The 247,515-nt window shown below is 40.9% G+C and overlaps 22 protein-coding genes and 1 long non-coding RNA gene across 39 annotated transcripts; 15 read left to right on the top strand and 8 right to left on the bottom strand.

Moving 5' to 3' along the window:
• The first annotated feature begins 11,638 nt into the window (after positions 1-11,638).
• septin5a (septin 5a) lies at positions 11,639-18,628 on the top strand. The gene is made up of 11 exons (XM_029509708.1): positions 11,639-12,021; positions 13,401-13,491; positions 13,798-13,884; positions 14,662-14,785; positions 14,893-15,027; positions 15,153-15,270; positions 15,380-15,481; positions 16,519-16,615; positions 16,705-16,840; positions 16,961-17,063; positions 18,029-18,628. The coding sequence occupies exons 1-11, from the start codon at positions 11,947-11,949 to the stop codon at positions 18,089-18,091; spliced, it is 1,131 nt and encodes a 376-aa protein (XP_029365568.1). The 5' UTR covers positions 11,639-11,946; the 3' UTR covers positions 18,092-18,628.
• A 1,283-nt stretch (positions 18,629-19,911) lies between these two features.
• gp1bb (glycoprotein Ib platelet subunit beta) lies at positions 19,912-22,206 on the top strand. Its single transcript, XM_029509712.1, has 2 exons — positions 19,912-20,010; positions 20,602-22,206. The coding sequence occupies exon 2, from the start codon at positions 20,614-20,616 to the stop codon at positions 21,235-21,237; it is 624 nt and encodes a 207-aa protein (XP_029365572.1). The 5' UTR covers positions 19,912-20,010; positions 20,602-20,613; the 3' UTR covers positions 21,238-22,206.
• Positions 22,207-22,350: 144 nt separating this feature from the next.
• On the top strand, positions 22,351-32,241 carry dhx37 (DEAH (Asp-Glu-Ala-His) box polypeptide 37). 2 transcript variants are annotated; one of them, XM_029509706.1, is made up of 27 exons: positions 22,351-22,457; positions 22,619-22,736; positions 23,118-23,287; positions 23,622-23,734; positions 23,837-24,227; positions 24,315-24,463; positions 24,547-24,639; positions 24,727-24,823; positions 25,091-25,204; positions 25,327-25,543; positions 25,753-25,851; positions 25,946-26,016; positions 26,134-26,269; positions 26,369-26,445; positions 26,601-26,833; positions 26,919-27,030; positions 27,110-27,216; positions 27,456-27,644; positions 28,732-28,856; positions 28,951-29,067; positions 29,151-29,323; positions 29,401-29,515; positions 29,982-30,119; positions 30,212-30,306; positions 30,522-30,595; positions 30,690-30,787; positions 30,871-32,241. In XM_029509706.1, exons 2-27 carry the CDS (start codon positions 22,634-22,636, stop codon positions 30,945-30,947), a joined length of 3,483 nt encoding a protein of 1,160 aa, XP_029365566.1. In that variant the 5' UTR covers positions 22,351-22,457; positions 22,619-22,633; the 3' UTR covers positions 30,948-32,241. The 2 variants fall into 2 exon arrangements, with proteins under 2 accessions (XP_029365566.1, XP_029365565.1); XM_029509705.1 differs by having other exon boundaries at positions 22,351-22,460; positions 22,621-22,736.
• On the bottom strand, positions 29,655-31,706 carry LOC115048336 (uncharacterized). Its single transcript, XR_003841071.1, has 3 exons — positions 31,356-31,706; positions 30,676-30,767; positions 29,655-30,261 (listed from the first exon to the last, which is right to left on the bottom strand). It is a non-coding gene; the product is annotated as an uncharacterized LOC115048336 (long non-coding RNA).
• A 522-nt stretch (positions 32,242-32,763) lies between the features above and the next one.
• Positions 32,764-39,691, top strand: ufd1l (ubiquitin recognition factor in ER associated degradation 1). The gene is made up of 13 exons (XM_029509710.1): positions 32,764-32,778; positions 36,603-36,678; positions 36,876-37,008; positions 37,089-37,121; positions 37,222-37,343; positions 37,606-37,736; positions 37,845-37,917; positions 38,029-38,097; positions 38,179-38,247; positions 38,321-38,371; positions 38,459-38,547; positions 38,873-38,957; positions 39,046-39,691. Exons 2-13 carry the CDS (start codon positions 36,676-36,678, stop codon positions 39,118-39,120), a joined length of 933 nt encoding a protein of 310 aa, XP_029365570.1. The 5' UTR covers positions 32,764-32,778; positions 36,603-36,675; the 3' UTR covers positions 39,121-39,691.
• Positions 39,692-39,717: 26 nt separating this feature from the next.
• On the top strand, positions 39,718-42,901 carry c9h22orf39 (chromosome 9 C22orf39 homolog). Of its 2 annotated transcripts, none has more exons than XM_029509717.1 (3): positions 39,718-39,805; positions 40,926-41,093; positions 41,188-42,901. In XM_029509717.1, the coding sequence occupies exons 1-3, from the start codon at positions 39,800-39,802 to the stop codon at positions 41,317-41,319; spliced, it is 306 nt and encodes a 101-aa protein (XP_029365577.1). In that variant the 5' UTR covers positions 39,718-39,799; the 3' UTR covers positions 41,320-42,901. The 2 variants fall into 2 exon arrangements, with proteins under 2 accessions (XP_029365577.1, XP_029365576.1); XM_029509716.1 differs by lacking the exon at positions 39,718-39,805 and adding an exon at positions 40,074-40,138.
• On the bottom strand, positions 41,927-43,850 carry mrpl40 (mitochondrial ribosomal protein L40). Of its 2 annotated transcripts, none has more exons than XM_029509713.1 (5): positions 43,710-43,850; positions 43,510-43,596; positions 43,120-43,275; positions 42,547-42,628; positions 41,927-42,435 (listed from the first exon to the last, which is right to left on the bottom strand). In XM_029509713.1, the coding sequence occupies exons 1-5, from the start codon at positions 43,751-43,753 to the stop codon at positions 42,208-42,210; spliced, it is 597 nt and encodes a 198-aa protein (XP_029365573.1). In that variant the 5' UTR covers positions 43,754-43,850; the 3' UTR covers positions 41,927-42,207. The 2 variants fall into 2 exon arrangements, with proteins under 2 accessions (XP_029365573.1, XP_029365574.1); XM_029509714.1 differs by having other exon boundaries at positions 43,510-43,584; positions 43,704-43,768.
• Positions 43,851-44,121: 271 nt separating this feature from the next.
• Positions 44,122-48,708, top strand: acaa2 (acetyl-CoA acyltransferase 2). Its single transcript, XM_029511059.1, has 10 exons — positions 44,122-44,233; positions 45,299-45,465; positions 45,571-45,699; positions 46,092-46,208; positions 46,302-46,449; positions 46,631-46,806; positions 47,267-47,396; positions 47,530-47,600; positions 47,939-48,093; positions 48,173-48,708. Exons 1-10 carry the CDS (start codon positions 44,218-44,220, stop codon positions 48,252-48,254), a joined length of 1,191 nt encoding a protein of 396 aa, XP_029366919.1. The 5' UTR covers positions 44,122-44,217; the 3' UTR covers positions 48,255-48,708.
• A 1,266-nt stretch (positions 48,709-49,974) lies between these two features.
• Positions 49,975-52,775, top strand: rpl6 (ribosomal protein L6). Its single transcript, XM_029510532.1, has 6 exons — positions 49,975-50,205; positions 50,309-50,407; positions 50,943-51,086; positions 52,122-52,170; positions 52,294-52,478; positions 52,588-52,775. The coding sequence occupies exons 1-6, from the start codon at positions 49,999-50,001 to the stop codon at positions 52,738-52,740; spliced, it is 837 nt and encodes a 278-aa protein (XP_029366392.1). The 5' UTR covers positions 49,975-49,998; the 3' UTR covers positions 52,741-52,775.
• A 394-nt stretch (positions 52,776-53,169) lies between these two features.
• dynll1 (dynein, light chain, LC8-type 1) lies at positions 53,170-55,125 on the bottom strand. Its single transcript, XM_029510533.1, has 3 exons — positions 55,036-55,125; positions 54,201-54,339; positions 53,170-53,542 (listed from the first exon to the last, which is right to left on the bottom strand). The coding sequence occupies exons 2-3, from the start codon at positions 54,330-54,332 to the stop codon at positions 53,405-53,407; spliced, it is 270 nt and encodes an 89-aa protein (XP_029366393.1). The 5' UTR covers positions 54,333-54,339; positions 55,036-55,125; the 3' UTR covers positions 53,170-53,404.
• An 806-nt stretch (positions 55,126-55,931) lies between these two features.
• On the bottom strand, positions 55,932-60,359 carry polb (polymerase (DNA directed), beta). Its single transcript, XM_029510449.1, has 14 exons — positions 60,152-60,359; positions 59,860-59,917; positions 59,332-59,398; positions 58,902-58,976; positions 58,710-58,768; positions 58,518-58,567; positions 58,283-58,334; positions 58,085-58,139; positions 57,934-58,006; positions 57,780-57,850; positions 57,558-57,644; positions 57,367-57,434; positions 56,959-57,098; positions 55,932-56,840 (listed from the first exon to the last, which is right to left on the bottom strand). Exons 1-14 carry the CDS (start codon positions 60,210-60,212, stop codon positions 56,746-56,748), a joined length of 1,011 nt encoding a protein of 336 aa, XP_029366309.1. The 5' UTR covers positions 60,213-60,359; the 3' UTR covers positions 55,932-56,745.
• Positions 60,360-60,471: 112 nt separating this feature from the next.
• On the bottom strand, positions 60,472-63,392 carry enkd1 (enkurin domain containing 1). Its single transcript, XM_029510448.1, has 8 exons — positions 63,101-63,392; positions 62,866-62,963; positions 62,425-62,649; positions 62,075-62,247; positions 61,819-61,962; positions 61,405-61,547; positions 61,139-61,275; positions 60,472-61,020 (listed from the first exon to the last, which is right to left on the bottom strand). The coding sequence occupies exons 1-8, from the start codon at positions 63,118-63,120 to the stop codon at positions 60,860-60,862; spliced, it is 1,101 nt and encodes a 366-aa protein (XP_029366308.1). The 5' UTR covers positions 63,121-63,392; the 3' UTR covers positions 60,472-60,859.
• A 1,586-nt stretch (positions 63,393-64,978) lies between these two features.
• Positions 64,979-73,088, top strand: vdac3 (voltage-dependent anion channel 3). 4 transcript variants are annotated; one of them, XM_029509606.1, is made up of 10 exons: positions 64,979-65,067; positions 69,170-69,241; positions 69,467-69,516; positions 69,893-69,895; positions 70,349-70,501; positions 70,610-70,662; positions 70,820-71,047; positions 71,203-71,353; positions 71,962-72,019; positions 72,106-73,088. In XM_029509606.1, exons 2-10 carry the CDS (start codon positions 69,175-69,177, stop codon positions 72,195-72,197), a joined length of 855 nt encoding a protein of 284 aa, XP_029365466.1. In that variant the 5' UTR covers positions 64,979-65,067; positions 69,170-69,174; the 3' UTR covers positions 72,198-73,088. The 4 variants fall into 4 exon arrangements, with proteins under 4 accessions (XP_029365466.1, XP_029365467.1, XP_029365464.1 ...); XM_029509604.1 differs by lacking the exon at positions 64,979-65,067 and adding an exon at positions 67,771-67,900; XM_029509607.1 differs by lacking the exon at positions 69,893-69,895.
• On the bottom strand, positions 72,789-88,628 carry ikbkb (inhibitor of nuclear factor kappa B kinase subunit beta). 2 transcript variants are annotated; one of them, XM_029509602.1, is made up of 22 exons: positions 88,438-88,628; positions 87,065-87,186; positions 85,150-85,244; positions 82,906-83,026; positions 82,163-82,232; positions 80,567-80,655; positions 79,888-79,977; positions 79,668-79,792; positions 79,099-79,206; positions 78,869-78,998; positions 78,409-78,603; positions 78,189-78,303; positions 77,731-77,854; positions 77,491-77,642; positions 77,265-77,326; positions 77,054-77,154; positions 76,914-76,963; positions 76,699-76,798; positions 75,576-75,723; positions 75,323-75,420; positions 74,801-74,894; positions 74,596-74,655 (listed from the first exon to the last, which is right to left on the bottom strand). In XM_029509602.1, the coding sequence occupies exons 2-22, from the start codon at positions 87,167-87,169 to the stop codon at positions 74,596-74,598; spliced, it is 2,232 nt and encodes a 743-aa protein (XP_029365462.1). In that variant the 5' UTR covers positions 87,170-87,186; positions 88,438-88,628. The 2 variants fall into 2 exon arrangements, with proteins under 2 accessions (XP_029365463.1, XP_029365462.1); XM_029509603.1 differs by lacking the exon at positions 88,438-88,628 and having other exon boundaries at positions 72,789-74,655; positions 87,065-87,169.
• Positions 88,629-92,196: 3,568 nt separating this feature from the next.
• On the top strand, positions 92,197-119,530 carry LOC115049080 (tissue-type plasminogen activator-like). 4 transcript variants are annotated; one of them, XR_003841105.1, is made up of 16 exons: positions 92,197-92,322; positions 97,305-97,408; positions 97,917-98,040; positions 98,218-98,352; positions 99,144-99,254; positions 100,078-100,252; positions 100,374-100,465; positions 100,558-100,732; positions 100,835-100,920; positions 101,038-101,103; positions 101,201-101,405; positions 101,501-101,637; positions 101,822-101,962; positions 102,092-102,240; positions 102,344-103,074; positions 119,193-119,530. XR_003841105.1 is itself a non-coding variant. In XM_029511049.1 (15 exons), exons 2-15 carry the CDS (start codon positions 97,346-97,348, stop codon positions 102,509-102,511), a joined length of 1,746 nt encoding a protein of 581 aa, XP_029366909.1. In that variant the 5' UTR covers positions 92,197-92,322; positions 97,305-97,345; the 3' UTR covers positions 102,512-103,634. The 4 variants fall into 4 exon arrangements, 3 of the variants coding, with proteins under 3 accessions (XP_029366909.1, XP_029366906.1, XP_029366907.1); XM_029511049.1 differs by lacking the exon at positions 119,193-119,530 and having other exon boundaries at positions 97,917-97,959; positions 102,344-103,634; XM_029511046.1 differs by lacking the exon at positions 119,193-119,530 and having other exon boundaries at positions 102,344-103,634.
• On the top strand, positions 111,520-119,200 carry LOC115049082 (tissue-type plasminogen activator-like). Its single transcript, XM_029511050.1, has 14 exons — positions 111,520-111,614; positions 113,605-113,708; positions 114,172-114,214; positions 114,490-114,624; positions 115,416-115,526; positions 116,339-116,513; positions 116,649-116,740; positions 116,833-117,007; positions 117,110-117,195; positions 117,367-117,571; positions 117,667-117,803; positions 117,951-118,091; positions 118,210-118,358; positions 118,462-119,200. Exons 2-14 carry the CDS (start codon positions 113,646-113,648, stop codon positions 118,627-118,629), a joined length of 1,680 nt encoding a protein of 559 aa, XP_029366910.1. The 5' UTR covers positions 111,520-111,614; positions 113,605-113,645; the 3' UTR covers positions 118,630-119,200.
• A 919-nt stretch (positions 119,531-120,449) lies between the features above and the next one.
• Positions 120,450-129,115, top strand: LOC115049169 (B-cell linker protein). Its single transcript, XM_029511187.1, has 19 exons — positions 120,450-120,575; positions 122,575-122,600; positions 122,692-122,726; positions 122,814-122,851; positions 123,468-123,561; positions 123,670-123,737; positions 123,830-123,881; positions 123,995-124,093; positions 125,069-125,103; positions 125,962-125,998; positions 126,093-126,162; positions 126,372-126,402; positions 126,542-126,578; positions 126,675-126,780; positions 126,920-126,951; positions 127,161-127,204; positions 127,682-127,750; positions 128,164-128,322; positions 128,422-129,115. The coding sequence occupies exons 1-19, from the start codon at positions 120,567-120,569 to the stop codon at positions 128,536-128,538; spliced, it is 1,158 nt and encodes a 385-aa protein (XP_029367047.1). The 5' UTR covers positions 120,450-120,566; the 3' UTR covers positions 128,539-129,115.
• Positions 129,116-130,965: 1,850 nt separating this feature from the next.
• cltcl1 (clathrin, heavy chain-like 1) lies at positions 130,966-156,183 on the top strand. 5 transcript variants are annotated; one of them, XM_029510151.1, is made up of 33 exons: positions 130,966-131,167; positions 137,876-138,083; positions 138,642-138,644; positions 139,876-140,144; positions 140,556-140,717; positions 140,938-141,051; positions 141,142-141,315; positions 141,685-141,882; positions 142,019-142,219; positions 142,401-142,553; positions 142,812-142,934; positions 143,400-143,537; positions 143,638-143,802; positions 144,050-144,230; positions 144,322-144,485; positions 144,608-144,733; positions 145,232-145,374; positions 146,026-146,260; positions 146,366-146,488; positions 146,571-146,716; positions 146,805-146,988; positions 147,324-147,516; positions 147,602-147,759; positions 147,842-148,006; positions 148,424-148,699; positions 148,917-149,066; positions 149,150-149,281; positions 149,380-149,490; positions 150,131-150,301; positions 150,476-150,697; positions 151,068-151,094; positions 153,657-153,732; positions 154,679-156,183. In XM_029510151.1, exons 1-33 carry the CDS (start codon positions 131,126-131,128, stop codon positions 154,837-154,839), a joined length of 5,094 nt encoding a protein of 1,697 aa, XP_029366011.1. In that variant the 5' UTR covers positions 130,966-131,125; the 3' UTR covers positions 154,840-156,183. The 5 variants fall into 5 exon arrangements, with proteins under 5 accessions (XP_029366011.1, XP_029366012.1, XP_029366013.1 ...); XM_029510152.1 differs by lacking the exon at positions 138,642-138,644; XM_029510153.1 differs by lacking the exon at positions 151,068-151,094.
• Positions 156,184-157,103: 920 nt separating this feature from the next.
• LOC115048951 (tricarboxylate transport protein, mitochondrial) lies at positions 157,104-174,070 on the top strand. The gene is made up of 9 exons (XM_029510833.1): positions 157,104-157,452; positions 165,612-165,719; positions 166,346-166,445; positions 170,240-170,378; positions 170,713-170,797; positions 170,962-171,066; positions 171,334-171,449; positions 171,581-171,654; positions 172,256-174,070. The coding sequence occupies exons 1-9, from the start codon at positions 157,341-157,343 to the stop codon at positions 172,368-172,370; spliced, it is 954 nt and encodes a 317-aa protein (XP_029366693.1). The 5' UTR covers positions 157,104-157,340; the 3' UTR covers positions 172,371-174,070.
• A 2,305-nt stretch (positions 174,071-176,375) lies between these two features.
• Positions 176,376-187,949, top strand: LOC115049383 (somatomedin-B and thrombospondin type-1 domain-containing protein). Of its 2 annotated transcripts, none has more exons than XM_029511535.1 (5): positions 176,376-176,857; positions 183,570-183,755; positions 184,140-184,230; positions 185,994-186,152; positions 186,457-187,949. In XM_029511535.1, the coding sequence occupies exons 1-5, from the start codon at positions 176,608-176,610 to the stop codon at positions 186,560-186,562; spliced, it is 792 nt and encodes a 263-aa protein (XP_029367395.1). In that variant the 5' UTR covers positions 176,376-176,607; the 3' UTR covers positions 186,563-187,949. The 2 variants fall into 2 exon arrangements, with proteins under 2 accessions (XP_029367395.1, XP_029367396.1); XM_029511536.1 differs by having other exon boundaries at positions 176,379-176,857; positions 183,573-183,755.
• Positions 187,950-190,504: 2,555 nt separating this feature from the next.
• Positions 190,505-194,000, bottom strand: snap29 (synaptosome associated protein 29). The gene is made up of 6 exons (XM_029511067.1): positions 193,882-194,000; positions 192,677-192,913; positions 192,390-192,583; positions 192,117-192,202; positions 191,934-192,038; positions 190,505-191,676 (listed from the first exon to the last, which is right to left on the bottom strand). Exons 1-6 carry the CDS (start codon positions 193,966-193,968, stop codon positions 191,516-191,518), a joined length of 870 nt encoding a protein of 289 aa, XP_029366927.1. The 5' UTR covers positions 193,969-194,000; the 3' UTR covers positions 190,505-191,515.
• Positions 194,001-195,059: 1,059 nt separating this feature from the next.
• pi4kab (phosphatidylinositol 4-kinase, catalytic, alpha b) lies at positions 195,060-218,715 on the top strand. 2 transcript variants are annotated; one of them, XM_029510090.1, is made up of 55 exons: positions 195,060-195,227; positions 196,171-196,287; positions 196,617-196,710; positions 196,977-197,065; positions 197,160-197,232; positions 197,323-197,585; positions 197,781-197,847; positions 198,477-198,625; positions 198,730-198,795; positions 198,912-199,008; positions 199,111-199,302; positions 199,423-199,523; positions 199,709-199,838; positions 200,602-200,731; positions 200,825-200,920; positions 201,036-201,219; positions 201,723-201,826; positions 202,102-202,270; positions 202,366-202,416; positions 206,203-206,311; positions 206,668-206,804; positions 206,914-207,047; positions 207,326-207,408; positions 207,525-207,595; positions 207,708-207,832; positions 207,924-208,005; positions 208,215-208,298; positions 208,473-208,562; positions 208,742-208,861; positions 209,516-209,530; positions 209,702-209,794; positions 209,888-210,044; positions 210,129-210,256; positions 210,361-210,519; positions 210,719-210,870; positions 210,961-211,068; positions 211,181-211,308; positions 211,544-211,702; positions 211,876-211,955; positions 212,233-212,432; positions 212,843-212,933; positions 213,628-213,795; positions 214,036-214,089; positions 214,206-214,326; positions 214,427-214,556; positions 215,451-215,594; positions 215,679-215,749; positions 215,840-215,946; positions 216,085-216,189; positions 216,272-216,397; positions 216,476-216,596; positions 217,024-217,183; positions 217,273-217,362; positions 217,462-217,545; positions 217,643-218,715. In XM_029510090.1, exons 1-55 carry the CDS (start codon positions 195,129-195,131, stop codon positions 217,692-217,694), a joined length of 6,309 nt encoding a protein of 2,102 aa, XP_029365950.1. In that variant the 5' UTR covers positions 195,060-195,128; the 3' UTR covers positions 217,695-218,715. The 2 variants fall into 2 exon arrangements, with proteins under 2 accessions (XP_029365950.1, XP_029365951.1); XM_029510091.1 differs by lacking the exon at positions 209,516-209,530.
• Positions 203,306-205,573, bottom strand: serpind1 (serpin peptidase inhibitor, clade D (heparin cofactor), member 1). Its single transcript, XM_029510092.1, has 6 exons — positions 205,311-205,573; positions 204,507-205,150; positions 204,193-204,341; positions 203,950-204,074; positions 203,662-203,806; positions 203,306-203,497 (listed from the first exon to the last, which is right to left on the bottom strand). The coding sequence occupies exons 1-6, from the start codon at positions 205,571-205,573 to the stop codon at positions 203,306-203,308; spliced, it is 1,518 nt and encodes a 505-aa protein (XP_029365952.1).
• Positions 218,716-247,515: the final 28,800 nt, after the last annotated feature.

Below are 247,515 nucleotides of genomic sequence, written 5' to 3'. Positions count from 1 at the left end.
ATGGGGTCCAGTCTCTAGTCTCTGTGGGGGGGGGGGGGGTCCAGTCTATGGAAGGATCTGGTCCAGTCTCTAGTCTCTGTTTGGGGGGGTCCAGTCTCTAGTCTCTGTGGGGGGGGGGTCCAGTCTATGGAAGGATCTGGTCCAGTCTCTAGTCTCTGTGGGAGGGGGTCCAGTCTCTGGAAGGTATCCAGTTTCTACGCAGGGGTCTGGTCGCTGGGTTCTCTGCCACTCAAGTCACCACATAGTCAGGTTCGGATTGGTTCCTAGTGGGGTCCGGTCTCTGGTCTGATCTAGTTGGTCTGGTCCAGTCTAGGTCCTGGTTGCGGGGGTTGCTTTTCCTTGCTTAAGTCCAGTCCATTGCACGTCACCAATTAACTTAGACATGTTCAGCTGTCTACGCCAGGAATCAAACTTGCCCCCTTCTTATTGGGAGGTGACAGCATAAGGTCTATGGGGGGGTCCAGTCTGTGGGGGGAGTCTAGTCTGTAGATCTTTAGGGGTCTGGTCTGGAGGTCTGTAGGGGTCTATGGGGGAGGGTCCAGTCTGGAGGTCTGTAGGGGTCTATGGGGGGGGGGGGGGGTCCAGTCTGGAGGTCTGTAGGGGTCTATGGGGGGTGGGTCCAGTCTGGAGGTCTGTAGGGGTCTATGGGGGGGGGGGGGGGGGGGGGGTCCAGTCTGGAGGTCTGTAGGGGTCTATGGGGGGTGGGTCCAGTCTGGAGGTCTGTAGGGGTCTATGGGGGGGGGGTCCAGTCTGGAGGTTTGTTGAAGTCTGTGGGGGGTCTGGTCTCTGCTGGTTGTGTTACCTCATGTTGATTAACAGACAGTAAACTGTTGTCAAACTTATACTTAGCTAAAAATCCAACCTCTTTTCTCTTTCTAACACTAGAAGCGACAAGAATTACTGAGTCAGAGTCGCGGCTCTGAACCTTAGCTAGCCCAGCTTATGCTAGCATAGCTAGCCGGCCCTTGTAGCCGGTGCGGGCAGCCGAGAGTTTCTTCCCCCAGCAGCTCCTGAGCAGCCGGGATGTAGTCAGGAGGCAGCAGCCCGGTTCAGCACCAACAGCTTCTCCCCACACAGCCACACACCGCTGAAGGGACGTGAAGTTACCGACACCAGCAGCCACTAGTCACTTTGAACTAATCTTTTGTATGACTCGGGAGTAACAAGTCATCTCAGTGGCTGATTCATTCTTTTTCTTTTTTCTTTTTCTTCTTTTTGTCTGCTCCGCGCATTTTTTCTGCCGCATGCTCTCTGCGTAGGAATGGCTGATTCGTTCACGACTCATAAAATAGGGTCTTTGGGTCTGAGTTTCTCGTTCACTTGTCACGTGACTTTTGCGCAGGCTCACTGTCGGCGCGACTGATACGGGCCTTCGGGTCTTTCGTTCATTAGTCACGTGGTTACCGTGGTAACATGGCCGAAGCTGTCACGTCGCAGCTATCTGAAGTTAGCATGAAAGTTAACGTTAGCTGTGCAGCTATGGGATGGACGTTTAATTTGGCTTTCATACACTCAGCGACCAGGTAGGCTGAAGTGAACAGCCATCACAGAAGGAGAGCTTTTTAATGATAGACAGGGACCTCTCCTACCGGCAGCTTCAGTAGGCTTTGGCCCAAAAGGGTGCTCAATAGTTTACCAAAAGCAAACTTGTGTGTTTTATGCCAAACCATGTTGCTCTTCAGTGTTTTTTCTGTCGTCACTCAAATGACAGCTACAGAGCCACACTGGTTCCAACGAACGAGATGAACCGATTAAAAAAAAGATCTGTTCGTTTTGCTGAACGAGTCGAAAAGACCTGAGTCGGTAACTTCCCATCACTAGTTTGACGGTGAATGTATGTTAGCGAAGACTTAAATATCTGCTGAGCATCTCTGTGGACCCCCCCGGCTGGCAGGACAGCGCAGTGTGACTGGCTGAGTGTGCGGAGGAGGAGCGCCGATCCGTCGGCTCGGCCCCGCCCTGCCGCTCTCTGTCCGGGCTGGGAGGCGAGCGGAGGGGCCGCTTTCTGTGAGCTGTCGCTTACGAGAAAACCCAGAGAGGAGACATGACGAGCAACATCAGATACAAGAGCCGGATCCCGGTTAAAACAGGTGAGCCCGGGCTCTGGGTCTGCGGTGGGTTGTGTGTATGAATATTATGGAAGTAACTGGCTCATGTTTGTGTCTCTCTGGGCGTCGCTCTGCATCCTGCACCTGCGCCTCCTCATCCATCCTGTCATGGCCAATAGAGGACAGCACAGAGGTAGGAGATGGCGTTTTCTGCCCTTGCCTCATCTTTTGAAGAGCAAATGAAAATGCATGTGTTATTATGAGGTGTTATCGGCAGCATCGGCCGTGTTTACGCTTCGTTGCTCCGACGTCTGCGTTTATTCTGTCGACGTGCGCGTTTGCAGTCATTTAAATGAAGGCTTGATGCTCAGAGCGCAGCCGTGCCATCACAGGCTGATCGGGGAGGAGGAGGGGGGGGGGGGGGGGGGGGGTTCATTTTTAGATTCATATGTGGAGCAGGCCGGCGTCACCAGAGGCGAGCGGCCAACATGGTACCTAGCAGACAGCATCCTTCCTCCCATCCTCCCTCTCACTCCCTGACTCAGGAGAGATAGCAGCGGCTATCGCCGGCTGAGTGGACCGATGGGCGGACCTCATCAGCAGATCTCCCTCCCTGATCGTTCAACAGGGACTCACAGCTGCCACATGAGGCCGCAGGGGAGGTCGTGTCTCTGATGACCCCGGCCTGGGCCTTAGTCCTCCTCCTCCTGGAGGATGATAGTGTCAGATTCAGATGACAGAGAAGAGGACTTACATGTGCTGCTGATTGAAAGATTGAGTCATAAGAGTTCATAATGTGTCCATCGACCAACATGTGAGTCCGAATAAGCCTGAACAAACATTAAAAAGAGGAGAATATTTTCAGTGCAAGAAGAAAACTCTTCAGTCAAACTAACAGCAGAAATGTATCAACATATGTCACACATTCATACACAGCCTGGAGGACTTCACAGGTGTAAAGTAAAATTAATAATACCAGCAGAACTACTCAAGATAAAACTGTATTAGATCACATTAGAATTAGGTCCCCAAAAATGAGTATATCCATATTTTCACATTTTCAGCCCTACACCAGCAGCATTTCTGGATCAGAATAAACCAGAAAAAAAAAACTTAAATAACACTGAAATATGTAGAAAAGGTTACGTTTAGTTGTAGGTCTTGAAGTGATCTCATCATAAGTAAAAGTCTTGCGTTTGTACTGATACTTGTAGTAATGGATGGTGGTTCACTCAGATTACTATACAGCTTTTACACCTAGGGAGATTTGTTGTTGGCTGCCATCAGTTCTTCACTCCCACATACTCTACTGCATGTGACCCTGTTGGACACTGAGGAAAATATCTATTCTGGACCATCCATGCTGCGGAGGAGGAGAGAGGGAGAAAGAAAATACAGTAATAATGCCTGGTGGGTCTGATTTCATGATAAAATCATAACTGAGAGAGTTTTAACTGATAATCAACCCTAAATCAATATTTTCACAGAATTCTCCTCTCTCCTCTTTTTCCACACCTCTTCCTCATTACCTTGAATGCTCCTGTCACTTCTTTTGCTGTGATATCATGTTGCCAGGCAACTATCTTTTTTTTTTTTTCTATCCAATTTCATGAATTTACTGATACGAATGTCAGGGCCGCACCATCTGACCTACCCACAGTTGGGTGCTGTGTGATTATTCTGTGTATGGGCAGATACTCACTGAGCATTTTCAATCACTAATCAGACACTGAAAGAGAAAATCACACTTGAGCAACATTTGGCTGCACAGAGGGTCCAGATGAAGGGTGTATCTCTCAAGTGATGGAGTCAGCATTGTGAAAACATCTGGTCAGAAAACCACCCTGACCATAAAGTCAGTCAGTAACTGGTTTGAAGCTTTTGATTGAATCACATTAGATTAAAATTTTCTTAGCTAGCTCATCAACACTGGCTTCTTGTAATTCTTTCTCTCAGATTCCTGTAAAATTTCCTCACAGGGTCCTTTGATAGCTTATCAACCTCAGATTTAGTTTGAAGGCAGGCAGAAGAAGAGTTACAAATATGGCTTTCTAAACTGGAACCTCAGCAAATCAGAATTTGATACAGTCACAAATACATTAGCATTTACTTAATATTACATGTTTAGTATTATATATTTATGTACTTTCACTGAATCAGTGTAACCTTTGGTAAATATCATTCACTGTAGCCACAAGTGCCAGTTACAGTCTAATGGTATGTTTTTATAGTTTAATAGTAGCATGTGTGTCAGGGAGCCTCCATCAACCAAGACAAAATAACACCTGCGTTTGATAATTTGAGAAAGAGTTTTATAGTTTATGAATTGAACTTTTTGTTTGTAAAAGAAAGAATGTTAACAGGCATCCATCATCTGTTATTCCTCCTGATTTCTCTCCTTTTTGGGCGTTTTCCTAATCTGTATCCAGTGTCTGAGAAAATGAGTGTCATGTTTTGTAAAAATCTCTGGTATTGACTAATATTTACAGATTTTACCTATAAATTAAATCCTGTATTTCTGCTGCAAATGAAAAGTTGCTTGTTAAACAGGATTTAGAGCTATCACTTTCTGATGAGGCAAATTTAATGAGTTACAAATTATAGCTATAATAGTTCATACTTTATTAATGCTCCATATTTAATAGGAAACATGAGAATAGCAATTCCAAAAAAATACAATTTAAGTCTATTTAAATCATAATTTTAAAATGACTAATATTCATAGTTATAGATGAATAATAATTTTTTTCTGTTTTGGGAGACCTTCCCTTAGCGTGAGAAACCTGTGACCTTTGCTGACTCTACATCTATAAACGATATGATATACATTATGCATTTATACAAAGTGGTACTAATTTAAAGGTAACACATCATTTTACTTAATTACATCACACCTTTATGTTATCTCTGTCTGAGATGCCACAAGGTCAAGACGTAGCAGTTCACCGACACATTACACACTTTTTTCCCCCCTGCAGTAAAGAACATATGTTGAGTCAGATGTGTTTTGGTACATTTGTCCCTTCACTTCAAACTTAATATCCTCCCCTACTCTCGCTGCCACAGATGGGACCTTCATGGGCTCTCAGTGAAGACCAGCTGTAGAGCAGGAACAGGCGTCTCAGGGGGGCTGTCTGGGGGGTATTAAAACTGTGGATTTGGACCCCTGTGGCTCCTGCTGCTGAGAAGAAAAGTAAAGCTGTAAGAAAAGAAGGATACAGGTGCTGATCCAAGAAGTCTTAATCTTCTTCAATCACTATTTCACTTTCTAACAGTGTCGGCCCCTAAGAGAAACGTTCAAAGACATTTTGAGAAAAACTTGCTGTCATTATGGTGTAAGGTTAGTTTAAGGGTGGAGCTGAAGTCCAGCAAACCTTGAAGAATATTTCTTTTTATGTTTTTCTAATGATGTTATTCCACATCTTCAGACACTATCGCAGTTGTGTTATCTCGTTAAAATCTTTATATTCTAGACATTTTCTACCTCACACCATTAACTGAGTAGGATGTAAAGTCTCTTTGGATTAATGACAACAACTACCAGGTCCTTCATTTGTAATGAATGTGTCTTCAACGTCATAAAATACATCAAAGTTATAGGCCAATAAAAAAGTCAAATACATAAATACACAAAATAAAAATGATTGAAACTTTAACTTTATTTGGCCACCTGGGATCATCGCAGGATTTACCTCAGGATTATCTAGATTAGAGTATGATGTAAATGTGGAAAAAGGAGGAAAAGATCTAACACAGCCAAGTTAAATAAATGGATAGGAAAAGGAAGGCACAAATAGACCAGCAAAACTTTCGACAGCACAACTGCACAATTGAGGTGTCGTAAAAGATTCCAAAACATACATCCTTATAGTGGACCTCTGTGTAATCCATCCATCTGTCAACGTAACATGACACAGTAATCCATCTTAAACGCAGTGAACTCTTAAAACATACAGGACAAGACCACCTGCCATATTTGTGTGTGTGTGTGTTTCTGCCACTGCAAGTTTTCTTTGGCGTCTTTTTTTTTTTTTTTTTTTTTTTTTTTTGTTCAGACTTTCTTTCCTGCTGTCTATTCACATGCACATTCCGTCATTTCGTCATGCTGCAAACATGTTTGAAATGTAAATGATCCAGAGAAAGTGTGTGTGTGTAGTTGTTTTTCTACCTGAAACCAGCTCCCATCACCTCTCTCGTATTATTCTGGGCCTCGGACATGCAGGGCTGGTCCTGTCAGGATGTATGTTTCTAAAAACTGTTGTGAGGTGGCTGCAGGCTGACCCAGATACTGTGATTTCTGTGAAGTATTTGGCTAACCTTGATTTGTTTAGGATTATGATTTCCTTGAAACTGCACTCTGGAATTTGAGCATTATGAAGAGAGATTAAAATTATTTCAGTGTTTGTTTTTTTAGCCCAGTAAAGTCCAAAACAATCTGAATGGCACCTTTATTAATCACATACATTACAACATTTATATTTTACCAGAAATCTCTGAAAGGTTGCATCTAATTATTTTTAAATTGTTACACTTGGAGGCTGGTGCTATTCTGTATTGTTGCCAAAATAAAATAATTCAGGGTCCATTTGCACACTTGCCCTGAGGCTTTTGAGCACATCACATGGTCTTCTGCAGATTGAGTTTTGCTCGTTTTTTATGTTGACTGTTGTTTCTTAATTGTCACATGAGTTTGGGCCTCTTTGTGGCTTCATTTCATTCATGCTGAGTTAAGATTTTGTCTGGCAAGTTCACTTTTGATCTTAGAAATATGGCTTGACAAAAAAGCAAGTGGACTTGTTGAGTTGTGACAGTTTTGTCAAGTGTTTCTAGTCGAGAGTGAAATGTCTCAAGCGTGGACAAGTTCAATTAGCTGGTAAGGACTGTGTGTTATAATCAAAATGTCCAGAGCAAGCAAGAAAAAATCAGATTTGGATTAGATTAGAAACGTAATTGAATCTCAGAACATGCCACCAGTAGCAGCATTAACACACCAGAGAACTGTTTCTGCAGTCAATCAGTTTACCAACACAAAAAAGTACATCGGACTTGATTGTCCCTGGAAAAGGTTAAACCAACAGCGAGGAGGTTTAACTCCCAGTACCCTCTGACAGGAACTCAGCTTGACACCCATTCAGTCATTAACCTTTCTAAACAGCCCATAAATATATGGTTTCCACTCGAGTGGAATAATTCCCTTAAACAGCAAGTTCTTAGTGACTAATAGTCAAACTGGATGAAATAGGGTTTTTACTACCCTCTATTTTTAGCTGAGGATTTATACACATTTGGCTGCTTTGTGACAATTACAGCAGCAGGACAGTTCTTTGGAAACTAAAATAAAAAATGGTGCTGCAAAATAGTTGTATGGATGGATGGACAGTTGTACAGAAGGCACAGATGCCTAAGATATGTGTAAGATTAGTTTTGTTTTTTGGCAGGAAGACAAATGTAGAATATCACCAGACTTTTCCTTAATGTCCATTTTTCTGCTCCGTTCGTCTGTACTTTTTGTATCCATTTGCTAATTGTTCATTGATGCAAATCAAGATTATAGCCATGCTCTCACAAGTGCCCATTGTCACTGAATAAGTGGATGCTTCAGCTGTCCTCTGAGATCCAAGTGGGGTTCAATGAAGCTATTTTATTGTTGCCTGAGCAGTTACATGCTGTCAGATTAGCATGTTGAAGAGCCAAGTGCTCTGCAGGAGTTCGCATGTCTAAGAAGGAAAAACACAAATGGAGTGGAAAGCGAAGGGGCTCAGGATCCATTCATATTGTGTTTACGGCCCCCCTCCTTCTGCCCCACTCGCCACCACCCTCTCACCCCTTGTATCCTCCCGTACCTCGCTTGCTAGTCAGCAGGTTAGTAACAGGCTAACAGGCAAGTTAGTAGAAGCATTGAGGGTTAATGGTGTTAAAGTGCCAGCTGGGCGGCCGTGAGATGCAGAGAAGTTAACTTGAAGGTCAGCGCTCTTCACTGCCACATCGCAGGTCATCTGGCAGCTTCAAGCTGATGACACTCCACATGATTTTAGGAGCAGTTGTCACCATGATTTAACCACTTGATAGCTGATCTTCAAGATCAGGTCCACATCCCCACAGAGTCAAAACATGTTATTCGATCTGTCAGAGGACAACATTTGGAGCATCCTACTTCTGTTAGGAATCCAAGAATGACCGGCTTTACTGCATGATCGTAACTTTTGAAACTCCCTTAATTTGATACTTTGGGGGATTTTGTTCCACCCACCTGACCTGATATTGTTTGTGCACCGGCTTGGATAATCATGTTGCGTAATGTCAGCAGTATCTTATTGTGTAACTCACATTTCAATGTCTTCTATTGTTGTGGTTTTATTACGCTGACGCTTGTTTTTAGAGCTGACGTTCTCAGGTTGCAAGATAATTCACCCGCACAAAATAAGGCACATTGCCATGAAAACGCAGCGTACTTTGTCCTGTATATGTTGTTGGTGGACGTGTGTGTGGTGAGGCTCTGCTTTGAACGATGGAGAGTCATGATTTGAAGTGTCCTTCGTTCATGCTGCATGTCTGTGCTGGGTTGTCTTTTCCCTTAAAACTCTCTGACTAAGGGGGACTGATGTGTGACTCCTTCGGATCGTGTGTGTGTGTGTGTGTGTATACCCTGGCAGTTGGGTAGACTACTGTGGCTTTTTGAGAGTTGTCTCCTTTGTATAAATTTCCAAAGCTTTGTGTAAATTGGGAGGAAGAAACAGAGTAACGCCTGCTGATTGAGTGGCTGATCCCTGGATCTGTGCCTCTGTACCACTGTCCAAAACACTGACTGACAAAAAAACAAACAAACAAACAAACACACAGAGTCATTGGGCAGCTTTTCCAATAATATTCAGATAGAGCAGAAGACACTTCCTCTGTTTTTTAGAGGAAGTGTCTTCTTCTCATTATGAGTAACTCGGGGCACAAAGTCAACAGCCAAATTGTGCATCCTGTGCGTTTTCCAACAATTTGTTATGCAGTTGACAGTGAGCAACTGGAGACGAGTCACTGAGTGTTAGTTCTACAGTCTTATTCATTTATACATTTATACAAAATGCTGAATCAATTAATTTAGTTGATTTAAAGAAAGCTGAACGTGTTCAGCAAAGAACGTCATGAATTCTTTGTTGAATTCTAATGTTATAATGCTCTCTGGAAAATACAGTCCAATCACTTTGGAAGACTTCTGAGCCTTTGAGAATTAAAAGCAAATTTTTCACAGTTTTAAGACAATTTATAACCTAAATAATACTTCAAAACAATAATCAGAAGAAAAATTCATCATGACAATAATCATGAGTGAGGTAGAAAAGAAGAGAGTTTAGAGAGGACGGCTGATGCATGAAAACAAAACAACTTCAAAGATAGAGAATCACGTTAAAGCTGTAGAAAAGAGTTGACTGGGAAAATACCTTTTAACTTTCCCTCATGTCATGTTTATTCCTTCATCCTTAAAGTTTCTCTGCACCTGCCGCTCCACGTCCCACCCTCCTTCTCTCTGTTTGTGTTTGACCAGCTGGAAAGAGACGGAGAGGTGAGGCTGAGCCGCAGCTCTGTCACAGGAATCACATTACGTCTGTGCAGCTTGTTATGACTTTCATATCATCTTCACTCTAACTTGGTAAACTGGCCATCTCCAGCAAGTTCGTAGCTTTAGTCAGATGTGCTGTTTGAATCCAAATGTGTGTTCAGAAGAGGAGCAACAATTTCTAATAAAATGTAATTAAGTTATAAGGAGGTTGTATGAGTGTGTGTGTGTATGTTTGTTTGTATATATATATATATATATATATGGGTGAAAGAGACAGCTGGCCACTGACAAAGGCTGAGGGTGGGGGGGTTTGGCCCGGGGCTATTGTAATACCATTTAAAGACATCTGTTCCTTTCTTCTATTCAGCAGGAGCCATCCCACCCCCCCACAAACACTTACACACTCTTTCATCTTTAAAATCACCCAAACGCTTCACTCAGCATCAGCACCACTGAGGTTCAGAAAACCATCTCTTCTGGCGTTATAAAAAATCCTAACCCATTCATTTTTTTATCTGAGTTGAGCCCTCTGTCTCCCTCCCGTGGTGGGGGATGGGACTGTCATATCCGGTACGTGGCATCACCCTGGGGTGTGTCCACTTTGGGAGAGAAAATAGGAAAAAAAAAATCTTCAGCTTCTTTTATTTCAAAGAGAATTTAAGCTCTGCTGCCCACATTATGAGTGAGACAGGCACACCCACCCACACACACACACCCACACACACACACACACACACACACACACCCACACACACACACACACACACACACCCACACACACACGCACATACACGCACGCACACACACACCGCTGTCACATCTGGAAGCAATTGAGTACAACCTCTGCAATGAAATATACCTCATTCACCTCCACACACAAACACACACACTGTTGGAGTAACCAGAGCAGACGACATGGAGGCTGGTTTCCTTCACATCACTGCTGAACTATTTCAAATCGAGATACCGCTTTAGTTAAAAATGCCCCCATTAACATCTGGAACCAGTTTTAGTGTCTTAACAAAACCAATTCATTGATTGATTGGATACTTTTGACTAAATTGGAGGATAATTAAAGAACTACAGTAGAGAAGATGTCTATTGCCAACAAAAAAATGAAAATAATTTTTTTTTTCTGGCTGCTGTGAACCGATTTATATGTGTTTGTTTATTCCATTTTCATGCGTCTGAAGATGTAACATGAGATGCAATTCACTTTTGTACTTTACTGGAGATAGTGCTGACATGGAGCCCTTTGTCACGTCTCAAATATTTATGAGTCTGTGGCAGCTCCACCAAAGACACATTTTCCCTCTATATAGATGGTTTCAGCTGAAATAAACGAAGTAATCAGATTATATACAATACTTCAGCAGAGGTGGGCTTATGTTGAAACGCTTCTTCTTTTCTCTTTCACTTATTATCTCAGTAACCCTCAAATTTATCTTGAGACTAATTCGGTAATATCAGAGATGCTTTCCTCATGAGTCATTTTGATTTCCAAACATTTGTCTGCCGCTGAAACTTTAGAATTTCCTTGATACTTTACTCAATTTAAAGAGCTCAACACATCTTAATAGCCACCTTGTTTTATTTCATGCTGGTCAAGCTTGAATTAATAATACCTTTGGCTCATATTTCAGGTTTTCACTGCAAGCCTCAGGTGTGTTACAGTGCTGAGTCAACACAGTTCAGTTCACACAAACATTACAGCATTCGGCAAATATCTGGATTGCCCAATTCATTCGTTTGTTAATTTGATTATCGCATCCAACAAGCACACGTCCGCTCCTCCTCTCAGTACAGACTTTTATTTTTCGGCTGTTGGAGTTGGGGGAGGGAATTCAGGCTGAATGAATGAGTTTCTTTTAGACTTTCACTTCTTCCATCCCTGCCTTGTTTCCTCCCTCAAATTGCTACCTCTCTCTTCCTCCCTCTCTCCTTTTCCTTCCCACTCAGTGAGAATTCCTCCGTACCTGTCTGAACAGGGAGAGTCAGACCGCCGTAGGGCAGCGCAAAGAAACAAATAGACAGAAAGAGTGAGAGGGGCAGGGAAAAAGAAAAAGGGAATTAGCAGAAAGAAAGGAGGAGGAACTAAAGGCACATATTTAAAGAGCACAAACAGGAAAGAGGTGTGTTTTAGACTATTTTGGAGCAGAGAGAGAGTGAAAGGCGAGTTTATCAAGTTCTCAAGGTTTGAATGTGCTGTACCCCGTGCCTTACTGAACTGTTGTTGGGGTTTCTGTTTTTTGTTTTCTTTTCTTTTTTCTTTGTTCCGTTGATGTTTTTCCCTTTTTAAGTTTGTGAGACCTTTGGCTATTTTGGTCTGTCAGTGTTGAGCAGTTTAGGATGGATGCCATCATGCTGCAAGAAAAACTTGTGGAACGATTGCTGTGCCCGCGAGTGAGAACGGCCAGGCAGAAGGTAAAGTCTTGGATTTGTGGGAAGAAATACATGTAGACAAGAGCAAAGTTGTGCTTTTATTTCAAACTTCATTTAGAAAGACTTGAAGAAGAGGCCATCTCACCTGTAAGAGCCGCTGTCAGCCTGGTGTTGGTGTTATTCTGTGGTGGTGTCTGAGCGTAGTTTGGGCTTCATTCTTTTTCTGGGATTACTCATTAATATGTCTGGCATGCAGTGATTGCACCACCTGTGGTTTTTTGCTATGTGTGTGCAAGCTTTAATGAATACAATTCTCAGCCAAGGGGGCTGTCGGAAATGCCTTTGACAAGTTATGACAGCGTATGAGGATGCTGGCTGGGTGTTTGGTTTGTGTCTTTGCAGAATTAGAAAAGAGCTTTTTGCGTCTGTTGAATGCAGCTTCTGTCCGTGTGTGAACGCTCCCTGTGGGCCTCCAGTGTGTATTTATATCTACACATGTCAGCATGTAGCACTGTATGGTAAAGATGACGTTCTGCCAGATGCAGAAGGGAAAACTTACTGGACTGAGAGCTACTGTCCAACACAATGAGAGCCTGGTGTCCTATGGCTCTCTTTGTGTGTTTCCCAGAAAGATTTACTGGAAAATCTGAGACACTGGTTATTCTCAGCTGCTCAGGGAGGAATGCCGTGCACGTGTTTTTCCATGCCGTTGTAGATTTTCTGTATTATGCACCCCGCCTGTCTGTTGTGGTAATTTTATAGCATCAGGCGCCACCAGATCCACGTCGTCCTGAGAGCCCTCCGAATGTTATTTCAATATTTGGCTTCTATTTTTGAAGCTGTTGGGATTTTTTGCTTTATAGTAGAACTTAAACAATTAGTCTACAATCCAATAAGTGGAATTAGCCAGCATGTTGAGTATGTGCCACACAGTGTTGAAAGAAATACTCTTTACTTAAAGAAGTGGCAATATCACATTGGAGAAATACTCAGTTATAAGTAGTACTGCATCAGTAGATTGCATCATTTTTAACTGTGGGCAGTAGAAATTTTCACTGAACAGAAGCTGATGTGAAGATGTGGTTGTTGCTGGAGTCTGTACCAGGCTACCTGTTCCTTATGTCTGGACAATGCAATCCTGCAGGGCATTCAGAAACTGACTGAAGCAAATGTGCAAAACTATAAACAGTATAAGCAGTACTAAAAAAAAAAAAAGTAAAAAAATATTCACAAATGTAAAAGTCCAAATTGAAAATGTTTAATTTGTTTGCTTAAAAAGTTTGAATCAAAATATTTCTCCTTCCATCAAGTTGAATACTTACTTACTTGAATACTAAAGACACGATGAATCTTTATTTCAAGATGCATTAATGCATTAATCAACATCCATGTTCTTCTTTGTGTCTTTTTTTCCATCTCAGGAGAAACAATATGTGGGTTTTGCGACTCTGCCCAACCAGGTCCACAGGAAGTCTGTGAAGAAAGGCTTCGACTTCACGCTGATGGTGGCAGGTCAGTTTGGGCCTGAATGTGCAACCAGAACAGAAAGCTTTTATTGATTTAACGTTGTGGTACTTCTGAAGGGTGTTGCTGAGATTTATTGATACAAATGCTGATGACAAAATATGAGAAACCTGGAAGTTTTAAGGGGTTAGGTTTAAAATTAAATCAACATCTGTATGAAACCGTTTCAACTCAAACTGAGGGATGAAAAGTTTTAACTTTTGATACAAAACGCACGGGCAGCTGTTTATGTGGATGTTGTTTAGGTTGTTAGATACATGCACACGATAACTTTTGGTCCGACCTGTGTGGCAGGAGAGTCTGGTATGGGTAAATCCACCCTGGTCAACAGCCTGTTCCTCACAGACCTCTACAAAGACAGGAAGTTACTGAACGCTGAGGGTGAGTCTTCCTGCTCTTAACATCTCTGTTTGTCAGTCATTTAACACAGGCCAGGTTAATTTCAGATTATTTAATTGTTCATTTTCATGCAGTTTAGAACGAGAGGAAAATATCTGCTTTTACAATTATCAGTTATTAAGCCACACAGTTCTTGTCTTCAATGTGATATTAGCTTGCCCCTATAAACAAATCAGAGTTTTGAACAGTTGGTCCAGTTTGATGAGGCAGCATCAACTCTGCACCTACTGGGTGTAAATATCAAATAACAATAAATCTCTAAGTAACTTGTTTGTGTGGCAATCATTTGTATTTTTTTGAATGTATGTACTATAACAAAGTAAAACTTGAACTCATGAACACTAAATTTGTATTCATTCATTACTGAAAACGGTTTCTGTTGAAGTCATTTTGCTGCAAAATCTGCAGCACCCAGCTGTTTTAGATCTTTTTTACATTAAATTATATATTCATGACCTGTTATTTGTAGTCTTGTCATGACCTGTTGTACCTTCAGTAAGAGGCTCAGTGCTGCAGAGTGCAGGGGTTTAAAGCTTTAACGAACTTAGAACATTTCTTGTTTATAGTAATAAAAAATATCAAATGTAAAGAGCTTCATATTTTTCAGGTAGATGATGATCTTAAGTCCTGAAGCACTCATTCAGGGATCATTTTGCAGCTATTATTGGACACTCTCATTGGCCTGCTGTTCCAGCAGCTTCACCTCATTTCTGCCTGCCACTAACTTTCCTACTCCTTCGGTGTGCCAATGCTCTTCAGAGCGAATCAACCAGACAGTGGAGATCATCAAACACACTGTAGACATCGAGGAGAAAGGAGTGAAGCTCAAACTGACCATCGTGGACACTCCAGGGTTTGGAGATGCTGTCAACAACAACGAGTGGTGAGCTGGTCCTGCTGGTCTGGGCGGCTGTGCCTGGTCCGGCCTGCTCACTTGTATTCACAGAGTCCAGAGGAGCTGCTAATGTAGCCTGTGTGTGTGTTTCTTAGCTGGAAGCCCATTACAGACTACATAGATCAGCAGTTTGAGCAATACTTCAGGGATGAGAGCGGCCTGAATAGAAAGAACATCCAGGACAACAGAGTCCACTGCTGCCTCTACTTCATTCCTCCATTCGGACATGGGTAATAACACACACATGAACACAGACTGTGACGGCACATTGTTGTGCAATAGGTGAAAGTGGAGGTGTCATTTAAAACTGCTTTGATTAGGAGGACTGATGTCTCCTGTGGCCTTTCCTCCACAGGCTACGTCCGGTTGATGTCGAGTTCATGAAGGCTCTGCACGAAAAAGTGAACATAATTCCACTTATTGCAAAAGCTGACTGTCTCACACCCAACGAGATAAAGAAGCTCAAAGACCGAGTGAGTCCAAGTCCTGGAGCTCTGTATGTTTCCTGTGTCAAGCCTGATCCCTGTAACCCTGGTTTGTCTTTGTGTGTGTGTGTGTGTGTGTGTGAACTTCAACGTTCAGATACGAGAGGAAATAGACAAGTTTGGGATCAAAGTTTATCAGTTCCCTGAATGTGACTCTGACGAGGATGAAGAGTTTAAACAACTTGACAAAGAGCTGAAGGTGAGTTTTGACAAACATTACTGGAATGAATTTAATCTCTTTATTTTGTCATTTTATTTTCATTTTGATACCATGTCGTAGTACCTTTCCTGTACCTTATTTTTGTTTGGGTACCCCTCACATGCTTAGAATAGAAACATGTTTTTGCTGAAACAATGTCCCAATAACTCAGGATAATCCCCAGGCTTCACTGTGAGCCACTTTTACAGGATTTTAACATCTGGTAGAAAGCAGTTGTGAAAGCAGCGGGGCCTGTTGATTTTCAAGAATAAAGACTTCAATGTGTGTCACATCACCTCTGTCCGACCTCCCTGGTGTTTGAATGTGCGCTGAAGGACCTCACAGGACAGCAGTCTGCTCCAGTCTTTCTGTTTTTCTGTGATTGTTATTGTTGTGAAAACAAGCAGAAAAGTGAAACAAAGTGTAACAAAGGGTTCTTTTGTCAACATAGAACGTGACGTTGAAGTGGAGGTTAGGACTTTCCACAGTTCCGTCTGAGAAGTGGGAAGGATTTTTGGAAAATCAATTTTGAAAAAAGAAAAAGTGTCCACACAACCTGGAGTATCAGCTGAAAGTCAACATGACAGACATTTCGACCAACACACTCATATTGTTTTTGTAGCTCACTGAAAAGACTAACTGGGGCACCACATAACAGTTAAGATGATATTAGATTTAAGTGTACAGAGGTTGATTAATTATCTCAGAGATCTTAATGAAATTAGATTCACCTACATGGCTAAATACCGTGATAGTATAATGGAGAATTTTTTGTGTGCGTGTGTGAGCCTTTAACACACGTGAGCTCTTGCAGAAGCTCACAGGCACTAAGTGATGCGGGTCTGTGACGTGAATCCACACATCAGCTGGGAAAATCTGTGAAGGAAAATAAACAACGAGGAGTGTTTTACATGTCTCAGCATTTCTTGTCACCTTTATATTGGACTGCTCATTTTCCTTCTGTATCAGCGCTCAGCACGCTCAGTCAGCTTTAGATAAGTGTCGATAAAGTCCCATCTCCGTGTCTCTGTGTGCAGGAGTGCACCCCATTTGCTGTGATTGGCAGTAACACGGTGGTGGAGGCTCGAGGGCAGAGAGTGAGGGGGAGGCTTTACCCCTGGGGGATCGTTGAGGGTAAGTTCACGTATCATCATCTCATCAGTCTCTATCCAAATCAGGCCCAGTTTGAATGTCAACACTCAGAAACAAATTTCTCTGTTCAGTGGAGAATCAGTCGCACTGTGACTTTGTGAAACTGCGGAACATGCTGATTCGGTCACACATGCACGACCTGAAAGACGTAACTTGCGACGTCCACTATGAAAACTACAGAGCACAATGCATACAGGAAATGACCAGGTATGTGTGAGCAAAAGCATCAGGCATGGAAAGTTTTGTAAACATTTTAGACAACTGCTGATGTGCACAGATTTCAGTGTAGATTTGTCTGTTCCCATCCTCTTCTTCTTCTTCTCTCAGTAAACTGGCTCAGGACAACCGTATGGAAAGTCCCATCCCCATCCTGCCGCTGTCCACTCCAGATGTGGACACTGAGAAACTTATCAAAATGAAAGATGAGGAGGTACGAGGCACCGTCTGCATCAGTCCTCACATTAGCTTCAGATATTGACCTTGTTTGAAAGGTTTGCAATGTAAATCACTTCAGAGGTCAAGTCACTGAGAAGGATTAGACTTGGGTCTAAATGTTTTCCACAGAAATTCAGGATGGTGATGCCTCAGAAGAGAATAGGTTTAAGACTGTAATCCAAATGGTACATACAATTTTGGCCTCTGCATGTTTTTTTTTTTGCAAGAGGATCCATTACTTGGAGAAAAAGTCCTTCTTAAGCCTCAGAGGTGGTTTTTCCCATCTCACTACGTGCACAGTGGGTTGCTAATGTCAGAGGGATGATTGGATGTTCATTCACCACACAAAAAATTATTAATGTAGGTTGAACTCTGACGTCTCTGTGTGTAAATATTGGATCTGTTTAGTTTCACTTAGCTGGATTGAGAAGGAATCAGCAAGTCTGGCTCTGTCTGAATCTGCCCACTGCCACCTTTAAACTTCACCAACTAACATGTTATCTACGAAAACGGTGATTTGTGGTTTTCTGAGGGGAACACAGAGATTTTTCAGACCTTTGAAGCTGCTACAAACCTGTGCTCGCTAACCGTATCTGTGTGGTTAGTGACCTGTGTGGATGGATTAATCATCAGTCTCCCCTCAAACCTTTTCCCGTGCCAAGGCTCACCATTTCCAGACTCACAAAATTACTCATATTGAGCAAAAGCCTTTAAGAATACGTTCTCTTCGATCACCTCCATACTCTGTTTCACACTTGAGCCACATGGTTGTGTGATGTAACAAACAAGCGCGTAGCAAATGACGGGGGGAGTTTTTCGTTGGGTTTTGTTTGTTTTTTGAGAGCGCGGTGCTCATGTCCATGAAAAGAACTTAGTCCACTTTTGTAAAGTCTGAATGCTTTGTTTTTGGGCTTCATGTTGAAAATGTTGAAGTCTCCTAAAGTGTCTCTTCTTCTGCAGCTGAAAAGGATGCAGGAGATGCTGAATAAGATGCAGCAGCAGATGCACGACAAAGAGCAGTGATGTCTCCGACGCCACCTGCTGCTTCTCCCCTGAACGACAGTGACACCTTCAGACACAGTGGATATCATGTGTTAGTGGCAACTCTGGCTGTACATTTATCTTAAGTTTGGTGCTTTGTATAGTTCGTCTGCCTTGGAGGGTTGTGTTTTTTCAGAGGGTTTTTTCTCCCTCTGAAACTATATGTTTTCCCACTTTGAGCCCCCCCTCCACCCGCTGTGGTTAAACAGTCTTACATATATAATATTGATGCGTAATTTAATTAACTACTCAGTGTATCTAATTTATAAATGCGATGCTAGACTTTTTGGATATTCTGTCAGGGTATGAACATGTGTGCTATGAGATGTTTTGTAAAGAAATTTAGGTTTTTGGTGATGTTTAGATTTGAACACAAAAATTGTTTTTTTATTATGTTTGGGTGTGTGAGTGTATGTATTTCCCTTTTAAATCACTCAGTATCCGTCCATAAAACTCCCAGCTGTTTGACAAAGATAATACAGTGACGTTACTTTTTATTAAAACTAAACTTTAGCTCTGGTTTGTTTGCTCTCTGATCCTCATAAATACCTTCATGTAACTTTTTTTTTTTTTTTTTTTTTTTACATATGGCAAGTCAAATTATCGTCTTCCAGCATTTTTATATGTGCTGGTTGAACTGAAAATGCACTTATTGCCAGTGGCTAACTGTGAATGGAGAGCCTTTGACATAATGAGAGGTTTGGTGCATGCACGAGCATGCTGCCATTACTCATATCCGCCAACTGCTGTGGGCCTATTTTTACTGCTTTATAGCCGATGCCCTGTGCTTGTATTAAGATACACTTCATGACCTACAAAATGCTTTGTTGCCACAATGAGATGGTAAGAATAGATCAATAATGAGGAGCAAATGCTGTGTTTCTGCTTGTGTTTTAAATCTCTCTCCTTGGAAGTGGGTTATGCCGATGAAGATGTGTATCTTGTGTGTGAGTTAAGGTTACTTGAGTGTGTGTTTGAGTGTGTGTCGACACTGCTGATGCTGCCGAACAGTACATATTTTGCCTGAAGGCTGTGAGCTCAGCCTGTGCCCCGTTTATATAAAGGTGTGACAAATAAACCCTTGTTTCTCGTCCCAGTGGCTTCACTGCCTGTCCATTGTCTCTCTGTAGATCATGGTGATCGCAGCGTGACGTCACTTCTGGATGTCAGAGTCTGAACACCAGAGTTCAGAGCCAGAGCTGCTGCCTGAACATTATCTGCTGTTTCGTGTTTATCTCCTGCAGACATTTGTCCTCTACCCTGCCCACGACATCTTCTCCCTGCCAGTCAGAGCGGACACAGGCAAATATTAATATTAATATGAAAAATGGAGCATATCTTCTCAAGTACAAACTTCATTTTTACTTCTTTTCCTTTCCACTCCACCGCAGTTCAGAGGCCACGACTGTACCTTCTACTGTACGACACTAGTTTGATGATTTGAGTTCCATCATATCAATAATAGAGAGAAACTTGGAAAACCTGCTCAATTAAGAGCCATGTTAATATTCAACAGTTAATAACTAATTATTGGAAAATATGCTGAGCGAAAGACAAATTTCACATTTTTACACATTTAGTGTGAAATGAGTAAATAATCCTGAAGGACACAATAGAAATGTGAAATTTTGTCTCAATTTTATATTTATTTATATTTATATTTTCCAAATTCAACTTTTTTCCTCAAATGTTTGCGAAAATTATCAGTAAGTTAATTAAACCTGAATAAAAGACTTGTCGAGTTACTGTACAGGTCCTTGTGTGTGTGTGTGTGTGTGTGCGTATTCATATTTGACAGCAGTCCTTATCAGTGAACACCAGCCGGATGTACCACACATACAGTATCTCTGAGAGCCACAGTAAGCAGCACAGTCCTCTCCTGAAGGCACACGGCACTGAAGGTAAATCCATCTCCTCTGACCTTATGAGGACTTTTCTGTTCTGTTGCTTTCATAATGTGTTCTGCTCTGACGTCCCAAAAGAAGGGAACAGAAGGGTCTTTTCCTGTCAGCTGACAAAAGAGGCAAAATTATATCTTGTAAAAAGGTCAAATGACGTTCTCTTTTATTTTTAATTTTTACACAAAAACATAATTTGATCATACTGTATGTTAGACATGTTTTGTGAAAGTGCTAAATCGAATCTAAACAAGAAGTGAACAACGAACTATTGTTGCTTCAGTAGTACAGCACACGACGTATCACACATTTATTTATTTGATGGCAATGAGAATGAGGAATAGAATAAGAATAACATACACTTACAGTGTATTTTCCCTAGTAACATTTGAATGGTCTTTGTCGATGGCTTACTACGAAGTGTTGAGCCAGAGACGACATGTTGGAATAATTACTATAATAATTACTATAATAATTTGCGTGCTTACGCTTTAATATGGTGCTAAAAACACATTAGATTAGCTCTTATTTCATATTCAGTTTCAGCTCAGAAGAGATATAAAGAGCACGAGGTAACTGTGCCCTCCCTTCCAGGGATTTGTAACGATGAAGGTGCTTCTACCCCTGTGCCTGCTCCTTCTGCTCGGAGGTCAAAGGTCATCAGCATGCCCACACCTTTGCTCCTGTCGTGGTACTCAGGTGAACTGCAGCAGCAGGTCACTCACCCCCGCTTCACTGCCCACCAGTTTCCCTACGGAGACCACTGAGCTGCATCTCCACAACAACCTGCTGACCACCCTCCCCAACGGGCTCCTGGATAACCTGCCCCTCCTCCGCTCCGTCTCCTTTCATGGTAACCCCTGGCTGTGTGACTGCGGTATCCTCTACCTGCGAGCATGGCTCCTGCGTCAATCCAATGATGTCACATTACACCAGGGCGCCAACTGCAGCTCCCCTCCCAGCCTGAGGGGGCGGCTGGTGATGTATTTGACTGAGGAGGAGGTCCTGGGGACCTGCCACTACTGGTATTGTGACCTGGCTTTGGCTTCACAGGTCTGTCTCTTTGTGTTTGTGGCTGTGCAAGCCGTTCTGCTGGTGATCCTCATCCTGTTCTTGAAGAGGTTTGAGAGGCTGTCCAAAGAGGGGAGGAGAACCATAGAGGAGAGCTTCACAGCGGAGGACAGTCTGAGGGACAACCTGTACACTCCTCTAAAGGACAGCAGCTCCTAAGGTGGAAAATGGAAAGTGAATATGAGACACAATGAGTTAAGATTTTTTTTTTTTTAATCATTTGCACAGAGAAAAAATGTCACAGCACGTTATTTGGTGTTTCAGATTAAGGTGGTGACAAATCAAAGAAAAGCCTAAATGAATAAATGCAGAAGGTGCCCTTATTTCTCTTATAATTGTCAGATAAATATAAAAATAATTTGAATTATATGCTGTATAATGACATCCCAACTGAGTGAACAAAGTGCAGGAGGTTTCACACAGGAAAATGTGAAAATGTGTCCTGAAAATATTGTATTTTCTCTCTTTTCTGTATTTGACAACTGCCTTCCTTCTTTTCTGAAGCCATTTTGTTATCGCTGAGCAACATTGGAAACACTCTTCCTCTGTTTCCTGTGAGGTATTTATACATTAGTGAAGATGATAATAAGAATAAGTCTCTGTTCACACTGATTAATAAAAAATTTTAAGAAAATATATATACTTTACAATTGTAGAAGTAAATAGTCAGTGTTTTGTGGTGAATAAATGTTCAAAAACTCACATGATTGTGAAGCTGGTAAAAGATAATGGATGTAATATTTTAAAATTTCCTGTACCCAAACTCAGTATTTTATTTGTTATGTTTTGGTTGTGGGTGTGAGCAAGTGAAAATAATCATTAGTCAAGCATGAATTCGAAATTGTATCTGAAATACTTTAATTTAAATTTGAAAAATGTTTTTTTACGTGATAACAGAACAACATTCTGATGTTTTAAACAAAACACATTTGAAATGTTGAAGTAAAAATCATTCACAATACTGTGATTCTTTTTTATTTTTATTTTTACCTTTATTCATAAAGGTCATCTCATTGATACAAGAGGTCTCATTTTCCAAAAGACTTGTTTATATACATTCCCAATCGATTGTATTGTATCATGGGATAAATTTATATTAAAATGAAACATTTAATTGGAAAAAACCGACATAACATTTTTTCTCCTTTTTATTTTGAGTGAATATTTGTTGACATCTCTTTCCAAATTATGGTTTATGGTTTAAGGTCTAATTTCCTTTTCCTACGTTTTCAATGCGGAACCTTTCTTCGCTGACCGTGTTTAGCTCCGGACGCTTTTCCCTGATGGACCGTAGTTACACGTGATGTTGTTGCAGCGCTGAAAACTCAAACGTGAGGATTTAAAATCTAAAATATCGTTTTAACCACTGGAATAAAAAAAAGGTTTGTATTTTATAATAATAAATATCCATTAGCTGTTGTAAACAAGGTCAAACGCCGTAATGTCCAGAGTAATTTTAGCCTCGTTAACTCGCTGAGTCTTCTTTCCCCAGATGTTAAACATTACAAGTTTTAATGCTCCTCTTTTTTTACCGATTTGTAGACGTCAAATAAAAATGGGTAAACTCAGAAAGAAACACAACTGGAAGGGACGACAGCAGAATGAGTGCCAACAGGCGGCCGACGCAGAGCGGACGGAGGTGGTTGTGGAGCTGCAGGGTGAGTTCATCCGTCAGCCCCTCCGGTTCTCACATCGGCCACTGCGGTGCTTATTGTTGTTAAAGTTTGTCAGTCTTCCGCCTCAAAGTCCCCAAAACAGCCCGGAATCTGCCTGAACTCCAGCAGGATTTCTGAAAATGCTTTCTAGTATCAAAACCAACTCAACAATTTCAACCTCCTTCCCAGGTGTTGCTCAGTTTATGTCTGAAAGAAGAAATGGAGTAATTTTTTTTTGTGCTTGTTGTTTGCTCTTATTAATGTTTTTCTACTTTTTTTTCATAACAGTAAGTGGAGTAAAAAGTGTCATTTTTATTCACCCCTCCTTCTCCCTGTAAACTCATCGTGTTGTCATCTGTTCCTGTGTGCTCTGTTTTTCCTCAGATGGGGCCAGACTGAAAGGTGTGGATGAGAGCAATGCTTTGGTCCTTCCAGCCAGCAAAGCCAAGAAGAAGAAAGCTTCTGTGGCACACGTTTCCACCAAAAAGCCCCTCACCAAGAAGCAAAGGAAAGAGCTGCAGAAAGTGCTGGAGCGCAAAGACAAGAAAGCTCAGGTGAGCATGACAAAAAGCATGTGTGTTTATATATATATATATACACAAACAATTAATTGAATATGTAGATTGTGGCCAAGTTGTGCCTCCTTTCTTCTTTTTTCTCCATTTATTTAATGAAAAAAATTTTTGTAGTGCAACCAAGTGTCGTGTTTGGAGTTACTTTTTTACGCTACCAAAATCTAGACGTGCAGTTGATTTTATCCAGACTCAGGTATTCACTTTAAGATTATCAGATCTGTTTCATGCAAAATGCTTAACATTTGTTAACTCTTTACACGACATTGGTCAAATTTGAGATCTGCCTGCTTATGTGTCTCTCTGTCATTTCCAGAGAGCAGACATCTTGACCAAACTGGCTGAGGTGCAGCTACCTGAGTCTGAACTAAAACTGCTCTACACCACATCCAAGCTGGGAACAGGAGAAAAGCTTTACCAGACTAAACAGTGAGTGCATAAATGCTATTTAAAATGTGGAGGATGAGAATATAGTGAATGTAAGTCATGGGTTTAATGCTTTAGGGCTTTTTTTTTTGGTTTGTTTTTCAGTTCATCAGATGAAATAAAAGATGGAGAATCGGGCCCAAAGATCAGTAGTGTCAGTGGAGCAAACAGAAAAAGAAAATGGAAAGAAGCAGAAGAAGATGATGATGAAGAAAAAGCAGAAGAAAGTGCTGACCTGGATACTTCCTCTGACGATGATGATGAGGAGGAGGAAGAGGAGAATGAAGAAGTAAATAAAAGCACAGAGATGGGTGAAGCAAAGGAAACTAAATCTCCCTCTCAAGAGACAGAGGACAAGCAGAGAGACAAGGAAGAAGAACTGAAAACAAAACAAGATGGAGAGAGTGAGAAGAAAGTTTCAGATCAGAAAGTCCAAAGCAAGAAGCCGTCAGAGCCAGCTGTCTTCATTCCTGTTGACAGATTACCAGAAATACAGGTGTGTGTGTGTACTCGCTGTGTGTTTGTTGAGAGTCGGAGGGTTTTTTGATTGTAATTACTTCAAGCGAATTTTAATCTGCTGTAGGAGGCTCGACTGAAGCTGCCTGTTCTAGCAGAGGAGCAGGTCATCATGGAGGCAGTGAGAGAAAACCCCTGTGTTGTCATCTGTGGAGAGACAGGAAGTGGAAAGACCACACAAGTTCCTCAGTTTCTATATGAAGCCGGCTATGCCAGGTAGGTAATCCTCTTTGTTCCTTGTTGAGTTTTTCCCAGAAAACCATTTTATTCATCTATTGTATGTGATCCTTTCCTTGTAGCGGCAGTGGCATTATTGGCATCACAGAGCCCAGACGAGTTGCAGCTGTCAGCATGTCTCACAGAGTGGCCAAAGAGATGAACCTGTCCACTCGGTGAGGACAATACACAGACTCTTCATTTGTGAATCACCTTCATGAAATATCGCTCACTATAACATTTTGTATCAATCTTTTGTTCAGGGTCGTGTCTTACCAGATTCGATATGAGGGGAATGTGACTGACGACACCAAAATCAAATTCATGACAGATGGTGTTTTACTAAAGGAGATCCAAAAGGTACCGTCTTCATTCTGCTTTGACAGAATGAATGACTTGACAGAAACAAATGACTTGCTGCCTTTCTCTGCAGAGAGAGATGTAAAAAGACAATTGAAGGACATTCATGTTTGTAACATTTCAAAACATTTTCATTTCATTTTCTAAGAGTCTGATAAAAATGCAAAAACAATTTTAATATTTCACTTGAATAATTATGTTGCACAGTTGAACAGCCACCTGGTTCAGACTGACTCAGACTCGATGCTTCTTCTTTTTGTGTCTCAGGATTTCCTGCTCCAGAGATACAGTGTGATAATCATCGATGAAGCACACGAGAGGAGTGTGTACACGGACATCCTCATTGGACTGTTGTCTCGTATCGTCCCCCTCAGAAACAAGGTCAGAGACAAAGCTGCTGTTTGTGGTGTGATCTGATTCACAGAGAATTCTATTTGTTCATCGTCTTTCTGGCTGAGGTTTTTATGTTGTTTCAAGTGGTCACGTGCATCGTTTCTCTGCAGAAAGGTATACCGATGAAGTTGCTGGTCATGTCAGCCACTCTGCGGGTTGAAGACTTCACAGACAACCAGAAGTTATTTCGGACGCCCCCACCTGTCATCAAGGTGGACGCTCGCCAGTTCCCAGTCACTGTCCATTTCAACAAACGCACCCCACTGGAGGATTTCACCGGAGAGGCTTTTCAAAAGACCTGCAAGATCCACCGGATGCTGCCTCCAGGTGCTCACGCACTCTTTTTTTGCATCAAGGCTTTTTAGATCTACTTAGATCAACAGGGAAGAAACCAAAGCTCATAGATCATATTTTTAAAATCATCTTGTTTCAGCATGATCAAGTTTATATTTTTTTAGACTAATGTAATTTAACATTCACACACACTGTCTGCCTTCACTCACCGTGGCTCCACGTGGTACCCCGTGGTCTTTCAGGTGGTATCCTGGTGTTTCTGACCGGTCAGGCTGAGGTTCACAGTCTGTGCAGGAGACTGAGGAAAGCCTTCCCCTTCAGGAAGGGTAACACAACCACTGGTTAGTGTAACACAAAGTTGTTTTTTTTTTTGTCCTGACAAGCTTGTATATTTCAGGGCAGAGATTTTGTGTATTTACTTGTTTTTGCATCCAGGTGCAGATGAAGAAACAGACACCTCAGAGACAACAAGGAAGTTTAAGAAGGCCAAACAGAAGAAGCCTGTTGTGAGTCAACTTTTAGTGATATTCCACTAAAATCCTGTAGTTCTGAAGATTTTTTTTTGTGCTTCTGACATGAGATTAAAGCCACCTAGCTTCATGCATGTTTATCTGTGTCTCCAGTCTCTGCCCAGGATCGATTTGGATAACTACTCTGCCCTCCCTGTGGATGAAGGTGATGAGGACAGAGAGGCAGGGATTGGTGATGAGGAGGATGAAGCCTCTGACCTCGACATTGGAGATGATCCTAGTAATGCAGGCAAGCTGCTCCAGATCAGGAATTCTTTTAATGTATTTATTCTTATGTTTGAATTGAGGGTCCTTACAAATCCTGCTCTGCTATATTTATTCTGTGTAGAGGTGAAGGCTGATCCGTCCATTCCTCTCTACGTCCTTCCGCTGTACTCTCTGTTGGCCCCGGAGCAGCAGGCAAAGGTGAGATTACTGTTACACTGGCACTAAAGAGGGTTACATTTTGAGAGGAATTGGTTTTTGCCTTGAACAGTATTTATGGAGCAGGTTTTAATATAATATTAAAGAAATAATATGATGTTTAAGACTGATAACTTGTGTGTGCTTCTTGGCTGTAGGTCTTTAGGCCGCCTCCTCCTGGTACGCGTCTGTGTGTTGTAGCCACTAATGTGGCAGAGACATCTCTGACAATCCCTGGCATCAAGTATGTGGTTGACTGTGGTCGAGTTAAGAAACGTTTCTATGACCGAGTGACCGGTGTGTCGTCCTTTAAAATCACATGGACCTCACAGGCTTCTGCCAATCAGAGGGCAGGGAGGGCGGGCCGAACAGAGCCAGGACACTGTTACAGGTAAGGACCGTGGAGCCGTGTAACAGTTTAATGACAAGTCGCCGGAAATATTCACAAGTAATTCTTTTCTGTGGTGTGTTCACAGGTTGTACTCCTCTGCTGTGTTTGGAGACTTCAGTTTGTTCTCAGAGGCAGAGATCACGCGCAGGCCTGTGGAAGACTTGGTCTTACAGATGAAGGACCTCAATATAGATAAAGTCAGTGAAGCGAGAGCAACCCTTTCTTCTTCTGAGTAAAATGCTGCTCTATAAATGACGATATTTTCTGTTTCTGCAGGTGGTCAATTTCCCCTTTCCCACGTCTCCCTCTGCTGAGGCTCTTGTTGCAGCAGAGCAGCTTTTGGTGTCGCTCGGCGCCCTGAAGGAGCCGCCTCAGACTGGAAGGTAACCGTCACGTACATGTCTCAATGTATACATTAAAACTACAGTGATGAGGGATATTTTGTTCGACTCTCAAAGAAAGAAATTCACAAAACAAAGGTTTTTTTCTATCTGAAGTCATTTGAGAAAATATTTAATTTAACAGTTATCAAAAACTTGTAGATTTGATATTTTAAATATTGATATTTGGCCAAAAAACCAAAAGTATGCTGTAATTCAACAAATGTCTCTTTTACGCTCAGGATAAAGGAGTTGAAGCGAGCGAAGCTGAGCTGTCCCATCACCCCTCTGGGGAGAGCAATGGCTTCATTCCCTGTTGCACCACGTTATGCTAAAATGTTAGCACTTGGAAAACAGCAGGATTGTCTGCAGTATGTCATTGCCTTGGTAGCAGCGATGACAGTCCGGGAGATCTTCGAAGACCTCGACAGGTAAACACACATGCTCTTTTTTAATGATCTAATGAAACTCTATTTAAATGCGCCAAAACATGCAAGTGTCTGGATTTAACCGTGTGGAGGGAACACATCAAAACACTGAACATTAGGCCTTTGAAAGGTCGAGGCTTTGATTCTCAACTCAGTGTGATTCTGATTCTATCAACAGAGTACAGTTGATAGAACAGTACAGTTGTGATTGAAATGATAAAGTAGACACAGGGCAAAAGGCTCATGTGAATGAGGGTTTAGACTGAAAGAAGGTATTTAGGTCATGTGACCCATCTCTTTTAATCTCCATCTAAGTAACCTAAGACATTAGTATAGTGGTTTGGATAGTATTTTAAATTTTGTACCATTAATTTTGGAGCCAGATATGATAAAAACCTAAAATTTTTAAAGGGGTAAAAGAATCTGATTGCCTACATTGTTTCACCAAAAAAAAGAGTAAATTTACCCTAAGGTAGAAGTTAAACTTAATGTCTTCAGATCCATAGTCAGACACACAAGCAAAGGATCAAAATAATTTTTTAGTATCTGAGTATAGGGAAAGCTGATGCAGTGTACTTTTTATGGTCTGACTTCAAGGACTGTAATTTTCCTGACGTGCAGCTTCCACAGAGAAAATAGAAATGGAGAGGAGGGGCAGTCCTGATTGTAGGGAGATGTTGCTTGTTGTCACTACTGCAGATATTTTAGCATTGACTACTTTAATCGTGGAAGGGCTTCACTGAAGCCCACGTCTTCTCCACTCCATTCAAATACTTTCCTGTGCTCTCATCAAAGTGTGGTTCACTTCAGACCAATATGTGGCAGTAAAGCACCAAGTTTTCATTTACCAATAAAAGGAATGGAGGACATCAGGCAAAGAGCTTTTTCGATTGCAACAACCCCCCACCCCCAACCAACCAACCAAACATAAAACAACTCTGCAATATCCTGGAGGGACTTTTAAAGTATTTACTGCATATATGAAATGAGATGTGCATGTAAACCAGAACTTCACTGGTTGCCTCAAATTTACATTGTGGAGCTGTAATTTAATCATACTAATATTTCTAAAATGTTTTCATCTCCTCAGACCTGCAGGGACTGAAGATGAGAGCTCAAAGCTGACCCAACGCCGAGCTAGGCTGACCCAAATGAGGAGGTTATGGGCTGGACAAGGAGCCTCACTCCTATTGGGGGACCTCATGGTCATGCTGGGTAAGTTCACATTTGTTCAGATTTGACTGAATTGCACTGGCATGACAACTGTAAGAAACTGCATTATCTTTACAATATTTCTGACTGACTGCAGGTGCAGTCGGTGCTTGTGAGTTTGCTGGTTGTACTCCGAAGTTTTGTGAGGACAACGGCCTGAGGTATAAAGCCATGGTTGAGATCAGGAGGCTCAGAGGACAACTTACCAATGCAGGTACTCACAAAGAAACCCAAAACATCCAAAACCTATCTGCTGCATGAACACGACAGTAAATAATGTGTGTTCTCTTGCCCCAGTGAACGCAGTGTGTCCAGAGGTGGCAGTATTTGTAGATCCTAAGATGACTCCACCAACAGAGCACCAAGTGGTTTGTTTGAGGCAGATTGTTTTGACCGGACTAGGAGACCATCTTGCCCGACGTGTTCAGGTTGAAGATGTCCTGGACCCAAAATGGAAGAATGGATACAAGGTAAGTTGCATCAAACTAAAAATGATGCTCAGCATAATTAACTGTTATGCTCTTCATGCTTCTGTCTTTATTCGTAGACGGCTCTTATGGATGATCCAGTGTTTATTCATCCCACGTCCGCACTGTTCAAAACACTGCCCGAGTTTGTTGTCTATCAGGAGATCATGGAAACTGCCAAGATGTACATGAGAGGTAAATAATATGGAGAAATGACCGAGAGTTTCAGTATCCTCTTAATGCTGACTAAGTAATCCAAGGTGAAAAAGGGTCAGTTCTCTTTTGAGGGAGCGGGAGAGACAAGAGGAAAATAAAGACACAAATATGTTTTTAATTTAGAGTAGCTTAAATGATCTAAAAACAATTCCTCTATTGTCTGTGCCATGTAAAGATCCATAAGTCTGTGTAACAAAAGAATGCCCGTCATTACTCAGAACTTGGCTGAGATGAATTACACTTTAAAGTTTTCACCAGTAAGTAATTCATGGTAACACTGAAAACAATTATTAGCAATTGTCTTCATTTTAATTGGTCCAGTTTGTCAAAACATTGGTTCAAAATCTGTTGCAAGTAAATATATCCTGTCAACAAAGCAAATTTCAATACAGTGAGGAAATAAACGATACGAGGTTCTTATTGTATTGTTGTTTTTTGTGGTCAGGTGTGTCAGCAGTAGAGGCAGAATGGGTCCCAGAGCTTCTGCCTCAGTACTGTCATTTCAGCCCCCCTAAGGACGCACCTTCACCGTGGTTCTGCTCGACCACCGGGACCGTCAGGTGCCACCGTTCAAGCTCCTTCTGTAGGTTTTATACAGCTGAGCACCATAACTGCCTTTGAACTAGCAGATGTCTCAGCCTACATTTGAGTCCCGTCTATCTTCTCTGTCTGCAGTCCGTGTGGGTTGGCAGCTGCCAGCGGTCGACATGGAGTATCCAGATGGCCTGGAGAGATACAAACTGTTTGCCAAATTTTTCCTAGAAGGAAAGGTACTGCGGTGAAACCTGATATCCCCATTTCCATTAAGTCCCTCTGTCTGATCCTAAGCAGTTCTTAGCACTGTGGAAAGTAAAAAAAAAAAAAAAAAGATGTTTTTAAGTATTGGTGGCCTTTTTAACTATTGATCCTTCTTCCTGAACTGTACTTAACTAAAGACATGAACACTTAGGTCTTGTGTAGTAAAGTTGCTTTGTCTGCTTTGCAGGTCTGTCCTAAACTAAAGCAGCATACTGGTCACCTTCTTTCTAACCCCTCCATCGTGATCAAAACGTGGGCAAAGTAAGTCGGTACACACAGTTCTGCCCTCTTTAAGGTCTCTTAACAAATTGACTTATTTCAAGGAGTGACTTTTCTCATACTCTGTGTGCTACAGACTGCAGCCCAGAACGCAGGCCGTGTTGGCACCACTGGTGTCAAAGAGAGTCGACTGTAGAGATGCTCTTCTTTCCATCTGGAAGACAGAAGATAAATGTGAGGATCAATGTGCTTGCTATAATTTGCGTGAGACTGATTTGCTTAGCCTTTTCCCCTCATGTATTTTTCTCCTCTTACAGTTCTTCTATCTGCGTACTGCCAGTGGATCCCTGAATCCTTACACCAGGACGTAGCCAAGAGCTGGCCTCCAACATAAACACCTGTTTTTATATCAACAAACCTTAAATTATGAACTTTTGACGTGCAGGTTCGATAACCTTACTTCACCGAAGGGGAGCGTCTTCAGACTCAGACTTTTAAATCAGCACACACCACAGCCCTGTCACCGTGCTGTGACTTCTGCATTATTTGTACGATTGTGGGATGGATCACAAAGTTTGTAATGACTCTTAGCTTTTTATCAGCGTGCTGCTTTGTTCGGTCTTTGTAAGACCACTTTAGACAAACCATATAATGACTAAAGATGCTGTGTGATTTATTTGTTTATATGTTTTATTTGGTTAGCTGGTTGAAAAATATAAAAGGAAGCTCCACTGCCACAAATAAAAAGTCAGTATAATATTCAGAGAGAGCAGCAATACAATGTCTGTATTTAATTACTTACCAGCCAGAGGGAATGCCTCGCCATAAAGAATGGGCAGGATTTTTTTAGGACGAACTTTTTGTTGTAAGTTTAACATAAGTCGTCGTTTTTTTACGAACTTAAGATCGTGTAGTTCGCAGACGTCGCAGCGAGATGATGCTGCAGGTCGGGGGCAGGGTGTGCAGAAGTGTCGCTGCATGGACCGGAGCAGGAGAGCTGCTCTGGCTGCTACTACCAGAGGAGCCACTGCTGTTGCCAACTCCTCAGTAAGGAAAGTAGCTATTGGCTGTTTTAAAAGTCGCTAAATGACGTCATCGCCTAATTTGCGTAAAATACCAAATTGTAATGGACGATGTAAGAGAGAGGAACAACGCCGTGGTGGAGACAAAAACTGAGTAAAAAAAAAACACCCCAGATATGTTTAGAACTACAAATGAACTTTCTTCTGTCGATTCTTGTTTTTTTGTTTTTCATACCAGGTATAAAATGCCTCGCCATAAAGAATGGCAGGATTTTTTTTAGGACGAACTGATAGATAGGTGAAAACATAATAAAACAAATCTGGTTACAAACCCGGTGTTATTATCGTGTCGTGTCTAATTCAACTTTAAGAGCTACGAGGCTCATTTTACAGACCAGTGTCCACGACTTCAACAAAATCGTTTAACATTGTAGGATACAAAGCCATCACTTGAATCATCTGGATACAATCGTCAGTAAACCAGGAAGTCAGTGACTTTAATTCATAGCCGTTATTGGTGACTTTAGACGGACATGAGAAAATATTTTGTCTTGAACAGGGACAGAGAAACAGAAAGGAGAGACGAGTCTGAGGGACGTACGACTGAAAAACTAGTCCAGGGTTCATATCAGGACATCCTCAGCCGTCAGTCAGGTCTCAGGTTTTTTTTTGAGGCCGAGGTTTTCTTCCTTATTTGCACATCCGTTTCATCCTGCTGGGGCTGTGTGCTGAGCTCTGTCCGGTGGGGTGACTCACCTGTTGTGGGTGAGGTGGCGTGACTGATGACATAATGGCTCTTCCTACCTGACCTGGTTAGAAACGCGAATGGCGACGAGTAGGGATGGGCGATACTGGGAAGTTGGGTATCAATCTGACACTAAGTAAAGAAAACGAAACTTTATCATTGTCATGATCATTGAATAATTTGGTGGTTATGCCTTTAGGCAAGGCAAGGCGAGACAAGTTTATTTATTGAGCACAATTCTTACACAGGGTAATTCAAAGTGCTTTGCAGATTTAAAAAGAAATTACATGAAGGCTGATAAATTCATTACATAAAACATAAAACAATCATTGAATGAATTAAAAGCTAAAAAAAAAGCACAGATAATTCACCTGTTCATTCATCTGGATGTTATTCCTCATTCACTTCTACGATCCTGTTACCGTCGCTGAAATGACTCTACAGTCTTACCTACTACGGTATGTACGACCACACTTGGACACTGGTGGGTGGAAGGCAGGATGCGGATTTGAAGCGCAGTTAACTTGTTTTAACAGTTCCACAATATCGTGGATGAAGCTGAGATAAAATAAATAAAATAAAAAGATCACTGTTTGTGATAGTAAAACAATTTTGTCTGAGAAACTAGTTCAGAGTTCATATCAGGACATCCTCAGCCGTCAGTCAGGTCTCGGGTTCATTTGAGGCCAAGGTTTTTTCCTTATTTGCACATCCTGTTTCATCCTGCCAACGGTGAGAATGTTCATTAAAAAAAAAAAAAAAAAAAAAGCCAAACGGGACTGTGCCCAGCTCTGCCCGGTGGGGTGGAGCCTCACCTGTTGTGAGCTGATGTGGCGTGACTGATGACGTAATGGCTCCTCCTACCTGACCTGCTTAAAACAGCAGATGGAGCGGACACGTTAGCACTTCGTCGGACTAACAGAGTGATATCGTGGCAGGTGAGCTTGTGATGAAAAAGACAGGATCTGGATTGGAAGAAGATCGATGACCAGAAGGGCGACTAACTTCCATCCGATGATATACAATCATATTTTAAGTCACGCGGATACACGAGAGGATCCGGATTTGGAGCCGTGTGTTGGAAATCAAAGGCGCAGATAAGATACAAACCAATCACTGTTAATTACCAGACCAGGTGAGGAATCGCTAAGATTAACATTTAAATTGATCTTGAGGAATCGCTAAGATCAACATTTAAGTTGATCTCGAGGAATCGCTAAGATCAACAGTTAAATTGCTCCATTAAAGTTCAGACAATGGACGAAGATCATATAAATGTTACATCTGCACTTCTTTGGATCGGGCTGTTGGCCTGGAGACTTCTGCCCTATATTTATTTAGATTTAGATTTTAAGCCGTCTGAGGGGCTAAAAGTTGTCACTGGTTGGAAACGGGGCGGTTTTAACGTCTCGCTATATTTTCACCTTTTCGGGCCAGGCGGTTACGGATTTAGAACAAGTTATGAGGGGGTTTTTCTCCACCCAACAGCTAGACTATGAAACTTCCCGCTCATTACACTAAAATGATGAAACACCGGGAGTTTTGGCAGACATCGATACTCTTCCAAATGTGGGAGGTTGGAAACTGGAGTAAATAACACGATACGATCCTAAACCTGATGCTACAACGACACTTGAACGTGTGGAAGGACGGCGGGATGCTGCTTTGAAGCGCAGTTGTGATTTTTAAATCACACAAAAGTGGTCCCAAACCCATGTCATGTGAAACTACTCATAATATTAATAAACTATATCAATGTGATTACGAATTCTGGTGTCATTGTTGTATCATGTCCAAACCCTAACCCTAACTTTGAGAGCAACAAGGCTCATTTTACAGACCAGTGTCCACGATTCAACAACATTGTTTAACATTTCTTTTGATAACGCAAAGGATACAAAGCCATCACTTGAATCATCTGGATACAATCGTAAGTAAACCAAGAAGTCAGTGACTGGACTAATATGGTCGTATTTCCTGGTTCTAGTCAGGACTTGAGCAGCAGCATTCTGGATGTACTGCAGCTGTTTTCCAGCTCGTTTAGAGAGTCCAGTGAGCAGGCCGTTACAGCAGTCCAACTTGCTGGAGACAACCCCATGGATTAATTTCTCTAAGTCTGGTTTAGACACTATTCCTTTGATTCTGGCAATGTTTTTTAGATGATAAAAAGCTGCTGATGTTATTGATTTAATGTGGCTGTTAAAGTTCATGTCTGAGTCTAAATTTACCCCTAGATTTCTAACCTGATTGGTTTTAGAGAGAGAGTCTCGAGGTGACTGATAACTCTTTTTCTTTGTTTCTCTGGGCCACAGAAAATGACTTCAGTTTTGTCTAAGTTTAACTGGAGAAAATTGTTTTGCATCCACACACTGATCTGTCCGATGCAGTGACAGAGTGTATCTACAGGCCCATGTTCACCTGCCATCAGTGACACGTAGATCTGAGTGTCATCTGCATAGTTGTGGTAGGACACATTATAACTGCGTATTAGCTGGCCTAATGGAAGCATGTACAGATTAAACAATAGGGGTCCCAGGATTGACCCCTGGGGAACTCCACAGGTTATAGCCACTTGGTCTGAGACACAGTTGCCAATTTCAACAAAGTATGTCCTGTCCTCGAGATAGAACTTAAATCAGTTTAGAGCAGAGATTACCGTTGATTACTGTTACCGTCGCAGTTTTAACAACAACACTACTTGTGACACTTGGACACTGGTGGGTGGAAGGCACGATCCGAATTTGAACCGCAGTTAACTTGTTTTAACAGTTCCACAATATCATGGATGAAGCTGCAATAAAATAAATAAAATGATCACTATTTGTGGTAATAAAACAATTGTGTCATGTGAAACTGACAACTTTAAGAGCATGGAGGCACATTTTACAGACCAGTGTCCACGACTTCAACAACATTGTTTAAGATTTCTTTTGATAACGTATAGGATACAAAGCCATCACTTGAATCATCTGGATACAATCGTCAGTGACTTAAATTCATAGCCATTATTGGTGACTTTAGATGGACATCTAAAGCGAGGTTTAGTGAGTGAGAAATGACTCCTCGCTCACTATTACAATCGTGCTGCAATTAACGACATACAGCACTGAGTTGCATCACGATTCATGTAACTTATTTGCAACCTTGTTCATAGCGTGACATACAACAAGTTCTCCCACCAGCAGTTAGACAATGAAAGTTTGTGCTCATTACACCAAATGCTGAAACTCCAGGAGTTTTCAAAGTTCAAAGTGTCTTTATTGTCCCGAAACAGGGAAAATGGGTTTGCAGCCAGGAAGACACACAAATACACTCAAACACAACACACAAATAGTCAACAGCATTATAAAAGTGTCATGGGCAGATTAAAAGAAACTTTCCACCGACACTGAAATGAAATAAGTAATGCTAGCACTACACCAGCGTTACAATTTATTCAGAACTGTGTTAAAAAAATGAAGTCTACGACCGATGCGACTGATGACATGAAGGCTCCTCGTACTCTCAAGGTGGGATCACCTGTTCATTCATCTGGATGGTGATTCCTCACTCACTTCTATGATCCACAGGACGTTTTTTTTTTTTGTTGAGCAGCTGGTGGTCTATTTTGATACCAGCGGTTGTGTTGGTGTCAGGACAGTTCTTGACACAGCAATGACAAAGAAGGAAGATGTACAGGAACAAGCTGCCCTGTCTGTTGGTAATACAAGACTTTGGGTGTGAGTCGTGCAGAAGACCCCCCCAGTTGGAAAGTAACCTGCTTACTTACATTAGCAGGATGAGAATGTAAACAATTTACATCTATTGTATTTTGAAATAATAACAGTTGATGACTAACAACTCGTTTTAACGCAATACAAGATAATGCAACATAAGTCACAGTTGTTTTTATAAAACAGACACAATTTATTTATATACTACAAAGACACGTGAAGAACAGCCCCTCCCAAAAACGCACAGTAACTTTTAAAAAAGTGTCTAATACAAAAAGTAAATAAACATTTTAGCCAGGTGACATCTTTAATGTCACGTGGAGTTGAGGAACCGACTGACCCGTTGCCTTTAGGGTGTGCACAAATACGTAATTTTTATTTTTACATGTTTTTATTTGCTTTACAAAATGTCAAAGACGTCACGTATGATCGAAGTTTAATTTAAAAAATAAAAATATATATAAAAAATGTCCCTGTGACCGACTGGTATCAGACTTGACGTCATTTCCTCCAGTTCGTTTCACTTCCGGAAGAAACGGAAGACAACAGTGACATCTCATATGTTTTAGTTTCAGACCAGAAAACAAAAGACAGGAGCTTAATTTCAGCAGTTGGTGAACCAAAGACCCCCCAGCTGTCGACATGGTGAGTATCTCTCTGCTTTTATCACCTCTGAGAACGAATTTGTCCTAAAAAAAACCGAAGTTGAAGCTATTCAGCCGGCGACATTTACAACAACAACAGTAGAAAGATGTCCTGTCATGACGGAGATCAAGTCCGGTCCGCTCGCCGGAGGATGGTTGAACTGTGTCTGGTTTTATTAATGTGGGCTTTTTCCACAGTTTTCCTTCCAGGTGTTCGACCACCCGATGTCCCGGGGCTTTCAGAACCGCTTCTCCACTCAGTACCGCTGCTACTCGGTGTCCATGCTGGCCGGACCCAACGACCGCTCCGACGTGGAGAAAGGAGGCAAAAGTGAGTGACATGAAAATATGATTACGTGGCCTTAATGGGTTTAAGATTTCTATAAAACTAACCATTTTGCTTCTTTTCAGTCATAATGCCTCCTTCAGCTCTTGATCAGCTCAGTAAGTGCCAGTTATAAATCAAACCTCTCTTTATTTAAAAACTCCTGGGTGCCTGTAGGCGCTGTGTTTCTTATCTGTCTGCACCTTTTCACATCTACAGGCAGGCTTAACATCACCTATCCCATGTTATTCAAGTTGACCAACAAGAACTCAGACAGGATGACACACTGTGGCGTCCTGGAGTTTGTGGCAGATGAGGGAATCTGTTATCTGCCACACTGGGTGAGAACCAGGAAAGATTATGATGCCGTTGTCACAGAAATTGATGTGTAATCTGTCACTTGTGTACTGGAAGAAAATTAGACTGCATGGATAAGTTACCATTTTAAAATTTTTTTGAAGGCAAAAGGAAAGTGCAGTTATTTTTAAAAATCTTACTGCGATGTTCTGGTTTCTGATCAGTACTGATTGGAGACTGAATTGAAATGTGTGTCTTTGCTGATTAAATGTAAGGTGACATTAATATGACTTTTGTTTGCTGTAGATGATGCAGAATCTCCTGCTGGAGGAAGGTGGTCTGGTACAAGTGGAAAGTGTCAACCTCATGGTGGCCACTTATTCAAAGTTCCAGCCTCAGAGTCCAGACTTCCTTGACATTACAAACCCAAAGGCTGTGTAAGAAATATCAGCCAGTGAAAATAAATCTACCTTTTTTCACATTTTTGTGTAAGTGAAGTGCATCAGTTGTATTTATTTATTTTATTTTATTTATTTTTTTGGCAGACTGGAGAATGCCTTGAGGAACTTTGCCTGCTTGACAACAGGTGATGTCATAGCTATCAACTACAATGAAAAGGTGAAATAGTCTACTCAAATTAGTGTTGAATTCTTATATGAAAAATGTTCCTTTGTTTTTTGAGCGTGTCATTTTATTGAATACGCCTGCTAATGAAAGTGTTTGTTTCAGATATATGAGCTGCGTGTCATGGAGACCAAGCCAGATAAAGCAGTGTCCATCATTGAATGTGATATGAATGTAAGACCGCCTATTTTATCAAAGACTACAGTAAAGTAGTCAGCCGGGGGTTGTAATTATTTGCTTCATATTGTTTCTCAGGTGGATTTTGATGCACCTTTGGGCTACAAAGAGCCTGAACGACGGCCTCACCACCAAGAGGAACCAACAGTAAGGCCTAAATTCTTAAGGCACCTGCCCTGTTTGTGCTCAGAACAACTGAATAAAATGAATTGCTTCATAGGAGGAAGAAGGAGATCCCAGCAGTTACGCTGACATGGACACAGGATTCAGAGTGAGAAAACGTTACTTTGGTTAGAGGAAAAATGGCTGTCCTCAGGACTTCTGATGATGTGAACTAATGACTGTTTCTATTTCCCAGGCTTTCACTGGGTCTGGCAATCGTTTGGATGGTAAAACAAAAGGGATTGAGCCCAGCCCAGCTCCTCTTAGCCCAAGTGACATTAAAAGGTGAAAAGTTTTTCAGTTGTTCAATGTCTTATACATGTTGGCATCCAATCACTAGTAAATTGATCTTAGTTAACTAATCAATATGATAAATCAACAACATAATCTTGTCCCTTGATGTTATTTATTAGGTCATGTACATGGTTGTTAATGTTAACAAACTTTAGCAGTCAGATTGAGCAGTGGGTATCATATTCTTCATTTGTTGGTGAGTATACAAATGACTGCTATAATGCTATGTGTGGCACGACTATGGTACAGCCAAGAATGGAAGGGAATGTAGGGAGTATAAATTCCTAATCTTAAACTCTAATCCTTCGTCACACAGAGGTATTCCCAACTACGACTTCAAAGTTGGCAGGATCACCTTCATCAGAAACTCCAGGCCTCAGCCCAAAAAGATTGTAGAGGATGTAAGAAATTACAAAACAAACAATATTACATCAAATACAATACAATACAACTACAAATTTACAATTACTTGTTAAATCTCTTTTGCAGGATGATTCCATGAACAGATTCATTGCCTTCTCTGGACAAGGACAGTCACTACGCAAGAAGGGCAGAAAGCCTTGAAGAAAGAAAAAGTGGAGAGACTGGCTCACATGCACAGACCCCATATATCTATTGTCACCTTCAACAGCAAAGAAAAAAAAAATGGCATTTGGGTTTTGGCTTTTTGTCCTTTGAAATAGGAATGATGCGGTTTCTCTGGGGTTATGGTGTGTAATGACACCTCTTATTGTATTTTTCTCAACAGAAGCTCCAAAAATTGCTGTCAGTTTTACATAGGTATTCAATTGTTCAGGATGACAATGACTGCACAATGACGATGACGGGGTGAATAAAATATATCACCGCATCATCAACACAGTAAGTTGTGAAGTGTTCTTGTAGCCGATTGAATTACCTTTTTATTTGGAGCATTTCCCCCTCTTTCCATAATTGCTGTATTTTGCAGTTAACTGAATATCCTCTTATACAGAATCCCATTGTGATAAAAAAAAAAATGGGAGCAATAATAAATCTACTTTTAATTATTGAAAAAAAAATACATTTGAGAATTATGTTTGTTTTTATTTTATTTTTTTTCTATTTTGTTTCTAGTTTATATATAGACAAATAAAAGATTGTGTCTGAATTTAAACTAAATGGTTTTTCTTCCTCTTTAAGCATGTTCATGAACTACCAAATAAGAGTCAAATATAAGAAGATGTCTGGAGTGAGACACATTTATTTAGGAAGAAGCAGTTAAATGTCGGTGAGTTTTCCAGCTCGGTCTGAGTGTGGGATTATGGGTAGAAATGAGAACACATTACCAAAATTGTATGAAACAAACTTGATTAAATTAAACAGAGTAAATGAATGTATCAAGCTTATTGGTACTAGTTCGGGTCGATTTCCTTAGTGTTCGCTTTCTTGAACACTATTTTTACAGTTTTGCTGTTGTCCTCAAGTGAATTTCAAATTAAGGGTCGGTGGACTGTGGTGGAGCTTTTGTTTTGAAAAGATATCGTCCCGGAAGTGCAGTGCCTTGTTGAAGACAGTGCTGCTAACGTTAGCAATGGACCGGTCTGAAGCAGTCAGGTGGAGGGTAAACCATCACAAACTGTCTCTTTACTTTCAGTAGTGTTCTCGGCAAAATGTCCGCACTCCTTCACCATGTTTTGCTTAACTGATAAAGTGTGAGGAGAGTTTAAATCCCAAACAAACAACCAGGAAAGCTGTTAGCTGCCGTGGCTACATTGCCAAAGTAACCTCAGCTAGCTGTCTGTGGGCTCCGACAGAAATAGCCTGCTGGCTTTATCTGACTTTGGAGACAATCCTCACTTTCAAATTTAAAGTGAATTGTGTTAACCGATATTTGAAACGTAGATCTTTCTGACGTGCTGCTGAACTACTGTGCTTTCTTCGTCTTTCAACTACACGCTGTTTTTGCACTAAAAAAACAAAAAGGAAATATCTATTTCATATTAGATTTAAGATGCCACTCTATGGTGGGCATTTGAGTTAGTTTATGTATGTATCTAAAAGTAGGTCTTACATCAGACATTATTGAATGAATTATTTGAATAACAAGCAAAATCTGTAAATTGTTGACAGATCATTGCAGATTCCCTTTATTTAGTTTCAGGAGTTATTTCTTCCAACGTCTGCTTACATGACTGTCCAATAATAATTTTCTTTAATAATTTCTATCTTTCTGCTTATATCCATCACACTTTAAGCACTCTTCAGATCAATGTTTAATATTCCCTTAAACTGTGGTAAAGCTAAAGTCAAGCAGCCATTCAGGGGAGATTCATAAGAAGAGAGTCAGTGTATATATACCTTTCTGTAATTATGCTGGTGATGATTCCTGTCTTTGTCTATCTGCACAGCCACCCCGGTCATGTGAAGACTACTGGAGTGAATTCAAACACTGTAAAAGCTTCAGGAATCGTTTCCACTACTACTACGCTTATGGTGCTTCCCCGTCCTGTCGCCAGTGGAAAGAGGACTACAGCAATTGCATAGAGTGGGAGAAACACAGAAGCAATGAAGCAAAGGTATTGCACAAATAAGATCAGCCTAAATTTGTTTCTTATGCCTGGACTCACGACTCATTAAAAAAAAAAACAACTATGTTTTTATACATTGCAGGAAGCATTGCAGATGAGTGAAAGGAATCGAGTTGCTGAACAAAAGAAGTTCACACCTGTGTGGAAACTCAGACAAGATCCTCCCAGAGACTGGCACATGCCCCTGAACGAGGAGAAACCTCAGGACTCCTGAACTCTCAATATTATTGACCGTCTGTGTCGGCTCCATGGTGGCCAAAGTGAAATGAACTTTAAATATATTCCATATTTTACTTCATGGACATAATGTCCTTCATAATTACAAACTGGCTATCACTCACTGTTATCTCAAATTGTGTTCAGAGTTTTTCTGTGAAGAAAAAAAAATATGGTCAGTATATTTGATGGGCAATGGCAGCATCTAGTGGCCAGTAAGGGAAAGACAGCAAATAGAATTTAATAGCGTGAATCATAACAAACTGCAAGGTTAGTGCTGTTTAAAAGTCATATGATGATTGTCAAAGTCAGTTGAAGTTTAAAATATAATGCATGTGTTTCTTTTAGTTGCAGTAAAGAATTGGCTGTGCATTGTTTTGATCCGGGTTAAATGGAAAACGTTGACGTAGCAGTTTCTCCTTCTACCAACTGTAATTACAATAGCAGCATAAGACTTATCCTCATCTATGGCAAAAGTGCTGTTTTCATCATGAATTGTTGATTAAGTATTCAGTTTTTTGCCTTCGATCTGATAGTGGATTTAGCTTTAAGTTAAACTAAAGCTTCAAATTAGTTCCACAAAAACTGCACCAGTAAAAAACAAATAAAATACATTTTATTTCCAGCTTCTTTTTATGTTTTATACAGACAAAACAATTTGATGCAACTTTGATGCAACAGTATGCTGTTGCATTTGATACAGGAATGAGAGAACTGATGAATATAGGCCTTAAACCTTTAATGACAACATAAGACATCATGTTCCCCATAACTTCACCTGAAGATTGTTAAAATGCTGTATCTTCATCTATTGACTCATTTTTAAACAAGGGCACATGTAAATAGCCAATAATACATGCAGAATAAGCTGACAACTGTTTTCTGATCACTGTACATAGACTTTAGTGATATCATTGTATTTCCCATCAGGAGCTTCATATATGGTCTTTGGTGGTGTGTTGGCAGGACCTTCATGACTGAAGGGAAATAGAAGGGGATCTGGCTTCAGTGCTGCCTGGTACAGCTCCTCAGACACCAACTTAAGCTCATCTAGTGCCTCCCTCTGTGCTTCAAGAGCAACTTCAACAGCCTTTGTTTCAGCCATGTGCTGCTTCTGCAAGAACAAGGACAGATTAGCGCAGCAAACATAACTTTTAGATCAAGATCAAGAGCATATAAAGGCTATATGAAGGCTTTAGTGATGGACGTTTGTTAGCTGACTGACCTGTGTGTATATACACCACTCTTTCAGCAGCAGGGCTCGACCCTCACTTTCCTCAAATGACAGCCTTGGCAATGGGCGCTGCCTATAGAGGAGAATAATAACACAAACATGTGATATACATATTCTGAAAGGCAAGAAAAAGGCACATTGAGTGAAAGAGGCAACTCACATATATAAGCAGATTCATAAAATATATAATTGGTAATTTTCATTTTCAGTAAGCCAGTTGTATGATGTATATAACAGTTTGCAAGACCCTAATGTGGAGAATATTCTATTGATTGAAAAAGCCAATAGAGGGGGATCTTTCTGTGACCTTGTTTAACAGGAGTGTTACAATAAAGAGAAAGGCATCTCAAAATTCTGTTTTTCATCCTTAAGATAAAACTCTTGAACTGTGATAATTGTGAACTAAATGTCTGATTGCTGGTTTTGGATTTCCAGCTGTCCAGACTGCCTTATTGATTCATTTATGCTGTTATCACTTACCACTTCACAACATGTCTAACAAATCCTGTCACTTTACAAAGAAAAGCATCAAAATGGGGACAACAGGAGGAAAATCACTTGTACCTTGTTTCATCCTGGCACTTGGCAGGTGTGATGAAGTCCTCTATTGGGATATATTCAGGAGGAACTTTCTCAAGCCTCTTTAGCTTCTTTCTCAGTCGTTCTCTCAATAGCTGTTCCATTCTTGGGTCCACTTTTTTCTTTTTTTTAGGCTCAGCCCTTTAAAAACACCAGAGACAGCTTTATGCAAGTGTAGTCAATAGCAGAATATCTTTTCAAACCAATATCTGGAATTACATCAATATATATGGTATAGTAATTTTTTCTCCTTTACATGTTTATGAAATAAAGTCACCCCTTACTGTTATATATATACTCTTTCTCCTTCACTGAAAAAGTGGGAGTTTACTTCTAATTTACAGGTAACCAGCTGTCACTCCCCCTGGATCTTACCTCAGAGGAGCGGACGTCTTCAGTGTCATCACCGGGACAAACCAAGCACTCGTGTTGACAGCATGATTGTGTTCTCTCGGCAGGAAGCTGTAAAACAACACACAGCAAAGGACGTGGTTGTGTGATTACTGAATAACCTTAGCTACGTTAGCTCCAAGTAGCTAACACATTGGAATCAGCGTAAAACTGTAGACACACACCTGGTCGCGACTCTGCAGACACAGCGAGATAAAGACACGGACATGTTTCCGCTGAGGGACGTCTCACTTCATACAAATCATACAAAAAAAAAAAAAAACGACACAAAACGCTCAGATGCAGCGACGCAACACTCTGCTCGTCCCCTAGCTGAGTGAGAAGCGGCGCAGGATGATGACGTCTGAATCCGCCTCCCAATTTTACATACGCATTTTCGCTTATTTTGTTTAGTAATAAATAAATGGCGTCAAATATGCGATAACGCGTAGTATTAAAACAATAACACAATTATTGACGATAAAAGTAGGCATAAAAAATGAATATTACAGATGACGTAGTTTGAGTTTATGTTTAACATTTTTGGCGAATCTCCCCGGATGGGTGACCAGATAGTGACGTCAGTCTTTAGGGGAAAGGTCGCAGAAGCGTTTGGTCTTTGTTCATGTTTGTTCACCTCCGGTGGATTCAGACGGAGATCAGTGGGGAGGTTTGGTCCTGACAGTGGTCATCATGTCCCTTCTCAGAGGTAAGTCTGCGCGGTTCAGCTCATCAGAAAGCTGAAAATAAAAGTGCTTATTGTTGGAGCGTCACGTTTCAGCGGATTATCATCAGTGATTTAAAAAATGAACAGCTTCGCCACGCAGTCTGTTTTCATTATCTGGTTGGGATGGCGTGAAACTTAAAATGAATTAAGAACGGCGAATATAGGCCAAAGGTGACAAGATGAACCTAATACACAATCACAGACATTTCCATAAAAACAGAACTTATTATGGAACAAAACAAAACATACAACAAAGCTGCGAAGACCCATTTAATTAACTTAACAATGTAGATTCTTTATCTTTAAATATTTCTATTCTACTTTATATCTATTCCGTATTTATCTCTCAGTATCTTTCTTATCACTGTAGCAGTTGAGCAGCATTAACGAGTTATGCACTAACATTATAAACAAAACACCAATTATTACATGATATATTAATTAAGAGGGAACACTGCTTTATACTGTTATATCAATTATATAGTTTATTAATTTTTTTTACATTAATTTATTAATTTTGTTATTATATAGTTAGTCAGTGAGTTAGTTTGCTTGTTTTTAGGGTCACTGAAAGAGGAGTCCAGTACATTGTTAAATGTATAGTGTATAGTTTGGTCTCTGATTAGAATCAAGAAAATTAGTTCTTGGCACTTGTGGGAAAGATAAAACTAACTTCAACCCGACTAATGAGTATGATACATGAATACTATAGCACATGAGAGGAAAACTGCTCACGAAGCAGGTTGATAGTATTTAAACTTTACATTAGCCTATTACACAGTATGGATTTTCAAAAAAGGCCCCTCATGCATGAGTTGGCAATTAAAAACATTTGTTATACCCATTTTTCAACATGACAGATAGATTTCAAATTATTCTTGGACTTGTGTTTTTACATTTATTTTAAAATATCCACAGATAAACTCATCCCTAAACATGAATTGTCTGTTTGTGGTTGTGAGTGCATCTTTGTGAATTGACTTGTACAGCATGTCCCACACTTCTAAATTCATACACTTGTACCAAACTGCTCCTTTTTTTCTGCAGGTGTATTTATTGTAGCTGCCAAGCGCACTCCATTCGGTACATATGGTGGTGTGTTGAAAGATCATAGTGCAACAGATTTGGCTGAGCATGCAGCCAAAGCTGCCTTCGCTGCAGGGGGTGTGGCACCAGAGCTCGTCAACAGTGTCATCATGGGTAATGTCATGCAGGTAACAAAGAGCTATCACAAGAAAATGGAAAACAATACTAATAATTAATTATTAATAATTAATAATTTGTTTGCTGACAAGTTTCCTCTCACTTTGCCCCGTCAGAGCTCAGCTGATGCACCCTACATTGCTCGTCATGTGGGGCTGAGGTGTGGTGTTCCCATCCCAGTGCCTGCTCTCACTGTGAACAGACTGTGTGGATCAGGTTTCCAGGCTGTCATCAATGGGGCTCAGGTAAGAATGCCATCAGGAAAACATCCTGGCAGGAATCCAAATGTCCAATAATTTGCAGTTTCATGAAATCTGAAACATCTGTTCTACCATATTGTTGACTTTTACTTTCATGTTGTTTCTGTTTATTCTTGACTTATACATTTTAACACTGAGGTAATACTTCATTATAGCATACTACTGAATTGCATTATATTCAGAGATGTTCCTATTATGCCCCATATAATTGAATTTATGAATGTCTGACATTGTCAACACGTTATGTTGGGTGCTAAAGAGAGAGTGATTGTGTGAACCTAACAAAGGAACCACTAGATGTGTAAATGACCGGACATATATTGTTGCTCAACAAACAAATGAACTAAACAAAAACCTGTTGCCTTGTGTTTTTGTAGGAGATTTGCCTAAAGGAGTCTGAGGTGGTGCTGTGTGGAGGTTCAGAGAGTATGAGCCAGGCCCCGTACGCTGTTCGCAACATACGATTTGGTACAAAGTTTGGAGTCGATCTGAAGGTTGGCTTTCTATTCATTTTCCCTGCTGCCCACAAATACAGCTTGTTATTAAACTCCAGACACCTTTGACACCTCTCCTCCTCTGCCCAACAGCTAGAGGACACTTTGTGGGCAGGTCTGACTGACCTGCACATCAAAACCCCGATGGGCATCACAGCAGAAAACCTGGCAGAGAAATACCAGATCACGAGAGAAAACTGTGATAACTACGCATACCAGACACAACAAAGGTGGAAGGCTGGTAAGATGCAATCTGTCTTTTGATGCCTCTTCTTTTCATGGTCTGCTTGGCCAAGATGCAATGAGACTAAAATGCATTACTTTTGAGCAGAAAGACTTGCAATTGTGCAGTCAAGAGGTTTCTGCATAAGACAAGTTCTTTCTTACGGTCTTAATTAAATCACAGCTTGTTCTATTTCTAGCTCACGAGGGGGGTCACTACACAGCAGAAATCGCGCCCATTGATGTGAAAGCTAAAAAAGGCAAAGTGTCCATGGCTCAGGATGAACACCCCCGACCTCAGACCACACTAGAACAGATGGCCAAACTGCCACCTGTCTTCAAGAAGGGAGGGACGGTTACTGCTGCCAACGCTTCGGTGAGCTAGAGCCCTAAAATGTGCCCTTGCTTTGATAGGACAACTTACTACGCTTATTTCAACAGTATTATGTTTTTCATAAAGTTTAACAAGAAAGATCGCTCTTGTTTTTGGCAAACATCATTTAAACCACATTGGGCAAAGTCACATTAGCATGTTGAGTCTACGAAGTTGTTTTTTCTCTGTAAATGAAAAATGTTTTGTTAGTTGTGCTTTGATTGAAAGTTTCCACCCAGCAGTGATACTTCAGCTCACTTATCACTCTTCTCATTGTTAGAAGATCAGAGGCATCACACAGCACCTGAAAATTTTATTCCGTTTTGCGTTTATTCAGTTTTAAAATTATATTTAATAATGTTCTTTATAGATCAGATAGTACAATATATTTTCTTTACTCCTTCTTTAAGAAATAGGTCAGTCTTACTAAATTTGTTTGTCAAATCAAATGTTTGATTTCCAGGGTGTATCTGACGGTGCTGCTGCGTTGGTGATTGCGAGTGAAGATGCCCTGAAACAGCACAAGCTGAATCCATTAGCAAGAATTGTTGCCTATCATGTGTCTGGCTGTGACCCGAGCATTATGGGAATTGGTGAGTGACACCACTATCATGGAGGTGCAATTTAACCCCTTTGAGAAAATAAACAATTAAAGGACCGTTGTGGCAACGTGATTCAACATGGTCTGTCACAGTAAGACTGTCTGGCCTTCTCTGATCATCTTAGGTCCAGTTCCAGCAATCACAGAAGCTCTTAAAAAAGCTGGCTTGACTCTCAACGACATGGATCTTGTGGAGGTTTGTTACCAAGAAAATGCCAATGTGGTCACATCCTTTCTTAGATTATATCACACATTTCAACAGTGATGGATAATCTTTTACTTGTGTGAAAGTAACAACAGAGCAGTCTAACAGTACAGATGTTTTACCAGAAACATGACCAAAACTACCAAAAGTAAATGTACTTGTTTTGAAGAAAAATATTTCCTCACTCATACATTGTTTTATATGACAAGTGGAGCCACCTGTTATAAAAGGAAAACTGGATCATTTAATCTGTTTTGGTCTCAAGCATTTTTTGATAAGATGAATTGATTAACTCATAGGTGCCACTGGTTTCATTTTCTTTTGCATAGGTGAACGAGGCTTTTGCCCCTCAGTACCTGGCTGTTTCTAAGGCTCTTGGTCTGAATCCTGATAAAAGCAACGTTAACGGTGGAGCTATTGCCTTAGGACATCCTCTCGGCGCTTCTGGAGCACGCATCACTGCTCATCTGGTTCATGAGCTCAGGTATCTTAGTCATTAGTAAACATATGTTCAAGTGTCAGCACATCAAGAAGCTTTAAATAATGAACTTTATTTCCAACAGACGGAGAGGAGGCAAGTATGCTGTTGGCTCTGCCTGCATCGGTGGTGGTCAGGGCATCGCCATTGTTCTTGAAAATTGCTGATTTAAGAAGATGCCAGAATCAGATGAATTCAGGTTGAAGACTTTCCCACACTTGCCTAAGAGCTAATTCATGTTCCAGAGTGTTGTACAAAAGCCCTGGCAGTCTGTTTTTTTTAATGCCTGAAATACAGATGTAGCTCATCAGTCATTAACTCACATGGTATATGATTAACTCTGATTAACTTTGATGGGTAAGGTGACTCCAAAATCTGATATATGCCATAAAATGGTGTCAAGGATTCAAGGAAGCTTTGTTGTCATACCAACAACATATGTGTGCACATGAGAGGGTATGAAATTATGAAGAATATGAGTATAAATGTATAAAATGTGCCTTAGTAAAAATACCTTGATCAACGATTAATATCACCAGAAAACATGTATGAACTATGATAGCTGATTTTGTTTTTTCTGTTTCACAAAAGCTCAATAAATGGAATTTTGAACAAAAAGAAAAAAGAAAAAGGAGTGAATTTCTCATTTGCATACTAGAGAGCAGTCTGTATTTTATGTGTAAGGGGCCAAAGCACTGGGTTTCCTTATGTGTCCTGACATCTGCAAAATGAGAAACGCTAATTATATTAAATTAATACTGAAGTAGAGAAGCATTTCATTTATTTAGTTTTCTTGTCCTGTTGTTGTGGTAGAGTTGATATGCGAATTGATTTGACGGCTGAACATAGTTTAATCTTTTTTTTTTTCAAAACATGATACTTGATTTATATTGTATTATCTTTATCTAATATATTATCTATATTCTAATATTATTGTATTATATTATTCATCTGATATTAGGAATAATATGTTCCAAAGACAGACTTAGGCGGTTGTTTAAAAACAAAAAAAAAATAAAACAAAACCTGGTCATTTCATTTTAATCGTACAATTGTGAGGGGGGCAGTAAAAGGACTACAAGGACCATCATACCGTACTTACGTCATCGCAATGGTTGAGCGTCCTTATATACGTCACATGCCCGGATGTCGGTCTTTTTTTCATAGCAAAGGTAAGACTGCCTTGCCTTCGCGTTACTGTGAGAATAAAATCTGCTTTCATCTGTGATATAGAACAAAAAATCCACATTTTAACCGTCAGGGGAAGAATCCGTATGTTTAGATGATACGTTAGATTCCGTTATTACCACGATTTATCCGCCATCTGTCTAATAATGAGCAGTTTCGTGTCTCGACAGGCCGCCGGCTAGCCTCCGTCTGTCCGTAACGTCAGCTCGTCGGCTGAAGGAAACGTATTGTGTTTTTTGCACTTGTGTGGATTAGCTCGGAGCTTCGCTCTCTCAAACTGGATATTGAATTGAAACTTAATTTGTCATATTTAGGAGTTTGTTTAGGTTTGTGTTTAGTCGGCAGAGGGACTCTTCTCTCCTGCGTTGCTAACCGCTAGCTGCTACTACTCATGCTTCTGCACTGGCCGTGGTTTTTAGCACTAAGCTAACTAAAAATAATGGTCTCTGAACTGGTTGAGTTTGTTCCTCATTCCTTCAAATTAATACAATAATAATGAAACCACTTCACAGTCCTTTACCTTCGAGGTTACTGTTGTCATTGTTACAATATGAGTATAGTATGAGTGTATGTAATGAATTGTAGTTAATAGAAGACCTGCAGCCCCATCTAACAGAAGTCAGTACTGTCCAACATGGTCTGAAAGTGCTGTTGTTGGTTTGGGATAATGAAAGAAGGTACCTCCTGTCACTGCAGCTTGTATATCAACAAATCCTTTTTCAGATGGCAGAGGGAGACAAGAAGCCCGACAAGAAGCCCGACAAGAAGACAGACAAGAAGCCCGACAAGAAGCCTGACAAGAAGCCTGCCAAGAAGAAGCATGGCAGCCGGAACCCGGTTCTGGCCCGGGGCATTGGCCGTTACTCCCGTTCCGCTATGTATGCCCGACGGGCTATGTACAAGAGGAAGACCAAGACCACTGAGACCAAGGTGACCAAGATCTATGATATCCTGCAAAATGAGTGATAAACAAAGCAGTACGCTCATGACAGTTGTTTCTTATGTTGCATTCTAATGACTCTGTTCGTTTCAGATAGAGAAAAAGCTTAAGGCAAAGCCAAGGGCCACCATTGTGAAGACTGTTGGGGGAGACAAAAATGGAGGCACTCGTGTTGTCAAACTGCGCAAAATGGTGAGTGAAATGATTAGTCTTGCCTTTGGTATTGAACGTTTCCAACCAATGGTGTCCAAAATATTGGATACGATCGTGCAAAGTAAAATAGGATTTTTGAGTACATGCATAACAAAATCAACAGTTATGCCCCAAAGCAGCTGTATTTTTATACTGATGTACAGGTCAGTCTACTAAAACCACTGGAAACGTATTGATAGGACAGGGAAATGGACACAAACTCAAGTCTCCAACATCAACACATCAAATCTCCAGTGTTTTAAGCTGCTCTGCTTGAAAAATAGGCTAACCTGTGGATGGCAAAATTGTAGATATAAGCCCACATGTTAAGTTTAATGGTCTGATAGAGTTCTATCATCACAAAGGTAGGCTAAGTAATAGAAGCCTGCTTTTTGAATGCAATACAGTTGGAAAGCAACTGTATCTACAGTGCTGGGACTCGTTAAAAGAACCTACTTTACATGTGTTTGTCATTACTTGGATCTTTGTAGCGAAAATTTTTTAAAATGAAAATGAATTTTTGTCCCCCTCCTAGCCCCGTTACTACCCCACAGAGGATGTGCCCCGTAAACTGAAGAGCCATGGGAAGAAGCCCTTCAGCCAGCACAAGCGGAACCTGCGCAGTTCCATCACCCCAGGAACTGTCCTCATTCTGCTCACTGGTCGCCACCGTGGAAAGGTGAGAATAGTTTGTAGTTCACAGCTTGAAAATGTGATTGCGCTTTTTAATTAGTAGGAACGCCTTACATAACTCTTTCAGAGAATTAGAACAACTTAGCAGGTGAATATGTAATGTCCTTTTTCGTGGCAAGGTGAGGAAGCAATGCACACTGGAAGCTTAGAAAAAGATGAGTCTGTAGTTTGATGTAGTGAACAAAATTGGCTTAATGTCTTTTCATATGCAGAGGTATTGCACAACCACCAAAGCCATGATCAATAATACAGATGGATGAAAGGATCCCTCCATGATTATATTAACTTTCAGAATATGAGCATTTTTGGACTTTTTTTAATTAACATCTTGTGCTCAATAGTAGAAATCATCTATAATTTATATAAAAAAAAAAAGGAACTGCAAAGCCTTTTGTATGCATAGACACTTTGCAGTGACATTAAAGGATTTGAATGAATTGTTGGCTTTTGAATTGGCGACATTAAAACATTACTGTTTACTACTGATTTTCCATAAGCAGACTGAGACCAGTCAAAAAGAAAACCAGTGATGTCCATGTTGTGCATTACATTTTTTGCTGAAGGAAACATTCTTGGTTGAACATCAGTATAATCACGCATGCTGGATACCACAGACGCTGTCCTGCCCACTCTCAAACACTACATGGGCATGTTATGGAAGCAAGAATGCCCACACAGATTTGAGCAGTGGCTGACCTAAATAGTGTTTTAACTGTGAAAATGACAGGCAGAGAGCCCTCAATAAAACATTAGAGGTATATGTCAAGGAGATGTCTTAATAGCTTGGGATGAAAGTGCCTTACAGAGGATTAATTTTCACTTATGACAGATTGTTTTTTTTTTTTTTTTTGTTTTTTGTTTTTTTTGAGATCACTGCTTGAGTTCAGTAGTCAAAGGATCCATTTTGTGAGTCCAAGTTGGCACTAAATACACGTTTTTGATGTTGTAATTGGGAGCACTCTGTGAAATGCTCTAACTATAGTAGCCTCATGTCTATGCTTTTTTTTTTTTTTTTATATAGCGTGTGGTGTTCCTGAAGCAGCTCTCAAGTGGTCTCCTGCTTGTCACTGGTAAGTGGATGCTTCACGTGGTTTAAAAAAATGTAGCTAATATGAACTGTGCATAATGCAGAAGAATCATTGTTTGGCATTTTAATTGGTCCTTATCTAACTTTTGTTTTTGGATGTTTTTAGGCCCTCTTGCTGTGAACAGAGTACCTTTGCGCAGAGCTCACCAGAAATTTGTCATTGCCACTGCCACCAAAATTGACATCTCTGGCATGAAGGTCCCCAAGACTCTCAACGATGCCTACTTCAAGAAGAAGAAGCTGAGGAGACCCCGTCACCAGGAGGGAGAGATCTTTGACACAGAGAAAGAGGTGGGCTAATCTATATATTGTCTTCAAAGTGCTAAATTTTGTGTCTTCTTTGGAGTCTGGTTGCCAGATAATGATACCTGACTCAGTAGTTTCTGTTGTTGATTTGCAGAAGTACCAGCTGACAGAGCAGAGGAAAGAGGACCAGAAGGCTGTTGATCGTCAGCTCTTGCCCCTCATCAAGAAAGTACCTCAGCTGAAAGGATATCTGCGCTCATCCTTCTGCCTGTCTAATGGCGTCTACCCCCACAAGCTGGTTTTCTAAATGTGTTGCAATAAAAGTACCATCATCTTACACCATCTGTTGCCTTGTGTGTTCTGACATTACAGTAAGTGACAGTTTTGATGTTTCCTAGTCAGTTTGCTATTAGCTAAAAGCTATTTTAGCAACTTAAGTGAAACATGCAAATGGTAAATACACCATTGCAGCTCTTGCTGCCCAAATCTTTTGCCAATGAACTTGTTTTGGCAGTTAACACAATACAAAAGCTATTTTCAGTTTTACATCAGCATGAGGTGCATGAATTCAATAACAAAGCTTTGACTGTTAATTGGTCAGTTGATCACGTGGAGTCTTCACTGTACCTATCACTCAAGGTAAAGAGTATCAGGTAATAAAACTATAAATGTCCTGGTTTTTGTTTTTTAGCATATAGTGAAACAGTGCAAAGAAACGACCACACAAGACATTGGACCCAGACAGCTTAACAGCTACGCTTTAATTAAAAAAATGACATGTCTAATGTAACAAGACAAAAATAAATACAAGTGTTTCATCTCTTTAACATGGCCACGGTTTTTATCCTCAAAAACAAAGTAGAAAGCAGCACAGAAAAAGGCAGCGGCCCCTTGCCAAGGAATGATAAGTGCCTTTGTCGAGTCAGTCAGTATGTATGTATGGTTAGCTGGTGTGGGGAAAATGCATTCCCTCAGCCGGACTTGAACAGCAGAATGGCAACCTGGCCCAAGTAGAAGTAAATGAAATGCTTGGTCTCATGAGTTACATAACTGCCAAAGTTCCTCCCAACAATGCAGTGCCAGGTCGGGTTGTATTTCTTGTCGAACTCCTGTGTGAGACAAAAATGCAAAGATTCAGAATTTTATGAAAAATATTTGTATACAAGGCAAACAACAACCAAATGAAAAAAAAAAAAAGTTATAGTGAAGCTTGTCTATTTTTAAAGGGCATCATCCACCAAGGAGTGCACATAGATTGCTGCAGCTGGGGTAAATGAACATTACTTAAATTAGGGGTTGAGCTGTTAATTAGCCTTCTTTTGAAGAATCTTGGTAAAATTGTGCAGCCAATCATTGCAATTTTAGGAAACAAAAAAATTTAACAGAAACTTTACATCACCTACTGTGAAAACGGACTTAAAGTGTTTACCATCATGACTCACTATGTTCCTATCTCCTGAGCAAGAAATGCCATCATCAGAAGAGAAAAAAAACTGGCTATGAGGGTTGTGAAGGACGGTCGGTCCAAGAGGAATAGTTTTCCTCAGGAAGAGTGGAAACAATTGGAAAGAGCAGAATGTGTGTGTAACCGCTCTGATGCATGGGGTGGTTGGTGAGCGAGCGCAGAAATTGTTTTTCATGACAAGTTCTAGGCACTAGTCACTGAAAAACCGCATCCACTCCGATAGGAAAGATCCTTTTGGCACAAAGTTAAGAAGAAGAAAGTGACACTGTGAGAACCACCCGCATCACCAGCTGTGCTTTTACCTTTTTGATGTATGCAGCTATGTCTTTCTCGATGTTGTACTTCTCCAGGGCCTGTGTGGCACACTCCACGGCGTCCTGCTGCATGTCCTCCGACATGTCAGCATTTTTTATCACGGCCTTTCTGTCAGACATGGTTGCCCTGGGAAACCAAAACACATTGGGGGATGATAATCTTTACGGACACACACACACACTAACACACTACAATGGACCCCGGACCCCGTGAGTCAGAGCAGCCCCGATCATCGAGGGAAACGGTGCTGTATGGGAGAGACCGTGTAGCGTCTCATCAGCCACTGAGGAATAAAACACACTCAGTCACTTATTATATAATAACGGAGCCATTGTATTTGAACTGGCCATTTCTACAAGTGTTGCATAACAACTTCCATCAGCGACGAGCCCGCTGGATGCGAGCTCTGCGTAGTTTCTATGGATACGCGAGACGTTTTGAGATAATCGTCAGAAAAAATAAATAAATTAGCGGAGATTTTATCAGGAATCCTGAGAAACGGGTTAGATTTGGGGGAAATGAGAGCAGGTTTCTGCGACAGCCTGGTGTTAGAGAGCAGCGGGCCATCGAAATAAAGTGTCACAATAAGACAGTGCTCGGAGTAAATGATCCGAGCTGAGGTGTCACCGTCAGGGAGGTTTGCTAACAACATCTCGCCACATGCACACGGAGCCATGATGAGCTGCTGATTAGCTGCTCATTCATCCAGCAAACGGAAAAAAATAAACGACGTTTTAGGCAGATATCGTACAGCTTCGATGTAAATAGAGTAAACATCTCACGGTTATCTGCATGCAGGCTTTTTTTTCTCCTTTAATTTACCTATTAGCCTCCTGTGTAGTTTGAAAGAGACGACTGCTTCTCCAGCGACAACTCCCGCGAAGTGGTTGACACAAAAGTAATGTGGGTGTGTAACCGTAGGAGACTGCTGCCTCGACGTGTTCTCATTGGCCGATATTAATGTACTCGGCGAGGTCATTGGTTGGACGGGGGGCAATCTTTCCGGTGTTTCTGGCTGCGTTTTATTTCAGACCATCATGCCTTGCGGTGCGAGTGTTGCCACAGCAACCACCGTAAACAACTAGCTTGGCGAAAACGCCATTGGATCCGACAGTGTTATTTATTTATTTATTTATTTATTTTAATAGCGAGTTTCATCTGACCGTATATTGTCATAAATGTGCATGAATATTTAAACTTAAACAAATGGAGATGTCAAATGCTGATGTTTTTGTTTAACGTCAGAGAGACTTTCTGAACACGGATGTTAATGTTAAGCACGTGCGGGGAAGTGTAAATCCTGAGTACTATTTTGGCATTTGAAACGTGAAAAACATGAACAACATACAAAACGTATTGGCAGAGAAAATCCTAGAGCCTACCATTTTGTACCCATTTGAATCACCTCCTATGTTGTTACGGCTGGAAAATGTTTCTGTGATAAGAAAAAAAAATAAATAAAAAAAATCCTCCATCTTATCTTCTATGATCGAAAAGGCCCACCTGCTGCGTCCCATTTCAACTTGTGGAGGCTCTATTTTTAAAACGAACATGATTCGAAAAAATGGAAGTGAAAATGAAAAAACAGTTGGACTTCAACAGTCCCATTGTTTGACATAAATTGTTTCCTGTATTTATCATAAACATCCACAAGCAAGACTTTCCTTATATTCAGGTTTTGTGTTTCAAATGAAATGGCAAAATACACTATAGCAGTATGCAGGCAATAAGTTTATTATCTTATCTATGGCTTTCCAATGGCCCCCTGAAAACTGAAATCACAAGAATTCCCTGACTGTCACACCTAATCAATTTCACACAAACACATACAATGGAAGTCTCTCGATGTAAGTTATATTCCATCACAGATTAAAAAAAAAAAAAAAAAAACTGAGGAATTTGTTCAAAATGTGTGTATGACCATACAGCTAATTAATCATAAATAATGTTTGCATATTGCATTATTCCTCCTAATCTATTATTTTGCACAAATTGGAAGAAGTGTACTACACGTTTAAAAACTTACATTTCCACGGAGAGTGACTGACAAACTACTAGAATATAGTAATGACACTGCAGCCTTGTCTGAATGTGCAATAACTACACAAAAACACCAGTGGCACAACTTGTTGTAAATGCCATGATAGTGGTGGTGACAGAGTCGACATTGTTCATGATGGACAAGTAACAATTGTACCAAAGTCAGCCTGTTTTAGGACTGTTCTTGCCTTGTTAAAATAATTTTCTGGAGTATGAAATTCTAAAATGTATGAAATACATTTAAATGAAATAAATTACCATTCAGCATGACCTAAAAACAGTTTTTAAATAACTGAGCCCATAAATCTTCATACACAACATAGAAAAATAAAACTATTGCAAAACTTGCAATGACTTTCACAGCTGTTTTCTTTTCAATAACATAGTTGAATGGTATGTGAAAGAGCAACACATAAACACGCATTTGTACACATGCTTCAAATCTTGTTTGCAGGAAAGCTCAAGCCTTAAAATAAAGATGAAACTGTAACTTCACTCGCTGCGGTCCTTCGGCTCTCTATATCTGTATTGGATGTATTCAAAGATGTCTCTCTCGCTATCCACCAACAAAGGCTCCCCTGCCATACCTACAAAAATTAAACCAATAAAAACAGCTGATATTAAAATCTGAATGCATTAATCACAGGTTACTGACTCAAGTGACTGGAGTTCAAAAGCTTTGTGTCATATTTGACCAAGACTCACCAGTGACGCCAAGTGGTCGTATGGTGTACTCATTAAGGGTGAAGCCTTTCTCCAGAGCATGAGTTCTCATGTTTTTATTGAAGATATCACTTCCAGTGAAATACAGGACACCACAGTAGTACTGGTCCTTGGGAATTAACCTTGGGAAAATGGGAAAAGAACAATCAGAAAGCAGGATAAAAACAGCTAATTTCGATGAAAAAGAGAACAGAACTTTTTGCTTTTAAGGCTTTGAAGGCTTGTATGGTAGTAGGTGTTGTGTTACTCAAAAAGCACAATTATATTCCCTCACCAAGTAAAATCCTATCATTACCCTGACAAAGAATTAAGAATCACAATCCATGTTACTGTATTAATCTGTGATTAAAAACAGATATAAAAACATTAAAGAAATATGAAGTGGGTCACCTGATATCAATACGCCTGTGGAGGTATTCTTCCTCATCTTCATCACTCTGCTGCAGCTGGCAGACTCCCTAGAAAAACACAATCCAGAACATTGTGACCACAATCATGTGTTTTTAGTTACTGAACTAATTACGTTCCCAGTCACAAAATGTACAGCCGAGCACACAAGACCTAATAAGTTCATGCCTCACCATGAACTTTGTGTCTCCTTTGGACAGAGTGTCAGTAACAAAGCCAATGGACTCCAAATGGTCAACAACAGCGTGGAGGAGCTTGGGCTGAAAACAAAAAGTGTAAAAAAAATAAAATAAAATATTATAGAATATGAAAGATAGAATGAGTCAACCTGCAGGCTATGATAACAGACAGCATTTAGAAGAGAATTAGTGGGCTTCAGTAGAGAAAATTCTTACCTGTTTCTCAGTTTGAGAAGTGTAGTTTGGGTGGGTCAATAAAATATCAATATCACCACTTGATGCAGCTCCTGTAAATGTAAAACATGTGATTCAATATCCTTGATTCACATGTATCCTATCCTTCATCAAGGGTGATAAGCTTGAGTTTTACCTCTCCTGTAACTTCCACAGATGGTTCCAATATAATCTGTATCAATTTTCTTCAACTCTCCAAGAATGAGTGTCTAAATGAAACCATTAGTACAGAATTAGAAAAATCTAAATATAAGTGAAAAATACAGGAAAATATAAAGCTAAATCACCTCCATCTTTTCCATTTCAGCACGTGGAATCCGTTTCTCAAACTCTTCAAAGTACCTAAAGGCAACCAAGTATGTAAAGCAAAGCTCATGTATCAATGAAGCCAAAGAATGACTATTTTTATACTGATGAAGTGCAAAATTTGGAAAAAAATAAAATAAAAAAATAAATAAATTATACAACAACTGAGCCAAACTTACTTAAGTCCAATCTGTTGATGATGGTTGAGCTTGTGCTCAATCTTTTTCAGATCTAAGAACAGCAAAAAAAATAACACTGAATAAAACTGTGCAACACCGTCACTGAGTTGATGGCGGCCTAGCCAATTGTTGAGCATGAACTATAGTGTGTCTCAAACAACGCATAGCCATACAGAAGAATAAGATTAACTACTGTATTTTAACAATTATAACGAAAGTCATTAGCTTTACAAACCTTCTAAGTTTTTCACCCCTTCATCAAAAAACTTCCTTGCAGCAGCAGGGCTAAAGTCAGGACACAAAGGAAAAAGCAGTTTGTTACATGAAGCACCAAAATAAACCTACATGAATCTTGCATCCCTCTGACAACCGTTAGCTGTTGAATTAGTCAGTGTGCAGTCTTTTGATATGGATTGATAACACATACCCAATTCCAGTAACTCTGGTGAGGAAATTGATTGAAGAGCTTGTGTCATCATTTCTGATCTATAAGAAATTATAAAAATGCACCACAGGTAGCATTAGGTTATTTATGACATGTTGATAATTAAGCTCTCATTAAAAAAAGAAAAAAATATATATAGTGTGTCAACAATAATTCCCATGTCTAAAGACTTGCCTTTTCCAGTTTCCGTAGTTTTCCAGTTTGTAGGAACTCATCAATCTTTTCTGCTATTTTAGCTCCAACACCATCCTGTTGAAAAATGAAAACAAACACAAGGGCTCAAAAGAGTGCAATCTGTAGAGGTTTGATGCAGATTACATTCAGAACTCTGTTGGCTGTAACTGAAAAGAAAAAGGATGTCTATTTATCTATAAATCATCATTTTTTAAAAATAAAGACTTCACACCAACAATTTTACCATGTCTTTAACGACAACTATTGAACAATATAACATTGCAAAGGTCAGTCTGTGCTTGTTTGAACAACACAAAATTTCACACATCTGTGCTACTAATGTCACCACGCTAATTTATCCCAAATTAACCAATGTAATGATTGCAACAATACCCCATGAAAACATTAAGGTTGTATACAGTGCACATACAAGTTTTTTGGCCTCTTCTCCATTTCTGATCTTGGTAGGGTATTTGGCGATGGTAGATGCTGCTTTCCTAGTCACAAAGCAAAAGAACATTTATGCACCAGGAGAAAAAAAAAAAAAAAAAAACAGAAATAAAAAGCTTTGAACTGAATTTCTGCTGTGTCAGTATTAAAAAAAAGCTGTAGTGGTCATAATCATTGAGTTAGTGCCCCACCCCACCTAAGTGTGTTATTTATTCAATATATATTCGTACTACCATAAATTTCATGAAGCTTATACTGATTAATTCCTGATGACTCTTTTTAAAAAGTCTTTTATATACATTAACCATGTTATTTTTCAGGTTAGTAAATTAAAAACATTGAATCATCGTTTAAGGCTTTTACAGAATTCTGCTGCTCAAATTTGAACTGAAACCTACATTTTTTATCTTGTCCTTTCTCTATCTTGCACGACCACTTATGTAATGGGGTTTCAACAGCACTATATTTATTGTTATACACTAATATCTCCAAATCCCACCTCACTCACCTGTATGCGTTGTACTTGTGTATCGCCCTGTTGACATTTTTTTCGTAATTGGCCAGCTCTGGAAACAGAAGTAAGACACTGAGGAAGCCATTTAAAAATGGGGCATTTAAATGACAAGAAAGAGGCCATGAGCCCAAGCGAGGCACTCGAAAGGGAAATCGCCATTAGGTCAGTTTAACAAATAAGTGATCCAGAAGAAACGTTTGTTACTTTTAAAAGCAAAAACGGACCAAGACAACCGGGAGCTAGCTGCTGTTAGCGGAGTTTAGCCGTCTGATTGCTCTTCACGTACCCACAAGAAAGTCTGTGATTCCCTCATTCAGTGATTCCTGCGGCGCTTTCCTCTTGCTCATTGTGAATTTGACAAGCTCCCAAATATAACGTCCTTTGGAAATTCAAATGGCCTTATAAGCATGCAAAAAAAGTACACCCCTCTTTGTATCTTCAGCTAGCCCTTAGCACATTAGCTAGCTCACGCAGAACAATGACCAACGGACGTCGACGTGGTGGAACGTGCGTAATACGTCATAGTTTCAGCAGTGACGCGTGTTATTGCCTTTTTTTTCTACTCAAATGAAGCAGTTTATTTTTCTGGGTGCAATTCACGTTTTTAATATAAAACCAAGTGTAAAATACAGAGTCTTCACAGAAATCACCTACTGTCAGTGTTACACAAAAAAACAAGAACAAAATAAATCACATCTCCAAAGGATACTTTAGGAACTGAGTTAGGAGTTTACAGCACCTTCACATCTTTTTATCCAAGAGAAAACTACATGTTGATAAATAATTAAACTTCGGTAGTCTCACTGGTTAACTTAATGCAATAATCAAACCATTTCTAATATGTTTTTTCCTATTGTGCATTGTTAAAATGTATATACAAGGTTCAGTGTTATGCAACATGATGCAACTACAAAACAAAAATATGAATCTCAATAAAGCAGTGGATTTACAAAATCATGTCCCCTCCCTTCTCCCATCTTTTATTTCTCCTGTGTTAGGAATCAATTTTTATATAAACTTTGTCCCTGGAGAATATTTTAATTGCCTCTTCAATTTCAGAAAGACGACAATCAAGGCGAGCTCTTCGTGAACGGAGGCTCAGATTGTCAGCTTTGAGGGGGAGTGACAGCAGCTCAGTCACCAGGGAGCGATGAGCTAAGGGAAGATCAGCAACAAAAGTGTTAGGCTGTTATATGTTCACATTATAGTTTACATTAAGTGTATGTTGTCATTATAAATGTAAGGACAGTGATTAAGAGAAATTGAGACATACTCTCTTTGAGGGATTTCAGTGTCTCCTGTCTCTCATTCTCAGGCATCAGTGTATGACCAGCTGGTATTGTTGGATCAGGTGTGTTCCTCCTCCTCTCTTCCTCCTCTTTACGCCATTGCTGTTTCCTCTCCTCAAGACTGTGAGTGTATGAGTGTTTAAATAGAATTAAATGTGAGATAGAGAAAACAGATGAGCAATATCAGGGAATGGAAAGGCGAAAGCAGTTAAAAAACAGAAAACAAAGGTAATAAAGTACAAGTACTCACTACAGAGGCACCTTTCCTTTAACTGCACTGGGCACAGGCTTATCTCTTAGGCTTGGCTGTGATTGGGACCGCCGCAGCACAGTTTTTCCTGCAGCTCTCGCATTGTGTTTTATGAAGTCTATATTCTGACCTTTCACCTGTAACTGTATTCAAAAATAATGATGTATGTAACACTAATATAAAACATTAAAATTGATGTTATATATGATATATAACACAACCTAAAAAAAAAACTTATCTTTATATATTGAATAACCCAGGTTGGGTTAGGGTTAATACAACAATTTCAAGTGCTATTCTTCCACTTTATTCTCTCCTCTGTTTAACATGAAAAAAACCTGATCTATAAACGACACCGCTTATTTGAGTATATGACTGTTTCTCAAAGAGTAAATATTTATTGCTAATTCTCACTTGCAAATCCTGGTCATCTGCAGAGTTGGAGGACGCAGGGCGTTGCAAAGCTTTGGCCTGTGGTTTTTGTGGGACAGTAAATCCACCATTAGAGTGGGCCTTCAGAAATTTTTGACATTGGGGTTTGACAGTTGGACTTGAAACCTGTGTGGAAGAAATGTTATAAAAAAGAAATCCAGAGGAAATATCTGTATCAAAAGGTTTCTTTCTTTTCACCTTTTCACCAACTTCCAACTGTTGCAGTAACATTCCTTACCTGCAGCTGTGCCATGACCCTAGAAGGGACATTCTCGTACTTGGAGGAGGTCCAAAGAGCTTTGACTGGAACCGGACGAGATTGCGCTCTCTCAACTTCTTGCTCCTTGCATCGCCTCTGAACCTCCCGGAGACGACGGACATTCTCTTTACTAAAGTCATGTACTCGCTGTTCTAAAGGCCAGAATAAAAGATGCTATTTAATTTTCTGCAGGTTTGCTGTGTTAATAACACAGGAATTTGAAAATTTTTAATAAAATTAAATTCTGACGGACCATCCTTTGAGATAAAGTAAGCTTGTTTGTTTGTTTTTTTAAGTAGAACATTATAAATCAGAAAATCAATACTTACTCTGTTTTGGAACAGGAAGGACTGAAAAACCATCTAATTTGAGTAGCTCCCCCACTATGCCTCTTTGTCCTCGTTCCAAAATATGAGAAGCATTTGGTCCAACACGTGGAGGATGTGCTGGGGCACGAGCACTGTAGCAGCCAGGGTACAACACAGGATCTGGAGCAAGTGGCCCAGGGAGGAGGGCCAAAGTCCCATCACGGTTTCCCTCTAAACGCCCACGAGCTGAAGAAGTAAACAAAAAAACAAACAAACAAAACAAAACACAGTAATGTTACCTAGGGCCAAAATGTATATCATATAATAATGTTTTCATTATGGAACGTCAATGGCCTTACAGCTGTAATATCTAACAACATTGAGAGAGCTATCTTACTAGAGAAATTCACATTACTGACATCAACACATATTTCCATACAAAACAACATGGTCACATCCAACCTGAAGCAGGTCGTCTGTAGTACTGAGGAAACAGAGAAGGATCTGGAGGAATTGGCCCAGAAATCGATGACGGCCCCTCACACATCTGAAGATGTATACTGTAAAGTTAAAAAAACTAGGCTGCAGTCAAGCACATATATTTCTCACAGTGATAGGTAACTATTGCTTTGTGTTAAGCTTTGTGTGTCAAGTTTCTTGTGTTTCTCTAAAAAAACAAGACTGTAATTCATCCCACCTTCTGTTGAACCTGCTCATGAACCAGATCACACAGACTGACTGTATACGGCTGTGCAGAAGTGCTTCTATCAGTGATCAGTGTCCATATTGGTTGGTCGAATGAATGAATGAGTCAGTCGTTGTTTCTTCCCTCTCTATTAGCAAAACGACGGCGTCCAGCTGTAGCGAAGCTCCATTAGCTTGTAAAGTCGGGTGATCAACACACGCTGTGTCGACGAATTCCTGCTCAGAAACGACCCACAGCCGGCCTTTAAACAAACAAACAAACAAACAAAGTCACGTCGGCCAAACAACTCTAACCGACGAAGTTTCCTGGAGGAGTGGATTTGATTTGTTTACCTTTAACGCCGCCTTGTTTATCCGGTGAGGATTGTGTTCACGCGCGCTGATGACGCTTGTTTAAGTAGTGCTCACCATGACAACGGCGCAGCCGCGTATAGAAATAGATCCGACAGAAAAGAGGAGGCGGAAGGAGAAGGGGAGACGAAGAGAAAGACTGGGATTATATTATGCGTTCAAAAATGTATATAAACCCTTTAATCGACAGGTTTAAATAAGAAACTGACACAGCTGTGGAGTAATAACAGTATCGATCACAGATATGGCGCATCAGTTTGGAGAACGGCCATCAAAGTGACTGCTGACAATCACATTTACAATAATGGTGATATTAATGATAAAAGCACGACATTTATTTTACAGGAACAATTTTAGGAACAAAACATAGGAGACATTTCCTGCTTTGGTAGGTGCTCAGCAGCGCCTCTTTTGCAGCGGATTGAGCTCTAGCAGCTGTATTTCTGTGTGGTGAACATCTCTTTAACTCTTTAACATTAATATATTTACGGAGCCCCCAAAGTCCCAAAAGGTGGGATGTTTTTTTGTTTATCTTGTGCACACAAGTTAATATTTTGTGGGAAAAAGTTATTATCATGTGAGAAAAAGATAGTCATATTGTTCTCACATGATAATTGTCTTTAGAGAACAGGTTATGTTTGAAGACCACGTTTATAGCTTTGAATAATTCGTTAATTTCTCAGGTAAGTTTAAAACATGGCGCCATTCATTGATTTATTTGAATAGTCTTTTTTTTTTTTTTTTTTTTTTTTGGTGAGTGAGATGGTTGAAGATTACGGAGCCTCGAAAGTCCCAAAAGTTTTTTTTTTATCTTGTGCGCACAAGTTATTATCTTTAGGGATGAAATTATTATCTTGTGCGTATAAGATAAAAAAAAAAAAACTTTCTGGGACTTTAGGGGCTCTGTACAATCTGAAATGACCGCCGGCAAATATACTCCTTGTTTATAAGCGATATAAGCTGGAGGTCATTTCCCCCCAAGTGGTTCGAGAGTCTTATTACACTAAAAAATAATAATAAAAAAAAAGTCTTATTTGTGACTCGGGATTGTTTCATACTAGCAGTAATCATAATATATATACTAAAAATATATAATTAGATGCTAGCATTGCAGAGACAGTTATATTACAGCTATGTTACTTCTACACATTTCTGACTTGCTGTGTCAATGTACTTATTTAAAATTATGAACGTCAGAAAGAGTTCTCATGTCAGCTTAGACAAAATATGCTTTATCTGATGTGAAACGCATCAAGGTAGTGCAGCTTATGTTACCTTTACGATATGATAAAGCCTACTCCAAAACACTTTTACAAAAGACAGATATTGCTATAACACTACCAAACCAGCCTCTAGGACACTAAGACCTTCTTGGGAATAATCTGAACACGATGACCATATTATGCCCACATATATGACACACGTGAACTAAGCTCGTATGTCACAGTTTGACAAGTTTTTTCCTCAATGTCAATTACACAACAGCCCCGCCCTCGGCCGAAGGTCTGATCGCGCCTGCCCAGTCTGTCCGTCTCTGCTTTCTCCTTCACGGTGCTCCGGTACGAACAGCGTCCACCAACTCTGCACACTCCGCCCCACAAATCAAAGGTAAGAGATATCAGAAATAACGTAGTTGATCATTTAGATAAGTTCTTGTCTTGTTTTGTGTGTCTGCACGACACCACAGCTGTTGTCAATAGGCTTTTGCCTGTCAGTGAGACATGAGTCACACACACAGCGGTGGGAGTGAAGCAGACAGGCATGGCAGGGCTTTAATGCCAGTCCAGGCCTGTCTATCTCATTAGTTACTTCAGATGCACATGTATAAAGTGCCTGAAACCGAATGCGTCAACGAATGAAGTTTTGTTAATCATAAGTGATTTGCGATGGGTGCTTTCCAGACGGGACACAGGGTTCCCATTCTCCGCAAAGCTTTCCAAGAAACGCAATTTTAGCACTGTGGTGCGACATTTAGTTCAGTTCAAAAATATAGATTGTGTATTAGAAAGGTAGGTGCAGCTGTATTTGTAGCCACACAGACTAACAAAGCAAAGCAGAGGTGGACACAGCCGGCAGATAAAAATACTCGTCCATTTATGGGACAGGGCGACAAAGTGCCAAATATCTTTTATGAAGGTTTCACAAGAGGCACTATGTATATGAACAACTATGTATATGAACAACGAGGTATTTTTCGATGTATTTGTTTTCTAAGACGTCGCTATCCACCGTCCTGAAATCAGCCCTGATGATTAAACGCCAGACTGACTCAGGACATCATATTAGAAATTATATAGGGTGAGGCACTAAGCGTCAAATGACCAATGCCTGTTGGTGAGCAGGTGCCGACATGCAACAGGAGGATGTATGTTTTGAAGAAAGCATTCAAAGTGGAACATAGAGAGAAGTATACATGATTGCATGATGATCAGCCACATAGCATTCAAGCCATAAATTGGTTTGGTGTGTCCAACTGCACTTGACCTTATCTCTCTCTCACACACACTCTTTCTGTTCTATGACAACACACACCTTACTTGTGTTATCATTGGGTCCAGTCGGTGTTGGGTAACTGTCTGTTTACAGTTTTATAGCCCTTTTGCTTCTATTCATTATTAAAGGGTCTAATATCTGTTCACTTTATATTAGCCTGTGCCATTAGTGCAGTTTACCAACAAATATACACATCTTGAAGTTATTGTTGGTAACATTTAGATAGTAGGACAGGGCGTGATCCGTGCTAATTTTGCAATCGATTAAACATTTATACTTTAGAAAGTGTGAAAACAGTGGCTACACCTTTACAAACACATGAAACTGATACCAACTGATTTTCCAGTTTGTATCAGCACGAAGTAAACACTTTTAGGTCTGATACAATCATCGATAGTGATCAGTTTCACAGACAGGGCAAAAGAGTGTTTAGATTTAAATTTAAGATTGAATTTCTCAATAATGATTATAGGAAGTTGTAGACATAGTCACAATCAGGATTAGGTGTTTATATGATGTAACACAAATACTCAGTCGGAGAAGAAGCAGGTATTTAATTAGCCAGATGAAGTCATAACTGAGAATGTTGTCAATTCAAAATTATTTTATTTTTATATGACATAATGGTTGTATTTTTGAGAGCAGGGCTCTAATACAATTAATTGAATATAGCAAACAAAGTTTCATCTAAATATACTACTTCTTGTTGACAACCACAACCACTATTCTGTTGTTTGTGTGATTGTGGTTTTCCTTTCACTCTGAATCTAAATATCCTTTTGACCTCTGAGCTCTTTCAAGGTTCTCTCCATGGTCATGGCTCATGAAAGCATTAAGATAAGTGGGAGGAGAGTGTTTGTATATAAACCACGAGGTAAAGCACAGACAAATACATCCATTTCTGTGGGGGGTTTCAATAGTCTGAACCTGGGGGAGGACGCATGCTGAAACCCCAGTCACATGTGTTATAGTGTCAGGTTCACCTGGGCTAAATATAGAGCCAACTGTTCTGACTGACAGATGAAGTGGAGGTGGGAAAGAGTCAAAAAGGACCTCGTGCTGGGGGGCTGTGACGAGGCACAGAGTTGAGAAGGAGCGTGAATTGACAAAGACAGGACAGGACAGGAATCTCATGTGTTCAGCAAAATGCAGATCAACTGGTGTACAGTTGCTGAGCGTTTGATAAATGAAGAGCAGAGATGACAAGGACTTTTTTTTTTTTTTTTTTAACACCCACACACACTGCGACTTATTGTGGTGTTTGTGTGTGAGAGAGATGGAGATCAGAGTTTAGCAAAATGAAGCAAATCCAGAAGAGAGTTTTGATGTTGTCTGCTTATGTTTCAAATACTGTTACTCATATAAAGCAAACCAACACAGTCCTGATGGATTAGCTGGAGCTCTGTGTGTTAAACAGAAAGAAAGTCATTATCATCATATCCTGCTGAGGTAACTCTCGAAGAAGGATGCTTACCTGTATGATGTGCTGCGCTCTGAACGTGTAATCTTGTTTCATTCATCTAGCTAATCAGCATTCTTTGTCTAATAAAAATGCCCTCTTTCAGTGTTGTACAAGGGCTGTATAGGGGCCTTTTGTTGAAATGTTGTGCATTGAGCACATGTGTACATCATCTGCTGGCCTTTGCACGTACTGTACAATGTGATGCAATAGTTCATGCAATAGTCCATAGAAAAGAGACTTCTGACCACATGCTAATGAAGCATGCTAAGGACAAGCGCACACATTGTGCACTGTTACTGTCAAAACAGTGCAGTACAATTTGCCAAAGTTTCCCATTGTCCCCCCCTTGTGCTTCCCTCGTCTGAAGAGACATGGCAGAGAAAGAAGTGAGGAATATGGTGCAGGAGGACAAGAAAGCAAAGCACATGCAGGCAGATAACAAAGGAAACTGTGTGGCATGTCGGCACCACACACCCAAGGGACATGGTGAGTTGGTGGTTGTGTTTGTAGAACGTCAGATAATAAATCATCAGGGTCCCTGGATTGTAAACATGGCTACATTGTCAATATAGACTTTAGATCTTTACCTTTTACCTTCCAATTCTTGGATATCAATGAAAGCATTTTGATGGTTTAGATCATCAGTCATTGCTGCATTAATGCATTTCCTCCTCTCTGCAGACACGATAAGCTAGATAAGATTAAGTAGGTGAGCCTGCAGTGAAATATTAATCCAGGTTTAGGCTGCGTGAATGGAGGGTGTGCTGAATGTTCCTGCAAAGTCAACTTGCCAAAAATGTCTTCTGTCTCTTGGGCACACACACACACACACATACACACACACTCTGACCCACGGGACCCTGATGACTGTCTGAAGCACTCCGGTGCAGTGCAGTGGTGTATAGGACCTGTAGTTGCTGACTAACCAAACCTGCTGCTGCTTATGTTAGCACTACTGCATCAGCTTGCATAGTATTTCTTTACCCAGCCTACATATTGTATTTCTTTCTCTTTGGAGAAAAAGCAGAGCATAAGCAGGTTGTTATTGTTTATTATGTTAAATGCAGCTGTGATTATTGCAGCAGAAATTTCTTGTTGGGTGACTCTCTGGTCATTTTAGACATTTCCTACGTCACGTGTGCTGTCCCTCCTTCAAAGAGAAACAATTCTGCTAGTTAAACAGCCTCTGATGCTTTTTAATGGACTTCTGCGAGGCAATCAGTGGGGGAGGAGAGAAGCTGTATATCATGAGCACGTAGACAGGCCCTCTCCAGATAGAAAGGGTTTTTCAATTAAGGCAAATAGGTATACTGATGTTTACTGCCGTTTGTATTTGCCATAAAAAAAAGCTACGCTTTTTGGTTTAAAAAGCTGCTCGATCAGTCTTGTCCTCACAGGGAGCGCTGCTCCGCATTGGATTGTGTGCATGACAATCCAGAAAAAGTTGGTGTTTAATAAATAGATATGGCCTAATGAACAAATACTGTCAAAGCTGCATCAACATGTAGGAGGCAACACATTTGGTTCCAACCCATACTAAGGACAAAAAATATGGATATTGCTGCCACATAAATTCTGCATATATTCCACAACCTCATGTAAACCCTGCAACTTGGAAGGAAGTGCATTACTAAATTGCTAAATTGAGTATCCCTTTGACCAGCAATCAATCAGGTCAATGCAGCAATATATCCGTTTGTATGTGCGTTTCACTACAGTGAAACGAATTGACACTGTGTGTGTATGTTTCCGCAGGCACAATGGCCGTCCCGCCTTCGTACTCTGACTTGGGAAAATCTGCCAAAGACATCTTCAACAAGGGCTATGGTAACATCGACAAATTCCTACAATTCTTTTATTTTTACTGTTTTGGATGAATAAAAGCTGAAGGTGGGCTGATAGCAGAGAAAACTTAGTCTGTTCGGTGTCAGTTTTAAAGCAGGATGTTTATATTTCCTGCAGCTGTCTTAGAGCCAAGCAGTTCAATACAAGGATGTAAGTTATTTTCCTTTTTTTTTTTTTTTTTAATTCCCAATCGTCCATTCTCTGCAGGCTATGGAATTCTTAAGCTGGATATTAAGACCAAGTCTCAGAGCGGCGTAGTAAGTACTGTTGTTGTTTTCATAAGCCTGATGTGTCTAAACTTTGTGTCAGGCCTTTCTTTCCTTCAGTGTTTTGGATCATATGACTGACTCACAGACTTACAAACATCCATGTCAGTGTGATTACTGCCTCACTTGTACTCAGCTGAGAAACATGTGTCAATGTTGCTATAAACCTGTTGCCATGGTGAAACCATAATGATCACTTACATAGAGTTTCCCACATGCAGTAAAACTCAAACATTGTACATGTATTCACTCCGCGTCCAAACTCGCTGATTTCCGGAGGGAAAAAGTTCCTGCATGTCAACTTTGTGTGGTTTTCTCTAACTTTCTCTTTTCTCTTTTCTGCTTCTTCTTTGGACATTCCTGTCAGATGGTAAGAGAGAGTGCGTGCACATATTTAATGATCAAACAAAGTTGTGCTGCAGGGTAAGCCAGTGGTACCAGTTGTGTGTTTGTGTGCAGACAGCTTGTGCAGGCTTTGTGCCAAGCTTTGTGCCACCATTATCCCACTACGTTGCACCAACATCACTGATCCTCTAATATGCCCATCAACAGCCTGTCCCTCACAGCCCTGTCTGTATTTTCAAATGTTGTAGTTTTTCTGTGAAGTAATCAGCCATATAAACCTGAGACGGATTGTGCGGCTGAAGAAAAGCAGAGAAAAGAGGCTTGTTTCCACCATTTCTCTCAACCTTAAGCTTTCCACACTCTGCCTATAGTTTAATGCCTGGGCTCTTATTTGGCAATGTACCTTTCCGCTTCTCTCCCCACCTCATTTCCCATCTTCCTCTCTCCCATCGTCACTCCATCCCTCTTTGTCCTTCAGGAGTTCGCCACCTCTGGTTCCAACAACACAGACACAGGGAAGTCAGGCGGCCACCTGGAGACCAAGTACAAAATGAAAGATCTGGGTCTCAGCTTCAACCAGAAATGGAACACAGACAACATGCTCACCACAGAAATCACCATGGAGGACCAGGTAGAGTCACACAAACAGGACATTAGTCGTTTTGCAGTTAACTTCTGGAGCTTCTCCTCCAGATAGTAGCTCACTCTTTGTGTCTCCTGTCTGTCTGTCTCTCTGCAGCTTGCTCAGGGCCTGAAGCTCAGTCTGGACACATCATTTGTGCCCAACACTGGGTAAGAGCAATCTCGTTCATGCTCACTAGTTTCCGATGTCTTCAATAAATCAACAATAACGCACAATACAGATGTACAATATATCGACAATACAGTACAATCTTGATGCCATGTTGTTGAACTTACATGCTTTCTTTCCTTGTTATTCCTTCTGTAGCAAGAAGAGTGCCAAACTGAAGACAGGCTACAAGCGGGAGTATATGAACGTGGGCTGCGACCTGGATTTCGACATGGCTGGTCCCACTGTCCATGCAGCTGCTGTGCTGGGCTACGAGGGCTGGCTGGCTGGCTACCAGTTGGCCTTTGACACTGCCAAATCTAAACTGACCCAGAACAACTTTGCCCTTGGATACAAGACCGGCGACTTCCAGCTACATACCAATGTGTGAGTGAAAACATCACATTGAAACGAGGCAGGAAATATGGAAGTAGGCTGCAATGACAAGGAGCACTTTCGCTATATGACTGATAGAGCTAAGACTCCCATCCGCTCCTGCTAATCTCTACCTTTCTTATTTGTGTCTTGGTCTTCTATTTAAGCAATGATGGCACAGAGTTTGGTGGCTCCATTTACCAGAAGGTGAGCAGTAAGTTGGAGACAGCAGTCCACCTGGCCTGGACTGCTGGCAGCAACAACACACGCTTTGGAATTGGTGCCAAGTATCAACTGGATAAGGATGCCTCCCTTTCTGTAAGTACTGACTTCAAAACATCACAAATGAAAGGCCAATGAGTGGCGTTAGGGATAACAATGACTGCAGAAGGAAGTATGCTTTTCCACTTGGAATGAAAGAAGTCACTGTGAGACTGTACTTAGCTCGGCTTTGAACTGAAGTAGCCCAGTGGCGATGTTTGACAAGTATATTTGTCCGCAGGCTTGACAGTAGTGGTATGTTAACATTTAAAATTTACACATTAACTTCGCAGGTATTTGGTATTTCAGGCAAATTCCATAGTGTAATATTCATAACATTATACTTTCTTAGTATGAAGCATCCGCCGGCGCCCTACATATTTATTTGATAGAGGTAGTAGGATTCATTTGGTCATTCAGATAATTCACCCTGAACTTTAGTGGTGAAGCTGTTGGCCATTGAGCCAACGATGTCCCAACTGCTAGTATGGCTAATAAAGAAGAACCTAAACCTAGACATACTCTTCACAACAACCTGACACTTTTTAAGCCAGCATCTGACTCCCTAATGTATCCATATGTGATATAAATTATGTAACTGCACTCTAGGTTGCAGTCTAATATGCGATTCTCCCCTCACCATGATGCGTTGTTTCTTCACACAGACCAAAGTAAACAATGCCTGTATTGTTGGAGTAGGATACACACAAACCCTCCGGCCAGGTGGGTCAACAGTCTTTTCATTTTCTTACGTCTTGCTCCTACAGAGCACAGGCTTGGGGACCTGATTGACAATATTTTCCCTGCAGGAGTGAAGCTCACCCTCTCAGCTATGATTGATGGGAAGAATGTCAATAGTGGTGGACACAAAGTTGGCTTGGGCTTTGAACTGGAGGCGTAAAGATCCAGCAGGAGGGCAGAGAGGAGAGAGAGAGAGAGAGAGGAAAGCAACACAGGAGAAGAATAAAGAGCCCAAATGCGACAACACCACAAAGGTCCACTCAGTAACACATCTCCCCTACACTCTGAATCCTACGCACACATGCACATGAATGCGCACATCGTTTGGCCTTAACCCAGAAACTCCAAGCAGACTCCAACAACTCCAGTACTGTAATTTTTAAATAAATCAAACATTATTTTGTTTTGGTTATTTCAATATTTTTGCATTATTTACAGGTCCCACAGTCAAATTCTAGCATATGTTATACAATATAAATGATCCAAACTATGATATTTAATGAACAGCTCTGTCTCAGAGATGTCTGCATTATCTCTGAAATAAGATAGGAAGCACCATCTTGTGTGGTCAGACTATTTGTGTTCAGACACGAATGTTGTGGTTGGAAACAATAAAAAGATTATTAGATGCCTGTTTTGTTATATTGTGGTTTTGTTGCATGCTTTTAAGGCATGGAGACTTTTTAAGGAGAAGGACTTTTTTGACTTTATTGTCACATTGACAAGTACAGTGACTGTAAAGAGCTGCAATAAAATTTGGAGGGATTAACAAGAAAAGACAAGGAGCAGCTGATCTACTCCAGACTCAGTGGACGGTCTGCAAACTTCCAGTTGCCAAAATGTATATTTTTCAGGTCCAGTTTGAGAAAAACTGCTGGTGGCAGTTTGGGTCTCTGTCACCTCTTTGTGTCTTGTTTTGTGTCCTGTACCTGTTTGACCTTTACCACTACAATTCACTATTTGTGCTGTGCTTTGTATAGGAAAGTTAGCCAACAGTTAGGACCTCAAACTAATTTTACTGAATTAGTGGAATAAAGAATGTAAAACTTTATAACGTTAACTTGTGTGTGTAATTTTTTCATTATTTAGTTCTCATGAAAAAGTGGAGGACACAAACTTTTCTTCACTCTCAGAAAAATGGAACTTAATGAAAGAGAATAACTATTATAGAACAATATATTCTGTATTTAAGAGACAAATAAAAATTTTTCTTTACAAATCATGATTGAATTGTCAAACATACTGTCATTCAGACATTATTACAAACTGCATAGAGTAAGTCCACAAACACACATCAAAATTTCACGGACACTGAATGATATAACATCTTTCATCATTTTGTAGGATCTATATTCAATAAAGAATTATTGGGATTAAGATTAAGATTGGTATTAAGATTATGATACAGATTAACAAGTAGAGGGCACGTCTAAAACACAGATTCAAGTGTAACGGAAGGAAAGGGAATTACTGCTTTGAAAATGAAGATAATTCAAAAACTGTTTTCATTGTGTACACCGAAAAGAATATATCGGTGTTATCGGTGTTGTCCGAACTTGGTCACAAACATTATCGCAGAGCCAACCTTTCTGACAGTTTAACACTAGGAACTTTACAATTCTTGCCATGACTGCAGGGAACTGGGGGGGCCCATATTGTTCATAAGTGCCCATAAGTGTTCTTGTAATCCTGATTGGATGATTTTCAGTGGATGTAAATAAAAATTTCACATTTGTTTTGTTCAATGATGGTCTTGCTAAAAACATAAACAATAAACAAAAAGGCAAACAAACAAACAAACAAACAAACAAAAAACTGTTAAATGGCTCGCTGGAATAAAAACGGATACATTACATTTTGCAATTTAACACACACATCGAGGCAGAGATGGAATAAAACGAAACTGCATTATCTTTTATGTTATAATAAAAATTACAGATTTAAACGTTGAATCTATAGGCCAACAAACATAACTAAAATGTATATTTGAAAAAATTAGAAATCTCAGACTGAAATAAAATTTTGATTGCTGTTCTGTAACATTCGATCAACATTCATGAATTCTGTAGGTAAATGTGAGGACAAAATATGCAGATTTTGGATCCTCAGCTGTTTCAAGATAAATCCATGTTGACGCTTTGTCCACCCTACACATCTCTCTGCAGACCAGAGCACTGAGGAGATATTCTGACTGAGATTTTATGACCGTTTATGTTTGGACACAATTGGAAACAATCCTTAACGGTCGATTTCTGAATAATGAATTGTAATTGTAGCCCGACTCATTTAAGGTTCTCTTTAACTCAGATATATGTAAATAAATAATTCTTTTCTTCAAAATTTCACTTTAGCCATTTTCAGAATAAAAATTGGCTTCAGTGCTTTAAATACTTGCAGTGAGTAGGTTTACCGACTGCCTCAACTGGTTTCGCAAAATACAGGCCGGCAGCTATTACCCTTTTCACATTGTTAGAAGAGTTGGATGTGTAACCTCATGTAGTGTGACGTCCAATCCACACAGAGGCAGTAAAGTATTACATGAAAGAATGGGAGCTAAATTAAGTCATGTCACTGGAGAAACTCTGGCCTTCCTGGAGCCACGTCCACTCCTTCAACATCTGGGATGAAAACAAAGGGTGGAAAGTTTAATAGCCATCCACATAATTCAGAGAAATTCCATTAAAGTTGCCGGGCATCGAAACAAAAGAAGTCCAAGAGCTGAAAGAGGGGGCAATGTGTGTAAGTGTGTGGGAGTATGCGTACCTCCATACTGTTTTCTGATTCTTGGATGGTATTTTGAAGCAAACTCTGGAGTCGACTCTCAAATGTCCTGCTCTGCTCCACAAGGGACTCGTCACTGCAGACACACCCAAAGTGCGATTCATGACTCACAGGGATGTAACAGTTTATCTGTGTTTGCTCAGGACATATATTTCTGCCAACCCAAAGGTTCTGGTGATGATGGGTGGGGAAAGCAAAATTAAAAGCAGCAAGTCTGTAGGTGATCATCAGTACACAAAGATGACTCCCTATACTTTCAACAACGTGGTCCACTGATGCGTAAAAAAAAAAAAGACAAAAAAAAAATTATAATAATAATGTGTTGAGAATAGAAAGATTTCCAAAGATGTGTCTTTGTTTGCCAATATCCACGTGGCTGAGTGAACGAGTCAACGTTATTTTCTGTACCTCTTAAAAACATCTGCAAAAGATGAGTTTTTGACGCGAACGGAAAGCATTCTGCAAACCTCAATCAGCATGTGTGTGTGTGTGTCAGAGACTCACAGCTGCTGTAAACTTTGTCTGGGGGTCAGAAGGGGCGGCACTGATGAGGGAGTTCTTAGGCCATCAGGGCTCCCGCTCACTGGGCTGCGAACTTTGCTCTGCACAAGATGAAGTGAATGTGTGTTAGTTAAAAAGTGTTCAGCACAAAGATGAGTACCACAGCAGATCACACACACACAAAAACACACTGGAGGCGCTGCATGAAGATTAGGATCATCCAGAGATTACTATGTGTGTGTGTGTGTGTCCTCACACAGGCCACTTTGAGCAGGTTCCACAGCTCCCTCTGTCGTTTCTCCTGCAGACTCATCAGGACTTGTTCGCTCTCCGCCATCTTCTGGACCACGCCCTCCACCTTTGGCAGCAGCTCCATCACACGGTGACGGCACACTGCTGTCTTACTGCAGACACACACAAACATAAACACAAATTTACCTCTTTGTACCATAAATAAATGTACACATTATAGTATACAATATGGGCAGCATGGCAGCATAGTGGTCCCCGCTGTTTCCCCACTGCAAAAAGGTTGCTGGTTCAATTCTGAGGCCTGGGGCCTTTCTGTGCCGTGCTTGCGTTTCCTCCCACCGTCCAAAGACATGTTTAGATTAATTACTGACTCTAAATTGTCTGTAGGTCTGAGTGTGAGTGTGAGTGGTTGTCTGTCTCTGTGTGTTGGTCCTGTGATGGACTGGCAACATGTCCAGGGTGTACTCCGCCCTCACCCAAAGCCAGCTGGGATTTGCTCCAGCAACCCCCGCGACCCAGAAATGACGCTTTTACACATTGTAATATGCATGAAATCTGAAGTTGTAAATGTCAGTATGACTTAACAAACTTGTTGCCTTTTGTGCTTAGCCATCACATTACAGTTGTAAATGTTAACAAGCCGCCACCACCACAAGTGTTTTCATTTACTCTGCCTGATTAGAGCTCTTCTCAGGAATGTCTAATTTATGATCTTAGCTGGGTTTTATTGTGACCTCTCATTTATCTCTATTTTATTAATAAATCATGTATTAATAAAATAAAATCACTGGTATTTAAACTTAAACACTCTAACACACATAAAGTTGATACTGCTGGTGTGACTGTACATTGGACCCAGTTGTGCTGCACTAAACCACAACAGGAATCATAAGTGTGTGTTTTTTGGCAACTCAGTGCTTAGTTTTTATATAAATACATAAATCTTCAAAATGAGAGTTAATGTACCATAACAACAATGCTGCTTTGGACTCATTCCCCTCCACAATAGCCGAACTGCTTGTTGTTTTTTTTCAAAGGGTGTGCTTGTTACTTGGAAGAATGGGGAACAGCCCTGTTTTGTGCGACTTGGAAATAATATAGTGGGGTTTTTTTTTTAACATAAATACCTGAGGTGTGTGTAGAAGTCTCTGAGCTTCTTCTCATAGAACTGCACAGCCTGAAGCACCAGGCGCACCACCTCCTGACTGTCTCCTGAGCACCTCTGGTCTGAGCAGGGGGAGGGAAAAGGCCAGCGGAAACTTAAAAAGGAGGTTTGTTTTCAAACTGAACCACCAAATCGAGTGTTAAGTAAGAAATGAACAGATGCATGAAAATGTCAAACCTCTGGGTTTCTCCCTGAGTTTACGGAACAGCTCCATGGCCTTTCCTTCCCTGGGGACCAAAGAGGTCAAAGAGAGAAGAGTCCAAGATAAACCAGGCCGCTTTTTGTCATTTTTACAGAGCAGTGTGGCTCAGACTTACAGTGTGTCCAGCGCCTCTCCACTCCTCCATGGCTGCCTCTGCACATCCACTATGTCTGGCTGCAGCTGCATCATCTCTTCCTCCAGTTCACTCACCTTGGCCTGGGAAGCCACATGCATTGTTGTTTTTTTTGTTTTTGTTTTGTCTTTTTAAAGCACAAGTGATACACACGCACACGCATATGCGCACATGCAGAAACAGTCATTTCTACCTGACCACAGCTGACAGCAGTTTGCTCCATCTCCCTCCACACACAGAGGAGTTTCTCTGACGCTGGCAAATGTAAAAAGGATTAGTCAGAGACAAACTGAATTGTTCTAACATTCATGTGCTCTTTCCGCCTGAGGTAAAAGCAAAAGGCAAACTACGAATACTACAGAACAGATGCAGTTGAACTGTGATTGCCACTATCCACCACCATGTTTTTGTAACAGTACCAATGCCAGTAGCTGTCTGCTCCTGGTATTTGTCCATGTCTATGTGAAGGCTGGTGGTGAAGAAGTCCAGCTTGGCCATGAGTCTCTGGTGCATGGACACCATCTCGTTCTTCTGCTTGGACAGTGACGAGTTGTGTCTCAGCAGACTCATACTGAGAAACAAAAAAGAAATGTGTTTGTTTTATGTAGTAAATGTGTGTGTGTTGTTTGTGGGAGGTTGTGTATTTGTGTATGTCCTACATGGCAGCTTTCTGTCCCTGCTGCAGCCTCTGCCAGTCTTCCTTCAGGGAGCGGATGGTGTGCCATGCCTGGCCACAGGTCCTCCTCAGAGGGCTGTAAGCCAGGAGGTGCTTGGGGTCATTTTCTATGGGGGGGGAAAAAAAAAAACAGATGCAGAAAGAGGCCCAAAGTCAGAGAAAGTCATGGATGTTTAATTGTAATCTTATTTTACTGACGTGATTACAGGTTGTAGCCAAAGTTTTCTACAATTAATGTCACGAAAGTAAACAATTTAACCAAGAATCTGAAGCTCGACGGTGGAAACCTGCTGGAAAAATAACTGCTTGATTATTAATTTTGTGTATTCAAACACAGAAGTGACAAAGGAATGGAGATAAGAAAACGGACAGCACAAATATACAATATATCGTGGGCATTGTACTCTTTTAATATCACCAGTTAAGAAAAAATAAACTCACGGACGAATCGGATGTTTTCAGGGAGGGTGCGAGGAGCAAACTGGGGCTCATAACTACAAGACCAGCGATCAAACAGGAAGACCAGGGGCACGTCTGTCCGTCGGCCATCTATTTCCTACAGATAAAGATTATAACGACACTCAGGCTCAAATCCATCATCGGGTTATGTTGTTGAATGCTCTGTGAAAGCAGTGTGTAAAGCGTTTGTGTTAGATATTACGGTGTAATCTATGGAAATTTGCGTGGCCAGCCCATTTGGCTCCAAGGCCAATCCCGCCTCCAACAGAAGCTCCTGATTGGCTGCAGGGATGTCGGTGTCTTTTTCTATTCTCAGCTGCAGGTCAGCCACGGTCTCATTGTCCGAGACCGAGTATGTCAGGATCTTAGCAGACATCATGTTCAGGACGTGGACCAGCTGAGGGGAACAAGAAGGGCTAAGCACATTAAGACAGAAAAGGTAAAATGTGGCGGTTGAGGCAAAAGATGCACTTCCCCATAAAACACCACCAAACTTCAGGAATTAGAGGTGGTATCTCTAATCTATATGAGATGGTGTGTATATTCTGGGTGACACATTCAAAGAAATTTGTGATCAGATGAGTGTTTAACAAATGAGCAAAAAGCCACAGAATGGGAAAGTTATTTAGTGAAAGAATGAGTGTATAAATTGCTCAACTAACTTTGAGCTGCAGTATGTCATCCAGGATGTCGAAGCAGTTTCTGGGCGTAGTATCAGGACATTTTCCTCTTTCCTGAGCAGACCACTTTAACATCAGCTGCAGCCATCCCTCCACTTTCTCCAATAACAGGCTGTCAAGCAACAGTGAAGATATTAGGTGTTGATAGAGGTCTCTAACAGCATTTTCATTCAAAAGTGTATGTGTTACTCAGAAAAGAAAAGAAAACACACCAGTTGAGGTCGTTGGGCTGGGGGATGTGTTTGGAGAAGCAGAGGTCCCCTGACAGATGCTCATAGACAACAATGTCATCATCCTGCTTCAGCCTCACTTTATTGTGCCTGGTAGGAAAATGCATGGATTATTTGAGAGAAAAGCTCAAATCGTTCCGACTTGGAGATGTTTTGCTTTTATCGAGTATTTAAGGAGTATTTTTTCTCTCCCTAATTCAGGCCCTTATTTCATAACTCACTTTTATCATTAGGGCACAATGATAATTATAGTTGGCACAACTAGCATATCCTGCAATTCTTTGCTGTGGCAACTTTTGTTTATTGATATATTCAATGTGTGTTGAAAGCCATTCATGTAACAGTAATATTTATTTGGAATTATGCTTATCATTACTTAACATAAAAAATATCATTGTTCAGATTATTTTGCAAAAGCTTAACTGTTGTCAAAAAGATTTGAGAAGGGTGAAATGGTGGAAATTTTTAAATATATCATTTTACATTCTAACTAGTTTTGGAGAACACAAGTTCATTTCCTTGCTCATGAAGTCAGTGAATTTTTTCACTACCAAGGAACAGGCTGCCAGGTCGGTAAGAACGGCCGAAATCCTGTGATACATTCAAAAACCAAAGTCCCAAAGCTCCAGTAGTCCACAGTGACCGTGTACTTCTGTCTCTCAATGAGCTCAGGGGCCTGAGAGAAGGAGGGAAGAACAACACCAGGTCAAACCTTCTGTGATGAATACAGTGGATAGATTATCTGGAAAATGTACGTGTTTCATCCAATACCAAGTACTGCAGCGTCCCCACAAATGACGTGCACAGGCTGCTCTGGTCCAGTTCTTTAGCATAGCCGAGATCGATTATCTTGTGGATCAACTAGTGTTCAGAGAAAGAGCAGAGAAAAAGGTCTTCGAGAAAAATCCTGTCCTGTCATCACGCCTGTGTGTGAACAAACACCTAAAGCCCGTAAAGCCAGCTTATTCTTTTGGGTTTTAGTTCTGAGAATAATGAAGAAAACAAAAGGTTTCAAGCAACACTGTGACCTTAGTGCAGAGAGATTGTTTTGTAAAGATACCATAACCACAGCAGCGTGCCTGAAAATGGATATATCTTTCATCTGTAATGCGTCTGGCTTCACTTGTGTAAAATTTTTTATTTCCCTGGATCTTATTACAGGATGCTATGATTTTCTACATAATAAAACATAATAAAACAAACCCCCCTAACCCTAACCCCAGAGGAAGGTGAGAATAAGACTATACAATGAAATTGTTCATAACTGAAAGTTTTCCACAGTAACTACTCAATGCAGGAACTAGTGAGTGTAAATATGCAGACGTAAGAGAGACTGACATCCTATTCCAAGTAACCCACATTCAGGCAAGAAGCCTTCATGTGACTTTTTTTTTGTTGTGGCTTGGGTGTATTTGTCATCACAAGATTCTTGGTGGGGTTTTTGACTCACTCTCTTCTCTCCCTGCTGCAGCACAATATTTTCTGGCTTCAAATCTCTGTGGATGATCCTCTTCTTATGAAGGTAGGTTAGAGCCGAAGCTGTAGGAGAAGAAAAGGAAACACAGTAAAAGCTCCGAACAAAAGACCAAAGTAGCGTTACATTGGTGTTCCATTCAATGCAAATGACAACTAGAATATGAATATGTAACTTAAAAACCATCAAACTGCTTAGCTTAGAATCAGACTTATTCACATGAAAGAGTTCCAAACTGTTCATGAAAAAAATGACCTGGCTACTGTTTAGATTCATATGAACATCAAGCAACATAGCAAATAATTTGATATTTATGTGAATGATGGTAAATATGAAGAATATAAGAAAAATCTCTCTCTCTCTCTCTCTCTCTCTATATATATATATATATATATATGTATATGTGTGTATAAAATAACTGGGAGCAGGTTTCAAAGGTCTTCAAGCACACCACACCACAAAGCTTTTTTAATTTTCACACTTATATATTATATATATATTACTATATTTTATCCTGAACTGGCACTGACTCAGATGCTGTGATTTGAGGGAATACCCTGCACGATCTTATGGAAAGTTTCAGCTGTTTTCCCTTCCACTCACATCCAGCATCACTGATGGAAGACAGAGACAGTGATGACATTAAGGACACTTCTACCTCACCGGGGCAATATTTTCATTGGCCGTCCATTTACTCTTGAAAATGCAACTATAAAATCTTGTTTTTGCTGACCCCCTGTGGTCTTAGCCCTCACCTGTACTATGACTGTGGCCACAGGTGGAGCTAAGCAGGACAGGTGAGACAGAAATAAAACAGGCTTGAAATCTTCAACCTGAGAGCACAGTAACATCCTGTTTGGATACTTCTTAGTAACACTCAATGCATCCCAAATACCTTAACTGTTAATCCGTTGGAACTGAAGTTAAAGTCTAACAGGGTTCACCTTAATTTATAACTAAAATAACAATGCTTCACTTGTGTTAGAGGGTGACTGGTGGGTGTGCTGGCAATGATAGCTCAGTGTAGTTATACTCATTACCTTCACGTACCTAAATGTGTGTGTGTGTGTGTGAGAGAGAGAGAGAGTGTGCATTAGTGGGTGTGTTTTTTCCCTAATTCATGAGACAATTTAAAGGGGATCACTCATTTTCAGGAAATGTCCAGCGCTGGGTGTCAGGAAAAGGAGTTTCAGTGTGTGTGTGTGTGTGTGTGGATTTTACTGTACCCCACAGTGGGGGATACGGACACGTGGGGGACACATGTGGTATGTGTCGGCTCTCAGGCCTGTTTATACTCTGCATTCTTGATGTTAGCGATCCTACGTTAGTTTTGTGAACAACAGTGCAAGCGCCCATTTGTTGACGCAAGACTGCCTGCGTGAGAGCGGCCCCCAGGGTGACTAAGAGGTTGCGGTTGATTGGTCATTGGTGACATCATGATACTTACTTACCATGACGATTTACTCTGCACTACAGGAAACTAATCAGGCGGTCAGCTCACTATATCAATCACACCCTCTCTCTTACGCTCACAATTTCATAGAAGTCATCGTGATGAAGCAGGATACTTACAAACGTCCCGTAATAAAATCAAAACAGAGCCCTCCCTCATTCCACAGCAGTTCTCCAAAAGGTTCAGATACTGCAGACAGAACAGATAAAAGACATCTGATACTTTAACAGCACTAAGCATGGAAAGGAAGCAGTACAAAAAGATACAGACTCAACAAAGGAGTCATTAATGTATTCAATGAAAAGACTTCTGTCACCAGGGGACATGAATGGGCTCAGACCCAAGAAATAAACAAACCCTTTTAGCAAAAAGGCATTTTTCCACTGGTGATCAGGTTTAAGGAGCCTTGCTGGTATTGAATTGGAAAATTAAAGCTTTTGTTGTAAAAACTTTTAAAATTTTATTCCACCACTGGAAACTTGTGGCTGCCCTGAAAAAAAAAAAGAGGATGGGGCTGTTTTCCGTTCCCTGTCCGCACTAAACGCCCCATCTGCTTAGTTCTTGACCATCTGGGATGCTTTGAGATTTTTATGGCACCGTGGTTTGTGATGGTTGGCATTTTCCTCTTCTTCTGGGTGCCTGGTACCAACCTTGCCTCAGGCTGCACACTCAGTCTCGGTTTAAAAATTGTGCCAGATTACTCCCCCACAACACACTGTGGGCTAACACCTGAGTAGCTTAGTAAAATACTTCAAAATATACACAATGGTACCATTTGTGGCTTCATTTTTTGATGTTTCCGTCTCTTTGTTCTGAACCACATATGTGCACATGCTGTCCCAGATATGTCACAAGCTTCTACCTTTCTCAGATCTCCTCCCTGGCAGTACTCCATGGCCAGCAGTGGCAGGTCATTGGTGGCCACCGATCTCTGCATCCCATCAGGAACCTCTCTGGCTGCAACAACGTTAACATGATCCAACCTGAATGAATAGAGATGAGCAGACATCAGTCAGTTGGGCTGCATGATGTATCATTTTACATGTCCAAGGTTTACACAGAAGGCAGACTGTGCTTTGTCAGAGCTTCAATAGATTCATCTCCTCCTCTACACCGATTGTATCCTGCAAAAAGTACAAATCTAGCTCTAGACCCACGTTTTCAACCTCCATCGACTTTGACTTTAAGACTGACTTCCTTTTGAAAGTAAACTTTTCACAGTTTTAAATGTCTGCAGAGGCATAAAGATCAGCAGTTCACAAGAAGTTATTTTGCAGCCACAAGGTTAGCAACCACTCATGGTGCATGCACGGTAAACTCATTCCACATGCAATCGGATTTCTTGCATAATTAATAAACACTATTTTGCAAAGTAGTTAATTAAAATTTGAAACCGTCCATCTATCTATTATCTATACTGCTTTCCCATCACGCCAATCCCATCTGACTGAGGGAGGCTGAGGGTGGGGTACAAACTGGACAGGTGGCCCGTCTCTCACAAGGCCAACACACAGAGACACACAGAGACACTTTCACACTCTCTCTCAGACCTGCAGGGGCTGGACAAAGCCACAGTACCCAGCTAACCTCACATACAGGCCCCAGGATCCGGGGTTTGAACCCAGAACCTCCTAGTGAACAGCTAACCGCTGTAACACCGCGCTGCCCGCTCCGTGACCGGCTGTATCACTCTCCCTGTTTCTTGTTCTTAGCTGTCTCATCATTCTGACTGAAACAATGTGTTCCTGATCGCCAGGAGGGTAAAAAAAAAACAGATGAAGTTTAAGATAACAAACTTAAATTGAAACCAGAGTCATAAAGATTGTGAAAGACGCTGAAACCAAAACACTGTAGCACATGAAATCAGCGAGCTGTACCAGCTACAAAAGGAGACATGCAGATAAACATTAATTAATATGTTGTTTTTCCTTGTAGACCTTGAGTGTTCAATCATAATAAAACAGTCAGACTAAATGAAAGATGATGAGCAGCAGTGTAATCACATTGCGTTACTGTGGATGACAAGTGAGATGTACATGATCTGATGTGGAAAGTATTTTTCTCATCAATGTTCAGCCTCTCTTGTTTCCAATTGAAACGTTGTCAAATCAGATTTAATTGGAAATGAGATAGAGAACCTGCATGAGAGGGATAAATTAAGATGTTTTTTAACTTGGGTTTGAGATGAGTATTGTGCAGATGCAAAAGTAATGCAACACAAGTTTGATGAACACATAACAACAAACACTGTGGAGGGGTTGTGTTTTTCAGTACATGTGCATGTTTAAATCTGTGTTAAGTAGCTCTAATAACATAATGGTAGGCTGCCATGTATGTGTCCTCTGCCCTGCGGTTTCCATGAGTTGAGCGTGGGTGCACCAGGGCTGTGGTTGTGTCTGTCTGAAAACAACACACTTGTAAAATTGGGACCAGGGAAAAAAAAAAGAAAATGCTTTTATACTCACGTTTGCACCAGAAAATGAGAAAACAAACACACACACACACACACCTTGCGCCTTGCAGACAGTCAAAACTGAAAAGACAAACAGTCAACCATCTTAAGCAACACAATGCCCAAACTAAGCTGTTAATAGACAACGTAGACATATGAGGATATGAAACAAACACCAAACTGGAACAAAATGAGGAGGTGGCACATTACTGCGTCAGAAATAACCACCAAAAGACCAAAATAACCCAAAACTTCCATGTTGTTCTAATTATTCCATGTCTTGCATGATTTTTATTATTTCAGGGTACAAATTTAGTTGTTTTTCTTATTTTAAGGAAATTTGTGAAACAGATGGGCACATTACCACCCAACTTGTCATGGAATATACCAGGTTGAGTCACGATCAAGTTAAGTCAACCCAACACTTCTCTCGCATGCCAACACAGGCTGACGGGCAAAGTATGAAACAGTATGGATGGTGAAGAGCAACGGAGGAAAGCAGCGTCTTCTACAGCCAGAGACTCCTGAATCTTTTGTAAAGAGCAAGTTGGGGACAAACCAAATCCTAACAAAACAGTAAGGACGAAACATGGCGTTTTGTCTGAAGGTGACGGGGGAAGGAGAGCGGGGGAGCCGAAGGGTAGAACAACCGACCTCCTCATGATCTGGATCTCCAGGCACCATCTCTCCTTGTTTCTCTCGCTCAGCTCCTGGCGGCATTGCTTTATAGCAATCTGCTCGTTTGTGTCCTGAAAAGAACAAAACAAAACACGCACTTTCAAAATCAATGAATATTCTTGATTTATTTATTTATAAAATATCCAAGCACAATAGTACATGTCTATCACTATTTGCTTGACTGTCAAAAACATAAATGTGTAGTTAATTTACCATAGTGCAAAAATAAGAAATATTAGCAAATTTTTACATTTTAGAAGGTTTGTATCACTGAAGGTTGCCGGTTTCACTTCACGATAGTTAATTGTTGAAAATAATACCCTCATTAAAAATCGATTGGCATTATTTTCAGTAATATAACAACAACTTATCAGTTATACCTCAGACCTCAGTTGCGATCTGTTTTTAACAGATTAAATGCAAACCACACACTTTAGCATGACTCGTTTTTAGGTATTTCTGTTTGATTATGGACGATAAATAGAGGCGGTATGGAGTTCAAACCGTCACACAAATACATAAAATTTATGGTAACACTTGTACTGTCAGGTCACCAAACAGACGGTAGATTACATGCAGCCCGCCACAAAAACGATGAGCAACACAAGCTCGTCTTACTACCTGTTTCTCACGGCATCATCGAGGAAAAGGCACCCACCCATTGCTTCCCATGTAATAAACGGTGAGGTAATTATAACCTTCGTTATTGTCATTAATACAGGAAGACAGGAAATTTTCTGCAGAGGAAGTTTAGTCATTTAGGTGGCTGCAGTGGCAGCGGTGCCCTCTTCAGTTCGGTCATTTTCCTCCTCGCATCTTACAGCTCAGTGTGCCACGGCACACAAACTGTTTCAGACATCAGTTGTTTTCAAACGTCATTTCCTTGATAAGCTGAATGTAAATAAACTCGAAAACTGATCTTCAGAAGGACAATTTTTCATTTGTTCAGAACGTTGTCGAAAATAAAAGGGGGGCAACAAATGTGTTAACTGTAAACAAAATACATTTCTAAAAGTCACATTTGAAAGTAAAAAAAGACCTTTTGGAGGAAAAACATTCAAATGAATTTCTGGTCTACACCTACACTGACCCAATGAAAGCTGAGTTTGCCTTGAACGAGAGTGTGAGTAATAGAAAAGGAAGAGGAAGGCCCACTAAATGGGCGTATTCATTATCCCAAGGCATCCGCGCTCTCATCCTGTGACTTAGAGTGACATAACAATAGGTCCTATTTGTACTTGACAGCTTCCTGAGCTGCTGTCATACCATTTTCAGATTTGGCACAGACAAAATCCCCATTCATAAATTTCAGACTAATTTTGTATTTGCGCCCACCGGCTTTTTTTTTTTTTTTTTTTTTTTTTTTTCAAACTGCTGCTACGTTTCCAGTTGTTTTAAGTCTGATTTTCATATTTCGCTTTAATTGACTTTTACCAAAAATTGTATTACTGGCAAAAATATAAGCAAAACCACTGAAGGCTAGAGTTTCACAGGGAAACCAGGATGTTTTATAAGTATATTTGAACATGCACTTGTCCAAGAAACAAGTGAGCCAATTGAAGTCACTGAAGGAAACGCTGATGAGTGTTAAGAATGGTTTTTTGCCAAAATCTTGAAGAGGGCACTTTAGACTTTAGAGTGTTTTGTTTACAATCTGTATTTATTTTTGTTGGTCCTGATAGTTTTTTATATTGGTTTACTTGTCAAAGTTGACTTTTTTGTGGAGGTGTTAATTGCACTGCTGTTGAGGATGTTACTTTTGTTATATTTCATGTGAACACTTAAGATGATTCAGTGTAACAGCTTGCGTTTTAGGCATCCTCTATGTGGAGGAATTTTCCCAGCATTCAGTCTGCTATCATGTTCTGTCACAGTTTAAAGAGTTGTGTACCTTATTTTGCCATCTTGTGACATTCCCGAAGCCTCCAGTTCCCAATCGCTCCCTCAGCTCCCAGGGCCCGCAGCTCTGTGGCTGCTGCAGGGGGACTCGATTCATGTCCTCCCCAGTTGGTCCTACACCCAAACATCAAATCACAAAGGTCAAATCGTAACAGTGGTTCTGATGGCTTTCATTAGCAAACTACAATATACTGGCCTGAAATAAAATGAAGAAGTTATTTCACCACTCACACATATAAAAAAACTACCACCACCCAGAAAGGAACTAAGACTTGTTGTGTGAATCAAACCAGTTAATGGTCTGTCCAGGAAATGTTTGATTCAGTTGGTCAGACTCAACTGGTCTTTCAGTATAATGGCGTTTGAACCAGACACCTTGACTTTCACACATTCTGTGCTCTAATCCCACAACAAAACAGGTTTGAATAAATCCTTTAAATTAAAATATTTAATTAATCTACCAGCTTCAGTTTCAGGGTACTGATATCACTTTATTGTTCTATATACTGTAGGACTATAAGTGATATACATCCTTTCTATCAGTTTTATTAATCAGTACTAATGCTGCAGGTACAAAACTCTCTCTGTACTTCTTGGTTCGTCGAACACATTCATTCATTCATTCATTTTCCTTTTGTAAAGGCGATGGGGCTGGGGGTGGGGTGGGGCAATCAATAAGAACAGAGGTGACCTTGCGCTAAAACTGTGACAGGTTCAGTTGAGACTTGCCTTTCAGCCTGCTGGCCCACTTTACAATGTGGTTGGGAGAGTTTTTGTCTTTCAGAGTCAGATTACCAAGCCGAGCCAAGACAGCACAGGTTCAATTAAAATCTCTGCTTTCCTGTAAATAACATTCTAGCTTTTGGGGCCATGGGGTATTTTTGCAGCTGCTGGAGATGTTTGCATTAAATGTTTTTTTTATAGATCACCACAGCAAATGTTGAGCTTGTGTGAAATAACAATAATAATAATAATATCTATGTTGCATACAGTATGAGCTACACCGGTTTTAAGTCGATGACACAGACCCAATCATCTGTAAATAGTAACGTCCCTGTAATCTACATTAGGAATACTTTTGTATTGACAGTCAGTGTTCTTCAGGCTGTTTCTGGGCCTTTTCTACATAACAGTGACAACGTGCATCCATCAGGCTGCTGCCATTTTCACTTCATGCTTCACATGTATGTACAGATTATAGATATAGATATAAATACTGTGTATAAAAGGTATGATTCCCCTCATTCTGATGACAAAGCCTCACATTTAAACACTAAAAACGATCATTTTCCTTGCTCTCTGCAGTTTACCGTACTTCATGCAGACAAACGCTTCATTTTAAGGACCATTAAAACTAGAGCCTACCTTAAACTTGGCGTTTAGCGCTCACACACTTTCACAGCAGGTTTTCTGTCAACACATGTGTGCATCCGGTTTCTAAACAACTTCAACTTTGATCCACTTTGAACTCCGCAACAATGTTGTTGTTGTTTTTTTTTTTTTTTAATGATACAAACAAATCTCGCTGACTTTTTGTGACTTCCTGGTCGCCGTATTTCCTGTAAACCTGCAGAGGTCCGCCTACAGGGGACATCCACAGCTTCAGACTCCGCTGCCTGTGTGTTTCCAGATTATTTCAGTTTATTTCAGATTAACAGAAAGAACTCAGGTTTGGACACCGACATGTGTCTGCTGCTCAGGACTGAGTCAGTTTAGCTCCATTCTGCAGCTGAAATCTTCTCAGCTCTGTTCAACTTTGTCTTATTTTTTTCTTTTATGTTTTTTAACATTACTGTCAACAAAGCGCACAAAAAGCCAAAAACCAACATGTCCTCCTTCTATCGCTGTTGTATAACCCAAAGAACTCCAGATTTTTTTCAATCAAACGGAAAAAAATAGTGAATTTGCTTGGGACTATTTTCAGGTGCGGATGAATACACATTTGAGTTTCTACAACAGCTAGATTGTGCGACGTGGGTTTGATTTTACTATAATAACAACACAAAGACAGCCTCAGTGCTTTAGAAGGATCAATCAATGTCTGATTCTGCTCTTTTTATATGTTTCACTACTAACAGGGAAAAATCTGAATATTGCCAGCTTTATCACGGTTAATTTAAGATCGATAAACATCAATGGTCCACTTTTAAATGTGCTTCCTGTGACTTGTGCCTCTACGGATTAAACCAGGGACCTCACTCAGACCAACAACAGAAATGTCCCAGTCTGTAAAGTGGATCAAACTGTCAGTTTGAATTCCTTCATTGTCAGGTTTCCAGTTGGTTTTTACCTGGAGGTGAATTATCTACTGAGACATATAAAAAAAAACATTGTCATTATGAACACTAAATGAAGCAGTTTCACATTCAAGAGAAATCAGTTAAGAATTGAAAAATGAAGTTATTGTTTCAGTTATTTTTCTGAGAAGAGATTCGCACAGAGATGAGTTGTTCACAGTTGTGTCACTAATGGATTTTGTGTAACTAATAGGTCAGACTATTAAAACACAGTGTAGCCATTTTACAGTGACGTCTGTGATTCACTAATATAGCTCAGTGGAAATGGAAGTATCAGGAACAATCTTGAAATAAGACCGCCAACTTTTGCTTGAATTCCTTCTTTGATAACTTTTAGAGAGGGTTTAATTTGCAATTTTCTGTGTTTGAGAATTGCTGGAAACATTTATTGGGAACCCCCAAAACCCCCAGATGTTTACTCAGACATTTTAATGAGGAAAACATCTGTAATTCAAAGCTGGCCTTCAAAACGGTTTTCAATACACTTAAAAGACATTCTTACTCTAATTTTAAGAGCTCAACGTGTCTTTACTTGAGGATTTAATCTTCACTTCGCTGCTTTTTGGACCTAGTGGATGTTGTTATGGGAAGGATACACTTGAATTCAGAAAAAACTGTTCCTCATTTCGTCATCTGTATTCCTTTGAACAAATAACTTACGCTCATGCAACGAAGTACGTCGTTTTTGGTGAATGCAGATCTGACGTTTGTGGGTGTAATGTTTCTTGTTTACGGCCCACTTGATCACAGAAGATGGAAGACCTTTCTTGTTTACATGAACAGAGAGCGCCCCAGTCAAGAGGAACTCATAGTCAAAATCCCCTGTTGCCTTACTGAATTTATTTTTGCCATGTTAACCAAGATTAACCCTAGATACCCCCAGATTTAGGACTTTTTATCACAAAACCTGCCATTGGTTACAATTGACCATGCTGTCGCTGGTGGCAACAATTATGTGTGCCATTGTCTGCCATTGTGATACTTTTCTCTTGTTTGACTATTATCTGTAAATCACTTCTTAGGATTTTTTATTCATTAAGTTTCCCTGCAAACTGCTGACCACGATAACCATCACTTTCGATGTTGGAGGTTAATGTGGCGGATCCAACCTGTTTCACCTCTAATGATGCACTGATGCACTGATTAAGTGTAGTTATTCTGACAACAGAAACCTATTTCCTTCATATTTTCCAGAAACTAATTCTTCCTGAATTAAACGTCAGAGGCTGATGGGAACAAATTTTCCCAGTCAGCTGACTGTAGTCTGATTACACTAAACACTATCAGCTGTGATACTTCAGATCAATAGTGGACATATAATTGACATCTGATTTCTATACTTTTTGTTAAATATATTGTTTGCTAGCAGTGTCACAGCTGCTTCAACTAACATTTGTCTTGTAATATTTGATAATTTTTTGCTCACTTGAGCACATTTTCAATAATTTACTCACTGTATCACATGTACTGCACTTCATGTAACTTCCTTTTAACTCACCTGTCTTGCTAGACAGAAAAATACTGTGCTGTCTCGGCTTGTTTATCACCATGACAGATTTAGTTTCTTTTCTCTTGATACTTTGTTTGTGGATCGGAGGAGTCTGAGTCCAACGGATTGTGCAAGCATTCACCCACACATTAAGACAGTAAACAACATTGTTTAAAGCAACAGGTTGTTTGGTTTTTGTAATTCTCCCACAGAATATGCAAATTCCTCAAATTTCCCTTCATTGCATAATGTAAATAGGCCAAACTCAGGATGACTGAAGTATCTTTGTAAAAACAGAGTGATTTTGCACGGTCTGTTTGATTAAATGAATGATCATTACAAAGAAAGAATAACTCAGAGGCACGACTCCTGAAGGATGTCATTCCTAACTTTCAGTGTGAGTCATTTGTAACAGACTGGACTTTCAGGTATCCTTCGTGTGCGTGTGTGTGTGTGTGTGTGCGCCTGTAATTTTCACCATTAAGCAGTGGGAGTGTGTTCTAACTTTACACAGATGGAAACAAAAATCTCAGACGCCAAGTTTACTGCCCCCGGCCACTACATCCCAAAATTCTGTTTTCAGCTATTAAATGTGGGGTTAAGTTAATTGACAGTAAAAACAATAAACATATATTATCCAACACAAGTAAGTCACAGTTTCTTGGAGCCATTCTTGGGACTAAGTGACTGATTTCCGGAGATGGGGATGGGCTCACTAAAGAGGAGAGTGGCTGTGACAAATGACTCCTGGTGCCAAATGGTTAACCACACAGATATAAGGTCAGCCACATCTCATTAAATACTGCCAGAGGGTGCTGTCTGCTTTGAATAATGTATGGTATGAAATTGTTTATGTCTCTCAACACCTACAGTCGCTTTTCAACAGCTTATCTTATCTTAGATGTGTAAATAAATGAATGGCAATAAAAATTGGTTGATGGCAAATTTGCTTACTTACTAAGTAAAAACAATGCCATCTGAAAATGTACACTTACAGCCCAAAACTGACATGAGTAGTGGGATAAAAAGAAGTTTAACAATAAGTTGAATGTGCCCTGGGGTAAGGAAGGGATTCTAACCCTGGTAACAGCAATAGTTTATCTACAAGTACAAGTTTATCACACCAGTTGAATGAAGTCAATAGACAAAATTCAAAAACTCGATTTGGGTTTGGAAATCATCTTAAAATGCTAAAAATAATTCCTGGTTGAGGATATTAGATCGAATGAAATCGGTTCTCTTGGGGATGGTGCGTTTCGGAATTGCACCACCCAGCAGGGCTGCCTCATCATCGTCCTCATCCGGCCCGGGACAGCAGCAGACCCTCCCCCTCCGCACCGGCTCGACCGGAGCACTGCGATAAAAGCCAGGAGAGAAGAGAGAGCCAACTCAGTCGGAGGCTGTGGTCCAAAGGAGGCTGAGGAGAACACTGACAAGTTTCCACTTCACAAGACTTCACATCTGGTAAGAACAGTTTCCTCTTCTGTTTTTAGCAGGATGCTCTACATGCAGCCTGCAGCGTGATCCTTCCTCCTGATGGAGAAAGCCTATTTTTCTCTTCCATTGTGTCGTTAGAGCATCATCTCAGTCTGAAGTCATGCAGTTTAGATTAGGACACTGCAAGGTTGTCATTTACTTTGGGATCGTCAGCAGACCCCCTCAAAGCATACGCGGATTTTTTTTTTCTTTTTTCAATTTTTAAAGAGAAACGCGTATGAAACTTTCTGTACAACAGGTTTACTGTTGTAGACTATATACTAAATATTGAAATATTGCCCAGCCACAGCAACAATAGTTCAAGTTTAGTTTTTTTTTAATGCAAATGTGATTGGATACTGATATGCAGTTATTGTGATATAGTCCTCTTTTTTATGCTCATCAGCATCATATATTTAAACTTTTGTGCATATAAAATAACAAAAATACAAGAAGGAGCAAAGACAAAAGTGCTACCAACTTATTAAACTTTCACTAAAGACACAGCCCCCTGTTTAATCTCATAGCTACCATATGTGCAAAATTTTAGTACTCCCAACATGTGCCTGTTAATTAGTCATTTTTCTTATCGCGGTTATTTGACATGTCATTTGAGATATCTGTGCAAAACAATATCACAATGTCCTCTGGCTGCTTCCTTAAATGTAAGAACATGGTGATATTGTTCTGCTGTGATGTGTGTGATTACCAGCACAGATGCATATGATGTGTGTGTGTGTGTGTGTGTGTGTATACAGTACACCGCTGCACTAATCCAGCCAAGCTCTGCACAGGATCACTGCCATGAAGGTTCTTATCAAGCTAATGAGCTGGAGTTGTGTCTGATGTGTGTCTTGGGGAGTTCTCCTCCCCAGCATCAGTCAGCGCTTTGTCTCCATCACACTGATATCCAGTACAGTTGTATGCTGACACAAATTCGCCTCAGTGTCCATTATCTGCATTCCCTGCAGCGTGGTCAGATGGGTTTGAGCCTCTTGCTGATGTGTGTGACTCACAGGATCAGAAGTTTGGGTCTTAAAGCTGTTCGTGAAAAGAATCCAGACGAACTCCCTCTTTTCACATCTTATTTCTTCTGACCGATCATCTAATGGTCTCAGTTGTGGTTGTAAATCCTCTCAATGCCTCCATCTGTGCCTCCCCTTCCATTTGTGTATGTGCAGTGGTGGAAGTATGACTCAGGGCGACTCACCCTCTTTCTGCTGAACTTAGGGATTCAATTACATATCCATCTTTGCCCTCTTTGCATCTCCCTTCTCTCTTTGTCTTTCCATCCTTTCATCCCCTTCCATGTAGTTGTATCAGCTCCATTGTTTCCTTGGTTTATACTCATTTATAATGTCAACACCCGCTTCTATTGGCTTCGTGGATGTTTCTTTCTGATAAGGACAAAGCTTCATATTGTCCACAGAAGGAGGCTGGAAGGTAACAATGCACTCTCTGTTGTGCAGGACTTTACAGAGTCAGATCACAGCTGGCTAATTGAAGCCTGAGTGAAAATCCCCAAGTAAAGAATGTATAATCACTCTCCCATCAGACCCCCGGCAGCTAACTTAATAACATGACTTCATATGTCATAGCACGTCATCAGGAAGCATGCCTTAATGAAGCAACACCAAACAAAAGCTATTGTTCAAGCCAATGTAAACGGCTGAATGCAGGTTTAGGCACCCCAGCAGGTGAAACCAGTTCCAAACATGTAATGATATTCAGATTTCCTTCTGGAAACGGACTCCACAAGCATGCTGTGGCAAGTGAGTGCTAAAGCTCTCCCCAATCCAATCCCACAAATGCATATGAAACGTTTTCTAGGTTTTAAAGTTAATTGGACTGTGAAAGAGCTGCTGTGGTGCTGAAAATGTTATTTCCTCTGTAAGTCCCTTCTCTGGGTTCCTGTGTGAGCAGTCCACCCACTCAGGTTCTCTGTCTGCTGTTCAATCTGTCATTTGCACAGCAGGTAGATGAATTTAAATAACAGAGATGTGATAGAGGGCACAGTAAACAATCCTTTTTAAATCCACACACAGACTGAACTATATTCTACACGCGTAGTCAAACCGTTCCCACCGTTTTAGTCTTGTCATTGGAAGAGAAAAATGTGTCAACTCGGACCGCTGCAACCTCAACATGCCATCATCATTGCACATCCTCGCCAATGGTCTGGTGAACTCACCGCACTAAGAGTCAAAGACTGTGGTCAGCACTTAAAAGCAATTCCTAGATGAACACTGAGGCTGCATAGAAGTAGGAAATTGATAAGCTTTGGAGGGAAACTATTTGCTCATTTCTGCACAAAAAATCTTGCATGAGAGCGGGTGTTTGTTTATGTGTGCCAGCCTTATTATCTTGGATGGATCTAAAGCAGATGCCATAAACCTGAGCATCTTAAAACTGTTTAAACGAAGCTGCTGCTGACTCAGAGTCTGGCCACCGCTACTCCAAAGATGTTTTCATTTCTTCCATTCATATTTGACCTACTAGGGGAATCACACTCTCCTCAGGCTGCAGATGTGGCTGTGCATGTTTCAACTAATAACACATTGGGTGTAACTGACAAATACCTTAACCCCATCAGTGCCAACAGAACATCTGTGTTCTGTTCCTTTTTAAGAGAGGCCTGCTTATGGACAGATATTTGTATCTTACAGTCAGTCATTTCACTACTTCTGGCCCACAAGAGCAACAGGAGCCATCATTGCTGGCTGTAGCCCTTCCTGACTTGGTGTTGTGGTGATAAAAGTTCAGTTGTATTTGTACGTTTGGTTGATATTGTGTGATGGCTGTAAAGCAACAGCTTTTGTCAGTTGCATCCAATATCTGTGATTAATTGGATCACAAAGTCTGCTACTCCAGTTTGGCAGTAGAATATGGCGTGAACGATGAATTGCCCTCAGGATAAATTAATTATTTATCTATCTATTGATATGCATTTAGTAGCAGAAGATGCTGGTGAACCTACATTTACATCAAAGAGAAGCCATATGCATATTTTCTGTGTTGCATCTATAATAAATGATGTAAAACAGATGAAAAAAAAAAAACTGCTTAAAATCAGGCCTGTTGCATTGTGGGATTCTTAAAGGGGCGACAACGATGGAACCCTTACATGGCCTCTGTGGCAGATACTACAAACTTAAAAAGGGTGGGCTAAACATATGTTCATGTCTGATGTGTGCATGCTGCTGTGTGTTTGTGTGCGTGCCTGCTGATATGTACTGGCAGGAAGCACGTGTTTAAAGCTGACAGAGTTTGAGAGAAAAGTGACTGACCGGAGTTGAACAGCCCCACAAAGGAAACAAAAAGGAAACTGGTGTTTTTTTTCTGTCACCCTGCCAGTGAGGCTCAGTTGGAGGGAAAAGTGCAGGAGAACAATATTTACTTGTTTGAAACGAGGGTAGCTTTCAAGGGACCCATCTTCTTAATGGCGAGTGTGTGAAAGCCTGTGTGAGCCAGTGCTTTAGAGGTGAAATCCTGAGAGCCTAACAGTCTTTGTTCCAATGAACAATGAGTGGAATGAACACTAAATCTTTGTGTAGGTGTTTGATTAGTGCACTGAGCACTTTGTGCATGTGTACGCATGTGTGTGTGTGTGTGTGTGTGAGTGTGTGAGTGTGTGGATTTTGTGAGCTAAAACTGGCAACTCCACACAACATACCTTACTGATATATGAAAACACAGAGCTGTTTTTTATTAGATCAGCCAACCACAAAGCGTGAGTCAGTGGGCACAGCCAATAGAAAGGCACCAAAGAATAGAAGTATGTGTGCAGGCATGTATGCAGCAGAGTATTCTGGGTATGTATGGCTCTTTGCACGCGTTCATCTGTAGAAGTTCCTTAAAGTTCTTTTTAAAGCAGCAGAGGTTTTGTTTGTTGAGGTCATTTTTACATTTCCAGACCAGATCGTGTGCCGTCTTCTCTTTCCCATTTCCCCCTCTGCCCCACCCCTCCTCCATCTTTTGTGACTCATGTTTACTTACACTTGACTGAAGAGCACCAATTGCTCTCCTCTATGCATCCTTTTTTTCATGATGTGGCTCCTTCAAAAAACAGAAGAGGAACAAGTGTGGAACCTACATTTTTCTCTCAAAGTTTCAAGGGAAATACCACTTTAGATACTTTTTCTTGCCCCAGACTTTCTTTCTGTTTCCTCCCCCTTCCTCCTCGAATCCTGAGTCTGGCCTCCACCAGCTGCTGCCTTTATCTGCAGGAGAAGGAATGCAGCCAATATGGTGCAGAAACTTTCAGCTGTGCACGCTACCTTTCATCACAGGGTTGTACAGATTGTGTTATCAGATGTTGTGTTCAGTGTCAAGTGTATGCCACAAAGATAAACTGCTTCCTGTTTATGTCCAGGAGGAAATAAATAGATTAATTATGAAAGCTGCATCGGTTTATTTCAGTCGTGTGAATGCAAACAATATGAATGCTCACAGGAGGAATGTGTCATCAATGGTATATACACAAACCACTTCAGTCTCCCGTCAGACTTCCTTCAGAATGTTATAACTTCCTTTCAGTAAAACCTGTGGGATTAGAAATGACCTCCAGTTTCTCATTGGTACCCCACCTTGCCCACCCTTTCCTTTACCCCGAACGCCACTCTCAGAGACAGCTGAAGGAACCGAGGAAGGAAGCAGAGCAGAGAGACAGCACCGCTGGGAGACCAGTGTTTATCATTTTCCTGCAATTGTTAGCTCAGTATTGATGACAAATTCATGAATAAATATTTTCACAGAAACTCAATGATGTAATGTCCAAATCTGTCAGTCACCTCTCTGGATGCAGCTCCCAATGTTTTCAGTTCAGTTCAAAACTTCATTTTATCATTTTCATGTTTTTTTTAAGAGATTGCAGGACTATCAGTGATCGTGATCTTACTGTATGATATCATACTTTTACTTTAACAGTGTTTACATTATGTACTAAACTTGAACTCATATTGTTCTTCCAGCAGATTGAGCACCACTTGAGTTGAAGATAACTTGAGCAGCCATGACCAGATCGCTTGGACTATTAACTCTCCTTTCTGCTCTCTGCTGCAGCCTGGCGGATAATGTAAGTGCTGCATCTTTGTCTTTGGGACCGTGGACCATGAGCAGCTTCAGCCTAAAAACTGCAAATGTTTCATACTTAACAAGGGCTCAACTGATTGAATTTCAAGTCTTATGGTTTATGACAGTTGCATGGGATTTTGCTCATTAATTCGTTTCCTTGGTTGTGCTTGACCAAAACGTCACCGTCTAAGTCTGAAGAGACGGCGGTTTAATAGCAAAATTTCAAATGAAAAACATCTGTTTGATTTCAAGGCTTTTTTTGTCCATAAAGTCACTTCTGTTCTGCAGTGGACTTTCAAATCTTTGGTTTTGGAGCACAGCGGATTCAATCAAACTTAATGGCAGCTAGATTTTGTGCAGTTTATATGTGCAGAGTCTCTGCAAGTTTATTTTCATAGTACCCTGAAGAAATGAAATGAAATCACCACCTGCCTCAGCTGGAAAGCAGCACCATGCAACCAGTTCCCATCCACTGCCGCTCTGTGTTTAACTCACATTTTCTGTTGCAGGTGGAGCTGCACCGCATTAAGAGAGGGACTCGTTTTTACAGAGGTGAGCCTGACAGGCAGCCAGCTAGACGGAAGCTTTTGATTGTTCATGTCCAGAAGTCTTCGCCTTCCTTTGACACCTTCTGTGAGCTCCGATGCACTTTTTCTTTTCTAGTAGCACCATCAGCACCCTTCTCATCCTCATGTTCTTTTAATTTTCTGTAGTCATTCACCTGTTTGTGTTTGAGTACCTGCCTTTTCCCCTTTATGTGTAAGACGAAAGAAGAATTCACGATTTCTCTTTGTGTGTGTGTTTCCTCAGTCCATTGTGTAGATACTGAGACATCAGCAGTGCGTAATTATGGGGACACATGGCTGCGGTGGAGGGGACAACGTGTGGAGTATTGCCGTTGTGCATTGAGAGGACGAGAGTTTTGTCATACTGTGCCTGTCATCAGTGAGTGTGATATGAATGCACAGACACACAAACACAAAGACTGGCTGGCTTACTTGACCTACATCCCTGTCAGTCTCTTTTTGAACAGATTGTGATGTTGCTCTTTAAGTCATCCATCAACCTGCTTGCCTGTCCTTCCTGACATCTTTCATTAAGGCTTCATTTTACCTCTAACCTGCTGTGATGACCTCAGTTGATTATTTTTCACTGCCTTTCTGCTTCAAGTCTCTGCTATTACAATGCATCCAAATGAGGTGCTCTCGGCTTTCTGTGTCTTTTGAGTGGGCGTAGTTTAGTCTGAAATACTCATGCCAGACCAGCCCTCAGGCGCACTTTCACCCCGTTGACAAATTGCATGAGGCATGATTTCAACTCCCTTGGATAAATTACAGCCACATTTTCGGTCTGCAACGTCTGTGAGCTCATCTCATACCGCTGAGAGCGAGTGGGGTGCCGTTATCCTCCATGCCAGTCTGTAGGAAAAGTTAAAATAATAAATAGCAAACCGGACTGCTGATGGCACAAATCCAGCTCTGCTCTGGGAAGAAACCCTTGGCAATGGCATGACATTTTTAAAGTGAAGCCATGATGACGTCTCCAGTAAAAAGAGAGTCAGCAAGCTGACCTTACTGCTTCCCACAACTCCCCATTTTTATGACACACAAAATCAAAACGACGAGTCTAACTCTCTGTCTATGTGAGGGTTATAGCAAATCAATCATATTCAGATTATTTAAACTATTTGTAAGAGCTTGATGATGTATAGCTGACTCTCTGTCTGCCCTTTACAGATTGCTACGTGTCTCAGTGTTATAATGGAGGAACTTGTAAAGAGGCCGTGTACACTTCAGACTACATTTGCCAGTGTCCCAAAGGCTTCAGTGGGACTCGGTGTGAGATCAGTAAGTATGCAACACATTTTTTATTTTTTCCGTAATTATGATGCCATCAATTCATCTGACAATCTTATTTGCAATACATGAAAGTATTTTTCAATCCATTGGAAGCATTTCTTTCTGCAAAATTTGAAGACATTTTAGAATTAAGTATACATTTTTGAAACAATTTCCCAGTCTGCAGTGTGACATCTGATTTCATCTGAACAGCAGCCCACTTTTAATGTAAAGACACCATAAAGGCAGCCATGTCCGTAACAGGAAGTGCAAATCTAATGAAAGTGTCCCATAAACTCGTTAGTGAGTCTTGATAAGATTTCAGTCTGACTGTGTGACTGAAATGTGTCATGGGTTTGTGGTTTGGAGAGAACATAAAAGGATTATAAACAATGGAAAGGCATTCCGGGCCATGAATGTTTGTGTTTCTGTGGTGACACATTGTGGCTTTTGGACGCCCCACCTTCTTACTCGGATAATTATGTGACCACTAGTGTTCGCAGCCAAGCAATTTCTGCTGAAGAAGTACAAAGTTATATTGTCCAGACTCAATAAATCAAATTACGAAGCTTATGCTGGACTTGTGTTTTATACCGCTGATTGGAAAACAATATAAATGCCTTCAGGATACAAATTGTGAGTCCAACGTCTTGGATAAAAAAACAACTGTTTTATAATTTGTCCAAATCTTTTGACTGGCTTAAGTTTTTCCAATGCCAATTTATGTTTTATTGTGTCCAAATAAACGAAGTGTGAGTTATTAGAGTGACTTCTGCCTCATCTATAAATAAGTGTGACTTTATTCAATTTTACTTTGTCCCTTTTCCAACAGACAACAAGGAGAAGTGTATTATGGGGCAGGGTGAGGGTTACCGCGGGACATGGAGTATCACCCAATCTGGAGCAGAGTGCATCAACTGGAACTCCACATCTCTGAGAGGAAAAAAGTTCACGGCTCGCAAAGTGGACGCCAGCAGTCTTGGACTGGGCAATCACAACTTCTGCAGGTACATTCCCACATTACGTGATGATTTGCCTAATTTAGCAAAACTTGATTGCCGTTTCATTAATTTATCCCAACGATAAAGACATTTCCTCACAGTCTTTGCTTTTCCTTGTGTCCATCAGGAACCCTGACAATGACAATGCTCCTTGGTGCTACATCTACAGAGGCACTCAGATCACCTGGGAGTTCTGTTCTTTGACAAAATGTCCCAAAGGTACAGACTTTACAAGAAGCAGATCAAGAAATACAACAGATGAAATACTCCCTTGGTTTAATACTTGTTTGCTTTGGTGTGTTTTGGAGCAGATAAGTACCAGCAATGTGTTGAAGGCTCTGGTGAGTCCTACAGAGGCACAAAATCTGTCACTAAGAGCGGCTCTCGCTGTCTTCCGTGGGACTCTCCTGCCATCAGGCGTAAGATAAACAATGCTTGGGGACCAAACGCGCTGAAGTTCGGGCTCGGCAGCCACAACTTCTGCAGGTAGAACTGCCAACATGTGAAGTGATACAGCTGACACATGAAAGTTTCTCTTTGCATGAAAGATCAGAATGAGTCTTTTCATTGCATTTCTTTATCCAACAGGAATCCAGACGGTGATGCTGGTCCATGGTGTCACACCTACAAGAACATGCAGCTGACCTGGGAGTTGTGTGACATTCCTAAATGTGGTGAGTTCCCTTTTTTTTTTCATGAGTTTATTTTACATAAGAGAGAATGTCAATGTGAATGTCAGTGCAACAAAAAGCTAACAGGCTGTTCTTACTTGTTGCCTCTTTTTTTTTTAGCGAGACACCCTCCTCTCATCACCACTCCTGGTCAACGTGCCCCCACCACTAACAACAACAACAGAGGTAGGACGTCCTAACATTCAACAAAAAAAATCCCAGAAAGGTCGTCTCCTCTCAGTGTGGTTGGTGTTCATTTCCTTTTAACCTGCTGTCTCTGTAGGAACATGTGGCGAACGTGCAGACAACTCAGTGAACCGCCCGTCTTTCCGTATATATGGGGGCAGGTTCAGCGACATCACTGACCAGCCCTGGCAGGCAGCCATCAATGTTTACCAGGCCCGTAGGAGAATGCACTTTCACCGATGTGGAGGAGTCCTCATTGACTCCTGTTGGGTTCTGTCTGCTGCACACTGCTTTGAGCTAACGTAGGAAAAAGCCACATCCTTCACTGGTGCACAAAATATTATAGACCCAGTTTAAAAGTTTGCCACACAGACACTTTCCCCTCTTATCTTTGTAGTGATAAAGCAGAAAAATTGCAAGTAATTTTGGGAAGAACGTTTCGGAAAGAGAATTCCAGCAGTGAGCAGATTTTCCAGGTTGAGAAATACTGGATCCACGAGAAGTTTGACAATGAAACATTTGACAATGACATTGGTGAGTGGACATTTCAAAAGCCAATAATCATAAAACAATTTTTTTTGTTTTTATTATTCTTTTGCCTATAATTTCTCATTGACTCTTGTTGGTTGGTGATAATTTGTTTCAGGCATTAAGTACTAATTAAAACTTTAATTCATACTTCAGTCGACCTCTCACCTTCTGCCTTTTCTGCACGCAGCTATCTTGAAGCTGAAGACAGACATCGGTATCTGTGCCGTGAACTCTCCCGAGGTTTTTCCGGTGTGTCTCCCGGATCCTCAGCTGGTGCTGCCCAGCTGGACTGAGTGTGAGATCTCGGGCTACGGAAGAGACAAAGAATGTAAGTAATGTTTATTTCTGTGTGCTGACCAGCAGAGGGCTGTGTTACCAAGCTTTTCCTCAACCACTGAATTCACTCGTGTCGTGTGTATATGATACCCTGAAGTATTCATCTAAACACTGTCCACAGTTACTGCAGAGTACTCAGAGCGTGTGAAGAGAGGCTTTGTTCGCCTGTGGCCTAATGAGCGCTGTGTCTCGGATGTGCTGTCTGGACGTTTAGTTACTGAAAACATGCTGTGTGCAGGTGACACCCGTGGCCTTGACGACGCCTGCAAGGTGAGAATGGCTTATCCTCACGCCACGTTTTCTTTAGATTAGTGCTGATAACATGGCTAACATTTTCCCTTCTCTCCACTTTCTTATTGAACGCCACCCACAGGGAGACTCCGGTGGCCCACTGGTCTGCCAGAAAGAGGACAGGATGACCCTTATGGGTGTGATCAGCTGGGGTGATGGCTGTGGACAGAAGGATAAGCCTGGAGTCTACACCCGCGTCACCAATTACATTGACTGGATCAATGACAAAATAAAGGCAAATCCAATCTAAAGTAAGAGAGCCTGCAAAGAAGATGTCGTTGGTTAACTTTACCCATAAGCACAATGGGTGAAAGCAGATATGTTTATCAGTGAGAGGATAGAGAGATCCACAGAAGTCTCAGGACTGTTGAATATCTGTTGATCCATCCTCTATTGTTGAGGTTTTAATCCAGCAAGACCACTCAGAGACACACAGGAAAGACCTCAGTCATGAGTCTTCATGCACAATGTAGCTCCACGTTCACTACTTTCTGTTGCTCACTGTGCCAGATGTGAAAGTGTTTTTGAACAGAAGTACAGAATCTACTTTTTATGCTCCAGCTGGCATAATTCTTATCCTGCATGCAAAGTTTTCAAGTGTTTTCTCAATGCTGCCTCCACAAAAGTGGAGGTTCTGGCTTCATGCTGGTTCAGTGGTAGTCATAGCTGTAGACTTCAGGTCAGTAGCACTTCAGCCAGTCAACACTTCACAGTTTAGGGGACATTACATCACATTTATCTCCCCAAAGGGCATTTTTCCTGTTTAAGGGTTTGTGGTCCGACTGCTTCAGACTTCAAGCTTCTGGATACAAGGTGATGCTGGCTTAATTAGTCTTCAGGAAAACTATTTGTACATTTGCTGAGTTTGGGCCTCTGGGAGCTCCAGACCTTCATTCACACCATGAGACGTATCTGCTGGTTCAGATTTTGCAGTTTCTTCCCTTTTTGCTCCTGGCTCTCTTTTAGATGGGAAATAGACTGGGATTTCTTCTTTCTCTTTTAACCCCCACACCCCACACCCGATTTGCAGAGCACTTCTCTGGGTTGAGCCCAGTATGTACATAACACTTTATATAGTCTGATGATTGATTTTTATAATGTAGATAACTTTTGGGCTGATTTTTACATTCTACATTAATCTGGTTTTTGACTGCAAAGCTTAACAAACTTCTTGATATTCTGTGATAGACTATCATGGGAAACTGGATTTCAGATGCTTTGAGCTAAATTAATATTTATGTGTATTTTATAAAGCTTTGTAGAAACTTCACACTGTTGTGTAATGTATGTCATGTAGTGTAATAATTTATTGTCAAAGTCTTTACAACTGCATTCTCTTGTTAATACGTAATATTTGGAATAAATTTCGTAACACCTCATGCTTTTTGACCTTGTGGCTTTTTTCTGTCTTCACTCAATCGCTGATGAATTAGTTTCACCTTAGCAGTTTAAGGATTAGTTTATCAGCTTGCAAATGAGCTTAAGTTTCGTGAAGCACATTCCACTTTATTCCTTTACCTTTGGGGTAGATATTTTAATAATCTAAAAAAACAAACAAACACACAAAAAAAAACAAGTGGTAAGAGTTTAATAATTTTAGTCCTATGTCTACTTTTAAAAAGTCATCCTTACCAAGAACACATAAGTGAATGATAAACACAGTACACCAACATAACTGAAAAGTCTATCTCACTCATCTCTGTTGCTTGATGTCCTATTAATACATACTTGAGCAGACAATATGAGGGTCCTTTATAAATGAAATCTAGAGCTGGATAATCAGAAAAAAAGATGGAAATCAAGAAACTAAAAATTGAGACTGTTGGGAATGTTTTGTTAAGCATGATTGACATTTTATACTTATGACTTTTCCTTTTCCCAGGAAAGGCAGACTTTAATAAATAATAAAACACATCTTGTGTTTGGTGGAGTTTTTAATCGGGTGGAAAAACTGCTGCTGCATATGTAACATATTCCCTCATCTGAAAATCTGCAGCCTATCGTTCGGAGAATATAATCAGAAAACGCCAACGGATCGCTCCGGTCTGGAAAATCTCTCTCCCTCCGAAGAGCACCTCTAACGATTCGGGTCCTTAAATCCACCGGATTCTCCAGAAACGGTGAGCTCACGTTCAGGGAGGATGATCAGTGAGGTGAAGGGCCGGTGTGTCAGCCGATTCGCCCCCCCACGTTCCTGTTCCCCTTTACGCCGATTTACTGCTGAGTCTGCGTAGGTGCTAAGTTACCGTGCGTACTTAAAGAAGAAACGCAAATAGAAACACAGCTGGGTGATACACACCAGGTAATAATATGACCAAGATGTATGATGTAGAATGAGCCGATCGTTATGGAGAAATAATCCAGGTAGGATGAGGATTATACATCATGGCCATGTCTGTACGTGTTCCAGTTAAAAATATGGCCACGATGTAGAAGACAACGTTTTATGTCGGGCTTTAATACAAGCTAGGCTAATGAACGTTAGCATTAGAGCTGGCCATTTAGCTTACGTTACAAGCTAACGGCCCCGTTTCTTACCTTGTTCTACGTTTCTCGTCCAGAATTCACCGTCACCACCTTTTTAAAAATATTTTTATAGAAAATTTCTTCACCCTTTATTTTCTTATTCTCCTTTATTTTGCTTTCTGATCACCGGACTGATGCTGACCGGACATTTTCCTACCGAACTTCAGACACCAGAGAAAAGGCCGGCGTAGCAACAGTAACCAAGGGGGGCGGGGCATAGCGAAGGATCCCGGGCCAAACCATTTGTTGGCGGTGGGGGGTTACACTCGTATACTCATAACCAATTAACTCCGTAGACATGTTCAGGTACCTACACCGGGAATCGAACCGCGACATTTACATTACGTATACATATACTCATATACATATACGTCATCACGGTCAGGTGACGTAATGTGAAATGGTGAAATAGCGCAAACGTATGCGACAACTCGATCAGCGCTGTGGCGCAGTGGTAACGCTGCCGCCGCTAGGTTGGAGATGTATGTATGTATGTATGTTGTAATCTAACCCCGGGGTTAAGTGATGTAATGTTAATATGTAATGTAATGTATATGAATGTATATGTTGAAAATGTGTGATGTAAATGTCACGGTTCGATTCCCGGTGTAGGTACCTGAACATGTCTACGGAGTTAATTGGTTACGAGTATTGGACTGGGCTAATGCAGGTACGGCGACCCCACAGGACCTAGGCCGAACCAGACCAGACCGGTGACGGCACCCCTCCAGGAACGGACCAAGACTAGACCGGAGACAGGACGCGTCCACAGACTAGACCAGTAAAAGTGCAAATGAATCACCCATGATTTTTTTTTTATTATATAAGATATTTGAGTTACATAAGCTTCCCCTAAGCTACTACCTAATTGTAACCCCTCCCACCCCCAACAAATGGTTTGGCCCGGGATCCTTTGCTATGCCTCGCCCCCCTTGGTTACTGTTGCTACGCCGGCCTGTTCTCTGGTGTCTGAAGTTCGGTAGGAAAATGTCCGGTCAGCATCAGTCCGGTGATCAGAAAGGAAAATAAAGGGTGAAGAAATTTTCTATAAAAATATTTTTAAAAAGGTGGTGACGGTCAATTCTGGACGGAAACATAGAGCAAGGTAAGAAACGGGGTCGTTAGCCTGCAACGTAAGCTAACTGGCCAGCTCTAATGCTAACGTTCATTAGCCTAGCTTGTATTAAAGCCCGACATAAAACGTTGTCTTCTACATCGTGGCCATATTTTTAACTGGAACAGTACAGACATGGCCATGATGTATAATCCTCATCCTACCTGGATTTTTTCTCCATAACGATCGGCTCATTCTACATCATACATCTTGGTCGTATTATTACCTGGTGTGTATCACCCAGCTGTGTTTCTATTTGCGTTTCTTCTATAAGTACGCACGGTAACATAGCAGCTACGCACGACTCCCTCCAAGTTCCTGTTCCCCTTTACGCTGATTTACTACTGAACACGTGAACTGGAATAAGTACAGACATGAAATAAGAAATTTCAAATTTGCAATTATGTCTTTTAAAAATAATGACTGGCAGTACCGAATGAAATAACAGATGATCGAACCAACAGGGATAGCTTGTTTTCGCTTCAATCTCACGCAAGTTGTCAATCATTTTGTACCACTTCGCTTTCCGTAAAACCAGTTGTTCCAGGTTGGTCCTGTGGGCGGTGTGAGTTAACATGGCTTTTCGAGGGCATTGAACGGTGTTCAGCGATAGTTAATGCCATGGTGGCTTCAGCCTTTTTTGCAGAATCTATTTTTTTTTTACCATAAATGGCAGCTTGTTTTGTGTGGAAGTGTTATATGGCTTTGCCTTTTTAATGTGTTTTTGTGTTGTCTTTTTTTTTTTTTTTTAATTTAAGCAAATCGCAGTTTGCCATAGAAATCAGCCTTATAATACATACAGTATGCCTGTGTATCATCACCAATAAATGGCTTCAACCAGCCTTTGAACTCTGGGTTTGATTCCCACTTCTTGCTGTAATTTTGACTGTACGGTTTAGACTGTGACATATTCGCTTTCACAGAGGTGAATAAGTGACCGAGGCTGTGTGAGTGAAATGCACTGATTTTTTTTTTTTAGACAAAGAAAGTTTTACACTTACTTCCCACCCTGGTTCAACCGACGGGTTCAACACTAGCGGTGGCTTCACGCATGCGCGATTCATTTGCAGTCTGGATGCGGAGTGCACACGGAGGGACTGGGCCGCCTGTGAGTGCTGTGGGACGGGGGAGAGGCTCACGGCAGCACACGCTGCTCGTTGAGAAGAGTAGGTGATAGGTGCTTTAATGTTTAAAGTCTCCAATGACATCACAAAAAGTCAACAGATTTGTCGCTAGTCACTTTTTTGAAAATTAGTCACTAGAAGGGTCTGAAAACTCGCTAAATATAGCGACAGAGTCGCTAAGTTGGCAACACTGGTAGTGTGTTCTGGGATTACGTCTGCTGAAAAGGGGGGCATTCCAGCACCGACAGCCTTTGTCACAGCATGGCCACTGTTTGCTTTTGGCAAGACAGTTGTTCAAAGCCCTCCCGGCCCCCATGGATGGCGTGAAGGGAAAGAACCCAGAGGTGACGTCTGTTTATTGGTGGCGCTGATGGATGTGTGGTGCCACCTCCAACCTGTGGTCCCTTCTTCAGCACATTTACGGGTCTGACCATCTTATATAATCACATCCGATACGAGGGTGATGAAGTCTCAGAAATGAGTGGTCGCTTAAGGCACAGAGAGAGTCCATCTTTGAGAAAAGAAGAATATCACTTAAACTTGAGACTTTTCTGCTTTGTGGCTTTAAGAGTTTTCCCTCTAAACCAAGGGGCTTCTCCTTTACTTAGAAATTGGATTGGTCCTAACCAGTATTCTCTTACTCAAAAACAGAATATTAACTGACACATACTTGAAGTATCACAGACGCCACCTTTTAGTCGTCACACTGAGGGGCCTGGGATGGGTAACGTGGTACCCCTGTTTTCCCTCTGCATCGCCCCACTGTTGTATGTTTAAGTGTTTTTAGGACATGTGTACTGTAATTAGCAAGTCACCCTAATGAAGTCCTTTGGCTAGTGTGGAAGCAGCTGGTCCAACACAGAGGAATGATATTGAATACTTGAAAAAGTTGACTTTTTTGTGGAGGTGTTACTTGCACTGCTGTTGAGGATGTTACTTTTGTTATATTTCATGTGAACACTTAAGATGATTCAGTGTAACAGCTTGCGTTTTAGGCATCCTCTATGTGGAGAAATTTTCCCAGCATTCAGTCTGCTATCATGTTTTGTCACAGTTTAAAGAGTTGTGTACCTTATTTTGCCATCTTGTGACATTCCCGAAGCCTCCAGTTCCCGATCGCTCCCTCAGCTCCCAGGGCCCGCACCTGGTTGTTGCAGTTGGTCTTACACCCAAACATCAAATCACAAAGGTCAAATTGTAACAGTGGTTCTGATGGCTTTCATCAGCAAACTAAAATATACTGGCCTGAAATAAAACGAAAAAGTTATTTCACCACTCACACATATTAAAAACTACCACCACCCAGAAAGGATCTAAGACTTGTGTGAATCAAACCAGTTAATGGTCTGTCCAGGAAATGTTTCATGAAATTTTTGTCTCAGTTGGTCAGACTCAGCTTCACATCGACCTCCACCCAAATTTTCATTGGTCTAAATGTACTTCAGGTTCTGCATCTGCAGGTGTGCTCAGACTGTTATCACTTTAGTGTTCTATATACTGTAGGACTGTAAGTGATATACATCCTTTCTATCAGCTTTATTCATTCGTACTAATGCTGCAGGTACAAAACTCTGTATGTCTTTGTTTGTCCCTTAGGGGAGCACATTCATTCATCCATTAATGCATTGCATAATTTATTATTTTTTTAATGATACAAACAAATCTTGCTGACTTTTTGTGACTTCCTGTAAACCTGCAGAGATCCACCTACAGGCGGCATCCACAGCTTCAGACTCTGCTGCCTGTGCGTTTCCAGATTATTTCAGATTAACAGAAAACTCAGGTTTGGACACTAACATGTGTCTGTTGCTCAGGACTGAGTCAGTTTATCTCCATTCTGCAGCTGAAATCTTCTCAGCTCTGTTCAACTTTGTCTTTTTAAACATTGTCAACAAAGCGCACAAAAAGCCAGAAACCAACATGTCCTCAAAGCACAAACACTAACACTAACAAAACAGGGCCTGACTAACCTCTACTTCCACAAACAAGGCCTAACTAAATTATCTTTAAAAAAAAAAAAACAAAAAAAAAACAGGACCCACCAAAATGAGTACAAAGGTGGCACCAACCAATAAACCTAGTGTTTTAGACAACAGTGACTACATGTGCAAAAATGTATTGGGTACCCAACCTCAAACTCCCACCACATACCTGACAGAATTCAACACAGTTTGCTTAACAAATGCAGCAGGCAGCTCAAGCAGGTCCAGTGCAGGAAAGGAGAGTGAATCAGAGGGGCTGGCTCCTTTTCTTGATTGCCCTGAATCCTGATTGGCCAGCTCCAACCTGGAGGGCCCAATGAGCAGCCTGGCCAGCTCCTTACAGGTGAAGCTCATTCAGTTATCACCAGGAGGCGAGAGAGAGACAAACAAGAGGGAAAACAGAACACACAGGCACAGGCTTGGATCCTGCCTGGCATGTAACAACAGCGTAAAGCCATTTTACAGTGACGTCTGTGATTCACTGATATAGCTCAGTGGAAATGGAAGTATCAGGAACAATCTTCCAACTAAGACCGCCAACTTTTGCTTGAATTCCTTCTTTCATAACTTTTAGGGAGGGTTTAATTTGCAATTTTCTGTGTTTGAGAATTGCTGGAAACATTTATTGGGAACCCCCAAAACCCCCAGATGTTTACTCAGACATTTTAATGAGGAAAACATCTGTAATTCAAAGCTGGCCTTCAAAACGGTTTTCAATACACTTAAAAGACATTCTTACTCTAATTTTAAGAGCTGAACGTGTCTTTACTTGAGGATTTCATCTTCACTTCGCTGCTTTTTGGACCTAGTGGATGTTGTTATGGGAAGGATACACTTGAATTCAGAAAAAACTGTTCCTCATTTCATCATCTGTATTCCTTTGAACAAATATCTTAAGATCATGCAACAAAGCACTTTGTTTTGATTGGCAAATGCAGATCTGATGTTTGTGGGTGTAATGTTTCTTGTTTACGGCCCACTTGATCAGATAAGATGGAAGACCTTTCTTGTGTATATGAACAGAAAGAGAGCTCCACAGAAGTCAAGAGGAAATGTAACTCAATCAAAATCCCCTGTTGCCTTACTGAATTTATTTTTGCCATGTTAACCAAGATTAACCCTAGATACCCCCAGATTTAGGACTTTTTAATCACAAAACCTGCCATTGGTTACAATTGACCATGCTGTCGCTGGTGGCAACAATTACGTGTACCATTGTCTGCCATTGGGACACTTTTCTCTTGTTTGACTATTATCTGTAAATCACTTCTTAGGATTTTTTATTCGTTAAGTTTCCCTGCAAACTGCTGACCACGTTAACCATCGCTTTCGATGTTGGAGGTTAATGTAACTGATCCAACCTTTTTAACCTCTAATGATGCACTCATCATTTGATGGAATTATAAAAAACACTGATTATTTTAACTTGGCTGTGTTCATGGACCATATTAAGGTGGTTAGCCCTACTGACAGTCGTGTAGTCAGATCCGATAATCAGCAAATATCTAGTGGGTTTATCACCAAGTCAAAACAGACAAACAGTGCAAAGGCTCCTATAGAACTGATGGGACTAGTGTTAATATTATATTTTATTTAATGTACTGAGGTGGAGATGTAGTTATTTTGGCAACAGAAACCCATTTCCTTCATATTTTCCAGTAACTAGCTGCTTCAACTAACATTTGTCTTGTAATATTTGATAATTTTTTGCTCACTTGAGCACATTTTCAATAATTTACTCACTGTATCACATGTACTGTGCGCCTGTAATTTTCACCATTAAGTAGTGGGAGTGTGTTCTAACTTTACACAGATGGAAACAGAAATCTCAGACGCCAAGTTTACTGCCCCCGGCCACTACATCCTAAAATGCTGTTTTCAGCTATTAAATGTGGGGTTAAGTTAATTGACAGTAAAAACAACGAACATATATTATCCAACACAAGTAAGTCACAATTTCTTGGAGCCATTCTTGGGGCTAAGTGACTGATTTCCTGAGATGGGAATGGGTTTAATAAAGAGGAGAGTGGCTGTGACAAATGACTCCTGGTGCCAAATGGTTAACCACACAGATATAATGTTATCTGAAAATGTACACTTACAGCCCAAAACTGACATGAGTAGTGGGATAAAAAGAAGTTTAACAATAAGTTGAATGTGCCCTGGGGTAAGGAAGGGATTCTAACCCTGGTAACAGCAATAGTTTATCTACAAGTACAAGTAATAAGTCCATTCAGACTTGAAGGTAAATTTATGCTTTATCACACCAGTTGAATGAAGTCAATAGAAATAATTTAAAAACTCGATTTGGGTTTGGAAATCATCTTAAAATGCTAAAAATAATTCCTGGTTGAGGATATTAGATCGAATGAAATCGGTTCTCTTGGGGATGGTGCGTTTCGGAATTGCACCACCCAGCAGGGCTGCCTCATCATCGTCCTCATCCGGCCCGGGACAGCAGCAGACCCTCCCCCTCCGCACCTGCTCGACCGGAGAACTGCGATAAAAGCCAGGAGAGAAGAGAGAGCCAACTCAGTCGGAGGCTGTGGTCCAAAGGAGGCTGAGGAGAACACCGACAAGTTTCCACTTCACAAGACTTCACATCTGGTAAGAACAGTTTCCTCTTCTGTTTTTAGCAGGATGCTCTACATGCAGCCTGCAGCGTGATCCTTCCTCCTGATGGAGAAAGCCTATTTTTCTCTTCCATTGTGTCGTTAGAGCATCATCTATCAGACTTCAGTCTGAAGTCATGCAGTTTAGATTAGGACACTGCAAGGTTGTCATTTACTTTGGGATCGTCAGCAGACCCCCTCAAAGCATACCCAGATTTTTCTGTACAACAGTTTTACTTTTGTAGACTATATAATAAATATTGAAATATTGCCCAGCCACATCAACAGTAGTTATTGTGATACAGTCCTCTTTTTTATGCTCACCAGCATCATGTATTTAAACATTTGTGTATATAAATTAACAAAAATACAGGAAGCAGCAAAGACTGATGATAGTGCTGGATGGACTGTGGGAACACTGGCCAGATGATGACTCTAAATCCCTCAAGTATTAATAATTCAATGCCAGACTGAATCCGGACGAACTCCCTCTTTTCACATCTTATTTCTTCAGACCGATCATCTAATAGTCTCAGTTGTGGTTGTAAATCCTCTCAATGCCTCCATCTGTGTCCTCCCCTTCCATTTGTGTATGTGCAGTGGTGGAAGTATGACTCAGGGCGACTCACCCTCTTTCTGCTGAACTTAGGGATTCAATTACATATCCATCTTTGCCCTCTTTGCATCTCCCTTCTCTCTTTGTCTTTCCATCCTTTCATCCCCTTCCATGTAGTTGTATCAGCTCCATTGTTTCCTTGGTTTATACTCATTTATAATGTCAACACTCGTTTCTATTGGCTTCATGGATGTTTCTTTCTGATAAGGACAAAGCTTCATATTATCCACAGAAGGAGGCTGGAAGGTAACAATACACACTCTGTTGCACAGGACTTTACAGAGTCAGATCACAGCTGGCTAATTGAAGCCTGAGTGAAAATCCCCAAGTAAAGAATGTATAATCACTCTCCCATCAGACCCCCGGCAGCTAACTTAATAACATGACTTCATATGTCATAGCACGTCATCAGGAAGCATGCCTTAATGAAGCAACACCAAACAAAAGCTATCAACTGTTCAATCTGTCATTTGCACAGCAGATAGATGAAGATCAATATCAGAGAGTTTCAAGGGAAATACAAGTTTAGATACTTTTTCTTGCCCCAGACTTTCTTTCTGTTTCCTCCCCCTTCCTCCTCGAATCCTGAGTCTGGCCTCCACCAGCTGCTGCCTTTATCTGCAGGAGAAGGAATGCAGCCAATATGGTGCAGAAACTTTCAGCTGTGCACGCTACCTTTCATCACAGGGTTGTACAGATTGTGTTATCAGATGTTGTGTTCAGTGTCAAGTGTATGCCACAAAGATAAACTGCTTCCTGTTTATGTCCAGGAGGAAATAAATAGATTAATTATGAAAGCTGCATCGGTTTATTTCAGTCGTGTGAATGCAAACAATATGAATGCTCACAGGAGGAATGTGTCATCAATGGTATATACACAAACCACTTCAGTCTCCCGTCAGACTTCCTTCAGAATGTTATAACTTCCTTTCAGTAAAACCTGTGGGATTAGAAATGACCTCCAGTTTCTCATTGGTACCCCACCTTGCCCACCCTTTCCTTTACCCCGAACGCCACTCTCAGAGACAGCTGAAGGAACCGAGGAAGGAAGCAGAGCAGAGAGACAGCACCGCTGGGAGACCAGTGTTTATCATTTTCCTGCAATTGTTAGCTCAGTATTGATGACAAATTCATGAATAAATATTTTCACAGAAACTCAATGATGTAATGTCCAAATCTGTCAGTCACCTCTCTGGATGCAGCTCCCAATGTTTTCAGTTCAGTTCAAAACTTCATTTTATCATTTTCATGTTTTTTTTTAAGAGATTGAACGACTATCAGTGATCGTGATCTTACTGTATGATATCATACTTTTACTTTAACAGTGTTTACATTATGTACTAAACTTGAACTCATATTGTTCTTCCAGCAGATTGAGCACCACTTGAGTTGAAGATAACTTGAGCAGCCATGACCAGATCGCTTGGACTATTAACTCTCCTTTCTGCTCTCTGCTGCAGCCTGGCGGATAATGTAAGTGATGCATCTTTGTCTTTGGGACCGTGGACCATGAGCAGCTTCAGCCTAAAAACTGCAAATGTTTCATACTTAACAAGAGCTCAACTGATTGAATTTCAAGTCTTATGGTTTATGACAGTTGCATTGGATTTTGCTCATTAATTCGTTTCCTTGGTTGTGCTTGACCAAAACGTCACCGTCTAAGTCTGAAGAGACGGCGGTTTAATAGCAAAATTTCAAATGAAAAACATCTGTTTGATTTCAAGGCTTTTTTTGTTCATAAAGTCACTTCTGTTCTGCAGTGGACTTTCAAATCTTTGGTGTTGGAGCACAGCGGATTCAATCAGACTTAAGTTTATTTTCATAGTACCCTGAAGAAATGAAATGAAATCACCACCTGCCTCAGCTGGAAAGCAGCACCATGCAACCAGTTCCCATCCACTGCCGCTCTGTGTTTAACTCACATTTTCTGTTGCAGGTGGAGCTGCACCGCATTAAGAGAGGGACTCGTTTTTACAGAGGTGAGCCTGACAGGCAGCCAGTTAGACAGAAGCTTTTGATTGTTCATGTCCAGAAGTCTTCACCTTCCTTTGACACCTTCTGTGAGCTCCGTTGCACTTTTTCTTTTCTAGTAGCACCATCAGCACCCATCTCATCCTCATGTTCTTTTAATTTTCTGTAGTCATTCACCTGTTTGTGTTTGAGTACCTGCCTTTTCCCCTTTATGTGTAAGACCATCTTCTGTTTTGATTAATTTAAACTTGTGATTTCTCTTTGTGTGTGTGTGTTTCCTCAGTCCATTGTGTAGATACTGAGACATCAGCAGTGCGTAATTATGGGGACACATGGCTGCGGTGGAGGGGACAACGTGTTGAGTATTGCCGTTGTGAATTGAGAGGACGAGAGTTTTGTCATACTGTGCCTGTCATCAGTGAGTGTGATATGAATGCACAGACACACAAACACAAAGACTGGCTGGCTTACTTGACCTACATCCCTGTCAGTCTCTTTTTGAACAGATTGTGATGTTGCTCTTTAAGTCATCCATCAACCTGCTTGCCTGTCCTTCCTGACATCTTTCATTAAGGCTTCATTTTACCTCTAACCTGCTGTGATGACCTCAGTTGATTATTTTTCACTGCCTTTCTGCTTCAAGTCTCTGCTATTACAATGCATCCAAATGAGGTGCTCTCGGCTTTCTGTGTCTTTTGAGTGGGCGTAGTTTAGTCTGAAATACTCATGCCAGACCAGCCCTCAGGCGCACTTTCACCCCGTTGACAAATTGCATGAGGCATGATTTCAACTCCCTTGGATAAATTACAGCCACATTTTCGGTCTGCAACGTCTGTGAGCTCATCTCATACCGCTGAGAGCGAGTGGGGTGCCGTTATCCTCCATGCCAGTCTGTAGGAAAAGTTAAAATAATAAATAGCAAACTGGACTGCTGATGGCACAAATCCAGCTCTGCTCTGGGAAGAAACCCTTGGCAATGGCATGACATTTTTAAAGTGAAGCCATGATGACGTCTCCAGTAAAAAGAGAGTCAGCAAGCTGACCTTACTGCTTCCCACAACTCCCCATTTTTATGACACACAAAATCAAAACGACGAGTCTAACTCTCTGTCTATGTGAGGGTTATAGCAAATCAATCATATTCAGATTATTTAAACTATTTGTAAGAGCTTGATGATGTATAGCCGACTCTCTGTCTGCCCTTTACAGATTGCTACGTGTCTCAGTGTTATAATGGAGGAACTTGTAAAGAGGCTGTGAACACTTCAGACTACATTTGCCAGTGTCCCAAAGGCTTCAGTGGGACTCGGTGTGAGATCAGTAAGTATGCAACACATTTTTTATGTATTCTGTAATTATGATGCCATCAATTCATCTGACAATCCTATTTGCAATTCATGAAAATATTTTTCAATCCATTGGAAGCATTTGTTTCTGTAAAATTTGAAGAAATTTTAGAATTAGGTATAATTTTTCCCAGTTTGCAGTGTGACATCTGATTTCATCTGAACAGCAGCCCACTTTTAATGTAAAGACACAATAAAGGCAGACATGTCCGTAACAGGAAGTGCAAATCTAATGAAAGTGTCCCATAAACTCATTAGTGAGTCTTGATAAGATTTCAGTCTGACTGTGTGACTGAAATGTATCATGGGTTTGTGGTTTGGAGAGAAAATAAAATGATTATAAACAATGGAAAGGCATTCCGGGCCATGAATGTTTGTGTTTCTGTGGTGACACATTGTGGCTTTTGGACGCCCCACCTTCTTACTCGGATAATTATGTGACCACTAGTGTTCGCAGCCAAGCAATTTCTGCTGAAGAAGTACAAAGTTATATTGTCCAGACTCAATAAATCAAATTGCGAAGCTTATGCTGGACTTGTGTTTTATACCGCTGATTGGAAAACAATATAAATGCCTTCAGGATACAAATTGTGAGTCCAACGTCTTGTATAAAAAAACAACTGTTTTATAATTTGTCCAAATCTTTTGACTGGCTTAAGTTTTTCCAATGCCAATTTATGTTTTACTGTGTTAAAATAAACGAAGTGTGAGTTATTAGAGTGACTTCTGCCTCATCTATAAATAAGTGTGACTTTATTCAATTTTACTTTGTCCCTTTTCCAACAGACAACAAGGAGAAGTGTATTATGGGGCAGGGTGAGGGTTACCGCGGGACATGGAGTATCACCCAATCTGGAGCAGAGTGCATCAACTGGAACTCCACATCTCTGAGAGGAAAAAAGTTCACGGCTCGCAAAGTGGACGCCAGCAGTCTTGGACTGGGCAATCACAACTTCTGCAGGTAAATTCCCACATTACGTGGATTGGATTACGTGATGATTTGCCTAATTTAGCAAAACTTGACTGCCGTTTCATTAATTTATCCCAACGATAAAGACATTTCCTCACAGTCTTTGCTTTTCCTTGTGTCCATCAGGAACCCTGACAATGACAATGCTCCTTGGTGCTACATCTACAGAGGCACTCAGATCACCTCGGAGTTCTGTTCTTTGACAAAATGTCCCAAAGGTACAGACTTTACAAGAAGCAGATCAAGAAATACAACAGATGAAATACTCCCTTGGTTTAATACTTGTTTGCTTTGGTGTGTTTTGGAGCAGATAAGTACCAGCAATGTGTTGAAGGCTCTGGTGAGTCCTACAGAGGCACAAAATCTGTCACTAAGAGCGGCTCTCGCTGTCTTCCGTGGGACTCTCCTGCCATCAGGCGTAAGATAAACAATGCTTGGGGACCAAACGCGCTGAAGTTCGGGCTCGGCAGCCACAACTTCTGCAGGTAGAACTGCCAACATGTGAAGTGATACAGCTGACACATGAAAGTTTCTCCTTGCATGAAAGATCAGAATGAGTCTTTTCATTGCATTTCTTTATCCAACAGGAATCCAGACGGTGATGCTGGTCCATGGTGTCACACCTACAAGAACATGCAGCTGACCAGGGAGTTGTGTGACATTCCCAAATGTGGTGAGTTCCCTTTTTTTTCATGAGTTCATTTTGCATAAGAGAGAATGTCAATGTGAATGTCAACAACAACAGAGGTAGGACGTCCTAACATTCAACAAAAAAAATCCCAGAAAGGTCGTCTCCTCTCAGTGTGGTTGGTGTTCATTTCCTTTTAACCTGCTGTCTCTGTAGGAACATGTGGCGAACGTGCAGACAACTCAGTGAACCGCCCGTCTTTCAGTATATATGGGGGCAGGTTCAGCAACATCACTGACCAGCCCTGGCAGGCAGCCATCAATGTTTACCAGGCCCATGGGAGAATGCACTTTCACCGATGTGGAGGAGTCCTCATCGACTCCTGTTGGGTTCTGTCTGCTGCACACTGCTTTGAGCTAATGTAGGAAAAAGCCACATCCTTCACTGGTGCACAAAATACTATAGACCCAGTTTAAAAGTTTGCCACACAGACACTTTCCCCTCTTATCTTTGTAGTGATAAAGCAGAAAAATTGCAAGTAATTTTGGGAAGAACATTTCGGAAAGAGAATTCCAGCAGTGAGCAGATTTTCCAGGTTGAGAAATACTGGATCCACGAGAAGTTTGACAATGAAATATTAGACAATGACATTGGTGAGTGGACATTTCAAAAGCCAATAATCATAAAACATTTTTTTTGTTTTTATTATTGGTGATAAGTTGTTTCAGGCCTTAAGTACTAATTAAAACTTTAATTCATACTTCAGTCGACCTCTCACCTTCTGCCTTTTCTACATGCAGCTATCTTGAAGCTGAAGACAGACATCGGTATCTGTGCCGTGAACTCTCCCGAGGTTTTTCCGGTGTGTCTCCCGGATCCTCAGCTGGTGCTGCCCAGCTGGACTGAGTGTGAGATCTCAGGCTACGGAAGAGACAAAGAATGTAAGTAATGTTTATTTCTGTGTGCTGACCAGCAGAGGGCTGTGTTACCAAGCTTTTCCTCAACCGTGTCGTGTGTGTATATGATACCCTGAAGTATTCATCTAAACACTGTCCACAGTTACTGCAGAGTACTCAGAGCGTGTGAAGAGAGGCTTTGTTCGCCTGTGGCCTAATGAGCGCTGCGTCTCGGATGTGCTGTCTGGACGTTTAGTTACTGAAAACATGCTGTGTGCAGGTGACACCCGTGGCCTCGACGACGCCTGCAAGGTGAGAATGGCTTATCCTCACGCCACGTTTTCTTTAGATTAGTGCTGATAACATGGCTAACATTTTCCCTTCTCTCCACTTTCTTATTGAACGCCACCCACAGGGAGACTCCGGTGGCCCACTGGTCTGCCAGAAAGAGGACAGGATGACCCTTATGGGTGTGATCAGCTGGGGTGATGGCTGTGGACAGAAGGATAAGCCTGGAGTCTACACCCGCGTCACCAATTACATTGACTGGATCAATGACAAAATAAAGGCAAATCCAATCTAAAGTAAGAGAGGCTGCAAAGAAGATGTCGTTGGTTAACTTTACCCATAAGCACAATGGGTGAAAGCAGATATGTTTATCAGTGAGAGGATAGAGAGATCCACAGAAGTCTCAGGACTGTTGAATATCTGTTGATCCATCCTCTATTGTTGAGGTTTTAATCCAGCAAGACCACTCAGAGACACACAGGAAAGACCTCAGTCATGAGTCTTCATGCACAATGTAGCTCCACGTTCCCTACTTTCTGTTGCTCACTGTGCCAGATGTGAAAGTGTTTTTGAACAGAAGTACAGAATCTACTTTTTATGCTCCAGCTGGCATAATTCTTATCCTGCATGCAAAGTTTTCAAGTGTTTTCTCAATGCTGCCTCCACAAAAGTGGAGGTTCTGGCTTCATGCTGGTTCAGTGGTAGTCATAGCTGTAGACTTCAGGTCAGTAGCACTTCAGCCAGTCAACACTTCACAGTTTAGGGGACATTACATCACATTTATCTCCCCAAAGGGCATTTTTCCTGTTTAAGGGTTTGTGGTCCGACTGCTTCAGACTTCAAGCTTCTGGATACAAGGTGATGCTGGCTTAATTAATTAAAGACTAAAATTTTATATAGTCTGATGATTGATTTTTATAATGTAGATAACTTTTGGGCTGATTTTTACATTCTACATTAATCTGGTTTTTGACTGCAAAGCTTAACAAACTTCTTGATATTCTGTGATAGACTGTCATGGGAAACTGGATTTCAGATGCTTTGAGCTAAATTAATATTTATGTGTATTTTATAAAGCTTTGTAGAAACTTCACACTGTTGTGTAATGTATGTCATGTAGTGTAATAATTTATTGTCACAGTCTTTACAACTGCATTCTCTTGTTAACACGTAATATTTGGAATAAATTTCGTAACACCTCATGCTTTTTGACCTTGTGGCTTTTTTCTGTCTTCACTCAATCGCTGATGAATTAGTTTCACCTTAGCAGTTTAAGGATTAGTTTATCAGCTTGCAAATGAGCTTAAGTTTCGTGAAGCACATTCCTCCGTCCGATAAAACTCTCAGATGAAAACACGGCACTTGTTGGAAATGAAAATATGCCTGAGTTGATGCTTTTTATCACAACATTTTTGTTTCAACATTCACCCTCATCTCTCATACTGGACCACTGCTGGAGCTCCTCCAAATGTGTGAACTCTTAAAACAGCACCCATCCATCAGATAGACAGATTTCAGTTTTATTTGTCACATTAAATCAGATAGTGATTAATATTAAAACTCATCACAACATTTTCTTCTCCTGAGATCACAGCTTTGCAGGCGCTCGCTCACATCAAATTACAGGTTGATGAGTGCGAAACATCTGACCATCCAACAAAGTTTTTCTAGCTCACATCCCTTTTAAAATGATTTGAAGGCTTTGGTGTCACAAAAGTGACACTGCAATGAATCATTTTTGGACTAATTTAGAAAGATCATATTTCAACTGTACATACACTTTGTTTTGCTGTCGGACTGTAGTGAATAAATGTAGATTAGGTTCCCTCCACAGTCTTAAAACATTATGACTTCATGTTCTGTAAACTGCTTGGAGTCTTTGATAGTCTGTTTCAAAAGTTAATGATTAATTTCTACTTTTGAAAGCAGATGGAATTCAAATAAGCCTATTAATCACTTGTGGGAAATGGTATAACAAGCAGTTGGTTGCGTGACCAGCTGCAGTGGGGAAATTTGGAGCTGAGCATTGGCTGTAGTTTTTTTTTAAAGGTAGAGCGGTAGCAGGTTACGCCGTCTGTCTGGCTCAGGTAGGAAATGCAAATGAGATCAGTTGGAGCTGCTCTTCACATTCTCTCTGTATCGCTCGCTCTCAATCTTTAAAACCATTCGCATTCAAGAAGCCAAACAAAGACCATTTCCTCATGACTTGAGCTGTGAGAATCAACCTAAATCATGACAATGGTAAAGTACTATTTTATTTTTATGATATTTTGGTGCATGAGATGCGAGAGGAGGAAGTGAACAGGGGTAGAGTGTGAGATCGTTGAGTTTCATTGTTGGGTGCTGTTGTAAGTCTGTTGTGTTCACCTTCCTAATTTCATAATTTTTCTTTTGAAGTTCTGAATAGAGAGGAAATATGATGACAACTGTACCATTAAAGGTTGTGAGTGTGTGGAAGTGTGAATCCAACAGTAAAAAATGACCCAGAAATCAAATATTTCAGTTTAAACCTGCCTGCATCAAAGTTGATGGTGATGCAAATAACCAATTTCTTACCTAAAGAAATTGAGTTCATCAGAATTTAGCCCTGTCTCGGTGTGATTTAACAGGATTTGGACTGTAAAATGGTGATACAGTTGCACGAGTGCAGTTTTGATGTGTGTTACATTTTAGCTTTTTCTGTGAGATTTGGATTGCGGTATATTATTTTTTTCGCAGATGATGAAGTTTTAACATATTTTAGATATTAAATTTACTGTGTTTTAAACCATTCATCGGGACTTATGTTAGTTTTAGACCAAACAGTGTTATTTTTTATCTTCTTTAAAGTTGCATATCTGTGATTCTGAGAAGAGAGTCCTTGTTTATTATTTGTACATCTTTAATTCTGTCAGTGCAAAATACTGTCATGTATTTAAGCGACATCTGAGCGTGACAGAAAAATTTTAGCAATGTATTTTATGTCACTATGAGATCTTAACAGGACTCATTTAAGCATACAGTTTTCAGTCAGTAAGTGATGTCTAGCCACAGAAATAATCTTGGGGGGTTTTGGTTTTGGATATTAGAAAAACAGCTTGTGATCGCCTTTTGTCGAATCTGAAACAAGTTCAGAGCTCATGCAGATGAACGACTTGCTTATTTGTTCACTGGCTCAAAAAAAAAAAAAAAAAAATCTCTATATATTAGGAAACAGAGATAAGGTCGACAGTGTGTAAACACACCAAAGCTGGCATGCAAGAGACAGACACTTTCTCTGAACTGAAAACTACTGTTGATTTTAAAACTAATATTAAGGATATATAGTATCTGAATGTCTGTGAAGTTAAAAAATAAATAAATAAAAAACATAAGGCCACATTTTATTCACATTTAATATAGCAGCCTCTGATAAGACAGACACAGTATTTCTATTGTCTGAGGCTGCATGAGTCTGGTCCTTGTTTGCATCATTTCATTTCATGGCCACAGGGCTTTTTCCTTTTTCCTCCTTTGAACTGATGGCACGTTACACTGAGACTTTACAGATAGTTCTTTAAGAGATTACAGCAGGTAACAACACAGTGTTTAAAAAAATTAGAAGCAGAACAGCTTTTCTGAAACTTAATCAGGCTTTAAAAACAGTGACATATGTGGAGTTATTCCGTGAGGTAAAGGTCATAGCAAAAATAAATAAATAAATAAATAAATAAATGGAAATAGCAGCACAGTTCTCTTTAACCTCTCACCTGCTCCTCACTTATCAGCACAGAATCAATTTTGTGTCTGACATGAGGTGGCTGCATTTGTGTGAGAGATAGAAGCTCTCCAGGCCCTTCTTCTCTCACTTCCTATCTTGTCAGTCTGTAATCATTTACTTTACATTAACACTTCCTCCATTACTGCCTGGCACTGTGGGAAAACGTTGCTCCACTTCCTGATTTTGAATTAAATATGGTGTTATCCCCACCTCCTCCTGCTTCCCTCTGTCATGCCCACGCAGATGTACTTTTCTGTGATTTTATTCATAATATTGAAGAGTTTCTGCTGTAAATCAATACTATTAACAACCTCCTTTGTATGTACTTGTTTATAATCAATTGTTTTTAATGAGTTATTTACTAAATTACTAAATTATTATATCATATCATATTATGGGGGTGCATAAAACATGTATGTGTTTTACTTACCCATGTAGTGAGGAGTCGTTTGTCTATTAAATCTCTAAATCTAAGGTTTCTGGGTTTTGTTTGTTTTTTAGAGCTTCTTTGGAAAACTGAAGAACCTGTAAGTATAGTTACTGTTTGTATAACCTAGTTATGTAGCTACTATTAGTAAAATCCAACTGGCACCATCTCACCTGTCCTGCTTCCCTCAGACACAGTGGACCTCCAGTGCCACCCAAAAGAACAGGTGAGACTGAACCTCGTGTCGAATGAAGGCAAATGTGCGTTCCTGCTTTTGTCTCTTCACTGCACACTCTTTTTTCATCCATCTCAGATAACAATTCTGGATTTGAGTGGCCAGCCGATGAGTTTGTAAGTAAAAAACAACAAGTGCCCCATCTGTGAATTTACATATCTCATCCACATGTGAATGAAGTGGCAGTATTAACCATCTTTATATGATATCACTCGAGGTGATTGCTTAAAGTCAATGAAACCAACACAACATGCAAAATAACTACACAAAAACACCACATGACTTCAAAGAAACACAAAAGACTTCAATGAGACAGGAAACAGCTACTGCTTCAGTTTCACATTGGGTGATTCGCTCTGGAGGAGGGCTGACAGGCCGGTTACACGTCTGTGTCCACTGGCCCATTGCCTCATAATCCATCCAGGCATTTCCCATTAACCCTGCTGAGTCGCCTCTGTTTTTCTGTTGCTTTACTGAAGGGGACCGATTTTTGTAATCTAAAAAAAAAAAAAACATAATATAATCTTTCTTTGAGTTTTCACAGACTGTGCAGTTTGACGCTGCTGTGCACAAAATACTGTAAAATTCACAGATAAGGTTTCCACTCCTTCTATCTACAGTCTCACTGAAACACTGTTGTCCCAGAATTCATGTTGTTACTGTATATTCCTAAAATGTGACATGCATGTAACCTTTAAATGAGTTTGATGTTCGCATATGTTTTTACGGCAGGATGATGAAGAGGGAGACATGTACGAAGCACCTCCATGTGAGCGTCCAGCTGTGAAAGTCCCACAGAGACAAGTGGAGGAGAATGTTTATCTGGGTAACAGCATGGCACTAAATCACTACAGCAAACAGTGCAGACCTGTTCGGGATAGATACACAATTTAACACAGATCTCTTGCCTGGACTTATGTTAACTGATGTGCAGAGAGGACGCCCGCCCCTGCTGTTCCACAGAGGCAGGCTGCTCCTCCACCCAGGCCAGGAAAACTCTTGGTAACTGGTCTATCTTTCGCCGTCTGCGGTTTCAAAGATTCCTGATGCGTCGCATTCGTTTCAATGAAATGATCTTTCCCCCTGTCATTCAGAAACCTCTGCAACGATCTGATGTCTTTTCCTATGAACCCAACAGCAGAAAACGTGAGACATTTATCTGTATTTTCATCTACACAAACCACACTACATTTCTGTTGTTTTTGTGTAATCCACCATTTTTCTTCAATGTGATACAACTACATTCTTCTCCCATGCAGCACCTGAAATAGACAGAAATGAGAAGCCTGGGAGAAACAAGATTCCTTCACCGGCGCGGTCTGTTCCTGTTCCGATCGCAACATCCAACACCGAGGAAGGTGCAGTGTTCACTTTTTCAGGCTTACTTCTGTGATATTAGCCTTTTATTGAAGGGGAAGATAAATATCTTGATTTGTTTTATTAGTCTTGTTATAATAGAAATTATGTCATTTGATAAAATCATAGAATGAAATCGTTTACATATGCTGGAGCTGTGCACTGAAAGATCTTTCCTCGGTAAACGTGTCTCTGTGCTTCAGTGTGTCAGCAGTGGGAGACATTTATTATTGATCGATAAATGCAACTAAAACTGGAGGGTTTTCAAACGTTTAACATCAGAAACAACTGCTGTGTTGCCTCCTCAGGTGAGGAGATGATTACCTCCATGTACTCAGGCCAGAGGTTGCACATTTCAGGTCAAAGGCCATGAGCTAAAAAGCTGAGGTTGAATATTTCTCTCTGACAAACAGTTGAAAGGATTGGAGACATCTTTGTTAAAAAACTCCCGAATACCTTTAATCTTCCATAAAAGTACAAAATAATCTATTAATTAGATGGCACCTTTAAAATGCCACCATTCCAGCTAATGATAAAAGATGTACTCAGACTCTTTAAAATTTTGTATATAATATATACATATATAATTTACACACTTTGTATAATATAATGCATTATAACTGATTGTTTTTGATCAGGTATTGCATAATTATTCAGCATCTAGCCATCATACATATGCAGTGCAGTAAAATTTTCCTACAAACTGTAGTGGATTAGTATAAAGTAGCAGTAAATCGAAATGCCCAAGTAAGTTGTGCAAGTGTCACAAAACTGAACTTTAATACACAACATTTCAGTAAACAACATTTAGTTAATTTGAAATAAATGAGGGACTTTAAGATCACTCCACCAACCTGAACCTTGTATTTGACCTTGTATTTTGTGTGCACGTGTTAATTCCTTTTCACATTAAAATTACTTATATCCAATTTTTGAGGGCTCACTCTACTGCTGCTGGTTTTATTTTGACATTTCAGATGTGTATCTGGATCCAAATGAAGAACCCAAAAAGGTAAGATTGACTTCAGCTATTTTTTGTTTTGTAAGACAGATCGAAGGACGTGACTCATCTGAAGACAAGTGTCAAACACCAGAAGGGCTGCTAATTAGCAGCAGTTAGTAAAATCGAAGTGGATAAGACGCTGGACAACTGTGCAGGCTGAGGAATTCAGATGAAACAAGCCAGTTTGGCCAATCATGCATGGATTAGTGAACAGGTCCATCGGGCACCAGCTCAAAGGAGAAATGGCTCCAAGTATCTGTGTAAAGCGACTATTTTCTGGCTTTAATTTCAATCCCAGAGCTCACGTTAAAGTACCCCTATCTTTTAACATTTTGCTTTGTTCATCCACATCCATTCCAGTTGTTTTTCCCCTATTTTTTACTTTTCCATATCACAGCTACACACCAAATTAATAAATTCACAGTCACATTATAAGTAACACAGCAGCGGTGAGAAATTTGATCATCATTCTCAGGTTTTATTTTATTTAGTTTTATTTTAGTTTATTGAAAGATTTCCGATTTCTGTGAAATGTCAGTGAAAGAGGTATAAAATGACTACGGACAGCATCTCTTTCAGTATGTGGGAGACTGATACCTATTACAGCGAGCAGCAAGTGATTATTTTTAACAAATGGTTAAATAGTTTGTTGAAAGTGCTGATCTAAGGGGGAACTCTTGAAGACTCTGAGGACTCTGACCCCCTAACGAATATACTTAAAATTTTAATCGATAATGCCAGAAAATGAACCATAAATTAAGCATACCAGTAAGTCAACTAATATCAGAAGGTTACAGCACATTTCAGCAGGTGTATTGGTACACATTGTCGGATAAATTGGACGATATTTATCATCTTGTGTTTCAGGAAGATAATGATGAACTGTATTTAGAGCCAACAGCAGGTAGGTTGAATCCCACTTCACAAGAACTTGCTCAAAGGAACAGTAGAGTGTGATAAAAAAAAAAAAAAAAATTTCCTTTTTTTCTGCTCCTCAGCTTGTGCTCCTGTCCCTCGTGGGCCGATCAGGCCGATGCCACCATCTCCTAAGACTGCTCCCATGCCCATGTAAGTACAGCCCTCCCTGAGCCCAAGCAACTTTCATCGCACCACGTATGTCCAGCACGGCATGATGTGCGTCAAATAGGAAATAACCTGTGCTTCCTGCTTTGTTTTTGCTGAAAAATGCAATGTAGTCAACAGTGCTGGTGTTATCGTTATAATTTCTGGTACTAGACATGCAACGAAAATAATTTCTCCTTTTTCTATATCTGAAGGATGAAGCCTCCTGTTCCCAGAGCTAAGTCTGTGAGTGTGTGTATTCGTGTAACTCTAAAGTGAGACTGACAAGATAAACACTGTATTAGAAAGAAACTCTGCATTTCCATTGCGCCAACAGGAAATTAAGATCAGCTTTTCAGAGTCACATTTATTTCCTCCCTTTCAGAATTCATTCTTGCCTTCTTTAAATGAGGTACAAACAGGTAAACACCACCTTTTTTTGACCGATATGACTGATCAATATTATAACCACTGAGGATGATGAGGATGATGAGGAAGTGCATACCTTGCCTCTATAGCTCCATCGGTGGAACCGAGACGTGCCACATTTCCAACCAAACCCCCTCCACCAACCCCCAGTGTTAAGCCCCCTCTACCAGCAAACCTGAAGGAAGTTAAAACCAGGTAAGGTTGTTGTGATAAAAATGCTATGTTTTTGCAGTGAACGGCAACAGTTTTTTTTTTTGCCATTCACCGCACTTCATGTGTAAACATCAGCATTTAAATTCTTTGTATAACATTAGCCGTCCTGTCTGTATTCCAGCCCTCCAAATCATCCCAGCAGTAAGCCTGCAGGTGAGTGCATATTTTTCCTTAAGAGGATTTTTTAAATCCTAAGGGTTGATTGTGATCATTTGGGCTTTGCTTAAATTCTTCACCTCATGTAATATTTAATTAATCATAATATTGATTAAAAAAAAAAAAAAAAAAAACATTTATTGCTAATTATAGATTTCCATCACTTTTTCTGCACTTGAATAATAATGTTTTTGACTTCTTTTAAGCTTCCTTTGGCGGTATGAGGACAACCAAACAATCTGGGAATGAGGTATGTTGTCAGCATCAAAACATCTTTCATGGTGGAAAGACGTGCAAAAGAACTTTAGGCAAGTGAAAGCGATCTTTCACTTGTGAAATCCTTTTATTTCAAGCATCAGTCTCCTGCTTAGAAGTGTACTTCTGGAAAAAAAGCTACCTCTTTGGCATCAAACATTTACTGAATGAAACCAACTGAGCTGTTTAGATGAAATATCTCTGTGGTGGAGCTGCAGATTACCTTAACTTGAAATGAGGGCCACGAATGAAAAGATTTTCTGTTGCACATTACATCATTTTCATGTATTCTGTAATGTACCACCTGAAACTGAATCTAAGTAACTCTGGAAAAAGGTGCGCATTTATCTTTGAAATTTTGTGAGTAGACATAAAAAACACACCACTTGAATGCTGATATGTTACTTTTGTCCATTATTAAACACACAATCAGAGCTCTGTTATTGATACCACTACTGTTTGTCTTTCCCAGAGTAAAGATTGGTTTGCTGGAGAATGCAACAGAAAGACAGCTGAAGAACTTCTACAGAGGGTCAACAAGGTAAATCAAATAGTTTGATGTTTAACTTCATGGTGAATTAAGAGCTAACGGTGAGCCATGGGGTTGTTTCATCCACAGTTAGTTTTTATCTTTCAGCAAACAAAAGGCTGAAGGCAAGAGTGCTGCACAGGCAATGAAGTAACTTCTGTGAAACGTGTTTGTGAGCATGTTCTTGCTGACACCCGAATCCAGTCAAATAAAAACCTAACTTGCATCAGACGCCTCCAGGGCTTCTGTTAATCACTTGTTTTCCGCCTTTCCTTCACCTTCCCCCAACTCTTAACCCGTCCTTCACGTTTGTTCTCATAAATCGTTCTCTCTCTCTCTCACAAACGTTTTTTTTTTTTATCCATCTCTTTTTCTGTCTTACTTTTCATGCTGTTTTTTCCTCAAATTATTTCTCCTTCTTGCAGGACGGCGCCTTCCTCATCCGACACAGCTCAGCTCAGAACTCCCGTCAGCCTTACACCCTCGCCGTTCTCTACCAGCAGAAGGTCTACAATATTCCTATCCGTTTCCTGGAGGAGACACAAGGTTATGCACTGGGAAAAGAAGGCAAGAAGAACGAAGAGGTGAGGTCAAATGGGGGGAAATACAAGAATGTTTTGCATCTTAGTAAAAAGCCACAGAGCTTCACGTTTTGTCACTTCTCCTTTATCTCTCCCTCTCAGATTTTCACCAGTCTTGATGAGATGATTTCTCACCACAGAAATAACCAATTGCTGCTGATTGACAGCAAGAGCAACGCCAAGCACACAGCGTATTTAACCCACCCTGCACGCCCTTAAACTCCACTACAACAGCTGCTCTTCCCGTGTTGATAAGAGTCACGTGACGATAACTCCATTGTTTGAGGGTTTACAAGTTAAAATTAAATGGAAATGCACAATGCAAATTTTCATTTTATGGAAATATTTGCACAGATGCTGTAAATCCCACAAACTGTTGCTCTGTGACACTCAGCGGCCAGACAGCATGAGTGCAGCATGAACCCAAAACATAATGCTGTCTGACCGCCAAGCTCTGTAGTGTGACGGGTCGATTTTGGTCGTGCCACTGCATTTCACTGACCTTTAAATACACAAACAGTGAGGTTTTACTTCTCTAAATCATCAAACTACATCACAAGAGCTTTCCCAATTTGAAGCTATAATCTTCACCATCTCTTTGACCCTCCCACTTATTTCCATTTTTATGCTCACGCATGATGAAACGCTGAGATCAATGTCTGTAACTTTATTTGAGTCGGGAGTGCAGATTTGTTGTACTATCGTTGTTTTTATTTTGATCGCTGTCATTTTGAAGAGACTGTCTGTTAAATGTGTCTTTTTGGTGTGATATTGTTATATACAGTACTTCATACAGTAAAAATGTATCATTGTTTTTATTTTATTTCTTTCATTCTTTTCTACCACAGTTTCTCATTTTTTACTGTTCCTGACCAGTAACCAGGATCCCGTAACAGACCCAGACGTCGTTTGATTAATTTCATCTTGTTTTGGATGCTCATCGGTCACAGGGTCAGTATGTTTAGGTGAGAGTTTGTGGCTTTAGGCTGAGCAGACGCTGGTGGTTCCACCTGCTTCCTGTCAGGGTGAAACCACCTCCCCTGTGGCCAAAAACCTGAGTCTTGGGCCAACTAGCACACTACATGCAAGACATTTAAGTACCATTATCCTGTCAGATTACAGTAAAGTTATGTTGCTGTTAAATTATACTCACAAGTATATCAGCTGGTAGGCAACAATTGCCATTACCTGAAACCTAAAATTCATGACATTTTTTTATAGAGCATCATACAGTTCTGCTGCTTCTTGTCTGAATGTTATGCCCTTTACTTTTTTAAGGTTTTTATTGTAAAGGCTCAGTTGTAAGCTGTCTCATCGTGCTACACTGTAGCTGCAGAGGGTTTCGTGAAGCAGTATTTGTAAAGGCCAGTGGTGTAAATGTGTGACTAAGTGACTTCCTGAAGCCAGCGTAATTTAGCAGGTGGGTGTGGGGCATCTATGAGATTAATGCTGGGACGACAATGAGATATTATCTCAGGATCCTGAGCCCAACGACGCTGTGTGATTTGCAACATACAGCACAGCAGCTCCTCCCCATCCAGATAACAATAATCAAATTTCCTTTGAAGTTAGAGATTAGAGATCCTGTGTTTCTGTTTTTGGTACATTTGTACTTTTTACATAGTGAAATGGTTAGGGTTATGACAAGACTTGAATCAGGGACAACTCAATTACACGGTCAGTGTCTTAGACCCCGTAGGTACCAAACTGCAACAGATCACAGATTTTAAATTAAAAATCTAATGAATAAAACGCAGCGTCATGGAGACCTATTGGTTCCGCTCTATAACTCTAGATAAATTACCTGGAACATGATCTCTGCTTTAACTGTAAAAGCATTCCATTTGTTCCCATAATAATAAAAACCTAATTTGTTACTCGCTTTTCTTAATAAAATCAGGCACATCACTTCATCTACATCTACATTGTTATGGGTAAATGAGTGTACAGTTTTCATCTATGATCCCATTCGACTGTGATCATACATGTGTTTCTTTTGTGTTAATGTCAAAGAAGGTTAAAATGGTTTTGTTTTGTCCTCTGGAAGACTTGGGAGGGTTGTGTGCGCTGGCCACATCCTGTGTGTAACACTGACTCACACCAGCAGTGTACAGGCCTCTGTTAGTTAATGGGAAACATTTTTCCAGACCAACAACAGACTTACAGTTCAGTGTTGGTTTGTTAAAATTAACTACCAGTCCAAGAAGACCGGGGATATTTTTAACTACACTGTCCACCAGTCAAACACAAAAACACACTTGTTGTCGTGTGTCTGTGATGGAGACCGTGTAAAGGTGGGGCTCCTGTCACCAGCCCTGATTTTTCGAAGTTGGTGGAAAGGAAGGGAGGAAGGGGCTGCGGCGGAGGGGTACACAACGACACATCCGACCTCCCTGACAGGTCCGTGGGGGGGAATAACGACACCCGGCCGGTTCCTGCGAAGTCCCCACGTACGGTTACTCAGCACGGATGTCCAGGCCCAGGCCCAGGCCCAGGCCCGGATCCGGATCCGCGCAGGGCTCTGGGAGGACCTGGTGGAGGCGGAACTAGTTTTCTTGGCGGAGGAGCGGAGTTTTTGACTGGCGTTGGGGGGGGTGGGGGGAGAGAGAGAGAGAGAGAGAGAGAGAGAGAAGGAGGGGGGGTGAATGGGAGCAGTCGCAGGATTTGGTGTGATTTCAACGCAGCCGCCTACTTCTGCCCACCATATCTGGCTTTTGGAGACGTTCAGGGCGCACACCTCCACCTCCTGCCGTCCCCTTCCCCTTTCCTTCCTCACGGATCCTTCACGCCGACAAATCCTCCAGAAATGGCTCAGATACTGCCGATACGATTTCAGGAACATCTGCAGGTAAGCAGACTCTGGAGGAGGCGGAGGTGGTGGTGGTGGTGGGGGAGAGCCGCTAAAACCGATTTCCTCTCATTTCATTCATTTCTTTATCATTATCATTGTTGTTGCCGTTGTTATTTCGGGTGCAGCTGCTGCAGGTCCGCTAACACACCGCACATGTCGCATTTAAATGCGCTCCGACCGGAGCTGCAGGGTGGTGCTCAATATAGCCACAGGCCTCGTTTTCTCCGGCCGGCCAGATGATGACTTGTGAAAAATGGGATCGTGTGTACAGCTCCAATGCGGACCGGCGTGTTTGTGTTTGTGTTTGTGTGGATACGCCGCAGTTTGTGTGTTTGTGTTTGTGTTTGTGTGTGTTTGTGTGTGTGTTTTTTTTAAACCTTCTTGTGGAGAAAAGAAACGCTGTCATTTTCAATCCGCCGCCGATTCAAACTGCGGTGTTTTGACACTTTTTGTTGCAGCCAACTGCGCTCAGCTGTTCGTGGTTATGTTGTAACTGAGACCTGAATGGCACTCAAGCTTTGTGGCTTCCATGTTGCTGTTGTTGTTTTTGTCATGTCCTGCAGCAACATATTCTTACTTTGAAGCCTTCAGCAACAAACAAAAACAACACTGGTCTCTGTGTGTGTGTGTGTGTGTGTGTGTGTGTGTGTGTGTGTGTGTGTGCGCGTGCGCGCGTGCGCGTGTGCAAATGTCCAGTTCCTGCACTGGGCTGACAAAATGATAGATTTACAACAAAAAAAGTATCAAGTCTTCCCAGACAGGATCCCCTTTTCTCGTAAGTGAAAGTGAATAAGGTTTTATTTTGCATTCTCTCACTTAAAACAGTTCAAATGAGTTCAGAAATTTGCATCACTCAGCTGCAAAATCTTGATATTGCAATCTCCAAAAAAAAAAACAAAAAAAAATAAATAAATCACATGACGTCTAGTTTTGTGTTACAGTTTCAATATGACATTGATTTAACGTGCCTCCCAGCTTTGCTTTTTTTTTTTTTTTTTTTTTGTTTATTAATGCCAGAAGAGCATCTGTGCAGCTTCAAGATGATCAGCATCAACATAAAAGAGTAGCACAGGCCCTGTAGTCTTTAGTTGGCAGTCTCTTGGTGGAAAATCAACACAAAGTACCCTTGTACAATCTGTGACAAAAAAAAAAAAGAAAACAAGTAGCCAGTTATTTGGTCGTCTGTGGAGGAACTATTTCCACTACGGCCCCCTTTTCTTCTCCGGTTCGGACTTTGATAATCGTTGTCCCATAGCAGCCCCACTGCTCGGAGTCTTGCAGCCCAAAGAGAAACTTTGTGACGCACCCCTCCGCCTCCCCTGCTCTGTAGCCTGTTGTTATGGTAACAGCAGGCAGTGAAATGGCCTTTCACTGGGAGAAAGAAAGGGGGGGAGAAAAAAAAAAAAAAAACACTCGGCCCCCACCCCCAGCTTTCTCTGCTCCCTTCCTCTGGCCAGTAGCCCCACTTTCGTCAGCCAAAGATCCTTTCTCCACCAGAAAAAACTGAGCTGGCTAAGAGAGCTTCCAGGCCACCAGGCTCCTCTCCTCGCTGACAGCACTGCTACACTGTTGCTCGCTGGTTGCGGGCTGTGCAGGATCTGGCAAAGTCCGGGCTTTTAGTTTAAATTGCTCTCCAACAGTGCATGCCTTTCTCTTCTCTTATACATCTTAGAAAATCTCGCCTTGAGACAGTGATAAACTGCAGGCTGCTTTACGTTCCACCTTCCACCGTGAAATCCCAGCTCTGCCCCGGTCGTATCCTCCTGTGAATCTAGGTGGCTCTAGCAGGGTAAAAAATGCTTGGAATTTGCAAACCCAGGACTTTGGGCCTCAAGTTGTTTAGCTTTTTTTTTTTTTTTTCTTGGCCTGGTATTTACAGCTCAGTCTGGGTCTGGGTTCAGGGGTGTAGCATGGATGTAGCTTTACTATGAGGTACCAGCCTTTTGCATGAGATTTAGGAGGCAACCAACAATCTCCAGATGTTTTGGTTACGTTACACAAAGCAGCCCTCCGCTTTTGAGTTTAATGTGGACGTGGAGGATGAAGTCTCAGTTCCAGAGCCATCATTTTAGCTGTGACAGACTCAATAATATTCATCTTGTCGCTCCACACTAGTAGCCAGGGTTTACCTGCCCACTTTACTCTCTAATAAACTGAATGGTGAGGTAATTTCCCATCATTACTTTCTTGCTAGTTAATTCTGGTATGATTTATGATGCAAAGTTCATGGCTGCTATGTCACAGTGTGCCATTCATTGACCAGCTGAATGTAGGATCCATAAAAGTCAGTATATTGTGTTGTTGGGGAGATGAAGAAAGAGGAGCACAGGAAAATGTTTATTGAATCATGAACATGCTAAAAGTTTGAGTCATTTTCAGCTTATGTGGCTCTGCTGCTGGCTGTCAGAGCAGCAGCCTACGTACTGTAGCAGCTTGTGTAAGTGCAAAAATGTCCTGCTGCTCCAAAGCGCCTAACGATTGTCATGTTGAGTCAGGACAGTCCAACCTGCTGCCATTTACAGCATCCTGGTGGGCTGCTATATCTGCACTGATGAAGTAATGCCACCACGTCAGAGAGAGGTGAACTGGCCCCATTTAAGTCCAGCAAATCACATCAGGATAGGAAGCAGGATGACACAATAGTCTAACTGGGTCCTGCAGGACACATCTGTGGCAGCAGCTGTAGCTGGTAGGGATGGGGTTCAGCATCTGTGTTCAGTCACCTAAACTCCATCATGAAAGAGCAGTCATTCACACATGCAACATGCACACTGTGTTAAATGAGGCAAAAACTGTTAAAGCTACTGTTGATTTATGGCTATAACGCATAAAATTATTATTTGTCCATAAAATATCAGAAATGAACAAAAATGTCCATAAAGGCTTCCAAGAGCTCAAGGTCACATTTATGATTTATTTGTTTTCTTTTAGCTGACTAAGATTTAAACATCTTCATTTCAGTCATAAAACAACGTTCTTTGAATTGGAAACTGGTGAGCTGGTTTGATAATTCTGCTAAAAAACAACAGATCAAATCAAATGAAGTCAGATTTATTTGTATAGCCCCAAATCATAACAAAGTTACACCAAGGCACTTTACATATAGAGCAGGTCTAGACCAAACTCTTTTTAAAATTATTTAAAGAGACCCAACAGATCCTCTGATGAGCAAGCACTTGGTGACAGTGGCAAAGAAAAACTTCCTTTAAGAGGCAGAAACCTGGAGCAGAACCAGGCTCAGAACCAGATGATGACAGTTTCCTGAAGAGTTGTGAAATAATTTTCTCTTGCATGATGAATCGGTTGATTACTTCAGATCCAGGAAACAAGCTGTAAACATGTAAAAATGTATAATACCATGAAATGAAGAAGTGAGCTGAAGGAAGGTTAAAGGGAGGCTCATTCTATGTGGTGCTGAGCCCATAAGCCCCCACCCCCCTTATAAATAGACTGATTACAGTAGCTTCATGGCTTGTACTATATGACCCCTCACATTCAGGCCGTATATCTAAACTCTTCCTACCTTTTGAGCAAGAAAGTACAAATTAGCCCCACTCAATGTTCTTTTTGCCACCTTCCTCATTTGTAATTGTTTAATCTCTTTATAAACTCAAAACCCTCAGCTGCTGATGCGACATGTTAGTGCTTCAGCAGTGCGTCCGCCCAATGTATGACTCACCAAATACCGTCAACGCTGTATCATCACTGAAGTTCTGCTGCCTTTGTTATTGTTATATTAATGCTGTTTTTGTGATCTTGCTTGTTGAGGGGTACAGGTTTCAGAGTGTGTGTGTGTGTGTGTGTGTGTGTGTGTGTGAAGATGCATTACCAGAGGCAGTTTATGGGTCACCGCAGACAGTAGGTTGTAGTTGAAGTGTGAATTTTAGTCTGGAATGTTCTACTAAGAAAGGAGTGCAGAGGGGGGGCGGTGGGGCGAGTGTTGCCTTCTGGTGAGTCAGTCGCCCCACCCTGAACTGTATATTGCCAGAGGCCTGTGTTACAGGAACTGTACAGGCCTTGCTCTCATCATTCCCACTTCAACTCTCATAAAAGGTGCATTTATCACTCTGTTCTTCTCTTCACATTGACTCCCTCCTCTCTTCGTTTTTAGCAGGATGCTGGATTGTGCCGTCAGTTCCTCCTTTCGTTCCCGTCCATATAATTCTCTCCCCACTATCTTTATTGTAGTTTCCCTCCCTTCTCCTCCTGCGGGTAGTTTTGGCAGTCTCAAGGAACAACATATGGCTGCAGTCCTCCCTCAGGTCTCCTCCAGGGCTTTTTCAAGAAGCCTCTATGTTGCATGTACCCATGACTTTACAGAGACAGACAGTACATTGAGTTATGGTTGTGTGATAAGACTGGGAGCATTATCAAAATATAAATAAGTATAATGCCAGATTTATATTTATACTGATATGACTACTTTATGAAAAATTATGTGAGAAGCAAATTGCAACGTTTTACAATATAACTTATTTGTGTACCCAACTGCATAGTTAATAAATCTTTCCTTTTGCAAGCACATGATTGATTATAAACTGAAAAAAACATGGATTGGGAAAGCTTTGAATTATCTTTTACACCAACAAAGTGAAATTGAAACTCTAAAATGCTCTTAGAGCTGCAGCTATTAATCATTTAATCAATCATTAGAAAATGATGGCAGAGTGAGCAGTCAATTATACAGAGTTAATAGTAGTAATAATAATACTCAGTGAATACTATTTCTTGGAAGAGAGCATGTTCTTTCACTCTGTCTGCCCTCAACTTGACCGTTACTGTACATCCTTCCTGTTTTGAAGATGACATGATTAAAATGGCTCAGCGGTCATGATGGGTCGTCCTGCTCTACCAGCCAACTGGAGGATAGTACGGTCCTTGTGATGAGTGAAGGATTCCTTTCCTCTTGCCTCAGACTGCATACTGCAGTCAGCTCAGTCATCAGAGGGAAAGTGCATGTTTTGGTCTGCCCTCTTTCACTTCATAGTTAGTTTGACAATGTGCACAATAATTCCTCTGTTCAGCAGCCGTTAACCTAGGAGGAGCAAATCATGTTTATTATTTCTACTAAGGTTTGATGTGGCGGAAGTTGACATCAGCGTTGTCTTTGTGTTTTGGGCCTTTTACTCATTAGGAAAGTAAACATTCAGAATAATGGATGAGATTTACTAAAGGTACTTTCTAAAACAAACAAACAAACAAACAAACAAAAAAAAAACCCCGAATTATTTATTCTCAGATCTCTGTTGGGGAATTTTTTGTGTTGCCTCAGACTCATTTAGGTTGAATATTCTTATACTAATTAGATTACAGCTGCCTGGTCATATAGATGATTAAATTCAATGTCAGGATATAATCAGGGCTCTGCTCACGTCAGGCAACCAGCATATTTTCCTGATTCTTTAAATTCAGTAAATTATTAGCAGCTTTAATAACAGTGTTAAATAAAACGTCCTGCTGTGTGCTGTGCCCACACTTGTTCCCTGACTCCATCTACTGCCAGACTTCCAGTCTGGAAGGCAACCTTTAAGAATATCCCTGGAAAATTGGAGCAGACCTGCTGCTATTTTAATCGAAACACCGCTTGGCTTTGCTGCTCGCTGTTTTTTCCCCTGCAAAGGCAAATATCAGCAGCTGCCATTTATGTTTTCCCACTGAATTTTACTGTCATTGTGAGACAGGCAGAACTCCGCCAAAGCTCTTAACACTCTGTGAAGTTGGAATATTTTACTCCTACCTTAGTTTTAGTTTTAGTCTGCGTATAGGAAACCTCTTGCAGTAGTAAAGGGCAATCTTCTGTTTGTATTCATTGGACATGTTTTGGTTCAGCCTCGCCTAAAACTGTGAGTTGAATTCTAGCTCCTCGCTCATTCTTTTCAATAGCTGATACATAATTATCTAATAAATTAGAACTAATTAGAATTAATAATACCATCTGTGAAGCATGTGGAGGTTAACAGGTCAACAGATAATGAATGAAAACAAACACCCACAGTTGATAAAGACCACAAGATGTGGCTAAAAGCTCAGGAAGTTTTTAGCAACACATACCCGATTCCAAACTGTATTAAACCTGAGGCTGAATGATGATAGCAAATAGTTATTTATTAAGTTTTAAGGATTTTCATTTGTCATTTAATATCACTGATTATATTTGAATCCTACAGTCGGCAGCAAACTAGTTTGGAGCAAGAATTTAAAATAGCTGGCACTTGCTAAACTAGGGAAATGTGAAATCTCTGTAAAATAGTGAGTTGTTGTTTTTATTATTCCATTTTTGCACAAATTGAACCGAAGACACACAGCATGTTAGTCTGTGTGCTGTGGATGTGCTCTTAGGCGGATCTTGTTGCCTTTTGACAGAGCCAGGTTTCCTCCTGACGTGAGTCTGTAGTAAACTCAGCTAATCTCCTGCTGCACCTTCATGTTTACCATACAGACATGAGATACCACTCATACCTCCATACCTTCTTCTCATCCAACTCTCTCAGATATACTGTGTATTAAGCTGAAACCATCACACTATTGGTTTGAATATGATTACAACTGTGTTTGATTGTGTTCGATCAATTCTGCCTTAGTTACCAAGTCATTGTTGTAAGTGTCTGCTGTGAACAATAAGTAAGAATTATATAACTAGTAAAGTTACCAGATTAGGGTCCAGGTGACCATAGTCACTGTTTTTCCTTTTATAAATATTTCCAGTTGCAGAACCTGGGTGTGAACCCGGCCAACATTGGGTTCAGCTATCTGACCATGGAGTCAGACAAGTTCATCTGCATCAGAGAGAAGGTGGGCGAGCAGAACCAGGTGGTGATCGTGGACATGTCCGACCCAACCAACCCGATCAGGAGACCCATCTCTGCTGACAGTGCCATCATGAACCCGGCCAGCAAGGTCATCGCCCTGAAAGGTAAGGAGAATAGATGCTGAGGCATACAGTCACACATTTGGGCAGCCACTGTGCTGTTTATTAGAAGAAAAGAAATATGTGTGCAGGGATTATCAGTGGATTTATGCCAGGAATTGAGGTTATTTTTGTTTCAGTTCCCAGGGTTAAGTCTGCATGGCATTCACACTGTTTATTTGTCTCCAGTTTAACAGATTTAGCCATATACTAGTCTTGCCGTGGGAAAACCACAGTCACACACAGACTAGTGCTCTGTCATTGCTGTGAATATGTAGAGTGCACTGAGCTCTATTGCCTGAACACACTAAATTGGTTGTGCAAATTGATCTTCTGCCACTGAATCTAGCCTTTCGAGCGCAAACACAAGCGCTGATCAGGATGATTTGCCTTTAATGCTTCTGTCTCTCTCTCTCTCTCTCTCTCTCTCTCTCTCTCTCTCCCTCCCCCTTCCCTCACCCTCTGAGGATAATATTCCCCTTTCCCCTGTGGTCTCTCTTTGTCTTCTCATTCCTACCTGATTGACACTTTGCTTTTTCTCCCTTGCTTTCTGTCATTTTTCAGACGGTGAGTTGCTTTCTGTCTGTCTTCCCGTCTGGCACCCCGTTGTGATGATACAGTAGCCATGTCTCTCTCATAAAAGCTTCCCACATGCTCCTCTCAAGTACACAGAGCTATTTTGACCACTAATCACTCAAAAGCAGAGACACCGCTTTAGAAAAGAGTCCTGCTGCCAGTAAATTTCATCAGTATCACACCCCTCCTCTAACCTAACCTGCAGGCAAATACGGTTTCCTACTTTTATGAGAACTATACATGTGTTAGCATGACTTGTCGTATGCTGGTAGAGTGTGTGTGTCATATGCATCGTCAGGTATTATATACTGATAAGCTGGGAACTGTGTGTCTTTGCACGCTTGTGTGAGCGTGTGCCAGTGGCCGTATTAACATTCAGATCTTTCCCTGCTGCATATAAGGGATGCCATTACTGAATCATTATAGCTGTGTGTGCTGTTGCTGCTTTGCACAGCAGCTGAATCATACCTTTCCTCACCCGTTTGTTTCTATCCAACTAATTGGTAAGTTGAGGTTGTGAGCAGGCATATGTACGGTACTCTAGAGCACAGAGACAGTACGTTCAAATCATTTTGTCATTTCCACATGTCCAGTTTCATTTGGGATTGATGGAATCATTTTGTTTGTGGTTGGTTAGCATTAAATGTCACCTGACATTGTCACCAAAAGTATTTGCATATTGAAATGCTGTCAGCAGTTTTCTCCTTAAAATTTAACTTTTTTTTTTTGAATGCTGTAAACTCTACAAACACAGTTCAGTTCAACTGTGTTGTGATCAGGTGGTGCTAAAAACACAAGGCACAAATAAAGCCAAATTTATCTTTGCTCTAGGTGAGGGAAGTTGAATGAGTTTGGGTGAATTGAAGGAAGAATTGGTTTAAAAAATAAATTAAACATTTAGAGACACTACATTTCAGAGAGTCAGAAACAGACTGAAATGATCTTCTTTTGATTCATTTGGTCATTATCATTATATGAGACTGATGATTTTAGGAGCTGTATATTACAGCATATATATTTTAGCATGTGATACAGTGGAACTTCAAAAGTGGCTATAAATAAGACATCATTCGTTTATTAGTATTCAGGTAAGTATGTGAAATGATCGGGATTTTAAATTTGGGTTTTAAAACCCAGCTCAGCTCACTCCGTCTGCTTCTGGGCTCCGTTCTTTCCGCCTGTCTCTCTCACTGCTACCCTCTGTTTCCTCACCTCCCCACAGCGGCCAAGACGCTGCAGATCTTCAACATTGAGATGAAGAGTAAGATGAAGGCTCACACAATGACAGAAGAGGTCATGTTCTGGAAGTGGATATCGGTAAATACCGTCGCTCTGGTGACAGATACAGCTGTCTACCACTGGAGCATGGAGGGGGATTCCCAACCAACCAAAGTATTCGATCGGCATGCCAGTCTGGCGGGATGTCAGATAATCAACTACAGAACTGACGAACAACAGAAGTGGCTGCTGCTGATAGGGATCTCTGCACAGGTATGAGCACACAAATGAATGTTTACTCAGGCCTCGTACAGTAGATGTGCATACGACCTCCCCTCTGGAAAAAAAAAAGTCTTTGAAAAAAGAGGAAACAAATCTATTTGTAAATTTATCTGGCGTGTAGCAGATCATCTGTTTCCTCTAAATTTCTCTATCTATGTCAGTGTAGACAGCTACACAGTGTTTGTCCATCTTAAATTTTATTGGACTATTTCATGAACATTAAATTTTGCTTTGATGACATGTATGACCTGGTGACACCCACTTATATTGACAGATTACAGGAAGAATGGAATAAATCTTCTCGCGCCCAGAATCACCTTTTATTATAAACTATTTGTTTGATATGGTGGTAACAGGTCAATAATTTCTTGTGTTTTGTGTTTTGTGTCTTTGTTTCTGCAGCAAAATCGTGTGGTTGGAGCAATGCAGCTATATTCTGTTGACAGGAAAGTGTCGCAGCCCATTGAGGGACATGCTGCTGCCTTCGGGGAGTTCAAAGTGGAGGGAAATGCCAAACCCTCCACCCTCTTCTGCTTTGCAGTGCGCTCACAGGCTGGGGGAAAGGTGAGAGATTGTACACAAGGATTTCACTCATGATGCTATCACTGTGTATTTAGTCTAGTCTTGGAGCAGCGACAAACAACCTTCATGCTTTTTGGTCATCAAAATAGAAAATTCCTCTAGAAAATCTGAAATTAATAAAGTGCATGTACTAGCTTCTTATGCTCCATTGTGGCTGTTTGCCTACTGTGGTAATTTCATTACATGGACTTTCTTCCTCCAGTTGCACATCATTGAAGTTGGTCAGCCAGCTGCAGGAAACCAGCCATTTGCTAAGAAAGCAGTCGATGTGTTCTTTCCTCCAGAGGCCCAGACAGACTTTCCAGTAGCTATGCAGGTGAGGGAAGAGTCTTTCTCCTCATTAGTGCTTGATAAACGAAGGATGACTGCCGAGCAATTCAAATCTCTCTCTGATTGTTCACCACAGATTGGTAGTAAACATGGTGTCATATACCTGATCACCAAGTATGGTTACATTCACCTGTATGACCTGGAGTCTGGAGTGTGTATCTACATGAACCGAATCAGTGCAGAGACCATCTTTGTAACTGCCCCTCATGAAACCACCTCAGGAATTATTGGGGTCAACAAGAAGGGACAGGTGAGAAACTGACAGTAAAGCAATAATTAATAATTATTATTCCTTTACAGGGATACTTTAGTGTTTAAGATGATGTGATGATGTTTCTGATGTTTTCATGTCTTTTGTAATTCTAAACCTAATCTGCATGTTGCAACAGTCCACAGAGAAATTATTCGAGACAGAGGCTTGAAATTAACTCTCAAGACATCTGTAACTCTGCAGATGGTTCACGTGTTGCACTGGTCTCACAGAAATGGAATAATAATGACTATGGAATTGTTTTATTTCGTCCTGCTGTGCACGATGGATGCCTCAACAGCAATGCTTGCTTTCTTGACTGCTTTACTTTTGAAGCATTAATGTGCTCATCTATTCCTTCCTTTTTAGGTGTTGTCAGTGTGTGTCGAAGAGGAAAATATTGTCAACTATGCCACTAACGTCCTGCAGAATCCCGATCTGGCCCTGAGGATGGCTGTCAGGTCAAACCTTGCTGGGGCTGAGGAGCTTTTTGCCAGGAAGTTCAACACTCTGTTTGCCCAGGGAAGTTACTCAGAGGCTGCAAAGGTTGCTTCATCAGCACCAAAGGTAGGCCTGCCACTTGTGCTACATTGTCATGTTTGCACAACTTAACACAAAACGAGTGCATTTGCCAGCACAAAAAAATAATTCTAAGAGAAGGTGCATTTTTGTATGAATCTGTATTTTTTTTTTTTTTTTGCAGGGTATCCTGCGGACATCAGAGACCATTCGTAAGTTTCAGAGTGTCCCTGCCCAGCCGGGTCAGGCCTCTCCACTATTGCAGTACTTTGGTATTCTGCTAGATCAGGGCCAGCTGAACAAGTTTGAGTCTCTTGAGCTCTGCAGGCCTGTCCTGCAGCAGGGCCGCAAGCAACTGCTGGAGAAATGGCTAAAGGAGGACAAGGTAGGGCTGGAGCATCAGACCAACAACACAGCTTTCACCAGCATCAGCTTTCCATGGATATACAGCATTTTTTAAATATCACATTAAATCATATATAACTTTGTTTTTTTTGCCATGTAGTATCATCTGCTCAGTGTTCTTTAACTCAGAGCTGGTCATTGTGATTAAATGTGTGTTGTAGCTGGAGTGCTCAGAGGAACTGGGAGACCTGGTAAAGGCCTCTGACCCCACACTTGCTCTTAGTGTGTACCTCAGAGCTAACGTCCCCAACAAGGTCATCCAGTGCTTTGCTGAGACCGGTCAGTTCCAGAAGATAGTGCTGTACGCTAAAAAGGTATTCTGATCTCTTGCTTCTCTTTTCCATTTCCCCTTTTTAAAATATGCATGAAAAACAGATACATTATACATTGCATTTATCAATTGAGTGGTATAATGAAAGTCCAATGTAGTATTTGGTCAGTGGTAAAGATTGTAAAGTAAGTAATTTTTTTTGTTGGAAATTTTTCTGACTATATTTTATACAGAATGTTTTTGTTTGAATTCACTATTGCTGAACTGAAAATTGCAATTTTGTCCAACTGTACTTTTGTAGGTGGGCTACACCCCAGACTGGGTGTTTTTATTGAGAAATGTGATGCGCGTCAATGCAGACCAGGGACTGCAGTTTGCCCAGATGCTGGTCCAGGATGAGGAGCCGCTGGCCAACATCAACCAGGTAAAGCACATGCCAGCAGTACCACCTCACTCACGCCTGATATAATATATCACTTTTACTTGTGTGCTCACGTTTATCCTCACACATGCACGCAAATGCACAAAGAGGCCAGTGTGGGAGCCGCCATCTGTGTTATTCCAGATGTGCCAGCAATGCCAGGAATTCTTTGAGTCAGTGACCCCCTCCTCCCTTTAAAGCCACATCATGACTTCGCCAGTCCAAGTCTCAGATTGAGAACTTGATGACTTGATGCTTCCCTAAGTTAAGACCCCTGCCTTTACAGATGTTGCTTGAATATGAAAAGCAGAAACATCTGGCTACTGGGCTTATGGTGCTTGATAGTGTGTGACTCTAATCATAACTTGCATGCTAACTGAAGTCATGGCTCACAGATGGTAGGAAATCAAAAATTTTACGTTTTTCACATGCGTTCTTTCTTTTAATTTCTTTCTTTCCCTTTGGTAGATTGTAGATGTATTCATGGAGGGCAGCCTGATCCAGCAGTGCACCTCTTTCCTATTGGACGCTTTGAAGAACAACCGTCCAGCCGAAGGTCACTTACAGACACGTCTGCTCGAGATGAACCTCATTCATGCCCCTCAAGTGAACATCCTTGGTTACTTTCTTCATTGCAAAAATTCAAATCACCCTTTATGATTTTGAACAATGTTTATGAGTTCATGTGTGTATGCACTCGTTTTAGGTAGCAGATGCCATCCTTGGGAATCAGATGTTCACACACTATGACCGTGCACACGTTGCGCAGCTGTGTGAGAAGGCCGGTCTGCTGCAGAGAGCTCTTGAACACTACACAGACCTGTATGATATCAAACGTGCTGTGGTGCACACACATCTGCTCAACCCTGAGGTACGCCTGTAGAAGTGCGGTCACGCTTGTGAATACCTCTCTCCCGGGAGCAGGCACCATTTACTACTTTTTTCCCCTTTTTGTTTCTTAATAATGCGTGAAAATGTCTGAACCCACTTCTTTTTCTTCCCCCTTGCTCAGCCTGCTGTCTCACATTTTCTTCGTCTTTTTTATTTATTTTTTTATATGTGTGTGTGTGTATATATGTATATATATATATATATATATATTCTGACTTGGCTTTTAGTGGCTGGTGAACTTCTTCGGCTCTTTATCAGTCGAGGACTCGTTGGAGTGTTTAAGGGCCATGCTATCAGCGAACATAAGACAGAACCTGCAGCTGTGTGTCCAGGTAGCATCTAAGTATCATGAGCAGCTGGGAACTCAGGCATTAGTGGAGCTCTTTGAGTCCTTCAAAAGTTACGAGGGTAGGTGTCACACAGGGTGGCTGAGCCATGTTGGATTACAGTGAGTTGTTAGATATTCTGACTGCTTCTACTATTGCCTTCTCTACTCAAGGTTTATTTTACTTCCTCGGGTCGATTGTGAATTTCAGTCAGGAGCCTGATGTCCACTTCAAGTACATCCAGGCTGCCTGTAAGACGGGCCAGATCAAAGAAGTGGAGAGAATCTGTAGAGAAAGCAACTGTTATGACCCAGAGAGGGTTAAAAACTTCCTCAAGGTAAAATCATTCCCTTTGTCAGAGAGTTAATGATTGACTTCATTCTGATAAAGTACCATTCATTTATTACCCGTTTCATATAATTTATTCACAAATAAACATCAGGCTTCTTCTTTTTACAGGAGGCCAAGCTAACAGATCAGCTACCTCTTATCATTGTGTGTGATCGCTTTGACTTTGTCCACGATCTGGTGCTCTACCTCTACCGCAACAACCTACAGAAATACATTGAAATCTATGTGCAGAAGGTAAGAGAAGACTACTGCGTGGATTGAACACATAGCTGACCTCTAAGATAATCTCCTTATTTACGATGGTGGTGGAAGGTGGTATTTTTTTGTGTACAAGTTAATATTTTGTTCCCTCAAGATAATTATCTTGTACGCACAAGATAAAAAAAAAAAAAAAAAAAAACTTTTGGGCTCTGTAATCTTCAACCATCTTGCCCACCAAAAAAAGGGATGATTCAAATAAAGCAATGAACGCTGCCATGTTTCAAACATACCTGAGAAATCGACTATTAAAAGCTATAAACACAACTTACCCATGGTTTTTAAAGCATAAACCTATCACACTTTTAGCCTATTGTTAACCTGTTCCCACAAGATAATAACTTGTTCGAACAAAATACTAACTTGTGCACACGAGATAAAAAAAAACAACTTTTGGGACTTTATGGGCTCTGTAATATGTTTTTTTTTTTTGTTTTGTTTTGTTTTGTTTTGTTTTTTTGCTCTTGTTCTCAGGTGAACCCCAGTCGTTTACCGGTGGTGATAGGCGGGCTGTTGGATGTTGACTGTTCTGAGGATGTCATTAAAAACCTAATCATGGTTGTCAGAGGGCAATTTTCCACTGACGAACTGGTGGAGGAGGTAGAGAAGAGAAACAGGTATGACTAGAGTTCAAGGTGCATTTACATCTGATTAACACTTGTCACCCACAGTAACTTGCTACATGAATAAGTACAATTTCTGTCTCTGTAGGGATGTAGCCACTGGCAGACAAAAAATGAGATGAGGATGAGGGACCAATGACCATCATCTCTTTTTTGATGAAGCTTGAAATACATTTTGAAATTCAAACGTCTATTATCCCCATCGTGTGAGGAAATCAGAAATACAAGTGACAGTGATATAATAAACATGAAGTTATATTTGTCTTATGCTGTATACAACAAGTATTTTCATTTTAGGGTCCTTTGTAATGTTGATTCTCTTTAGGCTTTCCAAAAGCCATCTATGGCCCCTATATTGTCATGGAGGCTTTAGTCATTACAGATATATTAGCTGTCCCTCATTTAACGAGACTATTTTTAGCATGTGTCCTCTTTGTTTCATTCTGTATCAAAACATATGGATGTGAGACATAAATAGTTCTCAGCATCAAGTAATGAATGACACAGCTGAATGCACAACGCTGCCATCTAGTGTTTGAAATTGTCAACCTAGAAATGTAAATTAACCAAAATGCCAGAAGGTTTGTGGTGATGTAATGCATTTCCATCAAAACTTTTTTTTTTTTTTTTTTTTAACCTTCTCAGGTTAAAGCTTTTATTGCCGTGGCTGGAGTCCCGTATCCATGAAGGTTGTGAAGAGCCAGCCACTCACAACGCTCTGGCTAAGATCTACATTGACAGCAACAACACGCCTGAGCGTTTCCTGAAGGAGAATCCGTTCTACGACAGCACTGTGGTCGGAAGATACTGCGAGAAGAGAGACCCTCACCTGGCTTGTGTGGCTTATGAGAGAGGACAGTGTGACCTGGAGCTTATCAAAGTGTGTCCATCACATTATTTATATATATATATATGTACAAACAATCTTACTCACATATTTATAATATTGATGCATTTGCAATTTCCTCATATCTATTCTTCTCAGGTGTGCAATGAGAACTCATTATTTAAGAGTGAGGCTCGATATCTGGTAAGACGGAAAGATCCGGAGCTTTGGGCGAACGTGTTGGAAGAAAATAATCCATACAGAAGACAACTCATTGACCAGGTCAGGCTTTGGTGCAGCTCCCCATCTTGGTGCTGTTTTTCTATGTTTCATTTTGTTCTCATCTTGTTTTATCTCCTTTCAGGTGGTGCAGACAGCACTGTCAGAGACTCAGGACCCCGAGGAGGTGTCTGTCACAGTCAAGGCCTTCATGACTGCAGATCTGCCCAACGAGCTGATCGAGCTGCTGGAAAAGATAGTACTTGATAACTCTGTCTTCAGTGAACACAGGTACAAGCAGGCTTCCTGTATGTTAGACATCGTAACAATTTAGCCACAAAACATCTCATCATATGATTGTCCCACTGTGTTTTCCCAGAAATCTCCAGAACCTGCTGATTCTGACGGCAATCAAGGCCGACCGCACTCGTGTGATGGAGTACATCAACAGGCTAGACAACTATGATGCTCCGGACATTGCCAATATTGCAATCAGCAATGAGCTCTTTGAAGAAGCGTTTGCCATCTTCAAGAAGTTTGATGTCAACACGTCAGCCATACAGGTGATAGAAATCTGTTACAGCTTGCTCTGATGATCAATTCCAATTTGTTCATCAATTAGTATTAACTATTAACAGTTAGTGTGAGCATCTTCTTTAAAGTAGTATCTTATGAATGTGTATTATAGCAGTGATGGCAGTTTTTTTTTTTTTTTTTTTTTTTTTCTCCAGTCTAGTAGGGGATGCATTTCACATTTGCTTTCTTCTCATTAGGATAATAATTAGGATATTAGGATAATCTTGGTATATAAATCAGACCAATTAATCTTCGTTATTGTTTAATAACCCATTTTAGTAATTTCGCTTCCTGGTGTTCATCTCATCATTGATATTTGTAGGTATTGATAGAGCACATAGGGAACTTAGATCGTGCCTATGAGTTTGCCGAGCGCTGCAATGAGCCTGCAGTGTGGAGCCAGCTGGCCAGAGCTCAGCTGCACAGAGACCTGGTCAAGGAAGCCATTGACTCTTATATTAAAGCTGTTGACCCTTCAGCGTACATGGAGGTGGTCAATGCAGCCAGCAAGAACAGTAAGCCTTTGGTTTTCTGCATGACTCGGCTACACGCTGGCACTGATTGACCTGAGCTGATGTGTAAAGTGTTGGTGTGTTGCAGATAACTGGGAAGACTTGGTAAAATTTCTTCAAATGGCGCGAAAGAAAGCACGAGAGTCGTACGTGGAAACAGAGCTGATCTTCGCTTTAGCTAAGACAAACCGCCTGGCTGAGCTGGAAGAGTTTGTCAGCGGGCCCAACAATGCTCACATACAGCAGGTAAGAACATTCTCACAGCTGTGGTGCTGTCAGGATGATCAACAGAACATGCCGCTGCCAACTTCGGTCCCTTTTTCTCCAGGTGGGCGATAGATGTTATGAGGAGGGTATGTATGAAGCAGCCAAGCTCTTGTACAACAACGTGTCCAACTTTGCTCGCCTCGCATCGACACTAGTCCATCTGGGAGAGTACCAGGCAGCTGTTGACAGCGCCAGGAAAGCCAACAGCACACGGACATGGAAAGAGGTAACTGGCTCACTAAGAGCTTAGGTCTCCTTTAAAATTGCAGTGGGTTATTTGGATTCATCCTCTATTAAAAAAAAAAAAAAATAATAAAGCTGAAACATGATGCTGCAAATTCTAATTTGAACTGAATAATGTGTTTGGTTCCCAGACTTGAGCATACTGAAAAATATAGCACAATTACTTTGTTCAAGAGTAACATGCCACATGAGTCTGATTCTGTGTTTCTGTCACATGGGAGTTGACAATGTAGTGAATTAAGTTTATATTTAGGTATCATGTTTCAGCATTTCAGAAAGAATTATGGAGTAAAAAAAACAAGAATCCTCCTGTCTGATTGGTGAACTGTAGCACACTGGACCCCTTCTAGTGTTTTCCTTTCTTCATGGAAACTTGTATCTTTTTTCCTCCAACCATCAGGTGTGTTTTGCGTGTGTGGACGGCGAAGAATTTCGGCTGGCACAAATCTGTGGCCTTCACATAGTGATCCATGCCGACGAGCTGGAAGACCTGATCAGCTACTACCAGGATCGCGGGTACTTTGAGGAACTCATTGCTCTGCTGGAGGCGGCGTTGGGTCTGGAGCGGGCTCATATGGGCATGTTCACTGAGCTCGCCATCCTCTACTCCAAGTTCAAACCTCAGAAGATGAGGGAGCACCTGGAGCTGTTCTGGTCCAGAGTTAACATCCCAAAGGTAGAGTGTCTGCGTTTCAAAACATTCCATTTCAGGCTTTCTGTTGTAATAAATTTAAGACATTCTTACAAAAAGTAATTGGCTTTAACTTTACCTTGCAAGGATTTCCACCTCTCATCAGCAACCAATAACATTCAAATCATGGTAAATAGTCTTTCAGTTGAAATTCTTCGTTAAAGCTGAGCCTGAACTCTGTGTTGTTGTGTGTTTTCTTCAGGTTCTTCGTGCAGCTGAGCAGTCGCACTTGTGGGCAGAGTTGGTTTTCCTCTATGATAAATATGAGGAGTATGACAACGCTGTCATCACAATGATGTCTCATCCAACAGATGCTTGGAAAGAAGGGCTGTTCAAAGACATCATCGCTAAGGTAAGTACCAGTTTTTGTGACTGAACTGTTTGTTTATCTATTATTATTTTTTTTTTTTCTATATTTGCTGTCTTTGTTCACAGGTTGCAAATGTGGAGTTATACTATAAATCTTTGTCGTTCTACCTGGAATACAAACCCCTCTTACTAAATGACCTGCTGACTATTCTGTCCCCACGGTTGGACCACAGCCGAGCCGTCAACTTTTTCAGCAAGGTAACGATCAACTGTACTTTTACAGATTCTGCCCTCTGTACTTTTTACATTGCCAAACATGTTTTACACAACACCACGGGCTGTTTTTGCTGAACCAGGTGAGCCAGCTGAAGCTGGTGAAGCCTTACCTGAGATCTGTCCAGAATCACAACAACAAGTCCGTAAACGAAGCTCTGAACAACCTGCTGACAGAGGAGGAAGACTACCAGGTAAGTGCTTTGTTAGTGTTAAGCTTAGTCATGCTGTATTAAGCGGGGTCTGAATGTGTTTTATTCACAGCAAATGGCTGAAAATTGGCTTAGGAAGGATTTATTATATATTTATATTTTCTAACCTTCATGATCTACATCAAATGTTCTTCTCAAAGTTGGCTCCAAATGTGTTTCAAACACTCAGGTAATAAATTATCTGAAGCAAAACTAAGTATGGAGGTCTTTGGTGGAATTTTTGTCAATTTAGAGGTCCTTCACACATGAATTTTAAGTTACATTAGAGCAGCATATTTGAAGTACTATATTATTAGGGGTAAATGTACCCAGATACAGTGAGGCAAAAAAGTATTTAGTCATCCACTGACTGCACAAGTTCTCCTACTTAGAAAGATGCGGTCTGTAATGTTAACCATAATTTACAAATAAATTCTTTAAAAATCCTACAATGTGATTTCCTGGATTTTTCCTCATTTTGTCTCTCATAGTTGAGGTGTAACTATGATGAAAATTACAGACCTCTCACCTTTCTAAGTGTTCTAAGTGTAATGTGTTCACTGGGTGACATCAGTTACTGCTACTTGGTCCCCATTTCTTCATTTTGTGATGTAATATTTTTGATTATGTGTGTTATCAACAGGGCTTGAGAGCATCCATCGATGCCTATGATAACTTTGATACCATCGGCCTGGCTCAGAGGTTAGAGAAACATGAACTGATTGAGTTTAGACGTATTGCTGCCTACCTGTACAAGGGCAACAACCGCTGGAGACAGAGTGTAGAGCTCTGCAAGAAGGACAAACTCTACAAGGTTAGAAAACAATAATTGCATCTGAAACACAAGACTTCTAATGTTTCCCCAAGTACCTTCATGTCCCCACAGATGGCACTGTTTTTATACTTACATTAAAGTCATATCTCACAAAAATGTGAGTCAAGTCTAAGTGAGTTAGTTCATTTGTTGTTTGCTGTGTGTCTTTCCCAGGATGCAATGCTGTATGCTGCAGAGTCCAAGGATGCTGAGCTAGCAGAGACTTTGCTCCAGTGGTTCCTGGAGGAGGGCAGGAAGGAGTGCTTTGCTGCCTGCCTATTCGCCTCCTATGACCTGCTGCACCCTGACGTGGTGCTGGAGCTGGCCTGGAGGCACAACATCATGGACTTTGCCATGCCGTACTTCATCCAGGTCATGAGAGAGTACCTCACAAAGGTTAGTACTTCAACAAAGAGAACGAGATAAAGAGTTATAAGGAGTTATGTTGTTTCTGCTTTAATGTACATGTAACATAATTATATTGTCTTTTCTAAGGTCTCTACTGTACAGATTTATTTGATTTCCTATAGAAACCTGACTCAACAAGTAAGAGGTTCACAATAATATGCAGACGTGTTTAAGAAACAGGTGCTATGACCAGTTTAATGATGCTGAGAGCAGAATGCAGAGGGAGAAAGGTTTTTTTTAAGTAATGGTGGTTATTTATATTTACCAGTAAACTTCCTCTGGTCATAATTTTTTTTCCAAGTGTTGACCTGGAGACATGTGAGGTCACTTGAGGTCATGTCTTTGGGTTCTTTTTCAGGTTGATGAGTTTGCAGCGAAGGTGACGGTCTCTGGCCCTTTTTTATTTCTCTTCTGTGCTTTGTCTGTTTTGTTTTTGTTGTAACTGATCTCTTAGGTTTCTGATGTAGGAACCTAGCATGGACTGTAGACTAAGTATGGCCTAACTAGCTCTGGTCCTGGAGGACTGCAATAGCGTGTGCAGGCTTTTGTTCCTCTTTGACACAAACACAACACATTTTTAACATATTTTGAGTTCATCACTTGGAAGCAGTGCCTATATTAGCTTCCTGGCGAACTTTGTTGTCTTGCTGGTATCTCCATTTTCAAATAAAAATTTTTGGCATCTGTGCCAAAACAAATTCACCAAAAAAGAATTCATATATACGCACATAGTTTTTTGATTTTTGTTGTAAGAAAGAGCAACTATTTCTGCTACTTGTGGGCCAATAATGGAACCATTGCTGATATTAGATTAGAATAATTCAACATTTGTAATACCTACTAGACTATAATGCATTTTCCATAGATCCCAAATTTTAGCGCAATTTATAAACAGTGGTTGAGCAAATCTTAATTGTATCTAGAGAAGTTAAAATATGGAGAACCCTTAATTGTAAAGGGTGTGTTGGTGGCTGGAGCCAAAGCCTGTGCACCATCTTGTTCTTCGTGATCAGGAGTAGCTTGTCCTGGCCTAACAGATAACTCTCACCCTCTAACTTCTCTGTTTTGGGGCTGCATCTAGGGTTCTGTGGCATTTAAAAAAAAAACAACCCAATTTCAGTTGTGCTAACAAAAACAAAATACTGAAATTGTCATTATTGCACAGTTATTACTGTAGAAAAACTGATATTTTCACCTCTCGGAGAGCAGAAACGAAGGCAGGTGAGCGGAACAAGCCACTCTAGACTTGTTAGATGCATCCCCGTGTTTCTAACTCCAGTGTAACAAATGTTAGTTTCAGGTGTTCAGCAGCTACAGCGATCCAGGACTACAAATGCTAACTTCAGTAGCGATGCAGTCTTTCTTCACTCTTTGGGGAAATAATATATTCCAGCTAATCAGACAACCTATTTGCTCTGTTCCCTAAATTACTGGTCGAACTGGTAGCAGCCATTTAGGAAATTAAACATCAAATAATTTTTACCTAACAGCAATGTGATTGTACAAACATTTGTACTGAATGCATATGGTTTTTGAAATATGCACGTCAGAAATAGACTTTTATTTACATGATTTCATATTTTGTAGTCATCTAGACAAAATTGCTTCTGTTCTGTTTAATGTTACTCATAGTCCCAAACTTTTTTCTTAATTAATTTAAATTATCCCTTGACAGCAATATATGCATATAAAATCTATATAGTTTGTGCTGATCTGTTATTTTAATTAAATTCCACTTACATCAGAAACCTTTTGCGTTCAGCTGACTCCGCAGTTGAAGCGCATTGCCTGATTCTTTCTTTGCACTCAGTGAAAATTCCCCCAACAATCCACTCAGTGTGCAAAGACTATGTGCCTGGCAGGGATGAGCTTAACCTGTTCGCTTCTAATTTCTAGCTGTATTTTAGTTTTAAGTTGTTGTTTTTTTTTGTTTGTTTGTTTTTTTGTTTGTTTGTTTAAGCCCAGCAGAATGAAATACACATGGAAACCTGCCAGGGGGCCTGCTTTACAGCCATGAATGGGATGCATGTAGAAGCTGCAATTACCCTTTATTGATATTAGACTGTGAATGGCTGGAAATGTAGCTTCAGCATAGGCATGTGTAGCTTTTTCTCTAATTAATACACAATGTAATAGTTCTTTAACCTTCAGCCCCACCTCCAACTTTTAAAGAGTCAGTTCACACAGATTGCATAAAAAGAAAATAAAAACCATTTCCCATGTTTTTGAGATATCTGCCACTGCCCTGACTCATCAGTGTTTACTTGTGGTTCTCAGAACATTCACCAACAACTGAGAGTCAAAAGGACCTTTCCATACATAATGCATATATAGCATATATAATCTTATATTCTTCATTTCCCACAGACCTTATTGTCAACAAGTCAATTTCTACTCAATGTTAAAAAAACACAACTGTCAACAATCAGGTCTGTAGATGATTTGATGATAAGCATGGACACAAAGCCTGGAAAGTGAAGTTGCTCTCAGTTTTTTGATGCTTTGAGCAGCTTGGAGGAAATTTCTTTCCACACTGTGTTGAGATGGGATGATGGCAGAAGCAGCAGTCTCAGTAGTCATGCATAAGCATGCATGGTTAGAAACTACAAAACGTTAAGGTGTTTTTTTTTTTTGTGTGTGTGCGTGTGTGTGATTTGAGTGAACACACCCTTTAACTGTTGACTTAACATTTGAATTGGAAGTCGTTTTTAGTAATTCTCACCAAACCTACATGGCACCTTCTCTTAGGTAACCTAGCTGCCCTGTGGAGTACTGTGTGTAGTTTGTCTTCAAAGAAGTGGCTATGATCTATTTATTTGATATGAGATATTAAACAAATGTGGTTTGCTCGTACAACTGAAGCATCAGACTTAATTCAATGCTGTGTTTGGTACAATGCATTCGTGAGCCATGTCTGACCCCCCTCCTCTTTATTTGTTGCTCTCAGGTGGACAAGCTGGAGGAGGCAGAAAGCCAAAGGAAAACTGAGGAGGAGGTGACGGAGCCTCAGCCGATGGTGTTTGGTAGGTTCATGGGCAGCAAGACGCCCTGAAGGACTCACAGTTGTGGTTCCTGCATGTTTCTATCTGCAGCATTTATCCATCTGCATCCAACTGCTCTTTCTTAGAGAAGAGTTTTAGCCATGGGTGAATAAAAATGGCTGGTGCTATTGAAATCAGCCACAACAATAACCCCATTTACACAGATTGGCATTGTAATGGTGTATCAGTTTCTATGCAACTACTCACAAGTCTGCTTCCTTCTTTCAAATGTGCATTTCTCAGTGTAACATAACATTTTAATATGGACAATGATGAACTAAAGAATCCCACACCATCACCGTCACGTTTCACGGGGTATAAAAAGCAGATGATTGTTGAAGCACTGACAGCAGGATGAGCTTCTTCTCGTATACTTATCATAGACTGTTAAGTGATTTTCTGTTCAGGAGTTGTGGCCTGATGTTTTTCAAAAAGTGGTTTTCTCTCAAGCTTTTTGATATTTCTTTGATTTAACATCCAGAAAGAGAAAAAAACTATTGGTGTACAATGTTGGTGTATTTGGTGTATATTATTATTCAGACAATGGCTAGTTTACCTAGATTAAACAAAGATCCTTGTGTTTTTTAGATGCTATGTTACTCTGTAGCTAGTTATTTGGTCCTGTGTTATTTTTCTTCATAAAATAGAGTTGTGGAAAAATAACACATTTTCAGATGGATCTGGTTATTAAATTAAAAAAACTTAATTGTAATTAAAGAGTAAATTTAATTGGTTCGCAAACTCCTGCAGTTTGATAGCCTTGTTAATAGATTGCACATTTTGACATCAAAGAAATAATAGAGAGATGCTATACAACAACAAAAAAAGAAAAGAAAAATCAACACAGCAATGAGAACTCGCGTGGGAAAAGTGTCATTATTAGTATTATGTGGCATATAACCCTGTGTGTGTCTGTTTGTATGACCAGGCCAGCAGCTGATGTTGACTGCCTCTCCTACTCCAGTGGCTCCCCAGCCGGCATACTCGGGCTATGGCTACCCTGCCACCGCAGCGGGCTACCCTGCTCAGGCTGCTGCTGCCGCTGCCACTGGCTACCCTGCTCAGCCTGCTTACGGCTTCAACATGTAGAGGCCTGAACTCACCCTCTTCACCACCTCTCCCCACTCTCCCCTACGCACACACACACACACACACACACCTAAGACCCAAACAACACTGAACCACACTGCTCTGGTTCTCTACTGGCCAACTTGGTCACCAAAACTTAACTTGGGCCATCATTTCCGAATGAGACTCCGCCAGAGTTCACTGAAACTGCAATAGAAACCCGTCATCTCTGATTTCTCCACACTAGAGGATGACTGCATCAAGGCTGTTGGACCCTCCTATTTCTCTCCCTGTCTTTTCCACCAGGAATTGTAACTGCATCACTGATCTACATAGCATGAAGCCTCCTCTCAGCTCCTAGAGGAATTAACATACCGAAGACAACATTAGTGACACAAACACTCTGTCCTGCTGTTATTCCAAGTAGAATTTACTAACCATAGAGCAGCATTTCCCCTTTCTTTTTCAGATAAATTCAGCACTGATGAGGATAAGACTTTGTTAATGAGGAGTGAAGGGCTTTGTGTGCGTGTGCGTGTATGTGTGTCTGCCCTCTCACTCCTCAAGCACTGCTACGGCCTTATACACTTTGAGGAGGTGGCAAAAAAAAAAAAAACAGGCTCATGTGTTAATTTTTAATTTCACAACTGTCTCATGTAATGATTGGTCAGGGCAGTTGCTGTGCAAGAGTTTTGTTCCTCCTTTCACAACAGATACAAAGTGTTTGCTGTATATGTACTGAGAACACTTGTTTATGTGGTCACAGTACTGTCTGTCTAAGTGTGTGCGTGCATGTGTGAGTGAGTGAGTGGCTGTGTGTGTGTGCGTGTGTGTAAAACCTCTAAAGCCTTTGAGGGATACATCACCAAACCAAGAGACACTCAAATTAAATTTCCGCTCCCTTGCAGCAGTGAACATTTTGCCGGTCAGAGTGGTTGCTCTCGTAAGTTTGACTTTTTGGAGTCTGATATCAGACCTCTGGAGTTTCAGAACACTTGTGATAAGAAAAAAAGAAAAAAAAAAAAGGAGCGAGAGCAAGGAAGGTGGTGAAATAATTTTAAAAATGCTATATGCTGTAGTCTGTGCATGTGCTTCCAAACTATAATGCTGCAACCAGGAGCACAATTGTCATGTTACACTCAAGTATATCAAATATTACTAATGTTGTGTCAAAACCTTAATGACGTTCAATGAAGCTTTCTCACCTGACTAACAGAAAATGGTGATGAAGGTCCAGCAGACTTGAGATGAAAACGCAGGGGAACATTAGCTCACATCCTGGTGCCAGTTGTTTCAAAGAAAAAAAAAAGAAAAAAAAAGAAAAATCATTATTGTACTGAAAGCAGTGTATAATTTAAGATATATTGAAATGTCTAATAACTAATCAAAGAAGTCATATTATGGAATACCGTATGTATTGTCTATAGTGTGTTGTTGTAGTCTTAAAAAGCATAATGATTTTTGTAAGAAAAGGACAAAATGCAGGTTAATAAATGGCCAAGTCTTGAGGTAAGGCTGAAATTAATGGTGACAGTTTGGTTGTGTACTTCCCGTGCTGCCCAACGCCTCTGTATGATCTGCTGAGCTGTCTACCGCCACCGAGAGCATAAGAGAGGCTGCACATGAAGCACTCCCTTCATCTGCACGAGTCATGCAAACAGAAAGAGGAATAAAGTTTACACACAGTGTTGTTTGTGCATTTAATTTTTTTTTTGCCGCTGACCATTCAGACCAAATGAGTGCTCAGACTGTTTATTATTGTTTTTTTTTTTTTTTTTTTTCCCTGTGGATGTGAGCTGAGGAGTTTTATAGATGTTAACGTGATTCATGCTGGAGCTTTGCTTTTATTTGCAGGCTGTGATCCAGCCGGCCGGACCTGATGGATGGTTTCTGGTTTGAGTACCTGTGAGCGCCGCCGCCTCTTTGTTTGGAGAAGGGTGCGGTTTGGACCTTTCACCGCTCTCTGTTGGAGAAAAGCAGCTTTTATTCCGCCTCTCCAGGTTGCTTTTTTTATGTTAATACGGCCATAAAAAGAGACCGCCCCGCCCTTCTCTCTCACGGTCGTCCATACCCGCAGTGTGACCCCCCCCCCCCCCCCCTGACCGGAGAACACACCTCAGGTCCGGCTTCACGCACAAATCACCACAAAGCTCCGCGCGGCAGCAGGACACGAGCCGTCCGTCCGCCCCTCCCCGCTTCCGGTTTGCTTGGCTCTCTTACGCACGACTGTCGTGACACAGGGTTGCCATAGTTACAAATTACAGCCGCTGGATCACAACAGGCGAGAGGATCACAACTTCCCAGACAATCCCCAAGTCCGCCCGGTGTCTCCGTGCACGGAGGGACCGTCACCCGAGGCTGCAGCCGGCCGCACGTTCGTGTGTTGCGCGCCCCGCTCTCCCTGATTTCCCTGTACATTTATTTAAAAAAGAAAAAGAAAGAAAACACTGGCAGCTGCGTGCTTGAGGACAGCCCTCAGTCGTCAGGACGCTTTTCTTTAGACAGATTTCTTTGTGGGAGTTATGCAGCATCAAGGCTCGTTCATCAGCGCTTTTCCCAGACCGAGGTGTCTGGCTGCGGCGGCGCCGGCGGGCAAAGCGAAACTAACTCACCCAGGAAAGGCAATTCTGGCAGGTAAGTTCATCTCAAAGTGTCGCAGAGAAAAGTGAGAAGAGTTTAGCTACAGATAGGCTCCTTTGTACAGTTAGTATATTTCCGGCAGGCTGTTTGTCCTCTGCAGCTTCTCTCAGAAGCGAAAAGTGTGACACAAACATCGGTGAACTGCTGTCACTATCTTAGCCTCCTTATGCATGCTGTAATTTGGAGGAAATTTATGAGAGAGAGAGAGAAACATGTTTGTTCAAAACCGTTAAAACTTTAAAAAAAAAAAAAGTAAACAGCTGTACCAACAACAGTTTATCTCTTAATGATTTTTTTGTCATACCATTTTGTTTAGTTCCTAGGATCAGAACAAACGATGCCCCCCCCCCAAACCTTTGACATTTTTGAGCTAAAAGCTAAAAGATATTGACCAAAAAAAAAAGTCATCTCCATTTTCCGCAACCATCTTGACCTTTGACCTTTGCTGCAAAAGAGAAATGGTCTCCAGAGTTGTGTGTCCAAGGGCAGGACAGACAGCTCTGTCTTCTTCTGCCGTCCTGATCGGATTTTTCCTGCTCTGCTGGTCTGATTTTTATCGCCCTGATCGAGAGAGCACCCACAGTTCACTTAATGCCATGAGAGCACAGTGACACCGAGACACAAATATGTCACTCTTGCAAGGTCTTAGGTATGTGCAGGGTGATGAGACAATGTGACCGAGCTGTTGATCATGATCATCCTTAACAAATATTTTCTCCCTTAAATGGAAAAAAAAAATGCGTCCAGTTTTGATTGAGAAGTCATGACAAAGTTCAGGAAAAATGAAATGTATTTCCAGATGAACCAGCCTGATTGTGGCTCTGCCCTCTGAAACTGTGACAGCACCAGAAAAGCATTATGAATTGAATCAGCATTGGTTTATTTCAGGGCTGCAACCGGTAATTATTTCAGCGGTGAGTCTGTTGATTAGCACTGGAACGACGAGTTGAACAAGCATGACATTACAAAATGTCAAAATATTGAGAAACGGCCAAAACCAAAAATCTACAATGACTACTGCTAACACCAAAACTACTGTAATTGTACAATTAATATTATTATGATACGGAGGAATAAACAGCATCCTTGGCCAAAATCTGTAACTAGCAAGGGTTTGGCATCTTTAATTGATGAATGATCATTGATTATTGATTGATTGTGTCGGCACTACTTCAGTCATGTTTATTTGACTCATCGCCGTGATTAATCAGAGTATTCCTGCTGAGGTTCAGAAACCTCATTCATCTTCCCTGATGCCTCCTCCCAACCCTAACTCCCTAACCCCCCAGTGATGATGTTGGCGATGCGGTTGATGAAACGCTCTCTGAGGGGCTCCCGTCTTGAGGCCACATGCTGGTATTTAGCAGCACTCTGTTGATTTGGGCCACACACCCTGGCAAAAGTAGCATGTTGAATAATTTATTCTTTTGATGGGTTCTAGTCAAGGTTTATTTTCATTATTCCTGTTGGCTCTAAATTATTCCAACACATGTCAAATGAAATTATTAAGTGCTAATTTTTATTTATTTTTTATTTTTTGCAAATGCTTAAATAGATTTCTATTAACATCTTCATGCCCCTTTGAATTCAAGTTTAGCAGTTACTGACTGATTATTGACACCACTGTTATATTGTATGTTGGAAACACGACATTACATTCAATATGACAAAACGTTAGCATGCAGCAGTAATCAAACGCAGCATGAACAGGGAAAAGATATTATCCAAAAATGCTCCATATCCACAGGAATTTTGGCTTCCAGTGTTTGGCTGCTATAGTCAAATTATTTTTCAAATTATTATTCATATCATTATTATTCATATAATTATCAAATTATCCTAGAAGTCGGTATGCAGTATGCAGTTCGCTGCATGCCTTATTATCAAAAGAGGCTGCTGAGTAAACAGTGGAGCTGACGATTTTGTGGTGTGATTAGAAGTAGAGGAGGAGAAAAAGGAGATACAACCCTGTCAGATGCCGAGACCTTTCCCTTCCCCCATCGGTCCCATACAGACTGATTGACTGGATATGGCCCAGTATTGCTCCCTGTTCCCTTCACTGTGAAGCGTGGCTCGTCTCAAGCCGGCCTGTCCTGTTTTGCCACAGCGATTACACTCAGCGAGCACACACTGACTCCTATCATCCTCACTGTAAAGAAACTATTGATTTCTTTCTTTGTCTTTTAGGGGTTTCCCAGAACATCACTGGGATGACTCAGCGGCAGATAGAGTGCCTCTCTTAGCCTGACCCCAGATGCTGACCGTTAAAATCCATAGCTGAACGCAATCTGGATACAAGCTGCAATCACTTAGCTATACTTTCCTGGTTCTGCTTTAGATTTATTTGTTATGGTCTGCAGTACATGGACATGGAGAGAGCAAGTCACTCGTACAAGCCTGAAGGTTTGTAAGTAGACAAAGCAAGAAGCAGAAGGTCATAGCTTAATGTATTAGAGACCCCACATAGATAGTGGTCTGGGAGGAGGGGTTTCCAAAGCCATTTCCAAAGCTTTTAAAGGCCTTTGAGCTCTTTTTGATGCCGTTGGTTAGTTCAAGCCTTCTCTCAACAGCCACTGGTGGCGGAGAGTGTTTTATCTGTGAGAGAGCAGTCTGAATGGGTCTCTGGTCCTGATTTGGTGGCTGTTGTGCATTTACACACTGCTATGGCTTTCAGCAGCAGGAGAGGGGAAGTGGACAGGGAGAATTTCCCATATATATATATATATATATATATATATATATATCATGATTTCATGATTATGCAGATTTTCCACATAGAGAATCTTGCCATTTTGCCACTTCTCCCATTCTTACTCCTGCCCCCCCGCCTTTCTCTCCAGCCTCAGGGTAGCCAGTTAGTTTTTGTGAGTGGCTGTCTCTTCTCAGGCTCAGAGGGCTCGTCAAACTAGAGCTTACTCCGTATTTCCTCACATCGCAGGCAAGGCACACAGTCCACTCCCATGCACTATTTCTGCTGCTCGCAGACCCCGAGTACCAGGAGGGAAGATAATAAATCACAGTCCACTCCAGCCTTCCTCTGTGTAACTGCAAATCTGCTAAATGTTGTTGCAATAGAGCCACGGACATACAAGCAAGCAGCAATGTGGGAATCCATTGGAGTATTTTATTTTGAATAAATGCGTAAGATAATCAGAATCAGCATGTTTTTGCTGTACAAGTGTGGCTCATTTAAAGTAATAAAGAAGTAAAAACCCGGCCGTGACCTGGAAACAGACAAGCAGTAGAAGATGAATGAATATGAATTAATGAATGAACAGTAAAGCAGGCAAATAAAATAATAAGCTGAAACACACAAAAATGCTCTGTAGAACCGAGGAGAACTGCAGAGTCCGGAGACTGGCTTCATCTGTGTTACTGCCCGATTTAATTATGTGATCCATTGATACTGATTATTGTTACTAACTGCATGATCATTTAAAAAAGCTACGTGGGATTTGAAATCAGACTAAAGATATGTTCTGCATGGTAGACTCAGCTGCCACATGAACTTAAATTGCCATGTTTGAATTAATTGGTTGTCAATCAAAATTCAATTAAATCTTTAATAATTCAGAGCTTCAGCTCAGCTTCAGAGAGCCTGGCAGCCTCGTTGGCATCTGCACAGGCTGTTAAAACCACCTGTTTTTTGTAAATCAGTGTACAATCTGTGTGCTGCAAGGTCTGAAACAGTTAAAACAGTTTCCATGTAAAATTAATCAACATCTTTCCTGTAATTAAGTATCAGCACAGCATTAGGGAGTGTTGTTTAGGACAGAGGAAGCCTGAAAGGCCAGACGTCAGATGAATAATTCTTTTCATGTTTCTCAGGAGGCAAACAGAAATATTATGGCTCTATTAATAGAACACCTCATGTTTGAAGTCCTCATCAATCCTCTGGCTATGTTCTCCACTTGGACTGAAGAAATGGACAGAATAACATCTTTCCTTCAGAGAGCTTCAAGTGAGAGATAATATCAAAATAAGGAACATCTGGATAAATAATAGAAAATCTCTCTGCAGTTGATGAAAATACACATAGAAATGCACAATGTTGACACTTTTGTCACTGGCTTTATTGTTTGAACTGTACAAGAATCTTAATTTCAGGTTTTCTTGCTTTAGTAAAGCAAGCTACAGCTACTCAAGAAAGCCGCATGCTAAAGCATCTGGAATAAGCCGCTTGTTGTGTCGCTGGTATGTTTAGGACCTGCCACATTCAGAGACCGTGTTGAACTTGTCAGGTTTTCTTTTGAAAACTGAAGTTTCTGATTCAACCAGATGTGTTGGGTGCTCATTAGACTCACTGAAGGAGGCAGGATCTCTGTTCCTCCCTGTCAGCTGGCTGTTAGTGACTGTCGATTTGTTTGTGTGCATCTTGCTGTCATGAATATGTATGTAAATGTGTCCATGTATGCCGTGGGGCTGATCAAATATTTTGATCATAAATGAACAGTTTCAGGCATTTTCATGGTTTTTCTGCTCCCCTTTGGTTTTCACAAGGCGGTTTTGAGACATTTTGACATTGTGATGTACTATTTCCTGGCATCTGATAGACTAAATGATCAATTGCATAAATTAGAAAATCGCCAGAAGAATAATCAGCAATACATAAACCAACAACTATTTTGTAACATCTCCATCCGTAGTTATTTTTCATAGCTGAGACCCCCAAGGCGTTATGTCACTGAGGTTATAGACAGTGTGCTTAATTATGCAGTTTGGAAGAAGCCCTTTCCTTTTTTGATATCGCCCTGCTCAAAAAGTCAGGCCATTTAAGATCCAAGTAAAATGAAATGTAAAATTTATCAGCAAGGCATCACATATGGATGTAATTTCCAGGTGTCTGCGTACTTTTGGCCAGACAGACAGCAATATAAGCTGGAGCTTAGCTGTGGAGACTGAAGGTGTTGATGAAGTTGTAAATCTTCCATGTCTGTCAGAACAACCAGTGTGTGGCTGATTTATTGAACTGCTGCTTAGTTTATGGAAGCTTTGAGTTGTTAAGAGACAGAGGAAACAAGTAATGCACCATGTTACTTCAGTGGCAGTTTCCATTTCTTTTGGTGTAATACTAAGTGTCAGGTATCCATGTATGCATTGATTTTATGACAGTGCAGAGAGGAGTGGTTTGGGGCTATGTTTGGTTAGAGGAAGGAAGGTGTTACTGAGAGAAAAATTGGGAACGCAAGAGGAGAGCGAGCCTCTGAAGATGAAGATTAATGGCCATTTCTCTAATGGAACCTGTGTTTGGCAGTGACACAGGAGTCATTTAGGGTGTCATATCAGCGTGTGTGTGTGTGTGTGTGTAAACGTGCGTGTATTAGACGTAGACTGCAAAAAGACCTGAAAGATGAACAGTCTGGTTCTCCTGCACAGGCAGAGTGTGTCAGATGAGGATTGATCATGTGTTTGTATCTGTTGCTGAGTTACTGCTGGTTGCTTTTCACATGCACAAAACCAAACCACAGATGAATGAAGTTTATTGTTTCTTCTTCTCTGAGACACTGACCCATTGATCCTGGATCACGGCGGCTGGCATGGAGCATGTGATTTGTGTTACGTCTGTTACTTACTATTCTACCAGGATTAGAGGAATTACAGCTAATTGGCCTGATGGTTAAAGTTCATATGTGTGTGTGTGATCACATGAATGTCGAGATTTAGCTGAGTGGTGCTCACAATTATTAACAGTGGTAATCAGGTGACTCCAAGTGAAATCCATGATGGGCTTATAAGAGCATAATTATTGTTCCAATCATCACAGAATGAACTCACTATTAGTGAGCTAAAGTTAACTGTGTAATTGTGGTTTAATGTTAGACAAAAATAACACAATATTATTTCTCATATATATACCATCTGCAGTGCCATATAAATGCTGCCATATAAACTCAGGCAATTTAGAGTGACTTAACCTTCACGTGTGTCTTTGGCTGTGGGAGGACGCTGGATTACCCAGAACAAACCCTCGCAGGCACAAGGAGGAATGCAAACTCTGCATTTGCATCTGGGAATTGAACCCAAGACTTTCTTGCTTTGAGCTTGCTATGTTCCCTGTCAAAGATGAATCACAAAATTTCCATATTGGAACAATCGAAATGACTAACAATATTAAAAATGTGCACACTTTTAATCAAAAGCTTTTGTCTCTAATGGGTTTCCCTCATTAAATCAGCTTAACTCATGTGTCACCTGAAGTTTATTGTTTCTTCCTCACTATGACTCATCTCTTCATTAATCCATGGTCCAAGCCATGGTTGGTTTTGTGCATGTGAAAACCAACCAGGAGTCACTCACAGGCAGCAGCAACTCAGCAACAGATGCAAACACATGATCATAGGTGTCAGAGTCTTTCTGCTTCCGCAGAAACAAAGTGTGAGTTATGCAAAAATGGCTACACCCAAATATCCAGGAAGATAACTGTGCGTGGAAACTTTTCATATTTACTTTGCCCTCCAGTGCCCTCCACTAACAGCCCTTCCCTGCACACTGTGCGCTGAATATATCATTATCTTAAGTTGGGCTAATGCTACAAGGTGCCAGGGAGATAAAAGTCATGATGGGAGCCACAGCAGTGACATGCAAGACGTGCCAAACTGCAGAGCTTAGTAACATTTATGTATATCGATGGGTGGAATACTGATATGAGCCAGAATGCACTTAGGATATTAAAATAAAAGTCTTTGCAGATGCTTATTAATATCTCATCAAAACATGAAAATTCCCTCAAACTGAGAAAATCATAACCACTTCCTGCTGAACTTTTCTTGAGACTGATGTGGGCTCATCTTATTTGAAAATAATTTCAGCTTTCTGATTTGTCAGAAAAACATTCCTCAAAATTAACAACATGCCCATGTGTGTATGGGTGTGTGTGTTCATCATCTTTGCAAAGTGTTCCTTTGTGGGTATCTGTGTCATTTAGTTATTGGAAGGTCTTGGCCAGAGTAATGGAGCCGTTCCCTTCAGGCTGGCCAGATAATTAAATTAATGTCATTGTTCTAGCTGCCCCCACCTCTTCCACCCTCATGACTCATCTTTGTTTTGCATCAGCTTCAGGACACTTGTCCTTACAGACTCATCAGCTGCGGTGAGATCCAAGCTGAAGCATTCAACAGTAAAAGTACAGATACTCCAGATACTCCTTGTCAAATGTTACTCCAATACAACTAAAAGTAGCTTTGTCAAAATATTAAGTAAAAGTACAAAAGTATTTGCTTAAAAAATGACTTAAGTAAATAATGACAAAATACCTCAGCAAATACAGGAAAGGAAAGGAGCTTTATTGTCATCATACAATGCGCTGATGCGATTCTGCTACAGACATGTTTATAGCTCAAAAATACCTTCAGTCAAAGAGAGAATGCAAGAGGTGCGGTCACGATGTATTCTGTAGAATGAGCCGATTTCTATGGAGAAATAATCCAGGTAGGGTGAGGATTATATATAACGTGGCCATATTCTTACCTGGAACATGCACAAAAGTGTGGGTGTTACATAAGAATAAATAAAGTACAATTAAAAACAATGAAGGAGTAATATTGGACTAGCACAAAACTAATGAGTAACGAGAGCATCAATAGAAATGTAGTGGAGTAAAAAGTACAATATTTGTCCTTCCAATGTTTAGTGAACTGAAAGTAAAAGTATCCCCCCCAAAAATAATACTCAAATAAAATACAGATACTCAAAAACTACTTAAGTACAGTACTAAAGTAAATTTACTTCGTTACTGTCCACCCCGTTCAGCAGTTATTGAATCTTTCAGGCACTGACTTTATCTCTTGATTTTTATTTTATTTTATTTTTTTTCCGTGCCGTCATTCCTCAGGCAGTGCAGTTACTGTGCAGCTTCGCTGTGCTAGTTGATTCATCTTTTCCAGATCGTTACTCTCTCTTGCACAGCAGCAAAGCTTTTAATGTTTATGGAAGGGAAGCCATTTGTGGAGTCACTGTAATGATCCATGATGTAATGGCAACACCCTGGTCATCGTATGGGGGAAAGGGAATAGAATTGGGGCAGGCCTACTGCGATATGTCAAAATAATTTCAAAAAGGATGACTGCTCTGTCTCAACTTAGTTTACTGGTTCAGTCTGAGTCACTTGTGTTGTTTATACAAATGACTATCTACTCTGGATTCCTGTTTTTCAGGTGGAATTGCAGGAGGCATTGAGATCTGCATCACGTTCCCCACAGAGTATGTCAAGACCCAGTTACAGCTGGATGAAAAGGCCAATCCGCCTAAATACAGAGGAATAGGTGAATATGATAGCTGTCTGTCTGTCTGTCTGTCTGTCTGTCTTCCTCCCTCCCCGAGGAGCTCATTATCTCATTATACCCATCATCCCCAGGTACATTAAAAAAGCTGGCAGGCTGTCACTTTGTTTGTTTGTATGACTCAGAGCAGACCACTGAACATATACACATCCATCATTCATGCATAACACACAGACAGACAAGTTGGCAGGAGCTCTAACGATGGGAGACCAGAGTAATGAGTGCTCCAGACAGCTGTTGCCTTTCTTGGGCAGTTTGTGTGTTTGGCCTGCACAACATGAATTACTGCAGCTACCTCCAACAGCCACGAGCTGAAGAGAAACAACAAACATTTAGGGGGAAATTAGCCTGTTGTTCAGTTTACCCATGTGATGCTTGATTGGAGTAACATGCAGTTTTATTTTGTTGCTTTTCTTTAAAATTTTAAAACTGACACAGTACTAAATAAATAGATTACCAAGAATAAAAACAATAAAATACTTTTGTAGTACATTGATTATGCTGTTTAGAAGATGTACCAGTAGATTTCTACTTATATTGAATATGAAAACAGCTAAATGTTTCAAATATTCAGACATTCTGTAATGTGTTTGTGTTTGCCCCTCCAGGTGACTGCGTAAAACAGACCGTACAGAGTCATGGTGTCAAAGGACTGTACAGAGGACTCAGCTCATTGCTGTATGGCTCCATACCCAAATCTGCTGTCAGGTAAATAACAAGTACGGTTCACGACTGTTGGATAAAATATGACCTGTGTAAAGTTAAAAAGCAGATAAAGATAAGTTAATCGCAGGACTTGTCTCACTAATATATAATATATAATTCATCGCTTGTGTTGACATTCACAAACCCACAATTAGGGCTGGGCCATAAAACGCTAACGATAATTATAGCGAAATAACTTTTCCTCGATAGAAATATAAGACATGATGGATAGAACTCATTCCATCCATGTTTTGACTGACAACACGAACAGCCAATGATAATGAGAAAAACGCCATGCCGAACCAATCACGCAGCTGGAATAGAGTTACAGCCACGTCAGGCTAGGCTGACACACACGTAGAGAGAGTAGGTGATGCAGCCAGCTTAAACGTAAGCACACTGGTCAGAATTTAGACTTTTCAATTTTGTATTATCTATTTTGTTTTTTTTGTTGTTTTTTTTTTTTTTTTGCAATTGACCAAAGAATTGAGTTGTTGATCTGTTTGTGTCCTCCTGTAACACTTGAAGCTTCTGACTGGTCAGAATTAAGATTTTAGTTTATTATATAATCATTTTATTTATTTGAAATACAGTTCTACAAGGTCTGTGGTACATTTCATACGTTTCACTTCTGACAGAAAATAAATAATATTTAAACCAATATTAAACCCCAGCCCTACCCACAATATCTTTTTGCCTCCTCCTCCTTGTGTCTGAATATTTTTTATATCTTATGGTGATATTCTACTAATAGAACAATGTGTATATTTCCAGAAAGGTCTGGATTAAAATGAACACTTCTTAGTCATTGAGATCATCTACCTGGAACCACCAACTCACACAGTCCAATTATTCTAGTCCATTACCCACAATCCAAGGCATAAATGCCACCCTAGGCTCCAGTGTAATCATTTTATTCTTTCACAGAAATGGCATTTATTTTCAGACAAGTGTGTACACACACACAAATCGGTCCCTTTTACTGTCACAGTTTCTGTTTTCCTTTTAATTCTTTCACGCCTTCCTTCTGTTCTTTCTTTGCGCGTGTGCATGAGTGTGTGTGCGCGCGTGTGTGCCTCATGCTTGCGGGTCGAGCCTGTCTGTCGAACAGAGAGACAGGGCCAGCCAGGCAGAGCAAAGATGTCACTCAAACTCATGCAGGGCATCAATAGGAGTACAGAGGGAGACTCGTGCTGGCCTTGGGTGTGAACAGATTTCTGTCCACTGTTTGTGAGTTCGTGTACGAGCCTGTCAGTCACACTCAAACTGCCTTTCAAGAATCTCAGCGGGTCATTTCTGCTCTGTAGACCTTTCTCTGTGGAAATATGACACAGTGGAGTACAAAGATTTAAGCAAAGTCGTCGTCAGAAACGTATAGCATCCACTCTCCACATATATTCAGACTGAGTTATTTAGGCCGGTGGTTCATAAACATTTCATCCGTCACCAAAGTCGTGCCAGCTTCTGAGACATCGCATCGGTTATGACTTGTTCAACCGATACGTTTTTTTTATTTGAACGTTTTCTATACGAGAGCCATGAAGATTGAAATTAAACCAGATTTGAGAAGGAAGAAAAAAAAAAGCTAAGATTGGAGACAAATTAGAAGAGAAGCATGATTTTGCAGAGCAGAAATAATTGTTTTCTGTTTTTTTTTTATTATTTTATTCATATGTGATATTTTTTTTGGCGATGCTAAACCCAGGAGTGGAAACCAGTCAACGAGGGACTATAACAGAAGATGAATAGGTCATTAAAAAATTTAACCTGACGGAGAGTTTGAGTGCTTTTAAGGTTGGAGCCGTTAGTTTTGATCTATATAGAACATTTTGGCACATTTCCATCAACCACCACTTTCGTTTGTTCGATTTGTTATATATTGATTTGTTCCTTTTCCATTATCCTACCCTCCCCCCTACTTCCTATCACCCCTTTGCCTCTTCAGCTCTCTTTCTTTCTCCCCCATTCCATTAACTAATTGCCTGTGGACCTTCATGTGCCGTACAACCGGCTGTCCTGGAGGGTTGTCAGGGAGGAATGAGAGGGACACTAAAGAGCCTTTTTGACCTTTCCTCGCCCAAATCACACAAATCTACATCCCTCTGTCCAACCTCCTTTGTGTTGCTCTTCTTTCCCACCCATTCTCATCTCTTTGTCTCTGCTTCACCTCCTCCTTTGACCAGCAGACTTGACCTTGTAGAGAGGCTCGCTAATGAAGATTGGGCAGCTCTCTGCTGTCCAGCATGACTCATCTCTGGCTGTGGCCTGTCGGCCAAAAACACAATGTGTGATGCTCTCTCAATGTAAAGTTTAGTTTGCTTGTTAAATGGATGTGCGGAATACGAAGAGGAAATTGGAAAAGGAGCAAAGCAGACAGAGCCATTTCTCTCTCAAGCATTTTTTAATGATTCGCATTTGTTCACAAGATTAGTAAATAAGTGAACGCCTATCTCAGCGCAGTTCTAGCATGCTGCATTTTTTCTTTTAGTTTTCACTTTCTCAATATCTGTTTGCAGTCAGGAATTGATGTCTATAAAGACAGAGCCAAATAGATTTATTCCTGCTCAGCGATGGGAGTCAGTTTATTGGGAGGTGTCTGTCTTTCAAAGCAAACTAAATGTGTGTGGAGATAGAGACAGAGGAACAGATGTGGAAGGTTAATGAGGGGAAGAAAAATTTTCGTTAAACAGGCAGATGGAGAAGAAATCTAAAATCCCACGAGCCGAATATTTGAGTTGAATTTAACAAATTCTTTTCCAAAACCTTCACTGATGGCAAGTGAAATGGTTCGAGCAAGACTGTGTGAACAGAAAGCATCTATCAAAGCAAGTAGCTGTCCTCCTCCAGCCCTTTCTGCTAAACACACTAAGCAGCGTCCTGCCTTCACCAACAATTCAATTCCATCTATAAATAACCTTTCTTGTTAGGGACTCGCTGACAAAACATTTACTGATTAAAGAGACAAAGTGCACCTCTCTCTGTCTCTCTCTGTCTCTCTCTGTCTCTCTCTGTCTCTCTCTGTCTCTCTCTCTCTGTCTCTCTCTCTCTCTCTCTCTCTCTCTCTCTCTCTCTCTCTTTCTCTCTCTCGCTCTCTCGCTCTCTCGCTCTCTCTCTCTGTCTCTCTGGACTGTCTTCGATGGCAGCTATTGCTGCTCAATTCTCAGTTGCTGAGAATCTGTGCATTTATTGGTGCATCTTTAATAAGGGTGGAGGAAGGACAATAAAGAAAAGGCCTTAAGCATATTCTGCACTTTCAGCAGTTTCTCTCCACTAAAAATTTGAGATAGAAGCAAGTTTTTTGCCTTGAGGTGCATCCTTGCTTCTACTTTTATTTGTACTCAGTGAGACATGGAGAGGAAACTAGTTTCATATTTTCTTCTGCTGCCTGATTTCTGCTGATAGGAGCAGCATAATCATCCTTTATGTGCCAAAGGTCTAGTGATAATGGCTCGATATACATAAGCTCATTATATGTCCCTGGAGTTTCAGCATCTGTTTGTTTTTTATTCATTTGTTAACATCAGACTTCATATTAAATACAGGCATTAAACTGAATATCATGTTGGGTGATTAAAACAGAATTATTCCAGCTGCAGAGAGGTTTACTTTCTCAGTTTTAAGCCAATACAAAAGGTTTTAGATGTTACTTTCACTTTGCAATGTTGTAGACTGAGCTTTAAAAGAGCTGTTTTACAGAGCTGCACCTGAAATTACTGTTATTTTCTCAGTTTGCTACAGGTTTGGACCTGCCAGTGAATTTTCCCATAGCTCCACGCTGACTTTATTCTCCTCCTCAGGTTTGGGGTGTTTGAGTTCCTCAGTAACTATGCGAAGGATGAGACTGGCCGGCTGGACAGCACCAGAGGACTTCTGTGTGGACTTGGAGCCGGGGTGATGGAGGCAGTTTTGGTGGTTTGTCCCATGGAAACTGTCAAGGTAGCCTACTGACTGAGCTGTGATCAGATTTTGGATTTTAGGTGCTTGATTTTTAGTGTCATGCACACCAAATGTCTTCCATTGTAGGCTGTTGTGTTTCCAAGTTTAACCTGTGACAAGCCAAACTTAAAAACGCAACTACACATAATAAACCTTTAGCGTTTTTCATTTTTATTAAGAGTTAAACTGATTAAAGCATACATTTGGAAACAAGGCCAAAGACTTCATGCCTTTATCAGTTGTGGATCCCTTCACCATTCTCATGTCATTAATTGTTTACGATGATGATGAATATGACGATGTTCATATTGTATTTTTTTTTTTATCTTCCAAGGTTAAATTCATTCATGACCAGACTTCAGCAAATCCTAAATACAAGGGTTTCTTCCATGGAGTCAGAGAGATCATTAGAGAGAAAGGTAAAGAGCAGCTTCAGTGTACGTGATTCAGCTGACATCTAGTGCTCAGACAGGGCAGACCAGCTGAATGTGGAGTGTTAAATATACTGTGAGGTCCTTTATTTGAAATAAATAAATAAATAAAGGGGGAGGATGAATTTATACCTACGCTTTTGCCTGAACAGGATTAAGAGGGACATACCAAGGTCTCACTGCCACTGTCCTCAAACAAGGTTCCAACCAGGCCATTCGCTTCTTTGTGATGACTTCTCTCAAAAACTGGTATAAAGGTTGGTCAACACGAGGCTGCACGCTGTATGCACTGTTTTTTATTAGAATAAGAATGAAGACGTAATACAAAGAGATTAGTACACAGCCGTCTAACCACTTGTATTAGTTTAGCATAGGAACTGGAACACATCTATTTTCTGTGCTTGCAAATTGCCACACTATTTTACGAAGTATCCACCCTTTTTATTTATTACTGACCAGTTTTCCACTGAAGGATATCCTCACTTCTCACACTTACTGAGTCTTCTCTTAATTCCCTTCATTAGGTGATAATCCCAACAAAGCTGTCCATCCCTTGGTGACTGGCGCCTTTGGGGCCATAGCAGGAGCAGCCAGTGTATTTGGAAACACCCCGCTGGACGTCATCAAGACTCGAATGCAGGTACATAACATGAAGAAGGCTAAAAAGCACATTTTCACAGTTTGGCTTCTTCATTGTGTTTTTTGCTAATGTCCTAATTTGAACTCAAACAAGGCCTGCTGCTGACAATGCTTTTTCTTTTCTTTCCAAAGGGCCTGGAGGCACATAAATATAAGAGCACACTAGACTGTGCCGTGAAGATCCTCAGATATGAAGGCTTGGCAGCGTGAGTAACCCTAACCTTAACCCATTCACTTTGTTTGGTTTGACGTCACAGCATACTGGTGCCTTCATGAATCACAAGCCATCATTACTCTCAGCTCACAAGTCATGCTGGTAACATTGACTGAGCAGCACCTGGTTTTCTTTTTTTTTTTGAAGAAGAAGAAGAAACTAGGAGCCAGATCAAAAAATGGACTGCGCTGAGGCGTAAGCATCATGATTTGCACGAGTGAGCTGCGCAATATGCACTGTTTTAGCGCCTTATATACAAATTTCTGCTAATAATATGCCGGCACTAACATGCCCACAGAGTTTGGCAGCTGAGCCAAACACTTTCTTTTATTTTGACTCTATTGCTAAAACCACAGGGCCTGGCAACAGGTTTCTGCAAATGATTTAATTCTCATTTAGATGAAAAAGTGGTTGTATCCAAATTTGTCCATCAACAGCATCATGTGAATACTCACCAAGGATGATTTTATTTTTTTTATCCAAATGATGTTAATGACTTTTTTTTCTCGACTTGTGTCATCTATAATCTACGATGAATTGACCTTTTCCCTGAACACTTCTATCCTCTGTGTGCTCTGTCTTTGCATCTGTAGTTTCTATAAGGGGACAGTGCCTCGCCTGGGCCGTGTGTGTCTGGATGTGGCCATAGTTTTCATCATCTATGAGGAGGTGGTGAAAGTCCTGAATGCAGTGTGGAAGACAGACTGAGCCGCTAAACGTCCGGTGAAGTCGGCAGCTTCTTACGTCCCAGGTGTTAGACACAGATCTGAGTTCAGCTGACCTCTTGTGTATCATGAAACCAGTTTTTGAGGGCTAGCGGCTTAGATCAGTGTCTGACGCTCACAGGAGGTTAAAGAGCTTGTGGACAGGGGCTGCAAAGAAGAAAGAAAGCCTGACAGAGGACGAGCAGTGTTACTAAGGATGGATGCTAATCATCAAAACAGCTGACAAGGCCAAGAGTCAACTTCACAAAGTGGGTTTACAAAGTGAGTCAACTAAAAAAGATTATTCATATCACAGACAGATACCTCACCATCTGTGTAAACCTGCTTTGTAAGTGAAGAATATAGTTTCACATCATCACAGTTGTTTTACTGATGTTGACTGTCTCCTCATGTGCCTAGTATGGTTTTTAACCCAGAGGACCCAGACTGCAGCTGGTTGCAGTTTACTTTCAAATAAACTGTAGGAACTTCCATAACCAAGCCTTTCATAGAATTATTTTACAATTATTTTTATACCGTGTAGATTCTATTTTACTTTATTACCAGCATTATAGTTTTATTGTAAAATATGATAAATTTTATGTCTGTGCCAATTCCCAGACCTGTTGTACCATTAAGTCAGAAGATCTCTATATGTCCAATGAGAATAAGAGAAGAGCAAATATTATCCTGATTTACAATGTGACATTTTTTATAAATGTTTTTATTGCTCGAGATTATTTTGAAACTGTTTGCTGTTTATTTGTGCCACTTTTCAGGGTTTTTTTCTCTTTGTGATACAAAAAGGTTTTCAAGTTCTAAAAGTTTTTGAAGTATTACACTAAATATAAATGAATTGAGACCACAGAGTCATGCACAAAGTATCCTCTGACATCTTCTTGCCTTTGAGTGGAAGCATAATGTTCATCAGGTTATATTTTGAGGGTCCCTGGAATACTGTAGGTTCCCACAACTATAACTTTGTCAAACAGTCTCTGTGATTCTTTCTCTCAATATATGTTTCCTACTCTAAGTGCTGAGAGTTGGGACTCTAATTAGTCTCTGGATACATCTGAGATAGTTCATTGGAAAGTAAAAAAGAATAATAATTCTTTTGCTAAACATAATTATGTGTATTTATTTAGATTATTCTTTGGTGAAATCTTGAGTTTGTGGGGAGACAGTGCTTCTTTTGATGTGAAGGGAGCATGCACCAAAAAAACTGTGAATCACTGTGAAATCCATTTCCTGTTGTGTTGCATTGCCACTTTCCATTCAGGTTTGTTTTTACCTCTTGGCCATGTGCCTTTTGCTATGGTATTTTTGGTTAAATGCTCCTTCAGAAATATCCTCATCTATCAAACTCTTTAATCGTCAAAGCGGAAATTTGACATTTCTGTCATTCAGTCAATTTGTTTCCATTGTGACAAAAATCCTTCCTTGTGTCATCATCAGTGATGTGAAAATGTATTTATAACCGTAATGATTGTAGTGAAATTACACTCACTTTCTTTTAAAAGGCTTTTTCTGTTGGCTTATGTTCCAAACTGAAAGTAGCAGTGTTGTAGAAAATCAATGTAATCCAAGGCTGTGTGTAAATGTGAGTGTGTGTGTGTGTGTGTGTGTGTGTGTGTGTGTGTGTGTGTGTGTGTGTGTGTAGTTCTTTATGATGATTCTTGTGCAATTAATACAGCCCATGTCTGTTGTTTGTGCTCACGGTAAAGTCCTATGTTGTGAGAGGGGATTTCAAACCTCATTAAAAACAAAGATCTGAGACCTTACAGATGCAGACGTTGTTTTTATGCTCCCTCTCTTGTCCGTCTGTTGCTCTTTGTTTTTAGTCACAACAGGTCATGCTGGGAGAGGATGGCGCCATGCAGCAATGGATTGTGGTTTATGAGTTAAAAAGTTTCAGTTTACCTGGAGAGAAAAGAAGAAATTCCAGCGTTCATGGTGAGCTTAACGATAAGACTCAAGCACAAACACAAGACAAAATTTGGTGTTAAGCAATGGGGGGAGCTGTGGTCCGACACTTAAACACATCTGCGATCATCTCTCCTTTCTGCCGTCTCTCTTACGTTCACACACCCGTGATGAGAGAGGCCTCCCCTCTCCTCGCATTTGCACAACGGGGCTTTATGAGGCGGGACAAAGCACCCACTAACCTCCCTTCATCCTAAACATCATCACTCCCTCCTGCTTCTCTCATCACTGCTGCCGAGCAGAGGACCGGTCCAAATCTGGTCAGGTAGACAGCAGATCTGAGTTCATCTTTGAACTCCAAATATGAAAGGCAAAGTTTCATTGTACATTTTTCATCAACTACAAATAATTCGAGCTGGAAGTAAAGTCAAGATGAAATGTTATGATACTGACCCAAGTTTCTTTTATATAAATGTATCTTTTAGATGGAAATACTCAATCCAGTGAATTTAATAATAATGTAAGATGACGTCATGTCTCCTTGACAACGCTGTTGACACTTCGGGGATTCTTAGAATAACTCCTGTGTATCACATAAAAACACATTTTGATACGTCACAGCATGGAAGCAGAAATGGGGCCAGCGACAATAAGAACAGTTCTGTGATATTTCAATGTCCCGTGTAAGCCAGCACAGTTTCCAGCATCTCCAACATTGGAGCCCTCAAATTTGCAGCAGTTTAATCCAATGCAGCTGGAAAAAAAATACAATTATTTTCACAGTTTCATATCAGAAAGCCTGATGTGGAAAAGGCCTACTGTAACTCATGAATAAATTAAAATATTGCTCGTTTCCCTCATTTCCATTTTCTTGGTTAGTGTTTTACTTGACTACAGGTTTCAGAGTCAAGACAGAATTGTTACACCATCTGCTGGTGAAGAGCTGCACATGCGTGTCCGTCAGCCTCATTTGCTGGTGTTGGCAGAAGAACTACAGCTGATGTCTGCCATGATCGCAGATAATTGGTGTGGTCTCATTGTTATATGTTTTATAGAGTACCACAATAAAGTGGTTTTAATGTTGCATAACTGATTTGACAACAGCTGTTGTCAAATCAGTTACTTCTACCTATGTGAAGAATGAGTGGCTGCTTCCTTGCAAACCAACGCTGGTGACTAATCGGACTGAGCAGTGAAATCTCGTTTTCTCATGACTGAATATGTGAATTAGTTTATGCCACTGTTTCACACTTTTCCACTCACCTTACCAACAACTGGGGATTTCACTACTTTGTGTTGTGCTGACAGTAGAGAGTGCTCCTCTGCAGTACATCTTACATTTACAGTAGCGTATTGGTTTCTCCCCAGAGACTCCATTCACCCAGAACCAGTGAAGGGTAAGTAATGTTATTGTTCTCAGTCTTTTCTCTCAATAGGCTGGATGGTCTTACTGAAGCAGGATCAGTGGGGATCGTTTTGCTGCTGCAGGTCAAGAAGGGCACTGTGGCTGCAGACTCAATCGAGTTTCTGAACTCAACTTTTCTTATTTACCGAAAACTGGACCTGTAATTCAGTGGCAGTCGCTGTCCGTGGTGCTGAAGTAAATTTTCTGATCAAACTGATATCAGCAGTTTTACATTTGTCTGATTTTCAAATATGAAAAATGACTTTCTCAGTTTTTGTCGTGGACAACACACCTTTTTTTCCCCTTCTGTGTAGCAGGTTGTGAGGGATTTTTTTTTTTTTTTTTGGTTTTGTTTTGTTTTGTTCCATCTTTAATGTAAGCCACAAAAGGTGAATGTCTTCATTCGGGCTCATATGCAATATTTCCCAGGGTAACAAACAAACAACAACAACAACAACAAAAAATACTAAAAAAACAAAGGTCTTCGTGATTTGCATAACATTTGTGTTTTGGCAGAAGAAGTTGTCACTTCTGGAGAGGACAGGGTTAATACAGCGCTCATTTGGTTTTCTTAACAGTGTAGAGAAAAAAGGGGGGCGGCTGGTGCTGGTACTGTACGTCTCTTCTAATAACCAACAGTGACTCGGAGGGGCGGTGTCCCCCACTCGGATAGAGGAGAGCTGGTGTGTACAACACGCACTCCACTTTTGCGCATCAGTTGTTCGTGTAGGTGTCAGTGCAAAAGGGACCTCGCTTCCTTTCTTAAAAAGATCCATGCTGCTGTTGGACCGTCTTTAGAAAGCACCACCTGTGTCTCAATAACGACGTTTGCTTTTAAAGAGCCATCCAAAGTGAAACACAGGCCACCGGTGTGTGCGTTGGTTGAGCAAGTGCACACAGAGAGGTTTCCGTCATGGGGGCGCGCGGATGGAGCTCGGTGCGTCTCGGGTTTGTCATTTGTGGATATTTGGCTTTTTTCTGTGGGGAAATGCTTCCGGGGGCTGAGGCGGGCTGCAGGGAGAGGCAGAATCCCAACTGCTGCACCGGCCGGAATAACGAGTGTTTTGAATACACCAGGAGGAAAACTGTGTGCTACTGTGATACCTACTGTCAGAAAACCCGAGACTGCTGCGAAGACTATCAGCTTGTGTGCCAAATATCTGGTGAGTTGCTTGTTCCACCGCTGAAATGTGCCATGAAAAAAAAAAAAAACAATGATGCTTTTGGAACTTGGGCTTTCAAGGTAATGGGGGAAATGTCACATGGATACGTACAGACTTTGTGCCCTGCTCTTCACTACTGTCCCGTTAGAGTGAGGGATGGCTGGCATTGAGGTGACACAGAGACAGTGAGACATACTCCACATATCTGTCTCTGACTGTTTGTTTCAGCCAGAGGTGGCTGGTTTTTAAGGAGGGTGGGGTGTTTTTCTACAGCAGGCTGTATATATGTGTTTTTAAGTTTGTGGGGTTGACCTTTGGTCTTCGCATCAAAGCTTAAAATTGCACAACCTGGCGATGAAGTGGTCAGAAAGTGGAGACCATAAATATAAACTCCACCTTAGATCACGAAATTGAAGTGAAGTTGTTCACAGATCCTTAAATGTGAGTTTAGGTAACCTCTCCCCTCATCATCACAGCTGCTGCTGCTATATATGGACAAATGAGGGAATGGACGCCATGGAAACAAACTGCCAAAGATGGTCAGGAGTACAGTAGAGCTGTGTCTGTGATGTGACACCCAAGAAATACTGCGACCTGAAACGGAGTCGGCTTTTACAGTATGTTAAAACATCTCGGCTTCAGGAGGGGTGATTCGTTCAGAGTGTGTCCTTCATCTTAAGTACACGCTAACAAGCACCTGTGGTGACAATCCTGCCAGCCAAAGAGCACTTAAAATGCCCCAGCAGCCCTTTTATTTGGGCACAGTGAAGCTTTGTTTGAGTGCTGATGAGCTCAGACTTTCTTATCCAGACGAGAATCAGTCATGTTAAAGGTGAACATGGACACACTGTGATAGAAGCATTCAAACATTTCATTAGTCACTATTCCCTGGAAAGATAGCTGAACCACCTGTTCACCGCTTTTAACTGAGCCATAACAGCGTTTATCACATTGTGGCCAATTTACTTCAGTATTTGTACGGTGATTAAATTAAAATTAGGCTCCTGCGGTGTAAAACTTTATTACGTTTTTTTTTTGTTTTTTTTTTTTTACAGTTTATATATGTGCACATTTATGTTACATAATTACTGTTAATTTGCTTCGTATTGGTAGAGTCTCTCTTCAAATAACAGCATCTCTTTAAGCCCCATATGTAATTCATTTACATTTCCACCTGCATTATGTCAAATGGTGGATGGGTTTAGCTGCACTGCTCACATGGACTCTTGGCTGACATTTGGACTGAAACATGCAAGAACAACACAAACTTGCTTCAAATGTGCCCCAACTCTACAATACGATGGTGAGTATGACATTAAATATAAGTAACTCTGTAGCACCAAGCTGACTCATGTGCACAGGAAAAAAAAAAGACATTTTCAGAAGAAATGAATGCACTCGGCAATGTTTCTGCAATCATTCTGCAGACTCAAATCTCAATTTGTACCGTTTATCTACCGATTAGTCAAAAAGGCATGTTGAGACGGTGTTTATCATTCAGCAGACAGCTGACTGGTTTCCATGTATCACTTCATCCATTAGGCCAGGCTGAAATGGAAAAAGCACAAGAAAGCACCTCAGGTCAGTGTTCAGTCATCGCTGTGTTGTTCACCAGCAGCTGGTCCCTCAGAGGTCAGCTGACGGCTGTAATGTGTGTAGGTTAACTCACGTGTCAGATGAGGATTTTTAGCACCGTGGACTCTGTGTGCCGCTGAGGATTGACATTTTTTTTCCCAGACGCTGTCGCCACTGTCTAAAACAACTGTGGCTGTTTAGTAAACATGAAGATGAAGTTTATGCCATTTTGCACAAGGAGAAGCTGGAGATTTTTTTTTTTTTAGGATCATTCATTTTATCATTTCAGTCTTTGATGCAGAGAGACAAATCCGAACATGAGCGTAACGCCATACTAATCACGACCTTTGTACCCTGCATGGACCAGTGAGCACTGAGCGACAGAGAAAAACACGTTGCAACCTGAGCATCTTTAACATATAAACACAGCTTGAATATTATGACTTGGCCCAATTCCATCGAAGTGCTCCGATACACCCACATTTCACTCCAAGACTTTATCTGATCCTGATCCTGCAGGTCTGTAACACATCAAGGAGTCCGTCTGTGTACTGTCTGTCACAGTCTGTAATTAACTCACGTCAGCTGAAGCTGAGCGAAGAGCTTGGAGTGGCTGACATCAGAGCAGAGACAGAAAACCTAGCAGATTGTTTGTACCACTTTGATTCCAACACTTAGAGCTCTTCAGAATATTGTTTTCCTTCAGAGACGCTGTTCAAATGAAGCATCTGGCAGGAAAGTGTGTTGTGTTGTGAAAAGTGTGGAGGATGTGTCTGTTCATAAAAGCAGGCGAAGGGCAGACTTTGCTCTCAGGACTGCAAGCTATTTACTTAAAACAAGTGGAGCTCCCAACAACACATCCACAAAACACATTGAGTGATATGTTTCACATTTCTGTGGCCATTTTGCATTTGCATCCCTGATCGTGGTCTGGCAAGGCTCAGTAGACCAACTCAGTATTTCTCCGCTTATAGTCATCATCACTGGCCATAAACAAAAATTACTGATGATTGAAAATTTCAGAATCCGTCTGAAAGAGTTCCATCAAATACTTTTGCACTTGACAGACTGAATGTGCCACATACTGGATTGTGTGTGATACGTTATATAGTGACGCGACCCCCCCCCCCCCCCCCCCCCCCCCCCCCCCCCCCGCTGGTTATATTTGAAGATAGGAGTGACTAATGGAGCAGGTGAGCAGCTGTGAATATGAGGTCTACAGAGTCTAGTTTAGACTTTGATGAGATAATATAAGTTAAGTTAACACCATGTATCCTTTTTATCAGGAAAACCACATCACATAAATTGATGACATCCTCAAAGTAAACGTTTCATAGCAAAACTGATCTTTTATCAATGACTGACATGGAGAAGCTTTCTATAATCTCTGGGAATCTTTTACACGTTGTTCACTAACTATAACTAATTCTGTTCTGGCAGAAGCCTCGCTATATTGAAATGAGATGTGCTGGGTCGCCAAGGGTTGTCAAATGGCATTTTGGAAAGTAAAGTTTATAAATGGTGGAAGCAGAAGGAGAGGAGGAGGCAGGTCAAGAGGCGAGAATTTGAGTACATGTCAGAAATACTGTATGTCCAGTGTCAGAAATGTGGGGAGTTGACAAACTGGCTCATGGGAGGATGGAGGGGAGGCGCCTCTCCTCCCCAACTCTGGAGTCTGGTAGTTCTCAGGAGGATGTATTTTAGCCTCAGCCTCAGTTACGCCACAGCTTTACTCATCACTCATTTGTCTCTCCTGCACATGCCCGTGCCTCTCCTCCTTTGTATGTTGTCATGCCACAACGTTTTCTCCTATCCACCTACCTTCACATCCGTGTTTCCAGCATGTTCTCCATCAGAGAGTCAGCTGTTGTAGACAGCGTACTGTCAAATTTCTGTGGATGCTCACGAACTGCACGTACCAGGACAACTGCTCCTATTTGGACGGAAAGGCATTCATCTAGGTTATGATAAATGGATGTTTTTCTTTCTAAAGGAGTTTCTGCTTCCAACAAGTTGTTTAACAGGTACATTCAGTTTGTGTGTTGGGTGGCCATTTGAGGAAGGCACTTTTTATGTCCGGCTGTTTTAACAGAAAATCTGTTTTCCATGAATCCTTTTAATAAGTTGGTGTGTTTGACTCCTCTTTTCAGGGTGGCTGTAAGAAACATTTATATGCTAACCTGTTAATGAGACTCAGTCCCGTGTCCTTCCCCCCTGTTAACAGGCTTATAGTTCTCCCTTGAGGTGCCAAACATTTTAAGGCTTGTCTGATGGGCCCAAGGCCCAGCACTCGGCACGGAGAAAGGCTGACTGAGATTTTGAGGTGCATTGGTTCTCCAGAGCAGCTTGACATCTGGGTCCTATCAGACAGGAGATGGGCGGTAGTTGAAGGGGGTGGGAAAGTGAAAAAGAGGACCCAAAAACAAGGGAGACAGATGGAGGACCAAGAACAAGGGACAGAGTGATAAATGGAGACGGAGATAAAGCAAATTGTGGGGGAAGGCCTGATAATCAGATCTTTTGTTATGAGACCTTAAAATGGGAGCAGGATTCAGAGACAGTGAAAGAAAAAGCAAAGGAATGCAAATGTGAAATGCTAGATTGTAGACTATTATCTGACTGTAACAAGTGTGACTGGAGATTGGCCGACAAGTCGGCAGATAAAAGTGCTGATGCTGGATATGCATTTGGTGCTGTGTTTCAGTTTGTCTGAAGCTCTGCCAGCTGCTAGGAAGGTTAGCCAGTCTCCCACAAACTATGTCCACGTAAACTCCTCTCTTCCTAAACTCTATTTCAACTGTATTTTTTACAAAATCTCTTCCTATAGCATCATTCGCTAACCCCCCCTCTCCCCGAAAAACCTGGTATCAAATCATAAATGGGCATCAATGATACCAAGACTAAGCCCACTCCTCCCCAAACCTGGTTGCAGTTGAAATGGTTTTCATTTTGGCATCCTGCATGTGTTCATGTAGGATCTCTTCACGTACAGCAAAAAGCTGATGGGGAAAAATGCACCTTCAAGACTTTTAAGTCAGTTTTTGTCAAATTTTTAATTATACTGCTTTAAAATTCACTTTAAAATGAACCCTATGTTTCAAAAGTTAACTGGATCTCTTATAGAACAAAACGTTTTAAAGCAGCTGAGAGCATAAAAAAAGTAGCTCATTGTAAAGACAGAAGCTTAACCTGCTGACAACGAGCGCCAGTTGTTTCCTGTATTGGGGTCAGAGGTCAAAGGTGGTGACGGACTTTCCAACTGGGGACTTTCTCATCAACAATGGAGACGGGGGACAACGGTGGCCATAAGCAGTGTGGGTCAGGCTGTGTCAGACTGCCAGCAGGGTTATCATGTGGGTGTAGGGACTGTTGCAGAAACAGAGCCGTGGACCACCACAGTTTGGTAATAACCTTATGACCTGTGGTGCTCCGGGGCCAATAGGCTTCAGACAGGGCTTCAGCTCTGTTTCTGTCTGTGTTGGTGTCATTCAGAGGGGGAAGAGCCCTGTGCCCCCTTGGGTGCGGGAATTAGCCGACTCCATTGGGTTCACTGTACACCATCTGGAGCAAAGAGCCTTTCTGCAGTGCTTGATCGTGTTTTTTTCTGGCTGTGAGGGAGAAAAAACGCAGCATTGAAACTGTTCCTGTCAGAGCGTCATAGGATGTAGGAGGGAAGGAAAGGCGAGGACACAGCAGTGGGACGCCAGAGGACGCTGACATGGATAAAGTGTCTAATTCGATCAACGCCCTAGACGCTCAGGAACCTCCCTTGCCACTCTGCGAAACATATGTGTGTTTTAGGGTGACCGCTGAGGATGTGACGAGCGCAAGTGTGTGGGTTCCTCGGACAGATATTGTTTTCGATGTGTGTGTGTGTGTGTGTGCTGATCTGGGAAAGGCGAGTGTCAGGTGGGCAGCACTAATGTGCAGGAATGCAGAGATTCCACAGTGGCTTTGTGGATCGGCTGTGTCACTGAGACAGACGCCCCCCCGTCGAAACCCCAACAGGACCATGGGAATGAACCGAACAGGCGGCACCTTGAAAGCTCTCTGTCTCTCTCTCTCTTTCTCCTGTTCACACACACACACACACACACACACACACACACACACACACTAACACACTTACACACTTGCAGCATTGTACTGAGTGTGGTGAGCGTGCATTATAAAGACTGAATGAGGGAGAGGCAATTATATTCAGATATCGTGTATTTATTGTCTCCCTCCCTATAATTTTACCAAGAGCATCTGAGATCTACAAGCTGCGTGCACCTGCACAATGGTAAAATAACACTTCCTGAAAAACCATTGTTTTGTGTAAATGTCTATTTTTGCACTTAACAATTTGTGTGTGAGCATTTAAGTGCCAGTCTGTCCTTGTTTATGTGTTGATGACGGGAGCACTTCCTCCCAGCTGCTATTAAATCTCAGTGTTTGACAAGACTTGATTACTGCTTACTGCTTGGCTCCTGGCTTTGATCAGAGCAGCCGTCTGAGAAATACAGCTTCCTCTTAGCCTGATGTAATTGGCTCAATCAGTCTGCCGAAGCCTGATTGTTGTTTTTGCTGCTGCTGTGTTTACATGTTGTCTTTGTGCGTGCGTGTGTGTGTGTGTCTGTGTGTTGAAGTGCAGAGTCGGGGGAAACCAGAGAGAACAGGATGCAAAAATTAGATCCCTTGTTTTAAATGGCACACCACACACATGACCTAGGTCACAGACTTCCTGAGTCTGGGCTTTGGCTGATCTGATGTTAGTAGATGGTAATGACCCAGGCCCTCTTTTGCCACCCACCTACCTGCTGAGCTCAGTGTTATGTGTTCCAGCTCATACTTTCAGTCATGCAGTAAAACATGGCAAAACAGATTAGAGGAAAGTTAATCTGGGATAAAGGTGTAGTCATTCCTTAGAATTAGACCCCTTTTCATGATAAGACAGCTGGAGAGAGCTTCAAAATTGGTTTTCTTTAAATATTCCGCAATTTAAAACTCATTCCTCAAAATACTTGACTACCACCGAGAAAGCCCAAAACAACAGTTGGAAGCGTTCTTTCCCCCCACATATTTATTTTACAATTTTTTTTCTCCTGATTATGAAAAACCCTCAGCTGATCTCTAAATATCCCTGCTTCCCTAGCAGCAATTGACTGTGTGGTGGGCTCATGGGGTCCCTGGTCATCGTGCACATCTCCATGTGGAGTTGGCAGCACGGAAAGGAGTCGCCAAGTGTCTGTTCCTCCTAGAAACGGTGGCACGCCTTGTCCAGACCTCAAGCAGCGCAGAGGCTGCTTTGGCAACAACGCCATATGCAGCAGTGCGAAAGGTGAGAACATGACCTTTTCTGTGTTCTGCGTGCGTTTCTGCGTGCACAAACTGCTTTGAACTATGTTACATATTCATTTGATATTCTAGTATCTTCTGGGGGACCGTTTATTAACAGCTTTCTGCAGCACATTTGCACACATCTGTTCTGCAGCCTTATCGCCAGCTGTACTATTTCAAAATACCTCAGTTAGGTTACTTCACCGTTGAAGCAACTTATCCGGTGATTTATAACACCAGAACACAAACAAACAGTCCTACGAGAAAGGCTTTTCATGGAAAACTGAGTAGGACCAAAGTTTCACTTTGATTCATTTTGAGTCATCAGGAATGAGTGGCTTTTTCCTAACTTCTTAACCTTTCCATCCCCACACTTGACTTTCAGAGGTGGCAAAGATCCTGCCTGATTCTTTCAAAAGGAATTTCAAGGACCCTTGGAGACGACCACACATGCTGATGAAGGAGGAGAAGGCCAGGTAAGGCCTCTATTATCAGACAGCAAACAAACACATCGGACCTCTCATGACTGATCCGGCTGACCTACTTTGATTTCCTCCTTAAAACAGGCTTTCATATGTGCAGAGAGGTAGGAATTACAGCTGAACTGTGTGATCCCCTGCCCGGTGCTGGACTGAGGCTGCAATTTTGGGGAAACAAATGCACTATCCGTGCATTTTGGTGAAATTGCCCCTGGATTTTTCTCCATGTTCATATCATTCTTTCCTTCCTTTCAAAGGTCAAGCTCTGCTGTGTACTACAAGACAGATTGAAGAACTATCATGCAGAGCCTTGAAATTACTTTGACTATGTGACATGAACGTTTTCACTGCATATTAGTGTCATGGGCTGGCCTTTACTGATAAGGCAACCGTAATCCAAGTAAGAGGTAAACCTTTCAGACAGAGATGTCCCCTTTGATCCGATTGCAGATGTTCTCAGAAATGGAAAAATCTGAGTCCAGGGAATAAAATCACGGCCTGTTTCCTGGCAGCCCGCGGTCTTTCCAGCTGATTAAAATGGACATTGGATACCTTTGTTTGGACAGCAACAACAGGCATCAGGGGATTGGAAGCACATTACTCATAACTGTGAGAAATTCAGCACGGTTCATACAGAGTTTGGGTTTCAACCAGACATCTGGCGCACTGACAGAGCCCCAGTGTTGTCATGGAAACTGACCCAGGAAATGACGAGTTAAGATGACATGAAATTATGATTCTACAAGTCTTTGGCTCTCTATATATTTCCGTAAAATTAATGAAAGGACTAAGATTTCACAGAGATGTAAAACACTTGGACGAGCCAGCTTTAATTGCTGAAAGATGTAATATCTCTCAGGAATTAAGATACAAAGATGTTCGTTATTATTGCACGGCGTTTTAAAGGATTTAAAGCCTTGGTGGTTTACTTAAGTCGAAGTCTAATTTAGAGAATTAATTTAGACTCATACACTTGGTATTTCAGCATTTATTTTTTTTACTCTGCTAATAAAATTTCTGACGCAATCCATTTAACAGAAGATATTTTCTTCCTAGTATCCCCAACACTTCCAATGTAACTACTGCAATACCTTAAAAAAAGAAAAAATGTCAATGTTACTGTTGGAAAACTTGAAAAAATGGGAACATCGTGTTTTTGATAAGCCATCCCATTGGGGATGCGCTTTAGTCACAGCTGACTGAGTCATAGACAAAATAAATAGTAGAGGAGGTTAAAGTGCCTGCCAGAAAACAACAGGGATCAGAGAAGACAAGGCTTTATTTTTGTTTCCAGTGCACAGAGTGAGCTGTGTTGATATCAGGATATGGTAGATGACCATGAAGCTGCTGGATCACCTTCAAAACGAGCCAATCTCATATAATCAAAATTTGATTTGGCAACTTGCTGAGATGAATCACCCCTTTGTCTTTCATCAGTCAAGCCAAGCTGGCGAAGGCCTAGGTTTGTTTAAACGTCTTCATTTGGACTTTTTTTTTGACGCTACCTGACGTAAATGGGTGAATGATTAAAGAGTGGAAAGCTCATTCCAAAGAACAACAAAATCTGATCTTGAGCTCTTGGTGTTGGGGCCGTTTGAGCAGCACCCTGTCTGATTCTCTCAGGATTCAGTTCTCAGGTTCCAAAAAATTTGCGCTTTAAACTTTTTGGTCACTTTCATTTTGCCAGATTTAGAAATTAAAAGTCAAGTCAGCCATTTTTTACTTTTCCTTCCTGTTCCTCCCTCTGTTTGTGTGTACAGTTACTGTGTGTACCTGCGGCTGAAACAGGCCAGTGCAGCATGTAAACTCAAACTGTGGAGTGCTCAGCTGGTGAGAGAAAGGCTGGTCTGCGCAGAGTGTCAGAGTGATGCCATGTCCAAGTCCGACCGCTGTGGAGGTGACGGCCTCGAGAGCACCAGGTAAACCAAACAACCAAAAACACAAAAGCTACGTTAACCTTTAGCAGCTCTCAGTTTGTGTACAAGGAATGTATGTTTTATGTTTCTGCACAGTGTTTAAGGTACAGTGTGATGAATTAGTTGGAAGACTATCTGTGCATAATTCTCCCAGTTGTAAAACAGACACAATCGGGAGTTGAGCAAAGCTAAAACATGCCATTCAACATGCATGTAAATACAAAAGAGCCATTAATTAGTCTGACGTAGGCTAATGTGGAAAAACAGATTTTTACACCATAGCCTGATATGATCGTTTTGTCCTTAGAACATTTTGGGCTGCAGCATCAGTCCCGGGCTGTCATGGCTCCTGGGTACGGGAGTCGTCTTCTAAGGGCTGCCACTGTCCCCCTTACTCTGTGCTCTTTGTATGAGCTGAGATCTTGTTAAACCCAGACATACGTGTGCGGGGAATTTAATTCCACCAACACCTCCTGCAAACCGTGGAGAGCCCCGCCAACCAATCCCGACCCCTCTGATCCAGATTATTGGATGGGTAACTCAAGGAGATCAGCAGCATCCTGCCACTTTTTCCTCTCACCTGATACTCTGTATACACTATCGCTAAGCACGCAGAAATTCTTACATTTAACTTCAGATTTTACAGCCACGTTATGTTCTTTTTCTCCTCCAAAGCACAGCCACATCTATTTACCTTTTTACCTCTGAATCTTTGCTATCTACCTCCATCAATGCTAGTGCATTTATGAATGCATAATGTATAAATATATAAATATATTATTTTGCTTTATACATTTTCTACTTTTGATTGTTTATGTGTAATGTATATGTGTCTATATAGCTAGACTTATTCGTTTGTAGTTTAAACACCAATAAGCAATTGCTGCACCCAGTTTAAGCTCCAACCCAAAGGTCCAAATATCACCTGCAGGCTAGAGATGCTGAAAACTGGTTCCTCCAAATTATGTCCATTGCTAATCACTATATGTGTGTTTTACTTTTTTTTTTCTCCATTATGATCTCTTTTCAAAAACACAGTTATCAGCAAGACAAGGTGAATATCAGGTATTGATTCTCAGGTGCATAGATTTCTGTCTTTGTCTCCCACCAAACCGCCTTTATCTGCCTCTTCTTCTGGCAGGTCACTGATGTTTTTAATAGTTTAAAGTGACTCATAGCTAAAAATCAGTCCCATCTGTTTAGACCATAATATTGTTGGAGAGGAAAAACAGCCATTTTTGAGAATTTCACTGTGGTTCTCTCTGTCCACTGTGTCCTCTGTGACTGATAAGAAGTGCTTCTTAATTGTTTTCTCTGACTCCCTACCTCATTCAGCAGTCTTATTAATTTCCGAAGGGAGTTTGTTCCATCAAAGTATCATCCAAACTAAGTCACTCCCGTTTTATTAACAGAATCTCCTCCCAGCATCCCCCGCAGATCCTTGATCTGCACTTTGGTTTTTCTTCTTGTTGTCTCTTGATGATTCCTTTCAATGAAATTGTAGATGCACAGCACTACCTTCTTGACTAAAAAAAAAACAGGAGTGAGTCAAACAGCTTTGAACACCCTCCCACATCTCTTGTACAGATGGTTTTTAAGATGAGGACATATGTAGTACCAGTAAAAAAAAAAAAGAAAAAAGGAGGCTTTTCTTTCTTGAAAGCTGTGACTTTCTCTTTCTCTCCCATGTCTGTGTATGTGTTTGTGTTTATTTATTATAAATCAAGTCATGATTTTATTAGTGCGACACAGCATACTCTGTACACTGTCCATTAGCAAAAATAAACAACTATACTGTCATTTCTCCTCACTATGGTCATGTTTTTCGGGTGTAGTTTATTTTTTCTTGAATACATCATTGATTTTAGATGAACCAATGACATATTTTTAAGTGACTTCCTCACTCGCCGCTCCACCTGACCACTTCTCTCTGCTAAGGTGCTGGAAGTGTCAGAGAGCCCATTTATGAGTTCTCCAATCAGCAGTTACTACTATGAGCATAGCTCTCCTAAGTATATACCTCAGTTTGACCAGTGTTTACATGCAGCAGCTCACAGTTACAGGGACAACATATGTAACTTAATGCGAACATGTGCCCTTAAACACAATTTTGTTGCATTCTTGACATTTTTACTTGCGTTATAAATGGGATGACGACAAGCAAAACGACAGCCAGAGTATATAATCATGTTGTTGAGTTACATTTTCCTGAAATTTGGGGTTTGTCTTTGTGATGTAACTGTCAGATGTGATGCACGATCTTTGGCTGGTATTTGTTCTGGACTAGCTGGCTACACATGGAGGAGATGATGTCCAAAGCCAGACTCTGTCTAAGAAAGGCTGTAACTCTTTACATATAAAATCATTGTTTTTTTTTTGTCCTTTTTTTTTGTTCTTCATACCAATCAGACCAGATCAAGTTCAGTGAAGCTGCTCAGTAGAGGACGGATGAATTAGAGCAGTATTCAGGGTGCGTTTACGATTTTTAACATTATACATGCCACCTTTTTAGGCTTGAAGTGGAGAAATGTTAAAGGTCACTTGTTTCCAAAGACCTGAGTTTATTCAAAAGCACGCTTCATGTAAGTGATAACAAGCACAGAAGAAAAAGGCTTTGCAACACACCAGATGAGTAAGATCTAACAAATACACAACTCCAAAATGAGTCCTTTGGGATGGACTCTGGCTGCAGGCTACTTTCATGTGTTTCATCTCAGAGCCACTTGAACTTCACCTCCTCCATTAATCTCTCTAGCCGCCCTCCCCTCTTTCTCTGTCCTCCTCCCTCTCCCCAACTCCCTACCAAACTCTCCTGGGTCAGCACAACTCTTTATTTTCTCTTACTACAACAGTGGCAATAGAGTGCTGTCAGCCTGACAGTCCATCCCTTCTGAAGCAGGCTTTACCCCCCTAGCTGCCCTGCCTCTGCTGCTAACCCGTTTTCCAAAGGGCAGGAAGGCCCATCTCTGGCCCAGTGCCTGATGGGCTCCGACAGTAGTGTGTTCTGGGATTACGTCTGCTGAAAAGGGGGGCATTCCAGCACCGACAGCCTTTGTCACAGCATGGCCACTGTTTGCTTTTGGCAAGACAGCTGTTCAAAGCCCTCCCGGCCCCCATGGATGGCGTGAAGGGAAAGAACCCAGAGGTGACTTCCGTTTATTGGTGGCGCCGATGGATGTGTGGTGCCACCTCCAACCTGTGGTCCCTTCTTCAGCACATTTACGGGTCTGACCATCTTATATAATCACATCCGATACGAGGGTGATGAAGTCACAGAAATGAGTGGTCGCTTAAGGCCCAGAGGGAGTCAATCTTTGAGAAAAGAAGAATATCACTTAACAAACTTGAGCGTTTTCTGCTTCGTTTTCCCTCTAAACCGATTTTCAGAGGTTTCACAAGGTGCTTCTCCTTTACTTAGAAATTGGATTGGTCCTAACCAGTATTCTCTTACTCAAAAACAGAATATTAACTGACACATACTTGAAGTATCACAGACGCCACCTTTTAGTCGTCACACTGAGGGGCCTGGGATGGGTAACGTGGTACCCCTGTTTTCCCTCTGCATCGCCTCACTGTTGTATGTTTAAGTGTTTTTAGGATGTGTGTACTGTAATTAGCAAGTCACCCTAATGAAGGCCTTTGGCTAGTGTGGAAGCAGCTGGTCCAACACAGAGGAATGATAATGAATGGACGCTTTGACAGGAGGACCCGAGCTGCTCAATGCAACACAGCTGGTACACAACAGAACCGGTGTGGTAAACACTCAACACATCCTGAGATTATCGCACTGAATTATCATAAATGTCTAATTTTTGGAGCCATGCAAATTTATAAAGCAGAATAATGCAAAATTTTTGTGTATTTTAACTGTGTGACAATCTTGCTTTCTTTCAATGTTTTGGTTGTTTTGGTCGCTTACTAAGAGAAGAGAGAACAGTTTTGCTGTTTTTAATTCTAAGAGGGCATGAAAATAAGATATATTTTTGCCATTATTTTGAGGGCTCAACCTACAAAACTAAATCAACCTGGCCCCTTAAAAATATCAACTGATCAAACATAAACAGCAGTACTTTGCAACAGAGGATTTTCCAAATTCCAACCCGGAACAGTAGCAACACCTTGTGGTGCTTTTGAATTCCTGCTAATGAGACACCACCCTTCCAGACACTCAATGTTGCTGCTCCCCGTTCAGCTTTTCCATATTTAGGGTTGCCACACCAAGTCAGCAGAGGTCGTATCTGTGATTTGCAAGATTTGACTTTCAAAGGTTTTTATTATTTATTGTTATGTTTATCATTATGAGTAGTTTTTGATTAGAATATATGATATGCATGATAAAGTTAAAACACTGGGTATTTGGCTCCTCATTTATTTGATTATTCTTAGATTTTACCAAAGTGATCTTCTAATCATCTAATCATCTTTGGGAGACATTTGTGATTCTAATACTGGAGATATTCCTTCAGCTTCTAAAGGTTTTTTTTAATATTCACAGGTAACTTGTTCACATTATTGATGCTATACAATAATTAATTCCATTCGCAGCATTCACTATGATATAGATCAACATAAATAATTTGTATAAAGTCATAGAAAGCATTATGAACATGAACATACAATAAGCCAAAAATATAATTCATATAGAGGAATTTGAAAAAGTGAAGCACCATCATAAGATGCATCAGTGGAAATGATGAATAACGGTACAGAAAAAAAAACAAAACAAACTACTGTCCACACATTACAAGTAAGGCAAAAGTGACTTTTTGTACAACTGTGGAGGCATCCTCGCACAAAACATTCTTTTAGACATGTGCAGCGTTCTTGCATCTTTACAAAGTTAGAATTCCATTTCAAATTCTCAACCTCATTTAAAATAAAAAAAAAAACAAACAAACAAACAAAAAAAAAACTATTCAGCTTGAATTCAGGTTATTCAGCCTGAATTATGAGAAAACTAACCACTAACTAGCCAATTGTGTGACAAAGAAAAACCGATGAACTCATCACTCAAACAATGCAAATTTGGAAACAATCAGATTTTACCTGAACAGAGTCTCCTTCTTGTCATACACACCTGGAATAGAGTCTTCCCTTAAAAGCACATGTAATCACAGTTTAAGGTGGGGTAGCTCTGCAAGGCTTGTGAGTTGGCAGGTCAAAATTCAACACATGTCGTGCAAGTCGTTCTGGACTAATCTCAAGAAAATACTACTACTACTAATAATAATAATAATAATGTAGATAAAAGGGGTTTGCTTATTCATCTGCTAAAAAAAAAAAAGACGAAATCAAAGAATAAGTGTATTTGAACGGGTGAGAAGACATTGACTTTTTCCTCTCTAAAATGAGTCCAAGTATTTGTTTTATTTTAGGTTCTTAATCTGCTGGTTTGTGTTGTGGATCTTGACATCCATCTTGTCCACTTTATTAAGCAGAGAATCAATGGAGTCGTCCTGGGCCTCTATCTCAGACTGGAGACCGAGTCCAAGGTTCTTAAGTCGTCTCAGGCCATCAGACATCTCACCTAGATAATTTCACAAAATGATGTGTGACGTTAGACCCAATTGTAGACTGGAACTGACTTCCCAATGGGTGTTTTCTGGTCATACATTTGAAGGAAAAAAAAGTGTTTTGATGAAGGATATTTTATAGTAAATAATTATCTTCATCATCTAAACAATACCAAAGTCTGGGAGCCCTCGTGTCTTTGCTGTGATCAAATTTGAGGAAATCTTGTTGTACAATCAAATTGAAATACAAGAGAATTAAGATAGAAATTACCTAAATTGTTGTCGAGGGTTTGGTGAGCCTCCCTAAGGTGTCTGTTCTGAGGATATCCATTTTGTCTAGATGAGCCATCATCTACTGATGCAGCAGCTCCAAATCCTGAAATATAGAAATCAAAAATTGTGGCAGCCAGTGTGTGGTACAGTGCCAAGCTGACATTCTTGTATGAATGCTTACCTCCTGTATTTAACTTTCTCAGGTTCGGGTGGCTGGCTTGGTACTTATCTTCATGTTCTCTGCTGCTAGACAAAGCACCCTGTAATCTGAACATGAGAAATACTGATAGACATTGTTTCACTATTTAAGGAAGGACAGTCAATGGCAAGTGGTTGGCAATTGTAAAACCACACAATTCAATTAAAAGTTATGCTGAGAATAAATTGGGCCTGATTATCCAAAGCTCAAATATTACATTTGACAGGGTTGTGTTTTTGATGGACTGAATCTCACCTTTCACTGCCCTGGTAAGCTTTAGGCTCTTCAGGTGGCGGCTTTGTCTCTGGCTTGCCCTTAAAGTAATTGACAAGGCCACCCCACACACTCCTTATGCTGTTAATGTGCTTTTGACTGGTTTTCAGGTCTTGATCCATGTTGTCTAACATCTTGTCTGTCCTCTTCAGAACCTCCCCTTGACGCATCAGTTCCTACGGAAACAAAGACAGAGAGATGATCATTGTCACATTTTCAGAGACCATGTAATTATTTGTGTCAGAGGGAAGCTGATTCCTTTGACATACTTCAGCTGTTTCCACACCCATCTTCTCTGATTCATAGATGAGGCCAATGGAGCGGTAACTGCTGTCCACAGCAGACTGGGCTGTACGCATCACTTCCTGCTGTAGGTACCGCTGCCTCCTTTCTGCTTCACTCATCCCGCTGTCACTGGGGTCATCATCAAAACCCTTTCTGTTAGGCTTAAAATCTTCCTCCTCGTCATCATCTGCAAATGGGTTGTGGGATTTAGGGTATGCCATCTGTGGAACAGATACACATGTATGGTGTTAACCAAAAAAAAAGTTCTACTCGCCATTTCTACAGCTTCCAACTTCATGTCATGATCTTCATCTTGGGCTACTTGGTACGACTTTCCACTGATTTTTATATGCATAACACAATCATATAACAAAGTATGATTTGTTAATGAATATTAAAGGCTTTGCATATATACCTGCAAAGGTGCTTTAAGTTACTGGAGACATTCCAGACATTTTTAAGCAAACACAGGAAATATTATCACATGACAAATCTGAATATTTGCTTCTCCGCTTTGTCAGACATGATAGCAAATTGGATGACTATGTAGTTGTAATTTTGTTCGAACCAAGATATCATCTGGGTCTGAGGGACATTAAGACAGCCATTTTCTATTATCTCCTAACCTGGATAAAATCATTGATGATTAGGAAAATAAGCAGATAATTTTCAAGTCACTTTAAAGGACCTTGAGCAACAACATAAGTGAAAATAAAATCAACTTATACATTACTTAATTGTTACTGGATGATACTAATTTAGTAATAATATTATTTATGAAGAATAACAGTGTTTATCTGTATACCATTGTTATTTACTAATGGATCTGTGTTTCCTCCACGACGTATCTAATCTGACAGGCTGCATCCCACTCTTGAGAGAAACTAAGTGACACTAACTTTAGATTGTTGGCTAAAATGAAGCTATAACAATGAGCCACACAGGCTGAATAAACAGAGACCAACTACTGTCGTAAATTAGTCATATGATGATTCGGCCGTTAAAGCTAACGACGGGTGTTGGCTCACCAGCTAAAAGCAGCAGGACTGAAATGGAGCCAAAAGGCCACACCCTTCGACTAAAACATGGCGACGCTGGGATAATATTGGTGTTTTCACTTCGTGTCGACAGATTGTATAGTAAAATGAAACAACTGAAAGTACAAACACGATCAAATTTACAGACAAACCTTTGACCGTTGGAGCCGCAGACCTTGTTGTCGATCAGCTGACCTAATTAACTTCCGGTCACGTTGGCTGACGTAGCCGTGCGTCATGTTGTGATTTAACCCTGCGCACCAGAAACGCATCCGACGTGCAATTAAAAATGAACCTTTCCCATGTTTCATAGGAGAAATAAAAATCGATTTTGTAGCTTTTTTTCTCATGCCACACCTTCATGTTCCGTCTAGAAAATGTGACGGTCAGTCTCTATTTTTGTGTTATTATTTTTTTTTAAACAAAAACAAAACAGTTGTCCTGTGGCTTTAAGATTTGCATAATATACTTTGAATACATTTTTTTTTCACTAAAATCGGTTAATTTAATTTGCCCATTGATATTCACTCAGAAATATCTCCTTACTTTATGGGCTTTTTGGCTTGACTAATTATTCTTTTGTTAAAGTATAATTAAATAGAAAATTTTAAAATAAAAGTAAGTGTTTCAATCACGTTTATCATGGTAATGCATTTACAAGGAGATACAACAAAATAAAAAAAGTTTGCTGAGCCACTGTTCGATCACTGAATTGATGAGATACAATGGATTTGTATCTTTAATGTTTTATCTTATAATAATTTTGTTTCACACAGAGGGTAACAGGCTGCTTTAGTTCAACAATACCATTGTTCGACCTATTATTCCTAATTTAGATTTGTGGATGTGACATTTAATGGAAATGATACTAAACACGGTGTGTGGGAAATATTCCCACTGTACATGGGCTTCAATATGTTATCAATTAAAATTAATCTGCACATTAGCTTCCATGTTTGCTACTGAGAAAAACACAAAGATAAAGGGAAAATTATAAATTTATTGCTAATGCAGTATTGGTCTTTTACCAATGCAGCCCCTAAAATGGAAGGCATAAACAATTTTGTGGTAGACAAAAAAAAAATCAATTAAATATGTTTGGTCATCGATAATAGTAATAATGTTGTCATGTAAAAGTGAATTGTTTCTCATATTCTTCTTGGTTTAGGAAAATTTACGAAAAACATCTGAAATATAAAAAAAAAAAAAAAAAAAAAAACTAGAAGTCGATGTCTTTTTGACTTTTAATAAACAGTTTAATAAACACCGAGCCGCTCTTATCACAGCCCGCGCTCGTCCTGTTTGTCCCTGCTGTGTTGCCGTACTGCGGCTGTGCCAGCGCCAGCTGCTCGGCTGTTTCCCCTCCGCCGTATTTCTCTGGTTTGATGTCGGGCTCAACATGTCAGTAATGGGAGGCGGTACGAGGGGCTTTTATTTCAACACAGTCCTGTCTCTGGCCCGCTCCTTGGCCGCCCACCGGCCTGCGCCGGTCGAAAAGGTGAGTGAAGAACCGTCGTTGTGTTAATTAGCCGGACGCGAAGCAACAGTTATCGTTTGTTCAGCCGCGCTTCCGCACAAGCGACGGCTCGTTTGGCTCTCCGACAAGACAGCCGAGCTCACAGCTGAGAGGTGTCCGCAGCTGGGTCTTCTCCGGTGTTGGCTCCATGAGGAGGAGGAGGAGGAGGAGGAGGAGGAGGAGGAGGGCAGCGATGGGAAAGTGGCGTCGCTGTTTGTGCTGCCTGTTACTGCAGCAGACAGGCGGAGTGCTCAGACTTGATCGGCACTGCAGACAAACAGGTTTACGAAGTGACGAGCAGGAGAGATGGAGGGTTCACAGTGGACTCACAATGGAGTTTGGTATGACAGGTACTAACCTGTTGCAGGGACCATCGGGTGGAAAGCAAACACGTTTCTATGACTAATACAATGAGATTCAAGCGTTAATATGTATATACACACACAATTAAAACGTGTGTGGAAAAATATAAAGATATTGAGGCAGTCGCCAGCGTCCCTTGCACTTTATGTCATGTTTATGGTTTTTTGGCCAATTTCGTGTTTTTCGTTTGTTTTGTTTTTTTTTTTTAGGAATGACCATCACAAGATGATTGTGCTGCATATGATTCCCACATTAAATCTAACATAGCTTTAACCCCAGAATAGAAAGAGACAGGTTAAGTAAAATGACTAAATAACAAAGAGTGAAACTACAAAAAAAAAAAAAAAAGTGCATTAAGTATGTTGACCAGTCTTCATAAGGGATGCACGCTGGTGATCTTCCATGTTTATCTTCCTACTGTGAGTTTAACATAACCGAAACTCTCCAGCAATAATTTAGCTGCTTTATAAGTGTAACTCCGCAATACCCAATATAAGTATTGGAGTGTCTGATATCTGTCATAGGTTCATTCTCAAGTTTTTTTTTTCCCCCTCTCTTTCAGGTCCAGAAGCTGCAATGCATGTGTCCACTGGAAGTCCGTGGTGTATTTACTCTAGATGTGCGCCGCAGAGATGCTGTTATTGCACTGGCTGTGTTCTTGGTGGAGTCTGGCCTACAGGTGGGTGCTGGTCAGTAGTATCACGGCAGTGTCTCTCACAGAACACATTACTGTGATAATCTTATTCTCTTAATTCTCATAATCTGATTAAAATGGTGATTAGGCAGGCATCTGCCATATAATCCTCTAACCTTATTACACTGAGACACAGTCTGGAATGTTTCCCTGCTATCTGATTATGCTAAGACCAATGTTAAACTGATATATTTTACTTGAATTTGCCTGTGTTTGAACTAGCAGTACCTCATATTTTTGATCTTATCAGTCCTTGTTAGTCAAATGCAAGTGCTGTGGTTTGTGGTGTGTAATTATTTGCTTTACGCTGGCAGCACAAAGACGTACTTGTTCCCTACTTGCTGAGCCTATTGAGAGGGCTACCACGGGTCCAATGGATCGAAGAGAACTTGGGAAAGAAAGGAAAGGGTAAGAACAATCCTCTTATTGTTGGGGATTTTATTTTGCAACTGCCTCCATTTACTTGCTGTGACAGTGCACTAGGATATGTTTATTATTCTTATTTATTTTCCATTTATCTGTAAATTGTTATTTGATTGTATCATCAACTTGTGAGGAGCATTATGAATGTTTTTAAAAAAATTTTCTCTAATTTTCATTGGATGCTTACTGGTATTTGCTATACAACTACATTAAATGTATGTAATTATGTTTTTATCTTTTTTGCTCTTCAGAATTTCTCCCAGTTGCAGAAAATTTCAGCTTCTGTCTAGTGACTCTTTTGGCAGATGTGGCACAGAGGGACCCAGGCTCCCGACAAGAGGTCAGCTTAAGAAGTGGTAGTGATATATATGATTCTTTGGTCAGGATGTATTTGAGTTAATTGCTAGGTTATTTTTCTACTAATTCCTCTCCAGATGTTGAACGCTATAATGGAGGTCATGCAGGCTTTGCAGGAGATGTGCCAAGCACCTGATAATCATGACAAAGGTATATACACAGTTATACAAAATGGTATCCCTAACAGTCCCTGTCATTAATCCTTCAAAAATGAAAAAGCTCATTCTCTCTCATCTCTAGTCTACCTGTGCAGATACATTGTCCCCAGCCTGTTGGGCATCACTCGAGCTTTTGGCCGCTACAGCAACACAGATGAAGCCTTGCTGTCCAAGTTGTTCCCCAAAGATTCACCCCAGGCTCGCTGTGTGACTGAGGAAACAGAGGGAGTGCGGCGGAGATCCTTCAATGACTTTCGTTCCATCCTGCCATCCTCACTGCTCACAGCATGCCAGAGTGACACTCTGCGCAGACGCACTGGGACCAACACGGATTCCTCTGCACAGGTGTGTGTATGCTGAAGTTGAGCTTGCATATTGTTTGGGACAAGGTTAGGGTTAGGGCAGTTGGAGGAAATTGCAGAGGTATAATATTCTGGTATGCATTAATTTCACTAAAAAGCCATACGGAGCAGGGTTAGGGTTAGTGGGGTTATGTTTGGTCAACTCTAGAGAAATGTTCTGCAATGTGCTGTCTCATAGGTGTTTTCAGACCCAGGAGGCCACTCACCTTGCTCTCCTACAACCCCTGGCCCACACTACTTTGAAGGTAAAATGCAACAAACACAGTTTGCTTAAAAAAATTGTCATGTAAATCTGGATTCCCTTACTTCTTCCGAGCTTATCAGCTCCTTTTTTTCTTTTTTATCTGTTCCTGTATACATGCTAAACGCTCCATGATTTATATACTACAGACACATCCCACATGCTGTAATAATGCATTCATGCAAATAATAAAGGTATACTAATTTAGATTAAGCTTTTGTTGCTTGGTAACACATATAGAGCTCACTCTATTTAATGGAACTTGTATCTGGTTTTTAATGCTTGGAGTCAGTTCAGAGAGACAGCAGTGCAGTTAGATTGCTCTTGATGGCAAAATGTAGATATGTCTTACTAAGTGATAAATTTCCAGTTCGCTTTCAGTTGAACACAAGAGCACATTTCAGCACAACAACATTAAATGTTATCCTTAGAGTCAGCTTTCTGCACAGATGATCAATAGTCAGACAAAGACATCCATAACAGAGACATTAATTTGACTGTTGACAGTAATCTCAATACTGAGATATAGTGCAACACCAAACCATTATTCTTTTTCTACCCATGGCAGCCTGAAGGAGCCAGGTATACATGCTCCACTTGTCACCTGTTTCTCATGGTACCTTTCATCTTAAGGTGCCTACCTCCCAGACAGCAGTGCAGTGGACCCGGATTACTATTTCTCTACAGTCAGCTCCAGTTTTTCAGTGTCTCCTCTCTTTGTGGGAGCTGGAGAAAATGAGGTTGAGGTGCCTGTCGAACTGCTCCGACAGCTCCTCAGCATGGTACGTTTGCCCACCCAGTTGCTTATCTACTATTTTCATTATTTCCCAACTTATATGTGTGTAATGCGTCTGTATCAACAGTTGTGTATATTGTCGACTTACAGGTGAAACTGTTTGTTTCCGACTCATTTTTGAAAACTCTGAACGCCACTATGACAGAAGTGATAGCGGTAACTATACTATATAATCACTGCATGCACAAAAAATTTTCAAGGTTAATTCAAAGCAAAATTTACACCGTTATCAACACAATGATGTCTGTGGTTTTTCTATTTTGTTTGTGAAGGCTAATCCTGGAATCAACCTCTATTACAAAACCTTCAGTGACCCTCTCTATGTGTGTGTGTTTAAAATGCTCCGGGACACACTATACTACATGAAAGGTAAGGCATAGTAAATGACTTATTTAGAATGTATTAAAGCCACAACATCTTGTGGTTATTTTTTACTTTGTCACATTTTCATGCTCTCATCATGTTTCTAAGCCCTGCAGTCGTCTTTTGTACGGGAAGTGCATGACTTTGTACTGGAGCAATTTAGCAGCAGTCAATCAGAGCTGCAGCGGGTCCTTCGTGATACGGCGGGCTTGACAGGCGAACAGAGCCCCCTCAAGCTTCGTTGCCAAGCCAATGCTGCATGTGTGGATCTCATGGTATGGGCTGTCAAAGACGAACAAGGTAATCAGTTATAGTGGAAAGAGCAGAGCAGTGTTTTACCATGTTGTAATCAGGGGGATACTGGATGTGCTCATCCGTACTGATTGTCTCACTTATTGTTCCTGTTGCTTTTTTCCTCAGGTGCAGAGAATTTGTGCACAAAGCTGTCAGAGAAGCTGCAGTCGAAAACCTCTAGTAAAGTCATCATTGCTCATATGCCGCTGCTCATCTGTTGCCTACAGGTATAACATGAAATGGTAGAAGGGTGTTGAAATGGTGAAAATGTTAGTGAAAGGTGAAAAGTATTAAATCCTGGGTTGAGAGTAGGTGAGATCTCTGGGTTTTGAAGCTTATGAAATCCTGTATAGCAAGTATTTTCTCAAATAGATTGGGTATTAGTCTCTAATAATTTTCTTCTGCTTCTTAGGGCCTGGGCCGACTGTGTGAGAGGTTTCCAGTAGTTGCTCACTCAGCCACAACCTCTCTCAGGGATTTCCTGGTGGTTCCTTCCCCAGTTCTCATAAAACTCTATAAGTATCACAGCCAGTACAGCACAGGTATGCATAAACTGCTTTATTTAAATCCCTCACAGACTGAGGGATTTAAATAAATCTTCCATGTTTATGCTTCCATGTTTATCACTACCATTTTTATCTGTGTTGCCTGATTTTGTTCTGGAGTACATTGCGGCCCATTAAGGGTTTGGCCTTTCATACTGTTGACCCTGTTGAATCCTGATCTCAGCAGCAGTTCTTGTAATTTGATCAAGGAAAAGAGTGGAAGAAGAGTTAGACTGTAGAATTGCTAAAAATGTTGATTAAGTCAAAGTTGATATTTGTGCAGTTATTTAAAATAATAATTCTCATTGAAATTTGAAAGAATTTACAAAATATCATTAATATTAGCTGGATTAGCTGGAAGGTTGTACATTGAAAAGGATTTTGATAACGGGATGGGAGTGCTGTGACTCATGATGCATCAATAACATTGTCATGCCACATCCAGCTCTCATCTATCATTGATCTTAACAGAGCGTTTATTGATGAGCAGCTGCAGACAGACAACTGGAAAATAAATTCAGGGTTCTGCTGTTTCTGTGCTTCAGTGTGCTGTTTTCATAGATGTTTTTATTTTTTTTATTTTTTTTTTTTTTTAACGTTAACCTGTTTTATTATAAATATTTTGTATTGTCATAGCTTATGAAATGCTCATTTATACAGAATTTCCCGAGAGTGATATATGAAGTATTTCTAATTATGATTCTGATTTTAAGTTCTTTGTGCTGATTATTCCATCTGTGTGCTGTCTCTTGTTTTTAAGGCACAGGTGAAATTAGGATAAATGTGACTAATGAACATTCTCAGTCCACCCACAATGTCCTGTCAAGCAGGAAAGACCAGCCGTCCATGTATGAGCAGCTCAGAGACATTTCCATTGACAACATCTGCAGGTCAGAGACAAACCCCTGGCACAGTTGGGATTAGACATGAATATGTCTTTGAATTGAAACTATTTTCGGCTTTGTGTGTTTCTTATCTCTCAGATGTCTGAAAGCTGGTCTGACCATGGATAATGTGATAGTGGAGGCCTTTATGGCTAGTCTGTCTAATCGTCTTTACATTTCACAAGAAAATGACAAGTAAGCACCATTTCTAGTTTAGGTGGGGGTCAGGGGCTTTGTGTTTTGCAATCACTGCGAGGTCCTTGAAATTTATGTGTAGCTACTCTAAAAATATACCTTTTTGTTCTGTCAGGGAGGCCCATCTAATCCCAGATCACACCATTCGAGCACTGGGCCACATTGCTGTGGCTCTAAGAGACACTCCTAAAGTCATGGAGCACATCCTACAAATCCTGCAACAAAAGTTCTGCCAGCCTCCATCACAGCTGGATGTACTCATCATCGACCAGCTTGGCTGCATGGTGATTACAGGAAATGTAAGTACATAATGGCTATGATGGGACATATATAAAACATCTTGTTTGTATCTTTTCATATTGAGAGTTAAGAAGGGATCTAAGGGAAATAAATAACTGCCAGGGCATTATTCACAACTGTAACCTAGTAATTATAGTTATGTAAATAGGAGCAGATTGACCCTTTTTCCAATCCCAGTGGGACTGACATGCTGCAATTACAGTAAACCCATTGGCTGCTGTTTACTTGCCCACTGTGCAGGGCTTTAATAGTATTCAGTTTTATACACAGTGGGTGGGTTTGACATGGTACAATTACCAGAACACTGGAAAAGGATCTGACCTCAAATGGCAGATACAGATCACTTACAAAATACCTTCCTCAATTCTGATATGGTTCTTGCATATTTCCTCATGTAACCCCCCCCCTTTTTTCTTTTTTTTTCCGACATAAAGTTCATCTCATCTTGAATTTCACCTATTTGTGGCTGCACTGTCTTACCTCCTGTCTGCTTTACCTGTAGCAATACATCTATCAGGAGGTGTGGAACCTGTTCCAGCAGATCAGCGTGAAGGCCAGTTCAGTGGTCTATTCAGCTACTAAGGACTACAGAGATCATGGCTACAGGTCAGAATCTGATCGTGCCCTGACTTGACCTACCATTTGCACCAAGGGAATGCTATGGCTTAAAATAAAAAATTATAACAGGGTGAACATTAATAAGTGTTGCTTTTTGTTCACTTCAGCAGTCAGTGGTGGTAAATTATAACACTAAAGTGCTTCTCTCTGGTTTGTGTTACATTGGCCTGTTCTGTAATATCTAAAAAACATCTGCAGTAGTTACTCGTTGTTGGTCTTTTGTATATTTATCTCTACAAGGAAATGTTGCTTTTCCTTCCAAGGCACTGTTCTCTGGCAGTGATAAATGCTCTGGCCAACATCGCAGCCAACCTGCAGGGGGAGCAGCTGGTGGATGAACTGATGGTGAACCTTTTGGAACTGTTTGTCCAACTGGGCCTTGAGGGAAAGAGAGCCAGCGAGAGGGCCTCTGACAAGGGGCCAGCACTGAAGGTACATAATTACACACACACACAAATAATTAAATGCAACAAGAAACTGAGAACAGCCATGTTAATAAATTTGTGATGGCTTTTGATCTCCTGTAGGCATCAAGTAGTGCTGGAAATCTTGGAGTCCTTATCCCAGTGATTGCTGTGGTGAGTGCTCCATGTGATGTCTGTTCAAACTGTTTCCACTTTAGACAATTCTTAGTAATTTTCTCCAAGAATGTGTTAAAATACCCACACAGAGCAGTTAAATGATCTACAGGAGTTGATGAGTTGTTACAGCTGTAAGTTAGCTTTTAACTCCATGAACAAATATTTACCCTTTCAGCTGCAGTACAAATATCTGTGACATCAGTTCACTGGTTCAATTTGTTCTAGGTAATAAATGCTCATTCTAATTAGGAATACATAGTATAATATGAATATATATGAATGTATATATGAATAAATAATCAATAGTATTAATTGTCCATCAAAAATGGACAAGAATTAAATTGTATTTTTCTTTGTATTGAAATAGTAGTGAAAGTTGGTTTATTTAGTATCTTTATGAAATTGCTTAGTTGTGATTTTCTTCATTAAGAACCAATTTTTTTTTAAGAATGGAAATAATAATGTAATGAGTCATGAGTTTAAGTGTTCCCATACCTTCTTGTTTATTGCACAATGGCTTTATGTATTATTTTACTATCTCCTTTTTTCTCTTTATTCATTTAGGGTCTTTATGTAATTAATACACAAAAGCATGGGGGTACTGACAGTTATGTAATGTCTTGTTTTTGAACACATCCTTCCACACAGTCATCATTCCAAATGATAAAACATTAACAGAGAGATAACAAGCTTTTGTTGAGTCAGTTAGACAAACTGAACAAAATGACAAATGTTCAGTAAGAGAATAAGTACATATATAGATTCATTGCTTGCACCAATTGAAATATTAACTATTTAAAAACAGCAACCCCGTAATAATCACTATTTCTGAGTGTCATTAATACTTAGTTTGATGTTCTGACAGTTTGACAGTTTAGTCATCTGTTTAGCTCTGTGAGGGATTAACCACCCGGCCCATGAACACAAGGCAATCTGTGCGGTGCTCGTAAATCAGAAAGAGGAAGGGATGATCCACTGTGAAGCGGATCTGGGAGGAGAGGGGCATGAAGCCCACCTGGGTCAGAGCAGCAGCTTCTGTCCCCTCTTCATTCACTGTGATGGTTCCTTGGTGCTTGAGCTGCAAAGGGAGTTCAGAGGACATTTTGAAACAGTTCGGAAGAATAATGAAAAGTCTCCAGGTGACTGAATGATCCAGAGACTTTCCTTTGGTTTTAAAATCTGGGTTTAAGATTAGTTGGCTTTTTTTTTCCTTTGTTTCATTGGTGATTTTGTCTTACTCACCCAGTTCATGGCAACCTTCTCAGAGGTCATTCCAGAAAAATCTCCGCTCTCCTGGAACAAGTCAATGAGGCCCATTTCCTTCAAATTTGCAATCAAGTCGTAGTTTTGTTCCAGTTTAAAGCGAGGTAACACAACCTCACGTGTCCTGATGAGTGGCATAGAAGAATTTTCTCATTACATTGATCTTAAATGGCTATTAAGTCTAAGCATTTTTGGCATTTTAATCAAAACCACTTAAAGTTGAAAAAGTTTGTCTTGTTACTATTTACAGGACATGTACATGCACACCTGTTTGTCATGTTTTTGAGCCACTTGTTGACAACAGTGGGGGAGAGCTCCTGCTCCAATGTCCTCATGCCAGTGATCTTCCTAGGCAAAGCAATGAGCATGCTGATGTTTCCTGTGTATGGGAGCTAAAATTAAGTGATAACAATTCATTATAACGATGCTCAATTGACTTGACTTGTTTATAGATTCTCGCTTGAAAAGTTTTCTACTCTTAAATTTCCTAATCAGTCTGATGCCCCCCACCTGGAGGATGTCACACTCTAGTTCGTGGTCCGCAGCAGCCAGATAGTTCCCCTTGTTGCTCATCATTGGCACACGTACATTTGTCTTTTCGTTGATCCTGAAGTTGCGATAGTGAGTCATTTCTTTGGGGAATTTCTGTTCCCATGTACCTGTTTGTCAATCGTGTAAGGTTAATGAGTCATATGTTTACTTTGTTATTCAAATTGCTAAAACGGACAATTGTGCAGAAATTTTACGCTCCTCATCTCTGCAACATTCAATTCACATGTATAATTTGAAAGTCAGTGGAACGGTGTATCTTCATTTTCACCCACCTTTGAAGTACAGGTAATTGAGCAGCATCAGAACCATATTTGGGTCTACACTCTTGAGTGGTTCCCTGATCAGTCCTTTGGTCAGCTTTTGGATACGACGATTGGCCTTGGCTAGAAAGGCAGGGTCACTGAAGTCCACTGACTGTGGCTCTGCAAAATAATAAGCCTTTGTCTCTGTGCGGAAAGTGTCTTTCACTGTGACATCCCTCTTAACGTAGACATCATTTACGGAGCGCAGTGTGTAACCAAAGTTCCTCCTGAAGAGCCTGTGTGTCAGCTTCCTGAAGAGCTTGTGCACTGTTTGGTTGTCATAGTGGTGGCTGGCATTGACAAACTCTGCAAATCCCAGAGCTTTGTAGATCTGGTCATGGGTTCCTAGTCCTGCCCCTAAAGACATCATCCCCATAGCAATGGAGATCCCAGCAGGTGCCAGTAGGATGTTGTCACTCTGGTTGACATCATTACGAAGACTTCGGTAGAGGTTAAAACCAAAATGGGCATTGACGATGTTGAGGCGTTGAAGGCGAGACCGACCTTGGAACAGCCGGAGAAGTCTCGCACGACGAATCTTTGGGTCAGAGGGTTCGGCGAAGATATCGATGTCTGGGGCTGGTGTGGCAATCTCATCTATCTCATCCCCTTCACTGGAAACCATCTTGAATTCATTATTCATTCTAACACAATTAATGATACTACTAACTGCATTAGTAGGTGGGTACATTTTAAAACCAATTTTGCATTAATCTCTCACATGTTTTGCACATGTGCTGTAATCTACCAAACATAAAACCAATTCAAACTTACATGTAATCATCACTGCCTGCAGCCAGAATCTTATCAAAATCAATGTAATCTTCATCCTCGAAATCATCAAAAATGAGGTCATTAGTGACAGTGTTTTCTTTGTGGAACTCCAGTGGAATGGCGTCTACAGTCCCTGTCTCCTCCCCTTCAAAGCCTCTAGGGTCCGGTTCAGGGTCACTGAAGTGAGAGCTGAGGTCTTTGATTCCACCCAGGGATGGACTGACTAACATACAGACCACAGAGATGATGGCGATGACCTTCATTGTGAAGACTGAAGATACATAAACATAAAACATATGAACATAAAATGTAGCTTCATTAGTGGTCTGATTGGCAAAAAGTAGATTTGATGAAAATATGTTTCCAAAATTTGTAGTAAATAAAATGAAGTATTCGCAGGCTAAACATATAAAAGTCTTTTACATGAAGTTGCCTAAATATAAATCATAGTGAGATGTCTTACCGTCTCTGTGTGCTGGTGGGAAGTGCTTTGCTCTGTCTGTTTTCAGGGCTAAGAGCAAAGAATTGAATAGAAACCTGAACTTTGATGTGGGCTCCTCCTGAACAAATAGACCAGATCAAACAGACCAAAAAGTGCTGTGATTGACTAAATTCTTCAACTCTTCACAATTCGGTTTTTAAGGTTATTTAAATGTAATTAGCTTATCACTGGGGTGGTGCCTTGGTATGAGTTGCAGTTGTCTGCTGTTATGTGTGTTTTTGTTTTATTAGTCTGGTGAATGCCTAAAAAGATTTTGGCTTTGTGTCTGAAGGAGTTTCCATTTGAACTTATCTTTAGGATTAGTTTAACTGAATGTGAACTTTTATATCATGCAGCCTGAACTGTGTTACATTTTCATCCTTTTCTTGTGCTGCTTTTTCATACTCACAGTTGACCAGGCGACTTCCCCCAATCAAAGAGGCCAAGCCCCGCCTGCAGAAGCTGTTCAGGGACTTCTGGTTGTACTCTGTGGTCATGGGTTTTGCTGTAGAAGGATCAGGTGAGCAAGAATAGTTTTAAGTGAAAAGTTCTGCACATCTTTACCATCTATCTGCCCACTGACTTCATTTATAGGTCATGGACCTTTTTCTCAGGTTTCTTTGCCCGGTTAAAAAGAAGACTGTAATAATCTCTTCATGTGCCTGAAAGTAATCATGTCGATTAAGGAATATTTAATCTATTTGGAAAAAATATATTTAATAAGATAAATATAGATGTTGGGATTTATTCCTATCATTTGTATTAATTATCAATCATATACATCGCCTTTCATTGTGTGAACAACCGTAGATATTAGGATACCATCATACCCACAGTCAGTACTGCTTTATTTTTGGATATCTTTCATTCTTTCAGGGCTTTGGCCAGAGGAGTGGTATGAAGGTGTGTGTGAGATTGCTACCAAGTCGCCTCTTCTAACCTTCCCCAGTGGAGAACCTCTTCGTTCTGAATTGCAATACAACTCAGCTCTAAAAAATGACACAGTGACACCGGTACAGTGTTCAAAATCTAAATGGTTTTTCTAGCATTAATGACGTGAATAGACGTTTCAAAACAGCAGAGCCAGACTTAATATTTACATTATCACTTTCTCTCCTTCAGGCTGAGTTGAGTGAGCTGCGGGCAACCATCAGCAATCTCCTCGACCCCTCTCCTGAAGGAGCTGCCCTCATTAACAAGCTAGACTTTGCCATGTCCACGTATCTACTCTCAGTCTACAGACTTGAATACATGAGGTAATCTTGGTAATCTGTCAAGACAATTATCAGATCATTAAGACTTTTTCTAACCCTTTTTTTTTTTTTTTGACTATTTAGTGGTCTGAGTTAAATCAATTCTGTAAATTATGATAATACTCAGTTGATTTGGCTTACTCAAACTAGGAGATAATGTGGAAATTTTCTCCTGCATTTAGAACGTTTTTAGATAGACTTGGGGAGAATCTATCCTCTAGTAGAGTGAGGTCCAATGTTGCAGCTTTGTAATATATTGTATACCTTTTGCTTATTTTTAGGATGCTGCGATCCAATGACCCCGACAGGTTCCAGGTCATGTTTCGATACTTTGAAGACAAAGCCATCCAGAAAGATAAATCTGGTGAGGGATTTATGCTTCATATTGTTTGCTGTACTTTTCATTACGTTACAAGTGTACGTTACTGTACGTTACAAGTTTTGTAACTTGTTTTCTTTAATGCAATTTTACCTACACAGGCATGATGCAGTGCATTATTTGTGTTGGTGATAAGGTATTTGATGTCTTTCTCCAGATGATGGCTGACAAGGTAGGCAGCATGGTATCTCTTAAAATTTTGAGTAATTCCAATGTCTATAGAGCTGGATAATTTACTGATCACAGATTTTGTTCTTAATTAACTGTATTTCTTCTGTTTGTAGCCAAAGATCAAAGAGCACGAAGAGGAATTGGAGCGACATGCCCAATTCTTGCTGGTCAACTTTAATCACACGCACAAGAGGATCCGCAGAGTGGCAGACAAATATCTTTCTGGTTTGGCTGAGACGTGAGTGGAAATCCTTCTGTTACATTGTTTGATTATTCCACTTTTTTCATCACTTTACAGATATATTTTTATGTCTTTGTCTCTCAACCAGATTCCCCCATCTGCTTTGGAGTGGTCGGGTGTTGAAGACCATGTTGGACATTTTGCAGACACTCTCTCTGTCACTGAGTGCTGTAAGTATCAGGAAAGGGAGAGTGTGTGGTACCAAGTTGTATATGTGAATACTTACAATGAACATGAACATCAAAAGGTAGCAAATGAAATAATTTTGAATATTCTCCTCTGGTTCAGCTCTTAGTTGGAACCTTCATAAACACGTGTTTTATGGTGGAGGAATAGAGTTATGAGCTTCAACAGCAACAAATTGTGTCTATGTATTTAGGACATTCACAAGGATCAGCCGTACTATGACATCCCAGACACCCCCTACAGGATCACTGTTCCTGACACATATGAGGCCCGAGAGGTGAGCTTAGAGTTTGTCCACTAAGAGGCAGCACAGCATTGGTTGTAAACAGCTGTGATCACTCTCTGGTTTGCCTTGCTGAGTTGACCATTTTCCTTACGAATGTATTTCATTTAATATCCACCAACGCTTCTCTACTTCATTCAATGCTGTTGTACCCGTAATTCCTTTCAGAGTATAGTGAAGGACTTTGCTGCTCGCTGTGGTGAGATCCTGAAGGAGGCAATGAAATGGGCCCCTTCAGTCACAAAGTCCCACCTTCAGGTAAGTTCCTATTCCTCTAATTTAATAGAGGATTGACACAAATTTAATCGAAGCCATGTATTTTCATCAGAGAAAACATTTCGATTTTATTTGACTGTTTCTAAAGACGGTATTTGCCATCTCTTTTGCTCTGTTTCTCCTCATTTTCCTATGAACTCTTTTCTCTCATATTTATGTAGGAGTACCTGAACAAGCATCAGAACTGGGTGTCGGGACTCTCTCAACACACCGGCCTTGCCATGGCCACAGAGAGCATACTGCACTTTGCAGGCTACAACAGACAGAGTACAACACTAGGCGTGAGTCACAGATACACATGCAGGCACACAAACCTTTTCACATCACCTCTGCAACTGACTCATAAAGTTAAAATTTTCCCCTGTTTCAGGATGAGACAAATATCACATCACCTACTCTAAATATCATGAAGCATGAAGCACTTTTTTTCACTTCCTCTAATTGGAACAAAAGCAAACTTTAAAATTACATTGTTTACCTACCAGTGACTCCATCTGCTCTGTTGATTTGATGCATATAAACATTTGTCCAACATTAATTCCATTTCAGCATAACAAATGCTGTTAAGCTGCTTTGTCAAGGTCTTTGTTGTTCTGTTACCACTGACCAGAGGTGTCTTATATCCTTTGTGCACTTATATGTTTTAACTGTATGTCCATGTGCGCATGCTTAGTAGTGTGTAACATTGTTTTGCTTTCCATGTATTTTTATATGTTCATTGGCTTGCATTCTGCTATATATGTCTTTTCATTTGCTTCATTTGTTGTATTTTGTCTTTATTAAACTGCACCGAAACACCAACCTGGTTGCTTGGCTTGTGGATTTGCTGGTTACCTGGTTACATACCTGCAATGGACGGGTGGGTTGCTTGGCTGGTTGCCTACTTGGCTAACTGGTTATGCTGGTGCTGTCCCCCGTCATGTGGCCAACCATAGGCTGCTTTCCCTCAGGTTGGTCTGAATACTAAATGCAGAGCCAGGAGTCAGTCATGATACTTTCCACTATGTCCAGCTGTGTTAAAGTACAACTACACGTCTTACGTTTCCAGCCTGTTACTGGGTGAGATTAAGTGCCTCTCAAACTCTGTTTTTTTTTATTTATTTATTTTTTTTTATAATCAGACCACCCAGCTGACAGAGAGACCAGCATGTGTGAAGAAAGACTACTCCAACTTCATGGCCTCACTAAACCTGCGCAACCGCTACACAGGAGAGGTCTGTCAGTGTTGTAAATATTAAGATGATATTACACCCCAAGACATTCTGTATACAGTCTGAGTCATGCCAATCTGTTTCTGTGCTGTCTAGGTGGCTGGTATGATCCAGTTTTCAGAGGAGACTCACAGTCAGTCAGACCTCAACAAGCTGATGATACATCAGATGACCCGGGCTCTGGACAGAAAAGATTCAGAGGCCTTCACACAGACCATGTTCAAGATGGCTGCCCTCCTTATAACTACCAAAAGTGAGCAGCTCTGCCTCATAATTTAATTATTATTATTTTTGTTATTTTAAACAATTCAATCAAGGTACATTTTTTGTCTATCAGATTGCAATCCTCAGCTCCTGCACCATCTGTGTTGGTCTCCTCTGAAGATGTTTACAGAACATGGGATGGAAACTGCTATTGCCTGCTGGGAATGGCTTCTGGCTGCACACAATGGAGTGGAAGTGCCAGTATGGATATTCTTTACTTTTCTTAAAACCGTATGACCAGTCAAGTAAATCAATATGAATATTGTTCCAACATATACTTTGCCTGCCTTCTCTTGTCTGCCTAGTTCATGCGAGAGATGGCAGGAGCTTGGCAGATGACAGTTGAGCTGAAAATGGGTTTGTTTTCGGAGGCTAAAGTAGAAACTGGACCTCTGGCTGTCTCAGAGGAGAGTCAGCCTGCTCCCTGTGAACCCAATGTTATCCCACACTTTCTCTGGATCGAGGTTAGTGGCACTGAAACATAAATTCCTGCTCTGATTTCTTGTTCTGTCTATAGTAAAAGCACAATTACAGCACATGTTCACCGACCTTCTTGGTTGTTGTGCTGTGACACTACAGTGAAGGGAACTGTGTTGAACTAATTATCTTCAAGGTATAAACATGGGAAACGATCACCTCTTAATTTTTTTCTTCTCCCTCCAGTTTCTGGTGCAGCGGTTTGAGATAGCCAAGTACAGCAGTGCTGACCAAGTGGAAATTTTCACCACCATTTTGCAGAGATCTATGTCTCTTGGTGTCGGAGGACCAAAAAGCAGCCTGAATCGACACGTTGCTGCCATTGGACCAAGATTCCGGTGCCGTGTCTCAATATTACAAGAGTCATCAATTTAATAAATGGCCATAAATAATATTGAATTTTATTTCACCACTTTGGTTTATTTCAGACTGCTGACTCTGGGTCTAACTCTTCTGCATGCTGACGTTGTTACGAATGCCACCATCAGAAATGTGCTGCGAGAGAAAATCTATTCCACGGCTTTCGACTATTTCAGGTAGAAAAACTGCAAATGGTTTTTGATGACAAAAATTATATTTTTGTTTCAGTGTGATTTTTAAGCCATCACTCTGTCCACTAATTTCTTTGTTGTCTCTGTCTTTCTGTAGTGTTGCTCCTAAATTTCCCACTCAGACAGATAAGAAGCTGAGGGAAGACATCAGTATAATGATCAAGTTCTATGCCAGCCTGCAGTCTGACAAGAAGTACCTGGCTGCCAACCAGCTGGTTCCCCCAGGTATAGCAATGAAACTATTAAAAATCATTCAATAAATCAGCAACTTAATAAGATATCCAAGAAATTTACACCACATCTGAATTTCATCAATCATTTTAGACCACCTTACCTTTTGTTTGCACAGAATGCCCAGGGTCAAAATTATGGCGAAAATACCTAATTTGTTTCTTTTAAAAGTCTAAATACTTTCATTACATTTAAATAGCTAGTTAAATATATGTTTTTCTTTGTACAGATCCCCAAGACATGTCTGTGAACAGCCTTTCTGTAGTAGCAGTGACGGATAGCCGGAGCAGTCTTGATGCAGCGGTGGGCCAGAGGCAGCAGGTGGCTCAGGGATGGATCAACACCTACCCTCTTTCCTCTGGGATGTCCACCATATCCAAGAAATCAGGTCAAAACACATACACGTACAGAGCATGTCAACCGTGCTGTGCTCATATACTGTGAATACAGTTTGAGGGAATATGAACCTTGTGCTTCTTAAGTGAGAAATTCGTCTTCATTAACATAAAGTTCCTGTCATGATGTGTTACTTATGTGAATATTACTTTTGTCCTCTTTTAGGACTGTCTAAAAAGAGCAACAGAGGCTCTCAGTTGCACAAATACTACATGAAACGCAGGACTCTACTACTGGCTTTACTGGTATGTAACTTTTCTCACCGTTTATTTATGTTCACAAATATGTGGCATTGGAGAAATACCATAAACACAGAGTAAGGCTGCTATAATGCTTTTGCTTCAGTGTGTTTTGATGGAGTTGATTTAGCCAGTGTCTGTTGTGCTCAGTTTCTCCACATAGTAGCTGTTAGTAAGTTAATGCTTGACAATCAAATCTAATTCTCACAATGTCACTCCTAGCATAGTACTGAAAAAAAAAAAGTGTCCAACTCAAACCATTGTCCATATTTTCTTTTTGTAGGCCAGCGAGATTGAGCGTCTGACAATATGGTACAACCCGTTATCCACTCAGGAGCTTGCTATTGCTACTGAGCAGTCAGTGGAGACTAGCATTGCAAACTGGAGGTCCAAATACATCAGTTTGACTGAGAAACAGTGGAAAGATAATGTCAACCTGTCCTGGAGCATTGCACCTTATCTTGCCCTGCAGCTGCCTGCTAGGTACACTGTGAAACAATATGGATTACATATATGCCATGTCAAACCCAACAGTGTAACAAATGTAGTGTGACAAATGTGGCTTACTTTAATAGTAGTATCTCAAAAAAGCCAAAAATGAAGTTAAGATAAAATCCGCTGCTGTCAGAAGTAACCGAATGGCGCTGAAACACCAGGATGTCATAGATGGCATACAGTTACTGCATGTAAACGGTTACTATTTCTACCTGAATGAAAATTAACTTCAACATATACTATATACTACTCTTTTACTCCATCTCAGCATAGTGCAGTATATTTATAGACAAATGGCTGCTACACAGACAGGTCTGTAACTCAAAATAATGTGGACCTGTGAAACATTTTATGCATGCTCATGAAATTATTCATTGCACATTAAAACTTGTTCTCAGGTTTAAAAACACAGAGGCCATTGTCTCTGAAGTGACTCGTCTGGTCCGAATGGATCCAGCTGCTGTGTGTGATGTTCCTGAAGCAGTCAAGGTGAGGCCGCTACATACCAACAACTTAAATTATGAGTGAAGGTCTATTCCGCTCAGAAGAATAGAAAATTAACAAGCACAATGAAGCCACCCAGCTGTTACAGTCATGTGTAACTACAATTATGTATTATCTTGTACTTGTATCTAAAAAGGCAGGGAGTTGGTAAACTTTTGGGATTTTTTTTTAATTTGAAACTTGACAGTTGTTTAACTGATATATATATATATACTGATTATATACTGATTATATAAGGAAAAAAGTTTGTGCTACTTTATGTTTTGCTGTGAAGTAACTTTGTTTTGCCATTTGAGAGATATTGACGTCATTACCCGGTTTCCTCTAGTTATTTTTCTTTACTTCTACCTGACTGAACTCTTAATGAGCTAAGTACTTGCCTTAAGAGGAAGCTTTGGGAGGGAGAACACAGCCTTCCCCAAAGACCTCCATTATTTATCAGATAGTCACCCTTGAAATCACACAGTTGTTTATTCCAGTCACTTTAGTAACTAATAAGTTTCCCCTGGAGACTTGAGGCTTGAGGGCATGACCCAGAATCAGATTCTTGTTACAATTTATGTAATATTTGAAGACTGTATCAATATTTGATACAGTCTGTGCAAAGACTACAAACTATCTGAGCACCGAGTTAACAATTTCTTTATTCATTCTCTCTCTTTTTTTTTTTTGCATTCAGTTCCTGGTAACATGGCATACAATTGATGCTGACTCTCCAGAGCTAAGTCATATCCTGTGCTGGGCCCCAGCAGATCCCCCAACTGGCCTGTCCTACTTCTCTTCCATGTACCCCCCTCACCCCCTCACAGCCCAGTATGGGGTCAAAGTGCTTCGCTCCTTTCCGCCTGTACGCACAAATATTCACACATGGATGCCATTTTTTTTTTCTCCAGTAAAATACACTGTAAATCACAATCAGAACTGAAAGGTGTAGCTTATGATTGTACTGTGTTCAGGTCTTGTCTAATGTTCTAACCATAATAGTTTAAAATATCTCAGACAGTACTGTACAGTACAGTACAGAAAGTACAAAGTTAGTACAGTACAAAGTTTCGTGCTGGTAAAATATATTTTCCAATGATTCTAGGATGCCATCTTGTTTTACATTCCTCAAATCGTCCAAGCACTCCGTTACGACAAGGTAAGATATCAGATTTTTTTTTCCTGCATCTTCATTTAAAGCTCATATAGCTCAAGATTTTTTTAAAATTAATACAATACTGCCACTTCCTTGTTTCCCTCTGCGCTCTGGTGTAGATGGGTTATGTGAGAGAGTACATCCTTTGGGCTGCTCAGAAATCTCAGCTGCTGGCTCACCAGTTCATCTGGAACATGAAGACAAACATATTCCTGGATGAGGAAGGAAACCAAAAAGATCGTAAGATTTCTCTCATTCAGTACCTCCTTCACACACATGCAGGCAGCAGTGTACACACATGAACCCAAATGTAAAACACGCTCATCCTGTTTTCCTGAAGCTGACATTGGCGAGCTGTTGGAACAGATGGTGGAGGAGATCACCAGCTCTCTGTCTGGCCATGCCAAAGACTTCTACCAGCGAGAGTTTGACTTCTTCAACAAGATCACCAACGTGTCAGCCATTATCAAGTATGAACATGATATTTATTTCTTAGGAATCATTCTGTTGAGTGTTTTTAACTGCAGTCTGCTCCGTCCATGTATAATATATGAACACTGTAGATATTACACATTTCCTACTATCAAAGTATAAATAGGTTCAGTTCAATGTATGGCTTGAAAGTTGCATACAAACTCAGCATCTTTATTGATGGTGATCTTCTTTTCATTATTTCTTAATTTTCACTAAGTATTGTCAATCTCCTTTAAGGTACTAGATAATACAATAATAAGTTGACCAAACTCTAGCACATTGAACTTTGGCAATGCTCTCGAAGTAGCACCACAAACTTTTCTTCTTGGTGAATAACACTACTCTCTAGATAACCTTTGAGGTGTTTATGTAGTGATAACAACTCTTCCCCTGAGCCTTCATGTTTTGTTCTTTCCCTGCCTTGTGCCAACTTAATCTGCTCCCACCATCCCTTTGTTGATCATTTGTTTGGCCATTGTCTGCTGTACTGTCTCTCTGATTATGCAGTGGTGTGGAAGACATTACGTATGCTCCCAGTGCCACGGACTACCTGTCCGCCACAGTGTGCAGTCTGCAGCTGATGAACAGTTTTCTGACAGCTCGCATTATTGCCAGCTCGCCTTGAGACTCTTTTGTCACCGAAGGCTTACAGAACTCCCCTCTGCCCTTATTATAGCCTTAATTGTAAAATGTCGGGGGAAAAGAATTCTACTGTCCCTTGGCCTTTCAATTACCATCGAGCCCAACAAGTTACCTGTGTGGATAGAGCCTGCTTGTCACTTGTGGTCTGGAGTCATTCAGTGAGATACCCATGCATGCTATTCTCTGTGAAGTCTGTCATAGATCTGAAGAAACTGTGCGTTCATATTGTTTTTGTTTTTCTTCATTAGACCTTTTCCCAAAGGGGAGGAGAGAAAGAGGGCCTGCCTGGAAGCCATGTCACAAATCAAAGTCCAACCTGGCTGTTATCTTCCCAGTAACCCCGAGGCCATAGTTTTGGATATAGACTACAAATCTGGGACCCCCATGCAGAGGTGGGCCTCTGAAGCAGCAGGTGTAAAAGTGTAAGCTGTTAAATATGTGGAAGCGTCACTTAACCAATTCTATCTCACATTTAGTGCTGCCAAAGCTCCCTACCTGGCTAAATTCAAAGTTAAGAGGTGTGGGGTCAGTGAGCTGGAAAAAGAAGGTATAGTCACCATTAAAGGAAACTACCATAGATTTTATACTTCTCAGATTGTAAAAAGACAAACAGCGTATCATGACATCTCCCCTTCAGGTCTGCAGAGTCGCTCAAATTCTATGGATGAAGCCAAGAATGAAGAAGAGGCCAAGAGAATCTGTTGGCAGGCAGCCATCTTTAAAGTGGGAGACGACTGCCGACAGGTCTCCATTTCATACGGCACACATCTTCCTTTCTGCACTGCTGTCTCACCTTAGTTTCCAAATATCTCCCTTTTGGCCTAACCTTATCAGTTTAGCTAGAATGAGCTTCACTCACCATTTAATCATTTATGATTACAGGACATGCTGGCTCTGCAAATTATCAGCCTTTTTAAAAACATCTTCCAGCTGGTGGGCCTGGACCTCTATGTGTTTCCTTACAGAGTGGTGGCCACAGCTCCTGGAGTAAGTATATATCCCCTTTACATCCTTACAGGAACAAGTCAAACTTTCCCCAATAATAAAACCACTCATGCTTCCATCACAGTGCGGCGTGATTGAATGCATCCCAGACTGCAAGTCTCGAGATCAGCTGGGCCGACAGACAGACTTTGGCATGTACGACTATTTCCGGAACCAGTATGGAGATGAGTCCACACTAGCTTTCCAGAAGGTAAATGCCACATCTCACAACCTCAGTGATCAGATAGTCATAAAAGTATTCCATATGTCTCTGTTTGTCTCTTTTCAGGCCCGGTACAACTTCATCCGAAGTATGGCAGCTTACAGCTTGCTGCTCTTCCTGCTGCAGATTAAAGACAGACACAATGGCAACATCATGCTGGATAGCCAAGGCCACCTCATCCACATTGGCAAGTATTTTGTGGGTTGCTTTCTGAATTCATTGATTCATTGGTGTGTTTAATTCATCCAAATCAAATCAGACAAATTGTCCAGTATGTTGGGAAGGAAGGTGATACACTCAAATATCTGAAAAGAGAACACAGATGTGGAGATCATTTGTAATGATTGCCAAAGACATTTCTCAAGTATACTAAACTTTAAATAATGGACAATTTCAAAATAAATTCAATAAGTAATGAGATTTTAACCCTTTGCATCTAAAGCCATTCTTCTAAGTGCAGTCTTTGCCAGCACGCACTAATGACTTGTGAGGAAAGATCTTAACAGGAGAGCTCCTGATGTCCTTTTGAGTGATTGTATTTGTATGGATTCCAGACATAAATCACAAAAATACACACAAATCAATCCTAGGATTTTGTGTTCGTGTGCTTCCAGACTTTGGATTCATGTTCGAAAGTTCTCCTGGGGGGAACCTCGGCTGGGAGCCAGATATTAAGCTAACGGATGAGATGGTGATGATCATGGGGGGCAAAATGGAGGCGACGCCCTTCAAGTGGTTCATGGAGATGTGTGTGAGGGGATACCTGGCAGTTAGGTAACCTATGCAGAACTGCTATAAAAATCATTCACCACACATCATAGGTGGCTAACGTGATATTAAGACAAGTTTATCTGTTGAATCAGGCCTTACATGGATGGAGTGGTCTCTTTAGTCACCCTCATGCTGGACACTGGTCTTCCCTGTTTCAGAGGACAGACAATCAAACTGCTGAAGTAAGTCAGACATGTTGACGTGTCCAGATGACTGTGGTAGTCTGAATATGAACAGTTTCACTGTCATATTCTGCTCATAATCTCCTTTGCCTAATTTAGGCAACGATTCAACCCTGGTTTGAGTGAAAAAGATGCAGCTTCCTTCATCATCAAAGTCATCCAAAACTGCTTCCTCAGCAACAGGTTAGTATACTTCGTATATTGGATTACTCCTGTTCACTTTTGTTACATTTCTGAAAGCGATGTTCAAATTATTCAACTGCTCTTTTCTGCCTTACAGGAGTAGAACCTACGACATGATCCAGTATTACCAAAATCAGATCCCATACTAAGTGCTTATGCCGCATGCGCATATATTGGCTGGCACATCGTGTGTGTGTCTGTGTACACGCGTGCGTGAGTTTCGTTAATATTCACCACTGAAGATTGTTGCATATTGTTTCTGCTGATTGTTGGCTGTGTTTTGCTTCTCATTTCCTCTCTTTATGCGTTTTCTTTAAATTTGTAGTCTAATTTGTTATTTATTATTTTATGTTGAAATCAATGTTATTAATATATTATTATATTATTGCACTAGCATCCTGACTTCTGAGGGCTTCCCAGAAACTCTTGGTAATCTGCACGTTCAGTATATAATTTATTGGAATTAGTGCCAATTTTAATTGATTTGTAATATTTGTTAATGTAGATTCTTAAAGTGTTGATTTTAGATGGGGTTTGAATTGTAATTGGATAGCTGAAGTTGCATAGTTGACCAGTTTCAGTTCAGACCAATGTGGCCTATTCTGTTATCTTGACTGTACTACTGTTCTTCTCTTTTTAATGGATCAGTCAGAGTTCTTCGATCTGTGGCATGGTACCTGTCTTGTAATTTACAGTGAGACTGTATAGACATGAGTTACACTTTCCTTTTTGGGGTTTCCATATTTGCACAACAGGTGAAATGATACACACAAGTTCTGGGAAACAACCAGGACTGTGTTTTGTATATTTGACATTGCCAAATGGGGAGGGAAGATAATGCTCATGAATCAAACTTTTCTATTGTTTGTGAATCAAGGAAAGTCACAGCTTGAACGTTCGGGCAGTTGCATGAAGTTAGTTGTTAACTATCATGTAGCTTGTGTCCAATGTGGCTTTTGGTGAATGTTATTTTAGTAATCCAAAGTGCTGTGGCCCATGCCCATACGGTAAGCTTAAGCCTTTATGTAATGTTACTGATTGTAAAGATTTTGCCTCTCTTTGTATATTTATATCCATGCCCCATTTTCTGTATCCTTTTCTGTCTTCATGCTTTTTGAGTGAAAATGCATAAGATATGAAATGAAATAAAGATATATTAACTTAATTTGATTTGGCTTGGCTTGTCTTATCCACTTATTCCTGAAAACTGACCAAGGACAGTCACACTCACCCAGAAAAAGATCAGTGGTGCTGCATCACTTGGATTTTTTATATTAATAAGAGGGGAGAAAAATAAGAAACAAATTGAAAAAGTAATTGATTATTATTATTATTATTATTATTAATAATAATAATAATAATAATAATAATAATAATAACACAACAACAATTGGCATAGTTTTACTATTGTTTACACAACAATAGTAAAACTATGCCAATTGAAAGGCAGCGGCTCCTAAAGAAGAAAAAATATAAAATAATTCTGCTCTTAGTAAAATATGTAATTTTAATGATGGTCCCATCAGTCTATTCAGCAGCTACATGCTGTGTTTTATATTCTCATCCACCAGAGGGCAGCATGTGATGAGCTCAATATGAAGCAACATTAAAAGGAAGGCTGAGAGCTGCCTGAGGAATCTGCGGTGAACTGATATGATCAGCCTGCCCAGGAGAGAAATCAATGATTTTGAGCATTTTACTACATAGATATTTTATATAGCAGAGAGGAAAAATATGGTCTGTTATCTGACAGAAGAAGATATCTTTTTAATTCAAGTCAAAGAGCTCTGGGGGAAGTGAAAATATAGATGGAAATTATTACACCAACTGTGGCAGAAAATATGACGATAAGTACACTTAAGTTAACAGATTAACTGATTTATAGAAAGATTATTGCATTAGCTATTATCAATCACCTACTCATACAATGATTTGAACACTAGATATTGGCACTAGCTACAGCCATCCATCGTCGGCTTAGCACTTATCTGTGCAGGACTTTCCAGACCCTTCTTGCTGTTGGTTGATAGTGAAAACCTCTGCCCTGAGAACACACAATGCCAGTACCTGTGGTCATTGAAAGCCGGGATGAAAGTAAAATGAGATAAAAGATTAAACAAATTGCCTTCTTGGCCAACAGAAGAGTTGGAAAAGTCAAAGCAAACTTTGGAAATAAACTTAAATGAAGTGTGCAGGTAACTGTGAGGGGATGAACCTTGTTTAGATCTACTTTCTCAATCTTTTCTTTAATTTAGGCAGCATCTCAACACGCACTAACCCTAACCCTAACCCGTTCCTATGGCAACACTGATGGCTGACATTAGCAGACAAAATTCCAGATCATATAAAATGGGTGGTCTACATGATTTGTTTAGGATTTAAAAATGAAGTGAACGAATGAAACGTCTTTCGCAGTATGGATCTCATCTGATCGGATCCAATCCATAACCAGGAGAAGGACAAACTGGTACATTTCAGTAATTCAGTGAACCCTGCTAACATGGGACAGCGTGGCAGCAAGGGGAGTTCTCACAGCCAATACACTCCTACACCGCTGTAATGAATAGCCTGCATATTTAATTAAAGAAAAGGCTGCTGATGGTTGCTTACAGGTGGATTTTCAATATCCCATTTGGTTAATATTTTATTGTTGACGTCCAGAGGGGAAACACCTTGATGTATTTTTGATTAGCTCAGATCACTGACTGCCGTGGCTACTCCCTGTGGTCCTGCAGGTGTACTGATCTAATCCCCATAGCTTCACACTGTCAAACCCCAGATTTGTGTGTGTGTATGTGTGTATACAACTAACTGAACATTTCTACCTGTTTAAGCTCTGAAAACCTCCAGACTCTTGTGCAATGTTAGACTTTATCATGATATTCAATCTTCTTAAAAATCTTCTTAATTACGCTGACATTAGTACAATCTGTTTTCTGGTTTTTGTACAGTTTGTTAAAACAGTTTTGTGAGTTGAAGGTTTTTTTCACATAGACAACATGAAAATGAAAGAAGGAAAAAAGAATGAAAGCACAAAAATAATGACATAAATAAAATCCGACTTGAACCATCATAGACAGAGATAGAATTTATCAAAATAAAATTGATGGACTGCACTTACATTGCGCCTTTCTAGTCTCATTAACCTTTCAGAGCACTTTACACTACGAGCCACATTCACACACACAGTCAACTCTCTTTGACACATAAAGGGCTTCTAATATAGACACACACTTGTACACTGATGGAAAAGCATCAGAGGCAATTTGCGGATCAGTTTCTTGCCCAGGAAACATGGCGGCACATAACCTATAGAGGAACAGATAGGTAGGATGAGAGAATGAATTAGAGCTTCTGTATTTATACTGTATTTATACTGTGCTTCATACTGTCAGTATGAAGCACAGTGAGTGTGTCTCCGTATTTGGATGGTGTACACGAGTATGTGGGTGGCCGAAATGGCGACACCAGTCATTGTCAACCACACGGGTGTTTTGGTTTATTTTGTCTCATACATGAATGATAAAATTGCACGAAAAACATCAACACTGTCAGCTGAAAACGTCCTCTTTTTCCAGTTCTCTCCTTCTATTGATACCCTCTGTAGCTTTGTACATCCTTGTTAATCACATGTGTTAAATTGCAGCGCATCTTGTGACACATTCATGCTTTGAACTGGTGCTGCCATGGCTCTCTATGCCAGCCATGTGCTATGCAGTAATTAACTCTTTTCTGAGCTGTTCCAGCCATTAAAGCAGTAAGGAGTGAGGCTGAGTAGAAAGGGCTATTTGTCCAAAGACCAGAGCAGACAGTCAGGCCTATTGATGAGATGCTGGAGTTAATCAGGAATAGTGGCTGCCGTACCCTGAATAACAGTGTTGATTTGTTTTTGTTTTTTTTTCTCTCTGTGGCACACAAAAGTCAGGCTGTCCTGCTCATCTCTGCTGCCACGATGACCTTTTTTTTTTTTTTATCATTTTATTCTTACGTTACTGGGGAATGAGATGCTTGATCTTAACTGTAATGTCTAAAGTTTAGCATAAAGAAATTTCTCCAATACTCACAATTGCATTTGTAATGTAGCCATGACTGCAAATGAGAGAAAAAAAAGGATTGTGTTTTTTAAAGGGATGGTTCAGTTAAAATAGCAAATACAAATTACTGACTGGCAACTTTGTCCAGTTACCTCGCCCTCACCCGAAACGTTGGCTGGGATTGGCTCCAGCACCTCCTGTGCTGCAGAAGCAGTAGCAGTAGAAGATGGGTGGATGTTTATGGGGACGAGCTTGTTGAAGTTGTTCATAAAGTCAAATTTCCCAATGAGGGGTATCTGGTCTGATGAGAACACAGAAATGTATAATACTGTATATTGAGGCACTTACTTCACAGTTTCAATCTAATCTCTAATTTGATTTCTAATTAAATAAATTTTCACACTCGTACTCACACAACACATTTAGACTTGTACAATTGTGGTTGACATAAATGGAGGGGAGAAAACATAAAAAAAATACCCTCAAACAGCTCAAAGGAATCATGTCCTAACGACAAAAATGAATCCTTTCTGTTGCCATTTTGCCAGCGGGCTGTGTTCTCCATGTGGCTGTTTGCATGTGTCTAGAGGCTGACTGTAGGGTCATCCTGTCTTGTGCGGGGGTGCTGCTGTTGATCACTTTTATTATCTGATGGTGTGATGACTTGAGGGGAGGGGTCAGAGCCACGGGCTTCACCAACACAAACCCAGTGTTTAGCTGCAAGGTAAAGGCACAGACACAGAGTACTGTTCCTGACAGTTAGATTGAATCTGTTTTTATTGTATACCTCATTGTATTGAGTACATTTTACTTTATTAGCATAACAAATCGATGCTCTACACAGCCCCCCCCCACATGAGAGGACTTTCCCAGAACTTGTCAAAGGGCTTGTCAAGACACACACTGGGGCCAAAACTCATTTTTTTCCATTCTTTCTGTCCTTTTTCTCTCTGTTTCTTGGTACCCACGTGTTATACAGCATTGGTCCCGGCTGCTGAATTGGCCCCAGTGTTCACCCTCTCCTTATCGTGTGACCTTTGATCTGTTTGGACAGCGTGACCAACAGAAGCTGCAAACCAAGCCCAGAGACACCGGGTTGGGAGCAGAGGAGCACAGCGCAATTCAATTGTAAATGCACTAGACGAAACGCAAGGATGAAACATTAACAATAAAATGCACATCAGTGTGGATAACGGAATATATATGACATATGACATATTTGATACTTTTGCAGGGCTTACCAGCTAAACTCTGTAATAACATCAAAATAAAATGCATAAATAATGTATCAGCTAAGCTAGAGCTTATCAGAATTGCATGGACAGCAAGTCATATAACACTGTCATGGCAAATACCGTTCCTCATTATTTTATAAATGTTTCACTTAAATCACTTAATAAGAATTTTATTAGTCCATTTTATATATGTTGTGTAAACATTTTTATGTTTCCTTGATTTTATCCATCTTTTGCTGGGCCTTTTCTGTGTGAAATGCTCATTAGTTGTTTCATTTCTGTCAGCCTGAAAAAGATGGCTAATCAATCAGCATCACAAAACCTTGTTCCTTACATTTAAACTGGGCTTTGATAGACATTTGGATCTTCCCACAGTGTACTCGTTAGCTTGTGCCACACTGATGATGTAAAACTGTGCAGTTGTGTGTTCGCCCAGCAGAGGGCTGAGGCCGTCCGAAACTACAGAACATCAGCACAGCAACAACAAATCCCAAACAGGCTGGAAGAGCTGAGCATGAGGATGAAGACTTTTCTATAACAGTTTCCTTATTTTCATACTCCTTCATCTTCACAACTTTTAAATGCATCCATTCAAAATATTCACCACTTGACACACACCATTTGTTTGTGTGTGCGCGTCTGTGTGTGTTATAATCACATTTCAACAAAATCTTCAAAAATCATACCTAAGTTTTCTCTGTGTGGCTGAATCTGATTAATTAAGCGTCCGTCCATGGCAACCAGGCAACAACAAAAAACCTCTGCCACTCTCTCAACTGCCATGACCACTGTTGCCACGGAGACCCATTCAGATGCCCGGTGGTGACCTCTGACCTGAGGGGAGGCTGGTGAATGTAGCTGAAAGGGGCGGCTGGGCCGGGGCATCTGGGGTATCATCTGGCGCCTAACAAAGCCCCTCGCCAGCTGGGGAGGAGGGCAGGAGATGGAGAGAGAGGGAGCTGGAGGAAGGGGCACATGGGAGAGGAGAGAGAGAAAGAGAGAGCACCCCTTTCTTCTTGCCCTCTTCAGAGAGAGTGGCCATTGACACTGTGCATCTCATTAAAATCTGTTCCAGCCCCCCCCACCATGCCTTCTCTCTAGAGCACAGGGCCCAGGCAGCTGCCTGTTCTGCTCCGACCATTCAAGCTCAAGTGCAGTCCACTGCAGTGTAGAGAGAAAGAAGGCAGGCAGAGAGGAGATGGAGTTGGTGGGGTGGAAGGGGGAGGAAGGGGGGAGGAAGAGGCCTTTGGACATATGCCACCACCACTGGTATAAGTGAGGCTGCAAGAAAAAAAGACGTCACTCTGCTTTTAAATGCTAAAATCCTTTCTTTTCACATCTTTCAGAGGAATTTCAGGGTTTGTTTCAAAGATGGAGCTTGGAGCAGGAATGTGCACGGACAAAATTTATTTTTATACTTTCATTGCCTGCCTTCCTTAAAAGAATGCCAGGCCCAGCATGAATACTCATTTTGTATATTGTTGCATTAAATTTTGAAAGATCTGATGTGATGTCAGCGAAGGCACCAGACACGGCCCCATCCATGTGTAGATGGCGAGCAGGATAAACATGCAAACAGCTGCTGGGTGGCAACACGCGTAATCACATACAGCAAACAATGACGCACACCCGTCAACCTCCCAGAGCCCCTCTGGTGCCCCGAAGGACATTGTGGACATGGATGAGGCCGTCTGGGGGTCATGATCATGCAATCTGTGTTTCTGTGAACGTATATGTGTCTGTGTGTGTATGTGTGTGTATGAAGCCAAGAGAGCACAGCAGGACTGCTGTCAAAACAGAAAATCTGCCACCGGGGTGCAAAAGGTGGGGGATCTGTAAAAAATGGAGGGGAGAAGTGGCCAATATTGGGGGCAGGGCTTAAACTGGTGGATGCTATGTTAATGAGGTGATAACACTGCAGGTACTATATTGTGGAGCGTAAGCAGAGGCCACATCACTCAGAGGAATAATGTGCTTTGCACGCAGATACACACATTTTAGGCTCATGGTTGTGTGGAGGAAGAACACAGAGCTGATAAACTGAAGCCAACTTGTAGGAGATATCTGCAGAAATAAGCCTCGACTCGCCTTCCTCCCTTTCCCGCTCTTCACGAGCTAGTTTGGATTCTTAAATTCAAGGGTATGGCGACACAGCCCCTCGCCCCCCACCTCTTCCCCCTCTCTCTCTGTCATCTCTGCTGATGAATGGGGCCTTGCATGTAGATTTTAATTACTGCTCTGTCGAGGTGGGAATTGGCCATGCATTAAATTGGAATGAGACACATTTTTCCCCTCAGCAGGGGAGGGAGGAGAAAGGAGGGTAAAAGGAGAAACTGGTTACTGGATATTTAATTGAACCATCCAGTGGCATAAACTTCTCACATAACTGTGCAAGGTGAACACAAAAAGTGAAGTGAACATTTTTGCATACGGGAAAACTATGGATGAGTTACACAGATTCACTCTGTCAGGACATTATCTGGCCAGTTTATTCCCGAGAGAGACATTTCGATATGTCATAGGTGTGATTTTATGAGTTAAAGGCCTCTTCACTTTGGGAATAATTTAGCCAATCTATTACAGGAATTCAGAAGGCAGAGCACTGCAGGGATTTACCTTGGATAGCAAGGGCATACGCAGTTATGATGAAGGTCTATCTGTGTCAATTACCTCTGATTAAAAAGGACATTACGTAGGTCAAATTCCATTTTGCAGTCTGGCAGTGCGGCTTGGCAGCATCAAAGAAAATTGAACTTTGAATTCATTTAACACACCGGACGGCTGGCGTCTAAAGGATCAAGCACTGGTAAAGCACCAGGGACCTGCTTTGACTTTTTTTTTTTTAATATATATAGCTATTTCGTGGGGGTGTTTCTGCCGTGCTCTGCCTTACCTCCTTGTAATAACACATAAAATACCACTTTAAGGGTAAATGAAAGATTAATAGGTTACCAGGTTGCTCATGAAATAGGACAACTGTGTAGGAAATCTTGGGAAAATGATTAGAAATAAGTTTGTTGCCAGTGGCAGGTGGTGGGGATATTCATGATGGAGTGTCAAGAGCTTTGGCCGTCATCGAGTCTATAGTAACAGTTACACACATTGAGTTGCTTTGGGAAAGTGCTTGCTCAAAAAAGACATGAAAGAGATGAGACGTTCGATACTGAACTACTGAACTCAACAACGTGGGTGTGCCATATTCACCAAATGTACTAACTGTTCTTTAAAGCGAAGAAGATAAAATGCTGATGACTTGTCAGAGTAATGAGCAGTCGGTTCTCTATGAGCGCTCTGTCAGTGAAAGGGAAACAAAGTCCCAGTGCCTGCAAATGCAGAATTGTACGACTTTTCAATGGAAAGAAAAAAACACATCCATGTGTGAGAAAAAAAAAAATGATGCAATGATAGGTCTCCGTTTGATGGGAGTAAACACAGTGAAGCGTCCCATGGGGTACACTGTGTGGGAGAACAATGCTTTGAACAACATGAGCTACTGCGCCTTATAAGACACGCTTATGATGGCACAAAATATCGAAAATGTCTTTGTTTTCCGTTACAGCCTGATGGACCATTATTTCTGGTGCTCTTCCAGGATGTTACAGCAGAACGTCTCAGCTGGGAAATTCATATTGTGCTCTTAATAAGGTAGCTGATTCTGTTCCGGACAAATGAGAAATGTACACAAAGTGGCTTTAGAGAACTGCATCTTCCAGACGGACTCAATCTTCACCACTTGAATAAATTTGACACCTCTCCATAAAGCCCCTTGTATTCCTTGCTTCATCAGTGCAGGCTCAACCTCATGTAGTCACCGGCGCACAATGGATTATGGGACGATGAGAGCGGCGAAGGATTCACAGGTTGTGTCCTCCAAATCCAATGAGTGGGCTGCATTTTCTCTGCCGCATTTGCAGGAGCCTTTGCAATGTGGCCGTGTCAGCTGACCTGTTAGATTGAATTCAGAGCACAAACGTTGGCTCTGCATCCAGTCAGAGTGCAGTCTCTGGATCCGAAGGGAATACGCTGTTACACTATCAGAATTTACCCGCACAATTGTGGTGACAAGCTGCTCCATTAAGACATGGCGGGCATGTGCCTGCAGAACAATAGACACATTTTAATTTTGCTTTGCAATTCCCAGTTCAGCTTGATAATTACACACAATGTGGTGCACGAGTTGCAACAAAAATAAATATACGCCCACTGATTTTGAGGATGTGCTGCTACACACTGCAGCCTGGAAATCAATTTACTGGAATCTGTGGAAACACTGCGCTCAAACCATGGTTATTTAACCAATCTGAATCCAGTGTTTTTTTTAGCCTTAGGACACTGACGCTTGACGATATTTAATGAACAAATACAAACTGCAAGAGATTCAATGTGAGCATTGTGAGGAACACAGCGTCAAAACACTAAACTTTTAAGATCCTGTTTACAGTTCAGGTCACACCAGCTTCCATTCAGAGCAGGGTTAGGGGGGGTAAAGTAAGAGTACCATATTAAATACTAACAAGAACCGAGGCTGATGTAGAGATGTAGTTCTTCCCATTTGTAAGGACTATAATATTCTATCAATAATATTGGCATTCTGCTGTGATTGATAGAAGATGACTTCCAGTCAAATGCAACTTCTGGCATCTGGGTATCGGTGGAACTTAACATGATGAAGGTGAAACTCTGAAGTGCATGCTTTATGGAGTTGGAAGTAAAACATTTCTTGTCAATTATTTACTGTCTCTTGATAAGACCCTGACCTGAAGTACCTCCTAGTCAGAGGACTGATCTCTGACTTCCTCTAAACTGCTTTCGGAGGCTTCATAAAGTTCTTTTGTGTCTGTAGAAAGCAGGAAGATGAGCATGTCCAGCTGACTGGGGTTTTGTGGCAAAAACAGCCATTACATGATTTGATTAGAGGGTGCAGGGGTCAGCCTGTCATCTGTAGTCAGCTGACAGGCTGAGCCCCTCTCAGATAAGAGGCCAGACGGGCAAAGGACAGGAAAAGCACGACCTGGCAAACAACACATGACCCCAACAGAGATCTTTGTCTTTTTGTCCTTGTTTTTCCTTTTTATGCTGAGTTTCTGCCCATTTCCTTTGAAGTGTGCTGTCCTCAACTCATCTCACCCAACGGTCTCTCTTTTTTCAGTCCGTGACTGAAAAAAGAGCCAAACATTTGCTTCCCTTGTTGTGTCTGTTTCTTCTGTTACTGCTTCTTCTTTTGGATTGCAGTTTGTTGCTGCAACATAAGAAAATTTAACATCGATTTTTATGTATAACGCAAAAGTAAACTTGCATGGCACCATGGGCAGTTGAGTGGTTACTGCACATGACACGTTATCGCAGCCTTCCTGGGTTTAATTCCAGGCCCTGGAACCATGCTGCAGGTCAGCCAGCTTTCCGGTCGGCCTCTCTGCCAGTAGCTAATTAAAAATAGAGGCATGAAAAAAACCCATAAATTAACAATAAAAGAAAAGCAAACTTGCACAAGTCAGCTGTCTCAGATCCATTAAAGGTCGCCACAGCGCCATCTAACTGTCCAATAGCAGATGATGTTGTCTGCGACATTTAAACTCAGTCAGTCTGTTGGACCTCATTCATTTTTAAAACCCAACTATTCGTTGATAAGTCAACTTTTTTTTTTTGTTTTTACATTCCATAATGTTCAAACAATAATTTTAAGATATGGAATACATCCTAAACATCCTCTCTCATGCCTGCATGCATGTCATATTAATAACAATTAAAAAAGGAAAACTTTATTATAATCTGACTTCTATGTTTTATATTCATTTTGCTGGAAGGCAGTTGTCAGTTTTTAAATTCATTTTAACCTTGTTAAAGTAATTTGTTCCATCATTTTCTTGTCCTGTCAGGCTCTATCCTCATATTTTAAAAACAAGACACAGCCACTGACAAGTCTATTCTACCGTCCATTTCTCTATCCAACCAAATGTTTTCCCTCCCTGTCCTCCCCCCAGTGATACAGGTTTTCCCTCTCTTTTTCCTACCTCTTTACCTCCTCCCCTTCCCGCTCCCTCCCTCACCCCTCTCTCCTTCTCCTCTCCTGTCTGTTAATGGAGTGTTGGAAGCGAGCCAGGGGAAGCCTTGCACTGTAGGTCTTCCCTCCTTGGCAGAGCTCCCAGTGTGTGTATTTGTGTGTGCGTTTGTGTGTGTGTGTGTGTGGTGGTGGTGGGGGTGGGTGGTGGGGGGGGGTGTAGAGCTCTCTCATAATCACTGCCATTCAGCACCTCGCCGGAGTGTGTCCATGTTTACATGAGAGGGGTCAGGGAGCAGGCAGCAACTCTCTCTCTCATTCACTTGAAACACAAACACACACACACACCACACATATACACAAACAAACACGTGCACACACATAAACATGTGCAAAGCAGAGCTCAAAGGAAGGCGCGAGGGAGGCACAGGCTCAAAAAACCCGTCTGCTGCACACCTTGGATAACAGTGAGAGTCATAACCGCAGTCTGCCGTCAGATGACTTTGATACACAGTTTAAAGCTTCGTGACATCATTGCCAAGATTAACAATAATATAGAACTTAGCAGGTGATCTGGGGCTTTTTTCACACAGATATTGGAGACGGTATCATTGTCAATGGACCACTTCAAACTGTGCACTCATCTTATTCTCATAGACGTTAACAAAGTTAGACAATAAAGAAACATTTACATAATTGGTGACAAGAACACAACTTTAGTGTCAGATGGCAAAGAAAATGGCTGCAGAGGAAGTTTTTCCTTGCTTGCTCTCGGAGGGATTTGTTTTTTGTTGTTCTTTTTAACAATTCCACATCGAGTTTGGTCTAGACCTGCTGTAAAGTGCCTTGATGTAACTCTGTTATCATTTGGCACCATTTCAATTAATTTGGTTTGATTTGATTCAAAGGAACACCAGCAAAGACGTTCAATCATCTGTATCCGTGTCATGAAACTATCCGGAGCCTGACAGACCAGTAACACGTCAAGAAATAGACATTTCACCAGTCAGCTAAAACAGCCATGTTAATGCAGACTATTAGTTACAGTCAGACTGTAACTGTGTGGGAAGCTCAGAAAATAGCTGAAGTCGTAAAACCGAACCGGTTCCATCATGATACAGGTTTTACAAAGTTTAGTCAAGTTAGTTTCAAAGAGAAAACAGCAACACACTTGAACCGTAAAACTGCAACCTAAATACTTGTAATCAATTCTGCATTCACAGTTTAACTTTCACTGACTGTGCTGTTTGTGCTTGAACACAAATTGCAACTTACATTTGTGTGTATTCCTGGCCAGTTTGGTGGCTGAGACTGTCAAGCTTGTTCAAAAAAATTGTGAACAAATGTCTGTTTTTTCCAGATCTATAGTTGTCCGAAATGACATTAGACTTTCTACCAGCTTTTTCTCCTCTGGTGTAGCCACTCGTGTGCTTATCAGTCATTACGGCATTTTTCAGGCTGCTATTTATGTATATTACGTTTTTGCACATGAACCCATCATTTACTGTTAGTGTCACATAAAGCATTCAATCAAATGTGCATTCATATGCAAATCTACCTTACCTTCACTACCTTGACTATACCTTGACTTTGACAATGGCTCTTAAATTCATTGAAAAGTTGATCTCATCTGTTAGTTATTTTATCCCACAGCTAGAAATCTGAGCTCTGAAGCCACCAAAGTGTCTCACAGAGATGTGTCAATAATCTTTGGCTGCAGAAAAGAAATGCTCTATCTGGCAGCTCTCTGCCATCGGCCTGGATGCCAACCACCTCTTCCCTTTGTTGACATTGGCAGGTATCTTAAGAAAGTAATTTTCTGCCTTCGCAGTACAGATGCCTACCCGTATCGAAGAATGTGGCTTGTTCTTTCTTTTGTTGTATCTGTGTTGTCTTTGTAATCTGTTATTCTTTCCCTTATCTAATAGCTACTCTGTGCACGTCTCCCTCGGGGCCTGTGAGCCATTCCCTCCATATTTGCATGTTAGGAGCGGGTATGTGAGCAGTTCAACTGTCTGTCTGAATCTCAAACAGCCCTGGGATACACTTGTCATCGCTGCATGGCATTTCTGCTTTCTTGGAAGAAACACCCAAACACCTTCAACTGTGACTCGGCTGTCCCGAGTTAATATTTATTGTTGTGGGTATTTATTAGCTGCTCCAGCACTGGTGGAGCCTCCTCTATGTTTGCTTACTTAAACAACATATTTATGTATGTGTTTGTGAGTCTGAATATGCACGCAAGTAAACATGTAGGGAAGGAAGAAAAATAATCAGATCAGAGTGAAAATATAAATAGATGCATGTGTCCAAACAGTGCTTTTGTGCTGCTGTACCAGACTGCTTTACTCCCCTGGAGGCATGACACAAAACAAGCAACACAGTTGTCATCAAATGAGAGTAAATTAATAAAATAAGGCTAACTGTGGGGAAACAGCTGTAGGTAGTGTACATCACGCTGTTTGCTGCCGAAGCAATTACAAACGTAATGTCATTCATGCCCATATTACATTTCAAACATTTGTCCATTACAGCTGTGACGGGAATGGCCCACCTCTGCTCTCTGCTCTGATGTCGCTTTACTTTCTAATCAACCAAGACAAATAACAGAAACTACTACAGTAAATAACAACATAATATTTCTCTCACTTTCTGTTGTTCTACATTGGCGGCATTTAGCTCTCATCAGTGGCCAGCTCATCGGCAATCTGCTTATGGCGACTGCCTTTTTCTCACCTAATGAGATCAGGAAGGGTGATCCATGAACTGAAGATCACACCAGCAGCACGCTTCGTTTTCTTGAACAATCATAAACAACACACATTCCCACAGCCTTCCAACGCTCTGTGCTAGATTTTGGTAAGGCATATCATACAAATTGCAGTCAAAGCGTGAAACTAGCATTAGAGGATCTCTTCAATTAACATAATTAGCAATATATAGAAAGTATGGCCACTGACAAATAGGATTTAGATAACGCTCAATACCTCCACCTCCTTTTCCTTCACTGTTTTTCACAAAACAGCAGTATTGAGTTTAGGGTTGGTTTAGTAATTCTCCAAGCAGATTAGGATGCCTACTGCATGCTTGCAGGGGATTGGGCACACAAGCACGGAGTCTAACAATATAGCAGGACAGATTACCTATCCACGGTGGCACACGGCGAGGGGAGAGACAGCTGATTTCTTTTTCTTACAGTCTTACGTTCACAAGCATGCAGGCATTCATGAAGACACATGATGCAGCTCTTTCCAGATTTGCGGCGCTTAAACACAGTGCAATGCATACGCAAATACTAGCACACATACCAGCACAGATGCACATGCACACTTACCCTCCATGCACCAGCGGCCAAGCACCTAATCCTGATCATCTGGTGTTGATCACTTCTGTATGTACACGGGCCATTTTACATTCTTCACAATGCACAGTATTATCGATGAAAACAATCATTTGAGCCTTCAAATGTGCAAACAAGGCTTGTTTTCACCTCAGAGAAAATCTGCTCTGGGGTGTGATGTTTATTTAAAGGGAAATGCCATTCTTGGCTATTTTTAAAATCTGCTTCACTTACTTTGCTGGAATTTTTGAATTCTTACATTTCCCAAATTGCCTCACAGCACCTTTATGTATGTGGAGAGCAGGCAGGCGCAGCTCCAGCGTTGATTTGAATGAAATGGTCTTGTCACTGCAATGAATGTCGGGCTTGTGCCTGCACCACAAAATGGCAAGTTGGATTTCCCCCTTTGTGGCGGCTGAATATATGAACTGAAACGGCAAGAAAGAAAATGAATCAGGATTTATTTTTTCTGTTAATATCGGTTTACAGTCATTGTAGGATACATGTTTATGCTTGTATGCAAAATCAACTTATTTCCAGGTTAATTGTAGGGTATTTGAGCAGGTGATTGTCGTTTGACAAGCGCTTGGATCCTCCCCTTTATAATACAGAGGTAACACTATGCTGAGCAGTGCTACATCTTCAAGGCAGATTGGATGCTCAGCAAATCGCGATCAAAAAGTGGCTAAGTGGGCCGTGCCAATTGCATTGATTGGACATTTGTATTGATTGCATTTAAAGGCTTCTCTATGTTAGCAACATCCTGGTGAAAAAAATGTAATCTTTCTTTATTTGGTTAGTTTTGGTGTAAAAGTAGTACATTTTGAATATTTATGTGTGAGATATTAACAGTATTTGGGCTTTATTTTGTTTTATATATATATATATATATATACACACAGTACACGCATTACTCACAGTACACACAGTACACAACTGCCTATGTATTGATTACACAATGTTCTACACAATTTAATTGCACATACAAACATAAAGGCTGCTGGTGTGCTGTACTGAATAAAGCTCTATCTGCATGTCGACATGGAGCAGGTCTGACCCAGTGTAAGGGCTTGGAGTCCCAGAGGGCCAGTGAGGGTCTCAGGGCCCCAGTGGTTGAAAATAGCACGGTGATCTATATTCATTGGCCAGCTTTGGAAAGGCCTGCTGTCAGGGCCTCCCCAGCCCCCCCCCCCCCCCGCAGACCAGTCCAGTGACCTCTGTAGATGTGTGCGCGCAAGTGTGTGTGTGTGTGTGTGTGTACGTGCTCCTTGTGGCACTAATGCAGTCTGACAGAGATGAATGGCGCTGGACCACACAGTTTTCAGCAATGAGGAGTCCAGAGAGCAGAGGGAGTCATCTGCATAAAAAGGCAAAGCCAGAAGAATTGGAGAACATGGAGGTGAGGAGAGAAGAAGGAGGCAGAGAGTAAAATATGGTGGTAGGCGAGAGGAGGAGAAAAAAAAAACAACATAGGGGAAAGAAGGAATCAGAAGGGGGTGGTGCAGGTGTTGGATTGGGCCCAGAGAGGAGAAGCAAGGGAGGAGGGGAGGTGTGGTCCAACCTTCATCGGTGCCGGTGATGAGGAAAGGGGAGATCATTACGGCAAGAGGTAAGAGGACAGTTAAGACACAATGCTGAAAGAAAGCACGGTGGCGTAGGAGTGGTGAGAAAGGCAGAGAAAAGACGCACACAAGGAGGGAGAGAGAGCGAAAGGGCTTCATAGAGGAAGAAGCAGGATGAAGCTCAGGAGAGAGGATGATCAGGGAGAACAGTTTGAAAAATGGGGGCTGCTCCCATTAATGTTAATCAAACAGGGCTGACAGATCTTAATGAAGGTTTCATAGGAAGGGATATTCATGATTTCTCTCTGTGCCCTCTGTGTCACACATCCACAACAGAGTCTCCAGAGCCAGCGTACTCGTCTTTGGTGTTATCCGTGACTTAACAGGATCGTTCCTTCAATTAATTTCTCCCACACAAAGGATGACATTTTAAAAATAAATAAGAGAGATCAAACAGACCCAGACGTTTCTCAGAACTCGCTGGGCAGCTAACAGGAGGCCTGTTTCAGCTCAGGGGTGTTTAAAATCTGATTAGAGGTGAAACATTCGTATTTACATTTGCAAATATCAGGGATCCAGATAACCATCCAATTAAAAGGCTCCTTGAAGCAAAGGGTCATTTGAAAACACATTGTTTCACTCGGTGAAATGCTTCTATATCTTCTATTTTTGATTTGTGAAGCCCAACCAGCTGCTCATTTACAGAGCACTTTATGTAGCTCGAAAATATGAAGTACCCCTCTTTACAGATTAGCACACAGTCTGAGCACTTGCTAGTTCGAATAGGTACTTGTTCAGACAAATTGCATAGCAACGTTTAAAGGCTGTAAACACGTTAATAGATCCGATGCGAAGAGGTTTGAAAGTGTGTGACTTAAGATCATGTAATGTGACTGTACAGTATGTACAGTAAGTGTAGAGTGAATGAGATGAGCAGCTGCAGAATAAAACGCAGCACAATGTATGTTCATCGCTGTGTTTCCAGATACCTGGTGGATTGCTCCTCAGATGTTTGCCTCCCATATATCATGCAGTTATGTTAATCATGTTGTTTTGCCATGGACCAGCTCTAATGCACTCTTTTCTCCAGAGCATCTGAGGGGGCTCCAGTGATTTGTTTATGTACCATAGGACCCATGCTGGCTCCCATTACAGACCTGAGGCTCTCCCACCTCCTTCTTCCACTCACCACGATTAACAGCACTCTCCTACCGGACTAATGAACATGTGACAAAACAGAGAAAGAGAAAAGAGTAGAAGGAAAAAGACAGAGGGACAGAGGCAGAATGAGGGTGAGATTGGAAGATACGAGGAAGGATATTAATAACGTAATAAAGTGATGGGGGGGCAGAAAAAGAGAGGAGGCTAGAAAAGTCGGGGGGCGGTGGGGGTGATCAGAGATTATGTTCATTTACACAGTCATTCATCAGATCCTGTAGTGGTGACAGCGTCTGACTGCATATAAGCCAGGGAGGAGGTAAACACACACAGACTGAGCGAGCCATTATGCTATGCGCTACGCTAGAGCCATACTGAAGAGAAAGTTTTTATTCCTCCAAACACAGGCAAGTTTGAATCTAATGCTGCAGATTAAATCGGACAGAACAATAAAACCACATCTCTTTATTCGTGAGAGTGAAATTTTCCATCTGTTGCAAACTGCAGCTTTCAACTTTCTTCGTCTTTTATCTTTGGTAACTGTTCCAGCTTCAGAGGAGAGAGTTGTAATGTATTTTCCAGCGTTAGAAGGAACAGATTAAAAAATGACAGCTCCATCACTTCCTAAGTGCGCGCACACACAGGGATGACTAACTTCCCCTACAAACCACTTCCCTCTTACACACATACTTCTTGAAAAAAGGGCATGTCTGTGATTTCAGCGTCGCAGTAAAAATCTGCAGCAGGTGGTTGACTTGCTGGTAAATATAGGATGGGAATGAGCTTAACCCACCTGTCAGTCAGCCGGAAGAGTAACAGCGATGACAAGATTATTAAATCTGATCGCACTGCAGATATTCTGCTCCTGGAGTCTGCGTTCAATGAAAAGAACCAAGGTAAAATGATAATGGTGACTCCTGTAAATGCCTTTCTGTTCAGCAAATGAATGCATGCACAACGTCAGATCTGAGCACTTGAAGAATTAATGTCCATGAATTGTGATTGGGAATAATTTCATCAGCTTGTCAATAAATCATTTACTGTGGCTTCCCTGTATCTGTGCTAGATTAGAGGTGGAAATTCATAAAATGGGGGGAGGGAGGGAGTTTGGTAATGGAGGTTGCTGTGGCAACACTAATTACCCCCCACCCCCTCTGTGTATGTGTCCTGGCTTTTTCCTCATGATACTATGTAATTGCCCTGAGGTGGGTGGTGCAGACCTCTTTGGAAGAATCTTTGATTTAACCTGGCATGTGTGTCTTGATGTGTTTGACATTCTTGGGAGAAAATAGCCTACTAAGACACTTTTGTTCTCTACGACAGTTAAAATTTGGGATCTTGAACAAACCACAGGCAAAATACTTGAACTAAAGCAGCAGAGGCTGCAATATATTCAACTTAATCGTGTTTGAGAAAGAAAGAAACATTATCACAAGACCAAAGATTGGAAGAAGAGAAAAACAGAGAGGCATTTTCATGGGACATGTCTACATTATCAAATCGAAGTGTGTTCGTAGCTATAAAAGAAATTTATTACGGTGTAAATGCTTTTCCAAAGTCTGCAGATCTGGTGAAGATGCTGAACTTTCAACATTCTTGAATGTCAACGTTTTTTGACTTCGACAATAAGAAATGTAACACCATGCACTAATAGTGATACTGTCAGGTCAAGAATGATTTATTTTTATTTTTAATTTTTTCTTGGTCTCACCACTGTAATTTTAAAACTGCTTTCTCATCACATTTGGCAGTAATAATTGTGCATATAGGAAAAATGTGTGTGTGGGGGGGGGTTTTTAAAGGGAAATGTTAATAAATGTTTTTTTGCTTTTACTAGTTTACCTGTGTCTCCCATTTGCTGAACGTGTCTGAAACTAGTGAAGACCTCTTTGTGTGTTTGTGTGTGTGTGTGTGTGTGCGTGCACATGCTCATCCTGGTACCAACACTGCGCTCTCTGCAGGAGTGCCCTCTGTTTATCTGCAGGATGAGATCGTTCTAATTGAAATGAAGTTTTTATCCTTTAAGCATTTTCTTTACTTTCTCTCCTTTAAGGACTTCTTCAAAGCCAAACACAATAGTTATTTTCCTCGATAGAGAGAAGAAGAAGAAGGAAAAAAAAAAAAAAAGCAAGTGTATCAGACTGGGATGAGATGATTGAGAAGCCCGGGCTGCTGGTGTGGAGAGAGGCTTAGACCCAAAGGCTGATTACTGATTACCACAGTACTGCTGAGTATGCTAAAGCACATAGGCTCAAGGAGGGCTGGGTCACTATGATTAGGGGAAAGGGAGGGCGGCTGTTATGGACTGGAGAGCGAAGAAGGGGACAGTGCCACTGAGACCCTTCCAAGAGAGAGAGAACTGCTGAGGTAAAGCCATTAAAGCAAAATCATCTCCCTCTTCTGCTCTCCACATCAAGAAGCCCTGCATACTCATACAGGAAAACTCATCAGCAAATTGCCCACTTTTCACAGGAAATACATTAGGAAATAATTACACAAATGCAAAGCCTGGATAAATCGATGGCTGCACAGCCACCGTTAAAATATCACTAAAAGACACCGAACCCCTTTACACACTGAGGGGAAAAAAAGTTACACTGAAAGCTTGGAGCAAATCCCGTCAGTGTGGGAGACACCACACAGTCTTGTCTTGAAGTGGCGCGTTTCAAGAGACTCACAAAGAAACACAAAGACCAAAATGTGCTTTGGTAGAGGAAAGGCGCGAAAAATGCTGAGTTTACCTTTACGTGCATGTGCGTATACTATATAAACACCCAGAGTGGAGATTATTAAATCCTTTTGCGTGCATATACGTGTGTGTGTGTGTGTGTGTGTATCTGTCTCCCTGAGGTTGCACAAGATTTTATAGCCTGTCGACTTATTGCCACAATGTAAGTGTTCAATAGCTGGGGGTGAGACCATAATGAAGTTGGCCTTTATTCTTTTAACAGTCAAAGTCAAGAGGCCACTTCCCACCTGCAGGACACAGCACTTATAGGTGCATAGGTGTGTGTGTGTAAGAGAGAGAGAAAATTTAGTTTGTACCTCTTTATTGTTTTGTATGTTTTATGAGCTTGTATATATTTATGTGGAGATTGCAGGCTTGCAGCCACTAGCTTGTACGGAAACCCATCGAAAAACCATAAGCCATTAAAAGGAAAATACTGGTGCTTTGGTTTTAGACACCTAACTAAGTCTTACATTTTCTATTGAGTAAACATAAAGTAGAGAGTAGTCTCAAGCAAAACTGCTGACAGAAAGATTTGTGGTTTAGTCTAAGAACCCAAGACACTTCAAAAGAAACTGCTCTAAAATCCATAAATTTCATTTCATTTCCTTCCATAATATGAGGATTCATCTGTGATAACTTCACAGATAATGATGGCAAGCTTCTAAAGCAGTTACTCATAAAAACCCAGATTATCTGCCGATGCTGGATACAAATGAGAGTCCATTCATTTTGGCAATTGACCACTCAAGTGAAGATTGATTAGAAAAGTTTAAGCTGCATTCAGTCAAGGCTGCACCAAACAGTCCATCTTATCAATTAAAATTTCATATCTCAATGTAACATGTTGAGTTAAAAAAAAGGAGCGACTGACCCAGTAAACATGTAGTATTTTGAGGATTAATGAGGAGGGACACAATTAATCAATACTAGAGAACTTCTTCTTCTTATTTTCTTCTTATTTTATTAACTTCTTATTTTAAACATACAGAAACCAGCTGCACACACACGAGAATCGAAAACACAACAGTATGAGTGGAAAGATCGGTTAGGGCCGTTCTGAGGCAGGCGCAGTTGCTTTTTAGTATAAATAAGGGACATCGGGGGCCATTCAAGGAGAGCTGAACAATGACACATCTTGGAGAAATGCCACAGTAAACAGTCTCATGACCAGCCACCCCACTGCCACACTAAATCAATAATCGCTACCAATGTAGCTATGTAATGTTAATTACATACAAAGCATCACACCGAGTCCCACAAAGGAGAGGCTAAGTTGTTGGCTGTAACCAACTGCACAGAGCCCTTCTCATGACTCATTGTCCTAATTCTTTTATAGATACAGATCATCCACGCTTCATTTGTGCTCATCTGAGGAAAATGGTTATTGCTGTGGAAGCACATAATAACACCAAATAGATAAGCTCTTCGTCTTTTCGAAATCTGGAAACCACTCACAGGTTGCAAGCTACAGCATATTTACCTTCGTGCCTGCTATGCGCACATACACACACACACACGCACACACACAAAGGGTACACAAAGAGCATTGCTGCCAGGCAGGGTGGAAAAACTAGAGATGTGCTTCAACTTGCCCAACAACATTCCCCAGAAACCATGGCAACCTTGTAAGGTATAGTGAGAGCATGTGTGCGGTGTGTTTACTTGCCTTTAAGGGTCTCCAGTGCCCATCAGCCTTGCACAGTCTGACTGACTGCATGCAATGGCCCTCACTAGAGCCACTCCACATCTTTCAGGGGCTGAATAGGGTCAAGCCTGAATGGCAACAATCTCTTCTTCCTTTGTGGCTGCCTGAGATCCTTAAAAGAAACCAGAAGGGCATAAAACTCATTCACTGGCTCACCCACTCACTTGCACACACACACACACACACACACACACAGGCATGTACAGCTGCACAAAGTGGTGTTCCTGTGGGAAAGGAAGGGTACGTGCAATGCAACCTCAGGCTGACCCTTAGTTGAATGACGGTGCATGCATTCGTTCTCACCAACACGTACAGATAAATACATTAAGGTAGAGAGGCGACTCAAGCGTCGGTGTTTCAAAGGGAAAACCTTCGAACTCTTGTACAGTGAGCTGCTGCTATATTTTGATACCTGGGCTGTGTAAAGTTTGAGCTGGATTCCTCTGCAGAGCTGAGCTGCTGGTGAGGACAACTAGGGGTCAGTTTACACATCTCTCCCTCTCCTCAATTATTCATACACTATAACATCCTTTCCTGCTTCCAGCCAATCACCATATGCCAAGAATGAGGAGAGGAGGGTTGGGGGAGGGCACGGAGGAACTTGGGAGCGAGGAAAGAGCTGATGGATCCATGGGCTCCACGAGAAGCTGCCACTCACTCATTCACTGTGAGTTCCATTATCTCCTGAAAGGTATAAGACACGGAAGTATCTGATTCCACAGGGGCACAAACTGTGGATGGAAAACACACACACACACACACACACGCACACACTTATGCTCATGTATACACGCATTATATACACCAGCTTGCATGAATACAGGCATGCTCAAGGAAGCCTTCACTGAACAATACCGCAACAACTGCTGTGTAAGCATTAGCATAGTAATGGTGTCTTGAGCGCAGGGTCAGGCTCAGCTCTTAGGTTATTAAACCCACTCCAGGTGGCTGAAATCTAACGACGACCCCATCCAGCCTCCATTTGGTGTGTTGTCTTTCTGGGGGGCTCAATGATAATGATGGAATTGAACATGCAAGTGTGGGCAAAACAAGCTACGTGTGGCAGAAGGTGTGATCGTGAAAAGTCTTAGAGAAGGGAGGGATTAGGGTTGCTCTCTGGATGAAGTAATTACGTGAGAGGAACACTCACAGCCTGATACACACAGAGAATATGAAATATTGTCTCCCGGTTTCGCGTCCATTGTATCAGTGTTAAGTAAAAGGAAGTGAATTTCCGTGCTGAAGACACAGGAAGAAGGCTGCTCTGATGAAGAGGTAAAACATGCTCCAAGTTAAAATGAACATCCACAGAGAAAAAACTATTCACTCATTTTTATTGTGTATCGTAAAGGCCTATTTGAAGGAGGCTGAGATACCTATTCTTCTTTTGTCCAGGATTCTGTGGGTTAAGCTTCAAAAACACTGGATGCAACATAACACACCATAATAAAGCAGGGCCTTATTCTTCAGAGCCTCAGTAAGCCTGCATGCTTTTCAAATTGCACACATGCAGTTTGAACTGCAGGCTCTTATTTACAAATGTTTGATGGCTAAAATGAGATTAGAATAAATGCCATTACATATTTTCACATTCGTCATTCTTTTTTTCAAAGTTTTGAAAGCTTGGAGCCAAATAACTGACAGGGTTGTTTTCTTCGCGATAAGTAAACCAAATTCAGTGAGGTGCCACTTAAAAACAGATTATTGTAAAACCCAGGCCGTTGGAACTGGATCAGCGATGTCAGCTCGTGTTAGTAGCTATATGAAATAAACGGAAAGTGCATGTCGTTACATGTCAGCTACTTTGTTAACATGCTGCTTCAGATGTTATTATATTATCTTTTTTTGCCATTTTGCTCAACTAGTTGACTATCATCGGTTACAAGGCAGACACATGCCCTTCATACAAGGCTGTTCACATTTACATGAATATTCCATATTGTTGGAAAGGTCTGAGCAAACAGTCTAATCACCGCACCTCCCTGGGGTGAGGCTGCCCCTGACCACCTTCCCATAATGCAATCTGGTGGCTTCGGGGCAAAGGGTGTTCCCCTGTGCTGCGAGGAACAGCGCAGCCTGTAACAGAGCTCTTACCTTTCCTTTATTCCACCTTCCTTCTCTGCGCTTGCTCTTCCTTCTTCCTCTGTCTACAACAACAAAGGAGAGTGGAGCCACTAGAGGGACAGAAACAATGAAAATGTAAAATATATATATATGTATAGCACCATATTGCACAAAGGGGAAAAGAGAGCAAGGCACAGAAACCGCTAAGGGAAAAATCAGGAAAGAGAGAAAGAAAGAGAGAGAGAGAGAGAGGGAAAGGGAAGCAGATCACATTCTGTCCAATTACAGTAAGAGCTGAGGCGTAAAGAGAACTGGTTAGTGGAAGGAGGCTCATTCCTAATAACTTAATGTAGCCAGACAGAGAGGAGAGGAGAGTTAGTTTATAGCACATTATTGTAGTTGTATACTCAAGAGTTAATAGAGTTTCTTAGCGTACAGTATTTGTTAATTAATTCCCCCCATGAAGTCATGTTATATAGTATAATGCCATAACTGTATTTTACTGTATTGTCATTGAGACCTAAATTGTTATTCCTTCCTTCATGGGTCTGCTTGTTGACTAGTATAATAAAGATTTAGAATTACATTAGGGCAATAATTTTTTTATTTCTGCACTGGTAGTAAATGCTATGTCCAAGTATATAAATATATAGAAAGAGAGAGGGGGAGAGAGCTTTACCAGGAAAAAATTCATTTGATAGCGTCTTCATATGAACAGCGGAAAAGTGTGCACTTCCCACTTTTATTCATCGATATACTTATTATTTCAACACACAAATTTCACATAGCAGAGTGTCACTTTACTCCTCATCGTCTGAGCCTTTAATGAGGACCAAAAAGAAACGAAGAAGAATCTCTGTGAAACTGCAGCGTGTCCCTTCGCAGCATCGCTGCTTGATCTTCTAACAGTGGCAGATCTTCCAAGGCTCTTTCATGCCATGGCTGTTACGCCTTATAAAAAAAAAAATTTCCAGCCCTGAAATGAGATGTTTTCTCTCACTCTTTTTATTTTTTTTTTTTAACATGTGCTGCTTTGATTCCTCTTCAGGGTGAGGAACAACTGCTGATTGGAGCATAAGGGAAGCATTTAAACTGACATAAAGAGAGTAATATGTCCTACTTCTCAAACGCCTTTTCCCTGCCATTTCATTTAATGATATTTTTGACATTGTGAAACATAGTAGTGCATAATAAATGTGTCACAGTCTTGTTATTAAATGAACATTTGCGTTTCAGCAGTGACCAGTAATTTAATTGCTGTTTTCCACACAAGATTATCTGTGGGATTGTGTCTTTGCACGTGTGTGTTCCAGTGTGTTTATACGCACACTCTGATTAACATTCAAAGTCAGCTAGTCAATGATGAATTAGGAGGAAGCTTTAATTCACTCACCACTGAAGGAAATTACAATCAAAAAATAACATGCACACACATACAAACAGGCACATGCAAAGAGGGAGAGAGCAAGAGAGAGAGAGAGAGATAACCAAATTAGTGAAAAGGGGAGGAGATTATGGAACAAATGAGTTTACCCATAAACCATGACGCTGATTACTCTTTGTGACAAATATCTTCCCCATCATGATATTCTCCTTCTCCCTCTCCCACTTTTTATGACTCCAGTGTTGCTTTATGTCTCATTACTGAGGGCAAATCAATGAGAAGCTGCAGAAACAGTGGAAGACTTCACATTTTGAGGACTCACAAATTCAGGGATCTGATGTGCTGCCCTGAATGTGGCTTTGATATGAGACTACATTAAGTGAATGAAGCGCGGCATGCAGTTAACAAATGTTTTTGCTATCAATTCATCTGTTGGTTTGGTTTCTTCTGATTAAATGTTTGGTTGATTGAATGTCCAAAGCTGTGACCTCGTAAAAAATAAAATAAAATAAAAGTAATAATAATAATAATAACGCCTTTCACAATATGAGAGAGCTCAAGGTGATTTTAAAATAGATATTAAATGACTCGTTTTATCCAGTCAATCCAAAATACAAAGATCATTAAAAAATTGGTAAACATAAATAAACTTTTGATCCAATCACAGTGTCCTCATCTGTGTTTTGCAGCCAGTGCATATCCAATCAATTGTATTTTTTTTTTTTTTTATTGTTTGTTTTTCTGTGACCCAGAGGTAGAATTTCTGTGAAATTGTATTCAGATATTAGACTCTTTCATGGTAGGTTCCTTTAACCTTGCCAAACTAGAAAATTAATAAAACTTCTTGGGTTGAAATTATTTTGGCTGCCATTGTTCCAATGAACAACATTTAAAACACATTTAAGCTAAATCCAGATGTATACATGTAAGTATCTGGATTTCCATGACAACTGGGCAGACGTCACTTGCTGAAGCAAGCTGAAGAGGGATATGATCTCACTTGAATGAAGTGTGTGGCTGAGAGAACAGCAGGCACTTTCCAAAATGGCGCCAAGGATCTAATCACAGAGAGGAGGAAAAAAATGACAGAATCATTCCAACTTTTGTATTAAGAGGAACTTCAAGAACAGTAGAAACATTTCCTGAAAGCTAATCTGGTAACTTTTAAATGAAACCACACCATCACCTCATGAAATCAAGAAAAGAAATACACAAGTGCCATTCTGGTGGACAAAAGCCAAAAACAGAGACTGGACCACGAAGCAGATCAGCCAGTCTCTAATTCTTATTTAGCTCTGAAAATGGGATAATGATGATAATGAGAATGATTACTGAAATGGACGTCTTAGAGCACAATAATCTAAACTGTCCATCACAAAGAGGAAAAAAAGGATCTGTTCATTTTTTGTGTGTGCCTGTGTGTTACAGCTTACAGTAGTACTCAGTAAATGAACTGGCATTAGCATGCTCTGAAAGGAGCAGAGCCGGGGTTGAAGGGAGCAGGTGAAAATCTTACTTTGAATCATTTCCCCTCCCGGTCGCTGCCATTGTTCCTGTCCTCACACATGGCAGAGGCAGAAAGAAAGGATCCTATTATTCAGGCCCAAGCCTGTTCTCCCCGTTTATCGTTTAAAGAGGGGGAAGAGAGGGGGAATATTCTGATGGAAAGCAGGGCCTCTACGGCAGCCGAGCAGTTGTGTGCCAGCTGAAAGGACTCCGCGGGCTGAAGCTGTGGCGGTGCCCACCACCTGCCGAGTTCTTTCTCCTTCATCTCTCCCTTCTCTCTGCTCTCTTTCTCTGCCTTTCACCGTCAAGCGCTCAGTGACTCAGCAGTCCAGGTTCAATTCAGGCAGAGGCCTCATGAACTAAAGAAAAAAAAAAAAAAACAGAGAAGGGCACAGAAAGAGAGTGAAAAGATTAATTTCTTGAGCGGGAGAGTGAAAAGCTGTGAAAGAAGTAGGCAGATACATAGGTACTGTATTTTGTTTTGCATCGCAGAGAGGACTAAGTTGCACCTGGCTCAAGTTTTTCAAATGATTCTCAAGGTTGTTGAAAGACGGAATCTCCTCCGAAAAATTCACACAATTTAAGAAACTATGAACTGAAAACTACTAGCTGTGCTTATCTTGGCCTCGTCTCCTTGCCATACATGCGGCACAGGCCGCCCCCCTCATGCTCCATAAACAGTGAAACACTGAATTTAAGATCAGGTATTGATGGTCAGAGTGTACTCAGCTCCCATCAATACTGATGTGTTATTGATGAAGAAGGGAGTGAATCCTTGTACCACGCTATCCTGAGACCAGAAAAAGTCAGAGAAATATCTGTGTATGTGCATGTGATGAAATAATGAGAAAAGGCTAAAGGAAGGTATATATATATATATATATATATATATATATATATATATATATATATATATATATATTCACACACTCACACAGAAAAAAAAAAAAAAAAAAAAAAAATCAATGAAATCCCACACAAATGGAGATATATACCTTGCCTGCAGCATTGCACTTTTGTGCCAAGACACGTATCTTCCCGGTGGGATCCGTTGCTTTTCCCTGAGGAAGGAGGGGAGGGAGGAGGGCATGGTTAACTACATGGATAGAAGGAACTGCCCCAAGGGCGCAGGATGGAAGATGAAAAGATGCAGCTATGAAGAAGAGATGAAGTGTTGGAACCTGGGACGAACAGGACAGATTTTGTATCAGAGGCAAAAGCAGCAGTGAATCAACATATGCCCCGGACTTCTCTGCAGGTATACCCAGAGCAGCATCTCACAACGCCTGTACACACAACCTGGGGCTCTGGGATATTAATTCAACACATTTTTAATAATTGATGTGTATCAAAACATTGGCGATACATACACACATGATCAGCATGTATAAACCCGACTTGAGGGGGATCCACTATCTCTCCAGAGGGTTCTATCAGTCTGAATTGCAGGCAGCTCTTCAATCAAATAAGCAATATGTTTCCTCACGCTTCGCTGCAAGTTTGGACAAACCGCAAATCATTTGCATTCACTTCCTGCTGGCATTTGAGTTACTGCCACTGATCTTCTCTAACTTCTACTCTACATTGTGCTGAGACTAATTTCAGGAGTGCTGCAACTTTTACACTGTGAAGGCAGTGAGACTGAGCATGTCTTAGACCTCCAGTTTCTAGTTTGTTTTGCCAAACATTTCTCAGAGCATGAATATTTTAGCCCTCCAAGCACCATGTAGCTTCAGTGACTTACCAGAGTCCATTGGGTGTGACAAAAAATGTAGAGAAACGTGTACAATTTGAGGGGCGTGTGTCTGTGTGGCAATATAAGACCAGCAGCAAGTTAGTCTAGCTCTATTTAAAGACTGTAAAAATCCACCTATCTACGCATCCAAAGCTTGCTAATTAACATTTTAAATCTTTCTCTTCAATCCATCGAAAAAGTTCTGCAGGTCGTACGCCTGACTATTAAAAACTAAACAACTATTGGCTATAGCATTACTTCCAGTCCACACAGACGAGAGTGGTATTGATTTTCTCATAAAACTCTCAACAAGAAAGAAAATAAACATATTTTCCACAGAGAGGTTAAAACATGGACAGTGACTAAGACGAGATAGAGTCCTGCTTTAGTTACTCCTGCCACATATCAGCATGGAGACAAGAGGGTCATCCGGCGCTCAAGATAAAAGTGGGTGTGGGTCGTGTGTGTGTGTGTGTGTGTGTGTGTGCGCGCTACTTAAAACAGACGCTGTCCATCTCTTTCGCCCAACATGGGCAGGCCAGGCACCAACTCATCCACATTCCTCAGATTATAGAGGGCCATCCCAGACGAGCAGAGGCAAGCCTGGACCCACCTGGGCAGACCCTGGTAAATTCCACTCATGCTCGCAGACCCATTGGGATAAGAAAGCTGGGGAGTTGCGGGGGGGCATTTTTGGGAGTTTCTTACTTTGCTCTTCACCAGATAAGAATCAACAACAGCATTTGTTTCTGCAGAGCTCAGGAGGAACCAAAACAGCTCTTCATGTGAATGACCACATGGAGACAAACAGAAGAACAGGCACTGCAGATCTTTTGCTATGGGTAATGTCTGTGCTGTACCCACCAACACTCCCCATGCCACCCCCCCACCCTTGCTTTAACTATTGTGTTGTGCACTGATGTTCAGAGAGAGAGAGAGAGAGGTGCTCGGGGTGGGGGAGGGCAGGGAGGGCTATCGACACCAAGGCCATTGTTTCTCAGCGATCCCCCATTCAGGGTCATTTAGCATGTGACACCTCTAGGGGCACAGTGCATTACTAATGGCACAGAAGAGCAATAAATGTGCCAGCTCCCAAAACTGACCTGAGCCAGGATGATGTGAAATAAGGCAGGAGAGATAAGTAGAAAGGAAAAGGAGGGCAAATCAGAGCACAGACAGCTTGGAAAAGGCTCTTCCTGCTCCCTGATGTTGAAATCATTGTTAAAACGCATGCCAGTGCAGTCAGATGAAGCATATAATGAGCAGATTTCATATATTTCACAACAATTCATTTACTCTCCTTGAGGAATAATTAAATCTCTCAAGAAATGCACATCTTTGTCTTCTTGCTCAGCATTATGGATGAGAAGCCTTCTGTCTATTCAAAATCAATTTGGAGATTGTCAGATTAAGATAACAGTTGGCACGAAGATGAGAAAGAGGGATATGAGCCATTACTGGCATATTTTCTGTAAATGCCCCTCAAGACTGGTTTTTGTGTCCATACCTGCATTTTTC

Source organism: Echeneis naucrates, chromosome 9 (assembly GCF_900963305.1).
Source record: "Echeneis naucrates chromosome 9, fEcheNa1.1, whole genome shotgun sequence".
Classification (NCBI taxonomy): domain Eukaryota; kingdom Metazoa; phylum Chordata; class Actinopteri; order Carangiformes; family Echeneidae; genus Echeneis; species Echeneis naucrates.
Note: the sequence above shows the minus strand (reverse complement) of the source record. Positions and strands in the feature narration are given on the sequence as shown.

Excerpts from the sequence above, each read along its gene's own strand:
- ufd1l (XM_029509710.1), top strand. Across the intron at positions 37,344-37,605 it reads TCTGTTATCTGCCACACTGG|ATGATGCAGAATCTCCTGCT; the intron begins GTGAGAACCAGG and ends TGTTTGCTGTAG. Across the intron at positions 38,098-38,178 it reads TCATTGAATGTGATATGAAT|GTGGATTTTGATGCACCTTT; the intron begins GTAAGACCGCCT and ends ATTGTTTCTCAG.
- c9h22orf39 (XM_029509716.1), top strand. The coding sequence starts at position 40,109 with ATGGACCGGTCTGAAGCAGTCAGGTGGAGG. Across the intron at positions 40,139-40,925 it reads CTGAAGCAGTCAGGTGGAGG|CCACCCCGGTCATGTGAAGA; the intron begins GTAAACCATCAC and ends CTATCTGCACAG. Across the intron at positions 41,094-41,187 it reads ACAGAAGCAATGAAGCAAAG|GAAGCATTGCAGATGAGTGA; the intron begins GTATTGCACAAA and ends TATACATTGCAG.
- polb (XM_029510449.1), bottom strand. The coding sequence starts at position 60,212 with ATGAGCAAGAGGAAAGCGCCGCAGGAATCACTGAATGAGGGAATCACA. Across the intron at positions 59,918-60,151 it reads AATCACAGACTTTCTTGTGG|AGCTGGCCAATTACGAAAAA; the intron begins GTACGTGAAGAG and ends TTCTGTTTCCAG. Across the intron at positions 58,140-58,282 it reads CATCAACAGATTGGACTTAA|GTACTTTGAAGAGTTTGAGA; the intron begins GTAAGTTTGGCT and ends GGTTGCCTTTAG.
- acaa2 (XM_029511059.1), top strand. Across the intron at positions 45,466-45,570 it reads TCATGGGTAATGTCATGCAG|AGCTCAGCTGATGCACCCTA; the intron begins GTAACAAAGAGC and ends TTGCCCCGTCAG. Across the intron at positions 46,209-46,301 it reads AGTTTGGAGTCGATCTGAAG|CTAGAGGACACTTTGTGGGC; the intron begins GTTGGCTTTCTA and ends TCTGCCCAACAG.
- ikbkb (XM_029509602.1), bottom strand. The coding sequence starts at position 87,169 with ATGAATCGAGTCCCCCTGCAGCAGCCACAGAGCTGCGGGCCCTGGGAG. Across the intron at positions 79,978-80,566 it reads TGCAGCAGGGAGAGAAGAGA|TTGATCCACAAGATAATCGA; the intron begins GTGAGTCAAAAA and ends TCTGAACACTAG. Across the intron at positions 77,643-77,730 it reads CAGGGACAGAAAGCTGCCAT|TATGAGTCTGCTGAGACACA; the intron begins GTAGGACATACA and ends TTTGTTTCTCAG.
- snap29 (XM_029511067.1), bottom strand. The coding sequence starts at position 193,968 with ATGACGCACGGCTACGTCAGCCAACGTGACCGGAAGTTAATTAGGTCA. Across the intron at positions 192,584-192,676 it reads TGGGTGTGGAAACAGCTGAA|GAACTGATGCGTCAAGGGGA; the intron begins GTATGTCAAAGG and ends TTGTTTCCGTAG. Across the intron at positions 192,203-192,389 it reads GCTTACCAGGGCAGTGAAAG|ATTACAGGGTGCTTTGTCTA; the intron begins GTGAGATTCAGT and ends TCTCATGTTCAG.
- LOC115049080 (XM_029511046.1), top strand. The coding sequence starts at position 97,346 with ATGACCAGATCGCTTGGACTATTAACTCTCCTTTCTGCTCTCTGCTGC. Across the intron at positions 98,353-99,143 it reads TCATACTGTGCCTGTCATCA|ATTGCTACGTGTCTCAGTGT; the intron begins GTGAGTGTGATA and ends TGCCCTTTACAG. Across the intron at positions 101,638-101,821 it reads AACATTTGACAATGACATTG|CTATCTTGAAGCTGAAGACA; the intron begins GTGAGTGGACAT and ends TTCTGCACGCAG.
- LOC115049383 (XM_029511535.1), top strand. The coding sequence starts at position 176,608 with ATGGGGGCGCGCGGATGGAGCTCGGTGCGTCTCGGGTTTGTCATTTGT. Across the intron at positions 176,858-183,569 it reads GCTTGTGTGCCAAATATCTG|CAGCAATTGACTGTGTGGTG; the intron begins GTGAGTTGCTTG and ends CTGCTTCCCTAG. Across the intron at positions 183,756-184,139 it reads CATATGCAGCAGTGCGAAAG|AGGTGGCAAAGATCCTGCCT; the intron begins GTGAGAACATGA and ends CTTGACTTTCAG.
- cltcl1 (XM_029510151.1), top strand. The coding sequence starts at position 131,126 with ATGGCTCAGATACTGCCGATACGATTTCAGGAACATCTGCAG. Across the intron at positions 146,489-146,570 it reads GAAGACAACTCATTGACCAG|GTGGTGCAGACAGCACTGTC; the intron begins GTCAGGCTTTGG and ends ATCTCCTTTCAG. Across the intron at positions 147,517-147,601 it reads CAATGCAGCCAGCAAGAACA|ATAACTGGGAAGACTTGGTA; the intron begins GTAAGCCTTTGG and ends GGTGTGTTGCAG.
- mrpl40 (XM_029509713.1), bottom strand. The coding sequence starts at position 43,753 with ATGTCCGTGTCTTTATCTCGCTGTGTCTGCAGAGTCGCGACCAG. Across the intron at positions 43,597-43,709 it reads GTCTGCAGAGTCGCGACCAG|CTTCCTGCCGAGAGAACACA; the intron begins GTGTGTGTCTAC and ends GTTGTTTTACAG. Across the intron at positions 43,276-43,509 it reads AAGACGTCCGCTCCTCTGAG|GGCTGAGCCTAAAAAAAAGA; the intron begins GTAAGATCCAGG and ends GTGTTTTTAAAG.
- enkd1 (XM_029510448.1), bottom strand. The coding sequence starts at position 63,120 with ATGAGCAGGTTCAACAGAAG. Across the intron at positions 62,650-62,865 it reads CTACAGACGACCTGCTTCAG|CTCGTGGGCGTTTAGAGGGA; the intron begins GTTGGATGTGAC and ends TTACTTCTTCAG. Across the intron at positions 61,276-61,404 it reads AAAGGAAAGGTGCCTCTGTA|TCTTGAGGAGAGGAAACAGC; the intron begins GTGAGTACTTGT and ends ATACACTCACAG.
- vdac3 (XM_029509604.1), top strand. The coding sequence starts at position 67,786 with ATGGCAGAGAAAGAAGTGAGGAATATGGTGCAGGAGGACAAGAAAGCA. Across the intron at positions 67,901-69,169 it reads CCACACACCCAAGGGACATG|GCACAATGGCCGTCCCGCCT; the intron begins GTGAGTTGGTGG and ends ATGTTTCCGCAG. Across the intron at positions 70,502-70,609 it reads AAATCACCATGGAGGACCAG|CTTGCTCAGGGCCTGAAGCT; the intron begins GTAGAGTCACAC and ends GTCTCTCTGCAG.
- dynll1 (XM_029510533.1), bottom strand. The coding sequence starts at position 54,332 with ATGTCTGACAGAAAGGCCGTGATAAAAAATGCTGACATGTCGGAGGAC. Across the intron at positions 53,543-54,200 it reads TAGCTGCATACATCAAAAAG|GAGTTCGACAAGAAATACAA; the intron begins GTAAAAGCACAG and ends TGTCTCACACAG.
- LOC115049169 (XM_029511187.1), top strand. Across the intron at positions 125,999-126,092 it reads GTATTTAGAGCCAACAGCAG|CTTGTGCTCCTGTCCCTCGT; the intron begins GTAGGTTGAATC and ends TCTGCTCCTCAG. Across the intron at positions 127,205-127,681 it reads CCAAACAATCTGGGAATGAG|AGTAAAGATTGGTTTGCTGG; the intron begins GTATGTTGTCAG and ends TGTCTTTCCCAG.
- pi4kab (XM_029510090.1), top strand. The coding sequence starts at position 195,129 with ATGTCAGTAATGGGAGGCGGTACGAGGGGCTTTTATTTCAACACAGTC. Across the intron at positions 198,626-198,729 it reads TCCGACAGCTCCTCAGCATG|GTGAAACTGTTTGTTTCCGA; the intron begins GTACGTTTGCCC and ends GTCGACTTACAG. Across the intron at positions 211,309-211,543 it reads CAACCAGCTGGTTCCCCCAG|ATCCCCAAGACATGTCTGTG; the intron begins GTATAGCAATGA and ends TTCTTTGTACAG.
- LOC115048951 (XM_029510833.1), top strand. The coding sequence starts at position 157,341 with ATGCAGCATCAAGGCTCGTTCATCAGCGCTTTTCCCAGACCGAGGTGT. Across the intron at positions 165,720-166,345 it reads GCCTAAATACAGAGGAATAG|GTGACTGCGTAAAACAGACC; the intron begins GTGAATATGATA and ends TTGCCCCTCCAG. Across the intron at positions 170,798-170,961 it reads AGAGATCATTAGAGAGAAAG|GATTAAGAGGGACATACCAA; the intron begins GTAAAGAGCAGC and ends TTGCCTGAACAG.
- dhx37 (XM_029509706.1), top strand. The coding sequence starts at position 22,634 with ATGGGTAAACTCAGAAAGAAACACAACTGGAAGGGACGACAGCAGAAT. Across the intron at positions 23,735-23,836 it reads AAGCTTTACCAGACTAAACA|TTCATCAGATGAAATAAAAG; the intron begins GTGAGTGCATAA and ends TTTGTTTTTCAG. Across the intron at positions 30,307-30,521 it reads AATTTTTCCTAGAAGGAAAG|GTCTGTCCTAAACTAAAGCA; the intron begins GTACTGCGGTGA and ends TCTGCTTTGCAG.
- gp1bb (XM_029509712.1), top strand. The coding sequence starts at position 20,614 with ATGAAGGTGCTTCTACCCCTGTGCCTGCTCCTTCTGCTCGGAGGTCAA.
- LOC115049082 (XM_029511050.1), top strand. The coding sequence starts at position 113,646 with ATGACCAGATCGCTTGGACTATTAACTCTCCTTTCTGCTCTCTGCTGC. Across the intron at positions 114,215-114,489 it reads AGGGACTCGTTTTTACAGAG|TCCATTGTGTAGATACTGAG; the intron begins GTGAGCCTGACA and ends GTGTTTCCTCAG. Across the intron at positions 118,092-118,209 it reads CTACGGAAGAGACAAAGAAT|TTACTGCAGAGTACTCAGAG; the intron begins GTAAGTAATGTT and ends CACTGTCCACAG.
- septin5a (XM_029509708.1), top strand. The coding sequence starts at position 11,947 with ATGGATGCCATCATGCTGCAAGAAAAACTTGTGGAACGATTGCTGTGC. Across the intron at positions 12,022-13,400 it reads TGAGAACGGCCAGGCAGAAG|GAGAAACAATATGTGGGTTT; the intron begins GTAAAGTCTTGG and ends TTTCCATCTCAG. Across the intron at positions 14,786-14,892 it reads GCTGTCAACAACAACGAGTG|CTGGAAGCCCATTACAGACT; the intron begins GTGAGCTGGTCC and ends TGTGTTTCTTAG.
- rpl6 (XM_029510532.1), top strand. The coding sequence starts at position 49,999 with ATGGCAGAGGGAGACAAGAAGCCCGACAAGAAGCCCGACAAGAAGACA. Across the intron at positions 50,206-50,308 it reads CCAAGACCACTGAGACCAAG|ATAGAGAAAAAGCTTAAGGC; the intron begins GTGACCAAGATC and ends TGTTCGTTTCAG. Across the intron at positions 52,171-52,293 it reads TGGTCTCCTGCTTGTCACTG|GCCCTCTTGCTGTGAACAGA; the intron begins GTAAGTGGATGC and ends GGATGTTTTTAG.
- serpind1 (XM_029510092.1), bottom strand. The coding sequence starts at position 205,573 with ATGAAGGTCATCGCCATCATCTCTGTGGTCTGTATGTTAGTCAGTCCA. Across the intron at positions 205,151-205,310 it reads GCAGGCAGTGATGATTACAT|TGAAGGGGATGAGATAGATG; the intron begins GTAAGTTTGAAT and ends GATGGTTTCCAG. Across the intron at positions 204,075-204,192 it reads TAGAGTGTGACATCCTCCAG|CTCCCATACACAGGAAACAT; the intron begins GTGGGGGGCATC and ends ACTTAATTTTAG.